General features: G+C 35.7%; 2 protein-coding genes, 2 non-coding genes and 3 pseudogenes across 16 annotated transcripts, besides 8 other annotated features; 4 read left to right on the plus strand and 3 right to left on the minus strand.

Moving 5' to 3' along the window:
- KIFAP3 (kinesin associated protein 3) lies at positions 9,392 to 173,247 on the minus strand. 10 transcript variants are annotated; one of them, NM_001375830.1, is made up of 21 exons: positions 162,499 to 162,758; positions 143,368 to 143,499; positions 134,775 to 134,929; positions 127,296 to 127,351; positions 126,353 to 126,494; positions 123,517 to 123,616; positions 122,435 to 122,559; positions 119,949 to 120,047; positions 112,481 to 112,659; positions 104,525 to 104,687; positions 80,218 to 80,318; positions 72,645 to 72,753; positions 71,333 to 71,445; positions 70,765 to 70,930; positions 70,035 to 70,160; positions 66,148 to 66,246; positions 60,576 to 60,661; positions 49,109 to 49,298; positions 42,074 to 42,173; positions 11,129 to 11,165; positions 9,392 to 9,844 (listed from the first exon to the last, which is right to left on the minus strand). In NM_001375830.1, exons 1-21 carry the CDS (start codon positions 162,528 to 162,530, stop codon positions 9,770 to 9,772), a joined length of 2,385 nt encoding a protein of 794 aa, NP_001362759.1. In that variant the 5' UTR covers positions 162,531 to 162,758; the 3' UTR covers positions 9,392 to 9,769. The 10 variants fall into 10 exon arrangements, with proteins under 10 accessions (NP_001362759.1, NP_001362760.1, NP_001191443.1 ...); NM_001375831.1 differs by lacking the exon at positions 11,129 to 11,165 and adding an exon at positions 13,850 to 13,918; NM_001204514.2 differs by lacking the exon at positions 11,129 to 11,165 and adding an exon at positions 129,740 to 129,903.
- Positions 29,318 to 32,001: an enhancer, noted in NCBI's record as "VISTA enhancer hs1442". NCBI's record gives its function as "enhancer in: limb[10/11] | genital tubercle[9/11]" and the evidence as "EXISTENCE:transgenic organism evidence [ECO:0001131][PMID:17130149]".
- Positions 33,103 to 33,271: a silencer, noted in NCBI's record as "fragment chr1:169914181-169914349 (GRCh37/hg19 assembly coordinates)". NCBI's record gives its function as "represses an EF-1alpha promoter that drives an FKBP-Casp9 reporter gene in an ReSE screen in HepG2 liver carcinoma cells {active_cell/tissue: HepG2}" and the evidence as "EXISTENCE:reporter gene assay evidence [ECO:0000049][PMID:32094911]".
- On the minus strand, positions 46,005 to 46,309 carry RN7SL269P (RNA, 7SL, cytoplasmic 269, pseudogene; annotated as a pseudogene).
- Positions 78,138 to 78,268, plus strand: MRPS10P1 (mitochondrial ribosomal protein S10 pseudogene 1; annotated as a pseudogene).
- Positions 91,275 to 91,912: an enhancer, noted in NCBI's record as "OCT4-NANOG hESC enhancer chr1:169972353-169972990 (GRCh37/hg19 assembly coordinates)". NCBI's record gives its function as "activates a minimal SCP1, AML or CMV promoter by ChIP-STARR-seq in naive H9 embryonic stem cells {active_cell/tissue: H9 hESC(naive)}" and the evidence as "EXISTENCE:reporter gene assay evidence [ECO:0000049][PMID:30033119]".
- Positions 162,567 to 162,626: an enhancer, noted in NCBI's record as "active region_2082". NCBI's record gives its function as "activates an Ori minimal core promoter by ATAC-STARR-seq in GM12878 lymphoblastoid cells {active_cell/tissue: GM12878}" and the evidence as "EXISTENCE:reporter gene assay evidence [ECO:0000049][PMID:35858748]".
- Positions 162,687 to 162,986: an enhancer, noted in NCBI's record as "active region_2083". NCBI's record gives its function as "activates an Ori minimal core promoter by ATAC-STARR-seq in GM12878 lymphoblastoid cells {active_cell/tissue: GM12878}" and the evidence as "EXISTENCE:reporter gene assay evidence [ECO:0000049][PMID:35858748]".
- On the plus strand, positions 203,645 to 204,456 carry SIGLEC30P (sialic acid binding Ig like lectin 30, pseudogene; annotated as a pseudogene).
- Positions 215,090 to 215,159: a silencer, noted in NCBI's record as "silent region_1549". NCBI's record gives its function as "represses an Ori minimal core promoter by ATAC-STARR-seq in GM12878 lymphoblastoid cells {active_cell/tissue: GM12878}" and the evidence as "EXISTENCE:reporter gene assay evidence [ECO:0000049][PMID:35858748]".
- Positions 233,603 to 234,134: an enhancer, noted in NCBI's record as "OCT4-NANOG hESC enhancer chr1:170114681-170115212 (GRCh37/hg19 assembly coordinates)". NCBI's record gives its function as "activates a minimal SCP1, AML or CMV promoter by ChIP-STARR-seq in naive H9 embryonic stem cells {active_cell/tissue: H9 hESC(naive)}" and the evidence as "EXISTENCE:reporter gene assay evidence [ECO:0000049][PMID:30033119]".
- NTMT2 (N-terminal Xaa-Pro-Lys N-methyltransferase 2) lies at positions 234,022 to 256,929 on the plus strand. 4 transcript variants are annotated; one of them, XM_011509233.3, is made up of 6 exons: positions 234,022 to 234,324; positions 243,932 to 243,950; positions 246,032 to 246,180; positions 248,581 to 248,756; positions 254,565 to 254,814; positions 255,549 to 256,929. In XM_011509233.3, the coding sequence occupies exons 4-6, from the start codon at positions 248,622 to 248,624 to the stop codon at positions 255,818 to 255,820; spliced, it is 657 nt and encodes a 218-aa protein (XP_011507535.1). In that variant the 5' UTR covers positions 234,022 to 234,324; positions 243,932 to 243,950; positions 246,032 to 246,180; positions 248,581 to 248,621; the 3' UTR covers positions 255,821 to 256,929. The 4 variants fall into 4 exon arrangements, with proteins under 4 accessions (XP_011507535.1, XP_011507534.1, NP_001129579.1 ...); XM_011509232.3 differs by lacking the exon at positions 243,932 to 243,950; XM_011509234.3 differs by lacking the exons at positions 234,022 to 234,324; positions 243,932 to 243,950 and adding an exon at positions 243,960 to 244,024.
- Positions 234,135 to 234,665: an enhancer, noted in NCBI's record as "OCT4-NANOG hESC enhancer chr1:170115213-170115743 (GRCh37/hg19 assembly coordinates)". NCBI's record gives its function as "activates a minimal SCP1, AML or CMV promoter by ChIP-STARR-seq in naive H9 embryonic stem cells {active_cell/tissue: H9 hESC(naive)}" and the evidence as "EXISTENCE:reporter gene assay evidence [ECO:0000049][PMID:30033119]".
- MIR3119-2 (microRNA 3119-2) lies at positions 239,441 to 239,525 on the plus strand. Its single transcript, NR_036065.1, has one exon. It is a non-coding gene; the product is annotated as a microRNA 3119-2 (primary transcript).
- MIR3119-1 (microRNA 3119-1) lies at positions 239,441 to 239,525 on the minus strand. The gene has a single exon (NR_036064.1). It is a non-coding gene; the product is annotated as a microRNA 3119-1 (primary transcript).
- Positions 256,930 to 261,274: the final 4,345 nt, after the last annotated feature.

Here is a 261,274-nt window from a genome sequence, read left to right on the forward strand (position 1 = left end):
ATGTTTTGTAGAGATGGGGTCCTGCTATGTTAACCAGGCTGGTCTCAAACTCTGGGCATTAAGTGATCCTCCTGCCTCAGCCTCGCAAAACTCTGGGATTACAGGCAGGAGCCACCACACCTGGCTGGCAGATCTTTACTCAGTCTACTGATTCAAATGCTAATCTCTTCCAGAAACACCCTCACAGACACACCCATAAATAATGCTTTACCAGATATCTGGGCATCCCTTACTGTAGCCATATAAAACTTTGTGACATTAAATTAACCATCACACTGGGTATAGAATTCTAGATTGACAGGTTTTTTTTTTTTTTACAGTACTTTAAAGATACTGTTCTGCTATCTTCTCCATAGCAAAATAAGAAATTTGCTAATATCCTTGTCGTTTTCTTCTGTATATAATGTGTCTTTATAAAATTGCAACCTCTGGTTGCTTTTAAAATTTTCCTTTTTTTCTTTTTTTGAGATGGAGTCTCACTCTGTCGCCAGGCTGGAGTGCAGTGGCGCGATCTCGGCTCCCTGCAAGCTCCGCCTCCCAGGTTTACGCCATTCTCCTGACTCAGCCTCCCCAGTAGCTGGGACTACAGGCGCCTGCCACTGCGTCTGGCTAATTTTTTGTTTTTTAGTAGAGATGGGGTTTCACCGTGTTAGCCAGGATGGTCTCAATCTCCTGACCTTGTGATCCACCCACCTCGGCCTCCCAAAGTGCTGGGATTACAGGCGTGAGCCACCGCGCCCGGCCTTAAAATTTTCTTTTTATCACTTATTTTGAGTATTTGGGCCAGCAGGAATTGTGAGACACCAGTAGAACACAGTGTAAATTTTTTTGTTTTTTTTGAGATGGAGTTTCACTCTTGTCACCCAGGCTGGAGTGCAGTGGCATGATCTTACCTCATTGCAACTTCTGCCTCAGCCTCCCAAGTAGCTGGGATTATAGGCGCCCAGCACCATGCCTGGCTAATTTTTTTGGTATTTTTAGTAAAGATGGAATTTCACCACGTTGGCCAGGCTGGTCTTGAACTCCTGACCTCAGGTGATCCACCCACTTCGGCCTCCCAAAGTGCTGGGATTACAGACATGAGCCACTGTGCCTGGCCAACACATTGTAATTTTGCATGAATGCACAAGTAAACTCATTTCTACGCTCAGCGTGTGCATAGCATTATAGTTTGAATTGTATCCCTTCCCAAAAATATATGTTGAAGTCTTAACCCCCAGTACCTCAGCACCTCGGTAAGTGACTTTATTTGGAAATAGGATATTTACAGAGGTAATCAAGTTAAAATGAGGCTAGTAGGGTAGGCCATAATCCAATGACTGCATCTTTATAAGAAAGGGAAATTTGGACGCAGAGACAGATATGCAGAGGGAAGAAGATGTGAAGACACACAGCGAAGAGACAGCATAGTACTGGAGTGCTGCATGTATAAGACAAGGAAGGCCTGGGATTGCCAGCAAATCCAGGAAGCCAGGAAGAAGCAGGAAGCCAGAAGCCAGGAAGAAACAAGGAAGGTCTGGCCTGGGATTGCCAGCAAACACCAGAAGCCAGGAAGAAACAAGGAAGGTCTGGCCTGGGATTGCCAGCAAACACCAGAAGCCAGGAAGAAGCAAGGAAGGTCTATCCCTTACAGGTCTCAGAGGGAGTAGGGCCCTGCTCATACCTTGATTTCAGACTTCTAGGCTCCAGAAATGTGAGACAATACATTACCATGCCTGACTCGTATGTTTTATACCATCTGGTTTTGGTGCTTAACAACCCTAGGAAATGACTACATGTGTGTTTCATACATGTGTTTGATTTGGAGCATTGCACATTACCATGCCGGACTCGTATGTTTTATACCATCTGGTTTTGGTGCTTAGCAACCCTAGGAAATGACTACATGTGTGTTTCATACATGTGTTTGATTTGGAGCATTGCACAGTTCCCAATCACTCAATCTCCCTCTGCACAAACAGGTTACAAGAATCCATCAGGACCAGCAATCCACACTAGGGGTACAGCATACCAGGTCTGGAGCCCTGTTGGCTCTCCATTATTCCACTTCATCAAGTGCCCTGTTTTTTGAGCAAATTGCAAGGTTTGCTAGACTGACCACTGGAAGATGGTGGCTGCTGCCTCAGTGAGCTTTTAATTCAAAGGGACAACTGGTCTCTGGAACCAGGGAACCACCATGTTCAGTCCAGGCCAAATTGCCAAACTTCCCAGTTGTGAACTAAATAAATGATTGTTATTTTAAGTCACTGTGTTTTGGAATGGCTTATTACATAGCAAAAGATAATAAAGCCCTCTAATAATGCTTGCTTTAATATTTGTATATTTCTCATATGAATGCATTTACTTTCTCTCTTTTTGTACTTGAATGAGTTTGGCTGAATATACAATTGTAAGTTGGCAGTTATTTTCTATCAGTTCACTGAAGACAGTTTTCTACTATGTGCTAACACGGTTGCTGAGATCTGATGTCGGACTAATTACAGTATCTTTGTAAGTATTCTTTCTCTGTGAATATTTATTTCTCATTGATACACTACAGTTTCACACTGATGCATCCAGGGGATGTGTGTGTCCTGTCTTGGAAATGTTTCCTTCCTCATTCTGAAGATATGTGTGTCTTTTGTTAAGTCAGGAAATTCTCTATTTTCTCTTTAAGTATTGCCTCACCCTTTCTATTTTCTTCTTCCAGAACTCTATATTTGATTTCTCTCTCCCCCACCCGCTTTTTGTCTTCTGAGAGCAAGGTTTAATGATGACTCAGAATTATGATTATAATCATTTTTAAAGTACTACCAATTCCAACACGCTGTGTAGGAATTACTCAGACTTTTTACCCCTTTAACTTCTGAAAAACCGAAGTGACTAACCATTCCTGGACTTAGCTGAGGAAGTAAAATGCATTTCCTTATCAATAATTACCACAGAAAAGCACACTTAGCTTGCATTTCAAGTTGTCTTCAGTAAAGTCTCTTTTGCTTGCAATAGTTGTATTCTCCTGATTGCTCTTCTCCGACTTCTGTTCTCTGTAATAGAGATAGATGTGTTGTGAAGGGCTACCTCCAAAGTCTTGCTTTTCCCTTTCTTTGCCTTGGGAGCACCTGGTGGGAGCAAGCCTTGCAGGTGCGGGCAATCGGTGGCGTCCATGGGCAGGGTAGCAGAGCTCAGCACTGCAGCTGGGCTGAGAATGGCCACTCTTGGTTTCTTTTGCTTCCACCTGGGAGACTTGCCCTGGCCTTTTCCTCTTTACCCTTTACCTGGCAAAGTAAACTTTTTCTCAGCTGAACGGGTGAGTGTGGTTTCCAATCCTAAGATGCAGAAGGAGGCCGAGTCCCCGCATCCCCCAGGGGCCATGCCCGCAGGTCTGTTCCTTCAGCTTTCTCCTCCGTGCTGGTCCGGGACCCCCGCGGCTCCCATGCTTCTCGCCCGGTGCCTGTGAGGCCCGGATGTGCAGGGGACGGAGCCCAGCGCCAGCGACCTCACCCCCCCGGCTCTCCATGTCTTTTAATTCCTTACATTTCTAATTATGTCTGTGCTGCATTCTGGCTAACTTTTTAAAATCTAGCTTTATCTCCTCTTCATCTGTATCCCATCTGTTTAACTCTTCCATTGAAATTATTTATCTATTTTATATCTAGAATTTTTAATTTTATCTCTGACCTTACCCATTTGTCCTTTACTTCTTATGTTTTTATACCCTCTTTATTTCTTTAAATATTTTAAACATATTTGTTTTATATTCTCTACATGAAAATTCCAGTGTCTGATGAAGGAGCGTGCCTCATTTTGCTGTGTTGTTTCTGCTCTCACTGGGGCTTGTTTCCTCGTGGGTTTTGTAATTTTTTTTCCTGTAAGCTCATGTCCAGTTGATCTTAATTTGTGAGAATCCTTTGAAAACTGAAGGTTCATTTCTCTAGGGAGGATTTGTGTTAGTTTCTGTCAGGTGCTCCTGAGGTTACAACACTATGCAGATATGGTAAATCTGAAACTCCAAATTCAAAGATGTTCAAACATATGTTTGAATTCTCAGGTGACACTTCTCCTTTCTCACCCAAAGCCCAGCCTGTGTGGGAAATAATTTTTTTTTAAATAATGTATTTTCTTAGAGATCCCTGCTTTGTGCTTCCAACTGCTCACTTTACATGAATCCAAGGCCCCCATCTCCTGTCTCTTGCATAGACTTCTACACCCAAGGCTTTATGTACTTGACATTGGTAATGCCCTCAGGGTAGGTATAGAGTTCGTGTGTGTGTGTGTGTGTGTGTGTGTGTGTGTGTGTGTGTGTGTGTGTGTGTGGCGGGGGGGGGTGGTGAGGGGGTGCCTCAGAGCTCAGTTAGGGCTCTGGCTTCCTCCGTCCTCTTCAGTGATCCCCAAACAATTTCCTTACTTTCTTCTGCAAGCCTGTAAAGCATTATCCCTCAGTCCAATTCTTGAATTTCAAAACCATGTAATCATCCTCAAATTATTTCGCCTTATATATTTTTTTCAGGGGTACATTTGCATTTTGTTTTGTAATAATTACCTATATTTGCAAATATTTAACTGCTTTCAATGCCCACACCTGTCATTTTATGACTTGCTAATTCTAGAGCTAATTTTGCATTACTTAAAAAACTCATAGCACCAATTTATTTTTTTCCTTCCCCTCCCCCTCCTCATCCTGGGTCTCCGTTGCTGATGCTGGGTGCAGTGGTATGATCATAGCTTACTGCAGCCTCCAACTCCTGAGCTCAAGTGATTCTCCCACCTCAGCCTCCTGGGAAGTTGGAACGGCAGGTGTGAGCCACCACACCCAGCTAATTTTTTAAACTTTTTGTAGAGATAGGTTTTAGCTTTGTTGCCCGGGCTGGTCTGGAACTCCTGGCTTCAAGCAATCCTCCTGCCTTGGCCTCCCTAAGTGACGGAATTACAAGTGTTAGCCACTTCGCCCAGCCACCCTTTTCTTATGAAAATTAAATGGGAGGTATATTTTATGAGATCTTTAAGAATCTCCATCTCCCTCACAAAATAAACATTTTTTTAAAAAATAAAGAAAATTGGTCAGGTGTAGTATTTTTGAGTTCTAAATCTATCTCCTCAATAAAAAGAAACAACTCTATGGATCACACTTCACTGTTTTCTGCCACTTAATGTCAAAATTCTGGGGGTGGTCTGTTTCTTTGAAGATATTTTGTCTTTCTTTCCAAGATTCTTATGGAAGTTTTAACTCATTCTTCATAAGACCTTTCCCAGCATATGTCAAGATAGATGCCAGTCTCTATTTTCAAAAAAGGATGACCATATTGTAGGAAAAAACATCCTTTTTTTAGCTCAGGAATGTTTTCTTGTCTTCTTCTTGTACTTTTTTAAAAGAAGTTTTAAAATTTTTAATTGGAAAACTTACTAGCCAAACGTTGGTGCTCTAATTTTTACCTCCTATATTCTTATTTATCATTTATTATATATGTTCTTTTCCTCTGCCTTCTCAGAGAGCTTCTCAAGTTTTTATTCCGTTATCACTGATTTTTCCTCGGTATTATTCTCTTCTTTAATGCCTGCTTCAGACCAGTCTTTATCCCAAATAGGAGTGCAGTTCTGCTGTACTCCAAGAACATATCACAAAGCCTAGTGCATTATCATTTGTTTTGTAGCCTTTTAATTACCTACCTAGAGTGTTGTGATAATTAATTTTAGGATTAAGAAAAGTTAAGAAATACTTAGCTGGAAAATCATTATTTCTGGTTGTTTGTGAGGGTGTTTCTGGAGGAGATTGGCATGTGAGTTGGTGGACTGAATAGGGAAGACCCATCCTTGATGTGGCTGAGCACCATCCAATTGGCTGAAGGTCCAGATAGAACAAAAAAGACAGAGGAAGGGCAAATTTGTTCTCACTTTCCTGGAGCTGGGACACCGTTCTTTTGCCCTTGGACATCAGAACTCCAGGTTCTCTGACTTTCAGACTCTAGGACTTGCACCAGCAGTCCCAGGTCCTCAGACTTCCAGCCTTGGACTGATAAGTTACACCATTGGCGTCCTTGGTTCTGAGGCTTTCAGACTTGAACAGCCACACTACTGGCATCCCTGGTTCTCCTGCTTGTAGACGACCTGTCATGGGACTTCTAAGCTCTACAATCATGTAAGCCAATTGCCCTAATAAATCCTCTCTCTCTCTAATTTCTCTCTCTTTCCCTCCCTTCCTTTCTCCTTCCCTCCCTCCTGTTGGTTCTGTCTCTCTGGAGAAACCTAACTACTACAAATGTCTATGTGGGATTTTAGATATTTGAGGAGAAACCAGTATTTTCAAATTTTCCACTAAACTAGCAACAAAGACATAGAAGAACACAGTAACTCACCTCACTAAAAACCTCAATGTATCCTCAATGATAGAATTTGGGAAGACTTGCCAATAACTAGGTCAGTTGACTAGGTCAAAAAAGAAAAACAGGCCAGGCGCGGTGGCTCACGCCTGTTAACCCAACACTTCCGGAGGCCGAGGTGGGTGGATCACTTGAGGTCAGGCATTTGAGACCAGCCTGGCCAACATGGTGAAACCCCATCTTTACTAAAAATACAAAAATTAGTCAGGCATAGTGGCGGGTGCTTGTAATCCCAGCTACTCGGGAGGCTGAGGCACGAGAATGGCTTGGACCCAGGAGGTGGAGGTTGCAGTGAGCCGAGATAGTGTCACTGAACTCCAGCCTTGGCAACAGAGAGAGACTCTGTCTCAAAAGAAAGGGGGGCTGGAAAAAAAAACAAAAACAAACCTCCAGGTACCACTTGGGGAAAAAGTAGGCAGATATTTTCTATTTCTCTCTTGTTGTTTTGTGACTTAAAATATATAGGATCTGTAAAATCCTGAAGATCATGTAGCTAATAACAATTAATCTTGGAAGAAGAAACACTCTGAAAGTAGGTCTTCAGCTGGGTTGAAGAAAAAACACTTTCTTTTCTGTGAGACCTTCTGACAGTTTGGCCTCATCTTAGAATTCTTTAAAGATTCCTGAGTATTTCTGGTGGCATAGAGCAAGTTAGCCCTGCCATGCAGGCCAAGTGAGAGCCTTGTGACTGTTGCCTCTTGTAATAATAGCAAGTTATTTTGTGTGATATTTCTCTTATTACTTAAATCTCTGTAAAATCATGATGAAACATACAGCTTTAGTTTCTGTTGTGCTGTGCAGAATTAAGCAACAGGTGTGTCACACACATGGAAGGGAATAAGAAAGGGGAGAGCAGTGTTATCTTCCCAGGTCCTAAGTGGAGGGAGCAGTGGTTCTCCCATGTGGAGGGCAGCTGTGATCTCATGAGGATCATGAACACAGAGAAAGCCATGTCGGGGGAAGAGGAGGAACCATAATATGAGAAACCTATTCCTGGGCCTATGTGAGAAAGCACCTTAGTGAACTTTCAGAAGGAGCAAAGAACTCTGGAGAAGAAATAATTTTCAGCTATAAATCAGGGCTTGAAGCCATGGCAATTTAGTTATTAAAATAAATCTGACCTAAATTTGTAGTCAAAATCTGGTGAGGACAGGATATTTGTCTTACAACATAAAATGTATTTCTAAAAGTGCCCAAGGCCAAAACCTTTTGTTCTCTGAAGTATGTAAAAATATTAGGCTGGGCACAGTGGCTCATGCCTGTAATCGCAGCACTTTGGAGGCTGAGGCAGGTGGATTACTTGAGCTTAGGAGTTCGAGACCAGCCTGGGCAACATAGTGAGACCTCATCTCTGCAAAAAGTAAACAAAAAATTAGCCGAGTGCAGTGGCACGTGCTTGTAGTCTCAGCTACTTGGGAGGCTGAGGTGGGAGGATCACTTGAGCCTGGGAGGCTGAGGCTGCAGTGAATGATGACTGTGCCACTGCACTCCAGCCTGGGTGACAGAGCAAGACCTTGTCTTAAAACAAATCTTTTTTTACATAGTCTTCCTTATTAATCTCTTTAGAAAAATATTCCTTCATAAATAATGCAATGGTAAGCCAGTTCAAGCCTGAGTGGAAAGATTACAATTTCTAAATTTGTTAAGTCCTATACTAATGAAAACAAAATTAGGGAGAGTGAGCATGTGCACGTAAAATTGAGCGAGCATAGCCCTGGGAATTTTATCAATTTTGGCGGGTGTTCTTCCTAATGCAGTTTATAACAACATGAGGGAAGTTAAAGCTATAGGATGTTTGCATCATTTTCCTATTAATGTCACTTATGTGTATTTATACTTTGTACACATGATAAATAATAAAACAAGCTATTTAGTATTGAGATTGCTGAATAGGAAGCAAAGAGACAGCCTATGTCATTGACTAAGTCACTTAACCTCTCCTGGCCAGTTTTTTTGACTGCAAAAATTAGAGTTGGACAGGGTTGCTTCTAAGGCCTTTTCCAGCTTTAATATTTTATGGTTAAAATAGAAACTAAGACAAATAAATGTATGTTTTCAGAAAGATCAAAGGCATAAACATACCTCAGATTTACATCTCCTAAGGGGCATCATATACTTCCTTACACATAGCAGGTAGTCAGGAAAATATCTGTTGATTACATTTAAATTTTTTATGTGATTGGTTTCTTAAATAAGTAGATGGAATGAGTTATTTCAAAGGCCTTTTCCAAATGTTATCTTCTGCTTAAAATGTAATTTAAGCCACATAAATAGTGTAGTTAGATCAATGAGATTTTAAATTCAAGAACAGAAGTCTTATCTTTGATCTATGTATTCCCTTTGAAGCTTCATATTTTCTCCCATAGCAGGTGATCATGGAACTATCTCTGATTATAGTTATTATTATGGTTATTTCTTTGCTCAGCTTTTCAAGTAGAATTGAACATTTTTTTAATATGAAAACACTGAACTATTTTCAAAACCCATTATGAATTATATAATGTCTCTCCATTTCTTGCTATCTAAATGTACGTTATAAGAACAAGTGAACAATTGGGAACTGGGTACCCAAGTGAGTGAAATATTCTGTTCCTTAGTTTTCCTTAATGCGACTTTTAATTAGCTTTCCCATGCTTTAGATACTAAATTTATGAAGAATAAAAGTTAAAAGCCAAATGCTAATCTTGTATCACTGCTTGTCTTGTATACTACTTGTCCTAGGATTTCTATATTACAACTAGGAAGATATGAATTAAAACCACCAAAGAGACTATAACCATAAATAACTTATGACATATGTTCCATTATTAATTGAAAACTCATAGTTAATAAACTTTGGGAAGGAAACTTTCAGGCACATGGCATGGAATATGAAGGTGATGTTCTTTTTATAAATTTTAAAGGTAGCATATATTATACAAATTACTCAAGAGTTTACAAGCAGAAAAAAAGGAGAAAAAATAAAATTCACGCGCACCCTATATTAACATGTAATTCGTAGTGAAATGTGTGAAATATAAACACATGACTTTCACTTATTCATTTTCACTTTACGCTTTTTAATTGAAATTAAATTAGTCACTTAACATACATAATGCAGTGTTTGTTTTCCAGTCTAGTAGCTTTTCAGCATTCAGTTTTGTGGCTCATGGGAAATGTTACTTAGCATCAAGATGTGGTTTGATGAGTGAACAATGTCAGTATCAACTGTACTTAACAGAAGACAGAGGGGCTGGGGTTAATCTGCAGCTAACAACATATAAAAATAAAAACAAACACAGACCCACAATAACATCAACATGCATTATTAGGCAAAGATCCAAAATTAACCCAACCCACACAGATTTCTTCTAAGCTGAGATTACACATGGAAACAGATACTTTATCAAGATCCATAGCCATAGTAGTAAGGTTCATCAGGGCGGAATCCATATGCTGTGGCAGGGCGTCCAAGAATGCCAACTGGTTGGCCAAAGCCATCCATTCCAAGGCTAAAAAAGAAAAAAAAGAATGATAAGCTATGTTTTTCATCACACATCCACAATGCAGATTAAGAGGCCTACATTTTTATACCACCAAGATTCTCTTCCTAGCAGGGATAGTGATTTAGGTGGATATCATTAACTTTTTTTTTTAAGGTTAATAGAGCCATTAAAAGTGTATATAATAAAATACTTCTAACAATGTGTGTTAAAAGTATGGGAAACCTCTGTCAGTAGGTACTATTTGAAACAAAGTGGAAGAATCAAATCAGAAAAGTTTTATTTAATAAATTACTTATATATGGCTCTTAAGCAAAAATATGAAAAGATTTTACATGCTAGCAATGATCAGTAATATATTGCTAGGGAATGATAAAAATAAAACTGTAGTAAAGTGAGTTTTGCTGTTTATAATGTCTTTTCATATGAAGATACAGGACTAATTCCACTTTTAGTAAAAACATGTGTTTGAGTTATATCAGTGAACTCTCATGCAGGGCCAAATCATACCATAAGCCTATGATTAAAAGAACAAGATAAGGAATTTGACAAAATTTGAAAATTAGTCAGATTTGATCTGCAAATCCTTCCTCTGATTCCTCAATGCAAACAATTACAAAACATATCTATTTCTTTTGAGTGACAGCAAGACAATTACAAATTTTGGTTCAACTTATTCTATGGGAATAACAGAAACCCAAAGATAACCTTCAGAGTTGTAAAGATAGCTTGAAGTATGTTAAACTTCATGATTATTATTTTAAAAAAATTACTTGTTGGTCTATTAATACATTATTTAGAGGAAAATCTGTTCTCCAAAGTCCTTTTTAAAGGTCAGGGAATTATCCAACACTTAGGAAAATGATAAAGTATTTATTTTGCCAGGCAGAACATGGTGGCCTTAACATGCTCATGCATAGCTCATGCAGTGAATGCTAGTGAGCTTGACTTCCAATCAATGGACACCATTTGTAATGCAGAAATGTAAGCTTTGGAAAAATAAAACATATTTAAATGATTTAAGATTTAAGTTTGCACTACATGAGATGGAAAGATAATTTTCCCTCAATAGCAAAAACTGAATGTGATGAAAAAATATATTCACATAGGCACTAACTCCCTGTCACACTCAGAGTGAGATTAAGTTGACACACTTTAGAAGTAACTATTAAAATGTTAAGGTTTTAAATAAATGTGTGAATGCGTGTGTGTGTTTGTGTGCACGCGTGCTTGTGTGTATTAAGATGGAACTAAAGAGTAAATGTAAAGAGCCAAAATACATATAACACATACTGGTCCAGTGACTCTGCCCTTTAGGAGAATGGAAGTTCTGAAATACAAGTTTCAGGTTAGCATTTGTACTGAGCGATTCTGGACAAAATTTGTTGTTTTGGGGTCCTTCTATATAAAAACTCTGTCTATAGTTTCTCAAAGTTGGTTGAAATTTTTAAGTCTACATTTTATTTTGAAATGGTAAAAATATAGGCACTTTTTCTAACTTTGATCTCATGGGAAGAGAGACTAAATTTTGTGATGAGGAAATCAAGAGGTAGCTTAAAAGATGCTTCAGAAATTAGTGGAATCAGTGAACTAAGAGACACTGGTATCAGCTTAAAATTAGAGAAGTTATTGAAAACTGTTCTCTGCAAGCACTAAGGCTAACAAGTAATCATGTATCTAAAGAACTCTCAATTATATAACTGTTGATTACATAGCTTGGATTTCAACTTGTTCCTTCTTCATCTTTTGCTTATTACCTGTCTTCAACCAGTCCTTATCTTTTTTAGCAACTCCTCTGAGGCCAAATAGCAGTAGACTTAGGTTAAACTCAAGTTAATCTTATGCTTGTTTCTCAATCTAGGGGCTATGGCAAGATCTATTTCAGTAATATGAAAACAAGAGGCATATGTGGGACAGTGAGGAAACATGCAAAGGCACCTTCAGAGTATCTCACAGACGACTTGTTAGCAATATCACTGTAATTCTACCTAAAAGAAGATGGTCCTCAGAAGGGAGTTCACCAGTCATTGGCACAGAACAAGGAGCGTCTCAGCTACAACGCTGGTTGTAGCAACCTAGGCAATTGCGTGGTGATCTGGTAAGCTATAACACCATAAGGAATATCTGGCCTTTTTGCAGTTTGGTCCTCAATCAGGAAGGGAATTTAACATTCTCAGAGTCTGAGGCCATTCTACATTCAAGTTGCAAAATTCTCCCCCTTTTTTTTATTTCTACGACTAATAGGCAAACTATTGATCACTGTAATTTCCCATGTAATTTGCCAACAGGTTAAATAATAAACTTAGATATTACCTAATCCACCTGATGGTTATAACTTTCATTGTACATTAACAAATGGATTTTTCTTTTTAAAATATGTCATGCACATTGTTGATAAAAACCTGCAGTCCCAAGTCAGTGAAAGACTGGCCCTTGAGCACTGATGAGTCTGAGTTTCTGAACCTGTAAATCTCTGGTCTTGAACAGTATGGTCTTTAGGTTACTATGGTAAAGATCTATTTATGTAGTCAGCAGTTCACCCAGAGACATCTGTGTGTATTACAGTGTAGAGGATATCATTTAATTTTTCGAATTTCTATATACAAATATCGTTTTGGAAAAAAGGAATAAAATTTGAAACCAAACTCTAAAATGATCTTTTCTGGAATTCTCCATTATGTATCACAGATGAACTTGCTGTTTAAAGCAAAAAATATTTAAAACATTTATGATCAGTTTGGAGAGTACTTTGACATAGGTCCTAGGTCCTTTTGTATTATGAAAAATCAACTATATCTACATACATTTTTAATTAAATTCACTGTGAAACATAACAGTTTGTTTCTTTAAACTCTCATTTGCTTCTTTCTAATATAGTGGGGGAAATCAGGCTTTCTAGGATGCTAAAACCTGGAGACATTCTTTTGGAATATGTAGACACTTTACTTTTTTCCTTGGGAAAAGGATACAGCCTTGCTAATGCTGAGTTTAGTTCAAAACCCGGAGAGTTTTCCTTTAAACAGAAGCAGATAGATTCTTCATGTAAGTTCTTGAAAGAGATAGAAACTATGAATATAAAAAGGCAACGTTGCAGGAAAAATTGTGCTTTCCTGATCTGGAAAGACTTGACTTCAATAGTGTGTATCACAGGAATTTGTATGCCCTCACTAGGGGCCCTGAGAAGCAAGGAAAAGTAAGCTGTGACATGCCACATCTGCTCTTGCCTTGTGTGGCCATTTTGCTTCAGATAATAGTTTGAATATGTGGCTATTTATAAGTATACTGGAATTCAATCCAATCTTGTAGGGTGCATGTCTCTGTATGTACATAGTTTCTTCTTGCTACTCCTAACCCACATAAAATGTGGTGTATCCCTCTAGACTAGTATATGCAACTATTATAGTACTTTTTCTTTATAGGATTACTTATTTAGTGCCATTTCACCTTTTTCCTTCGTATTCAGATAACATATTTTGGACCTTTGAATCACCAAAATAGTGTCTCTTCCTGAAAATACATAATTCTGGTCCAAAGAAAATGGTTATTGTTTATTGTGAAAAGATAACTAGGAATGATAAGGCCAAAAAGTCAATCTGCCATTAAGTTTTATCTCCCAAGAACAATTATTTCTGGGTACCTAGAAAGAAAAATGACAAATTCTTTAAAAGAGAAAAATTATATTTAAAACCCAACAACAAATAGAAAACCATATCTAGAGTGTGTTTTTTTAAATAAACAAATTTAGAAATCTAATTAGCATTCAGCAAGCAGAAGACTGAATTTTTGCTAATATTTGCAAGACTTCAAACACATTTGTAATAGCAATCATTAGAATTCTAAACTTGATATGATTCAGAGCAGGAACAAAGAAATCTGGAAATGACAAGTGATGCTTCACATGCAGCACATTACAAGGGAATGGCAGCCAGTAAAGAATCTCAGGCACTCACAGGCTCTTATTAAATTTCTGGGCCAGAGTTGACATTCCTGTAGAAAGAGAAGAAAACCACCTACCTCTGGCTGTTTGTGAGGCTTAATTAGTGCGTATTTGTAAAGCACTTTGAAATCCTTGGATGAAAAGTGCTGCATAAGTGAAAAGTATCATTATTTTATTAAAACGAGATAAAAGCAACACAAGCCTTTTTCTTCTTTTAAATTCCTAGGTCAGCAATATCAATGTAGAGCAAGTAATGAATTTATTAATAAATGGCTACAAAAAGAATAAATGCAGGCCAAATTATTTTTTCAAAGGCTCATGGAAGTCTTTGACTTGGGAACATTTTAAGAAATAATATTGGCTACACTTTTATTCACAACATCCTTGACAGGGTCTATCCAGCTCTCTTCTGAACACCTCCAGAAGGAAGTGCTCACTACTTTGTCAAGGCAGTTCATTCCATTTATGGATATGTAAAACTGTTGGAAAGTTCTTTATTACACAGCTCTAAAATCCAGTTCAACTAGTCTTAGAATTACCCTCTGAAACCACACAAGGAGTCCAATTCTTCTTTGATATGACTGCTTCACAACCCTTGTTTATTCAAGCCTCATTACATGGTCTCTAATCTTTACCATCTCAGTTGCTCTCTAAAACCACTTCCATTTTCTAGTGTTTGTCTTCAAATGAAGAAGCTAAAATTAACGTGATACTTATGATGTGATCTGAAACCAGTACAGAATAAAAGATCCTATATCTGACTTTACACTATTGTAGGCTAAAACTGTATTAATCTTAAACAAAAATTTTAAGAAGACATTATCACAAAGTTGCCTAATATTGACTGCTTATAATTGACTGTGTATATATGTGTATATATATATAACATTGAGTTATATATAGTTATATAATATTGAGTTATAGTTACATGTAACATTAAGTTTTTTCTGTATATATGTACAGTTGTGTGTGTACACACACACACACACACACACATTCAAAATTTTACTTATAACTACCATGCTAAATTTCATCTTTTTAGTCTGAGTCTGTCTTTAGGAATTCTATTCTTCCCAAGACAAAATCATTTATGACTACATATTTATAAATAGGCAGCAGTGATTTTTCTTAACAAACCAGTCTTTGTGATCCATCAGGTAATATTGAAGGCTGGAATTCTTTTGGAATTGTCAAGTGAAAGAATTTAACATGAGCTGTTATAGGAAGAAACTTTCCAGGATATTATAAAACTGTATGAAATTACTTCTTCATAATTTTTTGGAATAGTTCATTCTTTTTATCAATTTCTCTAATATATTGATTATAGAATCAAAATCAGTATGTTTATCTTTCTAAGTAGATTGTTAATTGATCATCAGGGTAATTTCAGCTTAAGTATGATTTGTCATGGGAAATTTAGGTCTATTGTAATAGTGACTCTATATACCATTTGCCCATCCATCCACCTATCCAAATAGTAGAAACATTTATTGAGTTCCTACAATGTGGTTAAGTATAGTTTTTGAAGCCAAGGAAAAAACATGGTGCTGGGAAGGCAATAACAAATACGACATAGTCCTTGACTATAAGGATTGGAGGCACCTAACATGGAAGAAATATTCTGATAATAACCTGATGTCATCCTACTGTAGCATATGTATAAATTGCTACAGAAGAAAAGAGGGGGGATAAATATTTAATATAAGAGTATATTAGAGACATGTACAAATTGCTACAGGACAATCTTGGCAGCTAGAAAGTCTTCATACAAAATACTTTGATTTTAATGCATCTGTTACCTCCTGACATATTTTGTTATTGTATTTCTTTCCCATTAGAAAATAAACACCATGGAGGGCAAGGAGTGTTTTGGCCATTGCTATATCCCTAGGCTCTAGTATTGTATCTGACATGGAGTGGGCATTCAAAAATTACATGAATTCATGAATGAATTAGTCTTAAAAGTCAAGTAAGATCTCACAGGCAAAGAGAGACAGAATTCCTGATGGTGGAGCAGCCTGAGCAACAGAGAGGAGTGGCTGACGAAGAGCAAATGGTTTGTTATGGTTAAAGTTTTAGATTTATGATATAAGCAAATGGCAGGAGATAAGGCTAGAAAGGGAGGTTAGGACTAGATATTGAAGCTTTTCATAAACCTGCTAAGAACTGGTGGCTACTGGAGAGTTGTCAATGGTTGCTAAGAAAGAGAATGACCAAATTCTATGTTTTAGGAAGATAATTGTAGTAGGAAAGGGGGTTGAGAGGCAAAATCATGAACACTGAAGAACCTATTACAGCTGTCCAAATGTGAAGTAATGAGAACCTACAGAGGGGTACTGGCAGAAATAACAATGATCAAATATGCTACAATTCACAACAATGTTATCTTTTCTCTTTTTTTTTTCTTTGAGATGGAGTCTTGCTCTGTTGCCCAGGCTGGAGTGCAGTGGCGTGATCTTGGCTCACTGCAACCTCTGCCACCCAGGTTCAAGCAATTCTCCTGCCTCAGCCTCCAAATTAGCTGGGATTACAGGTGTGTGCCACCACACCCAGCTAATTTTTGTATATTTAGTAGAGACTGGGTTTCAGCATCTTGGCCAGGCTGGTCTTGAACTCCTGACCTCATGATCCACCCATTTTGGCCTCCCAAAGTGCTGGGATTACAGGCGTGAGCCACTGTGCCCGGACCATCTTTTCTCTTTTAAAATAGTTTTTTTAGGCCAGATGCTGTTGCTTATGCCTAAAATCCCAGCACTTTGGGAGGCTGAGGTAGGCGGGTTGCCTGAGCCCAGGAGTTCAAGACATGGCAAAACCTCATTTCTACAAAAATACAGAAAATTATGCAGGCATGGTGGTGCACACCCATGGTCCCAGCTACTCATGGGTTTGAAGCAGGAGGATCACTTGAGCCCAGGAGGTTGAGGCTGCAGTGAGCCATGACCGCCACTGCACTCCAGCCTGGGCAACAGAGTGAGTGAGACCCTGTCTCCAAAAAAAAAAAAAAAAAAAAAATTAAAGTTATACCTTTACGAGTTGGGGACTGAGACTAAAGGAGAAGAATTTGAAAACTGGCTGGAAATTTTAAAGGTTATATTTCATTGGAATGGAGCAAATTTTGCCCCCTTAGTATGGGGATATGCTTCATCAAATAACTGAGATGCTGTGGTATTCCATGGAGATGAAATCAGATTGTAGAAGAAGCTTGCCCCTATCTTCTACAGGGCTGAACTGTTCTTGGAAAAGAGAATATTTTCTCCTTGAAATTCTTACAATAAGAAGAGATGTGCAGGTTGAACGAAATAACGAGTATAAAACAATACCTAACACTAGTAAAATGATGTACTACTACATCGAGATCTAAATGTTTGTCATTTATAGACCAACCACTAGATGGAGAGCTTGTCTTACCACTGAGTATCAGGTACTTCTACAAAATTTCAAAGCAAGGATTATTAAATTTAAACTTCTCAGCACATTTAACATTCATAGAATGTGGCATCCATTGCTGTCGCAGATAATTAATGTCCAGTTTTATGATTATGAAATAATTTACAGCTAAATAGAAATACCTATCAGTTACATGCAAAAAAAGTTTTGTGAATGTTGGGTGCCTAAGAAAATAGATCATAAGAAAAGAGGTTATAAGAAAAGATGCTAATTGTCTTGAACACTGAAAAATGTAACATGCATGCATGTTAAAGTGCTATTACTATAACATAGCTTCTAAAATTTTTCATTGAACCAATATTAATGGCATCTTGTTTCTATAAATCTATATGTAATAAATATATATTTTAAGTTGCTCAAAGGTATTACTCATTTCTTTGGACTTGAACTTTTGTATTGTTGAGAAAATAAAATCCAAGAGCATGGTTAAGCAGTCTTCTAATGAGTTTCACCAGCATATATCAAGTTTAGTTGTCATTTCCCATTTAGTTTTATTCTTAATCTTTTATATGCATAATTATAAATTTTCCTTTTATTACAATAAAACTAAATGGCTACAGCATCTTAAAGAATCTTATTCTTAATGAATTCAAACTAGTATTTTTTTTCAAAAATCAAGGGCAAATTATATGAGTAGTGGGAGGCTGTATTTAAAATACTCATCTGGAGTTTATTAAAAACATTTTTTGAAGGACATCTGTCAGTTCTAAGGGTGAAAAACAGCACCTTGGGGAAAAATCCTTTCAATTTAGTTACTACACTGAGATACTTCAGATAAAAACTAATTTGTACTAATGATGAAGGGAACGTGTGTAAAATAGTTGCACTGATTTATTCTAAATGGTAAAGAAATTCCATTTCATTGACTCTCCTCTAATTTCATTCAAGTTATACTTTTCTTATACATCTCAATCTGTTGATTAACCTGCCTCCAGAGTAATATTTTAGTGATTATATTTTAATGTGGAGATGTTATACTTGGTACTTTTTGATACTATATCATTGCATTAAGTTTTCTATTCCTTTTTATTAATTTACTTTTTTATTACATTTTATATAGTCTAATTGAGATTCTTCTATTAACTCTAATTCTTGGGCATCCTAACACTCTTGCTGTTAGAGCGCTTGTCGTGTACTGTCATGTACTTTACAAAGCTTTAAAACAAGGCTTATCAAATTTAAACTCCATGGCATATTGAACATTGATAAAATGGGATTTCCATTACATTCTGATGATTCTCTTTCATGATGGTCCTTTTTATGTTTTCATTGAGATGGCTGTCCTAAAACAATCTAAATGGCAATTTCTTGACTAAGGTTCCCTGAATTAAGTATACGGTGTAAATTCTGAACCCACTCATGTGCATGAAACAAGCTTGTGACTTCTCTTTCACATGGGTGACTATCTTCCCCTACCTAGGGTCTTTGAGCACAGACAGGTTTTGGCCACTTCTCTGGGCTGGTGAATTAACATCATTTAGTCCTCTTTTCAACTGATGAGAAAAAATTGAAATTCCAGGCTTTATTTAGAGAATTCAGTTCCATCTTCCTTTACCAAATAACTCGTACCTAGTTCAATATTCCGGTTGGTGTTTTTTTGTCATTGGGGTATTCCCTATCTTTCTTATGAACTTAGTCATATAAATTTCTGTTACATTTTTGTCCACCATTTACATATTATCTGCATAGGAGTGGTCCCTTCCAAATTAGCTCAGTCTATCATCTTGCTGGAAGTCCTTTTCATTTTATTATTACTTCTTTTTTTTTTTTTTTTTTTTTTGAGGTGGAGTTTCACTCTTCTTGCCCAGGCTAGAGCGCAATGGTGCAATCCTGGCTCACTGCAACCTCCACCTCCTGGGTTCAAGTGACTCTCCTGCCTTAGCCTCCCAAGTAGCTGGGATTACAGGCCCGTGCCACAATGCCTGGCTAATTTTTGTATTTTTAGTAGAGATGGGGTTTTGCCACGTTGTCCAGGCTAGTCTCGAACTCCTGAACTCAGGTGATCCGCCTGCCTCAGCCTCCCAAAATGCTGAGATTACAGGCGTAAGCCACCGTGTCTGACCCATTTTATTATTATTTATCTGCATATTCAAGGAAAAAAATATAAATTTTAGATTCCTCTGGCTCATAATAGGCTTTCTTGAAGAGAAAAATGACGTGCAAGAAATAACTGGAGCCATTAAAATATATTTTATTTTTCCTTATTTGTAGTTATTAACAGAAAAAATGCTCTAATAGGTACCTAATGGAAGTTGTCAGATGTGATTATCAAGTTGAAATGAATATTTACTCAAACCTATAAAGGTCTTTGGCTTTTTCTGGCAATATTTTAATGAAGGTATGCCATCTAGTCATCTTTAACTTACATTTCTTCCATTAAGCACAAGGACTTCTTGAAATTGGCAGTTCTATACTATCAAGCAATGCTTCATTTCATACCACCAAATGTTAAGGGAACTTGCTGAGCGGCTTAAATAACCCCTAGGTCAATAAACTGAGTCATTAGCACGTCCTTTAAATAATTGTTTGTCTGTTACTGGTTCAACATTTATATAATCTGTCATAATACCTTGGTTTTTTAAGGTACAAAAATTACTGCTATAGGTTTAAACTAGAGAATATCATGTAAGTAGCAATGTTTTTTCAGCGACAGTTTAACTATACTGTCTGGTACTGAGTGAGTTAAAGCCTGAACACCACAACTAATTACTATGTAATGCTAACCTTAGTTGCTGGTTCATTTTGAGACTCTTTAAAATATGAACTGTGTATTTTACCCCTATGCACTCTCTTAATGATTTGTTTTTTTAGACTGAAATCACTTCCAGCCATCAGTTATACTTTTGGTCTCTACATATGCACTTCTCCAAGCACAAATATTTCTTTTTCCTATTGGTCTGCCAGCCCTGTCAGAGCAAATTTCACTTTAAACTAAATGCTATGATACTTAAAACCTCTTGGATTACTCAGGCTGCTAGTGTGATCTGTAACCTTCCAAGAATGACAGCTAAACTTTCCAATTTGCTTATACTGTTTGGGGAACTAGAAAGCACATGCCAAAAGGAAAATGTTTCTGATGTTGAACAGAGAGGAAAGTTCTTGTTGGAGGTGGGGGCAAGAGACTATTAAGTACTGAAAAATACTAATAAGAAATGAAAATAAACTAAACATGCTGTAAAGTCTAAGACCTTAAACATAATTCAAAAGTTAATACTAGTACTAAAAACTCTGGCTAAACTGGTTAAAATATGAAAAATAACCTTTAGTTACTGTAGTTTAAGTGCCAACCAGAATCTTAAAGTGATAATGCACTATTGAAATGAACAAATTCAAAAAATGGAATATAAAATTATCACAAGTGCTACACAAAATGGGCTATATCAACTCCCCATCTTTCTTTATAAAACAGACAAGTCTGACATATGAACAAAAATCAAAGAGTTAATACAGCCATCTAACATGCATGCTACCCCCACGGACATAATACTAGTCTCTCTTATATGAATAAAAAACACTACTGACATAACACCAGACTTTTTTTTTTTTTTAATTAATGTTAAGTTTTTTTTTTTGTTAAAACTCATGTCTCCAAAGTCCTTAAACAAATCATTCAGTTTGGGAACATTTTGGAATAGTTTAGAAACTTTTCACTTTAAGGAAGCAGACAAATGTTTGTCTTAAAAAAATCCTGAAAATCTTATCAAATGTAAGATGCTTAATATAAAATCTCCTATTTATTTCATAATCTACTTATTCATTTGTGTCAATATTTTTTAGTCTAAAATAATAGTCAAATTACATTTGGATGATAAAAATCGAGCAATGACTGATAAAGATGTTTCTGGAAAGCTAAATCAAACTAACCTTTTTGCAAAATTGAGGGCAAACATATAGATAATAGAAATTATATTTAAACACATTAAAAGTGCATCTTTTTAAACAGCTAAGCATGATAACTTAAAAAATTTGATTCTAAACTTATAAATGCAAATATATACACACACATAAAGGCATTTCCTTGCTTTGTATGGATATTTCAAAAGATTTATAGTGGGCAGTATTATTTGATGTTTTGCAGCCATTAGTTCAGTAATTTCAGTAATAAATACAGGTCAGAAAAATATTTCACAGTTATTTAATGTCCTCTAGAACATTTAGGATCTCAGAATACTGTATAATATACCAGAAATGTATTAGAAGAACAGGAATTAAAGTAAATCTCTACTATTATAAGCTTTCTTGGTCCTTAAGACTATATTTAACTGTTACATTATGGGTTTCTTTTTTAAAAAAGGTAAATTCATTTTCTGCTCAGGTATAAGACTATAGATTATAAGATTACATGTCTTTTGATGATGAAGCATGGTATTTCTATATCATCTTCAAAGAATAGGGCTAAGCATCCTTTGGTCACACTTTGCATTGACATAAACAAATTCAGTGTAGACTGGAATGTAGAAATATATGACAATTGTTTATCTGACTTGTAAGAGTCATATTTTAAGTTAAAATTATTCTTAAATCAGCCTAAGGAAACACTATCTTTTTTCTTCTTTGTCACTCATGTACATCAGCATTTCCCCTCTTAATTTAAGGACTAGCAATTAAGTTTATGAAATTCACCCAAACTAACTTAAGTACAAACTATGAACTTATCAATAACTCCTAAATTTTCTTAAAGTTAGTAGGGTGCAATTACTTCAAAACTAGAATATCTGAATGGGATTTGTGTCTCTACTGATGTAACTTTTTTCAGTCTATATCTGTAACTAACTTTGACATGACTTCTTTCTTTGTAAAATAAGAATAATGGCTATATCTTTTAATATCTCTATGCCTTGAGATTATTGTATTTCCAAGAAAAGTACCCGCATATAGTATGTATTTGGTGGTGTTATTGTTATGACATATGAAAATGATGAATACTTCCCTAGAAATGCTTAGGAAATTCTGGCTTCTGCCTAATGATCTAGACAGTTAAGGGATACTCTATCATACTTGGCATGCTTCATACACATGCTTTCTGTTTTGCCTTTATAGGGCTCCTACATAATTCATAGAGATTTATGCCTCCACATAAACATACTAATTGTTGTTGCACTAAAATAATGCCGTGGCCAATCGTTCTTTCCTTTTACCGTAGTGAGACTGAACTGTTTGTATAAATAAGGTTATTCAATCAAAACCCTTTAGATTTTATGTCATGATTGATGAAAATAACAACACCTTTAGGGATGAAACTTACTGACAGATTCTAGTTACATGCTTTTTCATCTTATTTGATACTCAGTGAGTTTATTTTCAAAGTAGTAAATCAAGGGTAAGGTTTTTAGTTATCTCATGCAAATCATCACTTCCCACATTGTACGCATTCCTATACTCAGGTTTACTGCCAGTGTTGGCTTCTCTTAGAAAAGTGCACACAGGTCATGAAAACGTTTAGGGTGGAGTATTTTCATTCTGCGATGTGTGTTGTCTTTGGGTTTGTGCCAACCTGACAATCTGGCACTTATAAGCAAAGCTGGGCAACTATGAGAATTCTTTAAGGAGATGGAATGCACCATACATTTTTGAGATTATCTGGGTTTTAGACAGTATTCTGAATGAACATATAGGTATATCTATATTTGTTATTTCAAGTATGCAGGAACAGGGACAAATTGATTCAATTTAAAATAACTATGGTATCTACTTGCTGATGGCAAACAGTATCTCCCTTCCCCAGAGTTTGTTGGGGGATAAGGTAACATGCAACTGCATAAAATTGTAATAGTTTCTTTTTCCCCATAGTGTATAAAAAGAATGAGGTAAATTATAATAGCCTAATATATATGAAGGCTTTGAAAACATTTTTAAAAATACTTTAAAAAATATTTGAATGCTTTTTAAAAATACTTTTTTGAGATTTTTTACAACTCTTAAAATGCTTTTTAAAAATACTTATTAATGCATTTTACAATGTTTTATAAAAATATTTTTTGACTTTTAAGAGCTCTTGCATATTTATCACCTCAAAAAATATCTCAGCATGAAGTTTGGGCACCTATATCAATATAGCTTTATAGGTTTTTTTGTATAAATTTGAAAAGATGTAAATTTTAAGCTACAGTTGCATTTTAAAAATTTACTTGCCTAACTATGTTCATAGAAGCCTCCTCCCATCCTTTCATATTTGAGGGGCTCTAAATTAGCCACTTGATACTGTCTACACAAATCTGGATTCCTTTTTAAGATCGCTTTGCCTTTTAGTTTCTGACAGCCCAGTAGGAAGGTGCTGTTTTTGGCTGGAAAACCCTGAAAAAGCAGGGTGTATCAACTTTAGATATAGTTTCTTCTAAAGCTAAACAAAGAAAACAGGCTTAATATATATAAGATACATTGTATTTCATAAAATATAATGTTGACTTATGTTCATAAAAAGAGAACATATTCAGGAAATTATGTTCCTGTTTAAGTGTATTCAAAAGACTATTTAAAATCTTTAGCTTATTCAAAGGGTGCAAGACAGCATTTGTTAATTCTGCCTTTCTACTCTAAAATGAGACCATAGAAATATGTAGCTTTTACTTAAGAATCAAGATAAATACACACAGATTTTACATATACCCATAATTAACTTTAATATTAGAAAAATGATTAGAAAATTACTAATAATTACGTTTAAATACAAAACAAAGCAGTATTTGAAAATAAATTATATGACAGAGTCCCATACTTGTCTCTTTGGAGCAGGTCTGAGTTCTATCTAATTCATGGAGGAACTGAGCAGTTAGATTACCAACTAATTTGGGCTAATATTGGAAGATTGTGTGTTAGCCTAAAATTCCTACAGGTAAATTCTATAAGATTATAGCTCATAATTAATCCTTTAACTCCAGACATCGCCTCCATTTTCAAATGACCACTTTTTAAAAATTAGAAAACCTGATGCATTTTAACAAATCCTTTATAATTTAAAACTCTTCCAATGAAAAGTGTTAAAAATTCATCAATAGCTATGATGTCAGTGTTAAAAGAAGTTCAAAGCCTAAAATGTTTTGTCTCTTGTTCCCTTGGAACATTTTACATTTCTATGTAAAATGAAAAGTCAGTTTTAACTCAGTAAAACTTTCACCCATGAGATGGGAGTCATAGAAAATCAACATTTATATAAAGCTCCTTGATAAAATGGTTCTCCCCAAACCTGTAATTATTCAAATTACATTTTTTAGGACTCTGATGTGTTTCTAAAGAGGCAATATCTCTATTACAAAGACACAAAAAGCTGCTGTTTCGACTAATCCTTCCAAACTACTTATTGTTTTAAAGAAGTAATTAAACACTAGTGAATTGTCAGACCATCAAAGTACGATGTTTTATGAAATAGCATATATAATTTAAAAAGTTGTATTTCAAAAATAATGTGGTTCTTTGTCAAATATTGTACTGCTTAGCTTAGAGTGCTATAAAATCTGAACCTACTTACTTTTTTTCTAAGAAAATTCACATTCTCTAAATTTTGTGTGTGTGTATAAGAAGATACTAAAGGTCTGTGTTTTTGTACTAGAAGTAAGTCAATGAATGACACACTCCACATAGCATGCTCTTTACAAAAAATGAGGGGGAGTATTATTTAAGATAATGTGGCATTCTTTTCTAAATATCATTAATTCTGTTTCCTCTTAAAATTAAGGAGAATTCAGAAATGTTTAAGATGTTTATTCTGCTGGAAATATTTCCAATAGACAAATATTATTTATTCTATTTACACTAGAATAAACATCTTAAACATCTGAGTTCTCCTTAATTTTTAGAGGAATATATATTATATATATATATATTACTCAACATATTGGAGTAACATAAAAGTGGGCAGAAACAGGTAAAAGACCATTGATGTCCAGATACTGACAATGTAGTATTACTTTTATAAGCCTGATAATACTATTACCCTTAAATATTTTCAAAACAGAAAGCTGAAAGAATAATAAAGAGAATGCTTTAACTCATCTCAAAAAATTATATTTTTAACCCTGAACTATATAAGCCTCTTAAAGAGAATGAGATTATTTCTTACCGACCTCCATATCCCTAGACCTCATCCAAGTGCTTGTCAACTAAAAAGGTTATGAATAAAGGAAATTTTAAGTGTTAAAAGCAAACATTAAATGATTCTATATTTTATCCTATATTTTGTGCTTTATAAAGTTAATTTCACCTGTCATCACAGAAACTTTAAGTAAAATTATAAGTATCTTTTGGAAAGAGCAGCAATAACAACATAAAAATCCCAACAGTATATATGCTATTTTTATCATTTATTGACTACTAACAGACCATTAGTTATAACCTGGTAATAGGAAAGAAACATGAACAAGGAAACTCTATTCATTTTAAGTATGGAGTAGTATTTGTTGCTACAGAACTTAAGCTATTGGACTATGAAAACTAATACAGATTTTTAAAATATTCTGATTATCCTCTAAAGATACTCTAAAAATACAACCAACTAAAGATATAACTTTAAGATACAAGTCTAAAGATACAACTTTAAGATCCTCCAAAGATACAACCAACTTTAAGATCCTCTAAAGTCATAACCATCTTCTAAAGTTACACCATCCTCTAAAGATACAGCAGTAAAAATTCTTAATACAAATACTCCCTGATGTTTAAACATGGAGCCATTCCTCCAGGTGCAACACAAAATTTACAACAAATCAGCAATGAAATTGACTATAACTGAAATTATGTGACTTCCAAGCATGTTTTCTACTGATCTTTCTCCATGAAAAATATAACTCCAAGAAAATAATTATTTTGCAATTCTAGTCAGTTGGTTATTGCTATTATTAATGAGATATTGAATACTAATCATATTATTTCTTCCTCTGTTATGGTGAACCTATAATGTTTCTTTAGGCTAGATTAAAGTAGATGGACTAGAAATATGATTTTACACACTTGTAATATTGGGACATTATAAGAGTTGCTTTTGAAAATAAAATAAAATTTTTCTATGATAGAGACTGTGCTTAGATGGGTGTTTCTCAGTATATTTAATTAGACTTGTAGTAGTATAATACAAGTACACTACGAATCCCTTAACTGGATCTTAATTATGAAGGCAAGCATCTTCATCTATGTAAAATATAGCTACTTAAGGTCTGTTTTTATCTTACCTAGGTTATTAAAAAATTTTCCCATATAGCATAGGCTCCTATCAACAATTTTATAATACAAAGCATATGATACTATAAGCAGGATATATAATACACATCTATTTGATTATATATTTAATAGATGGTATGCATTGTACATTTGAAAGGATACTGAAATAGTAAAAATTAAAATTAAGAAATTATAAAAAAGTTCACATTGAAAATGAAACAGCATGGGAAATGGAGTAAGACATCTATGTCTGAATACTGGCTCTGACCTTTAAAACTTCTATTAAACAAACGTCTATTGAGAACCTAGTGGTGCCAGTAGATAGAACTTTGAAAAAGACAGTCAAAGTTCTTGCCCATCTAGAGACTGTATTCTTGTGGTAGGAGGGAGAATAAACAAGTGAACAAAAATTAAATTACTAGGTTAGATGAGGGAGAAGCAGCTTCTTTGATAATTCTCTTAGGAAAAGATTCTCTGAAGAAGGAATATTTGAACTGAGACTTGAAAGGTAAGAAGAAGCCAGTTATTTAAAAAGTCAAAAGACTATTCCAGTTAAGCACAAAGGTGACAAAGTGCGAAAGAACTTGGTGAATGTCTGGGGAAGAGAAGGGAGTCCAGAGTGGGTAGAATTAACAAGCAATTATAACTGGAATATTTGATGAGGCTGGAGATGTAGATAAGTGTCAAATAATGAAGGACTTTATAGAACATGGTAAGAAATTTGTATTTTATTACAGGAGTATGGGAAGCCATTGAAGGCACGTGAGAGACGTGATATGACATACTTGAAAAAGATCATTATGGCTACTGTGGAAAAAATGAAGCAGAAGGGAAGTGCAGAAACAGGAAAATTAATTAGGCTATTGAGTGGTTCAGGTGGCAGATGATGGTGGCATGGAATAGGGTACTAACAGTGAAAATGGAAATAAATAGCCAAATTTCAGATCTATTCCAGAAATGAAATGAAAACAACAGGGCATGCAGATGGTTTGCAGTGGAGAGAGAGGGTAATGGTGAAGAAAAGGGAGATAATAAGGAAGATTCCAAAGTTTAAAGCTTGAACTACTAGGTGGGATGGTGGTGACACATACTGAGACGAGAAGATTAAGGGAGGAACCTGTTTATATGTGAGAAATCAAAAGTTAAGTTTGATAATTTTATTAAACATTCAATTTGATAGCATAAGGAATAAGGATGGTGCTGAGAGGACAAGTCTAAGCTAAAAATATAGGTTTACAAATGGTACTTAAAGCCATGGATCTGGATGTAATCCTAGGTGTGGTGGGTGCAGTTAGAAAAGAGGGTCCCCCAAAACAGGGTATGGATAGAGAACAGGGATATAGCCCTGAAGTAACCAGCATTTAAATGTGGAAAAGAGAAGGAATGGCCAGCAAAGAACATTGGGAAGAAATGACAAAGGGCTTAGGAGGAAAATCAGAAAAATGGGGTATCTTGAGAGCTGAAAGAAGGGAGTTTCAAAAAGCAGGGCCTGGTCAACTGTGTCAAAACCAGCTGAGAGGTAAAGATGAGAATGGTCCATTAGATTTGGCAATATGAAGACTATTGGTGATTTTGACAAGAGTGGGGAAGTTGAAGAGCACATGCAAGTCTTTTGAGAAGTTTTGGATAAAGGGAATTGAGAAACAGGAAGCAGTTGGAATATGATGTGGGGCCAAAGAGTTTAACTTTGCAGATTCTGATTTATGTTTATATGTTGACAGGAATGATCCAGTAAAGGGGAAAAGAGTGACAACATAAAAGAAGTCCTTGAAAAGACAAGAATGGGGTCTAGAGTAAAAATGGGTTTATTGGATTTTGAAAAAACTTCTTTCATTGTAATAGAAGAAAGGTGGGCAAAGGTAAGAATAGTTTATTGATTGAGTGGTGGCAAGATAACCTGGGGTAAGTTGCTTAAACCTACATGCTTCAGTTTTCTTAATAATAGTGTCTCCCTTCTTCAGCTGTTGTGAAGAGTAAATTAGATAAGGGATGTAATAAATAGCAATTCATAAACTGCCTGGAACTCACTAAATATATTTCAATAATTGCCATCATCATTATTGGTCCATCTATCTCATATTGTACATAGATCTGAAACCATTTAGAGCAGCAGCCCCGAACCTTTTTGGCACCAGGTACTGGTTGTGTGGAAGAATTTTTCCATACATGGGGGAGGAGAGACGATTTTGGGATGAAACTGTTCCACCTCAGATCATCAAGCATTAGTTAGATCCTCATAAGGAGCACACAACATAGATCCCTAGCATGCAGAGTTCACAATAGGGTTTGTGCGCCTATAAGAATCTAATGCCGCTGCTCATGCAACAGGAGGTGGAGCTTAGGCAGTAAGGTTTGCTGGCCTGCTACTCACCTCCTGCTGTGTGGCCAAGTTCCCAACAGGCCATGGACAGGTACTGGCCTGGGAGTTGGGGACCCCTGATTTAGAGAATACCATTTAAAATAATACAATTAGAATAAAGATTGTGTATGTCACTGAAGTCAGCATTGTTTCTACTCCTTTCCAGCAGTTTCATTTAAAACTCTACTGGACTGTTCATGTCCCCAAAACAAATTCTTTTGAGCAGTTGCACTTGTTTAAGAATTATGTGTGTGTGTGTGTGTGTGTGTGTGTGTGTGTGTGTGTGTGTTTAAAGACAACAAAAACTGAAGAAAACAATGTTTACTTCATGAAGAAACTTTCTGTGGACTTGCAAGGTTAGAATTTTGGGCAGATTTAAAGTTGCAAAGAAACGAAGAAGCAAACTATAGAAAAGGCCCTCAGATAAAGTCTAAAATTCTGTTTTCATCTTCATCTTTTTTTCACATGCAAACTATTATGTTACAATTTAAGTAGACATAGGTCTATTTGAAAACAATTCTAAGAGTATAAGCTACATTTTGAAAGTTCAACATTCTAACATTATACCTAATACCTTCTGAAAAGGCCCTGTGAGTGCTGCACCTCTTTCCTTTAAAATGTTCAAACCACTCCTCTTACCCTCCTCTTGTATTGGGGTAACTAACAACAGGCATTTCCCCAAAAGTGGATCCTCTTTTTATCAGGAGATCTGACTTTACTGTCCCCAATTCAGAAACAGTCTTCTGAGTTCTCAATACACTTTTGGTTATTGCTTTTATGGTAGTTGTCTAAATCAATAAATATTACATATTTTTTCTTTATCTCAACATTTTGATTTTTATGAGGATGAGAATAATTTTTTCTGTGAAATTAGATGGCTAAACAGTAACTGTGACTTCAATCTTCTGGGAAAATATAAGCTGATTTCCTTTTTTGATTTATTTTATAAAATTTCATATTTCCATATATAAATTTGACCTAATATAAATATACAATAAAATATATTTATCAATGACTATCACCCAAGATGGCCCCCTGAGGGTGAATTTCTTGACAAAGAAGTTGCTAACTTCCAGTTGCCAACCACAAAAACAAAGCAGTAGAAAAGATAAGAGGTGTAAGTAAAAAATATATTTAACCTGTATTAACTGAATCAGGTAATTAATGCCTCAATTGAGAGGTTTCATTGTAACAAAAAAGAAAATAAATATGATTCTTTATGTACTTTACTATGAGGATGCACATATTAATGTATAAAATTCAGCTTGCTTAAATGTGATTTTGAAATTCTATTGATTTATTCAACATATTCATAGTATTTCCTTTATGTTTGTAAGGACCCATTTGATAAGATGGTATAGTGTGTGTTAACAACAATGTTATTTTTACTCTAAGAAGAGCTCTTATAAAGTGAAACTTCAATTTTTTGAAATCCTTGAAATTCCCTTAAATTTCCTTAAGTACTGTGGTGTCTTCTCTATAATGAAAACTGAAAAATAATGTTATGACTCATTAAATAAACTCAGTAAGTACAAACTTATGTTGAAACTAAACATACAAAATAACTAAAGAAATAACAAACCATTTTATTTTATTTGAGGAGAAAAAAGAAAAAAAGGCTTGGTCTTTAAAAAGGATTAAAATAAACTCAATTTATGGAGTCTTGGAATCTTCACGGCAGTGCAGACGGACTTCCACTTGCCCTCCCCTGGCCCACCTCCTGCACACCTTCTCCTCTTAGTTTATTCACATTTTAAATCTTTCTTCCAAGTTTGGCCTGCAACCACTTGACTGGATAAAGTAGGTCACTTGAAAAGGAAGAAAGCCCAATAAAATGAATTGCAAAGAAAACAAGATTAAACTGATTGTGCTGTTTTCATACATTGTAGCTGAAATTCTGCAAATATGCAGTTGGCTGTGGTTTGGCATTCAACAGAATGTGATCAGTAAGGAGGAAATTTTATTCTCATTAACTGCTGCAGATTTACTGCAGTGAAAAAGGGCTATGTAACCCAAGATGTGACAGTACAGAAAGATCAAAGCCATGGACTGGAAACTAAATAAACCCTCTGGCTACTTCCTGCAAGGAAAATTCACTTTGGCAATGTAGAACAGAGCCCAGTTAAAAACTACTCTCAGTTTTATGAGCTGTCATAGCAGTTCAAGTGGTTTGGACTGGCTGAGTTTATAACATTATATTTCCTTGTTTTTGTCTTAGATACTTCCGTAAGCAGTTTTAAAGACGCCCCCCCCCACCCCTTTAAAAAACACAACAACAAAAAACTAATTTCTTTTGATTGAAACCAAGAAGGTAACCACTAAACTTATTAACGCAGGTAGGTCTTCATTTGCAGATTCCTTTCTCATTTAATACAGCTTAATATTTTATTCTTAGATTTATTTGGTAATATAAATTTACTTAATAATTCATCTACAATCTGTATAATTCCTATTCAGAATAAGTGCAAATCAGTTTACAGAGCCCATATGGCTCATATCTGAGGAGTAAGCTATTTGTAATAGCACATCTGTAAAGACTATGGGCAATATGGAGATTATGGGAATTAATATTACATTTAAAATTACATTTGAAAACCTGTAGGCCCTAGGTTTTAGCTGTTTCTTAAAAAACAAATATCTTAGAAAAAATATCTAATATTTCTAATATAAGAAATCTAACAACTGTTCATAAATAGTTAAATTACATTGTTAAATCAATCAAGACAACAATAGGCTAGATTAAATCTACCTTAAATTAGAAAATATCCCTGAGTTAAGGAGTAAGCTCAATATCATTACACTCATATTTAAAGGAAATAAAAGATGACATGCTCTATTTCTCTCCCTTATTTTTTTAAGGGGGAATAGTGATGCTTATTAACCAATTATATACAATTTTGTTATTCTCATTATAATATGAAGGAGCAAGCCTTTATGACGGTAATTTGCATTATATTACCTTAAAAATCATTTTTGTTTTTTACAATAAGAGCATTTCTAGGTCAAATATGTCATAAGAACCGTCATCCTTGCTTAAAGACTTTCTTTCTTTCCATTTAAATTTACAACTAATTTCTATCTGTAAAGCCAACAAAAATGCAATACATGTGAAAAGTATATGACGTTTAACACTAGATAATCACTCTTAAATGGTGATGATATAATTAACTTGCCAGACACAACTGGATTGGCTTCTGTGTCATTTTTTCTAGTACAAAGCTGTACCATAATTGACATGTTAACATTTTTAAAGGTTCCAGTCATATTCGGGTTACGTTTTAAATTTATAGACTCAATTATGCTGAATTTCTTCTACTAAGTCAAAGTCCTAATGTCACAGGATCCTTGGGGTGTTGCTTTGCCACCCAGAAACCATTGTGGCTGGCGGCACCTTCTCCCTGAGTATTGTTTGCGCCCGCTGGGCTCGTTCTGCCCACTAGGCCCGATAGGCTGTGCTCAGCTTGAGCTACCAACCTGGATCCCACACCTGCCAAGGGTTAGCCAGGTGTGGAGCGGCGAGGTTGTGTGGGTGACCAAGCGCAGGGTCTGGTCACCACGCACAGCAGGCATGCTGGCTGACTGGCTACTATGGCAGGGTGGTTAGCTCCAGGCACTGGTACAGGTGCTGGCTCTGTGTGAGGCTGCAGATGGACCAGATGTACCGCACGCAGCTTCTGCTCTGAGCAACTGCGTCTGGATGAGGGAAACACAGAGGCGCCCAGAAACCTGGAGAAACTGGGAACCGCAGAGCCCCACAGAGGGTGTCACATCCCTGGCTCAGGAGCAACTACGTCTGGGCTCTTGGAAGAGCCACAGCTCTTCCCTCCTTCTCGTTTCCCACAACATGGTGAGTGGGGGCGACGTGTTTCAGCCCCGTTTGTGTTACAGCTCTTTGAGTCCTGCCATTCAGGTCCCAGGTTCTTGTTTCCCATCCAGGAAGAATGAGGTTAAGTGGACAACTGGAGGGTAAGCAAAGGGGAAGAGGAGCTCCATTGAGTGACAGAACAGCTCTCAGGAGACCCAAAGTAGTAGCTCCTTTCTGCAGGCGGCCTGATGAGTGTCCAGCTCTCAGCAGAGAGGAGATCTGCAGTGGGTAGCTCCTTACAGCAAGCAGGTAATCCCCACGTCTGTATGAGTCTGGCTGAGCCTGGGGTTTTTCTAGGCTCAGAAGGGAGGAAGTGCATGCTGATTGGTCCATGGCTGGCCATGGACAGGGCCAGAAAAAGTACAAGTTCTCACTTTGGGTGGGAGACTCCACCTGGAACCGGCAGCCTGGTCCCCAGGCTCAGGCCATCCCTGGTTAGAAGGTGGGGTTTCACTGGGGATTCACTCCTTTTTGCCCAGGAGCCTGCCTGTTGCCATCAACATGCCATCCAGGGTGCCCAGGCAGCCCATACTAAGCCACCTTCAGCACCCCCTGGCCTCCCTCCCTGAGCTTGTAGGTGCCCAAAGCTTCAGAGGGGGCTGAGGCAGTGGGGGGCGGGGGGGGGCTGGTGTGTCAGTACCGCCCCAAGTGCAGGCACACCCAGCCAGGTCATGACAGTGCCTGGGCTTGGCTTCAACTTTGCTGCAAAATTGGAGCAGGCACCGGCAACAGGGAGAGGCCAGGGAGTGGAAGCAGGCACTTCCGAACCTGCAGGGGCAGGGGGCCTTCCCCAGGCCCCCAAGAGCACAGGGATGACCTGGTCTCAAGCTGTGGCTGGGCGGCTGCAGCTGTGCCCAGGAGTGTGGGGCTCCTGGCCTGCCAACTTGGCAGGGGGCAGGGCTCATGCCTCTTCCCAGCCTGACAGCTCTGTGTAGCTCACAGTGTCAGCTGCGCCTCCCCAACTGCAGCTGGCATCCCTGCAGCAGCTGCTCCAGATGGGCCACTGCTGCCATCACTAATAAAGTTACAATAAATTTGGTTTTATTTGGGAGCATCTTTGGGCTTTCTATACAGCTAATGTGCATGCCTTCAAAATTTTTGCTCAGATTAGCAGATTTAAATTGAACACTAACTTGAAGAGGGTAGTTCTGTCACAACTTCTCTTGTTTCTAAAGTTTCAAAAGAAAGCGAATCACTTGAAATATTTTTTCAACTCAGGACTATAATTTCTCTAGGATAAAACATCTTCCCAAGTTTCCAGGATTCTAAGCCTTGATTTGTGGCTCATATGTCTATATTTCAGTTAAGTTTACAATTTACTAATGCCGATGTGTGATAATCTAATAAAATCTGCCCTTAAAGGTTATAGGCCCAATTTACTAATAAAACCTAATTCAATTCTCCTTGGGAAATGCAAATCATTAGTGTCCAAGCAGCAGAACTGAATTTCCTTGCCTTTTCTATATTAGAAAGAAGCTGTCTCTCTAAGAAGTCTAAACAAATAAGAGAAATCAGACTATTAATAAGCCCATGAGGATTCATTTATGAGCATTTTTAAAACAAATGAATTTTGCATTTTAAAACAATGCAAAAATTTAAACTGGTTAATTAGCTGAATAAATGATTTTTAAGAGGCATTTACCCTTCTAGACTGAGAATATCCCACTTATTTCATTCCCATTTTTTATACAACTGGATTTAATCTGTAGAGAATTTAGTGAACTAACTAAAGATAATTTAAAGGTAGTGAACTAATTACTTAATGTATTAATAAACCCTTAGCTGCTTGCTTCCAAGCAAATCTGAATCACCAGTTTGCAGTAAACCATGTCAAATGTATTAAATCAAACTGGGTAAACAGTATGTCATGTTGCACAACAAAACCTACATATCTTACTCTGAATTTTAATAACATTTATTTTAAACTTTCTAAAGTACAGTTCACTGATAAGACTAATATATCTGCTTGTCATCTGGAGGCAATAATGATGTAATAGTAGGAGTGTTGGCTCTTACCAAGCTTAAAGGCTTCACTATTAGCTACCTGGTTTTAGGCTAGTTCCTTAAAAATATCTGAACCTTAATTTTCACATTGTGAAAATAGGGACAATATTACTCCTTGCCCTATAACCTCACACACTTTTTAATGATCAAATAAGATACATGAAGATTTAAATGCAAGATAAATGTAACTTATTAGACTTCATATACTTAGATTTAGAGTAAAAAGGCTTAAACATTTTATTCTTTGAATCTTTTAGAAGGCTCCTAAGGTATTCCACCTTCTTAACTAAAAAAGTAATTGGGACAGCTACTATGAAAGTACACAGAAAGAAAAAAGGGATTTCATGTAAAGATTATGTAAGATCAAGACTCTTATACTATAAAAATTTTTTATTTGCTTTGATTTTTTCCTCATTAATTAGAACTATGTTATGACATAGCTATTGCACTCTTGTTCTCCTGTTTTTACCATCCCACAAGTTTAAGAGTAAAATGACCACTGCATTATCTTAGGAATAATTTTACTTGTCATATAGTACTATTTCTTATGGTTTTACTCAAAAAATTTTACTGTACACTTCTGCTTCATTAATACTGAAGAAGGTGGAAAGAACTTAAAATTATTTCTATTGGTCTTACCTACCTATGTCATTTATTACTTGGCTTGAAATAGATGTTTACATATATTGAAAATAATGTCATTTGGATAACTGAATACAATTATAACAAAAATTTGCACAGATCTGAGTATTTTTAGATCAAATCATATACCATGCCCGAATCAGAGCAACTTTTAAAAGTAAACAGGACACTGTATTATTATCCAACCTTACTGTTGCTATAAAGAGGTTCTACTGCGTATGTTTAAATCATGACTTAAAATTCTATTTAAATTGAGAAGCAACCCTTGCAAATATCCCAACCTGGATCCAGCTAAGAACAAGTATTAGGGACTTATGCAAATGTGCATGTCAAGAACAAAGTGTAAATAAAATGTATGACAGTGACTTGCATTCAATGATATTTTTTTAATATTATACTATGTTTCATAATAGACTTATCTTAAAATATGTTTACATATTAAGAGTAAGTCAACAAATCTGTTATAATGTTTTAATACATGAAAATCAATATAAATGGATTGAGCAAATATTCTTAACCATACTGTCTGCTATCTGTTACTAGAATTACAGATGTGGCAGTGATGTATCCAATTTTATGCTATCAAAACATCATATATGAATAAAATTTTTATAAAAAACATTTTTAATAAGGAAGAGGAAAATTAAAAGTTCACTGTGGTAAATCATTTAAAAAGTGAAGAAGTTTATGAAAGGTGGATATTCATTAGTAAATGTATCTATTTTGACTTATTTTAACATTCACATATAAAGTTTACTTAGAGAACCAGTGTAATATAATCTAGTATGTAGACAAAAATCTCATGGCACAAAAATAACGTTGTAAAAATGTTTATTCCACTACCCTCAATGTATCAATTTTCTTTGACACATAATAACTTATTTATCAGTCTTTATGTTTATCTCTGATTATTTCATATGGACAAATTCTTAGAAATAAAGTTATAGAGTAAAAGGAAGTAAACAATCTAAGGCTCTTGTTCTTTATTACCAAATGCCTTTCATAAAGGTTTTATTAAATTCTACAACAGGTGTTTAGGAGTGCTGTTTTGCTTTGATGTGTGGGTATTAGCACTAGAAATTATTTGGCAATTGATAGGTGAAAATGTTATGTCTGCTTTATTTTGTAAACACCATGTCTAGAAAAATGGCTAAGTCAGTTTTTTTGAAAGGCTTCATGAAGCATGTTTTCTGCTGAGAAAAAGTAATATGAAATTCATAAATAATAGAAAAACTATGATCATCTTTGGTAAAAAAAAGTAATAACACACTAAATGAAGCAGTATTTTAGTCAATGATTATTTTAAAAAGATTTTATAGGTTTTTAGCAATTAGGTTAGTTCTTACAATGCTGAACAAATGGTTGGTGTCAATGTCTATCAAAGAAAATGCTTCTGAGAGGTTCTTTTCACTTTTTTGATCCTTCCATCTAATTGCTATGCTATGGCCACAGTAATGAAGATCATTGAACTTAAATTATTAGAACAAATGAGTTTGGGTTATTAATTAAAAATTGATAAAGGACTTATCAAAGAAGGAATTTTGCAGGCATATTTACTTTCCTCTCAATATAAAAGAATTTTTTGCTTGGCCAAATTAAGGGCTGTAAAATAGACAACTTAGTTTCTCTTCTGAATAACTGCTTTGAAACAAACTCATAATATACAGTTCTAGTAATATGTAGTTCTGTAAACACTGCACAATGCCTTTTAGACAGAGAATATGTAATTTTGAGGTTGCTTTCTCAAGGGAAAAAAACAGTAAACTAAATAGCTGAGTATAATTAAGGCAGCCTTACAGCTAAACAAATAAGTCTAATTTTTTTATATGTAGAATTCTAGAATTAAAAAATCATACATTTAAAAATTTGGGTAAAAGATTATTTCTTATATTTTAAAGAAATAATTTTTTAGTTCTCCTCAGTATGATTTTTAAAAGTACAACTAATATCCAACTGTGATTTAATATTTGAAAAAAAAGAGACCAAAATAGAAGGCATATGTATATGTAATATATAATACATATAATGCATAAAAAAGTTAATATTAAAGTACTCTAAGAAAAGAAAAAGAGGCAGGCTATAACACACACATAGAAAATGAAAGTTTAAGAGTCAGATGGCTCAGATAATGCATACATCTAGTTTGTCTTTGACCCCACTGAAATGGTCAGTAAATGACATCACTGTGCCAACCACAAAGAAGAACTCCAGGCTCTCTGAAAAATATTTTTCAAAGCCCCAAGGAAACCTAAGCAGTCTCTGCAATTTTTTTTCCAGTTTATGAAAATTGGATTCCTATAAAAGAAAAATGGACCATTTTTACTGCAACAAAAACTGATTTGTAAAAGCTGGAAGCAGTTTAAAAATACCCTTAACATGCGGTTCTTGTTAGTCTTGAAAAGTAAAAGTTATAATAAAAAAATGGTCCAAAAATATGGTGCAGATACATGGTATACATAACTGGAAAAAAGCTAGTCTTGCTCCTATTATTTTTAATTAGCTTCAAAAGCAAGTTCCACTTTACTTTCTAACACCAGTTCAGATTTTGGGAGGGGAAGATTTACATTTGACGCTCTGGGATTGGCAACTCCATAGCTATTGCCTTAGAGCCCTAATGCATTTTGCATTAGCTCTAAATGTTGGGAAATCCTGGCGCCAAGAGGTTCAAACTGATAGTGACACATGTCTAAAACCCAGGATTCACTGTCCAACTGCCAATATCTATTTTATCAAACATCCAGTCTTCTTATAGAATGGGATAGATGAGTTTAACAGTTTTCACTGTTTCCAATTAAACTGCATTGCTATCTTACAAAAATGAAGGTATTCAGATTAAGAAGGACCCCCTGACTTGGATTTTAAGAAAAATACCAATTTCAACTATTTAAATTCTTCTCTAAATCTGGCTTAGTTTCTCAGATTTTAATACATTCATCCTATTACTGAACCTTGTCATTTTATGAAGAAATAAATAATTTTTCTTTAAACAATTAAAAAAACCCTTGTGTCATACAAATTAGCAATTTGTTATTTATTACATGAATCCACTCAAACTGAAACATTAAGAAAACAGAGAATGAAAAGCCATGAGAACTGGCTGAAGAGTATGCCACTTGGCACTGTCATATTGTTTCGTGTTTTATCCCACATATTGTTATACTTAAATCATTGAAAACAATGGTAATGATAAAAGTTCACCTTTTATACATTAATCAAGTATTACTCTTTCTCCAGATAACTTGACAGTGTTTATTTATCAAAGACATATGAAGAAGAAGCAGGGAAAGAATTTATAAATCATCTGGACCATTTCCCTGATTTAAAGGAAAAACACCCAACAACTCCAAATAGACAATTTAATCTTTTTAAGATATTTAGAGAATCAGCTTTTTCAATATGTAAAGATCAATTCAGCTATTATTCTTTCACAGTTAACACAAATTCTTCATGTTGTCCATTAAGTCTGCTTATTCTCATCTTTACAGTAGAGATGAAGAATGAGTTCAACAACTTCTCTTTAATTAACTTGCATTTCTTGAAAAAGATTCCTACTTTGCTTAAAATCGGTTAAAATTAAAAATTTCAAAAATATTTTTGAATGACTATTATTTAGTTTAATGAGATTTAAATTCACCTATAGGATATCAGGAGCTGAAATGTAGCCATAGTTTAAAATTTCACATTATGCAGCAAAATTATCATATTGAAATATATGAATAATTATGTAACAATTTAAAATACTTAAATCTTTGAATTGAAAAATATGCCACACTTTCAGATCCATGGATACTGTTAAAAAAGAGCTTAGAGGTCCTATTAAAAGGAGAATCTTACCCACCACAAATGATTGAATAAAAGCAAAAAAGCAAATGATTCCAGAGTAAGTCAGTAAAACAAAGTGTGAAAAAGAAGACTATGAATCTTTGGCTATATTGTGTAATCCGTCTGTGGCTCTGCTGATACAGTTTAGGGTCCCTTTTCATTTGTTCTATTACCTACCACAAAATTTGAGGAAATTCATTGTGAATTATTTCTTCTAAACATGAAAAAAGTGATACAGTTAAATGTGATTGAAGGCCTTAAAAATTACAAAAGACAAGAGATGAAAGTCTTAACTTTCTCAGGGAAAGTTCTTTCTAAAGGGCAAACAATTCTCAAATGAAAATAATTATAAAATTGTATCATTCTTTTGATTTGAAAAACAGTCTATAGTAAGTTTTATTAACTAATCTTTTAAGTCAATATTACTGGGATATGTCTTTTGTGAAGTAAAAGAAGCTACTTACATATTTTTACTTTTGAAAAGAAAGTAAAGGTACAAAGGTAAAAGGATTTTCCCAAAGTCATGTAAAAAAATCTTATTAACAGAATGGAGGAATAAAATGCTGAAATCTTTGGACCCAGTACATAACTTGTGGAATACATTTATCTCTCTCAAAACTTTTATTAGTTTATAAAGTAATCATTTTTGAGCACTAGAAATTAGAGATTTTGCTGAATTGAGCAAAAAAGGATTTTCTGTATTTTAGTGAAAATGTTTAGTTTTTTAAAAGTCACATAATTAAATTTAAAAAAAGCAAGTCTTTCTCAAATAAGTAATGCATGATTTATAGCAGTTGGTTTTCTTTAGATTCACAGTATCTGCAGGAGATACAAAAATAATGTTTTGCTAAAAGTAAAACATAAATGGCAGAATAATTAATCTTATAAATGCTATAAGCAAAATTTTTCAATATAAATATTAAGATCACATATCTAAATCATTTCATCCTTTCCCAATTATGTTTCAGAAAACATTTGTACAGTGAATTGTCACCTGATAGAGTACAGTATTTATAATGATTAAACAGAGCCTCTATTTAAATAACTATAGCTAATAAAGCCAGAAGCATCAGAAGTAATCAAAAGCCATATGCTTTCTAGTATTTAACCATGTTTAGCTTTTATTTCCTAAGGCAAGGTGTTTCTTACTATGACAATCTAGTACACAGATGAAACAATTTTTAAAGGGCTACTATTTATTTAAAGTACACTACAGAACACTGAACTACACAAAAGGTTATTACATTTCATGTAATACTCCTATGATTTTCCACCATGCTTTTAAACTTTGGGTCATGACCATCAGCAAGTTGTAAAATCAATTTAGTGAGTTGCAGTTTGCATTTAAAACAGGAAGTGGAATATAATAAAATATAATTGTGTATTACAGGTAGAGTACCATTTTAAGAAATTTTTGTTTTACACATATATATAGGTAGATAAATATATGTAAACAGTTTACATATATATGTATAGGTAGATACATGTATATAAACAAATATGTATGTATGCATTAAGTTCAAATATGAAAGGTATTTCTTTTAATGTGGGTTGTGATCAAAAAAGCTGAAAAATCACTACAGTATATTTTGTGTCCTCCAAATGAGGCAGCATGTTATACTGGAAAGAACATAAACTTTGGTGATATATACACCTGAGTTCAAATTGTTGCTCCATCATCCTACTTGTGTGAATTGGTTAGTTAACCTTGAATTTTTAGAGCTGTGATTTCATCAGTAAAACATATAATAATACTTGTTTTAAAATGTTGCTGTGCAAGTTAAAATATATACGATGAATATTTGTAAAACAGATTATATACAATGGATAATCCATAATGGCTGAAATTATAATTAGTATTAAATTAAAATAACGCTACAAGTGATCATTAAGAGTTATCGCACATTGGTCACAACTGTATTGTTCATTTAAAAAATACGTGAACATATCTTACACATAGAAAATAGCTTATCCTAATGAAAAGTAGAATTTAAGAAGAAAAAAATTAATAATTTAATGAAAAAATTACTAGGCTTAAGGGAAAATAACACTATAACTGTTCACTGGACTAGCTTAATGTGAAATGTCAACGGTCAGCCTTAATTAAAATGTTACACCTCTAGGAATGATATGAAGAGAAAAATATTGTTTATACTTTCTGGCGAGATTTTAAAAATCTATTATATTATTATGTAATAAAGCTGGATATATGCTGTGGGGAACTTTATTATAATTGCAAAACAATACTGGCCTGACTTTTTTTTTCTCTTAATTATTTTAATAAAATGCCATCTAGGGAGGAAAAGTCTTCAATTTAATAAAAGCACCAACTTTTTAAAAACAGCTATGTCTTGGGTAATTGTTAAAATACACATCTTCTGTTCTCATTTTATATTTTAATGGCTTTGGAAAACACTCAGAAACAATCTGCATTCATTAATTAGGCAAAAGTATTGTTTGTGTCAACAGACAATCTATATTTTCCAACTTGAAGAGCATATTTTGTTTTAGATCTGTGATCCCCATTTTTTTTTTGAGACGAGTCTCGCTCTGTCACCCAGGCTGGAGTGCAGTGGCGTGATCTCGGCTCACTGTAAGCTCCGCCTCCCGGGTTCACGCCATTCTCCCGCCTCAGCCTCCTGAGTAGCTGGGACTACAGGAGCCCACCACCACACCCGGCTAATTTTTTGTACTTTTAGTAGAGACGGGGTTTCACCGCGTTAGCCAGGATGGTCTCGATCTCCTGACCTCGTGATCTGCCTGCCTCGGCCTCCCAAAGTGCTGGGATTACAGGCGTGAGCCACCACACGCGGCCTTGTGATCTCCATTTTTTAAATACAGAAAATGTGACTTCATAAGTTAATTTAAAATCAAACAAACATGCCCTTGAAAAGATTGAGGGTTTTTTCCCCCCTCTTAATGAAAAAGAAGAGAAATGGAGAGTGAAGAGGATTTTAGCTTTCCAAAAGCAACAGATACTACACATTAGATTTTTCTTGGAAAACTGTTTACCTGCCAGGAAATGAATGCTGCCCAACAACATCTCCATTTTGAAGGTGGTAATCATTGAAGAAATCGGGACTTATGGCTCCTTCAGAGGCAATTAATCCATCTAGAAAGAAAAAAAAATGGTAACCAGTAAAACATATGTGTAGGAAAAACCTGTCTATCAAGCAATACAATAAGAAAATAACTTGTATATTTAATCTATAAAGAAAAATGTTAGCATGACATGCTGTTCTCTCTGGGAGTATGAACAGACAACTGTATGTACCTTAAGTACTGGTTCACAATAATGCAGCACAACAACTGAACATTCATTGAGCATCTACTATGTATTTGGCACTATGTGAGTACAGAGAGGAATTAGTCTCTGCCTTCAAGCAGGCTTATGGTCTCGTATGGAGAAGAAAGAAAAAGATAAGGAAGGGAAGCAAGGTGGGGACAGACAGTAAGGATGGTTCAGGCTAAGGAAATAGAACAAATAAAGGCAAGGAGGTATTAAATAGTTTGGTATTGGTAAAGGGTAATACTTTATTGTATTTCACAGCTTTATTAGTGTAGCATGATTAGGGAATCAGATATACCAAATAAAATAAGTGAATTTCTAAATAAGCAATATTTGACAGTTTAAGTGCCAGACATTAAAACACACACACAAACTTACATTAGAAATCTTCATATAGTTTACACTCCTTATATTCTTAAAAGGATATACTATACAGAAATATTCCTTGATTATTCAATATTCATTATAAATACTAAATATTGTACAGTCCCTAGCGTTGTGAGATATATCTGATTACCTACGCTAAATAGTTCTATACTAGTATGCTTATTATTCTTTGCTTATAAAGTGCTTCTTTCCCTAAATTTAAGTATTTGTTAAGATATTTTCCTGATTATAGAGTTGTACTACTTTCTCATTTGTTCCAATCTAAGAATCTAGATAACCTATTTTTGATAGAATTATGAATAAGGTAAGAATAAAAAGAATCTGAGGAAAAAAAGATCTAAGTGATGGCTTCAGAGCTGTTCAATGAATAGAACAAATACGTTAGTATACTGCTTTTGTAATAACTATTTGGACAGCTTTGAGGCCTTTCAAAGTTTCCTTTTCTGAAAGTATGCTGGGTTGTTGAGTGGCCTGCAGATAAACATTAGCTAGGTCATACCTACCACATTGTTTATACATTTGGCACACAGTATAGGCAAATTATTCAATCACCAAATGATTATTTTATACTTAGCACATGCAAATACTGTGCTAGGTCCTGTGGGAAATGTATAAAATTACAATACATAACCTCTGTTTTTAAGAATTTTAGTTTAAGTGAAATATAAGACAAACACTTAAGATGCAATTAAAAATGTAATTTATAATAAATGATATACAGAAGGAATGGATATAAGTACCCAATAAGTGTGGAGGCAGTAAAAGCTATAGAGGGGTCAGAAAATTCTACTTTGAGTGGAGGTGGCAGAAGTGTAACAGATTTGAGTCTGGAAAGACAGGTAAGAGTTAAATGACGAAATCTGTTTGAGGAGTAAGGGTCTAAAAAATTGAGTGAATGGTAAAACTAAGTAATAGAGTTGGCAAACGAATTAAGTGGGGTAATTTGTATTTCCATAAGACTCTCATACTACTCATTTGATACATATATCCATGTTACACATCATATATTAATGACATATTATTATTTAATTGTCAAATTGTTAATGGACACCTTTGGTATCTGTCCTATTACTTTACTAATTTAAAATACTTAAGAGATTGCTTGAGTTTCTACAGAAAGTGTCAGTAATATTTAATCCAGTTTTTATGTCCACTAGAAGTTAAAGTTTCTATAAATCAAAAAGACCAGCTAAACACTGAAAAGTTACAAAAAAATGAAATCATGGAAAATGACAAGACACCACAGACTGACAGTAAAGCAATGTAAAAAAATCAATTTTATATGGATTCTAGCCATATAAAAACTTGTGATTTTATATATAGTAAACTTTTTAAAAATGGCTGGGATTTTGTGAAAGTGGCTAAAACTAACAAACTAACAAAACTAACAAAAATCAACAAGTTCCTCTGTTAAATTAAAACCAAAGAATTGAGAATCGGAGTTTAAGAAACCTGCCAATTTTAGAGGAACAAAGCTAAGTAAAATGCCAAAATAAAATATATGCCACACGTGGAAAATACACACAAAGATATTCGGCATGCCAATAAAATAAAAGAATTTAACACTAAGAAATATTTCATAAATAAAGCCAAATGAAAAGATATGTGAATTATGTAAAAAAGTTTATACTTATAAAATATGACATAGTGAAGTGATCCAGATTAGGTAGAAATTAAGTAAAAATCTGACCAAATTCTCAACATCTTATTTTTGATTCAGAATGCCTATTGTCTTCAAAGGGAACAATGAGTAGCAAAAGGATAAATAGAAATACAGGGCACTAGAAAATGGGCGATCATCAAATAGAAATCAAATTAAAAATTTTTTACTTCAAAGATTCAGCCAGAAATTGTATAAATCCAGAATACAACTAGTTCAATAATATGTCTACTCTTATGTGAATAAAAAAAGAGTAAATTTATACCACTGAAGTTCTTTTTTTTTTTTTTTTTTTTTAGACACAGGGTCTTGCTCTGTTGCATAGGCTGGAGTGCAGCGGTACAATCACAGCTCACTGCAGCCTCAAACTCCTGGGTTCAAGTGATCCTCCTGAGTAGCTGGGACTACAGGGATGTGTACCACCACATCTGGCTAATTTTTAAAATTTGTTGTAGAGACGGGGTATTTCCCAGGCTGGTCTTGAACTTCTGGCCTCAAGTGATCCCTCTTGCCTCAGCCTCCCAAAGAGCTGGGAGTATAGGTGTGAGCTACAGTGCCCAACTTCATTTTTAATTTTCCTAGGACACTGTGGTTGATTAAGTAAACTGCAGCTTCTACAGTGCCCTTTATGGCTTGACAAAAGTTAGGCAGCTCTGACATATGAGTAATCTTTCTTTACTAGAATGAGGTATAAAAATTCTGTTAAAGCCTCTCATCCCAAGCACCTCAACTTCTTTGGAAATATCTTATTTTTTCTTAACATTGTTCCACCAAAATTAATTCTTTTAGGGAAATATTAAAAAAGAATCATAGCTTCTTATTTATTCTCCAAATAAATCTAGGAGTGTCTTAAATTCCTACTCTAAACTTGTTTCAAAGATATTAACAAGGAACTAAAGTATTTCATGGAACATTTAAATGACCAGAGAACAAACAGGAAACACAGATGATATACACCATAACACTCTAAGCTATAGAGTATTATACACATTTACAGTACTCAATTATATAAAACCTTTTAGACCACAGTTATAAAGCACACCTTTCTGAGATGCCCCAAGTAAGATGATAAAGGCAGTTATGAACAAAACAGAGCATATACTAGAACAGTGATGAAACCAAAGCAAATTTGTTGTCAACACAGGTAATTTATCAACCTTCTGATTTCTGAAAGCCAGTTTTAAAAAACTGGCTTATAAACATTGTGAATTAAAAAAAATACAAAAACTCAGTATCTTCTTATATATCATCTTGTATATCATATACTCTTACTGAAATACAGTTCTTTTTTTTTTAACTCTTTTTCTTTTTGAGATGGAGTCTCGCTTTGTTGCCCAGGCTGGTGTGCAGTGGTGTGATCTTGGCACACTGCAACCTCCACCTCCGGGTTCAAGCGATTCTCCTGTCTCAGCCTCCCGAGTAGCTGGGATTACAGGCGTGTGCTATCACATCTGGCTAATTTTTGTATTTTCAGTAGAGACGGGGTTTCACCATGTTGGCTAGGCTGGTCTCGAACTCCTGACCTTAAGTGATCCACTTGCCTTGGCCACCCAAAGTGCTGGGATTACAAGCATGAGCCACTGTGCCAGGCCAACTTTTTTTCTTAAAGAGACAGGGTCTTGCTATTAATAATTGGCCCAGGTTGGAGTGCAGTGGCTGTTCACAGGCATGATCTCACTACCGATCAGCATGGGAGTTTTGACTTAATCCCTTTTGGATCTGGGCCAGTTCACCCTTCCTTAGGCAATCTGGTGTCTCCAACTCCCAGGAGGTCACCATACTGATGCTCAACTTAGTGGGGACACCCGATTGGCATAGCTCACTATAATCCAGAGCTCTTAAGACTCAAGTAATCCCCTCACCTCAGCCTTCTGAGTAGCTGGGACTACAGGCACATGCCACTATGCCTGGGTAATTTCTTTTTCTTTTCTTTTTTTGGTAGAGACGAGGTCTCACTACATTGACCAGGCTAGTCTTGAACTCCTGGCCTCAAACAACCCTCCTGCCTTGGCCTCTCAAAGTGCTGGCATTAGAGCTGTGAGCCACCATGCCCGACCTCTTTTTATTTCTTAAAGTCAAATGAAAATATAATATTGGGCTTTTTGGTGAACTAGCTAAAGGTGAAATTGTGACGGTATGGGAGAAAATAGATGTCAATAGTGTAGAGTATGAGAAAAAGAAATAACTAAAATGATGAATCTTATTAATAATTTATTTGACTATACTTTACAAGACACATCACAGAAATACATAGGTAGTATGAAAACTATGTTTTTTACAATATTCCTGAGATAGAACAAACCATTTTAAGCTTCATATTCCAGTAATACATTCACATACTAAGATTCACTAAAATTAATGAAGAACAATTAAAAAATAAAAAGTCATTTAGATATATGTAGTAGCAATACGGCTTTATAAATGACAAAATATTTCCTCTATGGGTAAAAGTACTAAAGCAAACAGCTTCATTTTCATAATAGCAAAGGACATTAATTAATGACTACAATCACAATAATTTTAGACTAAGTAAAAAATACTGTAACTAAAGGAGATGCTAGTTTTGTATTTCACATAATACTAAGATTTTTTTTTAAAAAACATGGGAGAATCATATACATTTGACTATTAAATCGTCTGAAAATACAGAGAATGATGCTAATGACTAGAAAATAGCACATGCCATTTCATTTTAAAGTAAAAGATAAGACCCAGGGAATTACGAGCCTCTCAGTTTAACCTCTGTGGCTGAAAAGCTGCTAAAGCTGTTCTTATCAGAAACAGCCTAAATTTTCAGGGAGACGCAGAGGCTTAAAAACATGGCTCAAGCATTCAAACAAATCTGCAGGAGTACAAATTTATCTGACGTTTTCTGATGCTACAATCATACACAATAAAGGAAAGGAGGCTGATATTATCTAGATTTCCATGAGACACATCAAGAAATGCTACAGGGATTCATTTAGTCCATGGACTATCCATGGAAAATGATGTAGGTAAAATAATTACTAAACTAAAAAAAATTGCTTGCTATAAGAAATTTAGTTTTAGACTCACAGCATGTAATTTCTACTGTCAAATGTCTATCATATCATCAGGCTATAGATTAAAAAAACCTAAATGTTTCTAAGTTTTGGTGTATGAAAATATACATAACTGTTTTCTCACAAAAGCATAACCTATACATTGTAATTAAAAAGTATCAGAAAAATATTTAGGATTTTCACTTTAAGAGGTTAATTTAAATTAATTTTGGAAATGTGGTATAACTGTTTAGAAATCTGTTTTGAAATTTTAATTGTATTAAAACAACAATGATGAATACTGAGGTGGTTAATAGCTTTATCTGGTTTTGGAAACTGGTAATTGATTCATTATGAAAGTTAGCTATCAATCTTCAAAGCAAGAAACTTGATTCCAAGAATATTCTGATTTCTATTAAAAAAATTCACATCATATATATTTTATATCATCTTACTTCATGAATACTGAATATGTAAGGAACAGCTGTTTGCCATTACTGAACTAAGAAATTCTGTTTGGTTGAAATTAATGATCTACTCCATCTGGTTTGAAACACAAAGCAGCATTTCTTAACTACTGTAAAGTTCAGTTAGGAAGAAATCTATTTGATTTTCAGAGTAAAGCATAAGTTTTCCATGATTTAAGTATCTATACCAAATACAAAAAATAATACATAATATCTATGGAAAATTTGCACAATACACAATTAAGAAAACACATGAATGAAAGTGTGAGTGGTATTATTAATGTGAGTACAGTGATCAGATGTAATAGTAATTTACATAATCATCCAATCATTGATCAAATTGTTCAGATAAAATGAGATAATACACAAAATATTTAGAGAACATATATTGAGAACACTAAATGCATAGTAGAAACACATAGTAGAAAATAAGGTGAGTCACTAATTCAGATATAATCACCTTAATGATTTTTATCTTCAACTTGCTAGAGATTTTAATTATTATAGAAATCCTTTCCTTCCTCTCCTCAACTAAATGACTTCAATGAAGTAATATTAATGTTGGCAACAGTACAAAACAGTGAGAGCTGGAATATGCAAAAACTTACCAATCTTTGTGTCAAACTCATCCTTGGAAAAAGGTAGTAATGCAGAATCAAAAAGGTTATAATACATGTAAGATTTACATAAATATTAAATTTTACCTTAAAAACATTAGCATAGTTTAGAAAGAATAAACAATTACTCTAAAGTGCCTAAATCGTCCCCAAAGTTACCATATAGAGTTTGGTAGTTTGAAACTAAAGCAAAACCATGGCAAAATTAAACTGTTAAGATTAAATACCTTGGAAAACAAATGATGAATAAATTATGCATTTAATAAATGCAGAAGAAAAATGAATATTACATTTTTGAACGGAAGTCAGAAATCTTGAAGTTGTCCATTTAAGTTACACATTCTAGCAATTAATAAACATCTAAGAACAATTAATTTTCCTTGCTACAGCGTTTTAGGGAGATTCCATCAAAGACTAACTTGGAAAAAAAAATGGTAAGTTAATAGGTTTGCTTATTATATATAGACGTTACATCTAAAATCATTAGCAGACCATTCATAAACTAAAAGAAGTGCTTATTAAGCTTGGGAATGTGCAAGGCTGGCCGACTAAAATCTCTATTCATAGCATATAATAAACTGTTTACTTTCGCTTTGGTTATCACCTGAGTTGTAGAAAAGGTCAGGTCTTTCGAGAATATCTCCTTCATGAATGTATGGCTCAATTCGATCATCACCATACAAGTACTGCTCACTCTCATCCATCTGACGACTCTCTACCATCTCCAGCCACTGAGAGTTATGCCAGCGAAACTTTTCACTCTGAATTTTCTTAGCCCATTCTTCATCATATTCCTATTGAAAACAAACAGTCAACTGTTATTATATAAGCTAACTCACTTGGCACTCAGACGGCAATATTTTTATCTCTTGAGAATTTTGGGGGCCCTTCACTGGGTCAGAGGAAGCACTACAAATACCTGTTCAGGATTATTTTATATAATAGCCAACAAAAAGCAATTACATACATAAAGAAGTCTGTGTTTGTATTATCGATCACTAATGGCAATGGCAAACACTAGAAAAGTTTAAATTTCATAAATTCTTATTTAATATTACATAAATATTGCCAGAATTTAAGCGAGCAGTAAGACTTCAGTTTCCAAAGAGTTCTTGTGACTATAATTAAAGTTGACCTTAGAACAAAATGGATTTCAATTGCACAGGTCCACTTATACACGGATTTTTGTTCCACCTCTGCCACCCCTGAGACAGCAAAACCAAGCCCTCCTCTTCTTTCTCCTCCTCAGCCTACTCAATGTGAAGACAATGATGATGAAGATCTTTATGATGATTCACTTCCACTTGGTGAATAGTAAATATATTTTCCTTATGATTTTCTTAAAAATATTCCTTTCTCTAGCTTACATTATTGTAAGAATACAGTATATAATACATATACAAAATATGTGTTAATCAACTGTTTATGCTATTAGTAAGGCTTCCAGTTAACAGTAGGCTATTAGTTTATGTTTTGGGGGAGTTAAAAGTTATACATGGATTTTCAACTGTGTAGGGGGATTGGTCCCCTAATACCTGTGTTGTTCAAGAGTCAACTGCATTTGTGGCACTAATGACAGGTAGTTAGCATAAAATGACATATTTTGCTGTATCTTTTAGTCTAGATAACACTGGGGGAAGTACTGTTAAAGTATTGTTTTAGCTGCTAAAATGGTTTACTAAAGAAAACAAATATCAGAATTGAATTTAATTTTTGTTCCAACCACAAATTAATGATCTTATCTTATTTAGTTGTAATTATTTCTTTAAATGCTTCTTGTTTTGATCATAAACTCCTATGGAGCAAGATTAGGTTATTCACTGACAGGTGTATCTGTAACACTTGTCAGAAAGAAAGTTCTTGGTGAATGGTTTTGAAGGACAAACAGGCAAATTACTGTAAGCTACAGCAGAACTTCTCCATCTACTACTTGTCCCATAGGTTGCAGCTACTACTGAGTAGTGTATTGCTTTAACAATGGACAGCAGAAATGATAGCATGGATAGAAAATAAAAGGCTTCAGATATTTCATGTCATTGTTAGAGTTCTTGGTTTTAAATTCCTCTGTCATATCTTTAAACACATTTGGTTACAGCTGTCTAAAAAGGAGTTAGAGGGATGCAGGGTAATAGCACTATTAAGGTGATCACAAAAACTAAGAGGTAGACCAAATATATATTTTAGTTAAATGCTAAGCAATTTTTCAACTCAAGCTGAGACTCAAATCAAAATCACAATCACATAATACATTTCTGGGATATAAAAATAAAATCTGAGACTTTATAATAAATGTAATTATTATTGTAATTTTCTTGTTAAAATTTTAACTTGTTGAAGTTTCACATTATCAGCAAATCCTAGCAGTGTCAGTTGTCAGATTGCATGTGCTATAATGTACATTTAAAAAATATATAGCTGCTCCCTTTCAACTGAAGTTGGGGAAGGTAGAGGATATTTTTTGACTATAGTAATGCTAGTGACAATTTTGCTACCAAATTACTAAACTTGATTTTCTTTTTAATTTTTATTTTAGGTTCAGGGATACATGTGCAGATTTGTTATATAGGTAAACTGTGTGTCATGGGGGTTTGGTGTACAGATTGTCACCCAGGTAATAAGCATAGTACCAAATAGGTAGTTTTCAGTCCTGACTCTCCTCCCACCCTCTACCCTTAAGTAGGTCCTGATGTCTCTTGTTCCCTTCTTTGTGTTCATGTGTACTCAATGTTTTAGCACCCATTTATAAGTGAGAGCATGTGGTATTTGGTTTTCTGTTCCTGTGTTAGTTTACTTAAGATAATGGCCTCCAGCTCCATCCATGTTGCTGCAAAGGACATGATCTCGTTCTTTTTTATGGCTGTGTAATAGTCCATGGTGTATATGTATAACATTTTCTTTAGCCAGTCTACTGTTGATGGGCATTTAGGTTGATTACACGTCTTTGCTTATTGTAAACAGTGCTGCAATGAACATGCATGTGCATGTCTCTTTATGGTAGAACAATGTATATTCCTTTGGGTATATACCCAATAATGGGACTTCTTTTCTTTTACCTTTTTTTTGTTGTTGTTGAGATGGAGTCTTGCTGTTACCCATGCTGGAGGGTGGTGGCACGATCTCAGCTCACTGAAACCTCTGCCTCCTGGGTTAAAGTGGTTCTTGTGCCTCAGCCTCCAGAATAGCTGAGATTACAGGTGCCTGCCACCACCACCTGGCTAATTTTTGTATTTTTGGTAGAGATGGGGTTTCACCATGTTGGCCAGGCTGGTCTTGAACTCCTGACCTCAGGTAATCTGCCTGCCTCGGCCTCCCAAAGTACTGGGATTACAGGCGTGAGCCACCGTGTCTGGCCAGGACTTCTTTTCTAATAGTTATCTATTAACATTTCTATTAGTCATCAATCTATTTCCTAATATTATTTTTTAAAATTAAGTTGCATAAAATTAAGAGCTATCATAAACATTATGTAAAAATAATAAACATTTTTATTCAACTGATAGTTTTAATAATTGAAGATATTAAATTATTTTCAGTTGATAAAGATCAACTGAAGATCTTTACGTCAGTTAAATCTGATACTAAACTATACTTGAAATAGACTATTCAGATATAAATAATAAATCCAAATGTCATACCTCCTTAGTATTACTGATGTGGTCACAGTGACTGAATGTGATGGTAATTTATACAACCACCCAATCACTGATCACACACAAATTATTCTGCCAAAAGGAGATAATACATATAAAGCATTTAGATAACTTATATTGAGAACACTTAATGTTAGCCATTACCTTAATTAAAGTAACGGCTCTCTGACATATGTGCCATAATTATCAACATCTTACAAATGAGAAAATGAGGCCCTGAACACTGAAGTAACTTGATCCAGGGTACACAGCTGGCTGTGGCTACTACAGCACTGTAAGCCTCGGGCCAGCAATGTGGAAGAGGCAGTTAAACAGAGGATAAATGAACATTTGTCAGGGTTCCTGCAGAATGGATTCTTTATTGAATGAGAATATAACAAATAACCCCCAGGGACAACTTTCAGTTCTAAGATTTCGTAAGCAAGCAGTGATATGGGAGGAAGTCATTGACCAAGGAGTGATATTGGAAGAAGTAGCTTCTGGTCTGGTAAGTATATTAATATTATCCTATCGTATTCTCAATCATGCTCTCACTGAGCTGGCCATACTTGGGTGGGTATTGGGAAAAGAGGGAGTTGAAAAATAATATGCACAGAGATGTTGTTTACAAGCAGTTTTGTGGTTCACTTTGGGCTTCCAAAATTAAATAAAATACCAAGCGATACCTCATTATGTAATATAGGCATATGATCAGCTTCAAAGTAATTTAGCCTAAATGCTAAATATAACTGTGAACCTCTTTAAGATTCATATAACTTCACAAGAGTACACTTTTTGTTGCCATATGTGTGTCTGTGTATGTGCTCAATTAAAGTTAGCTGCAGAAAGATACTGTCATATTAGAAATGGCCAGATAATTTACAAAGAGTGATCACATAATCATACAGTAGAAAGAAAGGATAAATTTATTATATCCATTAGGGTAAGACATTTAATACATTAAAAAGCAAAATGATAATGTGGACAAATTGTCCATACTAATTGGCTTTTTTTCTAAAAAATAAGTTGGTTGCAGGTTACCAAAACTCTCAGAATATGCTTTATAAAATACTAGAAATCCTAGCAAGTCCACATTAAATACAGAACTAATTTGAATGTTATTTTTTTAAAGAATAGTAAGTAGCTTGTTTCACTTGGGAAGAGGCATAAAACTAATTTTTCATTTTGGTAGAAAAATTTAAATCTGATTGAATTATCTCAACAAAGAGGTATTCCTTCAAGGAAAAAGAAAAATCATACGATCTGATGATTTCATTGTAATTTAAATTTCAAGCATATTCATTCCTGGTGTAAAACAGGGGTTAAAATTCAGTCAAGTGCCCAAAGCATATAAAATATGTGGTCTGCTATTCCAGTAAGAGTAAAACTTGACTCCTACTAATACCTGTGAAATGTTACAGAGGTAGGTAATATTTAAAATAAAAATATCCTTAAACTACATTTCCGCAAAATGTATTTAGCCTAGGAAGTAATGCTTTGCAAAAACAAACAAAAATCCTGCTTACTCCGAGTTATCATTTCACACCCTCTTTTAAGATTATCCTAATTTAACAATAACAAAAATATATCTAATAAATGTAAAAATGTGTAACAAAGAAGTTTCTTCATAAACAATTGCCCTTCTAACTTTAGCCTTCTTATCACCCTACGAGCTTACATCATTATTCTTATTAATAAACGTATACATACAAGGCTCAGTTTAAAAAGAGATTATCAAATCTATTTGACAAAAGTCCAAACACACAAACCAAAAATATCCATGAGCATCCATGACTAACTTTTGATATTTTCTTGGTAAAACTGATCTTCCAAGGCAGTGAGTTAGCACAGAACCTAGCACCAAATGTAATGACTGCCCTTACACATTCCTTTAAAATTTTCACCTTCTCTCTTTTATCAGTTTTTTATTGAATTATTGTATAGAACCAGTGCATCTCTTGACATTATAAGCCTAAAAAGTATGGTAGCAATGATACAGATTGTACTATCATTTTCTTACTTAAAATAATTGTATTCTAACTTTTAAGCATTTCGTACTATAAAACAATAGGTTTAATCTCTACGACTAACATACTAATTAACATGCATTATTGTTTACAGGATCACAGTAAAAATACCACGGTTATTTTCTCAGCTCTAAAAAAGAAGCAAAACAGCTCTTCTCTCAGGAAATACGACACAGCACATGTTATTCTATACCAAACTGTGTATTTAGGATATTGAAAATTATATCTTGCAAAAGATCCAACAATGATTCCAGAATCCTACTAGGATGAATCTACTACATTGGCAAGCAGAGTTTTCCTAAGAGGTGGCCTTGAAATTAAATATGTGTGTATGGTTCTTTGTTATAGATCATAGACGGAAAATGGCAAAAAAAAAAAAAAAAAAAACCTTGGCTTAACAGTATGAAAGCCTTAAAAGTTTTTCCATTTAAAGTCTTAAAGAGTCATAACATAATTTTGAAATAATATTTGGAGTTTCATGATTATAAAAGTAATATTTTCATTGTTGAAAATGGAAAATTACAGGAAAAATGCCTATAAAAACTTTAGCAAGATAGAACCACAATACTATATCCCACCAGTTTTCAATGACTTTCTTAACTCTAACATCAATGGATAACTGGAAAATATTTTAAAATATGTGTTTAAAAAATTTACAGGCTGAGTATGAAATATTATTGAGATATTGGACTTGTGCCATAAAAGTTTGCTCTAGTTTGTGATAATGTTGCCTCAGGTTTTCAACTGTTTACCAAATAAAGCATCTTAGAATGAAATATGCCATAAGGAACACAATATTCATTAAAATATTTTTACTTCTCCTTTTCCTTAGTAGTAAATGTTACTTAGAATCAAATGAAATAGCATTGTTTTGCTGTATAATGCTGACCATTTATGTTTATGTTTCTGAAAAGGTTTACCAGATTTCTTGAAAATGAAATATTTTAGCTTATGGTTGTTGAGATTCTATTTACCAAGTACAGTAAATTAATAGGCTAAGACAATGGTTTTAGACTTCAGGAAAGGTTCAAAAGCACATTTGGGGGACAAATATTAAAAGTAAATCAACTGCCACCTACTATACCTGTTTTATTAAAGGGTCATTTGCAGACTAAAAAATGTGAGAAAGAATCTCAAAGTAAAGATACACAGTACTTTCCCAAAATAAAACATGTTAACAACATTATATCCCCCTCCTGGACAAAACTTTCCTTTTTTATTTTTTTCCCTTTTCCATTTCAGTGACAATTTGCTGTATCACATTCCTATGGACCATCATTCGGGAATCTCTATCTTCTCTATGTGCTCTGGGAATCCTCAATGAATATAGTTTAGTAGCCATGGCAAAGTGAGTTTCTTTGTGTTTCAGCATCTGCATTTATAGCTATTAATAATATGGTACTGCATAATATAAAGAACATTGGATTAGGAGTCAGGAGACCTGGGCTCTGGTTCTAGCTCTGCTACTAACTGAAGTATGCAACCTTCTAAAGGTATTCTAATCTCTCTTGGTCTCAGATTCTTCATTTGTAAAATGAAACAAAACTAAGACTTACTTAAGCTCTAACATTCTAAATAAAAACCTATGATTTATACCATGAATTCATAAAGCTGTTGAAATAACTATCCCAAATAACTGAAAAATACTGGTAGGATAGGAGTTTCTTTTATAAAGTTAACAAGCAATTCTTAAATGAAAACCCAATGTCAAAAAATTTTAATCAACATACATCATTAAAATAAATTTCTCTAACCCCATCCACCAATCTCTAGTCCCTTCTTATTATTCACTCCCCTATACCCCCAGCCCCATATCAGAAAATAATTATGAGAATTCAGGGATATCACAGCTGAATCACAGCTAAGGTATGTCATCAAAACCTATCCAAAGCCTTTGTGGAAATATTCTAGGATTATAGTTTTTTCTTCATTTTTGAAATACTTCTTTTCACAAGGAGTACACCCTGGTGTCTTGGCTTTGAGACTTGAGTCTATTGTGTATTTAAAGAAAAACATGCTTTGTTTTTTATTTCCTTCTCTTCTTAGCTCCTGACATTATGATTTTAAGCACTCAGTATCCATAAATTCTAAAGTGTCGTGAAAGACTGATGGTTTGATTTTACATGGAATGTGCCATCCTTTTTGAAGTCCTACATCATTTTGTTTACTAGTTAACCACCGAAACATTATGAAGCCTTAACTAGCCTATTATCAGAGCCTGTTCACTATCAGGAAAACTCTTTGTCACTGGCTTCCGTCACACCTTGTATCTGATTAACACACTATAGGATAACACAGAGCTACATAGATCTGCTTTGTGTTCTAACATAACTGATGGAAAACAGATTTTCCTTTTTCCTTTAATGTGGCAGCCCCCTAATTGAGACTGTAATATGGTTTATTTAATATAATTTTTCATACTAAATTAAAGCAAGTCTGGATTAATTTAGTTGCTCATTAAAGTTACGGTGGTAGCTGCTAACAAGATACTTTTTATATCTTAAAAAATATTTATCCCAATAATATTGATAGACATACACATAATTTAACATACATAATAAAGTTGATTTTTATGCACATACTATCTATTTCTCAATAAGACTGCCCCAAGTGTTGACCTTTAGTCTTGACCACAAAGTAAAAGAAATAACTAAATAAAATTTATTTAAGTAAGAAATAATTTTTTTTCTTTCATACTATGCATGGGTTCTTTTAAGTCCAAATGTTGCCAATTAAAAAAAAAAAGTAACATGCATAACAGGTAGGAAACACACACATTTATGTATAAAATTATGTGTGTATATGCTTAAATTCTAACAAGTTGGAAAAATATCCTAAATGTCCGCCTTTTGGTTTACGCAATATAAAGATGAACTATAAAAGAGGGCTGACTAAATTTATCTCATTAAACCCAATTAGAGTATATGGGATTAAGAAATAAAAATCAAACTTACACTGAGAAATAAAAGAATTTACCAAGACTGCAAAACAAGCAAGAACCAGTTCTGCTTGGTCTGGAAAGAGAAAATTTTAGAAATTTCTGCCAACAATTCACTTGAAAATCACTACTCCCACATCCAACTTGCATGCCAATTAAAAGTGACCAGCATTTACCCATGCCCTGCTCTTGAAAGCTTGAGTTCTAATGCTAACCCTAACCCTATAAAACCTTCTCTGTAACTTCTCTTCAAGACGTTGTAAGATACTTCTTAAAGTGTTCTCCCTTACTGGCAAGATTATTAATAAGACCACCTTTTCTCTGACACAGGCTTCCTTGGTTATCTTTGCAGAGACCATAACAACGGGTGATGTAGAAGCTACATTTAAAGCTATATTGGTTTCTTTCCTTTTAATAAACCAGCCTTATTAAGTACAATTTTGTCTGTCTGGAATGAAGGTAGCACCTACTTTTCCAAGTTTAGAATATTAGAGCTTGCTATTAATTCCAGATTATTAAAATAAAAACAATCTGCCCATGATCATAATTAAGAGTTATTAAAAAAGGAAGAGGTACCATTCAAAATCTCAGTGACACGAACCTATGTCACTACTAAATCATACACTGGCTAGAAAGATGACAGAAATCACTCTTTCACCAGAGAACCTGGTTATATCCCTTTTCCTGTAAACACCCTGTAGATACAGTGTGCCGTTAGTACAAATAATCTAGTGATAGGCCATGTAGTAGTACTGCTTCTGGAATGCCAGTTCACATGTTTAGAGAATAGTATCTCAGTGTTCTCTGGGGTCTAGATTGTAAATTTTTATATTAAGGAACTTTGTATTGTTGAGTTTTGTGTTCTCAGTGTCTTTCTTAGTGTTTGGCACATAATAGGTGCTTAATAAACATGTATTAAATGTCTGACAAACCAGAAATATCAGGGGAGGATTTCTGAGGTTCTCAAATACTTCACACAAAGCTGAGGATGTACTGAAGGATACAAATCTAATTGAGTTTTTAGAAGTTCTCTAGATCGGAGGGGTAGGTGATGTTCTTCCCTTCATGATTCCCATGATTGCCTTCATGGAAGAGAAAAAGGCAATGGTCAACTGACTTATAATTCCCTTGGAAGACCAACTAGCTATAGGCTTCTCTCTCCTTGCCTTCCTGCTCCTCTTTGTACCTACACCATTCCCTGCCTCCCCAAGCTACAAGTAACGTAGTCACACAGGTGACAATGTGCTGATGAGGCCACAGAGACTGTATCATGTAAACAAGTGATGTAATCCTCCTTGGTATCCAGAGTACTGCCACCGCACACCTGTTTCAATTCATCAGTTGAGGGCTTGGGCCCAACTACATTAAACAAATCTTCACTAGTATAATATTTGCATAATTTGGGGGACAAGTACTTTACTGCAGAAAGTATATTTCCCCAAGGCTTTCAAGGCATCTAATTTTTCTTAGTATTATTCTGCACTGTCTGTCTTCAGTGGAAGATAAGTTTGTTTTCTTACAGGTAAATTGCTTTAAGCTACAAATATTCCCATTCTGTCTATATATTTTTTGGATTTTTTATTATTATAGAATACAGTCATGCTGAGAATACTAGGAAATCATTATCTAGAGGTAAAAAGAATTTTAAGACATCATCCACTCCTCTCCTAAGCAGGTTTCTTATAATTTAAAAAGTTTGTTATTTAGCCATTACTAATGCTAACTGAACAAAAACTTCACATTCTCCCTTGATGGTCTTTTTAGTGAACACCATTTCAATGCAGCAATGGAAGCAGAAGCCAGAATTTTCATAGGTTTAAAGTGCGGAAATGAAGGAAGTAAAATATAGACAGCTGTTTGGAAACTTTGGATCTAGAAAGAAGGAGAGCTAAGACAGTATCTAGAAGAGAAAAGAGACACAGGGTTGGGGTGACTCCAGTTTTAAGATGAGAGACTTAAGCTCAGAGTTTAGAAATTATTTGAAATAAATTTCTATTTTATAATAAATACATTTGTATTTTATACAAAATATTTTTAGATGAAGGCTGAGTTGGCCTTTGAGAACTATCAACTTACATTCTAAACCACATACACTTAATCTGTAAATCTAAACATTATCTTCTAGTTACCTTTCCTAGACAGAAGGTAGATAAAAAGTATGCTAAATGTAATGCATAACAGACTGACAACTCCCTCCTTTCCTCGTTGCTTCAAGTAAGATAATCACATACAGAACTATAAGAAGTTTTTTGTTCTTATACTATATACTTTATATGCAACAATGGCACTGTGATCTATTAGAAAATAGTACATGAGCCATGAAATTATTCTCTAGGCACATTAAATATTCTGTATTCATAAGCCCTGTGATCAGTGACCTATGTGTGAAATGTCTTCATAGAATGAGGATTTAATATGTACAGTTTCTCTATTCTGACTTAGAAATCAAAGCTAAAATGTCAACGTATCCATTTAGTTCTACACCAGTAATGGATACTTAGTCAAATCCAAAAAACAGATGATATCAAATTAAGATGAATTTCTGAAATAAAATGTGAGAAAGTGACAATGAAGTTCCTAACGGTGATTGTCTAGTTTCCTGATTACATCACTAGCAGAAAATCCAACTTAGTGGATTTCCAACTAAGTTATTGATTTTTAAAAAAAAATGTTATTCTGATCTGTTTAAAAAGCTAAAGTTAAACTTTTAAAACTACTGAGTAGGCTACATTCAATAAACTTTCTAAAGGTGAGCCAAATCCAGTTAGAAAAAGAAAGCAACGTGGTTGTGCGTAGCAGTATATGCCATATATAAAAAATACTCAAAATAATCGAGTATCTGGTACAGCCCTGGTGCAAGGCCCAAATCCAGGCAGAAGACTGTGGTAGGCAGCAAAATTACTGGCAATAAGTCTGCATGGTTCACAGTTTCTAACTCAACACTTAGATCATCTCTTTGATCATATCCCTCTAGTCATGTATCCTTTAAAAACCTCCAAAACTATGAATAACAGTAAGATTTTTGTATTTCCCATCATTTCAAAGCAACTTAAAGGACAACTGTATGTATAAAATAAAACTATCAATTAAGTGAAAAAAATAGCTGATACAAGATTTGATTTATTAAAAAAATTTAATGGCCAAACCACAAAATTGATAATGTTTTGACAGAAACTGTCTTCCAACACCCCACTCCTATACAATAATTTATCCGAAAAACAAGTGACTCTGTGATGACATGTAGATCAGAACTCTGAATACCTGTAAAACATCTTTAAGGAGCCGATGACTTAAAAATTGAAAGCTAAAGAACTTACTAATGTTTAAAAAGTAAATTTAGTATCATTGTATATCCTGAATCTTACCAAAATACAAAGTTGGGTTTACACTGAATGCATTGTTTAAAATAGGTTTACAATGACTTTCTCCCCCAAGATGAAGTCAATTATACTTTGTGTAGAAAAAATAATTACTTACCGCTATAATATCTAATGTATTATCACAGACCTTTCGGATTTCATTATTCTTATCATGCATTAGGTCTATGAGATATGCTGGAGCCTCTGAATAAAAATGGTTAAAGAAACAAACTACATTTGATATTGTGGCTAGTCAATAATACTACAAAAATCTCATATTTTTCTAAATCTAAATTCTAAATGGAAATATAACCCAAATTTTAAAATAAAATCATTAATACAAGATGACCAAAAACACTTAATGTTTCATTTGTTTAGAAAAACAGGGATAGTAGGGACATAAAAAAGAGAAAAATCTAGATGAAAATGGGTAAGGAAAACAAAGTCAGTAAATCTCAGAAAGTACAAGACCACATTTCTGAATACATGAGGATCATGAACATAAATGAAGAGGAAGCTCTATAGTTGTGTAGCTATAAATGCTTCTTGATCTATCCTGCTCTCCTAAAAATTCAGGAAAACTAATTTCAAACAAAACTAACAAGAGAGATTCATGGTCAAAAAGAGAAGGCATGATAAAACATTTTCACATAAAAGAAAGCTGCAACCTAAAATATCAAAAGAGATAAAAATAATTTAAAAAATAGTGTGTATATATATATATATATAAACAACACAAATCAGGATTAGAAAACCAAGGGAAATAAAATAATTCAGAAAAGAACCAAAAACAAAAGCAAAAATCATTTTGGATATATAAAAATTAAGATAACAAAAGAGTAAATGGACACAACAGATAAAATTCTAAGAGAAACAGAAGCAAAAGGAATAAATTTTAAAATAAAAATAAGTGAAAAGAGATAAAAAGATTAGAAAATGACAGATATTAGACTAAGAAGATCCAACACAATAGAAATCCCAAAGAAGAAAACCAATGTAACAGAACAAAACAAATACTAAAAACTATAATTCAAGAAAACTTTCCTGAAATTAAAAAAAAGGTGCACATTTGCATACTTAGAAAAATCAATGGAGGATGATATACCAAGTCAAATTCTAGTAAAAAAAACTTGATATTAAAAAAAAAAAAAGAATACTTCTTTGGTCTTTCTGGAAGAAAGGCCAAGTTACTTATAAGGAAAAGGAAATTAAATTTTCCTCTGACTTTATCACAGATAACAATAATTAGACTGACTACAGACTTCTCATTGGCAGTCCAAGGGAAAGCGAAAAAACATCTTCGAATTGCTGGGGGAAATAACTGTCAACCTAGAAGTCTATATTCTGTTAAATTATTATTAAAGAGAAAAAATAGTTATTTTCAGATAAAGACATTTATTATCCATAGATAATATTCACTAAGTATAAAAGCATATACTTGATTATGAAAGAAAGTCAGCTCGAATAGAGAAATGGAATTCAGGAGACAGTAAATAAGGAAATTGGTCAACATACTGTAAACTTTAGATAAGCACTGTTATTTAAAAACCAATAATTAAAATAGTGATTAATTCTGAGATGTTACAAAAGGGTTATAAAATGAAGTGAAATTATCATATTGGATAGCAAATAACATGGAAAATAGAAGTGGAGATATTAGACTGTCAAATAGAAACATATACTCCTTTAGAACTTGGTGAACATGAATGTTGAAATTTAAGTTTGCATCCCAAAAGAAAAAAAATGGGATGTATAATCACAAATAAGTAAGACAGAAGGGAGATAATAAAGCAAATTCAAATTAATAAAGAAACCTTGGTGAATCTAAAAGAGGAAGTGAAGAAAAAAGTTGTGACCTTGCATCAATACTATTAATTGGTCTTAGTTAAAACAATTTGAAAAGAGTCCACACATTTCTACTAAGAAACTCTAGCACATGTACACAAGTACATACCATTATTTGTATCACTGATTACACCCAAAAAATTTTATCAACAGTATCATGACTAGTGGCAAAGTGATGACTTAACTCATTAGTGTTACTTACTATTTAAACTGTTGTTTTTTAAAAATAGGTTTAGGGGACCCAAGTACAGATTTGCTACATGGCTATATTGCATAGTGGTTCTTACTATTTTTTTTTAGGGTTAAAAAAGATATATTTAAAATGTAGAAAAAATATATAGAATAATGTATTTGTGCATTTTTTAAAAATATGTAAAAAATATGTATTGACTGTCTCTTTTCTCCATTGGAATGTAAGTTCCATTAGGGCAGAGACTTTGCCTATCATATTCACCATAGTACCCCAGGTTTTAGATCATAACAGGTACTCAATAAATTTTTATTTAATGAATAAATAAATAATATCTATTCTATATACTTCACATGGTTTTGTGAGAATAAAAATTATTAGAAAAATCTTTAAAATTCTCAAGGGGAATCTAAAATAATCTAGACAAATGTGGATTATAATCTTCCCTCAGCAGCCATGGGAGACTGGTTCTAGGATCCCCCAATGATGCCAAAATCCACAGATGCTTAAGTCTCTAATATAAAATGGTGTAGTATCTGCATATGGCCTATGCTCATCCTCCCATATACTTAAAATCCTTCCTAGATTACTTACAATACTTAATAAAATATAAATGCTATGTAAATAGTTGTTATACTGTATTTTCTGTTTTTTATTGTTGCATTTCTATTCTCTATTAGAACTTTTTTTGAATGAATTTAATCTATGGATGGTTAAATCAGCAGATGAGGAACCCCCAAATAAGGAGGGCCAACTGTATTTTATTTCCCATACTGCAGTTGTTGAGATCAGCATTAGTTCTCAATTCTTATGTGATTGAGTCACAGTTGAGAGTCAGTTTAATATTTTAAATATCTGAATATAAATCATATATTTATCTAAAATAAGTCTACACTAGCTATCTCATATATCAAGTATTCTGTTCAAATTATATCAAATAATATTGATCAAACTTTCTAACAAAAAATAAGAAAAGGAATAAAATATTGCCTAATAGATTTATTTCAAATATTCATATTGGATTCATAGGGAGAATTACAATAAAATGCTAAAGGTTATGGTGAAATAAAATATTGCAATAATTTTTAATATGTAATACATTGTAACATGACAGATTTAAATGCCATTGACATCAACAAAAATTCTGTTTTTTCAACTCCAAAACATTTTTTAAATTTATTTTTTATTTTCAGTTTTTTTTTAGAGACAGAGCCTCGTTCTGTCATCCAGGCTGGAGTGCAATGGCATGATCATAGCTCACTGGAGCCTCAAATTCCTGGGCTCAAGTGATCTTCCTACCTCAGCCTCCCAGGTAGCTGAGACTATAGGCATGCACCAGAATGCCTGGCTTAGAAAACATTTCTGAGTTTTGTATTTTGGAAAAGCACTTCAGTGATCTTTATCCAATTTTAAGACACAAAGTTTTTATGAAAATTTTAACTCAGCAGATCTTTTATCTCCCTGTTGCACCATTATCAACATGTTATAATCTTTAGGACAACTATTCAAAAAGTATTGACTCCAGATTTAGTGACATAAAACAAAAATTAAACTTGGGGGAAAATGCAAAGAAAGTTACACTGAAAAGAAAGGTCAAATAGGAATTCTCTTAATTCTGTGGGCTTTGATAATAAGGTACTAAATGTACATTTTAAACAGACATCCCAAAACAGAGGCAGTAACACTTATTCACTGTGTACAGGTACCTGGTAGGTACTTTAAATACTTCACTTTTTAGTCCTCACAAAAAACCCTATGAGATGACCTGTAAATAGGGTGGTATTTCAAAGAAGTTACCTAGAAAAACTACATTTTCATTTTACTGTTTTCTGTAGTGGCTTCTATAGTTATGTAAATTTTAAGTAATTCTACACATAAAATACATCTTCAGAGACTCTCAACCCAAAAAAGCATATTAAAGGTTCCAAGAAGACTCTGTAGCAAGAAAACTTGTTAACTTTAACTCAGTGTTTCCCAAACTTATTTACTATCAGAGAACCTTTTTTTTTTCATTAAGCAGCTGTTAATACTTATGTTCCATGGAATACAGCTGGGGAAAAATGAATTTATTCCAATTATTTTAACACTGTTCAAAAGCATATTTGGAGTTTATCTTTCTGGGAAAGTCAGTTTATAAACCATATTAAAAATATTTATTACTTTCTGTACTGTTAGCTGTTAAGGCAGAATAGTATTTGTATTTCGATAGCCCATATTAATATTAACATTTCTCAAATTAGACTTGTTATTTACCAGACTTGACTCCTGGAAACTCTATATGGTTCCAGAATTTTTAATTTTTTTTGAGATGGGGTCTCCCTCTGCCACCCAGGCTAGAATGCAGTGGCACAATCATAGCTCACTGCAGCCTTGACCTCTCAGGTTCATGTGATAATCACTGCTTCGGTGTCCCGAGTAGCTGGGACTACAGGCATGCATCACCAGGCCCAGCTCATATTTTATTTTTTTATTTTTAGTAGAGATGAGGCCTCACTATGTAGCCCAGGCTGGTCTCAAACACCTGAGCTCAAGTGATGCTCCCACCTCAGGTTCCCAAAGTGCTGGGATTACAGGCATGAGCCACTGTGCCTGGCCAATCACACTGGATTATAATTTTATATTTCTTGTATATTATACTTGTCTATCTCTCCAACTAAACTATAAACTCCCTGAGGTCAAGGACTTTCTTATATATCTAACACATAAGCCAGTATCTGTTTAGATGGTCAAAGCTTGAGAAATGTGTGAATAAATGAATGTTTAATTATATGTAGTAAAAGAGTTAGCAGATATCAAAATTTTCAGCTTAAGAGGCTGTGTAGATGACAATGTTGTTATTCACAATGAATACAGATGGCAGGACTGCTTTGCTTATCAGGAGAGGATGTTACCAATATTGAGTACCCTTTGGATGCGAGAATGATAAACTACCAGGTACTAAGTACCTCTGTGTATTGGGAACTATTACAGGCAATTTAAATCCATTAGTACTTACAACAATTCTACAAGGTAGGAGGTCTTTTTATTTTAATATTAACGTTACGGGCATTTTTTAGGTACCTCATTGTATCCTAGGGAGGTTAAGTAACTTTTTCCAAGGTCCTGCAGCTTAGTAAGTAGCAAAAGGTAATTAAAATTAGGGCTATTTGATTTACAATGCTCTTTAGGCTACAACATGCTATGCCCCTTTAGGTAGGTGGAAGGTATCCAAGAGGCAGTTAGCAACAAATGCCTAGGGCTCAAGATAGGGGTTATGAAGATTAAATAGTTAGCATATAGTTGGTAGCTGAACTCATGGAAATAGATGTGGTTTCCCAAGTAGGGTAAATAAGGTAAGATTAGAAAAGAACCAAGAATAGTCCTAGGAACCTCTGATGCTTACAGTGTGTTAATAGAGAAGGAAGTTCTGATATGTTTGTTAAGTTTCTTAGGAATCACAACCTGACAAGTTAATAAAATTGTTCTCATTATATTCTACCTATATACTGATTTGGGGTCAACAGCTTCCATGGAAAATAGGTTATCTTGTAAATTTATCTCAAAACTTAGTGTTTTCTACGTTATTTCAACATTTGCAAAAAAAAAAACAACTCAAAGATGCATCTTTTCTGAATATGTGAAATATTGTTATCTACGGTAAACACTGAAAGGATACGTGTTTCCTTGATTATGACGTCTCTTGTGGCTTGGTGGAAAACCATCTGGTAGAAGACATAAATTATCTGACACACAAATTCATCATCTTCTTGTTGAGCTGTAAATAAACAAAAAATTCAAATAAAGAATACTATGTTTATATACCAAATTTAAAATAATTGAGGGGAATAATATAGAACGAGAAAAACTAAAAGTGATAAGGAGACAAGCAAGCAGAAATGGATTTAACTTCTATGTTCCTAATGTAAAATAGTAACAGTTATCACCACTTGTTTTATTCATCATAAGAATTCTTTAAAGAATTCTAATTTGTAAAATAAACCTGGTTCTATTTTGTCTTTATAATGTTGACTTCTCAGGAGAAAAATAATTCTTAAAAATTATTATACCTTCTAAACTCTAAGTTTTTGGTGGAAATTGAACTATCATAAAAAGGTATTTCCTTTTGTTGAATAATGTTAAACTTTACAGATTGCATGAAATAATAAGTAATTTAGTTTCCATCTAATTAATTATAATAGTAAAAAAGTTACATAATCATAAAGGCTAATTAATAAACCTTTAATATCATACAAAGTAATTTACATAACAGCTGATGTCCACTGATTAATATGTAATGGAAAAAGCATAATTGCTTATAGAAATCTAACCTTAGGTAATGATTATGAAATTAGATTTAATAGTATAGTTTGCTATCAACTCTTGGTAAAAGTTCAATGACATTTTAGAAACAGAGTTTCAGGTCAACAGAGTATCAAACCAGTTGTGTAGAATAAATTGTGGGTCCCTTAAAGTTCAATTTGTCCCAAATGATCTCCCTCACTAACTTGCCAAAGTACTACTCTCCCAAACAAATTGGGCTAAATTTCTCACTATTAATTACTATCTTGGTATACAGTATTCCCTCACTTAATACCAATGGTTTTAATCTTGAAAATCTGTATATTTCTTAAAAAGAGTATTATAAAGCCTCTGCCTGTGATAATCTCATGTCAGAGAACACCAAAACATAGTAAAACACTCTGAGCTGGCTGTGTCAGATCACTTTATGAATATCTTAGCTCTCTTGATTATAATCACTATGGGACAGCAATTCCAGGATGCAGGTCATTTTGCTTCAACTTTCTTCAGCTCTCCACAAAATCTTCATTCTCACTCTATCAACTACGTGTCTTTACTTTTACCTCCCAACTACTTAGTCTTTCTTTTAATTATTTCTGATCTGAAAACTGACTGTGAGAAGAGTGTACCAAAGTAAATACAAATATGCTAAAATTTTGGGAAGGAATACTTCAAATATGGGGCATTATCTCTAGATGACCTATTAAAATGAATTATATTAAGGAACTTACAAATTAAATTAAAAAAACTCAAAAGAGAAAAATGCACAAAAGGCTTAAATAGGCACATCTTTTTACTGGCTATCCCTAAATAATCAATAAACATAAACAGGTGATGAACTTCATTAGTCATTAGGGAAATACAAATTAAAATCACAATGAAATACCAGTATGATGGCTACAATTGAAAGGACTGACAATGCCCAGTATTGGAGGTGATGTGGAAAAATTGCAGCTCTCTTACACTACTGGTAAGAATGAAAACCAGCAGAACTACAGATTGGCATAGTTTACTAAGGCCAAACACATACAAACTCTGTGACCCAGCCATTCTACTCCTACGTGTGAACCTAATGGAAATGAGTACATATGTTCACCAAATGAAAGGTTTCAAAATATTCATAGGAGCATTATTTATAATAGTCCTCCCCCCCACAAAAACCTAACTCTACTATCCATCAGTAGTAGAAAGGATAAATGGTGGTATGTTTATATAATAAAATATTATACATAACAATGAAAATGAACAAACTTTTGTATACAACATAGATGAATGTCACAAATATAAGGTAGAACAAAATAAACTAGATTCCACTTATATATTAAAGTTCAAAACCAAGCAACACTAATCTAGTGGTGACAAAATAAACTATCTTTTGTTCAAACTAACCACTTTGAAGGAGGTGGTAATGACTGAGAGGAGGGAGAAGAGGCACTTCTAAGGTACTGGTAATGCTTTATTTTCTTACATGAGTGATAATAACATGGGTATGCTTACACTGAAAATACATTGAGCTATACTTACAATTTATGTATGTTATTACATATTTGAAAAGTCTATTAAAATTAACACAAAATGCACATATATTATGCCTAGTACAAGATGAACTGAGATGAGAGTATCTTCTTCAGGGATCTCATATTAGCATTTTTAACTTCTATACTATTCGCTAGTTATGATGTGTAAGATCCTAGAGAACTTGGCCCTAATAAGATTCAGATAAATTTTGTATGCAATATGGAGAAGAATGAGCCCTGCCCCTTAAGAGTAATATAAATGCAAGGGGAAAACTCTAGGCCTGCAATGTCAAATATTGTAGCCATAAACCACTGCAGCTAATTAAATTAATTCAAAAATTCAGGTTATCAGTTGTGACAGCCACATTTCAAGTGTTCTACAGCTACATGTGTTGGACACCACATATATAGAACATTTTCATCAACTAAGAAATTTCAGAGGACAATAAATTCGGATCTAGAAGGGAATATGATGTTTAGAATCAGCTTCCAAATGGACCTTCCAACTTAGAAATCAAGTTTTAAAAAATAAGATTTGCACAAGAGAAGAGATCCAATTCAAACCAACACAAATCTCAACAGAAAGAAGTGATATAGCCGGGCACAGTGGCTCACGCCTGTAATCTCAGCACTTTGGGAGGCCGAGGTGGGCGGATCACCTGAGGTCGGGAGTTCAAGACCAGCCTGACCAACATGGAGAAACCCCATTTCTACTAAAAATACAAAATTAGCTGGGTGTGGTGGCGCATGCCTGTAATCCCAGCTACTCAGGAGGCTGAGGCAGGAGAATCGCTTGAACCCGGGAGGCGGAGGTTGTGGTGAGCCGAGATCATGCCATTGCACTCCAGCCTGGGCAACAAGAGCAAAACTATGTCTCAAAAAGTCAAAACAAAAACAAACAAACAAACAAAAAGAAGTGATATAATACAGTGGTCCTCCCTTATCTGTGGTTTTTCTTTCCATGGTTTTAGTTAACTGCAGTCAACCATGGTCAAAAATATTAAATGAAAAATCCTAGAAATAATTCATAAGTTTTAAATTATGCACAATTCTGAATAGTGTGATGTAATTTCCCACTGTTCCACTCCATCCCATCCAAGACATGAATCATCCCTTTGTCCAGTGTATCCAGGATGTACATGCCACCTGCCCATTAGTCCCTTAGTAGCCATCTCAGTTATCAGGTCCACTAGCATAGTATTGCAATGCTTGTATTCAAGTAACCCTTATTTCATTTAATAATGGCTCCAAAGTATAAGAGTAGTGATGCTAAGCATACTGTTATAATTTTTCTGTTTTATTATTAATTATGGTTGTTAATCTCTTACTGTGCCTAATTTATAAATTAAACTTTATCATTGGTATGTTTAGAAAAAAAAAGTATATATAGGGTTTGATAGTATCTGTAGTTTCAGGCATCTGCTGGGGGTCTTGGAATGTATTCCCCTTGATTAAGTTGTGACTACTATATTGGTTGTTCAAGGTTGGTGAGGAGAGTACTTCTGTAAAATTGGTCCTGAACTGCTTTACAGCAACATTCTTAACTTTGAAAGCTAAAGATCTTTGATATTACTCTATCCAATCCCAGTTAGCAGTATATTTAATTCATTTTTCTTGATTATATAAGTTGCTATGAAACAATTAATGTAATGAGAAAAACAGATTACAGACTCTGCATTTTATATTTAAATATTTAAATCAATAAGCTGTTTAGACATTAACATAAAAATAAATTAAGGTTATTTACCATTTAGCAATTCAATGAGTGCAGGGATTATGCCAGATTTGGCTAGCAATGCAGCACAAGAGTCATCCATGGATACAGTTCCAATCATTATAACCACTTCTAAAACAAGATCATCTTCTGCAGCACCTAGTGAAGTCAAACCATAGAAAGTTTTCACTGAAATGTCCTGATCCAAATTCATTTAGAGTATCAAAATGTAAATACACAGAAAGGATACTGAAAGCTATTAAATCAAGTCATATGAATCCTTGATATGCTATAAATTTGTCCTTTTTCCAAATTTCCATGTTTGCTGATGACAGTTTGTGATAGTGGGGGCAGGGGGCAGTAGAAAAGTGGAAATGAGCCTTTGAGAGTACAACTGAATGACAACATAGACACAGAAAATAAAAGACTCATTTGAATGCCTCAAAGACCTTTGTGCGTGTTTATGTATATGCAGAGGGATGGTATTTGGTAATTTTAAAGAGACAGAATAAAAAAATACCAAAAGACCACAAGAAAGGTAGAATAGGAAATAGAAACTAACATAAGAAAACACACTTTTAGGAAAAAGAGAACATATATGTAAGAGGTGATCCAGTGACTACCTTTCTGGGAGAAGAGAGCTGTGAGAAGAAATGGCTTTTCCTAACATAATAATAGTCACACAATACTGCTCTAGCAGCCTTATCCATAACAGAAAGAAATAACTTAGTGATTATACAAAAGTGAAATACTTAGCACAAACCTGGTTTTAGTTTATCCTTGAGGTATGGAACCAACTTATATTCTTTAAGAACCAATTCCCAGTCTAAGTCTGGAATGGTCAAGTTTGCAAGAGTTCCCAAACATTCAATCACAAACTCCTCTTCTTCATCATTAGAGATCTGGGCTGCAAGGTCCCCAACATAATCCTGAATAAAACATAATTTTAATATAAATTTAAATTATTTTTTATTTAATCTAATAACCCACAGGAATCTAACAATTTAACTCATTGAAAGAAAAAGTAAATATCAAATGTGATTTTCTTGTTTTAATAATCTTGAGCTAAATTGCTAAAGAAGCCTATGGTGAACTGGTTTAAGGCAAGAAGACTGTAGTGGGGTGGAGGGATTAGGGGTAAGGGTCACAAAACAAAAACAACATTGAAACATAGGTTGAGATTTCTAGGTGCTAAACTAACAAAGTTGATAACATAAGAGCAATTTGGATTATAAATTAATATTTGACGAGACCTCAGTAAGAGCTGTATTTCCAAATGTAGCAATTTCAATTCCCAGTCTATTTGAATAGAAAGCCAAAATGATACTTACAATAAACAGATTTTTAGTTGGTCCATCATGCTGAGAAATGTTTCTAATCATTTTCATCAGCAATGGATCCTTAAACTTCAGAGCCCTCTTCATGAGCATCTTCAGCCCATTTCCTGAAACAGAAAAGTCCCCCAATAAAATTAAGGTTAGCTTAAGTTTAATAATTTTTTGTTTAGTTCTCAAAAAAGCCACAACAATTTACATCTAGTAAAATGCATAACTCTTAAGGGTACAATTTGATTAATTTAGATGCAACCCATACCATATATCAACATACAGAGTATTTTCATTCCCTCCAGAAAGTTCACTTGTGCCCCTTCCCAGTCAATCCTGTTTCCCAGATATAATCACTTTTCCTCTTCCCTGTCTCATTTTTAAACATATATAAATTTTGCCTGATATAGAACTTCATATAAATAGAATCATACCATATGTGCTCTTTTGTGCCTACAATATCTACTACAAATGTTAAAAACAAAAATACTTTTGACTCAGAAAAATTGTACTTCTGGGAATTTATCCTAACAATATAAAAATGAAAATGTGTAAAGATTCAGAGAATGGGTAATTACTATAGCACTGTTTGTAACGGAAAATAAGTGGCAATGAACTATATCCATAATAGTGAAGTAAACTATGGCAAAATTCTTTAATAGACAATTTTGCAGTTATTAACAAATATGCTTTATAAAAACACTTAATCACATAAAATATTATTTCAAGATATTACTAATTTTAAAAGAATGTATCATGATATATAGACAATCACATTTTTATTTAAAAATATGCAGAAGTATTACACTAAAATCTTACCTATGATTATCTGTGGATGGTAGGAAATAAAGATTTAAATCTTTTCCTTTTTGCTCATTTGTGCTTTTTATAACAAACACATACTACTTTTCAAATAAGGCAAAAACTATCGGGCAGACTCTGAAACATCATAATGTATGACAGGCTATTCTACAAAGATATTACAGAAATAATCTAATACATTTGTATTTTATTACCTTATATTGTAATAGACTGCTTTGCAAAGAAAAAGTTTCATTTTATCTAGAAAATGTTTTAAAAATCAAATTTCAATTAAGGCTAACTCACCATGGTTTGTAAAATGTTATCAGAAGGTAAGTGTCTGCATTTATGACGTAAGAATATTCTATCTGACCTTTAAGGATTATAGCTATAATGAAGAAATTATTTGAAAACAGGACTTACATAATCATTATAATTCTTAATTCCTTATATCTATTTTCCATCATATACCAAATACCATATGCTAAAAAAGTTACCTACACTCAAAGGCACTGACCTTCACAGATAAGCTGTACATTTCTTTTGTTAGCAGCAAGATTAATGCAGAAAGAAATGAGTTCCAAGTCAATTCGTTCATCTGAACATTCAAACAGCATCTTCATTAACTAGCAAGAAGCACAGGGCACATTTTACTCAAGAAACAAAGACAAAAAACCAAACACAGAAGCAATATTTTTATCATAATGTGTTATCTTAGATTGTACATTGGGCATAATATAATTATTTACATTTCAACACATAAAACTGGCAGGCGTTCACTGTTCAACAACTGGATGAATAAACAGTTAATGAACTCTTAGATGCTCAGCATTAAATATAAACTTCTAAGTACAGTGGAGAATATAAGAGAAATATTAGATAAAACATCTGTCCTTAAATAATTAAACATATTGTTTGGAAGCAGAGCATTCCAAGCAAAGAAAATAGCTTATGCAAAGGTCACAATGCAGGAAAAAACAGTACTCTTTGAAGAATTAAAAGCAAGCAAGCATTGTTGGTGAAAGGGAAACAACAGTTTTAAGAGATAAGAAGGTAAAAACCAGATCATGCAGGGTCTTGAAGTACATGTTAAAGATTTTGGCCTTCGTGCTAAGAAGGATAATGGGAAGCTGCTAAAAGCTTCTAAATAGGAAAGTGTCAGGATAAAATTTGTGTCTCAAAAAGATTTACCCAGTGTAGAAAATAGAATAAAATTGCAAGAAAATATGGGGAACCAGGTAGGATGCTAGAGGAAAAGTCCAAGTGAGAAGATGGGTGTCTGAACTAGGTAGAGATAAAAGGATTGATTAGACATATATTTAGAAAACAGAACCAAAATGGAATGTAGTAACTGACTAGATGTTATGGTTAAAGGAGTGGAGGAGTCAAAGATGACTTCTGGATTTATGCACTGAGAAATGACATACATGGTGCTGCCAACATCTACCGAAAAGGAGAAACTAGGGTAGAAAAAAACTTTAAAGGAAAGATAGTAATTTTGGTTTTAGATATGTTGAGTTTAAGCTGCTTATGTGATAGTCTAGTGCAGGTATTCAGTAGGAAGTCATAAACACAGGCCTGAGTTTAGAAGAAATGTCTGGACTAGAGGTATAATTTTAGGAACTGGCATATATGGTTGAAAACTGAAGCTGCAGGCTAAATCCAATCACTTGGGCATGGGTATAAAATGAGAAAAAAACATTTTTAGTGATAAGAGAAAAAGAAAGAGGGTCTGAAAAACAACAGACAAAAAGGTAAGAAGGAAAAGGTAGGCTACCTATGCCATTTAGCAGTAATCTAGATTTGTCATGGTGAGAAACAGCTGCTATAATAAAGGACAAATGAACAAATTTTATGCTATGTTTTGGAGAAGCTAGTCTTCTATTATTGTCAAATCAGCAAATTAACTTAGTGTATAGTACATAAAGAGAGTTTTTTCTCAGCCCAAATTGTTAACAACAAATAGAAGTTATTCCTAAAATTTATAATATAAAAACTTACTATGTTTTATCTCAGGGCAATACCTTTTTAGAACATGTTGGATTCATGCCTTCATGAATCCAACACAGCGAATAATAAATATTTATTTATTTTAGACCTCTTTCTGTTAAATCTTGTTTTGATTACTGTTAGTTCAAGATGACTTCTGCATTTCAAAAATGATATGTGGTCAATATACAAAAATCAATCACATTTCTATGTGTTAGCAATGAACAGCTGAAAACCAAAATTAAATTTGGTTAAATTAAATTAAATAAAAAACACAATACCACTCAAATTGTTAGGTATAATTCTAAGCAAATACACTGATCTGTATGCTGAAAATTACAAAACACTGTAGCAGGTGAACGGCTGGCATGTATCATATGCTCCCCTTGAGGGCAGATCTTTAACCACAAATATTACCACTGATAGTATCTCTGGGTAAGAATCATTAATACTTAATAATGCCACAGAATAAAAAAAGATTCAAGGGCAAAAGTAAAATAATCTTAATTTACTGGATATATATTTAACAGATTTCACTACCTATCTGCCCAATAAAAATTAAATTACAAATAAAATTGCCAATAAAAATTAAATTACAAATTACCAAAAATGTAGGTGACAATCCTCTAATTAATTGCTATGTTTTCTAAACTGTAATTAAAAACCTACCATAGATTTTTTTCAATCTGAGAATCGGTTACATTGAAGCAATGTTTCAAGCAAAGTATTTATTGCTAACAAAAAGTATTTACTTCAAATCAACCTTTGTAGTATGAAAATTAGCCTTAAACACAGGGCTACAGGTCATTATTTTAGAAGGTAAATTTTCTCTAAAGTAATTTCCATATTAAATTCTACCTAGAAATAAACAATCAGAAACTAGATTTTTAGAAAATAATGCATGGCTCGAAAACTTACTCAACTCCCATTCCCCATATCGAGCTAAATTAGGACTAAATATAAATGGAATGCATAATGATATAGAATTAGTTTTTCATAATAAGAGAGATAAACATTTCAATTTTAATTAAAGCTTTCAAATTTAAAAAAGCAATGTTTAGTTCAAACTCCACATGAAAGAGTATGTCTTTAATTTGATTGCTATGATGGCACTTCAAAAGTAAGTGTAATTGCTGACAACTAGAAAATATTAAAACTAGATTTGTTCTGTTTTAACTATGTCCATTGTCATCTTTTACTAATTTACCAGAAAAGCACTAAAAGGGCTTCAGTCTGTGCGATGAAGAGGCAATAGTGTTCAATCAGACAAGTCCCATATTGAGTATCAGATACCAAAGACCCATGACTGAAATCACTGTGTCTAGACTCTCTGGCACCTGACTTCACTTATTTACCACTGACCAGAGGCCAACCCCCACAGCTCTCTGTATTCACATATAACTCTACCACCCCCATCCCCTACCCAAACATCTTTGAATGATTATACCAGAACTTTGCATGCCTCCGGAATCTCTTCTGACTGGCTACTCCCTAACTCTCCTGTTTGAAGTGATGCTCTGGTTTCTGAACTTCAGCAGATAATGGCAGGCAAGAGCAAAGGGGGCTGTCAGAAAGGACGTTTACCAGCATTCAGCTAAAAAGAAGCATGTAGATCAAAGGGGGCCATATAGGACAACTGTGGTGGAAAACATGTGGATCACTATGAAGATTCTTGCACACTGTTCTAGGATAAAATATTAAATAACACCATGACATCACTACCTAACCATGTACTTTCATTGGCCATTCTATTACCAATAAATACTTTTATAAGCATCTGGATGGCATTTGCACCCATTTAAACAAAACATGCATCTCAGAGGTCTAAATAACAATGAACTGTTAATGTGTACTTTTAACTATTATTAGAATACAACCATTAACTCCCGCTTATCCTCAAGTATGCCTACCTGAAACAATCTACCCACTGAGACCATTAAGATCATGTATAAAGACTTGACCTGGCCCCTAAATTTTACAGAACAGTGATACAATAGGGTAAGAAAATTAGAATACATTGGATAACTAGAGGTAATAAAGTACAAAGGAAGCAAAGCAATATAATATTGGGAGAGATTATGAGACATGTTGTATATATAATCACCCACTCCGGATGCTAAATATTTTCTAAAAGTGAATTCTAATCTAATTATAGGTTTATTCTATAAAACACATATGTGATAGGCAGTACTTAAAATGGACTATAAATGGGTCAAAATGGTGACAAAGATTTTACTAAGAATATCTTACTTTCATATAGTTTACAGTTTATAAAGCTCCTTTAATATATGTAATTAATGAAGATGACTATATTCAATTTTTTTCATCATTGAAATGAATATGAATTACTACTAAGCCACTGCTTTCCTACATTCAAAGTCATGTTATTTGCAATACATGAGGATTTTTACCAAGCAAAAATTAATATGCATAATTACAAACGAACAGAATATTATATTAACTCTAAGATATTCCAACCGGGGTTATGACTTTAGTAAGTAGGTTAATCAGTGGCTGATTAAACTCATGAATGAGTTTAAAGCCTTATTGATATTATATACATTACTTTGAGTAGCCAATACCTCTAAAGGAGTACCTTTTTAATTCCTGAAGGAAACTTGGAAATTTCATTTAATTTCTGACTTGTTTTCCATGATTCTTTTATTTTGCAATTAACTTGGCACTGGGTGGCAATAAAACCACGTCAACTTTTCTCTTTAAATATGTAAAATTTGGCACTATAAGTTAAAAGTTATAGGCTGGATACCACATTAGGAGCAAATATATTGTACAGTATCATTTGGTTTTCTCAAAATACCAGCTCATATAGAAGCTTTGGGATGTTTACAACATAATTGGGTAACATAACCTTATTCTGTTAAGGGCTGAAATTTCAAAAAGAAAAAAATGGGAAAAAGAAAACATCAAAAATCCTTGACCTCCTAAATTTGGGAAATATTGTTCACAAAATACAGATTACACATGTTCTGAAAACTTCATTGCATACATGTTTGATGTTAGAAAACTGTCTGGTAAGAAAATATGCACGGATATTGCTCCTGAAAAGGTATGGGAGCAATTTTCTGTATACACAGTTTTAAATTGCAATAATAACAGTATCTAAAAAGTAATCTAGACAGACTCTTATTTCTGATTCTTTCATTTAAAATAAAATTTTACATTTTATATTTGAGATTATACATTCTAGAAGAATAGGATAACTCCAAATTCAAAATTCTATAAGTAAGTTTCCTATCCTTCTTGGTTTGCATTTATTTATCTTTTATTTAATGCTATTCTCTTTAAAATCTAAATCTGGATAAAGACAGTCAATCTCGGTAAGAATATTATGTTTTTGGCTGCTTTCCAGTTCATATCCTGTGGTCAATGAAGTTCTGACTCTAAATGGAATCGGAAAAGGAACACCCTTTGAAACTGCAAAGCAGAAACCTTTAGAACATATGGAGTGAGACTGTAGTAAATCACCTGTAATCTCACTTTGACTTGGCTACTCTTTTATTGAAAACTTGTTTGACAAAGAGTTTGATTACACTTTGCATTGAGTATAGTCTGACATGCATTATCTCTATAAGACACCTGCCTTGCTAGATAAGATATGCTGTATATTCTTTCAGGGATGTCTATTTCCTATAAACAAGCGTAATTAGTTTATCCCCTGATATAAAAGTCTAAGAAATTACCCTTGAGAGTTTATCAATTTTTTAAATACATGTAAGTGAAATGTTAAAATTCTTGAATAGCAAATCACTTTTAGTACTGTTTTATTTAATTTGGAATGAATGAAAGAACAGTCAATTAGAATTAATAAAAAGTTATGGTCTATTTTTTACTATATATTATTTTTCAAGTAACATGCATTTAATAATTCTTTTTAGACAAGGAATTATGTAGTAGGAGTCAAGAGGAATTACCTTCATAAGTACGATTTGTTCATATTCTTCTAACAAAATTATGGAATTATGCTTTGTTATCATAGTGACTCAGGTTTTGTTTTGTCCATTAATTTCAGACATGAACCTCCAAGGAAAATAGAGCGATTTACTCTTCTCCAATCAGTGCATATTTACAAGAAGCACAGAGTTCAGTATGAAATGAGAACACTTTACAGATGTTTAGAGGTGAGTGTATTTGAGAAATTCTGGCATTTTTGAAATACCAAAAATTCACACTAGCATATAACTTTACTTTAACATTGACTAGATTGACTTCTTTCAGCAAGCCCATGTCTGTTGGTTGTACAGAAGGTAAATATCTTTTAGTGTTTATGGAAGTGTCATGGTAGGAAAAGTAAATGCAAATAAAGCAATCCTTTAGAGTAGTGCATACCTTAACTCAGGAATGCAGATTATGCAAAGATAGCATTGGAATAATTTTGCTCATATTTCAAAAATTCTAGTGAAGTTTTTACACAGAGTATGTTTATTGTATATCATACATCCTACAATTTTTGTTTTAGAAAACTATTTTATAAAAAATAATGTAATATTAAAAATCAGCCCAAATAGTGTTACAATAATCATAATTCAAATTAGTGGAAGGTAGTTTAATAAAGAGTAATGACATAATAGTGATCCTATGAATGTTAATTCCCTAAGAGTAAAATTGTTATGATGTACAGAATCTCTACCCTTATAACATACAGTCCATGTTACAAAAAAAATCAATAAACTCCTTCAAGACATTTAGGACAGATATTTATTTAGGTCTATTTAGACCTAACATATAATACATATCTAGCCACTGAATCATAGCAAAAATCTTTCTTGAGAGCAGTTGTATAAAAATGAAAGAATTTTGATGAAACATTTTCCCATCAGAGAATGCAAAGCAATTAAAACTATTAATATTAACCATAAACAAAATTAAAAGACATGTGACAAACTTAAGCAATATTTGTAACATAAAATTAAAATAGTTATTATATACATTGATCTTATTTGTTAATAATAAAAATATTAACAAATCAGTTAAAAAATTGGGAAGGCCCATTTTGGTGGCTCATACTTGCAATCCCAGCACTTTGGGAGGACAAGCGGGGGAAGATTACTTGAAGCCAGGAGTTTGAGACTATCCTGGGCAAGAAAGCCAGACCCTGTCTGTATAAAAAATAAAAAATAAAAAAATTAACCAGTCATGGTGGTGCACACCTGTAGTCCTAGCTACCCAGGAGGCTGAGGCAGGAGGATTGCTTGAGCCTAGGTATGAAGGCTCCAGTGAGCTATGACTGTACCACTGAACTTTAGCCTGGGCAACAGAGCAAGATCCTGTCTCAAAAAAAAAAAAGGAAGGAAGGAAGGAAAGACTGGCAAGAGATATGAATGATCTGTAACAGAATATGGATAATAAACACAGGAAAAAATGTTCAACCTCACCAATATTCATGGAAATGCAAATAAAAAGAAATAACGAACCACTGCATATTTAGAAGAACAATAATATCCAGTGTTGCTAAAAATTAAATGCTAGCTGGAAATAAAAACTTATGTTTTCTTAGAAGATATTTTGGCCAAAACAAAGACACAAGTGTTTATTATCTTTTGACTTAGCTATCCTACTTTTAAGAATTTAAACTAAAGAAAAATTCAGAGACGTGGGGAAGCATTTACAAATATGATATCTCACATTATTTTCATTTGCTTACATTCATTTTTATGTGATAAATGGGAAAAAATCTAAACATACAATTTAACAATATTTAAATTATGTTACATCCATGTAATAGAATATTATACAATTAAAAATAATTTTTGAAGAATGTTCAGTGACATGAGAGTATAATTATGATATATTAATAAAGCAATATGTAAATATTACATATACCATGTAATCTCAATATATTATTTTTTAAGTATGTAGAGAGAAGTGTACCAAAGTGTTAAATAGTTATCTCTAAGTTTGGGATAATGGAAAGTTATTTTCATTTTTATACAGTTCTGTACTTCCTCAATTTTCTATAATAAATTTGTAGTATTATTAAGAAGAGAACTTTTTTAGAGAGAAAATCTTGACAAATCAAGAGAAAAGAGTAAAAAATATATATATTTGTTAAATGTTTTTCATAAAACACTTAAACCACTTACCTGTGGTATACAGTCAGTGTATGCAAACATTGATTTAAAGCGGTCATCCATGCTTATGTGGTAAAGAACACACATTGCTATTTGTTTGTAGTTGTCATTGCCTAGGAATAAAACATCATGGTGATGATGCTATAAATATATATTTTTTATATAGCACACTCATGTTAATGTACTACAACTTAAACTACTGAATAAAATCTTTATATAAACTTAATCTGAAAAATATTTTGAGCTATCTATTTCAAATCCAAAATTTAGAGCAAGCATATTCATGTTATATGTGAAACATCACTAATTTCCAAGAAAGAATGTCTATTTCCCAAGGTATAGTTTTGAAAAAGAAAATTAACCATAGGAATTAATTATTTTCATGAGTCCAATATAAAAACAATTGGGTCATTAGCCTCCCCATCTTTACTGTTTTATCAAAATATGTGATTAATACATTCATTGACAGTGGTGATGTTTAGATATAGTAAATAAAAAAGCATCTTTCTACAAATCAGAAACTGAAAATATCATCCAAATGATGAAAGAAGTAAAGTAGTAGTTATAACAAAAAAATAAAATATATGACTATAAAATGCTATAGGCTATAACACAGCCGAAATATAGTATGAAGAATGTCTCAGAACTTCTAAGGTAAGATTATTCTGGTTTTATATGCTTTGAAACTGAAAAAAAGTGAATACATATCAAGATTTGAAAAACAAAATGGGACTTTAATATATTATTTAATCCTACCTGCTTTCAGACAGAACATATTTTAAGGACCTACTTACAATCTCAAAGTCAGTGATAAAACTAGAGCCAGAAAAGTTGCCTAACTAAAAATTTTATCCAAAAAACAATATCCTTTTTGAAAATTCTAGGCCATGAGAAATTCTGAAGATATTCCCAAGGTAGTTAGAAATTCTTTAGAGGAAATAAACTGGTATTTTCTTTTCTGTCCTTTTTTTTTTTTTTTTTCAGAGACAGAGTCTCACTCTGTCGCCCAGGCCAGAGTGCAGTGGCACAATCTTGGCTCACTGCAACCTCCACCTCCCAGGTTCAAGGGATTCTCCTGCCTCAACCTCCTGAGTAGCTGGGATTCAGGCGCCCACTACCACACCTGGCTAATTTTTTATTTTTATTTTTAGTAGAGACAGGGTTTCACCATATTGGCCAGGCTGGTCTCGAACTCTTGACCTCATGATCTGCCCACCTTGGCCTCCCTAAGTGCTGGGATTACAGGCGTGAGCCACCGCGCCTGGCCCTAAACTGGTATTTTCACAAGGCCTAGTGTAGAACATGGAAGTTGTTCAGTAAGTATCTGCTGATTGATTCTGTTTTTAATATTTAAATATAAAAGCTGAAGAAATAAACTCATTTAATCAAAGATAGAAATTACTAGTTCTAAAAGGGGTTCAGAATTAGAGACAAAGATTTGAGACAGAAGTATTCAGTTTCCCAGGGTCTAGCAAGCTTCAGGCAGGTGATTTGCTTGTACCCAGAAGGTGAGGCTTGCAGTGAGCCCAGATTGTGCCACTGAACGCCAGCCTGGCCAACATGGAAACCCTGTCTCTACTAAAAATATAAAAATTAGCTGGATGTGGTGGTGTGCACCTGTAATCCCAGGTACTAGGAAGGTTGAGGCAGGAGAATTGCTTGTACCCAGGAGGTGGAGGTTGCAGTGAGCCCAGATCATGCCACTGCACGCCAGCCTGGGCAACAGAGCAAGACTGTCTCAAAAAAAAAGTAAGCAAAAAATACAGTGATCTTCTATCTCTCAAATTTACTTTGAACTTCCTTACCATTTGATATATTTATCTAACATATAACCTCCATGAAAGCAAGGACTTTATTCACTGCATTATCCCCAGATGCAAGAATAGTACCTAGCACAGAGTAGGTATTTAATAATTGTTGATTGGTTAATAATAATTTATTAAACATTTACTATATATCAAGAGCCATGCTAAACAGACTGTATGGCATTGAATCTCAAAACAATCTGTCAAATAGGTCTTATCATCCCTATGTTTCAGATGAGAAATCTACAGTTTAGAGAAAAATAAATACTTGCCACACAGCCTTGTCAGTGGTTGAGTGGGGATTTAACCACAGGTCTCTCTGATTCCCAAATCTTTACCAGGTTATGTTACAATACTACTCTCAAACATTTTTCTTCCTCATTTGATGCCTTTGGTATTCAACATTTTTATATCACAAGGTAAAACTGTTTTCTAAGTAAGACATTATCAGGTATAAAAGACTGATAAACACTGATATATGAGGGAATTAAACATGTTTTAAAAATATACTGCTTTTTAAATCCAGGTTTTAGATTTTGCATCTTGCAAAACTGTTTGGCTAATTCTATTTCCTACTGCTTACAATAGCAGTAAGAACAACTCCTTGGGATAAGATAAAAACAATATATGTTTTTCAGATGAATGGACACTAGTAAGCATTTTCACCTTAAATAAAATCTATAAATTCACTAATTCAACTATTTGGAATACAACATATACAGGAAATACATTTTATTTATATGAAATAATATTTATTTATTTCATCTATTTTTAATTTTTCCCTATGGTATTATTTATAGAAAAATTAAATTTATAGAAAATTTACAGAATAGAGAGTCAAATCATTTAAGGTAAATTTCACATTTCTTCTATTGTTTGAAGAGCTTTACTACAAAATTTATAAAGAAGAGAGAAGCTGAATTAGAGTCAGAGATAGGCTCTAAGGATAATGATTATTGACTAAGGTTAAAATAAAGCTAAGATAAAGTAATGTGGGAGAAAATAATATTTAAAGTTTTTGTTTAGGGGTAAGAATTTTATTTGGCGGGCAGTAGGTAAAAATTGTGAAATCGCTCCAAGTAAGAGAAAAGTGCAGACAAATAAATGTTCTTAACCCCAACAATTTTGTCCTTGAGTTTGGAGCAATCTAAATATGTAAGATTTATCAATTTTAATGTTAGATTTTAACAGACCACATTTTTATACTGTTGAAGGCACCAATTTATACTTATTCTAGTATAAAGCACATTTGCCATAGCAAAACTTAACGTTTGAACAGGTTCTCGTGATACGTAGGTTAAACATGAAAAATTCCAACTTTATTCCCCAAGAAGGTAGGAATCCCTTAGTCTTGGTCTGACTGTATTTTACATTATTTTTTTTCCCCCGGAAATTGAGATATTTGAAAATCTTTTCAAACAGAGTTTTAAAGCAAACTCATATTCTGAAGGAAAGTTTCTCTTTCCCTGTGATTCTAGTTATTTTCTATCTGTCATTCAGCTGTGGATAAGTCCTAGTCTTACTTAATTTTTAAAAAATATTTGAAGATATTTTCTCTAGTAATGGATTCACTGAAAAGTAGGATTCCAAGTAATACAACTTATTAAATGGTAAAAGAAACAAAGAGAAATCAATAACCAATATAAAAGATTCTTCAACAACAAAGTAAATAATCAAACATTAAAATTCAATGTGAGGCTAGGAATGAAACAGGAAGCTATTCTATACTCTAGGAGAATCTGTCTGCTGCTCATGTCAATGAAAAAATTCTAAAAAGCAATGTCCTGAGGTGGCACATCATTCAGGTAAGGTGAGAGGAAGGAAAGACTCACCTTTAAAACATAGGTACTACATTAAAAGAACAAGAAATTCCTGAACATTGGGAGAAGCTAAAAAAATTAAAATAAATAAAAGAATAACAAGGGAAATTCTCTAATTAATTTTATATACATGTATGTATACATATAGCTTGTGTGTGTGTGTGTAGCTTCCAAAGGCAAACTCAGGATAAAGGGTATCTGTTAGAACAGAAAGTACAGAGAAGAGTCCAAAAATTATAATAATTTCTACTGGCAGATGAATAATATAGATAAGAAGCAGTTCTCAGATATAACAATTTATATTAATTTTATATAGTGAAACTAAACGTCTAATTTCCAAAAGTAGGATGATTCATTTTGCAGCCAGTCCTAATTCTGCTCTTATGTACTTTCTCATTTTCCTTTTCTCTTCACACTTATGGTCAAAGGTGAAAGTTCCTTGCAGTTCTCCCACACCTTCCTGCTTTAACAGAGGATCTGTGATCCTCTATTAAAAAAACTCTGAATACGTTTCCAATTTCCTATAATATTCATCTAAAATGATCATCATATCCAAAAGTTTGCTAAAAACTAAAGGACTGAAGTTAAGAGAAGCTCTAGGGACACAAGGCTATGGACAACTAATCTTTCTTATACCACAATTCTCTGAGAGAAGGTTAAAGAGAATGGGTTAAACAAACAATGGTATTGTTCCTATTGCATGTTCAACATAGTTTTTCTCATTTAGACCTTACAGTAATTAAAGGGGTAGGTATTATCTTTGATTCAGAGATGAGGCAATGACATTCACTAAGGCTATGACCCTTTCAAAAGGAAACACAGATGTGAATCTGGGATTCAAACCTAGGTCTGACTATAAAGCTCATGCATGTACTTTTAACCAAGCCTTCCAGGAGGCAGCAGAGGGAGTGAAATCAATAATGCCAAATAAATGTAAGTTATCATCATCATTCCTTAGGGCGAAGTACAGGAAGGAGATGCATCTAGAGGGACTCTGTACGATCTGCTGGACCTGGGACTCATGGGGAAAAGGGTGAGAAGATTGGCAGTGGTGAAGAGAAGACATGAAATGGAGAAATGCAATCAGATATTTCTCAGAGGACCTGTGCCCAGATATAGCAGGTTCCAATGGATGAAAGAATTTCCTGATGGGGCAAACTGCATTATCCCCCAAGCAGTTTTGAGGACTAGACCTACAGCAGCCTAAGTTCTGAAACTCATTCTCACTAAATTGGACAATAACTGCATCGATCTGTGATTTTATGAGAAAAACAAGGTGCTAGAAGCTTAAAACATAGGTAGACTGATAAAAGCAATACTCTAACATTGGCTGACAGCTCAGGCTCTGGAGGCAGAATGCTCGGGTTCAATCTGTGGCTCTTCCACTCATTAGCTATACAGTCTTGTGAATGTTATTTAAATTCTGTGTTTCAGTTTCATCATCTGTAAAAATGGGATAATAACTGTACCTACCTGAAAAGGTTGTTGTGTGAGGATGAGATGAGAGAATCCTGGTAAAGCAATTAGCACTAAGTTTGACATACAATAAATCAATTCAATAAATATCATTTCTTATTATTATGTTGACAATAACATTTTTTCTGTTTTACTAATACAACAGTACTATCATGTGTTCCTAATATATATGATGCTTTGTGTTTTTTATCCTCAAGACTTGAACTGTAGTTAGAAGTAAAGTAAGTTGGAGAGGCAGCCGAGATTTCTGAGATAAGCTAGACACAGTTCAGAGGTATACTCTGAGCCTATGGCCGAGCCACTTACCTTTCTACCTAGTCATTTTCCTATAAAGCTCTGCTGTTTGGCCGGACACAGAGGTTCATGCCTGTAATCTTAGCACTTTGGGAGGCTGAGGCATGTGGATTACCTGAGGTCAGGAGTTCAAGACCAGCCTGGCCACCATGATGAAACCCTGTCTCTACTAAAACATAAAAATTTGCCAGGCATGATGGCAGGTGCCTATAATCCCAGCTACTCAGGAAGCTGAGATGTGAGAATCACTTGAATCTGGGAGATGGTGGTTGCAGTGAGCCGAGATCGTACCACTCCACTCCAGCCTGGGCAGCTGAGTGAGACGTCTCAAAAAAAAAAAAAAAAGAAAAAAAAAAGGATAAAAAAAAAAAAACTCTGCTGTTCATAAAATTTAGGCTTAGGAGAATCATCTTATACCTGAGGCTCTACTCAGTGACCCATATGTAATAAGAACCCATCATCATTCTCTCACTCTCATAGAGTTATAAATCCCTTAATGGAAAAAAAAAAAAACTTTAGTAAAGAAAATGATCCCCTCTCAATACCCCCCTCCACACACATTCAGAAATCTCTTATCCTTTCAGGTTTCCTTCTTTTAACAGAACTTACTTTCACTCTTAAAGTGGGGAACAGTCATGGAGATGATGGGCTATCAAGCAGACGAAAGAACAGACAGAAGTCTGAGGACACTGAAGAGAAACCTCACAATTAGCTACCCTGTTTCATTTACCTTTAAACAGCATGTCCCAGGCAAATAAAACCTATATGACAGAGGTGTTTTCCCCATGTTTTAGCTGAACACAACTGAACAAAAGAAATCGGACTACAACTAGTGCTTCACCAGATATATATATATATATATACACACACACACACACACACACACACACACACACACACCACACACACTTTTTTTTTTTCTTGAGGAAACAGTGTGAAAGGAGGTGATGACAGAGCTAAGGGACTATAATATTCTAACCCAAGTTGCTAATGTGTCTTCTGGATTTTATGTGAGTAAAGTTTCCCCTAGAATTTAAACAACTGATTTACAAATAACTATAAATTTAATTCCCCCCCTTTTTGTAATTAGGGAATGAAAAAGATATAAACTGGCATTTGGCCTTTTATTCAGAAAAATACGTAAATATTTTATAAACGGTCTTGTTACCCACATATTATCTTGATGATTCTAGTTCTATCCTACAGTTACAAATCACATATTTTCTTTCTCTTCTAAATAATTTCAATATATGAAGACTACAGTATATAAACCATATGTATCTTATTCACTGAATCATAAATGATTACATAAATAATCAATACTTAATAAAAATGCAGCCTATAACTTCACGGCATCTAGCAGATATCTGGAACCTACAACAAAAAGACAAGGCATTTTAGAACAAAATTGAGTACGTGGAGGGGGAAGATGTCTGGCAATAACCTGAATTCATCTATTCAAACACAGGTCTGCAAAGAAAGTAAAGACTCTTTGGCAGCCAACATTTAATATTACGACTTAAAGGCTAATTTGCAGATCACATAGCAATAAACAGCTATTAGAGAGATTAAATGGTCTAAGTAAAATAAAGAGCTTATCTTTTATTGTAAACTAATAGTCTTCTTCATTCACTGAAAGAAAGAACATCTGAGTTCTTACAAAATAAAGCTCAAGAAAAAAAATCTTATATACCCTAAGTGAATTCCTACAAGAAATGAGGATTGGAGGGTATGATTTTCTCGTAAGAATTCATGACTAGAAGCCATAAACTGTAGCTAACCGGCTATGATTCCTCTACATCCTACAAATGGTAGACATTTCAAAAAGGCTCCTTTAAGACATAAAGACATCAATTATTCCCTAACGGCATCCCAAGTAAAAACAGGCTGCCAACAGTCAGCATGCTGGCACAGCACCAAAGACTGTGAATTTTAAGCAAGGGCAGTGAAAAGACTGAGTATCTTGAGAACTAGGTTCTTAATGACTGGAGGTGGATTAGTTAAATCTGTTCAAGTAATAAGGGCAGGGTAGAAAAAAAATGGCCTAGTCATTATGATTCCTTTGGTATTTATGGTAATAAACATGAATCATGATGAACTCACTGGCTATTAAACGCAGAGGTCATAAGTACTTCGATAGGATTTCCACAGGAATTCACCGTTAATTAGCTGGATCATTATTTGAAAGTGTTACTGAATTATCTTAGCATTTGTGCAGCCATTCCCCTCAAATTGGTCATTCCCAGCTGAGGGCAGTTAATGCCTTAACAAACTGGTCATTAACTCCAGTAACTGATTTTGTGGGAATTATTGCACTTATAAAGTACATTCAAGAGTTTATAAGAAACATTGCATCTTTTTTTCTTTTTAAAGAAATTTACAGCTGTAGTTCAGCTGGAGCAGCTGAAGGAGAAAAAACTATCAGCTCTCTGGGCTGCTCTCACAATCGATTTTCTGCCAATTAAAGGGCAAAACACATGCTGATGGGTTTTGAATTTTAAAATGTCTTCAGTTTTTTCATCTGTGAAGTGATCAGTAAAAACACCATTCAATTACTAATTTTGTAAGACACTTGGGATTTTTCATTCACAGTTCAGTCAAGCAGAAATACGAGTTCTGAACATGAGAACTCAAAAGCCAAATTTCCGCTTCTGCAGTAGATCCAGCCCAACACTGTGAAAACAAAGTGAGAACACAAGTTATGGGCCACATTATTAGCCAGATTCTCATTCCCTTCTATACTCTATGTCTTCTTCTTTCAAAGTGGAACACTCCCTTTGATGTCACAGAGGCTCCATGAAAAGATAATAGAAGTGGGAATATAAGCACACCTATATTAGGATAGAATAGCATTAAGGTGATATATTACCCCTGGAAAGTCTATATGAATACAACGTGCTTCAAAATTTGCAGGTGTCTTTACATTTATTACGGAGTGAGAGCCCCTAAAGTTCTATCAATACAGTGAAAATGCCACAGGTGAAAACCACCACTTAAAAGATAATTGCAACAATTATTGAACATGTTAACTACACACTGACATAGACTAAAAACACATTGAAGCTATATCAGAACATCTTTGATACATGTTTCCATATAATTTTATGCTTAACTTATTAGAGCATATACTGCAGATATATACTCAATATAAACAGATAGCCTTAGTTTAAACTTGAATTTGCACAGACCAATGTTTAAGACTGTAACTACATTGGATGATCTCTTTTATAATATATTTGTCTATAGTCGAGATTTGAGATGAACAGATAAAAACCAACAGTTGTTAACCAACAGTTAAGGGGAAAAAATAACATAATTTATAGGTTACAAAGATCAGTATGAAAACATTAAGTACAACAATAGTTTCTGAGGTACAGTGGTTCACGGATAAGTAATTTTTTATGTCCAATTATTTAATTTTAAAAGTATGAGAAACTAACATTGCAGATCTACCAGTAAGCTAAACATTGTTTTTAGAGATAGTCACTAAATGAGTACTCTTATATAGAACATTTTTGATAGATTTTCATTTGTTTTAGTATGTACAACTGTACATTTTGCCACACAGCTTATTTTTCATCATATCTTCAATTATTTTATTATGTCTTCTGTAGAATTTTTATTACATCCATAGAATACAAGTTATTTGCAATAAGATCTAAAGAATACACATACTTGTGGTACAAATGATAAGGATCAAAATAAAGCCCTTAACAATGACTGCTTTCTAGCCTGTATGTCCAAATCATTGACTTAATATGCTTTGGCCAAATTTTACCATCTAGAAATGGAGACACCCTAGGCAATATTCACACACACACAGTATTGGAACCAGCTGGTGACAGAAGAATCTTAAGAAAAAAGGCTTCTTGATTTAATTGGGAAAACAGGAGGAAGCATAAATTTTACTGCCATTAATAACTTCAAGCAATCTTGATATGAGTCTACCTCACCCTGACGGCGAGACATGTGCTTTCTGTTAAACTGTTTGCCACTTCTGACCCCTATTGTTTGCTCACTTGATCAGGTAAGAAAATGTAGGTTTATTTATAGGATAAATGAGGCCTATTAAAATTGAGAAACAGTGTAGTAGTCTATGAGGAGTTGTGTTCTGAAACAGATGTGTGAAATTCCATAACAGTTCGGTAATAAACAGAACAACCAAACCAATTTATTTTTTAAAAAATCTACTTTAAGTTTCTTAAAGAAACTATCATAAAGGCAACCTAGTTTCAAAAAAATGGAAAACACTTCATTTTGCTTGGAAATCATTATTCTGACCATTTCCAAACAGTTTTTAATAAGTCAGAAAAGGCAAAATGTTGCTTTCTTCACAAAATAAAGTTTCATTTTTTCATTCTTTATGATGCTGTTGGTAAATTAAAAGTTAGATCATATTAATATAAAGTAAATAAGTGAATTTAAAATTGTGGAAAAATTTCAAAGGTGTTCAGAAGTTAACTTTGTCAATTTTCTTTTAAAGACATATGACAGAATGGTCAAAGGAAATAACCCTTAGTTTTTATATGATCAAAGTTTAGAGTTCAACAGTATCTGCTCTGGTGATCTCCAAAAATAAGGGAAATCAGACTTGTCTAAACCGGAAGAAATCAAACATTTGTCACTTAACTCTTGACCTGGTCTGACTCCTTACATGCTGATGAAACTGTTCTACAGCTCTGTAAAATGCCCCAAACCCATATTACCTAAATGTAATCTAGACAAAAATGAATCAGGTGCCATTCTTACTCTCAAAATCAATTTTGGGTCTACTCACAGAATAGAGAAACATTTATATCAATATGGAACACCTTAGAAACTCTAATTTGTCTTCCAATGAAGACAATATGGTCTAACATTACTGACTAAAAATTAGACCTTTTGAAATTATTCACATAAAATTGTGAAACAGGCCTGATGTGCTATTGAATTTAGGAGTCCCAATTTTCCTGTCATAACCAATAACATTAGTTTCTGCACAAGCCAGCCATGCAAACTGGCACAGATTTAAAACTCTTAAAGTTAGAAGAATCAAAATTTACACAGGTAGAACTCAGAATCAAAATTTAAATGATGGCTCAAACCTTCATACTAGTAGCTTTCAGTGCCATACGTTTATCACTGACCAGGGTGGCTCTGCTGATTAAAAGATAACTTTAAGAAATATGTCAGAGCTATTAACTTTTTTAGTTAATTTGCATAGGTTTATAAATTATATATGAAAATGCTTAACACAAGTACACCAGATGAATATTCACTTATTCTAAGTATAGAAAAGCTTAGCAACATCTATTGGTAACACTACTAATTCCTCAGTTTTTAAGGATGAGAAACATTCTCATCTCTGCTTATAAATGAGCTAAGGAGGTATCCCAAGGCAGGGTAATTCTGTGATACTGGGTTCTAATTATATGGACTTCTGAATACGTTTAAAGAACAGTTTACTAACCTAGGATTAAGACTGCCATTTCATCTATTTGAACAGTGGTTCTCAAACTATCTGTGGTGGTGAGCCAGGTTTTTTCATTTCTTCCCCTAACATTTTTATTAAAGTACAATAAAAATGAAATTAAACAAAAGATATATAAAATAGAAGATGCAAATTTTTATTATTACATTCAGCAGACAAAATCTTATTCAGTCAAACTGCTATATGTGTCTAAGTGCTTACTTTCAATTTTTGGACTTACTCATTATAGACCAGTAACAACCAATAACAAATAGACCAAGTATTGCTCTGTGGACCATACTTTGAGTATCACTGTATTAGAAGATTCCTGCCCTGAATTCACTGATACATGAGAAAGCTATAAAATATAAGTGAAATTAAGGTGCTATTTCAATGTTTAAAACAAACCCTCTATAACAAATCCTCCCGGCCGTGTGAGGTGTCAGTCCACACCTACTGGGGGGTGCCTCCCAGTTAGGCTACTCGGGAGTCAGGGACGCACTTGAGGAGGCAGTCTGCCCGTTCTCAGATCTCAAGCTGCCTGCTGGGAGAACCACTAATCTCTTCAAAGCTGTCAGACAGGGACATCTAAGTCTGCAGAGGTTACTGCTGCCTTTTGTCTGTTTGTGCCCTGCCCCCAGAGGTGGAGCCTACAGAGGCAGGCAGGCAGGCTTCCTTCAGCTGTGGTGGGCTCCACCCAGTTCGAGCTTGATGGGACGTATTCAAAATAATAAGAGCTATCTATGACAAAACCACAGCCAATATCATACTGAATGGACAAAAACTGGAAGCATTCCCTTTGAAAACTGGCACAAGACAGGGATGCCCTCTCTTACCACTCCAATTCAATGTAGTGTTGGAAGTTCTGGCCAGGGCAATCAGGCAGGAGAAGGAAATAAAGGGCATTCAATTAGGAAAAGAGGAAGTCAAATTGTCCCTGTTTGCAGATGACATGATTGTATATCTAGAAAACCCCATTGTCTCAGCCCAAAATCTCCTTAAGCTGATAAGCAACTTCAGCAAAGTCTCAGGATACAAAATCAATGTGCAAAAATCACAAGCATTCTTATACACCAATAACAGACAGAGAGCCAAATCATGAGTGAACTCCCATTCACAATTGCTTCAAAGAGAATAAAATACCTAGGAATGCAATTTACAAGGGATGTGAAGGACCTCTTCAAGGAGAACTACAAACCACTGCTCAGTGAAATAAAAGAGGATACAAACAAATGGAAGAACATTCCATGCTCATGGGTAGGAAGAATAAATATTGTGAAAATGGCCATACTGCCCAAGGTAATTTATAGATTCAATGCCATCGCCATCAAGCTACCAATGACTTTCTTCACAGAATTGGAAAAAACTACTTTAAAGTTCATATGGAGCCAAAAAAGACCCCGCATTGCCAAGTCAATCCTAAGCCAAAAGAACAACGCTGGAGGCATCATGCTACCTGACTTCAAACTATACTACAAGGCTACAGTAACGAAAACAGCATGGTACTGGTACCAAAACAGAGATATAGACCAATGGAACAGAACAGAGCTCTCAGAAATAATGCCGCATATCTACAACTATCTGATCTTTGACAAACCTGAGAAAAACAAGCAATGGGGAAAGGATTCCCTATTTAATAAATGGTGCTGGGAAAACTGGTTAGCCATATGTAGAAAGCTGAAACTGGATCCCTTCCTTACACCTTATACAAAAATTAATTCAAGATGGATTAAAGACTTAAATGTTAGACCTAAAACCATAAAAACCCTAGAAGAAAACCTAGGCAATACCATTCAGGACATAGGCATGGGCAAGGACTTCATGTCTAAAACACCAAAAGCAATGGCAACAAAAGCCAAAATTGACAAATGGGATCTAATTAAACTAAAGAACTTCTGCACAGCAAAAGAAACTACCATCAGAGTGAACAGGCAACCTACAGAATGGGAGAAAATTTTCGCAACCTACTCATCTGACAAAGGGCTAATATCCAGAATCTACAATGAACCCAAACAAATTTACAAGAAAAAAACAAACAACCCCATCAAAAAGTGGGCAAAGGATATGAACAGACACTTCTCAAAAGAAGACATTTATGCAGCCAAAAAACACATGAAAAAATGCTCATCATCACTGGCCATCAGAGAAATGCAAATCAAAACCACAATGAGATACCATCTCACACCAGTTAGAATGGCGATCATTAAAAAGTCAGGAAACAACAGGTGCTGGAGAGGATGTGGAGAAATAGGAACACTTTACACTGTTGGTGGGACTGTAAACTAGTTCAACCATTGTGGAAGACAGTCTGGTGATTCCTCAGGGATCTAGAACTAGAAATACCATTTGACCCAGCCATCCCATTACAGGGTATATACCCAAAGGATTATAAATCATGCTGCTATAAAGACACATGCACATGTATGTTTATTGCGGCACTATTCACAATAGCAAAGACTTGGAACCAACCCAGATGTCCAACAATGATAGACTGGATTAAGAAAATGTGGCACATATACACCATGGAACACTATGCAGCCATAAAAAATGATGAGTTCATGTCCTTTGCAGGGACATGGATGAAGCTGGAAACCATCATTCTCACCAAACTATCGCAAGTACAAAAAACCAAAGACTGCATGTTCTCACTCATAGGTGGGAATTGAACAATGAGAACACATGGACACAGGAAGGGGAACATCACACACCGGGAACTGTTGTGGGGTGGGGGGAGGGGGGAGGGATAGCATTAGGAGATATACCTAATGCTAAATGACGAGTTAATGGGTGCAGCACACCAACATGGCACATGTATACATATGTAACAAACCTGCACGTTGTGCACATGTACCCTAAAACTTAAAGTACAATAATAATAAAATTAAAAAAAAAACCCTGTATACCCAGGTCTAGAAATACTCAAAACTGTGAAGAAAACTGTTTTCTGTGTCCCTGATCTCTCATTTGGCAACCATTAGCCCCCTCGAGTCTTTCCCTTCCTTTTCTCCCTCCTTATCATGACTAACATTTGTATACGACTTTCTAGTTATCAAGAAAATATATGTTTATTCTCTCATCTGATTCTCAGAACAAACCTATTTTATCAGAATAGGACCTATTTTATCCCCTAACTTTCTAAATAAGACGAAAGGTTCAGTGAAGATCAACTGACTTGCCTAAAGTCACTCAGGTAATAAAGGGCAAAGGGAAGACTCAAGCTCAGCTCCTTTGATGTTCCTTCCTTTCATGTGTTCCTTTCATCCTTTCATGCATTCATCCCTCTAACCACCCACCAAATATTTATTGAGAACATACAATGTGCTAGACATTGTTCTAGGTATTAGGAGTAAAGAAGTGAAGTAAAGAAGTGCCATGCTAATGGTGGTTCAATATTATTCATCTGCCTCTTCCTACACATTGGCTGAGACTGATGGAACTCCATATTGTCATAGAGCTTATGTTGCTGGGGCCTGGAGGGTGGATAGGGGAGGTGGGTGGTGCACAGGTAGTAAACAAGATGATTACATGGAATTTATATCCAATGATGATTAAGTACTATGGGGTAGCAGCTATATTTTGAAGATAGAGCTGACTGGATTCCTAAGAGTTTGGATAAAGCACAGGAGGGAAAGAGAAGGGCTGAGGATAACTCTGCCAGTTTTGGTCCAGTTAACTAAAAGATGAAGTTACCATTTACTGACATGAGAAAGACAGTGAAAATAGTAAATTGAGGTGAGGGTAGGGCAGAGATCGGGAGCTTAATTTTGAACCTGTTAAATCTCAGATGCTAATAAGGCATCCAAGGAGTAATATCTGGACCAACAAAATCAGGGAGGAGGCTGAGATTATTTCTATTGCTATTTAGAAGACATCCGTATAGGCAGAGTATTTAAATGGAATGAATGAAGTCAGCAAAGTAGTAAGCATAGATAAAGTCCAAGGACTAAGCCCTGGGGGCATTCTAATGCTTAGAAATTGTAAAGAAGAGGTGGAAGCAGAAAAGGAGACTGAGAACGACTGGATATTTAGGAGGAAAGCTATTAAGAGTACTGAGTCCTGGAAAACCAATGGAAAAAGTTAAAGAAGGAGGGAACTGTAACAAATACTGCTCATAGGTTGAGTAATATGAGTACTAGGAATTGACCATTGGCTTTGGCAATGTGCAGGTCACTGGAACTTGACCAGAGTAGTGTGATGGGGTGTTTGTGTGGGAGGTGAAGGGTGGGAGTGACAGCCTGATTGGAAAAGATTCAGTAGTGTGTAAAACAATGAGGGGAGGGGACAGAAAGAGGAGAGAATAGAAGGAAGTGGGAAGAGGGAGACAGAGAGGGAGATGGGCAGATAGGGAAAGAGAAACAGAAAGAGATAAAGAATAGGGAGAGAGGGCATATTAATATATATGAAAGGGAAGAGGGAAAATGAAGACAGGAAATGAAGATAACTCTTTTGAGGAGAGTTGAAATGGGAAGAAAAGAAATAACATGGTAACTAGAAGGTAAAAGAAGTGACAGTGAAAAATAATCTATTTTACAATTGCTACGAAGAGAATAAGACATCTAGGTATACAACTTAAAAGGGATGTGAAGGACCTCTTCAAGGAGAACTACAAACCACTGCTCAACGAAATAAGAGAGGGCACAAACAAATGGAAAAACATTCCACGCTCATGGATAGAAGAATCAATATTGTGAAAATGGCCATACTACCCAAAGTAATTTATAGATTCAATGCTACCCCATCAAGCTACCAATGAGTTTCTTCACAGAATTAGAAAAAAACTACATTAAATTTCATATGGAACCAAAAAAGAGCCCATATAGCCAAGACAATCCTAAGCAAAAAGAACAAAGCTAGAGGCATCACACTACCTGACTTCAAACTATACTACAAGGCTACAGTAACCAAAACAGCATGGTACTCGTACCAAAACAGATATATAGACCAATGGAAGAGAACAGAGGCCTCAGAAATAATGCCAAACATCTACAACCATCTGATCTTTGACAAACCTGACAAAAACATACAATGGGGAAAGGATTCCCTATTTAATAAATGGTGTTGGGAAAACTGGCTAGCCATATGCAGAAAACTACAACTGGACCCCTTCCTTACACCTTATACAAATATTAACTCAAGATGGATTAAAGACTTAAACGTAAGACCTAAAACCATAAAAACTCTAGAACAATACCTAGGCAATACCGTTCAGGACATAGACATGGGCAAAGACTTTATGACTAAAACACCAAAAGCAACGGCAACAAAAGCCAAAATTGACAAACGGGATCTAATTAAACTAAAGAGCTTCTGTACAGCAAAAGAAACTATCATCAGAGTGAACAGGCAACCTACAGAATGGGAGAAAATTTTTGCAATCTATCCATCTGACAAAGGGCTAATATCCAGAATCTACAAGGAACTTCAACAAATTTACAAGAAAAAAACAAACAACCCCATCAAAAAGTGGGAGAAAGATATGAATAGACACTTCTCAAAAGAAGACATTTATGCAGCCAACAAACATATGAAAAAAAGCTCATCATCACTGGTCATTAGAGAAATGCAAATCAAAACCACAATGAGATATCATCTTATGCCAGTTAGAATGATGATCATTAAAAAGTCAGGAAACAACAGATGCTGGAGAGGATGTGGAGAAATAGGAACGCTTTTACACTGTTGGTGGAAGTGTAAATTAGTTCAACCATTGTGGAAGACAGTGTGGCGATTCCTCAAAGATCCAGAACCAGAAATAGCATTTGAACCAGCAATCCCATTACTGGGTATACCCAAAGGATTATAAATCATGCTAGTATAAAGACACATGCACACATATGTTTACTGCAGCACCATTCACAATAGCAAAGACATGGAACCAACCCAAATGCCCATCAATGATAGACTGGATAAAGAAAATGTGGTGCATATACAACATGGAATACTATGCAGCCATAAAAAAGGATGAGATCATGTCCTTTGCAGGGACATGGATGAAGCTGGAAACCATCATTCTCAGCAAACTAACACAGGAACAGAAAATCAAACACCGCATGTTCTCACTCATAAGTGGGAGGTGAACACTGAGAACACATGGACATCACACACCAGGACCTGTCGGGTGGTGGGGGGAAGGGGCAGGAATAGCATTAGGAGAAATACCTAATGTAGATGATGGGTTGATGGGTGCAGCAAACCACCATGGCACATGTATACCTATGTAACAAACCTGCACATTCTGCATATGTATCCCAGAACTTACACTATAATTAAAAAAACTTTAGTTAATATTTTAAAAGCTGACATAAAAATTTGGAACATTACTTAATTTAAAATGTACAATAATATCACACACAACAGAAAAAAAAGTGTGAATAAACTCAAAAATTCAGAATTGTCCAAAAGAGTTCACCAGTGAAATGCCACTTTTATTATTATTATTATTATGTATGCACTCTGTAAAACACTGCCATCTGTCACTATGTGATGTTTAACTTTTATCCAAGAATGAAGGCCCTTCCAAAGAACACATTTCAATTGCGTATTTTATGCTTGCTCTTGTGCTAAAACCATCCTCAAGCATATCAAACAATCCTCAGCTTATGAAATCTCTAAACCAAAGCAAATGAGAGGTGCAACAAAATATATGCATGATGCATCAGACAAAAAGCTAGGAAAATTTAACTTTTCAAGTTACTTTTGAAACACTATCAGTACATATTCTAGGGTACTGAAGAATACACTATGACAAGGAATTTCCTTGCCATCTTCCAACCCAGGATAGTCTGACGTAAGGAAGCACCCTTGAGACATATCAATGTCAAATGGCTTAATAAGTTTTGACAAGGAAAAAAATTTTTTTGAAGATCTGATTCTTGGATAAGCCAAAAAAATCTTTAAACACTTTTAAAAACGTAACACTATAAAAATCCCCAAAAAGACTGCATCTAACAATTAAGTAAAGCCAAGTTTTGTAAGTCCAATTCAATTTGCAGATAATCACATTTGCTGAAGCCAATGGCTATGATAGATCTCCCAGATGGTAGCATTAAGTTACCAGACATAAGAAACTATCTGTCAAAGTATAGGAATGATAGAACTGAAATGATTTATAACTGATACTGAACTAAGCAGAAATAAATTTAGTATCCTTATGAAATCTCAGGAAAATAACATTAAAAAATAAGAAACGAATAAATTTGGCAATATTTAAGAGAAGGAAAACAAAGGAATATTCATATATAAGGTTTTCCATGGAACCAATTAAAATTTTAGATTTTCTGCACTCTTAGGGAAAGATCAAAACTACTCAAACAATTTCAGCATGAGATAGAAAATTTAAAATAATTATTTATAATATTCTTTACAAATCCCTTTTTGTGTCTCTGGTGTTAATAGAAAAAGCTAAAATCAAAATTCTTAAATGAAATGCTTTATGTGACAAAACAATATTAAAATAATTTTTGGTTCTATTGAATTACAGTTTCCCTTAGAGCCTTCCATGGAAAAAGGGCTGAGCTATAACACAATTTCTCCTTTGCCTTTAATTATTCAAATCACAGAACCTTAATTTTATATATTTTTTTCAGTTTGTTTTCCAAGTAAACTTTGAGTGAAGTTATTCAGTCATTAACACCAATCTCACAACAGCAGGGGTCGCAATGTACTAGTTAAATGTTTCAGGAAACTGAGAAGCAGATTAACTGTTCATATTGCATAGATTTATTAGAGCATGAAAGATTCACAACTCATTGTACTCTAGTGAAAATAATCTATCATTAAATATAAAAAAGATTTTTCTGTTGTGGGGGTCCCCAAATTATAATAAAGAAAACCTGCTTAAAAGCTGATAGCATTTCTAGTTGAAACAGCATAAAAATCACTTATGCTAAGTTCTACCATGTGCATTAGCTCCACAGAGAGGCTTCTACACCTCTTAAAAAATAAGTAATTTCTATATATGAAATAGGTAATTCTTTAATTCAGTCAACTGTCAACTTGAACATATATCAAACAGTGAGTTTATTTCTGAAGAAAAAAGCAAACTGACCATTCATGTCTACTGCATACTTTTAAATTCTTTTCTCCACAGTGAAGAAAATGTACCCCAAATACTTTAAATATTTGATTTACAGAAGGTTTCTGCCATTGAATTTCTTTAAATTTTAATTCCATGTAAATCACTCCAGTTATTTGCCAAAAAATAATCTAAAATAATTTAGATTGTCTACTATTTAACACATTAAAAATCAACTAAAAATAAAACTTAAAAAAATCCATCAGAAACAGTGATATTTCTGAAGGTTTGAAGGAAAACAAGTCTAACCACCTCCTCTAGTTCACTATCTTTCATCAAACCAACCAGGAAGATCAAATCAATGAGTAGCTAATAACTAGCATAAAAAAGGGAATACAGTAAAATACAAAGTGTCCATTGCAAATAGAAAAGGTAAATACTGTTTTGTGAACATTTTTGTTTAATTACATATATTAAACAAATGTTTAAATATATATCAAATATAATATGTAATATATAGACATATATTGACATGTGAATATACATGTATATAAACATATACACATTACATACACATGTGAGGGTTGGGCTACACTGTAAAATACATATTTAAAATAATATACTTTTTAACCTTAGGAAAAATATATCTTACTACGGATTGAGGTAAAACAAGTGTGAAAGTCAGTGCTCTAAATAAATTTTTCTTGTCCTTTTCAAATTCATGTCCTTTATAACACAGTTTCCTTACTATATCTTTTGTATAAGCATTGTAGCCAAAGACCACATATGTTAAATGTATCACTGAATTACTCAATTGAGAAGTTTAGCTTACTGTGTTAGGAGTTAATGATTTAATTGTCTACACATGTAACATATATATTAACAAATGTAAAAATGACCATTCTAGTAATATCATGAAATCAATTATACACTAAATGCAATTTCTTTGAACACAGCAGAGAGATACAATTAAGCAAAATCAGTTTCTTCAGAGTCAAAAGAAATGTTACAAGGTCCACACAATAAAACTCAAGAACATTACTAGGAATAGAACCCTTGGGGAACTCATTTGTAATTCATTTTTTAAAAAATATACAATTCAAATAAGTTCAGTTGTCAGTTTCCAAGACCACAAGAGAATAGAAATAGATTATTATAGAAAAGAAAAATTGCTGCTATAGAAATGCTGCTGGTACAGAAGAAATGTGAAGTGACAGCCAAGGCCAGGGGAAAAACAGAAAAATTGTATATAAAAATGAAAAATACATGGCGTTCTGGGGCCATTTAGCAAGGAGAAATCCTTGGGCATGGTAATAATATTTATGGCCCTGTATAATAAATTATCTTCAGACTTGCAAACTTTAATAAATGATAGTAAGAACAATAACAGCTACACACATTATAGCCTTTGAACCTAGGGACTCTGGCTCCAAATCCCATGCTTTTAACCACTACACTATACTGCTTCTCACTAAAATTTAAAATTACGTTCAAGATATTAAAGTAAATTTAAGAAAATACTTTAGAAAACAAAGATGTAATTGATTTTTAAAAGACATTCTGCTATAAACTGAATGTCTATGTTCCCCCAAAATTCTTATGTTGAAACATAATCTTGAATGTGATAATATTTGGGGCTGGGTCCTTTGAGAGGTGGTTACGTCATGAAAGCAGAGCCATCATGTACGGGATTGGTGCCTGTGACAGTCTGTTGGCATGCTGCTAATACAGACATACCCAAGACGGGGTAATTTATAAAGAAAAAAAGACTGGGGAGGCCTCACAATCATGACCGAAGGCAAATGAGGAGCAAAATTACATCTTACATGGTGGCAGACAAGAAGAGCTTGTGTAGGGGAACTCCCATTTATAAAAACATCAGATCTGGTGAGACTTATTCACTACCATGAGAACACTATGCGGAAAATGCCCCTATGATTCAATTATCACCACCTGGCCCGGCCCTTGAAACGTGGGGATTATTACAATTCAAGGTAAGATTTGGGTGGGGACACAGCCAAACCATACAGTGCCTTTAGAAAAGACACCTCAAAGGCTCCATTTCCCCTTCTGCCATGTGAGGACATGGTGAGAAGACAGCTGTCTATGAACCGGGAAGCAGGCCATCCCCAGAGCCTGCATCTGTTGGCACCTTGATCTTGAACTTTACAGCTTCCAGAACTGTGAGTAATAAATTTCTGTTGTTTATAAGTCACCCAGTCTATTCCCTTATAGAAACCTGAACGACCTAAGATAACTGTGTATGAAATGATTAAACACCCTTAATAATATAAGCCTGGAGAACTTATCAAAAAAGATCCTTTCTAGATATCTAGTGTTTTGGGATTCTATGTATATTTCTTTTGATGATAATTTCACATATTTGTAATTTTGTAATATTGCATTATCTCATTTAACTTTTCCCTATTCATATATACTATTATTATCTACATACTGAAGATGAGAAAACTGACATACATATATATATATATATATAAAATACATATATATATGTATATTTTAGGTAATTGCATAATACCACATAACTGGTATCTGATGAAGCCAATATTCAAAGGCATATAGCCTGGCTCCACAATCCTAGCTCTAATCAATGTGCTCTGGAATACCACAGTTGCCAGATGGACTACGTCCTGTAGGATTTGCTACGATGTGTCAGGACGTGATATTTAAGAGATTCTGGTAATCCTGAAAACCCAAAAATAACTTTCAGGATCAATTTTCTTGCTCATCAATGTTCCAGTTCTACTCATTCCAAGCATTTGTCCACTCCCTTGAAGTTAGGCATGGCGATGTGATTTGCTTTTATCAACAGAATGTAGCAATATGAATTTGTCACTTCAAAAGTGGAAGCCTTTAAGAAAAGCATGCAATTCTCCATATCCCTGTTCCGTCACACTTCTCTATTTCTGTTCCTGGTACTAGCATTCTAATAGTCATAGATTTTATGACATCTTTTTCTATCATCACCCACATCCAAACAGTAACTATAACATTCATTTCACCTACGATATATCCCTTCTGCCCTTTCCTTTTGCCTCATACTGGACATACTACATCTTCTCTAAACGAGGTTTTCTTTACTTCTTGTCTTGCCTATTACAGCAGGCTACTGATCTCATCTTCAGACTCTAATGTGAGTCCATCAAATAGAATACATCAGATTAATTTCCCTTGAGCAGATTTCTGATTATAACCTACCGAGCTCAAAAGTCTACAATGATCCCCACCATCAGTTGTAAGTACAAACTTCTTAGCAATGCTTTAAACTTCATAATACCACTTAAGAGCATAAATCCATTTTTCTAAATGTTATCTTTCACTTATTCTTAGTCATATTCTATGCTCAAGTTGAAATGGCAACTTATTGTTCCTCCTACTGGCCTAGCTCTAGCTATGCCTTAGGTAATGTTTATTGCTTTATCTGAATTACTTTCTATAGCCTCAACTCTTACTTTATAAATATCACCCTATGAAAATGACAACTTTTTCAATATCCATTTCAAATGAAATCTTATCTATAAAGTATCAATATAGGAACATCCTCTTTTGAATCCCTATATATCTGTAGGTTGAAAAACATTTCTCTATAGTGCTTAGCGCTGTGCTTTGCTATGGTAGAGTATCAACATTTTACTGAAATAAATTGAAATGCATATTCAAGAGAGTAAATTTTTTTTAAAAAAATTACCTGGTTTGTCAACAAAAATGTAACACGAGAAACGTATTTGTACTCAGAGTAACATAAGTCAGCAACATTTATAGAATGTCTACTTCATAACGATGATGATGTTGATTAGAAAAATAACAGTAGCCAATATTTACTAAGAAAATGTGTCAGGTACTTTGCAGGCAATTCTTCATTTGATCTTCAAAAACTCTAAGTTGAATATAGTTATTACCCTCATTTAAGAGATGAGGAAACTGAGTAACAAAGAGTTTGCATAACTTGCCCAAGGTCACATGGTTAGATGTAAACAGTCACAGTTCTAATAAAACAGTCTCGCTCAAGAAACTGGGCTCCAAAGGAGATAAAACATTAATTTATACATTGGATATTATGTCTTATATCCCAAAATTTTCCACTTGTTAACAAATTATGAAGTGGGTATCACATGAGTGATTTCTTAAAAATCTCTTTTAAATCATACATTTTATCATATGTTACAAGGCAATTATTTAATAAAAGTACATGACTAGAAACTGAACAAACCAAATAGACTATGAATTCCTTCAGGCCAATGGCTGTAAATTGTTTATCTTCATACATTGAGAAGCTGACCTAATAGGTGACACATAATTATGTCAGATTTATAATAAGTGAAAGGTCACATGATTTAAATTCAAGACCAATCAACTTTACTCTTAAAGTTTTCCTTATTCCTCCTCAAATGTCTACATTGCTTTGGTTCTCCAAAACCAATTTTTGAAAGTGCTCCTTAATAGAGTAACTTCTAAAATGTATAATAACATTGTTGTGCAGTATTGAATATATGGAGAAAGCTGTTAAAAAGAATGAAACTGCAGTACTGAAACAAAGGAACAAAGAGTTAAGACATAAGTAACAATTTACTTTCTGGTTAAGAAAGGCAATGCATTGCAGGTAGAGGAAAAAAGCAGGTAAAACAGGTAGACAGGCACTTAGGCATAAAAGAGCTTATTTAGGAAACTGCAAGTGTTTCAGTATGGTCATGGTGTAAAGTATATGCTGGGAACTGGCAGGAGCCCATAAAGATGGAAATTGAATAGATTGTAAAGAGATTTAACGCCCTACTAAGAAAGTTAGCATTATGTTGACTGCACAATGTTAACTCTTCAACTCACCTTGTCATAGACAGGTATCTTGCTGGCAGCTAAAACAAAATAACTTATAAACTGAATTCTCCAATACAGTACTTTCTAAGTCATGCTATAAAAAATACCCTTTTTAGAGGCTGAGGTGGGAGGATCACTGGAGCCCAGGAGTTCAAGACCAGCCTGGGTGATATGGTGAGACTATCTCTATTAAAAAAAATATACCCTTTTTAACTTAGTAACAAAAAGTTTCCACAAATTAGCTCATTTTTAAGTAGTATTTTGAAAGTATAGCAGAATATAAGAACTTAAACGATACCTGCGTTGTTTTTTTTAAGAAAAATCCTGAAGATAAAATATTTTTTTCCTTCTTGCTTCCTTATTTTTCCTTGCATCATTACTTTTTGGCTTAGTATGGATAAATGAAGTCAAAGGGTTAAAAGTTGCTATTTTATTTCATTCCATAGCACCATGGAAATCCTGGTACAGGTCATTTTTTACTTACTCTGCTTATTTTTATTATTTAGTTTCCAGTCAAAGAATATAGACAGAATGCTTTTTGTTCAGGAGGCTTTTCAACACAGAGCTCAATTTTCCAGCGATGTTGGAAATTCCAGACAACACTGTCATTAATTTCTAAAAAGCATACCTAGGAGTGCAGTGAGCTTGGGAAGCAGTCCAACTTGTACCATCTTATTCCTCAGTCCTGTGTCAAAGGATAGGTTTAGTAAAAGTCGGAGGGTGATATTCAGCAGGTCTTCATGCTCACAAGGTATCATTTTCACCAGTTTTTCAACAATATCCATTTCCACCTAAGTAAAATAATAATACAAATACAGTGAAGTTCTGTTGCAAAATAGGACAAAAAGAATATAATTATTTTTTCTTTGTTTTTACCCTAATGTATATCTGTTTTATAATTATATGTTAATCTTATACTCCATTTCATTCTGTAAACTTTCCTGAAATCAAACTTTTGAGGAGAAAATATATATGCCACATCATCCCCTCCTTCCCTCATTTAATTGCATCAACTGGAAGACAAATTACATTTGATCCTTGAAAACACTCTGCATTATTGAACACCACCTACTAAGTACCAGGCCCTATGCAAAGAAGATCTCACCTTGGCCTTCAAGGATTCCTCAGTATAAAAGGAGATGAGGCTGGGCACAGTGGCTCACGCCTGTAATCCCAACACTTTGGGAGGCCGAGGCGGGCAGATCACGAGGTCAAGAGATTGAGGCCATCCTGGCCAGCGTGGTGAAACCCCATCTCGACTAAAAATACAAAACTTAGCTGGCTGTGGTGGCATGCACCTGTAGTCCCAGCTACTTGGGAGGCTAAGGCAGAAGAATGACCTGAACCCGGGAAACAGAGGTTGCAGTGAGCCGAGATCATGCTACTGCATTCCAGCCTGGTGGCAGAGAGAGAGACTGTCTCAAAAAAAAAAAAAAAAAAAAAAGAGTAGACAAATAGAATGAATAATGAAAATACAATGTGATAAAAACTGAATGAATACAATGCTCTGAAAACAGCATTGAGAGAACTACTAACCCACCTGGAAGAACAGAAGACTTCAAATTAGGAATAAAGTAAAAAAAAAAAATGACTAAGAATTTGTTCTCTGGTTCAGAAAGGCAATGGCAATACAAGTTGAGGAAAAAGCCAGTGGATCGGCATTTAGGAATAAAAGAGCCTGTTAGGGAATTGCAAGTGATTTAGTATAATCATAGTATAAAGTACATGTTGAAGACTGGCAGAAGGCTATAAGACAGATCTACATAAAATCATAAAGGCTTTTAATGCTGTACTAAGAAGTTTAACTTTATTACACAGGCAGTGAAGTGTTCTGAAAGATTTTAAGTCCAGGAGGTGATGTGGTCAGATGCGTTCCTAGACCAGGAATACTCCTAAAATCCAAAGTCCTTGACACTAACTAAACACCAACTTGTAAAAGGCCTATTTAAAAACAGCAGTCTCAGAGTCCTTTTCTGTATGGTCAATAAGGTAGATGTATTTTCTGTTAACTGACAAATGGAAAAAGAGGTTTAGGGCAATGAAGGCAAAAAATTATTTTAATTTTTGTCATTTAATTTGAGATGGTACTCAGTGAATATTTAAAAATCATATACAACTCAGGAGAGAAGCTAGACTAAAAGCAATAGTTGAAACTTTAAGACAGGGATCAGCAAACTATGGCTAGTGGGCCTATCTGGCCTGCTATCTGTTTTCATTCAACCTATGAGCTAAGAATGGCTTTTGACTTTTACAATTTTAAATGGTTGGAAACGAAAATCAAATGAAGAATGATATTTCATGACCTACAATAATCATATGAAATTCCAATTTCAGTTTGATAAATATTTACTGGAACAAAGCCATGCTCATTTTTTTTACCAGCTGTCAATGGCTGCTTTCACGCTACAACTAGAGCAGAGTTAGTAGTTGCAAGACAGATCATATGGCCTGCAAAACCTACAATATTGACTATCTGGCCCTTTGAAGAAAAGGTTTGCAAACCCCTGCTCTAGAAGATTATAAAATTGCATTAAGAGAACTTACTTTATAGTAACAGAGGACACAACTTATTTAGTAAGAGAAGCTCTGCATTCAGATTTTTTAAGGTAGCAATCGGAAAACTTTGGTTGTAAAAACATCTCACGTCTTTTAGTTACAAAGCAATGGCAAAAAAAGAAATTTGAAAAAAATTTATGATTTTTCAATCAAAGGATTATTTTAATTTAATCCTTTAAATTTAATTTAATCAAAGGATTATTAATCCTTTGATTATTTAATCAAAGGATTTATGATTAATCTTGCTCTACTTTTTCTTTTATTGGAGATCTAAAATATTTATTTATACCACCCATTTCATATTTTTGTTCCAATCTTTCACTGACCTCATAAAAATCACATTAATAACTGAGCCCTTGATATACTTTTTTCCTTTCACTCTATGCAAGGAATAAACACAAATTGTTTTAAATTGCTAAAGTGACAAATTAACACCTGATTTTTCCTTCAGACTTCTATCTACACTCCACAGCCACACTGTAGTCATACCCTAGAGCTGTTCATTATAGAGTATAATTCTATTGCCAAAGACTTCCAAAAATCAAACACAAAATAAGAGCTGATTCTTTGAAAATACCAAAGCAACTGATAAACCACTAATCTAGAAAAAAATGACCAATATCAGAAATAAAACAGAGAAAATCACTTCAGCCCTTCAGACAGAGATAAAAAGGAAACAGTACCAAAAATTTTATGCTCCTACATCTGCTAACATACAAATGAATTAAATTCCTTGAAAGACAAACTACAGAGCTACCACTCAAGAAGAAACAACCTAAACAGTCCTGTATCTATTAAACCAATTTACAGAAAGAAAATTCCAGGCCTACATGACTTTTTACTGGTGAATTCTATTAAACATTTATGTAGAAATAATACCAATTCTACACAAATCCTTCCAGAAAAATTAAAGAAGAAGGGATGCTTCCCAGTTCATTATAGAGGACACAGTTACTCTAATAATAAAACCAGACCAAGACATTAGGAGAAAAGAAAACTATAGAATAATGCCTCATAAACATAAAAATTCTCAAAAATAATTAGCTAATAAAACTTAGCAATATATATAAAAGAGCAATATATCATGACCAAGTAATGTTTATCCCCTCAATACAAGACTGGTAAACATTCAAAAGTCAATCAATGTAACTCACTATATCAACAGTCTTTAGACTGTTGCGAATATGCGAAAAACCCATATGATTATCTCAGTAATAGATACAGGAAAGGCATTTCACAAAATTTAACATCCATTCATGATAAAAAGTCTCAGCAAGCAAGAAATAGAAGAACTTCCTTAAACTGATAGCAAGTATCTAAAAAACCCCACTGTTAACATCATGCTCAATAGTGAAAGACATTGTTTTCCTCATAAGATCAGTAACAAGGCAGGGATAGCCGCTCACACGATTCCTCCTCAACATCATACTAGAGGGCATACCCAGTGCAATAAGGCAAGAAAAAGAAATAAAAATCATACAGATTAGAAAGGAAGAAACAAAACTTTCTATTTGCAGATAACACAGTTGTCTACTTAGAAAATCTCCAAAATCTGTGAGAGAGTCAGTACAACTAAAAAGTGTGTTTAGAAAGTCACAGGACATAAGGTCAATATGCAAAATCAATTATATTTCTATATAATATCAACCAAAACCAGGAAACTGGTAATTTTTTAAACTGCCACTTATAATGGTAAAATACTTAGGTATAAATCTAACAAAATACATATGCTAAACTATAAATGATGGAAGAAATAAAAAAAGACCCACATAAATAGAAAGCTATACTATATTCATGGATTGGAAAAATCCAATATGGTCAATATATTGATCCCCTCAACAGATTCAATGCAACCCCAATGATTTTAAAATGTACATGGAAAAATACAGAATAGAATAACTCTGAAAAAGAATACCAACATTGGCAGCCTCTTACTGCTTGATTTCAATACTTACTAAGAGGCTATAGTAATCAAGAGAAAGAGGTATCAATGAAAGCACAGACACACAGATTAATGGAACAGAAACCAGAGTCTAGAAATAGAGGCAAACATATATGGCCAAATTTTCTTTTTTATTTTTTTGAGACGGAGTCTTGCTCTGTCGCCCAGGCTGGAGCGACGATCTTGGCTCACTGCAAGCTCTGCCTCCAGGGTTCACGCCATTCTCCTGCCTCAGCCTCCCGAGTAGCTGGGACTACAGGTGCCCACCACCATGCCAGGATAATTTTTTGTATTTTTTAGTAGAGATGGGGTTTCACTGTATTAGTCACGATGGTCTCTATCTCCTGACCTCGTGATCCATGCAAAGGCAATTTCAATAAGGTGCAAAGGCAATTTCAATAAGGTACAAAAGCAATTCAATGCATCTTTTCAACAAATAGTGCTGGAACAACTAGACATCCATATTAAAAAACATAAATCTTGGTCCATATCTTGTACCATATACAAAATTAACTCATGTATCATATACTAAAACGACAATGACAAAAACCTCTATAAAACTTGAAGAAAACATAGGAAAAAATCTTTGTGAACTTGGGTTAGACAAAGATTTCTTAAATATGACACCCAAATACAGTCCACTAAATTTTTTTTATATGCTGACTTCATGAAAATTAAAGACTTCTGCTTTTCATAGGAGAATGAAAAGAAGGCACAGAAAAGTGAAAATACTTGCAAAACATATAACTGATAAACAACTTGTATCCAAATACAGGAAGAACTCTCAAAAGTTAGCAGTAAGAAAATTAAGCAAACTACGCAACATATATCCTCTCTGTTGTTCCTCTAAAAAACTGTCTAAAAGCCAGGCTGATATTAGTTCACATCAAGAGTAAAATAAACACTTTATTTAAATAAATAATACTACCTCACAAATAGCTCAGCCATCTCCTTATTCCTTTTATAAATAAAACTGCCACAAGCTTCAATTGTTGCTAATTATATCAGGTAGTATTTTCCTTTTGGAAAAAAAACAGTGTATGCATACACTGGTTGTTACAGCAAAACTTAATAAAAAAAAACTTGGAGAGTTTGTTATTAAGTTTTTTTTTTTTTTTTTTTTTTTGAGATGAGGTCTCACTCTGTCACCCAGGCTGGAGTGCAGTGACATGATCTCCGCTCAATGCAACCTCCACCTCCTGGGTTCAAGCAATTCTCCTGCCTCAGCCTCCTAAGTAGCTGGTATTACAGGTGTGTGCTACCACACCTGGCTAGTTTTTGTATTTTTAGTAGAGATGGTGTTTCACCATATTGGCCAGGCTGGTCTTGAACTGCTGACTTCAACTGATCCACCTGCCTTAGCCTCCCAAAGTGCTGGAATTACAGATGTGAGCCACCACACCCAGCCCGTTATTAATTTGTATTTCTATTGCACAGAATAGAATGTGAAATATGTGCAATTAGTCAATCAGATGTTTAAACACTAGACTAGTATTTAACACAGCCTTCTAGTCATGTCTTTTTGGTTGATAAAAACCCAAACCTGAGAGCTAAATTTAGTAATTGCCTCAACATGCAATGCCTTCAGGTCTATTTCTTTCTTTTCTTTCTTTTTTTTTTTTTTTTTTTTTTTTTTGAGACAGAGGCTTGCTCTGTCGCCCAGGCTGGAGTGCAGTGGCATGATCTCAGTTCACTGCAACTTCCACCTCCTGGGTTCAAGTGATTCTCCTGCCTCAGCCTCCCAAAAAGCTGGGATAGCCAGCATGTGCCACCATGCCCAGCTAATTTTTGTATTTTTAGTAGAGACGGGGTTTCACCATGTTGGCAGGCTGGTCTCGAACTCCTGACCTCAGATGATCGATCTGCCTTGGCCTCCCAAAGTTCTGGGATTACAGGCATTAGTCATCCTGCCCAGCCCTCCTCAAGTCTATTTCTATAACACACAACTTATTAGTATTTTTATTAAACAGTCAATGTAAAGTGAGGTTTTACCAACAATCTATCAGCAAGTTTGTTTCAGCCTTTAGTTGCACCTTTCTCAGTGTTTCTGGAAATTAACATTTAAAAATTGCTTATTGTTAATCTTACTAAAAATGTCTTTAAAAAAAAAAGACCTAAGATATTTTTCCCAGGAGGCAAAGAAGAAGAGTAGGAAGTTGAGTATCTCTCTAGATACTCTAATTTGCTTCCTTAAGCAAATTAATGTCTCTGGTCCTCTCCTACTTCATCTGTGAAATTGGGAGGCTAGATTCACTAAGTCTGGCCTTGGATTTAAGGTCCAGTCAAATTCTAAAAATCTTGATTCTACAGATGTCCTTAAATAAAGTGTATTTCTTTCACAATAAAAGGTAAAATCCATATCATCTCTAGTAAAAATCTGGCTAATCAAATACTTCTCTTAATCTTAGAATAACAAACTTTTCTGAACCTCAGTTTTTCCTCAATAAAAAATGAGGTTTAATGAGATAATTTATATCATATATTCCAATTCTATGATCTTACCAGAAAATAACTTTTAATAATAGTCAAGATCTTTTTGATAGAATAAACACATAATTGTATTAGTTAAATCTAACTCTAATACATACATAATAGATATATGCTGATACAAATCACTTTGAATTTTGAAAACTTACTACAAGTGAACTTACTTTGACCACATAAATGGAAGAACATACCTTAACTTATAGCAAGGGGAAGCAATTATTTAGCCATACTCTAACTACTCAGGACTGTTTATATACTACCATCTTATCATATTCTTCTTAGATATAAGTGAAAACAAAAAACATGTTTGATTAATCTAAGAATATTCAATCCCAAAATAATATCAGGCACATCATGAACATAAATATATACTGATAATGAAAATGACAGATACTAAATATATAGGGGAAAAATAAAATTTCATAAATTCAATAATTATAATTCAAGGTACTTATTAAATCTGATAAATAAGTCTCAGGTTTTCAAAGGGCCTGCCATATCATTCACTATAGTATTAGCTACTTCCTAGTTCATTTGATTTTAAAATAAAATAGAGTAGGTAGACATACTATACATTCAGACTATCTAAAGGAGAAGCCACTTTTGCCAGTACTACACAGCCACATAATGATACATAGTTCTAAAAATTATCCTCAATGGAGTTAAGGTCAATAATCCAATAACTTCATTTATAGGAAACTGCTCCAAGAAAATAAGCAGAAATATAGACAAATATGTATGTACAAATATGTGCAGTGAAGAATTATTTGTAATAGATAAAATTGTAAACAGCTCAGTTATCTGAAAACAAGGTAGGTTAATATATGATATATTGACTACATTATTGTACATAACAAAGACTTTTTAATGACATGGTAAAAAGCAGATGAGAATTTATATTTTATCTTTATATATTTCTATACTATGTATATTCTACACAGGTGAAAATGATATATGCTCAACTTGTATTTTCCAAGGATCATTGTATCAACACAGTAAAAGATGGCAAATGAAAGCCTAGTATAATAATTCAAGCAAGAAATAAAGAAGGTATGAATAAAGAGGGTATCAATTAATACAATGGCACTAGAATGAAAAGAAGAAATATTACAGTTTCAAGAGATTTTTAAGAAACAATCAACAGGTTGTGGCTGCCAAGTAGAACAGCAGGTAACAAAGAAGAATTGTAGGTAACAAAGTGGAAGTGTAGGTAACAATGAAGAGATCTGGCTAAATTTTAATTCCACAAACTAAAGTCAGAGATGCAGAAGGCAAAATAGCTTAGGGTAAAACAACAAGACCAGGTGACTCTGAAGTAAAATTTTAAATTTAAACAAACTTTCTATATATTATGTTTAATATGGCAAGATCCATTCTATATATTAGAAATGATTTTTATTCAGAAAGCTTCAATCACCTGGAATATTAACTAATATGGAATACATTTCTTAATGAAGCAATATCAGTGAGTTATTGCTATTATAAAATCTTTATTCAGAATTATCTCGGTAGGGGAATAAAGTGTTTAATTTTTTTCAAAATATTCTAACTTGAAAATGGCAAAAATGAACTATTTCAAGAAAAAGCTTTGTAAGTTACCATATCATTTTTATTCTCCATAAAAATGCTGAGTTTCTTCAAGAATGACACAACTAAAATTAGCAGCTCAAAATTGTCCCGATCAAGGGCTTTCACCAACATGTGAACTATGTTCTTGTTCCTCATTTTCAGTTCGGTACGAGTATCCTCAGCAAGATTCAGAAGCAAATAAAGAGCAACTAGAAAAGTAAAATATATGAGAGATAAAGAATTAGTATACTGAATTAATAATTTAGAAAATCATTTCTACTCACCAAGGCAACAGAGATAGCCCTAAAAAGGTAATATATTATTTTGAAAATTTTAACTGGTTAATAATTGGTTAATTAAAAAACATTTATTGTTACTGAATGGGATATGTGTTTGTGTGTGTGTGTTATCTAAAACAAAACACACATATAAAATAATTCATACAATGCTGAGAAGGACACAATAACCAAAATAAAACAACGATTCCTGCCCTCTTGGAGCTTAGAGTTTAATAGAAATCAAATGGCAATTAAAGGTAGATAAGTCAGGAAAAAATAAAGCAGACAGAGGAAAATAGTTTTTACACATATAGAAAACAAGATAACATATCATAAAACTTTAATAACTAAAGTCTGCTGTGTTAAAAAGTGCAATAATCCAAAATATACAGTATAGCTACAGCTAAATTTGAGCCTACTAAAATCAACTTTTCATATGCAAACTGATTTTCTGTTAGTCACTATAAGAAAAGACCTTATGAAATTCAGTAATACAATTATTGCACTAGACAGAGTTGAAGCCATTGTTTGCTAGTTTTAAGTAAAATTTCTTTCAGATTTGTGTAATAAAAATGCTTAGGTTCTCAAAAGAAACATTTGCTTTTTATAGTGAAAATGATATTAATAGATAATGCTTTCCATTTTTCCTTGATTGACAGTGAGCTTCAGAGTTCAATTTCTGTAAGAATTATATAGGCTTTTATGGTCAATATAGTCTTTTTGCTCTCTTGTGGCCTCATTGTTTTAGTATTTCACTTCATGTATTCTTGCAAACTACCTCTCAACACTTATGAAAAGAAGAAATACATGCATATGTATATACATAAGTAGATAAATATAAAATTTATTTATTTAACAAATATTAGAGATGGAAAGTTAAATCACACTTATTAAGTACCTATTGTATGCCAGGCCTGTTGATGTATAAAGGCTGTTTAAATTCTAAAACAGTTTTATGAGGAAAGAAGTATTATAAAAATTTTACAGATTGGAAACCCCTGATTCAAAGAAATTAAACAACTTTCCCTACCATACAGCTAGAAAGTGGTAGTGCTAAATTAAAATTCAAGTCTATCAGAATCCAAAGCTCATATATTTACACTATTACATTATGCTGACTTTCTATGCAAGGCACTGTCAAAAGGTTTTAGAATTACATTGAAAAAACAAACAGACTTCTCTTTACAGCCAAGATAGAGGTAGCCGGTTGAATACTGTCCTTCTAAAATTTATGTTCACCCAGAACCTCAGGATGTGCCTTATTTGGAAATAGGGTCTTTGCAGATGTAATTGGTTATGGTGAGGTAATAATGGATTAAGGTGGACCGTGAATCCAATGAGTGGTGTCTTAAGAAGAGGAGGAGGTGACATAACAGAGACCGACAGAGTGGGAAGAAGGCCATATGAAGACAAAGGCAGAGACTGGAGTGATGTAGCTAAAAGCCAAGAAGCACCAAGAATTGCTGGGACCCACCAAAAGCTAGAAAGAGACGAGAGAAGATTCTTTTCCAGAGCCTTCAGAGAGAACGTGGGCCTGATGATACCTTGACTTTGGCCTTCCCCCATCCAGAGCTATGACAGAATAAATTTCTGTTGTTTTAAGCCACCCGGTTTACGGTAATTTGTTATAGCACCCCAGAAAATTAATAGGATGGGGTTTTAAACCTTTGCCTGACAACACCACAAAAAAATCTAACTGAAATACACAAAACAAAGATTTTCACAATAGTGGACACCAGACAATGAAGGACAGTAATCCCTGAGAGATAAGAAATAAATGAGATAGTCCTATGTTTGCCCTAGAATATTGCCTTGAGAGTTTCCAGGTCACAAAACAGTGAAGGAGAATCCAGGCAGAACCTGATAGAATCCCTGAGTTAAGGAGATGAAGCCAAGAATCCAGAGACGCCAAAGAGTTCACAGAAAAGAGTACTGAAGAAGAAAGAGCTGAGCAGAGAGAAACTCTGGAGTTCTAACAGAGGTCTCCCTCAAATACTGAGTTGAGTATTGATTGGAGCATAGGAATTTAAGTGAGGCTGGGACAGAAAAAAATGAGAGGAGTAGAAGAACAAAGCTGAAAATAATGCCTGCTTCTACCAACCATACTGGCAATCCCATAATTCATGCATTAGTGGGTAGAGCCCTGAGAAGGGTCTTACCTCCGTAGTGGGAAATAACTAGCTTTATACTAAATGCTGCTTCTGTCCAGACTAACAAATTATAAGATTAAGATCCAAAAGGATCAAACTGTTTCCAAGTAATTTAACTATGTCCCCAAATAAAACTCAAAGATATTTTTAGGAATAAAAAAGTCCACCTACAACAATGTAAATTTCACTGTCTTGCTTCTTTTTTTTTTTTTTTTTTTTTTTGAGACAGAGTTTTGCTCTTGTTGCCCAGGCTGGAATGCAATGCGTGACCTTGGCTCACTGCAACCTCCACCTCCTGGGTTCAAACAATTCTCCTGCCTCAGCCTCCTGAGTAGCTGGGATTATAGGCATCCACCACCAACGCCTGGCTAATTTTGTATTTTTAGTAGAGATGGGGTTTCACCATGTTGGTCAGGCTGGTCTCGAACTCCTGACCCCAGGTGATCTGCCTGCCTTGGCCTCCCAAAGTGCTGGGATTACAGGCATGAACCACCGCGCCTGACCCTGTCTTGCTTCTAATCAAAGATTTTCAGTCATACAAGAAGCAGGGAATATAACTCACAAGGAAGAGAAAAATGAACCAATTGCAACTGTCCAAGAATTGACCTAGAGTTTAATTATAAAAACGGAACATTATGTCATATAACTGTATTCCAGATCTTCTAAAAGTTAAGTAGAGACAAGGGAGATATAATAAAAAATATTCAAACTTCTATCACTGAAAACTACAATGCTTGAGACTATAAACTAGATGAAATTAACAGCAGTTTAGAGATAGAAGAAAAAAAGATTAGTGAAACTGAAGACATAATCACAGAAACTATCCAAAATTAAACAGACAGAAAAACATGACAAAAATGTAGAGTATCAGAGAACTGTGGAACAACTTCGAGTGGCCTAATATATGTTTAACTGAAGTCCCTGAAAAAATAATAACAGAAACATTTCCAAATTTAGTGAAAATTATAAACCCAGAGTTTCAATAAGCTCACTAAACTCTAAAAACAAGAAACAGAAAAAAAAATTACACCAAGGCCCGGTATAATAAATTGCTCAAAACGAATGATGAAGAGACAATCTTAAAAGCAGTCCAAGAAAAAGAGACCTTATATTAATATATAGACAAAGATAGCATGACAGCAGACTTCTCATCAAAAACAATGCAAACAAGGCAACAGTGGAGCAACATCCTTACAGTATTAAAAAAAGTTGTCAACCTAGAGTTCTAAACCCAGTGAAAATATTTCAAAAAGATAAAAATATTTTTAAAATGAGACTTTTTTAGACACACAAAAGATAATTAACCACTGGTAAATATGTCCTACAAGAAACGTTAAAGTAAATTGCTCAGGCAAAAAGAAAATGACAGCACACAGAAATATGGATCTACACAAAGGAATAATATCAATGGAAATGGTAACTCTACAAGGAAATATATAAGATTATTTTCTTATTAAATATATCTTTAAAATAAAATTATGTATATAAAATGATAATGTGTTATACAGTTTTTTGTTTGTTTGTTTTTGGCTTTTTTTTCTGAGACGGAGTCTCGCTCTGTCACCTGACTGGAGTGCAATGGTGCGATCTTGGCTCATTGCAACCTCCGCTCCCAGGTTCAAGTGATTCTCCTGCCTCAGCCTCCTGAGTAGCTGGGGACTACAGGCGTGTGCCACCACACCCAGCTAATTTTTGTTTTTTGGTGGAGACAGGGTTTCCCCATGTTGCCCAGGCTGGTCTCAAACTCCTGACCTCAAGTGATCTGCCCACCTAGGCCTCCCAGAATGCTGGGATTACAGGTGTGAGCCACGACATCTGGCCTTATTATAGGGTTTATAACATATGTATAAGTATAATAAATGTTAGTAATAGCATAGAGTTGGGAGAGGGAAGAAATGATTGCAACACTAAGCATGAAATGGCACAAAATACTTGACAGCAGAGTTAACTTATGATAAGTTAAGCATGTATCACTTGTAGGTAGACAACTATGATTAAAGATGTATAATATAAACCTTAAAGCAATCAATAAAATAACAAAAGACTTATAGCTAAGCTAACAATGGAAATAAAATAGAATTTAAAAAATCTCAAATACGTAAGAAGGCAGACAAGAAGGAAAAAGGAGGAAGAAGACACATACTCACACAAACATGCAAAGCCAATCTAAATGCTGTTCATAAAAAAACACACTTAATATAGACATAAATATATTAAAAATAAAAGGATAGACAAATATATCCCATACTAACACTAGTCACAAGAAGAAGTAGATTAACATAAGAAAAGGTAGATTTCAGACCAAAAAATGTTACCAGCCATGATGAAGAACACTTCATACTGATAACAAGGACAATTCATCAATAGCACATCTACATCCTATATCTTTATGTCCCCAAGAATACAGAGCTTCAAAAATACATGTACTGAAAACTGATAGATGTGCAGGAGCAATAAATAAATCACAATTATAGTCAGAGATTTCAATATTACTCTCTCAATAATAGAAAAAGTACAGAAAAGCATCAACACATGTAAAGCCTTGAACATCAATTATTTGGGAAAAAAATAACTCCCTTCTAAATAACCCAAGGGCCAAAAAAGAAACCAAAAGAGAAACTGGAAAGTATTTAAACTGAATGAAAATGAAAACAGGACATATGAAAATCTGTGGGATGCCATCAAAGAAGTGCTTAATGGGAAATTTATAGCACTAAATATCTGTATTTGAGAAGAAAGGTCTTGAGTAAATGACCTCAGCTTCCACTTAAACAACAACAACAACAACAACAACAACAAAAAATAAGAGTATATTAAACCCAAAGTAAGCTGAAGAAAAAAAATTATAAAGATCAAAGTAGAAATCAATGGAATAAAAAATTGGTAGGGCTAAAAGCACCCAATATCAACATTTTCCATAAGCTATGGTAATGAAGACACTGTGCTATTGGCATCAAAAACACACAAAAGTGATGGATAGAACAAAATAGAAACCCAAAAATAGGCATGACACATTGGACAAATGGTTCTGACAAAGATATAAATCAATTCAGTAGATAAAAGATAGTGTTTTCAAAAGTAGTACTTAAATAATTAGCTATTTATATGCAAAAAGAATGAAGAACTTTGATCCATTCCTCACCCCATATACAAAAATTAACTCAAAATATATTATAGCCTTAACTAAACTCTGAGACTATACAACTTCTAGAAGAAAACATATTAGAAAATAATTGTAACCTTTAGTTAGGAAAGGATTTCTTAGACACAATACCAAAACCATGATCCAAAAAACACTAAGTTGGAATTCATAAAAATGTAAAATTCTGCTCTTAAAAAGATACTTTAGGAGAACAAAAATTTCTGCAAATCATGTATCTGATAAATGCTTATATCCAAAACATATAAAGAATGGATACAAAACTATCCAATTTAATAATAAGGCAAAAGTTATGAAGGCACACTTCAATAAACATAAAGAGATGGCAGATAAGCACATCAGGAGATGCTCAACATTAATCAGTCACTAGGGAAATTCAAATCAAAACCACATACATTCATGGTGAGAATATAAAAACAACTATTATAGAAAAACATTTGGCAGTTTCTTACAAAGTTAAACATACACCTATCCTATGACTCAGCCATTCCATCATTAGGTATTTAACTAAGAGAAAAGAAAGCGTATGTCCATACAAAGACTTGTAGAAAAATGTTCACAGCAGCATTAAAATTGCCAAAAACTGGAAATATTCTAATGATCATCAACAGGTGAATATAAGGAAATACTATTCAATAACAAAAAGGAATAAACTATTGATAAATGCAATAATATGGATGAATCTTTAATTATGCTGAGTAAAAGACAAAAATGCATACATACTATATGATTTCATTTATATAAAACTCTAGAAAATGCAAACTAAGCTAAAGTGACAGAAAGCAGATCAGTGATGACTTGGGAATGAGGAAGAAGGCAGAAGGAAGAAGGAAAGGGAGAGATTGTAAAGATGCATGAGGAAATTTTGGGAGTGATGGATATGTACCTTATCTTGATTATGGTCATTATTTCATGGGTATTTACATATGTTAAAATTTATCAAATTATATACTTTAAAACTATACAGTTTATTGTCTATCAGTTATACCTCAATAAAGCTGTTAAGAGAGTATACAATATTTGCATAAATATTTGGTTAGAAACAGAGCTTAAAGTTTTGCATGTTAAAAAAGTCAAATTAGTTCTTTGAAACTTTTACATGAAAACAATTGCTTTCTTGAGATCTGATGCATTTTGGATTATATGCTAACACAGATAATACCTATTATTTTCTAGCATATTTTAAAATGAACCTTTGAAAATCTGACATTTTCTCCAACAGGTTGAACTAAATTACTTGGCTTCAAATATTTAAAAAACTCAGTGTAGTTAAAATTGCTACTAATCTTCACAGGATGAAAATATTTTGGGAGTTAACAAGTATTTCCATGTACAAAGTTAGTCAAACACCAATAAACTACATGAATCATCAAATAGTCAAGTATAAATCCGGACTTAAATTCACACTTAAAAGCCCCATGTCATTATCACTAACCACCATAAGATTTTACATCTTATCAGTAACCAAGAAACCATACTATTGAAGTTTTAAATATCTTAATAAAGCTAGAGACAAGGAATTCTTTTCTATTAAACAAGAGAAATATTTTAAAATGTTTATATCAATTTCCTAGGAAAGCAACAAAATAATTCACTTTATAAAACAAGTAAGTTAGGGCTGAAGAGACAAAGATTGATATTATTGAAAAGGTCACACACTGGATTAAAAAATCCTTTCTTAGGAAATAAATAATAAGTATACAAACATTTAGGAACTAAATGGGGAAAAATAGTAGAGTGAAATTTAAAACATTACCCATGCTAAAGACAGACGAACTTGTAGCATATTAACATTTATAGAACTTTCAGCTATTCTCACATTAGCTTTACAGGTATGATAAAAAGTGAACAAAACAAATGTATTTGGAGTAAGTACTTTGTTGCTTTCCTCATTGCTTAGGAATTCATACCTCGTAATAGCTGTTCCTGTTTTACCACAAGCCCCTGGTACTTTTTAAAGGTTTTTTCATAATCCTTTCTCAAGGTTTGGTTTTCAGGGTCTTCATCAAGTAAACAACTTGTTAAGGATCATCCATACTCATTGAAGCAAAAAAAATCTACTGATAAATTCTATGAACAATGGCACTATTAAATTTTATGTGCAACTTTATCCAGTTATTTTTCTCACCAAAAGTTTAACTAAAATGTTATCTGCATAATAACTGTGCTGTAACAGCACTTCTTATTTAAGTGCTCATGGATTCCCTGGGAGTCTTTGGGTGAACAAACTTTTTTATGTAGCCCACAGCTAACATCATATAGATATTTGAACCTCACCAAATACTTGAATTCCCAGAAACTATATGTGAATATTTTATATAGGTGCACAAGTCTATAACTTTCAACAGATTATCAAGTGGGTCCACGAACCAAAAAAATTACTGCCTCAGAAAGTGATTTAGTTACTAAGAACACTGGATTTTACTTCAGACAGATGCCCAGAATATTCAAAGGATATAGATTAAATCTAAAGCTTTTGTAGCAGCCTTTTCAGACTAGAGATGCCAAGAAAGAACTAACCCAAACTTAAAGGTAAACAAATTTTAAAAATCACATCTTCTGGTCCCAAATCGTCCTCTGGACTTCTTGCAAAAATAATCAGTTACTTCAGTATCCCCAAGCATATGAGTCAAGCATATGACCCCAGAATATGAGTCAATGCAGCTGACCTTGTTGAATACCACTTGTATCAAAATACAAAGAAATTTAGGACATAATAAAATAGCAACATGTCAGGAGAAATGACCAGAATTCTGATGTCATTTTTATATCCCTTCAATTACCATAATCTGTTGAGTCTAAGATACATTTTCCTCACATCTTAACATCTCCAAAACTGGATGTGTCTTATAATCCCTGATGTGTCATAGTTTAATTGAAAGCATATGTTCCTCTCCTCGCACTTAAACAATAGTGAATCTTAAAATTAATGGTGTCTGATACAGAAATACAATATGTCCTAAGATATCAGTTCTTGTCACCAAACAATAACAAAATGCAAATTCATGATTGCTAAAGAGTTCCACTAGTGGTTCCCTCCATACTTCTCCAGTTTAAATAAATTTTGGGTACCACTGAAGCATTCAGGAGTCTTGTGACTCCAGAACTGATGTAAAGTCTCTAGGATTCTTGGGTTGTTGATGTAGTTGAGTCACTATCAATCTAGATGCCAGAAGTTTATGGTATGCATAGAAAATTTATAAACCTGAAAAGATTCTAATTAAGAAAAGTCAAAGCTTGTGTGTGGGTGTGGATTTTATAGTGTCTTGGAGTTCCATGTGACAACAGTAAAAGCCTGAGAGATTTTGTACACAATAACCTGAATTAACCTGTTACAACATAGATTAAATTGAAGCCTCAGGGTTTCCAGAGGCCAAAATTAATATAAAAGTAAGGTCCACTTTTGCACAAAGCAGAGTTAAAAATGTATGATATTCTGCAAAATAGGAATAAAGTTTTCACTTTTTAAAAGACATAATAAACACTTGATTCAAAGGAAAGTTACCAGCATGCCTAGTTGATCTGCAAAACATATCATGGTTGAACAGATATGAATAAACCAGGGGCCTTTGATCTAGAAGCATTGAGTTTAGAGGCTAAAATATGATAAATATCTTCAAATATGAGAAGAATTATGATGTTGAAGAGAATAGCCTTATTCCATATTGCTTTAGTATACAATACTAGAACCAATGGATAGAAGTTATTGGGGAATGGACTTCAGTGCACTAAGCAAAAGACTATTATAATAAACAGAATGCTAAACCACAGAATGGGTGAAATAAATAAACACTGACATTGTTAAAGAGGAGCCTATGTAATAGCATTTGCCAGGGAAGTTGCAGAAATATTTTTATATTTGTAAGATAGGTTAAAACAGATACCTAAGTTTCCTTTCACAGGTTCTATTATTCTATAGGCCTTTCAAATTTTTATTTATTAACAACAGTATTTTTGCACTTTCCTAGAAAAATAGAACCTTTAACTAGGTTCATCACCAAATTTACACCCATTCTAATCAAAGTCACCTTAGTACTCACACAGAAGTATATAAGCAGCAGTGGTGGGCCAGGCTTCAACTAACCAAAGGATCTTAGTGGATGTAATGATGTAACCACTTAGAGGCTCACCTACTAAGTTACCCGACACAACTATTACCTGCTCCTTCTACCTCATTAACTAATAAAGGTTGTGAAGAGACAAAAAGTGAATATCAAACTGTATTCATTTTGATAGTTTCAATCTACTTCTTAACCTTCAATAACACACTCCTGCATTGTTTCCAAGTAATGTAATTAACAATTTTTAAAAAAGAAAAAAGAACAAAACCATCCCACCCATCCAAAACTTAAAGCAAAAGACAACAGACGGTTCAAATGCCACTCTAAAAGGATATCAGCTTTCTTCTTCTTTGAGAGTTCTTCTTGCCAAAGCTCATGTCTTTTTAACTCATGATCAATAATATTCATACACAGAGCTCCAATTTTATAGTGAGTAATAAGTCCATGAAATTGAGAAAAGCTTTAAAGAAGACATTTTAATATATATTTAAAAGAATACATTTTATGGGTACAGGAAATTTGTTTTTGGTGATCACTGGTACGAACCATGTAGAAAATAAATTTGATATACATATTTTAATAAATGAATATATCCACAATACACTAGGAAGACTTGCGATTATAAAATTACTTTAAATATATCACACTACTCTTACCTAAAATAGTTATTTTTAAGAAGTTAGAAAGTAGACATTTTTTGTAACTAACCACCATATTAACTACTCAGATATTCAGAATAGATTTTTAGATTATTGTCTAACAAAACTAATAATGTAGCAATACTAGACATACATTTTATTTATTGTATAAAACTGACATCAGAGAATTCGTAAAGTACTAGTAATCAGGTTTTACATATGTTTTCTAGACAATACATTAATCCAAGTATTTATTCAATAAATATTTATTTGCTAATACTAGCACATTTTTAGAACAGAAGCAGCAATTATCTAGGAATTGGGTAGAAACTTTTCATAATGTCTTAATAAGTATCTTCTTTCTTAAGGATATATGTGTATAAATAATAAATACAATACATAACAGGTATGTGTTTGTACATACATGCATATATATAACAATAACATTTACTGAGCACTTACTCTGGGTCAGGCTTTATTCTAAGTATTTTAATTTTTAATTCATTTAATCCAAAAAACTATCCAAAGAGGGTGCCACTATTACTATCCAAATTTTACTCATAAGGAAACTGAGGCATGAGTGGGTATAGACTAAATGAAAGATAGAATAACAGATAGCAAGACAGACAATGGAAAACAGGAATAAGAATTCAGCAGTAGAGCATAGGCAGACACACAGAAAAACTGAGAGAACAAGTGATCTACAAATTGAATCAATGACACAGACAAAGAGCAATAGAGATACAGTAGCCTTTTTATTTAATAATTTTTATACTTACCTGGAGAAACAAAAAAAGATGTAAATTATGTTTGTAGCTAACTCGACACTTTGCTTCCAGTCTTCTCTCAGGACCCTTGCTAATGCACCAAGGGCAGTTTCTAAAGAAAAAGGAGAGGTACCGAAACGATCATTCTCCTTGCTCTGGTATAAAGGGTGATTGGTTTTAAATGTCTAGTTATTAATGAATAATAAAGCTAAGATAGAACTGGGACAAAAAGTAGGATGCTTCTTTCCAATACAGACAGCTACTTTTAAAACTAAAATGTAATTTTACTTAAAGATACGTAACATGCTGCTTCAAGTATATACTATACACAGAAGTAATCAAATATGATTTAGATAAAGTGACATATGTTATGGTGACAATAAAATAATTAAAAAGCCTTTCATTTCTTAATTTAATAACCTTAAATTAAGAACTGTAATCTTCCTACTTCAGTACTGATTTTTTTCTTTTTAACATCTGATTTAATGTATTTGATAATATGAAAAAAACTTGAATAAGTCTAGAAAAAAATGAGCAGGTTAGTAGACTAACACTCGTTCCATTAAAGCAAATTAAAAACCAAATAAAATCTATACACAGAAAAATAAATTTAATATTTCAGTATCACACTGAATTTATGCTAGTAGCCACAAATAAAACAAAAAGCTTTCACAAAATTAACTTTCAGGTAGGTTAATAAGCATTTCTGCTAAAATTTTCTCTTGAGGAAATGAAAATTATAAAGTAATGACACTAGTTTCAAATCAGGTTGGTACATGGCATACTAATTCTTAAAATAATTAAAATATCTGTATGTTAAAATATAGAAATCATAATTCCACTGTTCTTAATAGATACTCAGGATTTACAATAGTACTTTATGGACTGCATTATGAGTATTTATTATGGTAATGAAAATGTCCCATATTTGAGCTTTCTGGCTATTCAGACTATGAACAAAAATTGATTGTATTAGTTATGAATCCACGTAGTGACAAATTTTTTAGCAAATTAAAAATCATCCTATGATAGCATTTCACAGTATTATTCACATTCACAATGCAGAGAACTTGAATAGTACATGCTTTGAAAAAAATTATTTTGGAGTCACATAAATAGGTTGACAATGCATATTAACAGCAAAGCCTCCAAAAAGTCCTATTTAATAAATAATCTGGTGTAGCTTTGTTCAATCTAGTAATTCCCAAAGGTATTTGACCATTATAATCCAGATAAAATAGTATTTCTTTAAATACTAGCCTATACAGAACTGTTCTATAATGTCATAAATTTAGGCATAGGTTTAGTGGCCTATTTGCAAAATTTTATTTCATTTTTCTCCTTAAAACAGAATAGAGAAACATCTCAATTAAAATATAGTTACAGGAGTTGTACACAGTTTACTGAGAAACAGCTAAAAGAAAATATAGTTTACAAGAGGTCAAAAGACAACACAAAATTAATTTCTACATTGAATGCAATCATAATCAAAATCCCATTACGTCTTTTCACAGATTATGATGAAGTAATCTCAAAATATATAAGACAAATGTGCAAGACCAGTAAAGCCAATTTTGGGGCAAAAGAAAGCAATTTGGAACATTTTTCCTACATATTCTAAAGTTCAAATCAAAATACAAAACAACACAGCAATAGTGTGGTATTGGTATGTATATCATCAAATAAACCAATGGAACAGAAGGAAAGGGAACACTAAAACAATTCCATGAAAATATGGAACAGTACCTGCCACAGAATAAGTTTTCAAGAATTATCTACTTCATAAAAGAATGGCAAGCATATAGCAGAAAAGACATTTGAAATACTTATTTGAAAGTACTGATCGACAAAACTATTGATTTGAATTATCTTATCCAGGTATTTGGCAACAACCAGAAAGGCATTCTCTCTCATGTAATGCAAACCAGATAATAAATACATCTTTCCTATTTTGTTTTTGGCAAATGTATAATCAGAAAACTATGCATTTAAAATGATTCTATAGGCAGGGCGCCTGGTGGCTCACACCTGTAATCCTAGCACTTTGGGAGGCTGAGGTGGGTGGATCCCCTGAGGTCAGGAGTTTCAGATCAGCCTGACCAATACGGTGAAACCCTGTCTCTACTAAAAAAAAAAAAACAAACCACACACAAGGAGTGGTGGCACGTGCCTATAATCCCAGCTACTCAGGAGGCTGAGGTGGGAGAATTATATGAACCCGGGAGGCGGAGGTTGCAGTGAGCTGAAGGTTGCAGTGAGCCAAAGGTTGCAGTGAGCGGAGATCGCGCCACTGCACTCCAGCCTGGGCAACAGAGGGAGACCCTGTCTCAAAAACAAAAACAAAACAAAACAAAAATGATTCTATAGTGGTGTTATTGAGAAAAGGGTGTTAAAAACATTCTATCTCCTTTTCTTGTTACTACCAAGTACTTTTAGTGAAAGGAAAGCAAACACTTGATGTGAAATTCAATCTCAATGAAACTGCAAAGATTAATAGCTTTCCCTGTGCTACTGAGAAAAAATGAATATTGGAACTTTAATTTAATAAAACATGATATATATATTTATGCAAATGTCTAAAGTTTGATCTTATATCCTACTTGAAACAATAAAAAAGCTTCCCAGAGTAGAAGAAAGAAAAGGTATAGTACCATTAATGCTTAATTTTCCTTGTTTACATTAAATGGTTTGTGAATTCTCTGGAGAATATTTAAATGCTACACTCTCAATTTAAGAAATCTGAGTAAGAAAGAAATAAAGAGCTGGAAAATATATGAAGTCTTAAGTTTTGTATAAATAACTGTAACTTATTCCTCTATTATAATTAAACATGTTTTATAGTAATCACCATTCAATAGTAGTTCTTCCAAGTTATCAGGATTTCGAGCAAGCTGCAGGATCAAAGCAGAACCCCGAACTTTGTCAGGAATATCTTCATATAATAACTCAATATATTCATCCATGTCATTAATGTTAGCAACTTCATCAATCTGAAACAAAGAGGCAGAAAGTACTCATCAACAATGCTCAACAGATCCACTGTCAAAGAAATGTTATTTTGTGATCAATATACTGGCCTTTATAACAACACACAAATTTCCAAAGAACTCATAGTAGCCATCTTTTTGGATATGGAAATTTTAGACCTTTAGACCTAGGACTCTAATACAAAACCCCATGATAAAATGAGATTTATATAAACTTTAAAAATTGTCTATCAATATAAAGTATCTTAAATGTAATAGAAAATATTTGTATCTACTACAGTAGATTAAACAATATTTCAAAACGTATTACAATAAGAATATGTAAACATTTTTACCCATCATTTATCAAAATTAATTGTCTAGAAAGCACACCTAGCCAGGCACGGTGGCTCACAGCTACAATCCCAGCACTTTGGGAGGCTGAGATGGGCAGATCACGAGGTCAGGAGTTTGAGACAAGCCTGACCAACATGGTGAAACCCCATCACTACTAAAAATACAAAAATTAGCTGGGCGTGGTGGCACATGCCTGTAATCCCAGCTACTCAGGAGGCTGAGGCAGGAAAATCGCTTGAACCCGGGAGGCGGAGGTTGTGGTGAGATGAGATAGAGCAAAAAAAGCAGAACCAATACTTTTTCTCTTTTTCAATTAAATAATGATTTTCTACCTTTTCAGGTACCTCTGAGTTCAGTCATTTTTTAAAAATACCACATGTGCTTAATGTGATTGTGTGTATTATTGATGGAAAAAGGCAATATCTTATAATCCAGTCCTCTATTAGATCAGAATGCATGCAGTCTTACCTCCATTCCTTCAAAAGGAGGTGGATCTTTAGGCTTGCTTGATTTTTCTTTTTTCTCTGTAAAAAGATTTTTTTTTAATAAGGAGACTTAGGTTTTTAGGGTTTCTAGGTAATTTTTATTTTCAGCAGCTGAGTTTAACTCTAGGTAAACTGGGGATATTAAAACTAAATAGTTTATGAAATAATCTCTTCTCAATGCATAAAAATGTTCATATATAATCCACTTGATCTAATGAGGATATCAAGGAGAGTATAAATTAATAAAATCTATAACTAATCACCAACTTCCTCCTTGGTTAACTTTTTGGGTATATAAGGTATACAGTCAGACTTGGCAACAAGAAGCAAAATAGTCTGTTCTAAGTATCCTCTCTTTCCCTTCCTAATTCAAATTTAAGGTAGGAATAGGAAAATCAATAAGGCAAAGAAAAAAGTACGACTTGAGTAATATAAAAACTAAAATGAAAATTAACAAAGCAGAAAGAAAAAAAAATTGGTAAATTTAAAACCTAAGATATAGAATAGTTGCTAACTGGTTCTTTTTTAACAAGTAAAATTAAGATAATAAATTAAAAGGCAAACATTTATTACGTGTGTTAATTAAATCCTCACTTATTCCCAAATAAAGAGGTATCCAAAGGTGTTGAACACAAGTTTGAGCCATTCGTTTATATTGAATTATCTGATTAATGGCATAATTTCATTTTTTAACAAAAAAACTATCAAATATACTTTATGGATCTGGATCATAAGTCTAAGTAATGTATGTAAATTAAAGTAAGTTAGAATGTTATCAAAATTTTTGATTCCACAATTAGCAAATAAATATATGATAGAATTAGTCATTATTTTCAGAGGACAGCACCCATTCTGTATAAGCTCATACATTCTCAACAGCTTAATTCTGCTTCAAACAGATAATTTACTAAGACAGTGGTTTTAATTATGCAAAAAAAATCACTGAATGTAATGAATCAAATAAGTATTATTATTTTGTTTCAATCACTTTTAAGATAAGGTTTCTGGCTTTGGAATACCGCTTACCAAGTAAAAGAGTTTTAACAAAGAAAACCAATAGTTTTCTAAAAAGTGTATATTTAATATACATTTCCTAAAGCATTTCCTATATCTTCAATTATTAATAATACTCTACCTGGGTAGAGAAAATATTGATTTGAATTATTTTATCCATGTATGATGACATAGAAATTTTTTCATATTCCTCTAATTTCTGGGGAGCAAGATAAAACCACTGATTTGCCCCAAAAACTCAGTGAAAGAGTTTTTACTAGTTCAAAGATATTTTATTCTAAATGCCTTCAGAATTATATTAATGTGGCACTAGGAAAGATCAACTATACTATACAACCTACAATAAGTAGACGCAGATCTTAAAAGACTACCAGATTTGCTTTTCTACTTGGATTTATTGGACTATGCGATCTCTCACCATTTACAGACATCTTAACAAGAATATTCTACCAACAAAATATTTGTTTAATAAAAATCTCCCTTGATAATATTTTCCTTATCTACGTAGTACTTAACTGAATGCCAACTATGTGATTAGAAGCAATCATGTTCAAAATGTCTATTTTTGCTTTTTTTTTTTTTGAGATGGAGTCTCGCTCTGTGCCAGGATGGAGTACAGTGGCATGGTCTTGGCTCACTGAAACCTCTGCCTCCTGGATTCAAGCAATTCTCCTGCCTCAGCCTCCTGAGTAGCTGGGATCACAGGCGCACACCACAACGCCCAGCTATTTTTGTATTTTTACTAGAGATGGGGTTTCACCATGTTGGCCAGGATGGTCTCGATCTCTTGACCTCGTGATCCGCCCGCCTCGGCCTCCCAAAGTGCTGACATTATAGGCGTGAGCCACCACACCCAGCCCTTTTTGCTTGTAAATAAATTTACAACCATTTAATTCATTCAACAAATATATTTTGATCATCTATGTTAGATACTGTATTCACAGCTAAAAAAAGTATATATTAAGTACAAGGCATTTTATTAGCTGTGGATGAAGAGAGACTGACTAATTTGAAAAAATTCCAAACAAAATTTTCTTTTTTTTTCCTACTTAGTCCAATCAAAACTTGAGCATTGATACATTATTTTAAGAGCACCAGCTGGGCACAGTGGCTCATGCCTGCAATCCCAGCACTTTGGGAGGCCAAGGCAGGAGGATCGCTTGAGCCCAGGAGTTTGAGACTAGCCTAGGCAACATAGTGAGACCCCGTCTCTACAAAAAATGTAAAAAATTAGCCAGGTATGGTTACAATTTAGTGGTGAACTCATAAAGGGATACCCCTCGTAGGCATCTGCCTGTGGCTCGGTGACCTCTTAGCATTTCAGAGGCCCGGAGATGAGTCCAAGTGGCTGCCTGGCTTCTTTAAGCCAGGGGCTGTCTCTGGTGCCTCCCTTGCCAGCAAGGCATTACCGACCTTCACATAAGCTTGCTTGGAGTACAGAAACAGTTTCTGAATCTGAAAGACTTCTCCGGTAAGTGTTGCCAAGGGCAATCGACATCCCTTTTGCCTTCTCCTGATCTGTTGGCCTCCTTAAAGGTCGTGTTCCCTCTTCAGAAGTCCTGCTGACCCTTCCCAATCTGTAAAAAGGGCCCTGTTTAAGGGGAATTTCCCCAACTGGAAGGAGAATAAAGGGCAACATTTGGGGGAAGTACTCCTGGGCGATTTCGTTTCAGTTATGAAACCTGGTTTTAGAGTTCTGACTTATCAGGGTCTCATGTCTGTTCTTATCTTGTCCTGTTTGTGTGTGGGGAACCCAGAAGGAAACATTAGCAGAAGTTCAATGTGCCTAACGGGTGGAAAGGGGGGTCTGTTTTATCTGTTTTGCTAGGTTAAAACTTGGATATTGAGCCAAGTAACTGGTGTTTGTCTTTGTTATGCGTATATTGTAATTTTGTCTTGGTCGATACGGGAAATACTAACTTAATCCCTCCTACATCAAGCAGCCCCTTGGATTGTATCTTGCAAAACTGGGCAGCTTTCACCTATGAACCCATGAAAACAAAGAAAATGGTTTTCTTTCATAATCAGCAAGCAGGGTGATCAAAGCTCTGCTCTTTTGGAAGCCACAGTTTAAGAGAATCCAGGAACCTGACAAGCTGGCAACAGGGTAGTAAGAATCATTTACCAGTCAGGTTCCTGATCTCTCTGTGTGAAATCTGGCTGAGCAAAAGGTAAAAAATCACTGTCTCCTGCAAGGTTTTGATTAATAGGAGAAAAAGATGTGTATGACTAGTCTTGGGAAATATTGACTGCAGTGTACTTTTTGGTTTATGAATATTCATATTGTTCCCTTTCTTTCCAGAAATAATCTTTTCTTTGTCTTTCTGTGTTCTTCATAAAGGGGAGGTACTAACTGAGGGTTCCTCTCATCTTGTTTTATGTCCTTGAAAACTTGACCTGTGACTGAGTGGGAGCTCTATGAAACAGAACAATTCCTTTATACTATATACTCTGGTTTCAACAGTTACTTCATTTTGTTCTTCTTCTACATTGGCTACCTTCTTGGAGACCACAGGTTGCGGAGGCATTTTATATTGCCCTGACATAATTTTCCGCTTTTGTGGGTAGCTTCGAGGCTAGTGACCTGAGCTCACACAGACCCACATCTGAGCTTTCTCTAGCCTTAAGGTCCAACCCAGCAATCCCTTTTACTTTCATTTTAGCCATTATAGGTAACAATAACCAAGGAATTGAATATTACGCTTTTTTCATATTAGTTTGCATTTCCTTATGCATCCAGTGAACCAGCTCCCCAGAAGTTGTATCCATCTCCAAATTCACTGTAACTTTTACGTTTAGTAACTGGGCATAGCCTAGCTGCAGTTCCATGCCATGGATGACCACATGGTCACCCAGGAATCAAAGGTTCCTTATCCTCCATCCTTTTATTTTATAGATTAATATCATCAGCTCCCTAAAGAACCTGTATTGAAATGGATTATAAGAGTAACTAATCTGGGAGCAGTGTCTTTGGTTTCAAAATGCTGCAGAGTGAAAGAACATGTTTGGGTTCGTACGGTACCCACTGCTCACTATTAAACAATTGCAAATGGTTATACATGATCCAGAAAAACAGGACATTATTAGTGAGGAAAGACTTAGCCTAATGAACTGGATAAAAGCCACTGTAAGGTCTCTTTACCCTGAGAAAAGGGACTGTGCGACTCCACCTATAACTGCCAAGTGGAGTACCCCAGATGAAGCAGCTAATGTGGTTTGTATGCAAGCCATATGGGACTGGCATTATGATGACAGGGATATTCACCCCTTGAATATGCCCATTACCCAGGTCATGGTCAGCTTCTCCTCATGGTTCTTACAGATGCTAACAGAAAATATTAGGTTAGTTAACAAGGGAATGGTGAAGGGTAGAGGGGAGGATCAAAGGACTTATCCCAGGACGATGGGAAGTTTTAACAGTTATCAAGAAATATAATGAATGAAGAAAACATTGATAGGAGTAAAAATAAGGGGAAAAGAAAAGGGGAGAGTCATGGGTCTCATCCCAGCAGAGTGAAAATCTTTAGACAGTTATTAAGAAATTGAATGAATAAAATGGAAATTGATGGGGTTGAAATAAAGGCCTTAATTGCTGGTTCCCCCAATATTAAAGGGTACCAAATCAGTTTTCTGTACTTACCCCAATTGGAGACATCTTTTAAAAAATCAGAAGACAAAGATCAGAATGAGAAAACTGACCAAAAACTGCCTGGGGATGATGTTGAGGTGATTAATCAACACAAAGATTGACTAAAAAGCCTTGGTCCCTTAGCTAAACCCTCTGCTGGGAACCCAAATCCCTTTTCACAGGAGAGGGTAAAATGGTCTGGGAGTGAAGAGAAATTCCCAGGACCAGAACATAAAATGTAAGGGTGGATAGGATTATCAAAGTTGAAATGTTTATATAGGATTTTTGTAAAGTAATTGTGTATTCTTTACCTAAATGTCTTATGAAAATGGATATTGTATCTGACTAGGGGATGTTTCCTCTACCTAGTACTATAAAACTGAAGGCACACAAATCTGCCCTTCAAGCTATAATTAACTGGACATACTAAAATGGGAACCAGTAAGACTGCCTGAGCCCACAGAATACAGAATAGAAGCTGGAGTGCTGGTAGGAACAAATTCTCCATGTGATAGCCTTTTGTGGAATGCAAAAGTCTGTGAGCACATCCCAGTGATGACTACTGTGACTCTGAACTAGAGAATTTTCACTTAAGAGGCATTTACTGCCTTGTTATAGGACATTAACTGAAGACATTCTATGATGGAAGGACATAAAATGATCATGACATCTGAAATACCCATGCTCTTTGGGGCAATGTCAGAAACAGTCTAATTGGGGTCAGCAGTGCCCAGAAGAGTTCCACAATAAAATGGAGATACTTTGTATATGATCATGCTACTTGGGAAATTCAAGGAGGAGACACTCATGAGCAGGGAGCCTCTTTTTCCCCAGGACTGACTCTGAAACTGTGTGAGAAGCTGCAGGATTCTACAGTGCCCATTAAACAGCTCTTACCTGACTGACAAAGAGCTGCCTGGTTTATGAATGGCAATTCCAAGGTGAACAGACAACAATCTGTTTGGAAGTCTGCTACTCTGACTGAAGAGGAGTCAAGAAAACTTTTTTTTCTTTTGAGCTATTTATAGCTTATGACAAGTAAAGTATATCTTTATGAGCAAAATTTGCCTTTCTACCTGAGTTCTCACAATTGTGGAAACTTCCTTCATAAGTATTCTTATTTTATGGCAATATAGTTATTTGCATACATTCAATAAGAATCTGCTTTCTTTGGTAGCAGGACACAATTGGAGATGCTAGCTACTTTACCAAGGCTTTGACTGGATTGGCATATTTTTAGATATGACCAGACTGCTTTGAGGAGTTGACATTGACTTTACAGAGCCAATAAAAGCACCTCGGAAAGACTAGCCTTCCATCTTGTCTATGTAGTTTCTTTATAGTGTTCCTCACCTGCGATAAGTAAAAAATGTTACTTTCAACAGATCCAGAAACCTCAAGTTATTCTGGGACCTCCACAAGAGATGAGTGGAGGTCCCAAAATAACCCAATTCATATAGGTATCTGTAGGCATGGATAAATCCTTGGTTTAGCTAACCTTAAGGCTTTTAAAAAGTCTAAACTAAGATTCCTTATGGAAAAGTTTCTGCAAAGTCAACTTAAAAGAGCCTATATGGCCAACGAATATTCTTGCCATACTTTATGCAAATAGTCAGGCAAAGTATAACACTTATTTTGCAAATAAATTGGTCCTACTATAATTTGTCTTTGGTAGAAATGGAATACTAGAGATAAAAATTTTGTTTCAAAAGAAACTATAGTATACCTGTTACTAGATTCTAGTCTTAGTCTTGTCTATTACTTTTGAGTTTTTATTGTTTTCTACAATTTGAACTAAACCTGAATTCTTCCCTGGCTACAAGTCTTCAAACTAAGATTTTCAAAAATTTCTTCCATTTTTCTGACTTGAACTCTGTTCCAGACAGAAATATAGTTATAACTAAGCATTAATAGGCTATACTTTGGCCCATTTCCTTGTTGCTAAAGTCACATAGCACTACATGCTGACCATTTACATCCCCACTGTTCTTACAGACAGGATCTCTGACATTAGAATCATAAGGATTTTGCTTAAGGATCATTGAAAATGTTTTTCAGACCCTGAGTTGCAGTGAAACAGCTGATGCCAACCAGTCAGAAGACCCTCATAGAGGAATGAAATCAGCATGAGAATACAGCTTCTTCATCATCCTGTCCCATTACTTCACCTTACACTCTGACCAATCAACAATCTCCACACTTCAGCCCAGTCCAAAACCCTTAAAAACTCTAGGCCCAAACTTCTCAGGGAGATGGATTTGAGGTTTTCTCTCATCTCCTAGTTTGGTGACCCCCAGATTAAACCTTTTTCTCTGCTGCAAAAAAAAAAAAAAAAAAAGGAAACAGAGAAAATAAAGATTCATGAAAGTTATATCTTTAGGATAGTCTAAGGCATATGATATATATTTTAACACTTACATAATCCATCCAAATGATAAACAAATATAAAAAAGAAGTTTATAAAACATCAGTCTAGTTGGGGCAGTGAAAATAGGTTTTCTGCCCCAAAGTCTCTCCTTTGATTATTCTAGAATCAATATGACAGACATTTCCTTTTTTATTCTTACTTCAGTGTATGTGTACACACACAAAACATGAAAAAGAATTAGACCATTTTATGTGGAAGCATCTAATATAAAGCCTACCATGAAAGCAATTAATGTTTATTCTTTGTTGTTTACTCATTCATAACACTGGTGAAAAAAACCTACCCAACATCAAATATCAATAGTTTGATAAACTTTTTTTTATAGTTGCTTGATGAACTATAATCAAACAACTTTGGATTTGCATTAGGAAGCCAGGAATTCTACTACTTACCTTTTCCTGACAATGAATCACGGCGGTTCTGTAGATAGTACAACAGCTGTTCTACCTCATTTAGTTTTGAAGGATGAATGAGTTTACATTCTTCAACCACCTTCCTTGCCAGGGAAGTTATATCTGTGTTGGCATTGAGACTCTTAAGTCGAATGCTGTAAGTATAACAGAATTTTTCAACTCACGTATTATAAAAGTAATAACTTCAATACTACTACTTTAAAATAATTTATAGATTATAAATTATTATAGAGAACCTGGCCATAGACTCTTAGTAAAATAAACTATTAGATATAATTAGGCTTAGAAAAATACAAGGCAGTGATTTTCTGTGAACTAGACAAACAAAATAACAAAAGGAACATAAAATCTTTTTCAGACTCTCTAGGCAAGACAGCATATTCAGAGATTCTGTTTTAAAACAGTATTTCTGATATAAAATATATAAAGTCTTTAGCATTATTAAATGTAAGAATCCATACCATCATAAATAAATCATTTTCTTGACCATACCCACAAATGCTAACTTTTTTTCAGCTAGGGACAAGACACAATATTGATATGTTCAGATTCAGTTGTTCTGGTGGTAACTATATAGAAGGTAAAAGCAAAAAAAAAGTGAGATCTGGCCGGGCACGGTGGTTCACGCCTGTAATTCCAGCACTTTGGGAGGCCGAGGCAAGGGGGATCACGAGGTCAGGAGTTTGAGACCAGCCTGGCCAATATGGTGAAACCCTGTCTCTACTAAAGATACAAAAAATTTGCCAGGTGTGGTGGTGCGCGCCTGTAATCCCAGCTACTCGGGAGGTTGAGGCAGCAGAATTGTTTGAACTTGGGAGGCAGAGGTTGCAGTGAGCTGAGATCGCACCATTGTACTCCAGCCTGTGTGACAGGGCGAGGCTCTGTCTCAAAAAAAAAAAAAAAAAAAAAAAAGTGAGATCCACTTTAAGATCTATATGAGGAATTTTGAGGAACAAATGAATACATTTTATACTTAAGTTAGTGCACTAAAAAACAATAATTAGCCAACACCTCCCTCCTTTTAAAGTTAGCCCAGGAGATTCACTGGGAACCCATTAAGAAACCATTATTAAGAGTTTGGAAACAATTACCTAGTTACACGGATTCAGGGTACCAGGAAGAGATATAAAGACATAAAATTAGGTTCAAAGTGAAGAGTCAACCTAGTGTCAAAAGACTGTCAAGCAAATGCTCCCATGCAAGGTTCTTTTGAAAAAGAGAAAGATGAACAAGCAGCCACTGTGTAGAATTATTTTGTGTTAAAGATGGCTAATTTTTGTTGGAAGACATCAAGGAATTAGAAGGGCAGGAGTGGGGATCTCAGAGCAATGTCCTGTAAGCTTATTATCCATATGTAGATGATTTCTCCCGAAACCATTCCAGCAGAATGACTTAGATATTATTCCCAGCTATATATTCAACCCCAAATCTGGTTCTCCTGGGGTTCTACAAGCTATGTAATAGCTTTTAATAAATTCCTTTTCTGTTTAAATTTGCTAGAGTGCCTTCTAATGTTTACAAGAAGAACTCTAGCAGTATTCTGTCCCTTTATTTCTTCCTTATTTGGGTTTTTTTTTTTTTGGTTCCTACCTTTTAAGTCCTTTAATTTTATTATATTTTTATATAGTTTTAGCTGCACATCAGAAGGCATAGAGAGAAAGGTCAATACAGAGAAAAACTCTAAAAAGACCTCTAGTTTGCTTCCAATTATTTGCAATTATGAGTAAAACTGCTATAAACATTCAAGTGCAGCTTTTTGTGTGAACATGTTTTCAACTCATTTGGGTAGATATCTAGAGGCATAAGGAGGGGCCAAGATGGCTGAACAGAAACAGCCTCAGTCTGCAGCTCCCAGTGAGACCAACGCAAAAGGTGGGTGATTTCTGCACTTCCAACTGAGGTACCCAGTTCATCTCACTGGGACTGGTTAGGCAGTGGGTACAACCCATGGAGAGCAAGCAGAAGCGGGGTGGCGGGGGCGTCGCTACACCCAGGAAGTGCAAGGAGCTGGGGGACCTCCCTCACTCAGCCAAGGGAAGCTGTGAGGGACTGTGCTACCTGGCCCGGGTACTATGCTTTTCCCACAGTTTTTGCAGTCCGCAGATCAGGAGAATCCTTGGTGAGCCTATAACACCTGGGCCCTGGATTTCAAGCACAAAACTGGGTGGCTGTTTGGGCAGGCACCGAGCTAGCTGCAGAAGTGTTTTTCTTACCCCAGGTGCCTGGAATCCCAGTGAGACAGAACTGTTCACTGCCCTGGAAAGGGGGCGGAAGCCAAGGAGCCAAGTGGTCTCACTCAGTGAGTCCCACTCTTATGGAGCCCAGCAAGCTATGAACCACTGGCTTGAAATTCTCACTGCCAGCACAGCAGTCTGGAGTTGATCTGGGATGATCGAGCTTGGTTGGGGGAGGTGGGTCTGCCATCAGTGAGGCTGTAGTAGGTAGTTTTCCCCGGACAGTGCTAAGGAGACTGGGAGGTTTGGACTGGGTAGAATTCACCACAGTGTGGCAAAGTGGCTGAGGCCAGACTGCTTCTCTATATGCCTCCTCACTGGGCAGGGCATCTAAGAAGGAAATGCAGCAGCCTTAGGGGCTTACAGATAAAACTCTCATCTCCCTGGGATAGAGAACCTGGCAGGAGGGGTGGCTGTGGGCACAGCTTCAGCAGACTTAATCTTTCCTGCCTGCTGGCTTTGATGAGAGCAGCTGATCCTGACAAGGGAAATTCTCCCAGCACAGCACACCAGCTCTGCTAAGGGATAGACTGCCTCCTCAAGTGGGTCCCTGACCCCCATGCCTCCTGACTGGGAGAGACCTCCCAACAGGGGTTGATAGACACCTCATAAAGGAGATCTCTGGCTGGCATCAGGCCAGTGCTCCCTCTGGGACGAAGCTTCCAGGGGAAGGAGCAGGCAGTAATCTTTGCTGTTCAGCAGCTTCCACTGGTAATACCCAGGAGGACGGGGTCTGGAGTGGAATTGCAGCACACTGCAGCAGACCTGCAGAAGAGGTGCCTGGCTGTTGATACAAAAACTAACACACAGAGAGCAACAACAACAACATCAACAAAAAACACCACCCCCCCCCAAAAAAAACCCATACAAGGGTCATCAGCCTCAAAGATCAAAGGATAAATCCATGAAAATGAGAAAAAAACCAGCGCAAAAATGCTGAAAATCCCAAAACCCAGAATACCTCTTCTCCTCCAAATGATCGCAAGTCCTCTCCAGCAAGGGCACAAAACTGGATGGAGAATGAGATTGACGAAATGCCAGAAGTAGGCATCAGAAGGTGGGTAATAACAAACTCCTCTGAGTTAAAGGAGCATGTTCTAACCCAATGCAAGGAAGCTAAGAACCTTGATAAAAGGTTACAGGAACTGATAACTAGAATAACCAGTTTAGAGAGAAACATAAATGACTTGATGGAGCTGAAAAACACAGCATGAAAACTTCGTGAAGCACATACACAAGTATCAATAGCCAAATCGATCAAGCAGAATAAAGATTAGAGATTGAAGATCACCTTGCTGAAATAAGGCGTGAAGACAAGATTAGAGAAAAAAGAATGAAAAGGAACAAACAAAGCCTCCAAGAAATATGGGACTATGTGAAAAGATCAAACCTATGATTGACTGGTGTACCTGAAAGTGACAGGGAGAATGGAACCAAGTTGGAAAACACACTTCAGGATATTATCCAGGAGAGCCTCCCCAGCCTAGCAAGACAGGCCAACATTCAAATTCAGGAAATACAGAGAACACCACTAAGATACTCCTCGAGAAGATAAATCCCAAGACACATAATCATCAGATTCTCCAAGGTTGAAACAAAGGAAAAAATGTTAAGAGCAGCCAGAGAGAAAGGTCAGGTCAACTACAAAGGGAAGCCCGTCAGACTAACAGCGGATCTCTCTGCAGAAATTCTACAAGCCAGAAGAGAGTGGGGACCAATATTCAACAATTTTAAGGAAAATAATTTTCAACACAGAATTTAATATCCAGCCAAACTAAGCTTCATAAGCAAAGGAGAGATAAAAACCTTTCCAGACAAGCAAATGCTGAGGGATTCTGTCACAACCAAGCCTGCCTTAAAAGAGCTCCTGAAGGAAGCATTAAATATGGAAAGGAAAACCCAGTACCAGCCACTGCAAAAACACACCAAAATATAACGACCAATGACACTGAAGAAACTACATCAACTAATGTGCAAAATAACCAGCTACCAGCATGATGACAGGATCAAATTCACATATAACAATATTAACCTTAAATGTGAATGGGCTAAATGCCTCAATTGAAAGACACAGACTGGCAAATTGGATAAAGAGTCAAGACCCATTGGTGTGCTGTATTCAGGAGACCTATCTCACATGCAAAGACACAGGCTCAAAATAAAGGAATGGAGGAATATTTACCAAGCAAATGGAAAAAAAAAAAAAAGCAGGGATTGCAATTCTAGTCTCTGATAAAACAGACTTTAAACCAACAAAGATCAAAAAAGACAAAGAAGGGCATTACATAATGGTAAAGGGTTCAATGCAACAAAAAGACCTAACTCTCCTAAATATATATGCACCCAATACAGGACCACCCAGATTCACAAAACAAGTTCTTAGAGACCTACACTACAAAGAGACTTAGATTCCCACACAATAATAGTGGGAGACTTTAATACCCCACTGTCAATATTAGGCAGATCAATGAGACAGAAAATTAACAAGGATATTCAGGACTTGAACTCAGCTCTGGATCAAGTGTACCTAATAGACATCCACAGAACTCTCTACTCCAAATAAACAGAATATACATTTTTCTAAGTGCCACATGGCACTTATTCTAAAATCGACCACATAATTGGGAGTAAAACAATCCTCAGCAAATGCAGAAGAATGGAAATCATAACAAACAGTCTCTCAGACCACAGTGCAATCAAATTAGAACTCAGGACTAAGAAACTCACTCAAAACCACATAACTACATGGAAACTGAACAACCTGGTCCTGAATGACTGCTGGGTAAATAAAAAAATTAAGGCAGAAGTAAAGAAGTTCTTTGAAACCAATGAGAACAAAGAGACAACATACCAGAATCTCTGGGACACAGCTTAAGCAGTGTGTAGAGGGAAATTTATAGCACTAAATGCCCACATCAGAAAGGTGGAAAGATCTGAAACTGACACCCTAACATCAAAATTAAAAGAACTAGAGAAGCAAGAGCAAACAAAGTCAAGAGCCAGCAGAAGACAAGAAATAACTAAGATCAGAGCAGAAATGAAGGAGATAAAGACACAAAAAACTCTTCCAAAAATCAATGAATCTAGGAGCTGTTTTTTCAAAAAAATTAACAAAATAGACTGCTAGCTAGATTAATAAAGAAGACAGAAAAATCAAATTGACACAATAAAATATAATAAAGGGGATACCACCACTGATCCCACAGAAATACAAACTACCATCAGAGAATACTACAAACACCTCGAAGCAAATAAACCAGAAAATCTATAAGAAATGAATAAATTCCAGGACACATACACCCTCCCAAGACTAAACCAGGAAGAAGTAAAATGGCTGAATAGACCAATAACAAGTTCTGAAATTTAGGCAGTAATTAATAGCTTACCAACCAAAAAAAGAAAAAGGCCAGGAACAGATGGATTCACTGCAGAATTCTACCAGAGGTACAAAGAGGAGTGGGTACCATTATTTCTGAAACTATTCCAAGCAAGAGAAAAAGAGGGACTCCTTCCTAACTCATTTTATTAGGCCAGCATCATCCTGATACCAAACCTGGCAGAGACACAACAAAAAAAAGAAAATTTCAGGCCAATTTCCCTGATGAACATCAATGTGAAAATCATCAATAAAATACTGGCAAGCTGAATCCAGCAGCATATCAAAAAACTTATCCACCACAACCAAGTCGGCTTCATCCCTGGGACGCAAGGCTGGTTCAACATATGCAAATCAATTAATGTAATCCATCACATAAACAGAACCAAGGACAAAAACTACATGATTATCTCAATAGATGCAGAAAAGGCCTTCGAAAAAATTCAACATCTTTTTATGTTAAAAACTCTCAATAAACTAGGTACTGATGGAACATATCTCAAAATAATAAGAGCTATTTATGACAAACCCATAGCCAATACCATATTGAATGGGCAAAAGCTGGAAGGATTCCCTTTGAAAACCATCACAAGACAAGGATGCCCTCTCTCACCACTCCTATTCAACATAGTATTGGAAGTTCTGGCCAAGGCAATCAGGCAAGAGAAAGAAGTAAAGGGTATTCAAATAGAAAGTGAAGAAGTCAAATTGTCTCTGTTTGCAGATGACATGATTGTATATTTAGAAAACCCCATCGTGTCAGCCTAAAAACTCCTTAAGCTGATAAGCAACTTCAGCAAAATTCTCAGTATACAAAATCCATGTACAAAAATCACAAGCATTCCTATACACCAACAACAGATAAGCAGAGAGCCAAATCATGAGCGAACTTCCATTCACAATTGCTACAAAGAAAATGAAACACCTAGGAATACAACTTACAAGGTATGTGAAGGACCTCTTCGAGGAGAACTACAAACTGCTTCTCAAGAAAATAAGAGAGGACACAAACAAATGGAAAAACATCCCATCCTCATGGATAGGAAGAAAAAAATGGCCATACTGCTCAAGGTTTATAAATTCGATGCTATTCCCATCAAGCTAGCATTGATTTTTTTCACAGAACTAGGAAAAATACTTTAAATTTCATATGGAACAAAAAAAGAGCCCATATAGCCAAGACAGTTCTAAGCAAAAAACAAAACAAAACAAAAAAAAACCCAAAGCATCATGCTACCTGACTTCAAACTATACTACAAGGCTACAGTAACCAAAATAGCATGGTACTGGTATCAAAACAGGGATAAAGACCAATGGAACAGAACAGAGACTCAGAAATAACACCACACATCTACAACCAACTAACCTTCGACAAATCTGACAAAAACAAGAAATGGGGAAAGGATTTCCTATTTAATAAATGGTGCTGGGAAAACTGGTTAGCCATTTGTAGAAAACAGAAACTGGACCCCTTCCTTACACCTTATCCAAATGTTAACCCAAGATGGATTAAAGACTTAAATGTAAAACCCAAAGCCATAAAAACCCTAGAAGAAAACCTAGGCAATACCATTCAGGACATAGGCATGGACAAGGACTTCATGACTAAAACACCAAAAGCAATGGAAACAAAAGCTAAAATTGACAAATGGGATCTAATTAAACTAAAGAGCCTCTGCACAGCAAAAGAAACTAACATCAGAGTGAACAGGAAACCTACAGAATGGGAGAAAATTTTTTGCAATCTACCCATCTGACTAAGGTCTAATATCCAGAATCCACAAGGAACTTAAACAAATTTACAAGAGAAAAAACAAACAACCCCTTCAAATAGTGGGCAAAGGATATGAACAGACACTTCTCAAAAGAAGACATTTATGCGGCCAAGAAACACATGAAAAGAAGCTCATCATCGGTCATTAGAAAAATGCAAATCAAAATCACAATGAGATACCATCTCACGCCAGTTAGAATGGTGATTATTAAAAAGTTTTGGCAGATGCTGCTCAGGCTGTGGAAAAATTGGAATTGGTTTAACTATTGTGGAAGACGGTGTGGCGATTCCTCAAGGATCTAGAACCAGAAATACCATTTGATCCAGCAATCCCATTACTGGGCATATACCCAAAATATTATAAATCATTCTACTATAAAGACACATTAACACATAGGTTTATTACAGCACTATTTACAATAGCAAAGACTTGGAACCAACCCAAATGCCCATCAGTGATAGATTGGATAAAGAAAATGTGGCACATATACATCACGGAATAATATGTAGCCATAAAAAAGAATGAGTTCATGTCCTTTGCAGTGATATGAATGAAGCTAGAAGCCATCATTCTCAACAAACTAACACAGGAACAGAAAACCAAACACCACATGTTCTCACTCATAAATGGGGACTGAACAATGAGAACACACGGACACAGGGGAGGGAACATCACACATCAGGGCCTGTCAGGGGGTGGGGGACAAGGGGAGGGAGAGCATTAGGACAAATATCTAATGCATGTAGGGCTTAAAACCTAAATGAGGGGTTGATAGGTGCAGCAAACCACCATGGCACATGTATATCTATGTAACAAACCTGCACTTTCTGCACATGTATCACAGAACTTAAAGTAAAATTAAACAAACAGACAAACCCAGAAACACATCTTTTATGGTTGATTTCACAAGTTAGTAGTTCATAATCTATTATATTCATTTTCTAAATGGGATAAATTAGAATATGTATGTTACAACAGGTTCCTATTAAGCTTACAAAAATCTCATTTTTTCCTAGGATTAATATACTCCATACTTACAGTTTAATATAATCTCTCCTTCACTAAGATGAAGTATGCCTGGAAGAATGCCATAATTAATCACCTATGCTGATCAAAATAATATCAGATTTGTATAAAGTTTATATAATGTTCACTACTTTCAAAATGTGCACAAATAAAGAACTTACATTTTTTGACATTCTTTTCGTTCTCCCAACATGGGGTCCCCCATTTCTCCAAGAATGGTAGCTTCCACTTCATAGTGAACAATGAGTGCTTTTTCTGATGGATGTACATCTATATTCCCTCCTTTAACTTTCCTATAATACAAAATTGAAATGATATAACCAGATTAAAATTCTCAAAGTGGCCATGGTTTTTATCTATTTTTAGGTCTATAACGTGGGTTGGATTAACATGTGCATTTGAATCAGATTACTCTTGACTTGGGATTAGAGATAACTCTTTTTCTCTGTTTTATATACATATATATGTATATATGTGTGTATATATACACATATAAATGTATACATATAACTTTGTCATGCATAAAGTATCTTTATAAATAGTTCTACCTAAGAAAAAAAATACATTTACCAAAGAATCATGCATAAGAGCAAGTGAATGAAACATAAACAAGTAAGACAGCTTTGGAGAGAATGACCTCAACTAAAAGTCAGTTATTCAAAACCAAAGGCAACTGCCTTAAAATTTATATTAAAAGAAAAAGTCAGGCCAGACATGATGGCTCACACCTGTAATCCCAGTGACTTGGGAGACCAACATGGGAGAAACACTTTAGGTCAGAAGTTTGAGACCAGCCCAGGTAACATAGCGAGACTCTGTTTCTACAAAAAATTTAAAAACTAGCCGGGCATGGTGGCAGGTGTCTGTAGTCCTAGCTAATTGCAGGCTGAGGCGGGAGGATCACTTGAGCCCTCTGATGGTGCCACTGCACTACAGCCTGGGCAATAGAACGAAACTCTGTCTCCATTAAAAAAAAAAAATCAACCTGCCCGTTAATTACCCCATTAACTGGACCAAAAGACACGAAGAAATTGTCTATATTACAATATATGTCATGTATCATCTAACATAATGGTACAAGTTGTAGAATTAGTACCTAAATAAAATCACTGAATCACACCCAAATTACATAACAAAAAAGCATTTACAGGTTAGGTACGCTGTATAGTCACATATCTCAAATTATAGTGTCAATAGTAGGTTCTATGGAAAGGTTGTATATACTCTTTCTTCAAGCCAATAAAGTCGCAAAATGAATTCTTAATTGCAGTAAACCAATGATGAATTAATCACTATTTGCCACTTGGCCATTTTAGAAGGCGATAAAGTTGGTTGTGCTGGAAGAGATTAAGCAACAGAAACAAGCAAAATCTCTCATTCTTAGTCCTAGCTAGCAGTTAGCTGACCAGTGGGGTCTTTTAGCCTGATAAGAAAAACAAAAATATGACAACACCTTAAATTTAATTCCAATAATTAGAAACTCAAAGCTTTTCTTTCAGTTGGAAATAATACTTTGACTAATTATGCATATTTTTAAAGTAATTTTTTACGGATCTGTCCACCAGAATTCCATATGAAAAGGAGATGCATCTGGAGTGAGTATTAGGGTTATGATTAACAGTCAAGTATAGTGATAGGGTAGGAAATTAAGTACACTAAAGCATAGATTCTAGGTAGGTCAGAAACTAAACTGATAGTAAGACATATAGGACAAGTAAAGAATGAAAACAGAAGCCAGGGAGGCCAGCAAAAATCGAGGAATTAGGAAATGAGATATAAATATATATTTAAAAGAATGGTACAGATTCCAAAAGGTAAGATAAACAGATAATATGTACAAAAGCTATAGAAGTCACAGGAAACAAAAGATCTAAGGAAAGCTGAAAACAGATATAATGTAGCATCACTATAAGAAACATAAGAAACTATCTTAATTACATAAGGCAAACTAGTTACTTCCTTCCTGATAACATGAAAAGCAATTCCAGTACTGGACTTTTTATAACTGTATACAGTTAAGGGAAGAAAAGAGTAAGGATATATAAATGCAGATCCTTAGACTAGCCTCCTATTACCACTTTAAAATGGGTCTTTCACATATTGGCAGCTGGGGGAATTGCATAATTCTTGTCCTCTGTTGTCTCATATCTTGCCTTTCCTTAAAGGAATCAAATAATTAAAAAGGAAAAAAATGAAATGCCTCACCACTCCTTTTTAGTTTTTGTTTGCCTTTTTTTTGCTGTGTATGTGTGTTTTAGAGGAGTAAGTTAATTACAATTTATCACAAAATCAACTTATGTTTATTATAGAAAAACTAAAACAGAAATGAGCAAAGAAAAAATAAATTCAAAAACTTACAAGAAGTAGTCACTTGTTATTTTACCACATATACATTCAGATATTTTTCTATCTATACTAAATAATATACAAAGAGAGAATGACAGCTATAGTTTTTTTTTTTTAACAGAAGAGGCTTAAGGGTAGTATTCTAGCAGGGGTGAAACTATCATTTTATCTTAAATGCTGAACTTTCAAGCTGAGTAGCATTCACAATGATGTCAGATATTTAACTACTGGGAGGATTAATTTCCAAACGTTCTACTTGAATTCCATTAATTAGATGAAAAAAATTTGAGCCATTATTAGAAATTAATGAATTTCTATTTGAAGCATACTATGACACTGATATTAAATTGATATCTTTTAGCTGGTTGCAAATTTCTTCTACTAATAGAGCCTTCTCAATAACAGCTCTGCTTCACTTTGTTTTCATACATGTGTAAGAAAACTAGAACCAAAAGTGTGCTAAATTGACTTAGAAAAATCATTTTCTTTTAATCTCAATGAGAAGTTATGCTTCACAGAGTAATATGAAACATACCTTCTATAACTGCATGTGATAAACTGTCACCTTTTGGGACAGTGTTCTTAATTATTAACTTCTGAAGTACATCCTTATGTTCCTAGATTTCATGTGGTTAGAGATATTATTGTGACCCTTAAGAAAGATAATAAATGCTGATGAACCTTGTGTTGCCACCCATTCATTATCAATTTTCTTGAGAAACCAAAAATGCAGTCCTTAACTTTTCATTAAATAAGAACTTTTAAAAAATTATTCTTTTCAAAAGGATTTACTGCAAAATAAAATTGTATCAAATAATAAAATAAAAAACAGTTGTAGATTTACGCCATAGAGCAAATAACAGAGCCGTTTTAGGAAGTGTTTGGTCTACTCTCCATATGCTCTCTGGCAGGACTGCTATGCATCTATTTCCTCCATCTACTTGAAAAATACCCAATATATCAGTGTCCACAATTCCAAATGACCTTACCAACTGTCAGAGCATATGAATTCATTTCCACAGTTTACAGCATGGGTATGGCACAATAGGCTGCTTAATGGGGAACTCTATTCACTGCTCATATGTCTCATACACTACTAGACAAGACACTAGCAGAAGCTTGAAGTACAAAATGGAAATCTACCAAATCCTCCATCCCAGCTTGTTTTAATGTAATTACTAATGATACCTCCATAACATTTTTTTTTAAACTGGGACAAATGCTAAATCAGATGGGCTGAGGCGGGTGTAGGGGAGGAACAGCTGAAAACCAGAACTGTCTAGGGCAAAGAAGCAAAAAATGATGACCCTAACCAAATCTAATCTTTCCTTGCCTACTCAAAGGTGCTCTTCAGTAATTATTTAGTAGTCCATTCCCATCTGCAAATAAACATATGAAAACGTCTCAGGTTAACTGCTCCTGAATGACTACTGGGTACATAACAAAATGAAGGCAGAAATAAAGATGTTCTTTAAAACCAATGAGAACAAAGACACAAAGAACCAGAATCTCTGGGACACATTTAAAGCAGCATGTAGAGGGAAATTTATAGCACTAAATGCCCACAAGAGTAAGCAGGAAAGATCTAAAATTGGCATCCTAACATCACAATTAAAAGAACTAGAGAAGCAAAAGCAAACACATTTAAAAGCTAGCAGAAGGCAAGAAATAACTAAGATCAGAGCAAAACTGAAGGAGATAGAGACACAAAAAAAATCAATGAACCCAGGAGATGGTTTTTTGAAAAGATCAACAAAACTGATAGACTGCTAGCAACACTAATAAAGGAGAAAAGAGAGAAGAATCAAACAGATGCAATAAAAAATGATAAAGGGGATATCACCACTGATCCCACAGAAATACAAACTATCATCAGAGAATACTATAAACACCTCTATGCAAATAAACTAGAAAATCTAGAAGAAATGGATAAATTCCTGGACACACATACACCCTCCCAAGACTAAACCAGGAAGAAGGTGAATCCCTGAACAGACCAATAACCAATAGGCTCTGAAATTGAGGCAATAATTAATAGCCTACCAACCAAAAAAAGTCCAGGACCAGATGGATTCACAGCCGAATTCTACCAGAGGTACAAGGAGGAACTGGTACCATTCCTTCTGAAACTATTCCAATCAACAGAAAAAGAGGGAATCCTCCCTAACTCATTTTATGAGGCCTGCATCATCCTGATACCAAAGCCTGGCAGAGACACAACAAAAAAAAAGAATTTTAAACCAATATCCCTGATGAACATCGATGCAAAAATCCTCAATAAAATACTGGCAAACTGAATCCAGCAGCACATCAAAAAGCTTATCCACCATGATCAAGTGGGCTTCACCATTGGAATGCAACGCTGGTTCAATATATGCAAATCAATAAACGTAATCCATCATATAAACATAACCAATGACAAAAACCACATGATTATCTCAACAGATGCAGAAAAGGCCTTTGACAAAATTCAACAGCCCTTCATGCTAAAAACTCTCAATAAATTAGGTATTGATGGGACGTATATCAAAATAGTCAGAGCTATTTATGACAAACCCACAGCCAATATCATAATGAATGGGCAAAAACTGGAAGCATTCCCTTTGAAAACTGGCACAAGACAGGGATGCCCTCTCTCACCACTCCTATTCAACATAGTGTTGGAAGTTCTGGCCAGGGCAATCAGGAAGGAGAAAAAAAGGGTATTCAATTAGGAAAAGAGGAAGTCAAATTGTCCCTGTTTGCAGATGACATGATTGTGTATTTAGAAAACCCCATCGTCTCAGCCAAAAAATCTCAAGCTGATAAGCAACTTCAGCAAAGTCTCAGGACACAAAATCAATGTGCAAAAATCACAGGCGTTCCTATACACCAATAACAGACAAACAGAGAGCCAAATCATGAGTGAAATTCCATTCACTATTGCTTCAAAGAGAATAAAATACCTAGGAATCCAACTTACAAGGGATGTGAAGGACCTCTTCAAGGAGAACTACAAACCACTGCTCAACGAAATAAAAGAGGACACAAACAAATGGAAGAACATTCCATGCTCATGGATAGGAAGAATCAATATCGTGAAAATGGCCATACCGCCTAGGTAATTTATAGATTCAATGACATCCCCATCAAGCTATCAATGACTTTCTTCACAGAATTGGAAAAAATTACTTTAAAGTTCACATGGAACCAAAAAACAGCCCGCATCACCAAGTCAATCCTAAGCCAAAAGAACAAAGCTGGAGGCATCACACTACCTGATTTTAAACTATACTACAAGGCTACAGTAACCAAAACAGCATGTTACTGGTACCAAAACTGAGATATAGACCAATGGAACAGAACAGAGCCCTCAGAAATAATACCACACATCTACAACAATCTCATCTTTGACAAATCTGACAAAAACAAGCAATGGGGAAAGGATTCCCTATTTAATAAATGGTGCTGGGAAAACTGGCTAGCCATATGTAGAAAGCTGAAAACTGGATCCCTTCCTTACACCTTATACAAAAATTAATTCAAGGTGGATTAAAGACTTAAATGTTAGACCTAAAACCATAAAAACCCTAGAAGAAAACCTAGGCAATACCATTCAGGACTCAGGCATGGGCAAGGACTTCATGTTTAAAACACCAAAAGCAATGGCAACAAAAGCCAAAATTGACAAATGGGATCTAATTAAACTAAAGAGCTTCTGCACAGCAAAAGAAACTACCATCAGAGTGAACAGGCAACCTACAGAATGGGAGAAAATTTTTGCAATCTACCCATCTGACAAAGGGCTAATATCCAGAATCTACAATGAACTTAAACAAATTTACAAGAAAAAATCAAACAACCCCATCAAAAAGTGGGTGAAGGATATGAACAGGCACTTCTCAAAAGAAGACATTTATGCAGCCAAAAGACACATGAAAAAATGCTCATCATCACTGGCCATTAGAGAAATGCAAATCAAAACCACAATGAGATACCATCTCACACTAGTTAGAATGGTGATCATTAAAAAGTCAGGAAACAACAGGTGCTGGAGAGGATGTGGAGAAATAGGAACAGTTTTACACTGTTGGTGGGACTGTAAACTAGTTCAACCATTGTGGAAGACAGTGTGGCGATTCCTCAAGGATCTAGAACTAGAAATACCATTTGACCCAGCCATCCCATTACTGGGTATATACACAAAGGATTATAAATCATGCTGCTATAAAGACACACACACACATATATTTATTGTGGCACTATTCACAATAGCAAAGACTTGGAACCAACCCAAATGTCTATCAATGATAGACTGGATTAAGAAAATGTGGCACATATACACCATGGAATACTATGCAGCCATAAAAAAGGATGAGGTCATGTCCTTTGTAGGGACATGGATGAAGCTGGAAACCATCATTCTGAGCAAACTGTCGCAAGGACAGAAAGCCAAATACCGCATGTTCTCACTCATAGGTGGGAATTGAACAATGAGAACACTTGGACACAGAATGGGGAACATCACACACTGGGGCCTGTCACGTGGTGGGGAGAGGGGGGAGGGATAGCATTAGGAGATATGCCTAATGTAAATGACGAGTTAATGGGTGCAGCACACCAACATGGCATATGTATACCTATGTAACAAACCTGCACGTTGTGCACATGTACCCTAGAACTTAAAGTATAATTTAAAAAAAGAGTAAAATAAATAAATAAAATAAAACCACAATGAGATACCATCAAAAAAAAAAAAAAGAAAAAGAAAATGTGTCAGGTTAAAGGGCAAAAAAAAAAACCCACCACCCCCAAACCCTACATTGCTTAATGCCACTGTTGCTTAACACCTTGATATTCATCCTATTAACACTGCTTTTCATTGTTACAAAACTCTTTTTGTGTTTGGTTTTTTCATTTTTTAAAAAAAACAGACCCAAAGCTTACAAAACTTCTTTTGTTTTGATATTCACTCTAATTAGTCTACTCACATGTGAACCCATTCCAGTTAGACTTTGGCTCTAAACTCTACTCCTACCTTACCAAAAAAGCTCTGGTCAAGGTCATCAATTTCTTCCATGTTCTAAATATTTAAAGTTTTTACATTTTTGTCTTTGATTTATCTGTATATTATTTTTGTATTTTTGTGGGGATAAATTTTAACTTTTTTCCATAGAAACAACCAATTGTATGAGCAGGTTTTGCTGTGTCTTTTACACTTTTTTTTTGGTAGAAGTCATAGTCAAGCACATTTTGCATCTGGAACCAGTATGTACCTACTACACACATAAATGAAACAAAAAATTCATGAAATCATGCCTATTCTTATCATGTGAAAAGCACTCTATCCTATTCACAACCCACTGATACATTGTGACCCTACTGCTTAGAAATAAACATTTATTTATAGTCTTTTTTTTTTAATCACTGGTTGGCAATGTTACCTCTTTGCAAAAATGGGAATGAAACCACCTTTGCAAAAATTATAACAGTGAGAGAAATCTAACCTTACTCCATCTTGCTTCCAACCTCACATGCTACCTGCCTCTATCGACTCTAAAACAAAAATGATAACAATCCCTTCCCAAAACTAGCCTTGAAACCACCTTTGTAAGACTAATGAAAGGCCCCAATATTAGAATTACGGGAGGGACCTAAATTCTGCTAAGCCAGTAGATGCAGTTAAACGATAACCAGCCATTGTTCCCTAGTTTGCCTTTCTATAATAATCTACTGCTCCAGAGGTCACAAGATTTGTATCTTCCCTAATTGCTCTGATAGATAACAACACTATTGTCAAAACCTAAGATTAGTCTTTGAGATATTTTTCAGACTTTTGTATTCTGGACACTGACTGACTCCACCTGGACCTGTGACTCACACCACTGAACTAATTCAACTGGTTCTGTGATCCCCACCCAGGAACTGACTCAGCACAAGAAGATAGCTAAACCTGCTATAATATCATCCCCAAGTCAATCAATCAGTGTCTCCCATTTCCTAGCCCTCTGCCCTCCAAACTGTCCTTGAAAAACCCTAACTTCCAACTTTTGGGGGAGGCTTGTATGAGTAACACTCCCACCCTGCTGCTTGGCTAGCCCTGCAATTATTAAACTCTTACTCTACTGCAATACCGCTGTCACAGTGAGTTGTTTTTTTCTCTGTAGTGGGCAAGAATAACCCATAGACACACCCATGTGTGTCTATTTCTAGGCTTTTCATTTTATTCAGTTGGTTTACTGAGCTATTTTTACATCGATACCTGAGGGAAGTGTTCCCAACCTGGCTCTTCCATATTTTTCTCAGTATTGCGGGACCTTTCCCTGTCCACTTAAAAATTTAAAATTGTGTTTCAAATTCAGTAAAATACCTTTTGGGATAATGACTGACATAATGAATTTTCAGATTAAGGCATCTATCCATGAAAATGATAAATCTACTTTTAAGATTTAATTTTCTTTTAATGAAATGATATAAATTTCTTTAGAAAGGTGATGCCCATCATTTATTATTAGATTTATTCCCAAGTACCTTATATTGTTATTTGCATTTGTAAATAACTTTTTTGCTAACAATATTTAACCAACTATATCAAAATTCAATTTGGGAGTGGGAGGTATATAGATGTTACATCCAGCAACTGTTGCTTAATACCTTGATATTAATGCCAATAGCTTGAACATTATTTTAGGTTTTCTCTACAAACTAATATATAATTTGTGAATAATATCAGTTTCATTTCTTCTCTTCCTATCTTTATACCTTTTCTATTTCTTATCTTACTACCTGTTTAGGACTCCTGGTGAAATGTTGAGGTGGTTACATAGGTATCCTTGGATCATCCTTAATGTTAAGGGAAATGTTTCTAAAGTTTCCTCATTTACTGATGTTACTTTATTTTTTGAGAAAGGGTCTCACTCTTGTCACCTAGGCTGAAGTGCAGTGGTGTGATCACAGCTCACTGCAGCCTTGCCTCCCAGGCTCAGGCAATCCTCCCACCTCCACCTTCCAAGTAGCTGGGACTACAGGCATGCACCACCATGCCCAGCTAAGTTTTGTATTTTTTATAGAGATGGGGTTTCAACATATTGCCCAGGCTAGTCTTGAACTCCTGGGCTCAAGCGATCCACCAGCCTCAGCCTCCCAAAGTGCTGGGATGACAGGCATGAGCCAACACACCTGGCTAGTTTCCTCATTTAATATGTTTATATCATAATTCCCTTTTATTTATGGCTTTAGTTTTTTCCTTAAATCATGAATGTGTAGTGAATGTCATCAAATGTTTTTCTGCATCCATTGGAGGATCATGTATTGTTCTTCTTTAATTCATAAATATACTACATCAAATTCATTAAATACATAAAACCATACTCATATTCTTAGAATAAGCACAACTTGTTAATGCTGTCTTAAAGCACTGTTAGATTAAATTTGCATCCTTGCTCATTCAGCCTGCAATTTTCCTTTCTAATGTCCTTTTTCTGACTTTCATATGGAGATTATTCTAAAATCTTAATATAAATTAGTTGAGGAGTATCCTTTTTTTTCTAGACTTCTTGGAAGAGTTGTACATAATTGGAAGCATCTGTTTCCCAAAAATTTTGTTAGAATTTGACTTTAAAACTGTCTGGATGTAGCAGATTTTATCAGTATGAAATACTCCTCTGTAGTTTTTACAGTATACGTTTTCTTAAAGCCTATTTTATCTGACATTAATATGGTCATTTTAGCATTCTTATGCTTACTGTTTGATTGCACCCATTTACCATTAACTTACCATGTCCATACTTAAAAGTATATTTTTTGGGGATGACAGATAGTTGGGTCTTGCTTTTCTTTTTTCTTTATAAAAGAAATATTGGTGGCCGGGCGCAGTGGCTCACGCCTGTAATCCCAGCATTTTGGGAAGCCGAGGTGGGTGGATCATGAGGTCAGGAGATCGAGACCATCCTGGCTAACATGGTGAAACCCTGTCTCTACTAAAAAATACAAAAAATTAGCTGGGCATGGTGGCGGGCACCTGTAGTCCCAGCTACTTGGGAGGCTGAGGCAGGAGAATGGCGTGAACCCGGGAGGCGGAGCTTGCAGTGAGCCAAGATCATGCCACTGCCCTCCAGCCTGGGCGACAGAGCAAGACTCCACCTCAAAAAAAAAAAAAAAAAAAAAAAAAAGAAATATTGGTAATCTCTGCCTTTCCATTGGAACATTAAAACCTATGCTGTCTGATACAATAGTCACTAGCTACATGGGTCTATTTAAAATTAAATTTAAATACATTACATTTTAAAAATAATTAAAAATGCAATTCCTTAGCTGTACTAACCACGTTCAAAGTGTTCATTAGCCATACAGCCAGTGGCTATGTATTTGATGATGCAGCTGTAAGTCATTTCCATCAGGGAAGAAAGTTCTATTGGACATTATTGTTTTGGATCATTTAATGCAATGACTGACATACTTAGATTCAGATCTATCACTTCATTTTTATTTCCTGTTTGGCCCAACTATACTTTGATTATTTTCCTAACAGCCTTGTGAATTATTATTTTTTAAATTCCATTTTGTGTAGATGTTTTCACTATACTTTTAAAAACTGTTTTTGGTGGTTGCTTTAGGAAAAACAATGTTTTAGTTACCTTTTTTTTTTCACAAGGTATTTAAGAATTAATGCTGTGCTACTTCACAAATTGCAGGTCTATTGCCTACACCCCCCCCCCCATTCTTTATGTTATAGCTGTCATATGCATTATGTGTACATACCTTATAAACTCACACAAAAATTTCATAATTTTTGCTTTCAAGTCATATGTATTTTTAAAAAATTAAGAGGGAAATAATCTCTTATATGTACTCAAATATTTATAATTCCTGATGCTTTTCATATTGGTAAAACCAAAACAAGTTTTATATTTCTATTACTAACATTAGACTTGGTAATAGAGAAACAGAGGATTAAGGTAATTCAAACCAATGCACCTTCTAAGAAAATCTTAAAAGCTGGGGGCAAAAACACGTATGTGTGTATCTGTTTGAGGCCATAAGAGAACTAAAAAGGCACAAAAAATTACAGTGCCAAGATCCAGGAGAAAAAGAAAATGAAGAGAGGTAAATCTTGAATTTGAGGCTACTTTTCCCTAGAGGTATCTGCTAACTGAAAAGAGAGGGCTGAGAGGTTGAGAATCTTTTAATAATCACATGAGGCTAGAGACACAAAAACTGGATTCTAGAGTGCACCAAACAACAGTGGCTCTGGTAAAGCTCCAAGCTTTAAGCTTGAAACAGGAGGACTACCTCCTAGGAGTAACTGTGAAACAGATGCAGATCGGTCACCAACAAGACTAAAAAGCCCAGTTTAATGTAATTGAATCTCTGAGAACTAATTAAGGTGACCCTAAATTTTCAGTAATCCTTACTAACATAAATAAAATATAATCTTCTCTGGAAAAAGAGAACATCATCCTGAGCCTCAAATGATTATTTATACATTTATATTCCTATATATGATACTCAAAGAATAGTCATCTTCAGAAAAAACTAGATAATTTTTTTAAATTTCTAGAATTAAAAATACAATAACCAAAATTAAGAATAATAATAAATAAATAGGTTTAATAGCAGATTAGATACGGGTAAGGAGATAATTTATGGCATAAAATATAAGTCAGAAGAAAACACCCAGAATAAAACATAGAGACAAAAAGATGTAAAACACAAGCAAAAGTATAATTCAGCAATGCATACTGAGTAGGTCTAGCATATGTACTTGAAGTCCCAGAAAAAAGGTGAGAGAGAATGGGTACAGAGCAATATATGAAAAGATAATGGCTAAGTGACATCAGTGAAAACGGCAGAGTAGGGACCTCTAGAGGCTGGCACTCCCCAGAAGCACTAAAAACTTGGCAAAAAAAACCTATCACAATCAACCTCATCAGAACTCTGGAAGACAGTCAAAGGTTTACAGCAACCAAGTGAATGTTTAATCAGAAGAAAGGTTACAGAAACAAGGTAGGCGATCATTATGGTCTTTTCACTTACCCTAGACATCCACCCCACTCTCAAGCACAGTGGCAGTCTTCAAGATGGCAGCCCACGTTCCCACTGTTAATACTTGGTTCTAGAGGAGTCAAGTGGACCTTGCTCCCAAGGAATTTTGTCTGATTGTTTTGCAACTGACTGAAGTTTCCTTTGAGGTCAGCTGCAAGGGGCTTTCCTTTGTTTTGACTAATTTTAAACTCTTATCAGGATAGTGCAGCTATGCAGTCACTGAAATCAGTGAAAGCCAAGCATACAAGCTGCTGGCCCCTGGGATAAATAGTAATAGCTGGGTCAAACAAAACACAAGCTGAAAGCCCAAGAGGAAAGTCCAGGGAGTCAGACATTTTGGGGGAATAGATGCTTTGAAAAGCTATTGCATATAAAGAGAAATCTAGAAATCCATGAGCATGCTCAGGGCAGAATACATACCCAGAAAAAACCTGGGAAGATCATAAGCTTTTACCTCTGGCTGGTCTTCAGGCTCTGTGCAAGCAGCAAATGAAGGCTAAGGTAAAATTGTAAATTGCCTGGCTAAGTGTTGAAGCCATATCCAAACACTGAGTCAACCTACAAAGATCTGAAGAGTATTTTTTTCTTTTCTTTTTTTCCTTTGGATACCATAATATTCAAAATACCCAGTTTTCAACAAAACAAAATATGAAACATGCAAAGAAACAAGAAACTCATTCTCATTCTCACAATAAAAAAAATTAACAGAAACTGTCCATGCTACAGCACAAACACTGGACTTATCAAAGACTTTAAATCAACTGTCTTAAATATGTCCAAAGAGCAAAAAGAAACCAGTGCAAATAACTAAGAAAAAGGAGAAACACAATGTCTCAACACATAAATAGTTTAAAAATATATTATCATAAGGATCCAAACAAAAACACTAGATCTGAAAAGTACAATAACTGAAATAAAAAAATCACTACAGGGTTTTTAACAGCAGATCTGAGCAGAGAGAGAAAAGAATCAGCAAACTTGAAGATATGTCAAATGAAACTGTCCATTTTGAGGCACAGAAAGAAAACAGAATGAAGAAAAATAAACAGAACCTAAGAGACTTATGGAACACCATCTAGTATACCAACATATGCATAATGAGGGTATGAAAGGAGAGGAAGAAAGAAACATAGAGAATACTGGGAGAAAAAACAGTCAAAAACTTCCCAAATTAGACCAAAGACAAACTTACACATCCAAGAAGCTCAATGAAATTCAAAGATAAACTCAAACAGATCCACAATAAGACACTCTATACTGACGCTCTATTTAAAAAAATAAATAAAAGATTTTGAATTAATAACCTAATTTTACACCTTAAGGGGCTAGAAAAAGAAGAGCAAACAAAACCCCAAGCTAGCAGAAGGAAATAATAAAAAGCAGCAACAGAGACTAGAAAAAGAATAGAGAAAATGAAACCAAAGGTTAGTTCTTTGAAAAGATCAACAAACATTTTTGGAAAACTTTTAGTTAGACTGACTAAAAAAGAAAAGAAGAGACTCAAATTACTAAAATCAGAAATGAAAGTGGGACATTACTGCTGCTCTTTTGATGATTAAAAAATTACAAGAGAATAATATGAACACCAACAAATTGGATAACCTACATGAAAAAGAATAATTCCTAGAAACACACAAACTACCAAAACTGACTCAAAAGACACAGAAAATCTGAACAGAATTAGAAGTAAGGTGATTGAATCAGTAATCATAAACCTTTCAACAAGTCCAGTACCAGATGGCTTCACTGGTGAATTCTACCAAGCATTTAAAGACAAATTAACATAAATACCCCTCAAACTCTTCCAAAAGATATAACAGTAGAGGAAACACTTCCTAATTCATTCCATGAGGCCACCATTACCCTGATACCAAAGCAAGACAAAGACACTACAGGAAAACCTTTAGACCAATACCCTTTATGAATGTCGATGTGAAAATCCTCAAAATACTAGCAAACAGAATACAGGAGTATATTAAAAGGACCACGCAACATGGCCACATGGGCATTTCAATACAATACACCACATTAATGGAATGAAGAAAAAAAGTACATGATTATCTCAATCGATGCAGAAAAAAGCATCTGACAAAACCCAACATCTTTTCATGATAAAAGTACTTGATAAATTAGGAATAGAAGAAAAGTCCCTTAACATAATAAAGGGCATATATGAAAAATCTACAGCCAATATCATACTCAATGGTGAAAGAATGAAAGCTTTCCCCCTAAGATCAGGAACAAGACAAGAATGTTTATCCACTTTCCTGACTTCTATTCAACATAGTACTGGAAATTCTAGCCAGAGCAATGAGGCATGGGAAAAAAAAATAAAAAGGCATCCAGATTGAAAAAGAAGAAGTAAAATTATTTCTATCTGCAGAAGACATAATCTTATATATAGAAAATTCTAAAAATGGCACAAAAAACTGGCTAGAGCTAATAAATTCAGCAAAGTTGGAGAATAGATCAGAACACACCAAAAAAATCCACTGTTTTTCTACATATTGGAGCTGAAAAATATGAAAAGGAAATTTAGAAAACTTCATTTCCAATAGCATCAAAAAGAATAAAATACTCAGGAGTAAACGTAACCAAGGAACAACTGTATACTGAAAACAAAAAGTTGCTGAAAGAAATTAATATGAACTAAATGAAAAGAAATCACATGTTCATGGACTGAAGGACTTAATATTGTTAAGATGGCAATATTCCCCAAAGTGATCTATAGATTCATTATATTCCCAAAGTTTCAATAGCTTTTTTTGCAGAAATGAAAAAGCCAACCCTAAAATTCAAATGGAAATATAAGGAACCCTAAATAGCTGAAACAACCTTGAAAAAGAACAACAAAGTTGGAGGACTCACACTTCTGGATTTCAAAACTCACTACAAAGCTTCAGTAATCAAAACAGTGAGGTACTAGCACACGGACAGATAGATCAATGAAATATAATTGAGAGTGCAGGAATAAACCCCAACATTTTTGGTCATTTAATTTTCAAAAAAATTGCCCAAACCATTCATGGAGGAAAAGAACAGTCAATTGTTCTTTTCTGACATTTGTTCTGACAAATGATGTCAGAACAACTAGATAGTCACATATAAAAGAATGAAGATGGACCCTTGCCATATACCATAGACAATAACTAACTCGAGATGGATCAAGGATATTAAATGTAAAAGCTAAAACTGTAAAACTCTTAGAAGAAAACAGAGGGACAAACCTTCATGACCTTGGATTTAGCAGTGGTTTCTTAAATAACGATGCCAAAAGCATGAGCAACAAAAGAATAAATTAGACTTCACCAAAATTAAAAATGTTTGCATATGAAAGTTTTACATACCAAGATAGTGCAAAGAAAACCCACAGAATGGGACAAAGTATCTGTAAATCATGTATCTGACAAGGTTCTATTACAAAGAACTCCTTTTCCCAAAGAATAAAGACAAATGGCCAAGAAGCACATGAAAAGCTCAATGTCATTAGTAATTAGGGAAAGGCAAATCAATACCAAAATAAGATACCATTTGATATCCACTAGTATAGTAATAATTACAGAACAGAAAATAACAGGTGTTAGTGAGGATACGGAAAACTGAATTCTTATACATTGCTGGTGGGAATGTAAAATGGTGCAGTCACTAGGGAAAACACTTTAGTGGTTCCTCAATGAATTAAACATAGAATTACCATATGGTCTGGCAATTCCAGGCCTAGGTATACACCAAAAGATACAAAACAAGTGTTCAAACAAAAACTTGTACAGTAATGTTCACAGCAGCTTTATTCCCAATAGCCAATAGGTAGAAACAACCCAAATGTCCACCACCAGATGAGCAATAAACAAACAAAATGTGGTATATCCATAAAATGGAATACTGAATTAGTCAATTTTATGTTGCTATAACACAATACCTGAGACTAGGTAATTTATAAGGAAAAGGGGTTTATTTAGCTTACAGTTCCGCAGGCTGGGAAGTTCAAGGGCATGACTCTGGCTTCCAGTGAGGGCTTTTGTGCTTCATTATAACACAGTGGACAAGATCAAAGGGGAAGTGAGAAAAGAGAATACCCAAGGGTCTTCCTGGCTTTATAACAACCAACTCTAGAGGGAACTAATCCATTCCCAAGAGAGCTAATCCAGTCTCACTAGAGCAAGAATTCACTCACTCCAGCAAGAACAGCACCAAGCCATTCATGAGGGATCCACCCCCAAAACTGAAACACCTCCCAGGCTCCAGCTCCCAACACTGCCACAATGGGGGACCAAGTTTTAACATGAGCTTTGGTGGAAACGAACTATATCCAAACCACAGCAAATATTATGCAGCTATATAAAGGAATGAAGTACTGATACATGCTACCACACAGATGGACCTTGATATACCATGTGAGAAATGCTTGACACAAAAGCCACACACTTTTTTCATATAGCACTCATAAATACAATAAATATCAGTATATTTTAAAGTCTGTATTACTTGCTAGAGTGTAAATGCCATGAAGGCAGGGAATATATTTATGTTTCATTTACCAAATATGTTTTATCACTTGGCTTAATGACTTTTACACAGTAGAATCTCAACTATTAAATGAATGAACAAATGTTGTTCACTTTTAATATCCTTCAATAGTTCACCAATGCACTCAAAATAAAGTCTCAACTCTTTACTAAAGCGCTTAAGTCCCATATGATTTGGCTCATATTTCTTTCTAGTCTTATTCTGACTTTACTTAATAATCTATGTTTCAGGCACCTTGCTGAGTGCTGGGAATACAATGGGAAGTAAGATAGACACATAGCACCTACCTTTATGAACTTTATAAACCAGAAGGAAATATAAAGTAGTAAGTTTAGGGAAAAACAAGGTATTAAGTATCATGAGACCCTAACAGGTATACCTGACCTGGATTGTGAGGTGGGAAAGGGAAGTTCAGGAAAGCTTTCTGGAAAAAGTGGTATTTATGTCAAAACAGGAAAGATGAGGAATTAGCGGGGCAAAGAACAGGGCAAGTTCCAGATAAAGGAAGGGCATGTAAGAATCAAACACCAAAACACATAGAGATTCAAAAAAAATTATTTTTGTAAAACCAAAATATGGAATTACTCAGGTAGGAAGGGACTGAAAATATACTGCTATCTGCTGTCTTGTTAAAAACAAAATATAAAAGTAAAAATATTGTTAAAGAATATATGTAATCATGGTCAAAAAACAATAATTAAAATTGAAGGTTCTATCAGACATCACAAATGTTTTCCATCAGGCCTGTATAAATACATGTCTCCTGTATGCTTCTAGTCTGAAAACAGACAATTCAAACTTTTTATTATTTATAGTAAAAATTAGATGAAATTGAGAAATGTATTTTTCAACCTTTTCAGACTCTAATCTCATTTTACTTCAAACATTACATTGACTGGCTTGGTTTTAATTTTGGAACTCTAGATAGTATGTATTTAAAAGCAAACAATAGGTTGAGAATTATAAGTCACAGTATGCCTCAGTGTCCATACTGGTACGATAATGTTAAGAAAAACTACCTCTGACACAAATATATTACATGAAAATCAGCTAATGGTATAACAGCGGCTCTTTGTTCCAGAACAATTTTGAATTTAAAGTTAAAAGGCAATTTATTTTCTTCTGTCACAAAATTTTTAACCAAGGTATTTTAAAAACCAACGTTAAGTAAAATTCAGTGAGGAAATAAACACTGATGTAGGCTTATATATTCATTTAAAAATTTTTACTGACAAAGTCTGGCTATTTGCCAGTTTCAGATATATTTACATAAAATAAAAAAGACAGTCAATATATGCCTGTCTTGCCAGGACAATAGAGTTGATTTATTTATTATACAATTGTTTGAATCCCTTCTATGAGTCTACTAACACTTGGAAGATCTTTCTGTGATGATGAGAGCTCAGCCAAGCCAGAATAAAAATATTCACTGCAAGTGTATTATGACTTGAAATAATACCACCACCTTACATTCATGTTTCATTTTTTAAAAGTATTTCATCTTTCGTCCTTGTATCTCTCAGAAGGTAACGCCTGTCCCATTTTCAGATGAGGAAACCGTGCCCAAAGGAATACATGCGACTTTTCCAGGGTATTTACTGAATCAGTACTGAATTAAAATTTTTTTCTATTGGATCACTGCTTACTCTTGGTTCAGTGGGAGGTATCTTTTTTTTTTTCCAAATCAGGAATGATCTGAGTATTTGCCAGCACCCAAATAATCCCAACAGACTACAATTTTTTTGAGTAACTGATACTATATTTAAAAGAAATTATGGCCTATTTTATTGTCATCAAACTTCTGAACAAACCTCTTAATAATTACTAAATGTCCTACAAAAATTATGTTGTATACATGGGAGTCAAATGGATGACATGGATGCGGAAAGCAGAAAGAGACTGGAAATCAACATCTCAATTCAGCCTTCCAAAAAGTAGAATCCACCACTTCTTTCCCCTTCATCATTTCAAAAGCCCATGGCAATGAACCCCAAACTGAGGCCTGAGGGCGGATGCACCAGACTTTATTCCCAGGCTCTCATGGGATTTATCTATTATGGGAAAATGGAGAGTCTGGGAAGAGGCGAAAAAAAAAACAAAAGACGCGGTTTACCTTGCCCTACCTCCCTCTCCCCCTGGAATAAGGTGATGTAGCGAAGAAACCATCTTTCAATGCTGTCAGGGCTCCGCCGAGTCAGGTCAAAGGACTTTGAAACCCCCCCAGAGCTCTCCTTTTTTCTCCACTTCACCTTTTCCCTCTCCTTTCGGTGACTTCTCTCCCTGCTTCCCATCCCGTCTGCTAAACTAGCGTTGCCCAGTGACATCTCACAGCCAACCCAAGAACATCTTCAGGGCCCTGGCAAGGAGGGTAGGACAGAGCCTTGGGGAGTCGTCACCTTTTGAGGTATCTGGCGTCCTCCCCTTGCATGGCGGCAGCGGCAGCGGCGTGGAGAGGATGGGGTATCTTGAGAGGCAGGCGCGGTTATTTCCGGGGACGGTGGCCAAAGTACCCTCACACCCAGAGGCGATGACAGTCCTGAGGCCTGCAAGGCGGGGCAGCAGCGGCGCTGTGGTTACCACGGTGAAGCCTCCAGCTCCTCCCACAGCTTCTGTGCCCCAAAACACTGGAGCGGCCCAGACCCGCCCAGAGTCGCCTAAGCCGGGCCGTCACGACGCATGCGCTTGCTCTGCACCTCTTGTATGCGCAGGCTCAGTCTGAGGCGGTGGCCTCAGAGTTTGACGCACCGGGGAGCCGAGCAGGGAAGTTTTGGTGCAGTTTTGAGCGTCCGTGTATAAGGAGTGGCTCCGTAGTCACCGCCCCCTTGAGGATGGGAATAGAAAGGGCTGTCAGGTCAGCTTGAAAGGAGAGAGGGGAATCCGATAACCTTTTAGTTAGCGAATGCTATACAGCAGTCCAGCTAATAAGGGAGGTTTCTATTTGGGGGCCTGAATGGCCCTGATTGCACTTACAAGCTCTAACTTATGGAGATAATCTGACCGTTGTACAAAATGGATATAACTTTGAAGGCGGCAAGTCTGTCACTTTGATGTCTTAAATCTAGAATACACCTCCCCCAACCAAAACAAACAAACAAACAAACAAACAACAGCAACAAAAAACAGTTCCTGAAATTCCAACTCCACCAATTATCCTGAACTCAAGGTATGTTTAGAATTGCTTCTTCTGAGGCAGGCAATTGTTAGCAGTGCAGGGCATAGGAAAGAAGGGTTCTTTTTTAACTGCATGTTCTCTGGTTTAAGATCTATTCCCATGGGTTCAGCTATTATGTCTATGCAAATGATATAGGTTCATTTATTTGGTAAATGTGAATTGAGGGCTGGCTGTGTGCCAAACACCAAACCAGGCTCTAGGGATGCAAAGAAAGCACCTCTACTCCCCCTGCTCACCTATAATCTTGTCACTTATTCACTGTCTTCTAGTCCTGTTTTCCCAGTTGCTTTGAGACGTGCACGTAGTTGCTCTGCTGCTTTTTTCAAATGTAGTACATTGATGCAATTATTGATTATCCGTTATGTGTAAAACACCATGTTAAGGCACTGCATGGTATATTAAATATAGAAATACAGTCCTTACCCAACAAAATATATTTTTATCTTCCCACCCATTCACACCAGCTACACTATTTCTGTAGATGTTATAGTCATTCTTTCATTCTGAAAGGGAAGAAAATTTGCAGCTAATTTTGACTCCTTCCTCTGTATCATGCCCTCTTACTAAAGTGTTACAAAATTCTATCTTTTCTTCCTTCAAGATATTCAGGTAGTCCAGTTTTTTTCTACATTCTTACTTCTACCAATAGTCTAATCACTTTATACCTAGAGTACTGCAATTCCTTCCTCATTGGACTTCCTATTTTTTGTTTTTCTAAATATTAATTCTGCAAACTAATGTAAAATTTTACAAATTATCATTTATAACACCTTTAATGGTAATATAGCAGGCTAGATTACTTTAAAATCTTCACAATACGTAAAATTGGAAGACCAAAATATACATTAAAATGCATAGATAATATAACAAGGATTTTTGGAATGTAAGTTAGCTCCTTGAGCTCAGAGAACTTATTTCGTTCACTTTTGCATTCAGCCCATAGTTGTCACTGAATAAAAATTTTGGTGTTGAAAAAATGCAAACCTGAGCTTGAAAAAACAATAGCAACAACAACAACAAAAAAACCTAAAGAAAATGCCCAGAGGCCAGAAAGAAAGAGAGAGCTGGAAACCAGAGCAATAAATAGATAGCTGAAACTGGGACTGAACTAGATAAACTGTCTGTCTGTGGCAGGAAAAGTACAAGATGAGCCTGGAACATTTTATGCTTGACAGTAAGGACATAGTCAGAGACTAAGAAGATAAGATTATGTAAAAAGGACACTGGTGAATTTGAGGCAATTTGGGAATCAAATGGAATTACTGGGATTGATTTAAGACATTAAATAAATAAAAAAAAGAAATCCATAATGATACTCAACAACATAGAAAAACAGGGAAAAAAGAACCCCACTTCCACTGGAGGCAACTACTGCATCAGATCTTTACTCTGAAAGCTGGTAATTAAAAGAAAGAAGGATTTAATCTAATGCTTTTGGAAATAAACCAGATTTCACCTCCTTTTAACAAGGAAAAGCTCTTCTTAACAGAAAATACCTGGTAGGAATGGAGAAAAATAATGATAGTTACTATTTTGCAAGCACCAATAAACAATGGATTCAAATAAGCCCTATTAATTTACTTTAAAATAATTTAAAGTGAGGCAAAGTTTTACCCCGCATATTTCTTTATAATTCTAAAGGAAAAGAAATGTTACTTTACAATGAGGAGATCTAGCTGTCAGCATTTTAAACAGACAAGCAAACAGCATCATTAGTGAGAGGTGAACCCAGCTGGACTTCTGGGTCGGGTGGGGACTTGGAGAACTTTTCTGTCTAGCTAGAGGGTTGTAAATGCACCAATCAGCACTCTGGGTCTAGCTAAAGGATTGTAAATGCACCAATCAGCACTCTGTACAAACGCACCAATTAGTGCTCTGTGTCTAGCTAAAGGATTGTAAACGCACCAATCAGCACTCTGTAAAAATGCACCAATCAACGCCCTGTGTCTAGCTAAAGGATTGTAAATGCACCAATCAGCACTCTGTAACACCAATCAGCAGGATGTGGGCGGGGCCAAACAAGGGAATAAAATGTCAGATTATTTTGTAAAGTTGAATAGGCACATACTCTAAATCTCAGCAATTCTACTCCTAGTTCTATACTTCATAAAATTGTTCCAAAATCATTGGAGAAGTATTGAGCTTAGTAGAAAATGAAAAACAGAAAGACAATAACAAAATACTTTTGCAGGAGAATGAATGAATACATTTGAAATATTCACACAATACAATAATATGCAGCAGAGAAAGTTGATGAACTAGAACTTTACATATGACATGGATGAATATTAGAAACATGATACTGAGTGAAAAATTGTGGCAGATTAAATACAGCATGATGCTTTATTTAAATTGCACTATAATTTAAAAACAATAACATGCATTCTTCTTGGCCTACAGTTCTCTAAGTTTTGAAAAACTCTTAAGTCATATAATTACCTGCACAATCATAGAGCAGTTCTGTCATCCTCTAAAATTCCTTTGTATCCTTTGGAGTCGCCTTATCCCCACAACCCCAGGCTCTGGTAAATACTGATCTGTTTTCTGTTCCTATAATTTTGCCTTTTCCAGAACGTCATCTGAATGTAATGATAGGCGCTGTAGCCTTTTGAATCTGGTTTCTTTCATTTAGCACAATGCATTTGAAGACAATCCATTTTGTTTTTCGGTCCTGTTTTTTTTTTTATTGTTAAGTACTATTCCATGGTATGAATGTACCATAGTTTATTCATTCACCAGTTGAAAGACATTTGAGTTGCTTCTAGCTTTTGGCAACTATGAATAAAGCTACTAAAAATATTTACATACAGATTTTTGTGTTAGTTAGTATTCTTTACTCCTGTTCAGTTATCTAAGAATAGGTTTACTTAGTTGTATGGTAAATATATGAATGACTGTACAAAACCACCAAACTGTTTTCCAAAATGAATGCCGTTCTGCATTTCTACCAACAATGTATGAGTTCAGATTTAGTCACATCCTTTCCAGCACTTGGTATTTTGTTTTTTTTTTAAATTTGTCTGTTTACTCTCATCATTCTAATAAGTGTGCAGGGCTATCTCACTTGATTTTAATTGAATTTCCCTGATTATTAATGGTATGAGCATATTTTCATATGTTTAATTACCATTTCTATACCATTTTTGAATTCTCTTCAAATTTTTTGTCCATTTTTAATTTATATTTTTGCCAGACTGATAAACTGAGCACAGAGATATCAACAGTTAAGTAGATAAAGAGGACAAATTACTAATATCTGAAATGAAAGAAGGGACATCATTCAGATTCTACAGGTATAAAAATGATAATTTGAAAATTATGAACAACTTTATACTAATAAATTTAATGACTTAAATGAAATAAGCAAATACCTTGAATGATATTTATTAAGATGGTGACAAGAACAAAGAGAAAATGTTAAAGCTCTTTATCTCTTAAAGACATTGAATACCTAATGACAATATTTCCCACAAAATACACTTCAGACACAAATAGCTTCACTTATGCATTCTACCAAGCAAGTAATTAAGATAATGTCAATTTAGATACTTTCTGAAAATATAAAATGAAAGCATATCTACCAATTAATTTTAAAAGGTCAGCATTATCCTGATATCAAAATTAGAAAATGGTATTACAAAATAAGAGCTACAAATATCCTTAGTGAACATATGTGCAAAACTCTTTAACAAAATATTAGCAAATCAAACCAGCATACATAAAAAGAATGCTATGACCAAATGGGGTTTATCCCAGGAATGCAAGGTTGGTTTAATACATGAAAATCCAATAATTAATTTGCCATATTGCTATATAGTTTGCATACTTGACCCTCCAAACCTTATGTTAAAGTTTGATCTCCAATGTTGGAGACAGGGCCTAATGGGAGATGTTTGGGTGATGCAGACAGATCCCTCATGGATGACTTTATACTGTCCTTGTGGTAATTAGTGAGTTCTTGCTCTATTAGTTCCTGTGAGAGCTGGTTGACAAAAAGAGCCTAGCACCTCCCCCACCTCTTGCCTCCTATCTTGCCATGTGATCACTGCACATGCTGGCTCCCTTTCCCCGTCCATCTTGAATGGAAGCAGCCTGAAGCCCTCACCAGAAGCAGATACTGGCCCCCTACTTCTTGTACAGCCTGAAGAACAATGAACCAAATAAACTTTCTTTATAAATTACATAATCTCAGGTATTCCTTTATAGCAACACATATGAACAAAGACACATATTAACAATATAAAGGTAAAAAATCATATGGTCATCTCAACAGAAGCAGAAAATTAATATAATGGAATTCATGATTTTAAAAAACTATTAGCAATCTAAGAATAGAAAGTGACTTCTTCACCCTAATAAAGCATACTTATATGGGTTTACTTCTGGGTTCTCTATTCTGTTTCATTGATCTATCTGTCTTTTTCATGCCAGTATAATACTGTTTTAATTACCATAGCTTTGTAATATATTTTGAAATCAGGAAATGTAATGCCTCAATCTTTCTTCTTTTTCTCAAGATCATTTTGGCTTTTTGGAGTTCTTTGTGGTTCCATATGGACTTCAGGGTTTTTTTTTTAATATTTCTATTAAAAGAATGTCAATGTATTTTGATAGAGATAGCATTGAATATGTAAATTGCTTTGGCTAGTATGGATTTTTTTTTAACAATATGAAGTCTTCCAATCTATAAACAAGGGATGTCTTTCCATTTATTTGAATAATTTTGGTAGAATTATCCCTACGTATTTATTGTTTTCAGGTGATATTATCAGTGGTGTTTGAAAAACCATATAGATTGGAAAGGAAAAGTAAAACTATTTTGATTTACAAATAAAAAGCTACTAGACCTAATAATTAGTAATATCATAGAATATAAAGTTACTACAAAAATCAATTGCATTGACTTATACTAGCAATGAAAAATTGAAAAATAAAATTTATAAACACCATTGATAATACCACCAGAGAGCAATAAATATGTAGGGATAAATCTACCAAAATTTGTTCAAGACCTATGCACTGAAAACCATGAAACAGCACTAAGAGAAATTAAAGATGCCCTAGGAAAATGGAAAAGTGTGTCATGTCTATAGATTGAATGATTCAATATTATTAGAACATCAATTTTACTCAAATTTATCTATAGATTCTATATAACTCCAATCAAATACTAGCAATTTTTTTTTACAAATTGACAGGTTGATTATTTTATATGAAAATGCAAAGGACCTCTAAGAGTTTACACAATTTTGAAGAACAAATTTGAAAGGCTTCATGATTAAAAGACCTACTATAACTTCATTAGTCAATTCAATGTGTATTGGCATAAGGATATACATATACATAGATTAATGGAAGAGAATAAAAAATAAAGAATAGAAAGAGAATGACTCACTTATGGTTCAGTTAACTTTTCAGATAATTTCTTAAAACTTTTTAAAATTCACAGAAAGTTGCAGAAACGGTGCAGAGATATCTAGGTACCTTCACCTAGTTTCACCCAGTAGTTACATCTTCCATAAATGTATTGTAATCAGAAACCCAAAAACTGATATCAGTACAATGTATGTATATAATTCTATGCCATTTTATCATGTGTGTAAATTCCTGTAACCACTACCTCAATCAGTATCTAGAATTATTCTGTCACCACAAAGATCTACTGAAATTTACATTTCATTGGATTGAATGAAGTGTAGAAACTGCATCTCCCTTTGTCAGTTTACTCTCTTCCATTTTTAATAAAATTATCTTTAACATTTCCTTTATGTACATTTAGAACTATATCAGTGTTATCATTTTGCTTTAATCATAAAACAATTTAGAAAACTTAAGAGAAGGAAGGTCTATCACCAAAATTTAAAACTTCCCTTTGAAAGACACCATTAAGAAATGAAATGGTAAGTCACAGACTGAAAGTATTTGCCATAAATCTATATGACAAAATAATTGTATTCATGATATAAAGAGAACTATTACAAGTCAACAAAAAATCTAAATGACCTAACTAAAAATGAGCAATTAATTTACAAAAATGTCATAAAAGGAGATACATCTCTAGCTAATAAGCACATAGTGACTCAACTTTATTAGTTATCATGGAACTGGAAATTTAACCACAGTGAAATACACTATTATACACCTATATTAGTTTTCTATTGCTGCAGTAACAAATGGTAACAAACTTAGTGGCCTAAAACTTAAATTTATTGTCTTACAGTTCTGTAGATCAGAAGTCTGCAATGAATCCCACTGAGTTAAAAATCAAGATACCAAGAGGGCTTTACTTTTTTCTGGATGCTTTAGAATAGAATCAGTTTCCTTGCCATTTTCAGCTGTTACAGGCCATCCACACTCCTTCACTGATGGCCTCTTTCCTCCATCTTCAAAGCCAGCAACAGTGGCCCAAGTTCTTTTCATTATTGCCATCTCACAGGTCCTTCTTCTCTTATCACATCTCTCTATGACCACAGCCAGGAAAGGTTTTCCACTTTTAGGGATGCATGTGGGCCCCACTGGATAATTCAGGATAATCTCCCCATGTTAAAGTAGGTCCTTAACTTTAATCACATCTATCAAGTTCCTTTTGCCATGTAGGTAATATATTTACAGGTTCCAGAGATGGGATGTGAGCACCTTTTTTTGTGGGGGTGGGTGAGAAGGGTGGGAGCATTATTTTACCTGCCACAATACCTACCACCATAATGATTAATATTAAATTGTCAGACAATACCAATTGGTGGTAAGAATGTGGAGCTACTGGAGTTCTAATACTTGTGAGAATGCAAAATGGTACAACCTTTTGGAAGACAGTTTTATAGTTTCTTCAACAGTTAAATGCATATTTACAATACAACCAGCAATTCCACTCCTATGTGTCTACCCAAGAAAAATGAAAACATATGTCCACAACAATTGCTCACAAATGTTCATGGTAGCTTTATTAATAATGACAGAAAACTTGAAACAACCCAAATGTCTATTAACATGTCAATTGATACAAATTGTGGGATATTCACACAATGGATACTACTTAGCATCAAGAAAAATCAAAACTACTGATATATGCAACATAAATAAATCTTTAAAAACCTCATTATGACGAAAGAACCATATGGTTTGATTCCATTTATAAGAAACTCTTGAATAGAAAAAAAGCACACCCCGATCTATTATGACAGAAAGTAGATAAGTGGTTGCCTTGTGCTAGTGATAGAGGGTGGATAGACTGCAGCCAGGCTGGAGGAAACTTTAGGGTAATGGTCACCCATGTGAATACAATTATTAAAACTCATCAAGCTGTATACTTGCATTCATTTTATTGCATGTAAATTTTAAAAATTTTGTATAAAAATAAATTATACTTTCTCTTTGTTGTATATAAATTATTTCCTAATGTGATTGTTTTAAAAGATATAATGAGCAAGGAAAAAAGTAGTAAGCCAAATGGGTGGATTAAATAGCATATTAAACACAGTTGGCCGGGCATGGTGGTTTATACCTGTAATCCCAGCACTTTGGGGGGCCAAGGTGGGAGGATCAGTTGAGGTCAGGAGTTCGAGACTAGCCTGGCCAACATAGTGAAACCCCATCTCTATCAAAAATACAAAAATTAGCCAGGTGTGGTGGGGCATGCATTTAATCCCAGCTACTTGGGAGGCTGAGGCATGAGAATCGCCTGAACCCAGGAGGCAGAGGTTGCAGTGAGCTGAGATCATGCCACTGCACTCCAGCCTGGGCAACAGAGCAAGACTCTGTCTCAAAAAATAATAATAAAATAAACACAGTTGAAGAGAAAATTTGTAAATATTAAGAGGAAATAATACAACACAGTGTGATAGAGAAAACCAGTTCTTAAAAAGGGGTTAAGGGATGGGAAGGATAACATGTAAAGATCCATAAGCTTTTAATATGACTGCTGGAAAAAAAGAATAGAGAGGCTAGAGACAAGCCAATATTTAAGACTGGAAAACATCCTGAGTTAATCAAAGACGTGAATCCCAAGCAGGATAAATAAAACAAATTCATTACTGAAATTAGAGAATTCCAAAGATAGAGATCTCAGAAGCCATCATCAGTTAGTAATTTTTTGTGTGCTAATTTTTCATTTCTATTTCGTTCTCATCTCCCAAACGGGTTATAAATTGTTGAGTGAAGAAACCAATCTCATTCAGCACTTGGACTTGCATTATTCTGTGGTGTAGTGGCTAAGAACCTGAATTCTTCTGGAGTAAGAACTTGGTTAGTGTGCCTGTTCTACCGCTTATTTACTTTTGACCTTGGGCAAGTTAAACTCTGTAATGTTCAATTTTCTCATCTGTAAAATAGGGGTAATAGTCTTTATGTCCTAGAGTTATTGTAAAGTTAAATGAGATAGCATACATAAATTTGTACCAGTGTATTTATCACATTAAGGGCAGCAATTGATATTAGCTGGACCAGGTGTTTGCAAACTTAGTTAATTTATTACCTACCTACCATTTATTAATTACCACCTGCCATTTATTAATCATATGACTACTCACCCACATATCCCTTATTAATTATATGACTCTAGACAAGTCACTTAAGCACTCTGTGTGTACTTCATTTAGAAAAATTGGGGGAAATACCCATATTGCCAAAGATTATTGCAAGGATACGAAGAGTTGATATTTTGTTAGAATCTTATAAATTTTAAAGTTACATGAAAATGATGATGTTATTATTATTTCAACTTTATTCTTAAATTTGTCAACTGTATTTTGAATACTAGCCACAGCGGGGTGTTTAAAAGTACTGAGAAAAGTGATTGCTGCCTCACAATTTTATAATTTGACAGGAGAGAAAGAGTACAAAGATGCCTAACACCAATGACAGAATCATTTAAAGACGAATAATCCCAATGATACACCAACATGGCTAAAGATGGTTTCTGAGGGCTTTAGAGATATAGGAGTCAGTCTGGGTTGCATTGGGAAGCCTTTTGTTAATACCACAGTTTGTTCCATCAAGCAAAACTCTTTTTCCTAGAAGCCTTTTGTAAGCTTCAGATGCAGTACAGTGCCTTCTCTGTTCTACTGCATATACTGTACTTTATGTGCATTATTTGTTTATACCTCTATCCTCTCCAATAAGAGGGATTAAAAAGGCATAAAATCATGGATGTCCAATCACAGTGCATGGCACGTAGTACTAACACAATAAATGGCAACTGCTGCTATATCAAATACAGTTACTGCCTTCAAGGAGCACATGAACTAGTCACTAGGTATATAAACAAATAATTATTGACTATATTAATGCTTTCATAATAGCAGCATGACACAAGTAGGATGCTGGCACAAAAGGGAATAATCCACTTATCTTGGAGGATAGAGACTCACAGTAGGACTCACAAAAGCTGAATAAAATTTTGCTTAGCAGAGAGCATAACAGGGATATTATAGAGAAAGGCAATAGTACATACAAGGACACAAAAGTATGAAATATCATGGTACAGTTAAGTAACTGTATGTAGTTTGAGACAGAATTAGTTTTGGGTGGAATGGCATGCAAAATAAGTTGGGAAAAGACAGCAGGGGCAAGATCATGGAGAACCTGGTATACGAGAACATGGTATTTGAATATTTCCTGCAGGCATGAGGACCCATTGAAGAATTTTAATATAGGAAAGTTGTATGCTAAGATTTATTACTTTCAGCAATATTCGTTTCTCTATATTTTATCCACACAGCAACGGAAAACAGAGGGGTTAGAATTACATTTTAAAAATACTCCAAATGTGTTGTTTATACATTTCAATCCTGATTTGCTTCAACAGTACATAGAAAATCTTTCTTACCTTGTGATTGCCTTTGGGATGCCATCAAATGGCCAGTGGGGCCCAAGGAGCCCATATCCACTGGCTATCAATGCCATTATCCTGCCACCTTTCCAATTAGTTTGAGCTCATGTAGCACATCTTAATACAAAGGAGATTTCAGTTAAAAGGACCCTTTAAAATAATTCTCTTCCTGGTGGTGGTAACCACTGTTTCAACTAGTATGACGTAAGACAATAACTATGACATCACTGGGTTGCTCCTAGGATCAGGAATGGGGCGTGGCCCACTAGGATAATGAATAATGAATTCCTGTGCTTTTTTCTTTCACCAGATTCTCTTATAGTCTGAATAATACTTTGAGAAAATAGTCATGCAATATGCCAAACTGATGAACCTTAAAGACACAGTCAAATGAATGTGTTATTCAGTATGAATAATAGAGGTGTATTTAGTCACTTAACACCCATATGTGCACACACACACACATCTGTATTTGTGAATTCGTATATGTGGATTTATACATGTATGTTCAAGTGGAAGTTCCTTGCAGGAGAGCATAGCTACTGTTATGCTTTCATGTGTATTCCTTTGCAGAGATGCACATAGCATGGTGAGGAAGGACTATCATCTGAGTGTATCCAGCCATATCAGCTGTATTTATTAATTTAAACAAAATTTATGAGCAGGTATTGCTTTAGATTTGGGTATGGAAAAATGAATAGACACAGTTTTTGACTTGAATAGTTGTACCCAAATTCAGTAGGGATATACACAAAGTGAGCAGATAAATGAAATTTAAAGTCATATATTCTGTGGTAGAGCTATAATGTGTCTCTATAGAAATCAAGGAGATGACTGTGGAATTGTTAGATACTTAATGCCGATTAGCAACAAGGCACTCTCCTAATTACTGAAGCTATAAGAAGCATAAGGTACAGATCTTATCCTACAGGAGTTACAGATCTAAGAATAGGCAATCAGGGAACATGTAATTGATGTCTCAGCCATATTTCCCACACACAGATAATCCCTAGTCAAGTTTATTTTCTTCCTGGACTCTGCTATTTTCAACTGTTCCTATCTATTAATTTTGTTCTTATAAAGAAGATGGTATATCATCTCTTTTCAATTTATAAACTCACAACTCATAAACTCGCAGTGATAGAAATTACATTTGAGTTACAGATATGAAGGGGATCAGATCTCTCATTCAATATACATGTGTTTGGTGCATATTAAGCATTTCAGGCACAATTTGGAGCTAAAGTAGTAGCCCCAAAGATCATTTGACAGGATGGGATAAATTCAGGCAATGGCTTTATATTAGCATCCAGGGTTTCCTGCAAAATCTTAGGAGCTCCTTCTTCACCTCTTTAAGAAGAGGTATTGCCATAACAAAAGTGTTTGTGACATATCCTCAGAACCAGAGCTGCCGGTTCATTCCAGATTAGTTCCTGGTAACCGCCAACTGGCAATAATAACTTTGAAGTTGGATACAAAATATGATCTATGCTTCCAGGGTTGAAATATATTTTGTTTTAATGGGTGACATAATTTCAGCTTTTTAAGTATGGGGCCAAAATTAAATCATGCCATTTAAAAAATTTGACTTTAAAAATTTTACCTTTTGTATTCCTTTTCTTCCCTCCCTCCCTCCTTCCTCCCTCTCTCCTTCCCTTTTTTATTCCTTCCTTCCTTCCTTCCTTCCTTCCTTCCTTCCTTCCTTCCTTCCTCCCTCCCCCCCTCCCTCCCTTTCTTCCTTCCTTTCCTTCCAATAGCACATGTGTTATAGAAATAACTGCATATTGGAAATAGAATTGTTTCCAATTTTGGAAATTTTCTCCCAAACCCATGTCTCTTAAATATTGTCATCACTATATCAGGAAAGGAAGCAGATATATATCAAGGATCATGAGAAATGGTGGAAATAAATCAGAATTTTTCCTGTGTTTGTTAGTGATGAAACATTTAAAAGTCATTTTTAGTTCACACCTCATTACCTTGTTCACATTGCCTATTTTATTTTATTTTTTAAAGGGAGAGGTAGAAAATAAAATGCTGGTGCTTGCAACTCAGTCCTCTTCCTGCCTATCCTTCTCATTGGTGTACGAATTTTTTTTTCCAAATGAGTCAGACATTTGAGAGGACGTCAACATTGCTCTGAATAAAAGATGCTAGTATGCTATCAAAAAAACCCAAAACAAAATAAACAAAATGTTGCTTGTCCTCTTTACATTTGAAGACATTTATTCACATAGCTCTCCTCAGGACATGGTGATGTGTGTTTCTCTTTAAATGGTCTCTTGACTGAAACTTATCATAAAATTTCCACAGTAACCAAGTGGATATAGTGATGAAAATTATTTCTTATGAACGAAGGAAGCATTCACAGCATAAACATTTTTAGCAAGGTTGGTTTTATTTTACCTTATTAAAATATTCTCATAGGTTCCAGAATACTTTTTGTTTTCAGACCTTGAGATATTGGGTTAGGATCGATTCCAAGGTGATTTTGCTGCCAGTTCATTTGCATTTATAATACCATAAAATTGAACAAATAAGAAAAGTCTGAACTAGAAAGTCAGTTACAAACTAAAGGAACACATTCTATTCTATTTTGCTGGCCAATTTATTCAAAGCAAAGAAAAACAAAACAAAGAAGTTTATAAAAAGTGCTCATTAAATAAGTTTTGAATGGACATTTATAGAGAAGAGAAATAACCAAATAAATGGAAATTTTCTGGTATTTTGTTATATAGTAGTAGGCCTGCATTTAAATTGTTGCATGTAGGCCAATAGAGTGAAGATTATACAAAAATTGGGGCTTTTGCATTTTTTCTCTTAAATGATAGTATTCCTCATAGATATAGTAGTTGACAAGAGGAAAGATTGGATGATGGCATTTTATTTACTTCTAAAATATTTTGTTTCTATTCTATTGGTTTCTGCTGGCTCAAGAATAATATGCTTTATCGCATTAAAAAACTATGTACTTGTGTGGAGGGAAGGGGGAGAAATATTTTTTGATAGCATACTATGGGATAGGCACTAACAGAAACAAAAGTGTAAGAGGTAAAATTATCCATATTTTACTGACGAGAAAACAGAGATAGTTTGTACAAGTTATTAGTGCTTAGTTTATTTTTTATAAAATTTTATTTTACTTTTACCTTTCTATTATAAAGTAAAACACCAATACAGAAAACCACACAAGTCAGAGGCAAAGTTAGTGAATTTTTATAAGGCAAACACCCTAGTAACCAGATCAAGACACAGAACTGTATCAGCCACCCCAGAAACACCTTCATGTGCCCCTCCCAATGTTAACCCCTTTCATCTCTTCAAAAGTAATCACTATCCTGACTTTGATACCAGTGACATCTCTGTTTTCCTTTAGGTTAAAACCCATGTGTGTAGCTCTAGAAATTACAGTTTAATTTTGCTCCTTTTAATCTTGATATGTCTGTTAAGTCTCTTTTAATTTAAATATTTCTCCTCTATCCTTTTGTTTTCCTTAGAATAAATCTGATTAAGAACCAACTCTATTTGACCTATAATGTTTCCAAATTCTGGATGTGCTGATTGCATGCTTATGATGGAGTTTATTATATTTTTCTTGCAAATATGTGTTTTATGCTAATCATCAGCTGAATCCGACGGCTCAATTAGACTCACGTATGATGATTTGGGTAACATAAAAAGTGGTGTTGTATTATTTACTCAGGGAACGCAGAGTAACTGATGTTTACTTCTTTTTGGCGTCAGCAACCACTAATGGTCAAGGCCACCAGTATTTATGCAATGTTTCTGTGGTCATTTTGGTTGTCTGAAGCTCATTCTCTAGTTTATTCCTTAGGAAGTACTCAGAGGAATAATATTTCTTGAGGTCTTTCATGTGGATAATAGTTGTCTGTGCTTTTTATATTTGAAGATCAGCATTAACTGTATATAAAATCCATGGCTCACATTTTCTTTCCTTAAGTACCTTAAATATGCTACTCTATTTTTTTTTTTCTGGCAGAAAGTGTTGCTGTTTAACAGTCTTGATAATTTAATTTCCTTTCCCTTATAATCATATATTTTTTTTTGCCTAGAAGACCAAAGATTTCTTTTTTACTCCTTAAAAAAGTTCAGTAATTTTACTAGAATAAGTTCTTTTATTATTATTATTATACTTTAAGTTTTAGGGTACATATGCACATTGTGCAGGTTAGTTACATATGTATACATGAGCCATGCTGGTGCGCTGCACCCACTAACTCGTCATCTAGCATTAGGTATCTCTCCCAAAGCTATCCCTCCCCCCTCCCCCCACCCCACAACAGTCCCCAGAGTGTGATGTTCCCCTTCCTGTGTCCATGTGATCTCATTGTTCAATTCCCACCTATGAGTGAGAATATGCGGTGTTTGGTTTTTTGCTCTTGCGATAGTTTACTGAGAATGATGATTTCCAATTTCATCCATGTCCCTACAAAGGACATGAACTCATCATTTTTTATGGCTGCATAGTATTCCATGGTGTATATGTGCCACATTTTCTTAATCCAGTCTATCATTGTTGGACATTTGGGTTGGTTCCAAGTCTTTGCTATTGTGAATAATGCCGCAATAAACATACGTGTGCATGTGTCTTTATAGCAGCATGATTTATAGTCCTTTGGGTATATACCCAGTAATGGGATGGCTGGGTCAAATGGTATTTCTACTTCCAGATCCCTGAGGAATCACCACACTGACTTCCACAATGGTTGAACTAGTTTACAGTCCCACCAACAGTGTCAAAGTGTTCCTATTTCTCCACATCCTCTCCAGCACCTGTTGTTTCCTGACTTTTTAATGATCGCCATTCTAACTGGTGTGAGATGGTATCTCATTGTGGGTTTGATTTGCATTTCTCTGATGGCCAGTGATGATGAGCATTTTTTCATGTGTTTTTTGGCTGCATAAATGTCTTCTTTTGAGAAATGTCTGTTCACGTCCTTTGCCCACTTTTTGATGGGGTTGTTTGTTTTTTTCTTGTAAATTTGTTTAAGTTCGTTGTAGATTCTGGATATTAGCCCTTTGTCAGATGAGTAGGTTGTGAAAATTTTCTCCCATTTTGTAGGTTGCCTGTTCACTCTGATGGTAGTTTCTTTTGCTGTACAGAAGCTCTTTAGTTTAATTAGATCCCATTTGTCAATTTTAGCTTTTGTTGCCATTGCTTTTGGTGTTTTAGACATGAAGTCCTTGCCCATGCCTATGTCCTGAATGGTATTGCCTAGGTTTTCTTCTAGGGTTTTTATGGTTTTAGGTCTAACGTTTAAGTCTTTAATCCATCTTGAATTGATTTTTGTATAAGGTGTAAGGAAGGGATCCAGTTTCAGCTTTCTACATATGCCTAGCCAGTTTTCCCAGCACCATTTATTACATAGGGAATCCTTTCCCCATTGCTTGTTTTTGTCAGGTTTGTCAAAGATCAGATAGTTGTAGATATGCGGTGTTATTTCTGAGGGCTCTGTTCTGTTCCATTGATCTATATCTCTGTTTTGGTACCAGTACCATGCTGTTTTGGTTACTGTAGCCTTGTAGTATAGTTTGAAGTCAGGTAGTGTGATGCCTCCAGCTTTGTTCTTTTGGCTTAGGATTGACTTGGCAATGCGGGCTCTTTTTTGGTTCCATATGAACTTTAAAATAGTTTTTTCCAATTCTGTAAAGAAAGGCATTGGTAGCTTGATGGGGATGGCATTGAATCTGTAAATTACCTTGGGCAGTATGGCCATTTTCACGATATTGATTCTTCCTACCCATAAGCATGGAATGTTCTTCCATTTGTTTGTGTCCTCTTTTATTTCCTTGAGCAGTGGTTTGTAGTTCTCCTTGAAGAGGTCCTTCACATCCCTTGTAAGTTGGATTCCTAGGTATTTTATTCTCTTTGAAGCAATTGTGAATGGGAGTTCACTCATCATTTGGCTCCCTGTTTGTCTGTTATTGGTGTATAAGAATGCTTGTGATTTTTGTACATTGATTTTGTATCCTGAGACTTTGCTGAAGTTGCTTATCAGCTTAAGGAGATTTTGGGCTGAGACAATGGGGTTTTCTAGATATACAATCATGTCGTCTGCAAACAGGGACAATTTGACTTCCTCTTTTCCTAATTGAGTACCCTTTATTTCCTTCTCCTGCCTAATTGCCCTGGCCAGAAATTCCAACACTATGTTGAATAGGAGTGGTGAGAGAGGGCATCCCTGTCTTGTGCCAGTTTTCAAAGGGAATGCTTCCAGTTTTGGCCCATTCAGTATGATATTGGCTGTGGGTTTGTCATAGATAGCTCTTATTATTTTGAAATATGTCCCATCAATACCTAATTTATTGAGAGTTTTTAGCATGAAGCGTTGTTGAATTTTGTCCAAGGCCTTTTCTGCATCTATTGAGATAATCATGTGGTTTTTGTCTTTGGCTCTGTTTATATGCTGGATTACATTTATTGATTTGTGTATATTGAACCAGCCTTGCATCCCAGGGATGAAGCCCACTTGATCATGGTGGATAGGCTTTTTGATGTGCTGCTGGATTCATTTTGCCAGTATTTTATTGAGGATTTTTGCATCAATGTTCATCAAGGATATTGGTCTAAAATTCTCTTTTTTTGTTGTGTCTCTGCCTGGCTTTGGTATCAGAATGATGCTGGCCTCATAAAATGAGTTAGGGAGGATTCCCTCTTTTTCTATTGATTGGAATAGTTTCAGAAGGAATGGTACCAGTTCCTCCTTGTACCTCTGGGAGAATTCGGCTGTGAATCCATCTGGTCCTGGACTCTTTTGGTTGGTAAGCTATTGATTCTTGCCACAATTTCAGATCCTGTTGTTGGTCTATTCAGAGATTCAACTTCTTCCTGGTTTAGTCTTGGGAGGGTGTATGTGTTGAGAAGTTTATCCATTTCTTTTAGATTTTCTAGTTTATTTGCGTAGAGGTGTTTGTAGTATTCTCTGATGGTAGTTTGTATTTCTGTGGGATCGGTGGTGATATCCCCTTTACCATTTTTTATTGCATCTATTTGATTCTTCTCTCTTTTTTTCTTTATTAGTCTTGCTAGCAGTCTATCTATTTTGTTGATCCTTTCAAAAAACCAGCTCCTGGATTTGTTAATTTTTTGAAGGGTTTTTTGTGTCTCTATTTCCTTCAGTTCTGCTCTGATTATAGTTATTTCTTGCCTTCTGCTAGCTTTTGAATGTGTTTGCTCTTGCTTTTCTAGTTCTTTTAATTGTGATGTTAGGGTGTCAATTTTGGATCTTTCCTGCTTTCTTTTGTGGGCATTTAGTGCTATAAATTTCCCTCTACACACTGCTTTGAATGCGTCCCGGAGATTCTGGTATGTTGTGTCTTTGTTCTCGTTGGTTTCAAAGAACATCTTTATTTCTGCCTTCATTTCATTATGTACCCAGTAGTCATTCAGGAGCAGGTTGTTCAGTTTCCATGTAGTTGAGCAGCTTTGAGTGAGATTCTTAATCCTGAGTTCTAGTTTGATTGCACTGTGGTCTGAGAGATAGTTTGTTATAATTTCTGTTCTTTTACATTTGCTGAGGAGAGCTTTACTTCCAACTATGTGGTCAATTTTGGAATAGGTGTGGTGTGGTGCTGAAAAAAAATGTATATTCTGTTGATTTGGGGTGGAGTGTTCTGTAGATGTCTATTAGGTTTGCTTGGTGCAGAGCTGAGTTCAATTCCTGGGTATCCTTGTTGACTTTCTGTCTCGTTGATCTGTCTAATGTTGACAGTGGGGTGTTAAAGTCTCCCATTATTATTGTGTGGGAGTCTAAGTCTCTTTGTAGGTCACTCAGGACTTGCTTTATGAATCTGGGTGCTCCTGTATTGGGTGCATATATATTTAGGATAGTTAGCTCTTCTTGTTGAATTGATCCCTTTACCATTATGTAATGGCCTTCTTTGTCTCTTTTGATCTTTGTTGGTTTAAAGTCTGTTTTATCAGAGACTAGGATTGCAACCTCTGCCTTTTTTTGTTTTCCATTTGCTTGGTAGATCTTCCTCCATCCTTTTATTTTGAGCCTATGTGTGTCTCTGCACGTAAGATGGGTTTCTTGAATACAGCACACTGATGGGTCTTGACTCTTTATCCAATTTGCCAGTCTGTGTCTTTTAACTGGAGCATTTAGTCCATTTACATTTAAAGTTAATATTGTTATGTATTTGATCCTGTCATGATGATGTTAGGTGGTTATTTTGCTCGTTAGTTGATGCAGTTTCTTCCTAGTCTCGATGGTCTTTACATTTTGGCATGATTTTGCAGCGGCTGGTACCGGTTGTTCCTTTCCATGTTTAGTGCTTCCTTCAGGAGCTCTTTTAGGGCAGGCCTGGTGTTGACAAAATCTCTCAGCATTTGCTTGTCTGTAAAGGATTTTATTTCTCCTTCGCTTATGAAGCTAAATTTGGCTGGATATGAAATTCTGGGTTGAAAATTCTTTTCTTTAAGAATGTTGAATATTGGCCCCCACTCTCTTCTGGCTTGTAGGGTTTCTGCCGAGAGATCCGCTGTTAGTCTGATGGGCTTCCCTTTGAGGGTAACCCGACCTTTCCTTCTGGCTGCCCTTAACATTTTTTCCTTCATTTCAACTTTGGTGAATCTGACAATTATGTGTCTTGGAGTTGCTCTTCTTGAGGAGTATCTTTGTGGCATTCTCTGTATTTCCTGAATTTGAATGTTGGCCTGCCTTTCTAGGTTGGGGAAGTTCTCCTGGATAATATCCTGCAGAGTGTTTTCCAACTTGGTTCCATTCTCCCCGTCACTTTCAGGTGCACCAATCAGATGTAGATTTGGTCTTTTCACATAGTTCCATATTTCTTGGAGGCTTTGCTCATTTCTTTTTATTCTTTTTTCTCTAAACTTCCCTTCTCGCTTCATTTCATTCATTTCATTTTCCATTGCTGATACCCTTTCTTCCAGTTGATTGCATCAGCTCCTGAGGCTTCTGCATTCTTCACGTAGTTCTCGAGCCTTGGTTTTCAGCTCCATCAGCTCCTTTAAGCACTTCTCTGTATTGGTTATTCTAGTTATACATTCTTCTAAATTTTTTTTCAAAGTTTTCAACTTCTTTGCCTTTGGTTTGAATGTCCTCCCGTAGCTCAGAGTAATTTGATCGTCTGAAGCCTTCTTCTCTCAGCTCATCAAAGTCATTCTCCATCCAGCTTTGTTCCGTTGCTGGTGAGGAACTGCGTTCCTTTGGAGGAGGAGAGTCGCTCTGCTTTTTAGAGTTTCCTGTTTTTCTGTTCTGTTTTTTCCCCATCTTTGTGGTTTTATCTACTTTTGGTCTTTGATGATGGTGATGTACAGATGGGTTTTTGGTGTGGATGTCCTTTCTGTTTGTTAGTTTTCCTTCTAACAGACAGGACCTTCAGCTGCAGGTCTGTTGGAATACCCTGCCGTGTGAGGTGTCAGTGTGCCCCTGCTGGGGGGTGCCTCCCAGTTAGGCTGCTTGGGGGTCAGGGGTCAGGGACCCACTTGAGGAGGCAGTCTGCCCATTTTCAAATCTCCAGCTGCGTGCTGGGAGAACCACTGCTCTCTTCAAAGCTGTCAGACAGGGACATTTAAGTCTGCAGAGGTTACTGCTGTCTTTTTGTTTGTCTGTGCCCTGCCCCCAGAGGTGGAGCCTACAGAGGCAGGCAGGCCTCCTTGAGCTGTGGTGGGCTCCACCCAGTTCGAGCTTCCACGCTGCTTTGTTTACCTAAGCAAGCCTGGGCAATGGCGGGCGCCCCTCCCCCAGCCTCGCTGCTGCCTTGCAGTTTGATCTCAGACTGCTGTGCTAGCAATCAGCGAGACTACGTGGGCGTAGAACCCTCCGAGCCAGGTGAGGGATATAATCTCGTGGTGCGCCGTTTTTTAAGCCGGTCGGAAAAGCGCAGTATTAGGGTGGGAGTGACCCGATTTTCCAGGTGCCGTCTGTCACCCCTTTCTTTGACTAGGAAAGGGAACTCCCTGACCCCTTGCGCTTCCCGAGTGAGGCAATGCCTCATCCTGCTTCAGCTCGCGCCCGATGTGCGCACCTACTGACCTGCGCCCACTGTCTGGCACTCCCTAGGGAGATGAACCCGGTGCCTCAGATGGGAATGCAGAAATCACCCATCTTCTGCATCGCTCACGCTGGGAGCTGTAGACCGGAGCTGTTCCTATTCGGCCATCTTGGCTCCTCCCCCTTAGAATATGTTTTAATGTCCGTTATTCTGCATGGATGATTCAGTTACATGGTGCGTTCTTTCAATACATAGATTCACATCCTTTTTTTATTTCAGGAAAATTTTCTTGAAATATAGTTTTTAGTATTCTGTTTTCTTGCTTGAGTTTTCATCACAGACAGAATTATTGATATGTTGGGTTTTCTTTGTCTATCTTCAATATTTGTCATTTTCTCTTAAATTATTTTTAATTCTTCATTTCTTTATGATTTAATTTTTTCTTCTTTTGACTTTCTGTTTTTAATAGTTTTTTTGACATTGATTTACTCATGTTGTAATATAGGTTACATTTTTAAATGATTTTAAATTTCTAATTCTTTCTTGAGTTGTATCAGCTTACTTCTGAGTTTTCTATACCATTTCATGTTGTATATCATTTTATATAGTTTGGCTTCTTTTGAGATAATATTTTGCATTTTTGGTGTTTCTTTCTCTCCTTTTATGTCCTTCTGGTGTGATTTCATTGTGATTGTATGAGATTTGACCTTGATATACTTACTTGTTTATTTTTTATGAAATTAATTTTCCTGAATGTTTAGAAAATAGCAGCTTTTCTAACTTCACAGACCCTCCTCTTCTGCTGTTTGTGTTTCATCTTAAAAAATATAGCATCTTGCTTTGTGAAATTTCCTAGCTTTGTTCCCGTTCGCCACTTTTATCTGTATTTTTTTTTCCTTTAAAAGAAAGAAAGAAAATATTGTCTATTATCTCTTTGCTGCTAAATGATGCTTCTAGTCTGAGGATTTTCTCTTCAATATGGAGCCCTGTCCTGGAAGGAAACTCTGGTGGATCAGGTTTGAGAGCTCCTAGAGAATAGACTGCTGCAGAGCTGCTGTAAATCAGCAGATAATTTACACTCAGTGAAAATTTGTTGAATGAACAAGCTCTGCTCAGTTTCAGCCATTCTTCTCAGATTCCAAGGATTGGAACTTGTACTTTCCAAGGATTATCTGTTGGATGTTTTGGTTCTTTTGTTCTCAGGACCATCAAATGCCTTGTTACTTCTCCTTGTGGTTGTTAGTAGTTTGTCTCTATCCATTTGTATTTTGAGGTTTGCATGGTATCCTGTTACACAGATTTGTTGGAATTTTGGTTTTGCTGTCTAGTTGCTTGCTCTTTTTAATGTGGTGATCTGGGAAGAAACAAAAAACTGTGCTGCCACTGCCATCTTCCCAGGATACTACAATAGTTAATCTTTTTATAGATGAGAAACCTGAAGCCCAGGGAATTAAAGTTATTTGCCCAAGATTCCACAGCTAGCAGCAGGAGATAACTGTAAGTAAAGCAGCTTAATTAGTGTCTGTTGCAGAGAAACTGATTAATGCATGCTCTTTTCTTTCTCCTTTCTTCCCTCATTCTTCCCAATCCTTCTTCTCTTCCTTCCTTGCTTTCAATTCTCCTTCCCTTTCTCCAGAGCCCATATTTAAACCCAGTTATTTCTGACTTCAAAGCCTCTGCAAATTCATTAAATGTGCTATACTTCTACCCCATACTGTGAAATCACTGGAGTTTTTAATTCAACAGAACTATTGAAACAAAATTAGTTTCACTAAAACTTACACCCGTCTTGCTCTAAGAATGTTTTCTTCTTTGCTGTTAAGCTTATATACTTTTCTAATAAAATCCACAAATGTCAAATTCTTTGACACATGCCTCATCAAAACGTGGCACGTTAGAAATAAATTGATGCCCCTAGTTCAGTGAATCCACTTATAGGCATTATATATAATCCTTTAATTGCCTTCTTTCTTTTTAAAATATCTTCTACCATCACCCAGGAAACCACATTTGACAAAATGTAAATGAAATCTGAACCCGAAAAGGCTTGACTTCACTTCTGAATTTAAAAACCACAGAATTTAAAGATATTTTAAAGTTTGGACGAAGTCAAATGCCCTGCTTTTGAAAAATCTTATAAAACTGCCAGTTAACTATTCAGCTTTGAGACACAAGTCCACAAAATACTAAGCTGCATTAGTTAGGAAGCTTGGCTCCTGATAATACTTGACTGAAACTGATTCATTCAAAAGTTGAATGCACTTTGAAGGCTCCCAAATAATTTATACTGTATACCCTGTAATGTAAAAACTATAATTTACTAATTCTCCACAATCTTCTACAAAAGATTAATTAGAAATTAGATCTTGGGGAGCAGAGTTTTGCTTAAGGTATGAAATCACCACACAAAACCTAAGGGATTCTATTTCCAGCCAATCCCTTTATAAAATCCTGTTCCAGCTTTTGGCTCTGTAATGGATTTCCCAGGTTGGTGATATACCACACAGAAAATGCCATTTCCTTATTTTTTTCCCCCTTGAACTTCCTGCACTAACTGTGCAGGCTTAGTCCACACTGTTTGAATTTACTTATTGTGGTTTGCATAAAATTATCCTTCACTCATCTACACGTAGTAGATAATGGTTATTTGCCTATAAATCTAACAGGTACTAAGTTTTATTTACCCTCCTGCACTGTGGGCATTCTCTGAACAAACGGGCAGTTGTTCTTGAAACATTTTCCATTTTTATGAGTTTTGGAACTGTTGGAACTGTTTGAAACTGCTTGTTGCTTTGTGTGCTTTTTAGCAGCTCGAGGCTCCTTCTTTCACGGTGTTTACTCTGGAGCTGGGGTGAACAGAGGATCTTGGAAATGACAGAGTGTTAATATCCTGGAGTGTGTCTTGCTACATGTAAAAGATTGCTTCTCTAGGCTGCTAAGAGCTGCAGCAGAAGCAGACTTTTCAGGAGACACACAGACAAACACATTTAGTCATGAATGGTTGCACACCTACTCTCACTCTCTCTGATTTTGCATGTGCACGAGCAGGCCAGGAAACCTGACCCCATGTTGATTGGAACGTTGCTTTGCATTTATTTCCAGAATATTTGGAATGGCACATATGTTTCCCATTAACGCTCATGTTTGATTGTTCTAAGTAATTTTTTAAAAATTAAATAAACCTGTATCAAAAATTGTCACTTTGTGTTGAAGAAGCACAATTAGGTCCCTTTGGGGGAGTAAACTGAAAAGAAAGAATGAGATGAAATATTTTGGCTTCTTTATATGTATTTCTGTAAATGAGAGTGGCATTAAGATCTAGTCATACATTTGAGGTTCAAGGGATTTTAAATAGCTTTTGAACAAATCAAGCACAAAGTAGCATTACTTACACAAAGAAACTCATTTAAAATAGCCCATTAATGAAATGTGATTTTAAACCATGTCTGTTTTAAATATATGTTCAAAATTAAAAGTTACTGGGCCAGAAATGGAAAGTTAATGCCTGAATATAATGACTGTAATTGTTTCAACCCATAAGGGCATGATTTGGTAAATTATCAGACCTGGTATAATATACTTAGACCAAGAAGACTTCATAAATTTCTAAAAGTGCAGTTATTTGAATCTGTCTTTATTTTACCTAACAACCTAAGGGTTGTCTCCAAACTCAACCTGGTAATGCTGTGGCCCTGTTAAGACAAAAAGGAAAAAAGCTTATGTATGTATATATGTATGTATGTATGCATGTATGTATCTGTCTATATCTATCTATCATCTATCTAACTATCTATCTATCTATCTATCTATCTATCTATCTATCTATCTTCTATCATCATTTGGCTATCTAGCTATCATCTATATAGCTATCTATCATTATCTATCTCTATATCTGAATCTAAGTGGCTAAGTCAAATATTTTGAGACCCAGGTATCAGGCTGATATTGCCTCCCGGCTCCTTACCTATCCTTTTATTTCACTCTTTCATTCTATACATTTTGGATAGCACTTTGTGTATTAATCCTGTTTTTTATTTCTCATAGTTTATAATGCTTTGACATATTGGGAGGTCATGGGGACTTAGGGAGGGACTTCCCCTCCCAGGGTTTGCTAATTCCTAGACATTGCAAGCAACTTGCCTGTGAGCATGCTTTTGATATGCAAGCCAACCAACTAGAGCTCAGACTCTCACTAACCTCCTTTCTCAAATTCTCATACACCAAGCCAATACTTCCCTGCCTTAAATTACCCAAGGACTGGGTACCAGACAACTAAGTACCACCCTAGATGCCAGAGCCCTTTGAAATTATTCAAATTGTCCAATCGTAAGCTTGCTCGGTGTACCTACCCTACCTCACCCATTCCTTCCCACAGAAACCTAATACAGGCCCTGGTCCATATTTTCCCCTTCTTTCCTTCTGCCTCCCAACTGACTGGGTACTTCCCCATGTGGCCCTGTGTTGTATGGCATGTTCCTTCCTCTTGGGAACTGTAAGTAATAAACTATTTTTTCAATGGAATAATTTCCTGATCTATTGGCCTCATCATGCCTTATTAAAACGAATCCTAGGTATATTTAAGCACACTTTGGCACTCTTCTCTATCATAGACTCCTGGCCTCTCTCTACCCACCTTCATTTCTATTCTTAAAGACCTTTGTGACTCTATTAACAGACATGCTGAGACAGCCCTTTTTGGTGAGGTATACTCCTGTAAAACTCCAATCCCAGAGGAGTCGTTTGGCCTAGAGGTAGTTAAGCACCATCATAGCTCCTGGCCTTTATGTGAAGATATTCCATCCTGACAGGCCCAACCCAGTCTCCACTGCTGCCTCAGGAGATGAGTTCAACCGTGAGATACTTTTCCTGGAGCTGCTCCAGGCTCTGCTACCATTTCAAGCCCATGACTAGGCTTACCTTACTAATCATTCTTCAGATCCCAATTCCCCCATAAAATGTAAGACCCCTTTGCCCACTCTTCCAAGCTCACTTCTGTCCTTTCTTGTATATTTTCTCCACTATCTCCACCCAACCATCTCCTTACCATCCATCCAAAGTCCTACCAATCCTTAAGTCCTCTATAAAATCTTCTTCAATAATAAATCCTCTCTCTGAATTTGATTATATTTAATTGAATATTTTCTCATTTGTTGTCATTTTCTCTACATTTCACATACATTTTTCTTATATAACTGGATCCCTAGATTTTAAAATACTTGGCACTGTAAGGAAAGCTTGGAATTTGAAGTCAGAAGACTTGAACACATATCCTGATTCAATTACTTAAAAGTTTTATTAGTCTGCTCAGGCTGCTCTACAAAATACCACATTGTGATAGACTTAAAGGATGGAGATTTATTTCTCATAGTATGGGAGGCAAAAAGTCCCAGATCAAGGTCTGGCAGGGTCTGTTCCTGGTGAGGGCTCTCTTCCTCGTTTGTAGATGGCTTCCTTTTCACTGTGTCCTCACATCTTTTTCTTGGTGTATGAGCATGAAGAGAAAGAACAAGAGGGAGCTCTCCAATGTTTCTGATAGGGACACTAATCTCATAGGATCAGGACCCCACCTAACTTTAATCACTTCCCTAGAGGTCCCATCTCTAAAAACACCCACATGGGGGGTGAGAGCTTTAACATACAAATTTTTGGAGGGCATAAACATTCCAAATGACTACAACAATATTTTTACGTTTGAAAATGAGGAAAATACTACCCAGCATTTCTTCCCAAACTCTACCAAAGGGCTGAATCATGTTAAGTGCTGAAAAATAATTATTGCATTGAATTTTAAGTAAACAATTTTATTATTTGTATTTATGAAATTGATATTGCAGAATGAGAAGTAAATTTATGTCACCTGAAATCCTGATGTTAACTTTTCAGGTTTCAAGAGTTGAATCTCAGCTTTTAGAAAGGCTTTTGCAGCTGATTCTTTCCATTGCACATTAGGGCAAAAGGGCCTCTGGTGTCAAATTTTCTTTATCTCTAAAAATAAATGTTTTTAATCTTTCCAAATAAATTATCTTATTCCTCACACTGTCAGCCTAGCTTCACACTCTAGTATGAAAATCTCAGAATTCTAGCTGAAATATGGAGAGGCATTTTACAAATACACATATTTTTTAGAGGACAGTTTTATTCCACTTGGTATTTTTTTTTTTTACGATAAATTCTATTCTCTCCATCTACATCCGTTAGACTGTCTCTTAGATTCTTTTCTCAGATGGCTTGCCAGAGGTTGGGAAAGGTAGTGGGGATCCAGGGGAGGTGTGGGGGTGGTTAATTGGGACAAAAATATAGAATGAATAAGACCTACTATTTGACAACACAATAGAGTGACTATAGTCAATAATAACTTAATTGTATATATTAAAATAACTTAAGAGTATAATTGGGTTGTTTGTAACTCAAAGGATAAATGCTTGAGGGGATGGATACCCCATTCTCTATGATGTACTTATTTCACATTGCATGCCTGTATCAAAACATCTCATGTGCCCCATAAATATATACACCTACTGGGTACCCACAAAGAATTAAAAAATAACTTAAAAAATTTTATAAAACTAAAACCAAAACAAACAAACTCCTTTTTGGTGAGTATTAGGTAAAAAAAAATTCAATTCAAGTTAAAATTGCCTTCCCATGCTAATCACTAGAACTTCAAGCTAGTCATCTGGTCCTTCTAGATTCTTACACTATGGATCTTTTGAAATAATATTTCCTAGATGCTGCCACCAGTTATTACCAGCTCCTCCTTTGATTTACTCCCAAATTTCTCTTTGTTTTCACTTTCTTTCTGCTCCACTCATAACACCTCTAATTTCATTTATTCATCCAAAAAGCATTAATTGAGAACTTTTTATATGCCAGGCACTAGGAATTTGATGGTGAATAAGATTGGCCCCGACCCTGCTCTCATTAGTTTTATAGTCTAATGGACAATAAATTTTCTTTGACTGGGGAAGCACTAGGTGCTCTGAGCTCATGGTCTTGAAGGGAATGTCAGGGCAAAGGGAGTAAAGGGAGAACCATAGGTGCAAAGTCACAGGAAAGAAGAAACAATGCCTGCTAGTGAGCTGTAACCAACCTCAATAATTTCAACTACCTTCTACATGATTCCTCCACCTCTCTCTCCTGGAACTCTGTCTGTTGACAAGCATCTTCTGTCTGTTGACAAGCATTTCTTTCTACAACGCAAACTTGGCTATTACACTCCTGTTTCAGAACTCTTAATGGATTCCTGTTACCTACAGAATGAAGTCCAAACTCAGTATGTCAGATCACCTCATCTGCCATAACCCTGTGTGGGATACCTTTAGTCACTCCACATTACTTGCTGTTTCCCAAATAAAATGCACTTTATACTTCTGTGAATTTGCCTCTTCCTCCTAAATTTGTTTACTCGATGAACTCATTTTAAACTCAGCTTTTAATGTCATTACTATGAAAATATTCTTAACCTTTCAGTTTCTCAAATAAAATTAATTGCTTTTTTCTTTGTAGCTTGTCACAACTCATGTTGTTTACGTAACTGCCTCCCTAGATAGACTATGTATTTCTCAAGCCCTTTGATATTTTATACCGGTATTCAGTAGATACATACTAAATTAACTTGAATTCAGCCTTTCACAAGTATCTTTTCTCTTCTCGCTGAGATCAATGCACTTGACCCCTTTTATTTGATTATTCTTCTTCTGATGTTTGGATGCCATTTATCCATTAAACTTAGGCCTTACATTTAACCAAGAAAGCTGTTTAATAAAGATACAACTGCTTATGGAGCGCATTTATCACAGTGATTCACAATTTACAGAATCACTTTTCACATATTTAGTTAATAAAAGAATGATCAATCTTTAATAAAGCTGGGCTTAAAATGACATATTTTTCTTTTTTTATTTTTATTTTTATTATACATTAAGTTCTGGGGTACATGTGCAGAACGTGCAGTTTTGTTACACAGGTATACATGTGACATGGTGGTTTGCTGCACCCATCCACCTGTCACCTACGTTAGGTATTTCTCCTAATGTTATTCTTCCCCTAGCCCCCCCACCTTCTGACAGGCCCCAGTGTGTGAAGGTTCCCTCCCTATGTCCATGTGTTCTCATTGTTCAACTCCCACTTATAAGTGAGAACATGTGGTGTTCGGTTTTCTGTTCTTGTGATAGTTTGCTGAGAATTATGGTTTCCAGCTTCATCCATGTCCCTGCAAAGGACAGGAACTGATCCGTTTTTATGGCTGCATACTATTCCATGGTGTATATGTCCCACATTTTCTTTATCCAGTCTATTATTGATGGACATTGGGGTTGGTTCCAAGCCTTTGCTATTGTGAATAGTGCCACAATAAACACATGTGTGCATGTGTCTTTATAGTAGAATGATTTATAATCCTTTGGGTATATACCCAGTAATGGGATTGCTTGGTCCAATGGTATTTCTAGTTCTAGATCCTTGAGGAATCGCCACACTGTCTTCCACAATGGTTGAACTAATTTACACTCTCACCAACAGTGTAAAAGCGTTCCTATCTCTCCACATCCTCTCCAGCATCTGTTGTTTCCTGACTTTTTAAAGACTGCCCCTGGCATAAGTTGGTATCTCATTGTGGTTTTGATTTGCATTTATCTAATGACCAGTGACGATGAGCATTTTTTCATATGTCTGTTGGCTGCATAAATGTCTTCTTTTGTGAAGTTTCTGTTCATACCCTTTGCCCACTTTTTGATGGTGTTGTTTTTTTTCTTGTAAATTTGTTGACGTTCCTTGTAGATTCTGGATATTAGTCCTTTGTCAGATGGATAGATGGCAAAATTTATCTCCCATTCTTTAGGTTACCTGTTCACTCTGATGATAATTTCTTTTGCTGTGCTGCTCTTTAGTTTAATTGGATCCCGTTTGCCAATTTTGGTTTTTGTTGCCATTGCTATTGGTGCTTTAGACATGAAGTCTTTGCCCATGCCTATGTCCTGAATGGTATTGCTCAGGTATTTCTCAGGTTTTCTTCTAGGATTTTTATGGTCCTAGGTCTTACATTTAAGCCTTTGATCCATCTTGAGTTGATTTTTGTATAAGGTGTAAGGAAGGGTTCCAGTTTCAGTTTTCTGCATATGACTAGCCAGTTTTCCCAATAACATTTATTAAATAGGGAATTTTTCCCCATTGCTTGTTCATGTCAGGTTTGTCAAAGATCAGATGGTAGTAGATGTGTGGTGTTATTTCTGAGGCCTCTGTTACCAGTACCATGCTGTTTTGGTTACCGTAGACTTGTAGTATAGTTTGAAGTCAGGTAGTGTGATTCCTTCAGATTTGTTCTTGCCCAGGATTGTCTTGGCTATGAGGGCTCTTTTTTGGTTCCATATGATGTTTAAAGTATTTTTTCCAATATTGTGAAGAAAGTCAGTTGTAGCTTGATGGGGTTGGCATTGAATCTATAAATTACTTGGGGCAGTATGGACATTTTCATGATATTGATTCTTCCTATCCATGAGCATGGAATGTTTTTCCATTTGTTTGTGCCCTCTCTTAAATCCTTGAGTAGTGGTTTGTAGTTCTCATTGAAGAGGCCCTTCACATCCCTTGTAAGTTGTATTCCTAGGTATTTTATTCTCTTAGTAGCAATTGTGAATGGGAGTTCACTCGTGATTTGGCTCTCTGTTTGTGTGTTATTGGTGTATAGGAATGCTTTTGATTTTTGCACACTGATCTTGCATCCTGAGACTTTGCTGAAGTTGCTTATCAGCTTAAGGAGATTTTTAGCTGAGAAGACGGGGTTATCTAAATATACGATCATGTCATCTGCAAACAGAGACAATTTGACTTCCTGTCTTCCTATTTGAATACCTTTATTTCTTTCTTTTGCCTGATTGCCGTGGCCAGAACTTCCAATACTATGTTGAACAGGAGTGGTGAGAGAGGCCATCCTTGTTTTGTGTTGGTTTTCAAAGAGAATGCTTCCAGTTTTTGCCCATTCAGTATGATATTGGCTGTGCGTTTTTCATAAATAGCTCTTATTATTTTGAGATACGTTCCATCAATACCCAGTTTATTGAGAGTTTTTAGCATGAAGGGGTGTTGAATTTTGTCGAAGGCCTTTTCTGCATCTATTGATTTAATCATGTGGTTTTTGTGATTGGTTCTGTTTATGTGATAGATTACATTTATTGATTTGTGTATGTTGAACCAGCCTTGCATCCCAGATATGAAGTCGACTTGATCGTGGTGGATAAGCTTTTTGATGTGCTGCTGTTCAGTTTGCCAGTATTTTATTGAGGATTTTCTCATCGATGTTCATCAGGGATATTGGCCTGAAATTTTCTTTTTTGTTGTTGTTGTGTCTCTTCCAGGTTTTATTATCAGGATGATGCTGGCCTCATAAAATGAGTTAGGGAGGAGACCCTCTTTTTCTGTTGATTGGAATAGTTTCAGAAGGAATGGTACCAGCTCCTCTTTGTATCTCTGTTAGAATTCGGCTGTGAATCTGTCTGGTCCTCGGCTTTTATTGGTTGGTAGGCTATTAATTACTGCCTCAATTTCAGAACTTGTTATTGGCTTATTCAGGTATTCAACTTCTTCCTGGTTTAGTCTTGGGAGGGTGTATGTGTCCAGGAATGTATCCATTTCTTCTAGATTTTCTAGTTTATTTTTGTAGAGTTGTTTATAGTATTCTCTGATGGTAGTTTGTATTTCTGTGGGATCAGGGGTGATATCCCCTATATCATTTTTTATTGCATCTATTTGATTCTTCTCTCTTTTCTTCTTTATTAGTCTTGCTAGTGGTCTATTTTGTTGATCTTTTCTAAAAACTAGCTCCTGGATTCATTAATTTTCTAGAGGATTTTTCATGTCTTGCCTTCAGTTCTGCTCTGATCTTAGTTATTGTCTTCTGCTAGATTTTGAATTTGTCTGCTGTTGCTTCTCTTGTTCTTTTAATTTTGATATTAGGTGTCAATTTTAGATCTTTCCTGCTTTCTCTTGTGGGCATTTAATGCTATAAATTTCCCTCTACACACTGCTTTAAATGTGTCCCAGAGATTCTGGTTCTTTGTGTCCTTGTTCTCATTGGTTTCAAAGAACATCTTTATTTCTGCCTTCATTTCATTATTTACCCTGCAGTCATTTAGGAGCAAGTTGTTCAGTTTCCATGTGGTTGTGCGGTTTTGAGTGAATTTCTTATTCCTGAGTTCTAGTTTGATTGCACTGTGGTCTGACAGACTGTTATGATTTCCATTCTTTTACATTTGCTGAGGAGTGTTTTACTTCCAATTATGTGGTCAATTTTAGAATAAGTGCCATGTGGCACTTAGAAAAATGTATATTCTGTTGATTTGGGGTGGAGAGTTCTGTAGATGTCTATTAGGTCTGCTTGGTCCAGAGCTGAGTTCAATTCCTGGATATCCTTGTTAATTTTCTCTCTTGTTGATCTGTCTAATATTGACAGTGGGGTGTTAAAATCTCCTATTATTGTGTGGTAGTCTAAGTCTCTTTGTAGGTCTCTAAGAACTTGCTTTATGAATCTGGGTGCTTCTTTATTGGGTGCATATATATTTAGGAGAGTTAGCTCTTCTTGCTGCATTGATCCCTTTACCATTATGTAATGCCGTACTTTGTCTCTTTTGATCTTTGTTGGTTTTATCTAAGTCTGTTTTAACAGAGATTAGGATAGCAACTCCTGCCTTTTTTTGCTTTCCATTTGCTTGGTAAATATTCCTCCATCCCTTTATTTTGAGCCTATGTGTGTCTTTGCATGTGAAATGGGTCTCCTGAATATAGCACACTGATGGGTCTTGACTCTTTATACAATTTGCCAGTCTGTGTCTTTTAATTGGGGCATTTAGCCCATTTACATTTAAGGTTAATATTGTTATATGTGAATTTGATCCTCTCATTATGATGCTATGTGGTTTTTTTTGCCTGTTAGTGGAATAACATATATTTTTCTATACAGATACTGACATCTTGCCATTCTTGAAATCTAAAATAGTTTTGTAACTTGATATTTCCAATTGCTGCTTTCTCTGGATTTTTTTTCTAGTAGCTAGCTTAATAAATACTTATTGAAATAATTAAATCAATAAATGTGGTGTTAAGTTTGATTTAGAAATGTTTCCCAACAAATTTTCAAGCTAAAATTTCTAGATCACTGTACCAAAGCAATTATTATTGGCAAGAAAACAGTATCCTGAATTTCTTCATGTTTCATGATGCCCCACATTTAAACCATGTATCTAGAAATATTTTTATGTGTATGTTCCCGCACATTGTTCTCCATATGAAAGATGCTATTTTACAACTTTGTGCATTTGCTTATGCTGTTTTCTTTGCCTAGACTATACTTTCCTCTTTATTCTCCTTTAAAAACCACCCTAAAAATTAGCTTTACTATTTTCTCCTCCATGAAGCATTCCTCAAGCCTCCTGACAGTTGAAGTATCCACAGAATTCTTTTTTTTAATTTTATTATTATTATAATACTTTAAGTTTTAGGGTACATGTGCACAATGTGCAGGTTAGTTACATAGGTATGCATGTGCCATGCTGGTGTGCTACACCCATTAACTCGTCATTTAGCGTTAGGTATATCTCCTAATGCTATCCCTCTCCCCTCCCCCCACCCCACAACTGTCCCCAGAGTGTGATGTTCCCCTTCCTGTGTCCACGTGTTCTCATTGTTCAGTTCCCACCTATGATTGAGAATATGCGGTGTTTGGTTTTTTGTTCTTGTGATAGTTTACTGAGAATGATGATTTCCAATTTCATCCATGTCCCTACAAAGGACATGAACTCATCATTTTTTATGGCTGCATAGTATTCCATGGTGTATATGTGCCACATTTTCTTAACCCAGTTATCATTGTTGGACATTTGGGTTGGTTCCAAGTCTTTGCTATTGTGAATAGTGCCGCAATAAACATACGTGTGCATGTGTCTTTATAGCGGCATGATTTATAGTCCTTTGGGTATATACCCAGTAATGGGATGGCTGGGTCAAATGGTATTTCTAGTTCTAGATCCCTGAGGAATCACCAGACTGACTTCCACAATGGTTGAACTAGTTTACAGTTCCACCAACAGTGTAAAAGTGTTCCTACTTCTCCACATCCTCTCCAGCACCTGTTGTTTCCTGACTTTTTAATGATTGCCATTCTAACTGGTGTGAGATGGTATCTCATTGTGGTTTTGATTTGCATTTCTCTGATGGCCAGTGATGGTGAGCATTTTTTCATGTGTTTTTTGGCTGCATAAATGTCTTCTTTTGAGAAGTGTCTGTTCATGTCCTTCGCCCACTTTTTGATGGGATTGTTTGTTTTTTTCTTGTAAATTTGTTTGAGTTCGTTGTAGATTCTGGATATTAGCCCTTTGTCAGATGAGTAGGTTGCGAAAATTTTCTCCCATTCTGTAGGTTGCCTGTTCACTCTGATGGTAGTTTCTTTTGCTGTGCAGAAGCTCTTCAGTTTAATTAGATCCCATTTGTCAATTTTAGCTTTTGTTGCCATTGCTTTTGGTGTTTTAGACATGAAGTCCTTGCCCATGCCTATGTCCTGAATGGTAATGCCTAGGTTTTCTTCTAGGGTTTTTATGGTTTTAGGTCTAACATTTAAGTCTTTAATCCATCTTGAATTAATTTTTGTATAAGGTGTAAGGAAGGGATCCAGTTTCAGCTTTCTACATATGGCTAGCCAGTTTTCCCAGCACCATTTATTAAATAGGGAATCCTTTCCCCATTGCTTGTTTTTCTCAGGTTTGTCAAAGATCAGATGGTTGTAGATATGCGGCGTTATTTCTGAGGGCTCTGTTCTGTTCCATTGATCTATATCTCTGTTTTGGTACCAGTACCATGCTGTTTTTGTTACTGTAGCCTTGTAGTATAGTTTGAAGTCAGGTAGCGTGATGCCTCCAGCTTTGTTCTTTTGGCTTAGGATTGACTTGGCAATGCGGGCTCTTTTTTGGTTCCATATGAACTTTAAAGTAGTTTTTTCCAATTCTGTGAAGAAAGTCATTGGTAGCTTGATGGCGATGGCATTGAATCTATAAATTACCTTGGGCAGTATGGCCATTTTCTCAATATTCATTCTTCCTACCCATGAGCATGGAATGTTCTTCCATTTGTTTGTATCCTCTTTTATTTCACTGAGCAGTGGTTTGTGCTTCTCCTTGAAGAGGTCCTTCACGTCCCTTGTAAGTTGGATTCCTAGGTATTTTATTCTCTTTGAAGCAATTGTGAATGGGAGTTCACTCATCATTTGGCTCCCTGTTTGTCTGTTATTGGTGTATAAGAATGCTTGTGATTTTTGTACATTGATTTTGTATCCTGAGACTTTGCTGAAGTTGCTTATCAGCTTAAGGAGATTTTGGGCTGAGACAATGGGGTTTTCTAGACATACAATCATGTCATCTGCAAACAGGGACAATTTGACTTCTTCTTTTCCTAATTGAATACCCTTTATTTCCTTCCCCTGCCTAATTGCCCTGGCCAGAACTTCCAACACTATGTTGAATAGGAGTGGTGAGAGAGGGCATCCCTGTCTTGTGCCAGTTTTCAAAGGGAATGTTTCCAGTTTTGGCCCATTCAGTATGATATTGGCTGTGGGTTTGTCATAGATAGCTCTTATTGTTTTGAGATATGTCCCATCAATACCTAATTTATTGAGAGTTTTTAGTATGAAGCGCTGTTGAATTTTGTCAAAGGCCTTTTCTGCATCTATTGAGATGGTCATGTGGTTTTTGTCTTTGCTTCTGTTTATATGCTGGACTACATTTATTGATTTGCGTATATTGAACCAGCCTTGCATCCCAGGGATGAAGCCCACTTGATCATGGTGGATAGGCTGTTTGATGAGCTGCTGGATTCAGTTTGCCAGTATTTTATTGAGGATTTTTGCATCAATGTTCATCAGGGATATTGGTCTAACATTCTGTTTTTTGGTTATGTCTCTGCCAGGCTTTGGTATCAGGATGATGCTGGCCTCATAAAATGAGTTAGGGAGGATTCCCTCTTTTTCTATTGATTGGAATAGTTTCAGAAGGAATGGTACCAGTTCCTCCTTGTACCTCTGGTAGAATTCGGCTGTGAATCCATCTTGTCCTGGACTCTTTTTGGTTGGTAAGCTATTGATTATTGCCACAATTTCAGAGCCTGTTATTGGTCTATTCAGAGATTCAACTTCTTCCTGGTTTAGTCTTGGGAGGGTGTATGTGTCGAGGAATTTATCCATTTCTTCTAGATTTTCTAGTTTATTTGCGTAGAGGTGTTTGTAGTATTCTCTGATGGCAGTTTGTATTTCTGTGGGATCGGTGGTGATATCCCCTTTATCATTTTTTATTGCGTCTGTTTGATTCTTCTCTGTTTTCTTCTTTATTAGTCTTGCTAGCGGTCTATCAATTTTGTTGATCCTTTCAAAAAACCAGCTCCTGGATTCATTAATTTTTTGAAGGGTTTTTTGTCTCTATTTCCTTCAGTTCTGCTCTGATTTTAGTTATTTCTTGCCTTCTGCTAGCTTTTGAATGTGTTTGCTCTTGCTTTTCTAGTTCTTTTAATTGTGATGTTAGGATGTCAATTTTGGATCTTTACTGCTTTCTCTTGTGGGCATTTAGCGCTATAAATTTCCCTCTACACACTGCTTTGAATGCGTCCCGGAGATTCTGGTATGTTGTGTCTTTGTTCTCATTGGTTTCAAAGAACATCTTTATTTCTGCCTTCATTTCATTATGTATCCAGTAGTCATTCAGGAGCAGGTTGTTCAGTTTCCATGTAGTTGAGCAGTTTTGAGTTAGTTTCTTAATCCTGAGTTCTAGTTTGATTGCACTGTGGTCTGAGAGACAGTTGGTTATAATTTCTGTTCTTTTACGTTTGCTGAGGAGAGCTTTACTTCCAACTATGTGGTCAATTTTGGAATAGGTGTGATGTGGTGCTGGAAAAAATGTATATTCTGTTGATTTGGGGTGGAGAGTTCTGTAGATGTCTATTAGGTTTGCTTGGTGCAGAGCTGAGTTCAATTCCTGGGTATCCTTGTTAACGTTCTGTCTTGTTTATCTGTCTAATGTTGACAGTGGGGTGTTAAAGTCTCCCATTATTATTGTGTGGGAGTCTAAGTCTCTTTGTAGGTCACTCAGGACTTGCTTTATGAATCTGGGTGCTCCTGTATTGGGTGCATATATATTTAGGATAGTTAGCTCTTCTTGTTGAATTGATCCTTTTACCATTATGTAATGGCCTTCTTTGTCTCTTTTGATCTTTGTTGGTTTAAAGTCTGTTTTGTCAGAGACTAGGATTGCAACCCCTGCCTTTTTTTGTTTTCCATTTGCTTGGTAGATCTTCCTCCATCCTTTTATTTTGAGCCTATGTGAGTCTCTGCACGTGCGATGGGTTTCCTGAATACAGCACACTGATGGGTCTTGACTCTTTATCCAATTTGCCAGTCTATGTCTTTTAATTGGAGCATTTAGTCCATTTACATTTAAAGTTAATATTGTTATGTGTGAATTTGATCCTGTCCTGATGATGTTAGGTGGTTATTTTGCTTGTTAGTTGATGCAGTTTCTTCCTAGTCTCGATGGTCTTTACAATTTGGCATGATTTTGCAGTGGCTGGTACTGGTTGTTCCTTTCCATGTTTAGTGCTTCCCTCAGGAGCTCTTTTAGGGCAGGCCTGGTGGTGACAAAATCTCTCAGCATTTGCTTGTCTGTAAAGGATTTTATTTCTCCTTCACTTGTGAAGCTTAGTTTGGCTGGATATGAAATTCTGGGTTGAAAATTCTTTTCTTTAAGAAAGTTGAATATTGGCCCCCACTCTCTTCTGGCTTGTAGAGTTTCTGCCGAGAGATCCGCTGTTAGTTTGATGGGCTTCCCTTTGTGGGTAACCCGACCTTTCCTTCTGGCTGCCCTTAACATTTTTTCCTTCATTTCAACTTTGGTGAATCTGACAATTATGTGTCTTGGAGTTGCTCTTCTCAAGGAGTATCTTTGTGGCGTTCTCTGTATTTCCTGAATCTGAATGTTGGCCTGCCTTTCTAGGTTGGGGAAGTTCTCCTGGATAATATCCTGCAGAGTGTTTTCCAACTTGGTTCCATTCTCCCCGTCACTTTCAGGTACACCAATCAGATTTAGAGTTGGTCTTTTCACATAGTCCCATATTTCTTGGAGGCTTTGTTCGTTTCTTTTTATCTTTTTTTCTAAACTTCCCTTCTCACTTCATTTCATTCATTTGATCTTCCATCACTGATACCCTTTCTTCCAGTTGATTGCATCAGCTCCTGAGGCTTCTGCATTCTTCACGTAGTTCTCAAGCCTTGGCTTTCAGCTCCGTCAGCTGCTTTTTCTTTTTTTTTTTATTATACTTTAAGTTTTAGGGTACATGTGCACATTGTGCAGGTTAGTTACAAATGTATACATGTGCCATGCTGGCGCGCTGCACCCACTAACTCGTCATCTAGCATTAGGTATATCTCCCAATGCTATCCCTCCCCCCTCCCCCCACCCCACAACAGTCCGTTATTCTAGTTTTACATTCGTCTAATTTTTTTTCGAAGTTTTAAACTTCTTTGCCTTTGGTTTGAATTTCCTCCTGTAGCTCTGTGTAGTTTGATCATCTGAAGCCTTCTTCTCTCAACTCGTCAAAGTCATTCTCCGTCCAGCTTTGTTCCGTTGCTGGTGAGGATCTGCGTTCCTTTGGAGGAGGAGAGGCACTCTGATTTTTAGAGTTTCCAGTTTTTCTGTTCTGTTTTTTCCCCATCTTTGCGGTTTTATCTATCTTTGGTCTTTGATGATGGTGACGTACAGATGGGGTTTTGGCGTGGATGTCCTTTCTGTTTGTTAGTTTTCCTTCTAACCGTCAGGACCCTCAGCTGCAGGTCTGTTGGAGTTTGCCGGAGGTCCACTCCAGACCCTGTTTGCCTGGGTATCAGCAACAGTGGCTGCAGAACAGCAAATATTGGTGAACAGCAAATGTTGCTGCCTGATCGTTCCTCTGGAAGTTTTGTCTCAGAGGAGTACCCGGCCGTGTGAGGTGTCAGTCTGCCCCTACTGGGGGGTGCCTCCCAGTTAGGCTGCTCGGGGGTCAGGGGTCAGGGACCCACTTGAGGAGGCAGTCTGCCCGTTTTCAGATCTCTAGCTGTGTGCTGGGAGAACCACTGCTCTCTTCAAAGCTGTCAGACAGGGACATTTAAGTCTGCAGAGGTTACTGCTGTCTTTTTGTTTGTCTATGCCCTGCCGCCAGAGGTGGAGCCTACAGAGGCAGGCAGGCCTCCTGGAGCTGTGGTGGGCTCCACCCAGTTCGAGCTTCCTGGCTGCTTTGTTTACCTAAGCAAACCTGGGCAATGGTGGGTGCCCCTCCCCCAGCCTTGCTGCCGCCTTGCAGTTTGATCTCAGACTGCTGTGCTAGCAATCAGCGAGACTATGTGGGCGTAGGATCCTCTGAGCCAGGTGCGGGATATAATCTCCTGGTGCACTGTTTTTTAAGCCTGTCGGAAAAGTGCAGTATTAGGGTGGGAGTGACCCGATTTTCCAGGTGCCATCTGTCACCCCTTTCTTTGACTAGCAAAGGGAACTCCCTGACTCCTTGTGCTTCCTGAGTGAGGCAATGCCTCACCCTGCTTCCGCTCGTGCACGGTGTGCTGCACCCACTGTCCTGTGCCCACTGTCTGGCACTCCCTAGTGAGATGAACCCGGTACCTCAGATGGAAATGCAGAAATCACCCGTCTTCTGCATCGCTCACACTGGGAGCTATAGACCGGAGCTGTTCCTATTCGGCCATCTTGGCTGCCAGCCTACAGAATTCTTTTTAAAATCTTTATCAGAGCACACGCCACACTATATTGAAATTATATTTTTACCATCTATTTTTCCCAGTTGAGTGTAGCTCTTCAAGGAAAGAATATGTGTTTCATTCATTTATTTTATTGGAGAATTTCTGACACAGTGTGTACCCAATAAATGTTTATTGACTACTGGATTTTGATGCTTAATGTATTTTATATGCCAAATGTATATTTAGGGTTTGCAACTAGGCAGAAATATGAAGTGTGTCTCTTGTACTCTTTTGCAGCAATCTCCTTTCCTAACTTGCAGTACCTATTCCATGATTCTCATGCTTTTATAGCAGTCTTCTCTCATGGTTAAGAATATGTCTGGTTCAGTCATTAACACTAAGATGTTATTAGGGCTATATTAAAGGAATGAATTTGTAATTTTAGACACAAAAACACCTGAGTAGAAAAGATATATTTTGAAGGGCATAGGACTTTCCAGTTCTTGTTAAATCACTTTAAGTATGCCACTACCTTCTATTAATTTTTGCTGCTACTACTAAGCATCTTGGGAACTCCACAGATGTATTCACTGTGAGTTCTTTGACAATCCCATATGACAAAATTCAAAACACTATGTATTTTCGCTATTCTGTGACTTGGTCCATATAGTTTACTCTCTCTGGTTTTCTTCTGTTGCTCATCTCCCTTCAAAATGTTGACTTATTTTTCAGTGTCACCTCTCCCAGTAATTGCCACTCAAAAGATAATTAATTGCTTCTTCTGTGCTGTCCCAGCACATTTGTCTAGATTGTAGACTTTATTGTGATATTATAAGTTGTCATATTCTTGTCTCTATCTCCTACTTAAGTATGAATTCTTTGAGATAAAGGATTTTGTCTTCCTTATGTTTGATTCTCACCTCATTTCAGTTCCTAGAAAAAGTTTGCGTTACACTCAATGAAGGGTTGTTGTAGTAAATAAAGTCAGTAAACCAAATGAACATATACTGGATGCTAAAATAAAGTTCTATATCTGGAATAAACATTTTATCTGGAATAAACAATTTATTTATAATAAACATTTCTTTCTGAGCTATAGGGCTGCTTTAGCCTCAGTGTTTCATTCATGTAAATGGCATTAATCAAATGAACTATACATGTTACTGTAACCATAAGATGATGCTGACCACCGAAGGCAGAGTCTGGATGGCAGTAGAGAAAAATGCAGGAATTCAATGGGTGGTGGATTGGTTGACTTAAAGGCTCCTTAATCTCCAAAATCCAGTGAAACATGATATTCATGACTGGCCTGTTCTGAAACTTAGGGACAAAGTAGATGCTGACCATGGTGCTGAAGGTTTGAATTGCATGTAATGAGCTCTTAGACACATGGTCTTTCACATCACAAAAATCAATCAGTGCCAGACTAGCACAAGTATAATTTACTTGATAGGTTATATTTTGATGTGCGCTTCTACATACTGCTATCAAAGCCCACAACTTTTATGATCAGTTCTAACTGGTGTATCTCAATGTAGAGTACATTGAAATACAAGATACAAGTACCCATAAACATTCATGAGAGCCAGGTCCATTCATTGAGAAAAATCAGATTTACTGCATAGACATTTATCCTCAAGTTTTCTTATTGGATACATTTTTGCTTCCAGTGCCAGAGGGGGCTCTGGAAGGACGAGCTCAACAAGCCCAAGATCAGGCTGGGTCCCAGGAGAGCCGAGAGGACAAATGGGCAAGGCCCCAGGGCTCAGCTCCTGCCTTCAGCTTCCACTTCTGCCTCCAGATTCCTGAGTCACTCACAGCACAGCCAGGGAATAGGCCTGTCTCAGGCATGTCGCTGTGCCTCCTATGCTGTTGCTGCTGTCTTTGCTGCTGGGCAGGTCTCAGGCTCTGGATGGGAGATTCTGGCTGCAAGTGCAAGAGTCAGTGATAACACAGGAGGGACTGTGTGTCTCTGTGATGTGCTCCTTCTCCTACCTACTGAGGAGCTGGACGAGTCTACCTCAGCCTGTGGCTACTGGTTCAAAGAAGGGACCAACATAAACATGAGTGCTCTAGTGGCAACAAACAGCTCAAAACAAGTAGTGCAGATAAGCACCTAGGGCCGATTCCAGCTCATTGGGGATCCCCACTACCAGAACTGCTCCTTGGTGATCAGAGATGTGCAGATGGAGGATACGGCAGTGTACTTCTTTCGGGTGAAGAGAGGAAGCTTTGTGAGATACAATTTCATGAATACATTCTTTCTGGAACTGACAGCCCTGACTCAGAAGCCTGATGTCTACATCCCCAAGGCCCTAGAGCATGGGAAGCCAGTGACAGTCATCTATGTGTTTAACTGGGCTTTTGAGGAATGTCCACCCCCATCTTTCTCCTGAATGGGGGAGGCCTTCTCCTCCCAAGGAACTGGAACAACAACCTCCCATTTCTCAGTGCTCAACCTCATACTTAGACCCCAGGACCATGACACCTACCACACTTGCTGCATAGACTTCTCCAGAACGGGTGTGAGTGCATGGTGGACCATCCAACTCTTCGTGGCTTATACCTCTAGGTACCTTGTTATCAGCATTTCCTATGACAATGCACCAACTGAATTGGCCTCATCCCATATTTCCTCCAAGAAATCAGGGCCCATGGAGGCGGTGGTTCTGGTGGCCGTCAGGGAGGGGGCTGTGAAGATCCTGCTTCTCTGCATCTGCTTCACCTTCCTCAGTGTCAGTTTTTACAGGAGGAAGGTGATGAGGGCAGCAGTGGGTGTGGAGGCTGCAAACACTGTCACAGGCTAATCCCTCAGGCCTCCAGACTGTGTTTCCAGATGCCTACTTGTCCAGTTCCTCCACAATCTGAATGGCCATGTTTCCTCTCCATTACTGGAGGATGAGGGGCAAATGCCACAGACTGGACTGAAGGCCTTGCAGGGTCGGTCCCCTGCTAGACTCTGCTCCTGATCCCTCTTCTCCCTGCATCATCCAATGTCTTCCCACATCCACTGGACCAAGCCTCTGTGACTCTGAGACTTTGCATGTGTAGTTCCTTCTCCTGAAATGCCCTTCTCTCCCCATCCCTGCCTATCCAGGTCTTGAAAATTATTCAGGCTCAGTCTTACATGTCACCCTGGGCTGTGTGTATTCATTGTATGGTCTTGATGGAAGAAGGATATTGAATTATGTATTATGTATTCATAGACTCACTCAGCAAGTATTAATGAACATCTGCTATGTGCCAGGATTATCATAAACACCAGAGCAGCATCCATGGAAACAACCTCAAAAGTCTCTGTCATCCAAAGGTCTTGAGTAGATATTTCCTACAATATCTAAAAGTGCATTTAGGTTGATATACTGGGTAAAGAAAATGTGGTACATATACACCATGGAATACTATGCAGCCATAAAAAAAGGACGAGATCATGTCCTTTGCAGGAACATGGATGGAGATGGAGGCCATTATTCTCAGCAAACTAATGCAGAAACAGAAAACCAAATACTGCACATTCTCACTCGTAAGTGGGAGCTAAATTATGAGAACACATGGACACATAGAGGGGAACAACCCACACTAGGGCATTTCAGAGGGTGGGAAGAGGGAGAGGATCAGGAAAAATAACTAATGGGTACTAGGCTTAATACATGTGTGAGGAAATAGTCTGTACAACAAAACCCCATGACACAAGTTTACCTATGTAGCAAACTTGCATATCCTGCACATGTACCCCTGAACCTAAAATAAATGTTAAAATTTTTTTTTTGCTTCCAGACATAGTTGTAATACTTATAGTAAGAGGTGAAGAAAGATGTTTGGAACAGGGAAGTTCTAAATTAGGCAGACATGATGACACTAATCTGGAGATAGATTAAGCATTTGCCTTTAAATTTCATTTAAAATTAATGCTAACATAATGGGGGCAAAAATATTTATGGCTTCAAACAAAGGGATAATTTTAAATATTAATGTGATATTCAGGAAAGGATTGCTTTTGGATAATAAATGCACTTGCAAATTAAATTTCACTTCTTTGTTTTCAACAAAATTGAGGGAAACAATCAAGTTGTTAGCTCATATAGCATTACAAATAATTTTTGATGATCAATCATATAGAACTTTGGCATGCACATTAATAAATATAAGTACATGTCTAGGTATACTGTCATAAAATTTCCATTTCCCATAGTATAAGAAATGTTTATCACTATCTACATATTAAAACAAATTATAATAGAATTTATGGTGAACCCTGTCTCATTATAGTAGTAAGTTATTTATCCACAAATACATTGCTAATCAAAAATATAAAGCCCCATCTATCTTATTAAAAATGCATTTCCAGGAACATACCCCAAAATAATAAGCGCTATCTATGAGAAACCTACAGGCAACATTATACTGAATGGGCAGAAGCTGGAAGCATTCCCCTTGAAAACTGGCACAAGACAAGGATGCCCTCTCTCACAACTATTGAGCATGGGACTGGAAGTCCTAGCCAGAGCAATCAGGCAAAAGAAACAAATAAAGCGCATCCAAATAGGAAGAAAGCGAGTCAAACTATCCCTGTTTGTAGATGACATGTTTCTATATCTAGAAAACCCTATAGTCTATGCCCAAAAGCCCCTTCAGCTGACAAACAACTCCTGCAAGATTTCAGATACAAAATCAATATACAAAAATCACTAGCATTCCTATACACCAACAACAGTCAAGTCAAAAGCCAAACCAGGAAGACAATCCCATTCACAATTGCCACAAATATAATAAAATACCAAGGAATAGAGCTAACCAAGGAGGTGAAAGATCTGTACAATGAGAACTACAAAACATTGCTCAAAGAAATCACAGATGACATAAACAAATGGAAAAACATCCTATGCTCATGAATAGGAAGAATCAATATCATCAAAATGGCCATACTGCCCAAAGCAATTTATAGATTCAATGCTATTCCTGCCAAACTACCAACAACATTCTTCACAGAACTAGAACAAATTATTTTAAAATTCATATGGAAGCAAAAAAAAAGAACCCAAATAACCAAGGCAATTCAAGCAAAAAGAACAAAGCTGGAGGCATCATGCCACTCGACTTCAAACTACACTGCAGGGCCACAGTAACCAAAACAGTATGGTACTGGTACAAAAACAGGCACATAAACCAATGGAATAGAATAAGAGCCCAAAAATGAGGACACACACCTATGTCCATCTAATCTTCAACAAAGCTGACAAAAACAAGCAATGAGGAAAAGACTCCCTACTGAGTAAATGGTGCTGGGATAACTGGCTAGCCATATGCAGAAGATTGAAACTGGACGTGTTATACCACAGACAAAAATCAACTCAAGATGGATTAAATGTAAAACCCAAAACTAAAAATCCTGGAAGACAACCTAGGCAATACCATTCTGAACATAGGAATGAGCACAGATTTCATGATGAATACACCAAAAGCAATTGCAACCAAAGCAAAAATTGACAAGTTGAATCGAATTTAAAGAGTTCCTACACAGCAAAAGAAACTCAATAGAGTGAACAAGAAACCTACAGAATGGGAGAAAATTTTTGCAAACTATGCATCCAACAGAGATCTAATATCCAGCATTTATAAAGAACTTAAACAAATAAACAAATTTACAGGAAAAAAACCCATTAAAAAAACACCCCATGGCAAAGGACACAAATAGATACTTTTCAAAAGAAGACATACATGTGGCCAACAAGGATATGAAGAAAAGCTCAACATCACTGATCATTAGATAAATCCAAATCAAACCACAATGAGATACCATCTCACATTAGTCAGAACGGCTATTAATAAACAGTCAAAAAATAACAGATACTGGTTAGTTTTCAGAGAAAAGGAAATGCTTATGCACTGCTGGTGAGAGTGTAAATTAGTTCAAACATTGTGGAAAGCAGTGTTGAGATTCCTCAAAGAGCTAAAAACAGCACTGCCATTCAACCCAGCAATCCCATTACTAGGTGTATACTCAAAGGAATATAAATCATTCTTAAAGACACATAAAGACACATGTATGTGTATGTTCATTGCAGCACTATTCACAAGAGCAAAAACATGGAATCAACCTAAATGCCCATTAATGATAGCCTGTATAAAGAAAATGTGGTACACATACACCATGGAGCCATAAAAAAGAATGAGATCCTGTTCTTTGCAAGTACATGGATGAAGCTGCTGGCCATTATTCTTAACAAACTAACTCAGGAACAGAAAACCAAATACTGCATGTTCTCATTTATAAGAGAACTAAATGATGAAAACACAAGGACACAAAAAGACATCAACAGACAGTGGGGTCTAACTCAGAATGGAGGGTGTGAGGAGGAAGAGGATCAGAAAAAATAACGAATGGGTACTAGGCTTAACGTCTGAGTGATGAAATCATCTGTGCAACAAACTCCCGTGACATGAATTTACCCATAAAACACATGCACATGTACCCCTGAACTTAAAAGAAAAAAAATGCATTTCCAATAAAAATTTAATTTTATTAAAATTATTTATCAAATCTGAAAAATATTGATATTTTGACTTCTTAATTTTGGAGTGATCAGGGTCCTTGGTTATTTGATTATTTTTCTCTATCTAAATTCAGTTCTTTAAATTTCAAACAGTCTTGGGGATTTAAATTCCATTAGTATGCTACTAACTCCTAAATTTATATCTCTAAGCTTCCTCTAAACTCCAGAATTATGAAGCCAATTGCTTCCTCAACATCTCCTCTTCTTTTTCAAAAAATTTCAAATTTTTATTTTTTGTGAGTACAAAGTAGATACACACACACACACACACACACATATGTACCATATATATGAGTTACATGAGATATTTTGATGCAGGTATGCAATGAGTAATAATCACATCAGGGTACATAGGGTATCCATCACCTTAAGCATTTATCCTTTTGGTTTACAACAATCCAATTATACTCTTTTAGTTATTTTTAATTGAACAATTAAATTAATTTTTAATATAGTCACCCTGTTATGCTAGCAAATACTCAGCCTTATTTATTCTTTCTGGCTATTTTTTGCACCCATTAACCATCGCCTCTTCCCCAGCAACCTTCCACCCCAACTCTGTCTACCCTTCCCAGCCTCTGGTAACCATCCTTCTCCTCTCTATCTCTGTGAGTTCAATTATTTTAATTCTTAGCTCCCACAGATAAGTGAGAATATGTGATATTTGTCTTTCTGTACCTGGCTTATTTCACTTAACATCTCCATTTGTATGTCTGACATCTTAAACTCCTGAGGTTTCCTCAAAACCTGCTCTACCAACAGCTTTTTATGTTAGTTGAGGGAAATTCAGCTTTCCCAGTGGTTTGGTCCCTGAGCCTTGACACTGTTCTTGATTATTTTCTTTTCTTTCTTCTTCTTTTTTTTTAATATCCCACATTCACACTGTTAAGAAATCCCACGAGTTTTACCTTCAAACTATATCTGGAATCTAATGAACTCTCACTACCCCACTGCTAAAAATGCTAAAAATGGTTCAAGCCTCCATTCTCTTTTATATGAATTAATGCAGTAGTCTCTTCTCTGGTGTCCCTGAGTCTACAATTCTCACCATATAGTCTATTTTCAATCAATAACCAGAATCATCTTGATAAAATACATTATATAATGTCACTCTTTCATAATCCTGCACAGTTAACTGTGATGCTTAATTTTATGTGTCAATTTGGCTGCGCCATGGTGCCCAGATAGATGGTCCAACATTATTCTGGAGGTTTCTGTCAGAGTGTTTTTCGATGAGATTAACATTTAAATTGGTGGACTTGAGTAAAGCAGATTATCTCTGTAATGTGAGTGAGCCTTGTCCAAACAGTGAAAGGCCTGAATAGAATGAAAGACCAACCTGACCAAGAGGGAGTTCTGCCGACAGCCTTCAGAACTGAACTGTAGCACTGGCTCTTCGTTGGGTCTCCAGCCTGCTGGCCTGCCTTCCAGATTTTGGACTTGCCAGTCTCCATAATCATGTGAGTCAATTCATTAAAATCACCTCTTTTTACTTACACACACACACAAACACACACACACACACACACACATCTATTCATTCTGTTTTTCTGGAGAATCCCAACAGCACCACTTAAAAAGCTTTCCCTTTTAAAATACCAGGATATCTCTTATCAAAACATCTGTTCATTTATCCGGTAAGACAAGAAAAAAGATCAGTTAAAATGAATATTTAGGTTTTCTGTTTTTTCTTTATTTTTTGTGTTTATTTTTCTAATATGTCCCTTTGTCTAAGTTTTCAAAATTATTGACACAAAATATAAATTTTAGATTCTCTATTGCCTCTGTGGTCTTGCCCCATTTTTTATTCTTGATATACTATTTGCAACTTCTGTTTTTTCTTTATCAGTATTTCCAGAAATTTGACAGTTTTATTAATCTTTTAAAAGTATCAGTTGTTAATTTTTAGGTTCTTTCTATTGTTTCTTTGTTTTTTATTATATTAATTTCTGTTTTTATCTTTATATTTTCCGCTGTTATATGTAGAATGTTTAGTTCATTATTTTTCAACCATTTTTAGCAACGTATTTAATTAAGATTATTCATTACATGGATCACAATCCATCATCCAAAACCCTTGGTGTCAAATGTGTTTCAGAATTCACTGATTTTAGATTTTAGAGTGGCAATATGGTTTATAAACTCTATATTATAAAAATCTCCCATGGTATCTGTGCCAATACTCTGGTCATATCTTGGGTTGGTGCAAAAGTTATTGCGGTTTTTGCCATTACAAAGTAATTACAAAGTAACGGCAAAAACGCAATAACTTTTGCACCAATCCGTACATTAAGCTAATAAAGACTATAGTTTGTCTCATATCAGATTGAGTCAGGGTTTCATGTCAAATTTTCTAAAAATTGTTTTTCAGAGCTTTCGGTAATTCAGAATTACAAATGAGGGATTGCACGCTGTATTGCTTTAGGTTTGTCTCAAAAGTGACTCTGTTGTTGCTTAATCCTAAAATGTTCTAATTTTCAAAATGACTTACTGGTGAACCCATAATGTGGTTAGAAATAAGCTATTTAGTTTCCAATGTATGGAGATTTGGGGGTGATCTTTTAATTTTTTGAGGTATAATACAGATATATGCTCCAATCTTAAGTGTACCATTCAACCAGTTTTGATTAATTGTTTCAGTTGTATAAGTCACACCTGCATCAAGACAGAACAGTTTCATCATCACCTCAGAAAGTTCCTTTGTGCACCTTCCCAATCAGTTTCCTCCCTATAATCTGATCTGATTTCTACCACCATAAATTCATTTTGTCTATCCTAGACTTTCTTATAAGTAGGATCAAACAGTATGTAGTTTTTGTATGAGGGATTCTTTCACACAGAAAAATGTGAGAATTATCCATGTTGTTGCATGTATCATTACTTTGTCCCTTTTTATTGCTGAATAATATTCCTTTCAATATACCATATTCATTTTGTGCCTATTAGAAACTGAATTTCTATAAACAAGGGTTTTTTGGACATATGCTTTCATTTTTCTTAGTTAAGTACCCATGAATTGAATTGATGTGTTACATGGTAGATACATATTTAACCTTTTAAGAAACACCAGTTTTCTGAAGAAATTGTATCATTTTGCATTCTCAACAATAATGTATTAGATTCTAGTTGCTACTAATCTTCTCTAATATTTGATGTAAATTGTTTTTATTTTTGCCATTCTTGTATAAGAACCACAATCTTATTGTTGTTGTAATTTGCATTTCTCTAATCACTAATGATGTTGAAGACTTTCTTATGTGCTATATACCACTTGTATATCTTCAGTTAAGCGTTTGCTCAAGTCTTTTAATCATTTTTTTTGTTGTTTTTGTTTTGTTATAGAGTTGTGTTTTCATATATTTTATATGTAATTCTCTTGCAGATATATATGAATATTTTCTTCAGTCTATGGCTTGCCTTTTCATTTACTTACTGGAATTTTTCAATGAGCAGAAGGTTTTAAAAATTTGATGAATCCCAATTTATTATTTCTTCTCTTTGTAATTCATGCTTTCTTTGTCCACTCTAAGCAATCTTTGCCTACAAAAGTCATAAAGATACTTTCTTCTGCTGTTTTTTCTAGAAACTTCATGGTTTTAGCTTTTCTATTTAGTTCTATGATGAATCTCATTAATTTTTGTGCATTGAGGGAACGGGGGAGTCCAGGTTTTTTGCTCATATGATTATCCAGTTATTCTAGCTCCATTTGTTGAAGACATTTTTCACTCCCAGTTGAATTATTTCAGTGCGTTTGTAAAAATAACTTGACCGTACATGTGTGGATCCATTTCAGGACTCTCTCTTCTGTTCTATTTTCTATCTATCCTTTCACCAGTGGCACACTCTTTTGATTACTGTAGCTTTAAAAAAGTTTTCAAATAAGGTAGTATGAGTTCTCCAATGTTATTCTTTGTTTTGAAGATTGTTTTGGCTATTTTAGATCCTTTGTGATTTTCATATATATGTTCTCATCACTTTGTCAATGTATATTTAAAAGCATGCTGGGAGCTGGGATTTTGATTGAGATTGTGTTGAATCTGAATCGATATGGTAGGGAGGAGGGAATTGATTGATAGCTTTGTTTTATTTAATACTGCTTCATTTATTTAAGTCTACTTTAATTTCTTTCAGCAATGTTTTATACTTTTTAGTTAAGAGGTATTACAACATCTTTTAATAAATTGTTAAATTTATCCCCAAGAATTTATGTTTCTTCATGCTATTGTAAATCGTATTTTAACTCTTTTTTTCTAATTGCTACAAACACTGGCCATCAGAGAAATGCAAATCAAAACCACAATGAGATACCATCTCACACCAGTTAGAATGGCAATCATTAAAAAGTCAGGAAACAACAGGTGCTGGAGAGGATGTGGAGAAATAGGAACACTTTTACACTGTTGGTGGGACTATAAACTAGTTCAACCATTGTGGAAGTGTGGCGATTCCTCAGGGATCTAGAACTAGAAATACCATTTGACCCAGCCATCCCATTACTGGGTATATACCCAAAGGACTATAAATCATGCTGCTATAAAGACACATGCACACGTATGTTTATTGCGGCATTATTCACAATAGCAAAGACTTGGAACCAACCCAAATGTCCAACAATGATAGACTGGATTAAGAAAATGTGGCACATATACACCATGGAATACTATGCAGCCATAAAAATGATGAGTTCATGTCCTTTGTAGGGACATGGATGAAATTGGAAATCATCATTCTCAGTAAACTATCACAAGAATAAAAAACCAAACACCGCATATTCTCACTCATAGGTGGGAATTGAACAATGAGATCACATGGACACAGGAAGGGGAATATCACACTCTGGGGACTGTTGTGGGGTGGGGGGAGGGGGGAGGGATAGCATTGGGAGGTATACCTAATGCTAGATGATGAGTTAGTGTGTGCAGCGCACCAGCATGGCACATATATACATATGTGACTAACCTGCACAATGTGCACATGTACCCTAAAACTTAAAGTATAATAAAAAAAAAAGAAATGCTATTTATTTTTGTATATTGATTTTATAGCATACATTGTTAAAATCATATATTAAGTCTAGTAGTTTTCTTATAGATACCTTAGGAGGTTTTACATAAAGAATCATGTCATTTGCAAATAAAGATGACATCACTTTTTCCCAATTTCTATGATTTTTTCTCTTTTGTACAAGCTAGGATCTCTAGTATAAATTTCAGTGAAAATGATTGGAGTGGACATTTTTGTTTTTTCTTAGAAAGCACTCACTATTAAATATACTATTAACTGTAAATATTTTGTAGATGCATTACAAATATTTTGCAGGAGTTTCCTTCTAGCATTTGTTTGCTATAAGTCTCTATCATAAATATGTGGGATATGTTTTCTATATCTATTGAAATGATTATAAGATTTTTCTTCTTTAATTATATAATGTGGTGAGTTATTTTGAGTAACTTTCAAATGTTAAGTAAACTTTGTATTTTGGTGCCAAATTCAATTAGTTACGGTTTGGTATGCTTTTTATGTATTACTGGATTTAATTTGCTAACATTTTGTTAAGGATTTTTGCATCTATATTCATAAAGTATATTCATCTGCAGTTTTCTTTTTTTTTTCTTTGTCTGGCTTTAGTATCAGGAGAATGCTAACCTCATAAAAAATAGCTGTTAAGTATTTCTTTATTACTTATTATAACGGTATTCCTCAGACCGTTAAGCATTTCCTCTATTTTTGAAATATTTATAAAATCTTAGTGTTATTTCTTCTTTAAATATTTGGTAGAATTCACCAGTACGTCCTTCTGGGTTTGTTCAATGACTCTTTCCTCTGCTGTGTCCAATTTACTGATAAACTTATTGAACACATTATCTATAATCCAATATCATGAGTTTTTTATTTTTAGATTGTTCATTTTACTTTTATACAATATTCATCTCTGTTAAAATTCCCCATCTTTTCATGTAGATTGTCCATTTTTTCATTATATTTAAAAACATTTGAAAATTATAATTACTTTAAAGTCCCTGTCTGATAATTCTAACATTTAGGCCATCTCTGAATTTATTCCATTTTCTCATTTCATGATGGGTCATATTTTCTTATTTTTTTGAATGGATCTCATAATTATTGATTGAATGCAGGATACTTTAAGTAAGTATAGTAGGTAAGGAGGTAAATAATATTTACTTTATGAAAAATATACTTCTGTGAAGTCATTAGTTACATGATTAAATTAAACTGGTTTGTGATTGAATTGGGTTGGGTTTTGTGATGGCTTAAATTATGTCCATGCCTCCACAGACTGGCTTCATGTATTTCAAGTGGTGCATTGTTGCTGTATTGTACTTCCCGTAAGGCCTGGAGTGCCAGACATATATCTCAGTTTGCTTGCTCTGGACTCATAATTAGTAAGGTATTCCTCTGTCTCTCTCTCAGTGCTCATTCACTTTCCTCTGCATCAGGCTGCTGTTACGTCGTGCTTGGTGGAATGTATGCGGGATAAAGAAGAGGGAGGGGAATTCCATTGGGTTTTCTGTCTTTGCCCTCAGACTTAAGCAACCCTTGCTTTCATAAGCCTCAGAAGGAATCGCTCTTAGCAATCCTCTTCCTCCCCCAGTGGCAGACAGCTGCTGTCTTAGTCACTGCAGGGTCTAGAGCACAGAGGAGTTCCTCTCAGTTCTCCTTGCTCTGTCCTAAGGCTTAGGCATGCCCCATATACCTGTGATTTACTAGGTGTCTCTCTCAGTGGTTTTGCCCTGCTTTCAATCTTTTTCATGAGCTCTCATTTAAGGACCATGAAAGAGCTGATGAATGCTACAGACTCTTCTGTATCCAAGTCTCTCAGGATTCTGATACTGTCATGCCATTCTACATGCAGCATTTAGAAGTTTATTAAAACTTCAGCTGTTTTTCTTCTTTCTCATGGCTGGGGTAGCTGCCTTTCTCTCTGGCTATTCTGTCAAAGATAAAACAGTCATATGTACTGTTTCTCGAGAGAAGCTTGTCACTCTTCAATATTAGTTCATTGAGTTACCTTGTGACATCAGAATTAAGCCCTTACCTTGTTAACTCATACTTACCATTTAAATTTTACCTCAAATTTTATTTCCTAGGTAAGGGCTCCCCTGAGTTTTAGATCATAAGATGCTTTTGCTTTTGCCTTCCACAGCATTTTGCTTCCATTTCCTGTGTATAAGTTATCATACTTTTACTTTTAAAATGTCTGCAGCTTTCTTGAAGCCAAGCATTATGCCTGTCTCCACTCACTGTTATATATCCCAAATCCTAGTGCAGAGCCTGGTATTAATAGGCACTCAAGAAAATATTTGTTGAATTGAATTGAAATTCTCACTTTATTTCCTGGGAGGCATTTTGAGGTCCCAGCTGAAGGATAAAGGGAGGAGATAATTTCTTTTTTTGATGTGAATGATACAATTTAAATCCTGTGTCCACTAGCAGTGTAAAATAATTATCATCTCCTTCCATTTCCAGTATTGCTGGGAAGGCTACATGTCTTTGAAGTTAGGACCATGTTCTCTGCCATTGCATAGGCTTTGTTTTGTGTCCCATCTTCTCAACTAGTAGCTGATGACCTTGGACAAATTGCTTAATCCCTCAGAATCTCACTTTCCTCACTCATCAAATGAGATAATACCATCCATCTCATTGGGTTGGTATAAGAATGAATTGAATTAATATGTACAAAGACCTACTGGATATTTAATAAGTACTTACTATTGTGTTTACTCCTTTTTGGTAACTTCTCTGTTTTCTCAAGAAGGAATGAGAAGGGCTGTCTAAAGAGGAACAGGCAATTATGCATGTCTCCTTCCCCTGCATCCAGTATATTATTAAATGCTTCTTTTCACACTTCTTTACTTTTCTTGATCTTTCTTAACTCATTTGCTTAAAGGTTATTGAACAAAATGGGGCAGAGACAGCCAACAAAGGATGCTTTTTTTTTTTTTTTTTTTTTTTGAGATGGAGTCTGGCTCTGTCGCCCAGGCTGGAGTGCAATGGCGCAATCTCGGCTCACTGCAAGCTCCGCCTCCTGGGTTCACGCCATTCTCCTGCTTCAGCCTCCCAAGTAGCTGGGATTACAGGCGCCCGCCACCACACCCGGCTATTTTTTTTGTATTTTTAGTAGAGACAGGGTTTCACCATGTTAGCCAGGACGGTCTCGATCTCCTGACCTCGTGATCCACCTGCCTCAGCCTCCCAAAGTGCATCACGCCCGGCCAAATGATCCTTAAAGTAAAATATGAGTATATCAATATTAATCTACTGAAATTTGATCAGACAAGAACGATTTCATCCACTTTGTGATGGTGCTGATATATAAAGAGGCTGTGAAACTACCCAGAGGCCTGAATATTCTTTGTTTCTAAAATTCCAACATGAAGTTAGGTTTACAGGCACAGAGGGAGTTCTGAGGGTTATGCTTTCTAACTCTAAGGCAAACTCAGAAAACTCCTCTGCGAGCTGAAGTCTCTATATGACCTTTCCAACCCTTCCTTTGGACTCCTTTTCTTCTCTGAAAATCTTTTTATTGACTGTGGAGTAAGGGTGTCAGGAATCGAGGAGGGGCTCTGTTTGGGTCTAAGGGTATTCAACTGTGATTTTCTTATGCCAAGAGCATATGTTAATTCCTTAATCACCAATGCCTGATCTAATTGGTCCAGTCTCATAGTTTAGCTGCATAAACACAGTTTGGCTACTACCACTTTTAAGCAGTAACTCGCCAATACTGGCAAAGTGACACTACCGTCAGGAGAAAAGATTGACCATACGGCAGCATCAATCAGAAGTAGTATCATGAGCTCTAAACCAAACCCTCAATCAAACGGGGCAACCAAAGATCAAGGTTAGGTTACCAGGCTGGCCTGCGATATAGGTAGCAGATGCAGCAAACTGGAAGAAAATCAAGAATGCAGAGAATCAGATCAAATTTCCAGGACAAAGTTAGGAACATTAAAGATAAGAGTCAAGTTGCTAAGGCAAGGAGAAGACCACAGAAAATCAGAGCACCGGACAACTGAGGTGAATTATTTAGCTGAGATCAGGAACTCCATAGGTCAACATCAAGGAGAATGAAAAAGTCTGTTGATTCAGGTTTCAGCCAAGGACTGTGTAGAGTCAAAGAGGTAGGTCACCAGTAAGACTAAGAATGCCTTGGAGCCCAAAATAGTTGGCTACACCTGGAAGTAGCATTGCCTGCTCCTTACCCTGCCTTGCTTCCAACTTGCCTGTTTCCATGAAGCTTCATGGAAAAGGAATAGAAGTAAGGCCTTTAAGTACCTGCCTGTCCTACTATACTAATTTCCTTTCCAGTACTATTTTTGTTACAATGGCGAAATGTATAGTGGCCTCCGTACAGCCCTTATTTTGCTTCTACTGTCTTACACCCTGAGATCAGACAGATTCCAATGGTAGAGAAAATGGTGATGAAAAGTTCATTGGTTCTCTGCCATACCCCACCCATCCCATTTCTGATTCCTGCTCTCCCCAGGCAACTCTTTTAGCTGTTTTATTTTTCTGCATTTACCTGCTTATTTCTAAATAATAGGCTTCTATGGCTATTTCTGGATATTTTTCAGTTTTAAGTTCTATTGACATTCTTGTCAGCAGGTGTTGACAAGACATAGTTTTAGGTTCTTTTGACATCTTGGTAGGAATAATGAAGATTTAGATTTCTTACACCCCTGCCTGCTATCCCCACATCACTTCTCCCATTTTTTCAAGATGTTATATCACAATTTTTGTTAAATTCATATTATTTGTAATATTATGATTATATGAACAGTATTTATAGCTGTGCCATGTAGTTATAAAAATTACATTTTTTATTCTTTATAGCTTTTGGTTTTTCCAGGAATCAATGAATACCTCCTTTTTGGTTCCTTAATTTTCTACTTATCTATCATAAATACATTCCTCCACTCTGCTAATCTCTACCTGCTATATTCAAAATATCAGGTTATCTATATGGCCCTTCTTAGAGACCACCATCCTTTTGCTGGATTGGTGATTTTCTAGAAATGCTGCATGCTGCCATTATGGAGATTTCTTTTCACTAACATCCTGGGGATTTTAAATATTTTTAAGATGCATTCCCTATTTTCCTGGATCCTGTAGATTCAAAATACTACATGTGCCATAGTCCATTTTTAATCGCATTCCACCCTTTAATTTTCATAGTATAAGCTTTGGGCTTCAGGGGTCTGCTATTTTTTTTCTCGGTGCTAATGGAATTCCAATTCTCAGCCTTAAACATTTCAGGCCTTCCTAAGAGCTGGAGAAAGAAATCTGAGAAAAATCAAGAGGGAAAATATTTTGTCATTTCTTGCATAAAGCAGATAGTCTTCTGCATCATAAAACTTTCTGAAAAGTGATTTGAAAATATTTAGAAAAGTATCAATTTTATTCTCCTGTCCAGGCTTAAGATTTGTTTAAAGATATATTTACCTAATATGTTCTTTGTTTAAAAGTGTTCTTAGAAGTATTATCTGTGCAAAGAAATATTTTGGACACCTAAACATTAGAATTTGTTGCTATGACCTATGAAATATAATAGGTTACTTCATAAAATTTGCAAATCAGACTGGTTGTCATAATAATTTGTTGCACTGACAATCAAATTCAAATGGACGTATTTTTCTGAGGTTGGTTTGTAGAGCTAGAAAAGTATTATGAATGAAAAACAATCCATGACCCTGTTGTGTACTTTACTCAAACAAAATTATAGGTATTTTGTCTTATTTGGAATTTATACTGTCATTAATCTTCCTCTTGTTTTACACCCTCTTTCCCGTGTAGCACATTCTTCAGAATTTTCCTCTGAAATGGTGCACAGGAGGTAATTTTTCGGGCCTTCCTCATGTTGAAAAATGCCATTATTCTCATACTCTACAATCGATCGTTTGGCTGAGTGTTAGCATTTTAGTATTGAAATCATTTTTTTCTCAGAATTTTGAAAATTTTTCTCTATTGTCTTCTAGCTGCCACTGCTGTCATTTAAGTGCTGATGATCTGAATTGTCATTCTCACATGCATTACTGCAGAAACCTCCTAATTCCCTGCTGCCACTCTTGCCTTACTATTGGCCATTCTTAACACAGCAGCAGGGTGAGCTTTTTGAAAAAGAAATCAGATCATGCCACTTCTCCACTCCCAACTTCGCAATGACTCCCCACCTTGATTATGGTACCTCTCATGCCCTTATAATGGCCTTAAAGACCTCACATGCTGTGAGCCCTGTTACTTCTGTGGTCTCATCTCTAGTTTCCTCCCCCATGTTTACTGTGCTCTAGGCACACTGGCTTCCCAGCTGTTCCGTGAACATGTGCGATATGTTACCACCTTTGACACTTGGCACTGGCTGCTCCTCGGTCAGAAGGCTCCTCACCCAGACATCTGGAAGACGAACACCTTCACTTCTTTTAAGTCTTTGCTTAAAACATACTTTCTCAAGAGGACTATTTTGATTATCCTGTTTAAAATGACATGCCATCTTCTCTTCTCGCTTCAATTTCCCCTTATCCTGATTTGTTTTTTCTTTTTATGTAGCACTTAGCTTTTAACTAACTGTATTGTTTATGTTTATACCTTGTCTATTATGTAAACTCTAGAAGGGCAGAGATCTTTGTCTATTTTTGTCATGAATATTGTCCCAGTGCCCAAAGCAGAACACAGTGCACAATAAATGTTTGAATGAATAAACTGAAAAGTGATTATTATATTATTCTTCCATGTAATATGACAGAGAAACTTTATTTTAGTAATATTTCTGGGGCAAAGGTTACTTGCACAATCAAACTTTTCATCGTTTTACTGCCTCCATCTGTTTTTCACAATGTAGATAGAACAATACTTCCAAGATGTTAACCTGGTGATGTCAGCCCCCTCTCCACCCCTCCTCCACTCTGCTTAAGATACCCTAAGTGGCTTTCTATGTTTTTAGGATTAAGACAGAATTCTTTGATATGGCCTATAAAGCCCTGTGTGGATTGCTTCTTGCCTGAGCCATAGAGTTTTCACATAAGCTATTGTCTCTTCTTGGAATGCTCTTTTCTCTCTCTCTCTCTCTCTCTTCATTAACTACAGGAGCAAAGCCACATTCTAAAAGGGGAGAGAATACAAGTGGAAATAGAGTCTGCCAAGAAGCTTGAGCCAGGCCCTTTGATTTCTTGGGGAGCAAAGATGAAAAGAAAAAGGCATTGTCCATTCATACTGCTTTCTTTAGCATCTTTTCATCCTAGTATTAACAGCCATTAAGTCAATGAATTACCTCTTTAAAAAACAGCAACACTATCATATGTAATGGAGGAGTAGCCTTTTTTCACTTCAGTTATGTTTCTAGTTAACTCCTACATATTTCTCAGATCTCAGCTGAAGGGTCAATTTCTAAGGGCAGTTTTCTCCAACTTAATTCTGTCCACCTTTGATAGGCTCTCTCAGCATTATGCACCTCCACTCCTTAGTACTTACTGTAGAGACACATACTTACACATACATGTGTTATCTGGCTAATTTGTATTGCTCCCACTAGACTGTAAGCTTCATGAGGATAAGGGAATGAGACTAGCTTTTTTTCTCGATTTCGTCTCTGTTGTCTAGTGCAGTGTCTGGATCATGGGTGATTTTTAAATAAATTCATAGGTATAAAGTAGTCTGTTTAGGCATCAACTTTTATTATATATTAGATCTAATTCAAGCATAATTGCATAATTCCCCTTGTAATTGCACTAAGCTTTAGGGTTGGCCCTCTCTCCCTCAGATGCTATGCACTAAATTCTCTGAAGTCATAGCTGATTTGCATGCCCACTCTTCTATTGGTCTTCTTCTTGTTCTTAACAACTGCCTTATGTGGTTCTTCAAATATAGAATTTTTATTTCTATCATCAAAGCAGAATATTAATCTCATATTATTCTGGTGTCGTATTGGTTAATGCTGACTTGAAATGTAGTTTTAGAGTTTTACAACTCTAAGAACCAGCAGTTTTCACTGTTTTCTAAAAATGTGTCTGTCGTTTTACATTCCATATACATTCTAAAAATGTATATAAACTTTTGTAAAATTTCATAAAACTTCTCCGAGTGTACAGAACTTTCATACAACTCAAGAACTGACTATGACTTTCAGGCCTCAATAAAAACTTACACGGTCTAGGTAAAAGAAGTGTAGGAGATGAGGATGGGAATAAGAAATGAGTGATGGCAAAACGAAAAGCAGGATGAGGCCACAGTGGATGAGCAAAGTGAAGCCAGGAATTTTTTTCACACTAGACTTCTTGTCTTTATTCCAGAGAATATGTAGAGGTGTAAAAAAATTTATTGTCTTCTGATATTTGGCTTATGACACTTGGTTTCAAGATTCATTTTAGTTTTGAGAGGAATGAATTCTCTGTATAATGATCATCCTGCTGGCCTAGTCAGTAAATCTAGTTGTTTTTCTATCAGAGATGATGGATTTGCTGTGATCCAGCTACAATCTGTTACCCAGTCCAGCTACTGGCAGGTTTCATGGATTTGTAAAAGAGATGAGTCAATTAGGAATCCAGCCTATAGTTATGAAGTGGAACAAAAGTTAGTAGGCTTCATTTGGCTTCAAATGTAAGTCTGTCATGCTTATTCTCCTGACACCCTGAATAGATGTGTATAAATGCAAATATAGAGATGAGCTATTTTAAATTATGTCCCCTAAACCAGCCAATGTTCATAACTGCACAAAACACACATGCCTGCCAAAGTACTATTAAAATCAGCCTGAAAAAATGACCCAAGGGAGTCAAGTAGTTTATGAGTTTGGCTGTCACTAGATATTTAATTCATTTGAAGCACCCTTTATAACTGGAATGATAGGAGATGTCATAATGATCCAGAGATCTTGATAGATGCACCAAGAGTAAACGAGGGATAGCTTTTCAGCCTCACTTCATTATTGTCTGGCTTTCATCAGTGAGCCAGAGCCTGAGAGCCAGAGCTTGAGTGGCCCATTGAGTCTCTGCAGAGAAGGATGAGTCGGTGAAGTTCCAGATGTTACCCTTGCCTAAAGTTGGCATTTCCTAGTAATGTTTCTGTGCTATGTGTGCAACTTAGTTGCTGATGTCACCAGTGACAAAAATTTATATAATCATTCATTTGGACATGGTTGAACAGGAAAAATAAAAACACACTAAAACAAATATGCTCAACCCTAACATCAATCGAAAGACAACTGCGGTTAAAAACAAAAGGAAACACAAAACATACTTGGCCTGATAAGTCGTTCTGTGTGAAAAAAGAGGATTGTCCAAGACATAAATCATGGCAACTTCCCTCTGCAGTAAGCACTTTTTTCCCCTCAGAATTATCATTTTATAATCGGAAAAGCCCTAGAGTTTAAAGTATGCCTCGTACAAATGTCACTTCCAAGCTTCAGTGCTAATCCAGAGGAAATATTATCCTAGTGGTCTCCAAGGCCCAATGTCTAAGTGTTGGATACATGATAAACTTACGTGGAGCTTTCTTAGTGAGATATAGTCCTCCAGAGGATTGAATTTTTCAAGGCCTAGTACAACCCAACCCTTTAAAATAAGATTTAAGCTTCCCTTGTCAGGTTCTTTTAAGAGCTTTTTAAATTTTTTTTATTTGCTGCTTTGACCAGGTTCTAATCCCTAGTCCCCAGTGACAACCTTTGGCCATCTCAACCATTTCATGTCTGGTTTCCCATGCCTGGGGCAGCTTGCACAATTAAAGGTATTTTTTTCCCGCTCCCACAGAAGAGCCTCATGGAAATAATTTAAGATAGAAAATCTAACTCTTTTTTTAAACTAAAATAAGACTTTCTTGCTACTTTATGGGTAGTATTACAGATTTTTAATCATTTTTTCCATTCTATAGGCAGCTTTCTTGAATACAATAAATAATGACAGAATAGCAGGTATTGGAAATAAGAAGTGGATCTACCAATTTGAACTCTCCAAAGCACAGCTACAATATAAGTTTACTGCGCATAGACAAATGGCTTCCAAAGGTTTCCAAGAGGTCTAGGAGGGGGTTACGGTATGTCGCTTGATTGAGTGTCTGCTTTTAAAAAAAAAATAGGTAAAGAAACAGGCAAACACTCCCTATGCAGTTGGACCCACGTAGGGTGAAGCGAGGCCTGGTGGTCTGTATGAGCCTGTCGGTAAAGCCTGTTTGCACTATTTTTCATACTGCTCTTTCATTCTAAGCTGAAAGTCTACTTAAATGCCCACTTTGTCACAAATGCACATTAAGTTTATTAAGCAAGAATTACCCATTTGTATTCTTGACAATGATTTTTACCAAAACCTACACATGGGAATATACTTTGTTTTTTATTTTTACTTTATTTTTTCTTTTTGAGATGAAGTGTCGCTCTGTCACCCAAGCTGGAGTGCAGTGGCACGATCTCGGCTCACTGCAACCTCTGCCTTCTGGGTTCAAGTGATTCTCCTGACTCACCCACCCGAGTAGCTGGGACTACAGGTGCCTGCCACCATGCCCAGTTAATTTTTGTATTTTTAGTAGAGACGGGACTTCACTATGTTGGCCAGGCTGGTCTCGAATTCCTGACCTTGTGATCCACCCTCCTCGGCCTCCGAAAGTGCTGGGATTATAGGCATAAGCCACCACGCTCGGTCCAGGAATGTATTTTGATGATTTTATCTTAAATTTAATTTTGCTAAGTTTGGCCTATTATTTTAGCCTTCTAAATCTATCATCCTGGGTAGTAGGTTGGGGTCATCCTGATTCAACTATCAACATATTACTTTTGTTTCAGCCTTGTTTTAGCTACCAATTATAGAAACCTTTGGTCTATATCTTCTTAAGGTCATTAATAAAAATGTCAGTAGTTTTTAGCCAAGGCAGAAGTTTATCCCTGAAGATCCTGGAGATAAACTACTGTCAAAGAAAAATCAGAGCCTACAGTATTAAAGTGGTAAAACCGGATTTTGGTTCAAGACTATTGCAATAGGGAAAAAGAGACTGGAGTATAGAACTGGGCTCAACTCCAAATACAGCTGGGCAAGTGGGAATTTATAGCTAAGAAGCAGGGTGTGAGGCAGTGGATAGAAAATTACTCTGAAGGAAGCATCAAGGGTAAGAGGAGATTCTGGCTCAACTGACTTGACAGGATTCTTGCTGGAGACAGGCCACTGTGATAAGATCCTGAAGGTGGAGGATGCAAAATTTGGTCAGATATTGAAGGTGACCAGATACTGAGGGTAAGGATTCTCTCTACACTAACTTAACAAAATTTTTGCTGAAACTGGACTCTACAGAGACAGAGAGAGAAGCCAAAATTTGGACCTCATTGATTAGAAGACTCAGAGGTGCCTATTAAAGTTTGGTAAAGTGGGATGGTGTCTTGTCAGTCCCTCCTCTTGTTCAAGTAAAGAAAAGGCATTCTTTTATCCTCTCAAAAATCTACATCTGCTTCTGGAGGCTCTCGGTAGAACCTCAGTTTGAGGTCTCCAGTTGGAATACTTTTCTAGTCTAAATAGCTTTTCTATTTCTTTAGTTGTGAAACATGAACCCAATGTTGAATACCATATATTTGATAGCAGTGTTAGCAATGAGTAAAACAGTATAAGGTCACTTCCTTCTGGGCTCAAGATTAGTTTTCTGATGCTAGTGTTTTTAGAATACCAGATTGCTTACTTGTAAATCAGGAAGGACAATCAGGAAGTTATAAGGGGAGGGAAGCCTTGAATTGTTGGTTATAGGATTGAGTATATAGTTTTTATTGATCCTTGATGTATCTAAAGATGCCAGATTAAGTCAAGTTAGAGCCCCACACTAGCTGAGATGCATAAGGCATCCTCATGGATCTTCCCATGATAATTTCAAAAGTGAACACCTTATGTGGAGGTGAAGGTGTAAGAGTCATAAGATCAATGGAAAGCACTTGTGGTCATGGAAAGTCCAATTTTTCAGATGGTTTAGCCAATTTGGTCTTGAGAATGCTGTTGGCTTTTTCTATGGTTCCTAATGACTGAGGGCGGTAAGAGCAGTGTAGTCTTTGACAAATGTGTGTTTCTTTTCCAATTTTTTGTATAATTTTACCAATAAATTGTGATCTCTATCTCTAGAGATGGGAGAGGGGATACTCCAGATGGGGAAAATTTATCCTAGGAAAACTCCACTGAGTCAACAAAGAAACAATGGATTTAAATATATCCAACAACTGCAGAATATACGTTCTATTCATCAGCTCATGGAACATTCTCCAAGATAGACCATATAATAGAAGCAAAAAAGAGTCCACATAGCCAAAGCAAAACTAAGCAAAAATAACAAATCTGAAGGCATCACACAAGGCCATAATCACCAAAACAACATGGTACTGGTATAAAAATAGGCACATGGACCAAGGGAACAGAATAAAGAACCCAGAAATAAACCCAAATACTTGCAGCCAACTGATCTTTGACAAAGCAAATAAAAACATAAAATAGGGAAAGGACACCCCTCTCAACAAATGGTGCTGGGATAATTGGCAAGTTAGTGTCATTGTCTCAGCAAGAAAATAACATTTTATTTTTCATTGAGTCTAACGGAACTCTACCATGTATGAGAGTGGCTCAATCATTTGCTGAGTTAGAAAGCAGGCACACCACAATTCCTTAAAAGAAAAGTGTTCTCTAGGAAAGAAAAAAAAATGCTTGGATAATGCAAGTTATAGATAAATATAGCCTTGGCTGGAAATCTTATCTCACTTTCCAGTCTTGAATGACTCCTGCCAGAATTTTTATCTGAGCCTAATCTTTAGTAAGTGAATTAGAGAAGCGGAAGACTTCAACCTCCCTTCCTTCCTTCCGTCCTTCCTTCCTTCTTTCCTTCCTTCCTTCCTTCTTTCCTTCCTTTCTCCCTCTTTTCTTCTCTTTTCTGTCTTCCCTCCTTCCTCTTTCTCTCTCTTTTCTTTCTTTCTTTCTTTTTCTTTTGTTTATTATTCTTTCTTTTCTTTTTTCTTCTTTCTTTTTTGCCTTTTCCAAGATCTTTGCAAATACAAGCTCTCTATAATAGGGTAATAATTATTACCCTAGTATATAAGTTGTGATGGTGGAAGGGCAGAAAAGGATGAGAAAACTGTTGTGTCACATATTTGATATGCAATGTGAAATCATTGAAGGGTTTTAAACAGGTGAGTAAAAAATTTCTGATTTGTAGGTATTACAACAAGATCATAGTTTGCAGCTTACAAAATATTAATTTTTATATTATTGTGAGTTATTTCTAGATGTAAAGATTAGCTTTCTTAAGGCATCTTCTAAAGGCTGACACCCAGAAAAGGAATTGAATTCTTAAAAGTTCCATGTACACTACTATGGTGCAGTTTTTAAGGCAGTCAATTCTAGCCAACCATAAGCTTGAACCCCGGTCTTCAGGCATGCACAGGGTAGGGCTGTGTCTTCCCAATTATGAACAATGATCAGGCAAATCCTGCAGCAAACTTACTACATCATACAGCTGCAACCACCTAACTAAGACCACAGCTTTCAGATTATGGCAGAGGAAGAGCTGGTGTTATCTCCAAGTCAAAAAATTAAGCTGAAATCAAGGTTCTGCAATGTCATATAGTCATTTTGTCCTGGTCCTTCATCAAGCCAGAACATGAGCAGCTGCTTCCCTAATCATGCAGCTTAAGATATCCCCAACCCAAGGGTCAGGGTGTCTCTCCCAGTATATAACATCCAGCTCTGACAGGTGGCTGTGCCCTGCTCTAGAATGAATGGATAATGGGAAATTGTATGCCTGCTACTGACTCTGTTTCTGTGCATTTTATTTAATGAGCACTGCTCTAGGAGGTCTCGTATAAATGACATTTGGCCATTTGCCTTCGCTTGCATGACTATTTCATACAAACAACTATCTTAATATACAAAAAGCTAATAAGGTGAATATATTTGCACCCACAGCTTAGCTGAAGATTTAAACATTGCCAGTACTATCAAAGTTTCCTGGCATTCCATTCCAGATGTATCCTCTCCTTATCTCTCAGGATTGATCCCTGTACTGATCATTGTATTTACTCTTCCCCTAAAATCATACTGCTTAGTTTAGTGTGTGTTTGAAGTTTATATGCCTAGAAATATACAGTAAATATATTTTTGCAATTTGCTTTTCACACAACATTGTGTTTATGAGATTCATCCATATTTATGGGGAAGAGTAGTAGCAGATATTTTCAAGCACACAAGATAAGGACAAAGCTAAGGTCTGATTCAGCCAGTTAAGACACAATGAGTTATTTTTAGATTCAGGCAGTTTGTTATTTCCATGGAGAGTGAAATAAAGAGTAGCCAAAGATGCCAGGTAGATGCATCCCTGTCCTATGCACCCAAAATTATGCTAGTAAAACAAAAGGGGCTGAATGGCTGCCCATAGGAGTTGCAGGATACTCCATTACTAAGATGCAATTCTAGACTGGAGCTAAGTGGTTTTGTAGCCTGATGCCATACCTTGCAGAAAGCCTCATATTTCATCAGTATCTGGGAAGTGGTAAGAAACTGTCCCATGCAAGACAAATGCACACTTATGTTTATTGCAGCACTGTTCACAATAACAAAGACTTGGAAGCAACCCAAATGCCCATCAATGATAGACTGGATAAAGAAAATGTGGCACATATATACCATGGAATACTATGCAGCCATAAAAATGGATGAGTTCATGTCCTTTGCAGGAACATGGATGAAGCTGGAAACCATAATTCTCAGCAAGCTAACACAGGAACAGGAAACCAAACACCGCATGTTCTCACTCACAAGTGGGAGTTGAATCAATGAGAACACATGGACACAGGGAGGGGAACATCACACACTAGGGTCTGTCAGGGGGTGGGGGGCTAGGGGAGGGATAGCGTTAGGAGAAATACCTAATGTAGGTGATGGGTTGATGAGTGCAGCAAACCACCATGGCACATGCATACCTATGTAACAAACCTGCACATTCTGCATGTGTATCCCAGACCTTAAAGTTAAAAAAAAAAAAAGAAAGAAAAAGAAACTGTGCCATGCAAGTCTCTTAGGGGATACAGGGAAGTGAGTGGGAGATAGCTTCACAAACCACTTATCATCTTGTGTTTCAGGAGGATCACAAGGCATTCTGCCAAGACTCAGATTAGTTGTGGTTCAGTCCTGTGTGGCACGTGTGGATACCTGCAAGGGTGCCAGTGCATAATAGCAGAACATTCCCCAATAGTCATTGCTGTGTTTTGGTTTCTTACTGTATAAATATATGTTATTTGCCAATTTTGATGTTTTTGAACATCTGGGTTGCTATAGTGTTTTTGTTTGTTTATTTGGTATTGTAAAGAACACTATTTAAAAAATTCTTAAACATATCTCCTGGTGCAGATGTGTAGGAGTTATTTTAGGGTATGTGCCTAAGATGGAATTGTTTGATCAAGGATACGCACATCATTAACTCTACAAGATAATGTCAAATTGTTTTGCAAAATGTTTGTGTCTATTTTCACTAAAACACAGCTTATAATGATTTCTTCTGTTCCATATCCTCACCAGGCCTTAATTTTCACAAATCTCACTCTGCACCTGTTTTGATTAAAATTTGTATATTCTAGGTGATTAATGGGTTAGCCTTTTTTTAATGTTTCATTTGTATTTTTATTTACTTCTCTGTGAACTACCTGTTAATGTCTTTTTTCAATTTTTCTATAGAATTGTTTGTATTATTCTTATTTATTCATAGAAACTCTTCATATATTTAGTATACTAATTTCTGATTAATTATTGGTGGTACAAGTATTTCTTACCCATTTGTTCAATGGTTTCTTTTGATAAACAAAAGTTCACCATTCTAATTTCAATGTAGTCTAATTAATTATACTTTTTCTTTAGTTTTTGCTTTTTGAATCTTAAAAAAGTTATCCTTCTTTTACTCTGTTATCATAAAGATGTTTTCCCATAAGACGTTCAAAGAATTTTGGAGTTTTGCTTTTCACATTTAAATCTTCAATCTGCCTGGGTTAGATTTGTGCATGATGTGAGATGGGGACCCAATTATGCCAGCACCAGGACCAATGTTGAAAATATCTTTTCTCTACTGCAATACTATCTCTGTCTTATGTCAACTTACCATATATGAATAGATTTGTTTTGTAGTTCTATGTGTATTCTGTTTTATTAATCTTTTTACCTATTCCTGTGCTAATAACACCCTGTATTAATTCCTTCTTCCTGAAGTAGATTTTTTTTTAGTTGTGCTTCCAGTTAGCACCTATGAGTGGTAAATTCTCTCTTTGTCTGAAAATATCCTTATTTCATCCTCTATGCTGAATTTCCCTTTAAAGTATTATGATATTTTAATTTGATAGGTATTTTATTTTGAGTGGATGTTCCCAAACATTTAGCTTGTTGTACTACTGAATGAGTATGTTTTTTATATGGCATTTTTTCTTTCTTTGTTTTCCTTACTTCTGACTCTCTCTTCATGATAATTTACTTTTTAACAGTAGTTACCCCCCGCCCACCAAGGGATCCCCTGTGAGATGGAAAACCAAAATGGATAAATTCAGAGTTTCTACCTTCTCTTGCTGGAGTCATATTTCTTTCTTCTGCATTCATTGTTTTTCTTTCCTGCCTGGAAATTGATGACTGGTAGACTTGAGATCTATATCATAACCTCATTTACTGAGTATGAACATAGCCAAGAATGGTGTGAGGTGGTAGCAAATAGAGCATTGCAGCTCTGAGAGAAAAAATATTGGCATAAGGAAACAAACGCAATGAGCCAGAAATTGGTTCGAGCTATACCAGTATGAGAAACAGTCACAAAATCCAATGTGACCTACAGAGATAAACAAAACTTGACAAAGGCATTTTGTAGAAACCAATCAGTCTTTCACCCCACTCAAGAATTATGGGTATGAAATATAGAATCTTAGAACACTTAATAATCCTCATTCAAACACAAATAATTAATGTTCATTTTATAGTGGAAGAAAATTAGTTCTGTAAAAACTGAGAAACTTGCTAATATCAATTGCCAAATAAGCAATACTGAGCGTCTTGAGCCAGTGATTGCCAGTCTCTCTCCCAGCACCAAACATCCTGACCTTTTAAGCATAGGAGGGGTCATCAAAACATCACTGAGATGGGGTTAAGAACACACCTCTTGTTAAACGTATTGATGAATATAAGTAACAAAAGAGAATCCCTTCATGTTTTTCTTCTTTTACTTAATTTATTTTACTACAGCAACAAAAAATTCCAAAGGATGGATGAATGAGCTCTAACAACACATTTCATTTGGATTTCTTTTCAATTCTTAAATGCATTAAGTACAAATAATCTGGATATGTGTTAGAATTACTTAAATACAACAGAAGAAGAACCAGATAGACATCATGTATTTTGAGGACCTATAACTTATTATTAGCTTACTCCAAAGGATTGTAATGATAATAGTTAACTGATGATAATAACTGAACATGTACTGTGTATTAGGCACTGTGGTATTTTACATGGATTATTTCATCTTGCCCTCACAATAATAAAGTAAGACATATACTATTATCATCATTTTTATATTAAAGAAGATTAAAGTGAGGCTCAGAGAGACTAAGAAATCAGTTAGTTGAGGTAACCCCATATATAAGTGGTGGCAATGAATTCCTAACTCAGTCATATCTGCTTAATTCCAGGTAAGACCCTTCCTTCTTAATACCATGAAATAATCACACCAGAAGTTTCTTTGGTCTGTTTGATGTCATCTACTCTATCTTCATCTTCATGAGAATTCATTGAGTAAAAATGATTCAGGATGGTATTTGTATTAGACAAAACTCCATGTTGCTAGTACAGAAAACTCAACTCAAGCTGGCATTAACAATAACAGACTTAGATAATGTGCCCACTCAAAAAGGAAAACTGGAACCAGGGTAACATTATGTACTGACCAGCTCAGGCGTGGATGATATACCCATCTGTGTACCACAAACTGTGGGAGGGGCAAAATGGATAACTTGAACTGCAGTTTGGGCAATTACTGAAGCCAAGGATGGGGACAATTCCACCAAAATTGAATGGCTGTCCCTTTACCTGGAGAGGGAGAAAATGGCAAAACAGAAGCACAAGAAGATGAGGGAAAATAAATCAGAGTCAAATAATTGGAATCCTTACTTCCTCTCTCAGTAAAAGATTGACACACAAATAAAACTTAAAAAAAGATTATGGCTACATTGTTTATCTTCAAAAAATTCTGGCTGGGCTTACTGGCTCATGCCTATAATCTCAGCACTTTGGAAGACTTAGACGGGAAGATTGCTTGAGGCTAGGGGTTTGAGACAAGCCTGGGCAACATAACGAGACCCCGTCTCTACAGATAAAAAAAAAAATTAAAAAAAAATCCAGATGTGCTGATGCATGCCCATAGTCCTAGCTACTCTGGAGAATCAGGTGGGAGGATTGCTTGAGACTTGGGAGATTGAGGCTGCAGTGAGCCATGATCACACCCCTGCACTCCAGCCTGGGTGACAGAGCGTGACCCTGTCTCAAAAAAAAAAAAAAAAAATTCATGGACAATGTATGAATTCATTGTATCTTGTGGCATTGTAACAAATAATCCCCAAACTTAGTTGCTTAAAATAATAAACACATTTCTGTGGATTAGTAACCTGGGTATGACATAACTGACTTAGGGTCTCCCATCAAGTTGCAGCCAAACCGTTAATTGGGGAAGGATTCGCTTCCAAGCTCACTTACACTGTTGTTAGTGGATTTCAGTGTCTTCTGGGCTGTTTGACCTAGGACTTCAGCTCCTTGACATGCAGGCCTCTCCACATGGCCACTCACAATAGGCAGCAGTCTTCCCACATGGCAAACAAGCAAGTGAGAGAAAGAAGACACCTAAGACAATCTTTTAATAACCTCTTCTTAAAAGTGACATCTCATCACTTTCACCATATTTTATTCTTCAGCGGTGAGTCCTTAAGTCCAGCCTATACTCAAAAAAAGAGGATTACAGGAAGAGGTGAATACCAGGAAGAAAGAAGATGGGGATTCTTATGGACTGCTGTGGACTGAATGTTTGTGTTCCATCAAAATTTTTATGTTGAAATTCTGAGCCCTAATGTGTTGGGATTTGGAGATGGGGGCCTTTGGGAGATAATTAGGTCATGAGGGTGGAGCCCTTATGAAGGGGATAAGTGCCCTTATAAGAAAAGACACAAGAGCTTGATTTAACTCTCTGCCATGTGAGCACACAATGAGAAGAGGGCAATCTGCAAACCAGACAGAGGGCCCTCACTAGACATGGGATCTGCCAGCACCTTGATCTTTGACTTCACAGCTTCCAGAACTGTGAGAAATAAATGTTTGTTGTTTAAGCCACATAGTCTTTGGTAATACGTTAGAGCAGCCTGAACTAAGACAGGGGTCACATTAGAAGTTGCCTACCATAATGTGTGCATTTGTGTATATTAGCATGTGTATATGTACAGGCAGGGGGTCTGTGGGTGCACATGGCATAGGGCCAATAGTGTATTGAGATCTTACACATTTTCCTGTTAGGAACATAAGGGGAGGAAAACAGTAGTCATGGTCCCTGTAGGGAACAGATGGAATTCACAAATTGGGAATTCGAACTGGTTTAATAAAGGGACTATTTACAAATATGTGGGCAAGTATAGGAAAATTACAAGGAATTGGGCTTGTCACCTGATACATCACTCCCCCTGGGCCTCAAGCAGTCAGGTGAAGGAGAAATGAACAGAACCAGGAGAGGATATTTGTATGAGAAGACCCTGGTCAGACGTATGACCTTTTGTTAAAGGATATGGTCAGCTCATGGCATTTCCACAGAGAAGGTGCCAAGGGAATAAATACCTTGACCTCACTTTCCTCCTGTCTCCTCCTGGCACTATCCATTGGCTAAAGCCAACTAGAAGCTAGAGGGCAATGGAGTCCACTGATGTAGGTCAGCCTCCTGGGGAACACATAGTAATGTATGAAGAGTGGAGAGTGTATCCGGAGGGACAATCAGAAGATACCCGGTACAGAAAACAAATGTACTTAAGAGGAAAATTATATTCAGAGTAGGCAGAGAGGAAGAAACAGGCTTACATGAATAGTTGTTGTTTACAGCAAGCTAGATGGAAGAGTTTGCTGACAGAGAAGGATATTTAACGTCAAAACAAGCTTTCAAATAATTGCTTCTCTTGAAGATCCTTCAAAATAGGAAACACATACACATTTCTATGAAATTATTTGGGAGAAATTGTACTGATGAAAGGAGCATGAGTGGCTAAGATGACTTTGAAGGGTCCTTGTAATTTGAGGATTCAGTGTTCTACGAGGAGTGATGGAAATCAGGGAACAAGATCTCTTGCAAAATATTCACAACTCTTTGAAATGGAAATTAGGCTATTCCAATTTAGAAATCAAATTAAGGCAAATATTCAGGGTGTTAGCAGGCTGTGCTCTTGCCTGTTTGAAGTGGTGGCTAAAGGAGAGAGGCGTGCTTTTTCCTGGATGAAGCAGGATCTCTCTCAGCCAGTTTTCATCCTTACTTAGCACCTGCTGGCTTGGAGTGGTGTCACCCAAGCAATCAGACGGAGGGACGTGCCAAGAGCCTGCCCTCCCCTCCCACTGTGTGCTGCCCCTCCTCCCCACACCCATGACAGCCTGTCCTGATATAGATGGAGAGGGGACTGGTTTAAAATGACAGTCTCAAGTTCATTTAGAAAGAGAAGGCTAATTCAAAGAAACAGCAAGGCAAGCTTCCTTTCTCTGTAGGAATCATTATTATCCCCCTTTGTCATGGCCCACCGGGGAGCCCATTTTGCCTTTAGATCCCGCTGGCAGAAGACCGACGATGAACTCTGTAGACATAGCATGTCTTTTATCCTTCACAAAGCCATTCGCAATGACTTCTTTCAGAGCTATCTCTACCTGCTGGAAAAAATTCCCCTGGGTAAGTGAGTCAGAGCTACTAGATAAGAAACAAGAAATGACTGATGGGATTGCATGAGGTCATGGGGCTTCTAGAAGAGAATTTAAAACAAGGACACTTTTCAGACAAAAAAAACTCCACAACCAATGTCACTGGGCTGAAATGTTTCAGTGGAATTCTTTATGGAGAATACAAAGATTAAGTGCCTAAAATAGAGTCAGGACTTTATTTTGGGATTTCCATGCACCCTCAGGCACTGTGATTTGCTTCTCTGGGTGTCTGTTGCATGAGTATCAGGCTTGTAGAAACTCAGACATGTTTAATATTTACAAAAAATTGTAATTGGGCAAATTTGATAATTCAAAGATGAGAGTATTAATGCATTAATACATTGAGTAAGAGTTAAAAAGAAAGACTAAATAATGATAGATCAAAATGTGCTTGGGTTATGTATGTATGTTTCTGTGTCTGTGCTTGTGTACACACTTACAATCCTCTGCGGTCTTCTTGAATCACAAGAATAGTCAGAGAGCCTAAAAAAAGGAGATTTTAGCTTGGTTTTTGAATATTAAGAAGTCAGTGGTCTGTCTCCATTTTTGTTATCTCCTCTAGTTTTCAGAGAATTGGACAATAGAGCAATAAAAAGCTTATCTGTTTTGCCTACTCTACTTTTTTCAGCCTCTGTGAAAGCAGTTACTTCAGGGCACCCTAAACAGCACTGAAGAGGAAATAACTTACCATTAAAGAGTAAAATACCCTTCTCCCTTTGATTTGTATTTTCCCCCAGTGAAAGCAAGAAGGCTGTGTATCAGCCTAGTCTGTTTTCTTAAGGTCGTTTGAAAGCCCCATTGTGCACTTGATGTGGTCAGGGTTTCCAGCTGTCGAAGCAGCTACATAATTCTTTGTATTGCATTCAAGCAACCGAATGTTAGCAGCCTACCAAAACCTTTTTGTAAATCCATTTATGAGGGATCTTTAATTCTAAACATACAAATACCTTCATCTCATATTTATATAACTTCTTTCTAAAACTTTTTATCGTCTATGACTTTATTTGATTCTCATAGTCACACTATGAAATAGATAGGGTAAGTTATCATTTTTTTTTCTACCTATCTTCCCTCCTTCTTCCTTTCATTTTACTTTTTCAAAGGAGGGAAGTAAAATTCAGAGATGATGATATTTAATCTAGATAGAGTAATATGAAAGCAAAGACCAAAGTCCAGGGCTTTTTTTTGGTAGATCACACTGCCCATGAGTAATTCTTTTAGGACGTATAATACATCTCATCTATATCCAAAAGGAAAAAAAAATACAGCAGTTTAAATGGAAGGTGATGATGTTCTAGTCACTTCATATACTGGCAAAGCATTGCTTTTCTGGAGACACTCTTCAGGCCATACCTCAATAAGAGTAGGTTGGTAGCTTTGGTTTTATTAGACTGGAGAAAGATATCAATTACAACAGCTGAGAAGAGAGTCACTAACAGGCAGATGACTGTCAAACTTTAAAAATATTTACTAGAGAGAAAAAGAAGTCACCTTTGAAGGCAGCTGAAGATGAGTTAAAAAGTTGAATACAATAGTCTCTTCTGAAAAGCAGATGAAAATTAATTTGGCACAAATGGACTATAATTTATATTTAGTCTCAATCCCTTTTTTTGTTCAATAAAATCATTTTGATTTTGTGTTTTTCTCCTTTGTAAATATGCTAATGTTTTACCAATGAGTTTTGACCTTTTAAAAAAACATTATTATCAAAAGGCAAAGTTTTTGACAAAATATTCCACTGACGCCCAATGTAAAATACAGGAAAAAGGGAAACTTTTCTGCATAGGATTGGGGGCAGGACCCTTTCCTTGGTCTATTCTCTTAGACTTACCACTGTCTCCTGAGGCACTCCTTTTTTTTTTTTTTTTTTTTTTTTGAGATGGAGTCTCACTGTGTCGCCCAGGCTGGAGTGCAGTGGTGCAATCTCGGCTCACTGAAAGCTCCACCTCCCAGGTTCACTCCATTCTCCTGCCTCAGCCTCCTGAGTAGCTGGGACTACAGTCCCCCGCTACCATGCCCGGCTATTTTTTTTTTTTATTTTTAGTAGAGACGGGGTTTCACCGTATTAGCCAGGATGGTCTTGATCTCCTGACCTCGTGATCCGCCCGTCCAGAGGCACTTCTCTAATACCTGTGGGGTTCCATAAACACAGTTTGAAAACCATTAGTCTATCCCAAGCCAACATTGCCTTCATTTTACTTATTTGCAGCTTTCCATAAATGGGCATTGCTTATTTTCTCTGACCCTGATGATTTGACCTGGACATTAGTTTGCCTGAGAGTCACAGAGCTAGCCTCATCCACAGTACCTCTTTGATGATAGAAATTTAGGGCTATGTTAGTCAATATGGACTGGGATAGGCTGCAGTAACAAATTAACTCTGGAATCTTAATAGCTGAATACATAAAAAATATTTTTTTCTCTTGCTACATCATTTTCAACATGCATTATTGGAGTTGTGGAGGGGAGGCTATATTCCACACAGGCATTCAGGGATCCAGGATGATAGAGGCTTTGCCAGCTGGAACATCACTAGTCACCAGGCAAGCAAATAGAGCAGCCAAAGTTTTGTCTACTAGCTCTTAAAAACTTCAGCCCCAAAGGACATCTATTACATCTGCTTAGAATTCATTGTCCAGAACTACAAGAATTCTGGGCAATATGAAGGGAGCACATATATATTTGTTCACTAGAAAATGTTTCTGCTACAGGGAAAAATATTGTATTTTGGAGATAAAAATACCAGACAATGCTTAGTTCTGATCAATTCAGTCATATTCAATGTAAGAGACATTTATGGAATTTCATTATTGTCAAAGTATTGTGCATTAGAAAGGATTCAAATATTAATAAGACAGTTTCCATTCTTCAGGATTTTATAATGTGACAATGGATGCAAATCTACAAATAACTGTGTATTAATCCTTTTAAACTAAGGGTGCAGGGAAATCAGGCTACCAGTTCTGTGAATACTCAGATTTTTTTGTAGCTTTTTCCTCTAATGGCAGAAGCCAAATGTTCAGAAAGGAATCTGCATGTAAGTCTTATCTGCCAGTGTGACTTTTATTCAATTAGAAGGCTTCCCTTAATCCTTGATTCACTCATTTAAACTTTGGTTTTTGTCCCAGGAGGTTATAACTTATATTTATGGAATGCAATTGCGTGTATTAGTTTCCCTATTGGACTCTCATTCCCATGAGAGTAAAGACTCGCCTATTTTTTCCTCTTTTGTATCTATTCAGCATTTACCATGGTTCCCGGCACATAGGAAAAACACAAAAAATATTTGTTAAATGAATTAAATGGCCTCTTACTAATAATTAATTGCAGATCAGCAAAGTTCTGAGTTTAAATTTTTGCACTGCTACTACTAGAAAACTAACCTCTGCAAGTTACTAAAGCCTCTGAGTATAATTTTTCTTAAAACTACAGCAGAGTTGATTGAAGGATTAAATGTTGGTATATATGTGAAATAGTCCTCCTCAGTAAATATTAGTTTCTTTATTTCCTTCCTCTGAGCCAGGCCTCTTTTAAAGTCACCATGTAGCTTTCTCTAGAACAGGCATTACCAAAAACGATAAACTTAATTCAAAATATGAGAGTTTTCAGGCTGCAGTGAGTATTAATTATGTTTTTCAGTTTGGAAATAAAACTTAGCCAGAAGAGATGCTTCCTCTCCAGCTCTGCTGAGGTGTTTTAGAGTCAGCTTCCTCTACTCTTGATAATTTCAAGACTTCATAGAAATGAAAATAAAGTCCTTCTTTCAAAAAGGCTAGGAACTTCTCCTGTAGGGTCTGCACAGAGAGTTTGTTGTTTGGGGTAATTATATGGAAAGAACGGTGGCTAACCAGACTCTTTGATTCCTTCTTTCCTTCCTTCCTCCCTCCAACTGCCTAGATTAGGCAGCAGTCTCACTCCAGCACGATATGTGGTGACATTCAGTCATGGGGAAATTTGCTGAAACATCCCTGGCAAGCTTCAGAGATTCATGGAATAGCAAAGACATACATACTAAAAATCTCCAATGGAAGACTCAGCTATGCTGTTGAACATAACTGATCTTCAGAAAGAAGTGAGAACAAGCCTATCATTGTTCTCAGTGTTTTGCATATATTATCTCAGTTCATTTTTATAACATCTCTATTAGGTGTGCTGTTATTTTCCCCATATTATATTTGAAGAACTGACACCTAGATGAGTTAAGTAACTTGCCAAAGATCTTGTGGTGGTGAGTGGAGTAGCAGGATTAGAACCCAGGTGATCTAACTCCATGATCTTTTTTAAACCACTACATAATACAATGTAAATGAAAACTTAACTAATGTGGGCAGCAATATAAGTTTTACCATATTTTATGATTTAACAGGAATAGGGAACAAACATAGCCTATGAAGAGCATTCGCTTTCTGTTGAGATAATCAAGATAGGCAGGCCAGTAAATAGGTTTAAATAATCTAGTTATGCCAACCAAATTTCTGTTAGAAGCTTGGTGTGAACAAATTTTCAAAAAATGGCTATTCATGAACAAATAGGAAATAGAATGGGAAAACAAGTCAGTGGAAATCTCCAGTGTGTATACCAGTGCTCAAAGGGCTCAACTGGAGATGTTGGGACAACATCTCCATGTTTAGTAACAATCATTGAGGAATAACTTAACACTCAATGATTCTTCCAGTGCTATCCACATTTCTGAACACATAGAAGTCAATGAATATTCATTAATTATATTATTGAGCAAAAGTCTATTACTCCTAGACATTGTTAAAGGCTTAGCCCAACTTCATGTGTAGAACAATGGTTCTGTGTGGTTTAACAGAAAGACCAGAAGCTTTGCATTTGAATAGGCATGTGCTAGGACCTGGTTATGACGTTTCTTTTCTATGTGATATTAAGTTACCAAGTCTCTCTGATTCTCTTACTCATCTATAAAATGACGATTATAATTCTAGTCTTATATAATCATTGTGATAGTTAAAAGAGACAATGTGAAGAGGTGACTTGAAAGTACCTAGCATAATACCTGGCACATAGGAGGTATCCTCTCTTGCGTTGATCCCTTTTCAGAAGAATCAGTCTCTGAGGAGGAAATTAACTATGGCTTTTAACTTTGATGGCAAAGACATAGATTGTTTAGCTACCCCTTTGCCATCAAAGTTAAAAGCCAGAGTTAATAACAACATTTCCTAAAAAGCACTTGGAACTTCCAGAATAAAACTCACCATACAGCTATTGGTATTTTAAAAATTTATTTCATTCCTGTGGTAGGCATTGCTGCACAACTCATTGTACAATGATACATTTTCAAATGTTTATCATTACCTGTGCAATACAAATGCTGCAAGACCATTTTTCTCTTTCAAGCAATGAAGAAAATATAATTTTCTTTTTTATTTAGCAGACATATTTTTAGGTGCAGAGTATGAGAGGGATGATCTATAGGTTTTCTACTTAAATAGACCTAGGTTCAAGTCCCAGATCTATCACTCTCTAGCTGCTTAACCTTGGGAAATTTAGTTAATCTCTTAATGCCTTGGTTTCTTCTTCTGTAGAATGGATATATAATGTTTATCTCACATAGTCAGTTCGATATAAATGTTTTGCATAAGTATTACATATAAACATGTTTGATCATCTATAGTTACTATTTTTTAATTATTTGAGTATGCCTAATTGGGAGGACAGGTATTTCATAAATGATACCAAAGGTATGACTTATGTGTGCTTATGTCGGTTAATCCCTATAACCATTCAGCTCTTTCTTGTACCCATATATTATTTAAAGAACAAAAAGCTAGCTTTTATTCAATGAACATTCAAAGAAGGCCCATCAAGAAGTTAGCATAACATTAAGTGCTAGGATTACAAAAAAATAAAATATAGCCTTATCCTGAAGAGTTTAGTGTAGGAGAGAGACGTACACAAATACTTTTTAAAAATGTGGTATTAAAGTGGTAGAGACCACTATAAAATTCTACAGAGGTGCAAAGGAAGCATGGGGACTGCTGAGTCAAATCTCATCATGAAAAATCTGTCTTCAGTATCTCCCCTTGACTTCTGGCCTTCTCAGATTTGATAGTAGGTCAGATAGAGAGTTCAAGAAAGAAGAGAGTTAGGAAGACACTCAGCGAGTAGGTAGGGGATAGATCTCTTGCTGAATTTGAGAAAGTAGATTGTCTTTCCCCAATTTAGAAGTCAGGAAACACTAAACTAGCCCTCAGTTGAAAAGAAAAAAGCCCCACACAACTTTCAGAATAGGCAGCGCCCTATTTTAGAGATAAGAAACATCAGACACCTAAAGCCTATAGGGAGCAAATAAAACCTAGAGGGTTCCTCTGGGCAATCCAGAGACTTGGTAATGACAGCTTTCTAGTATCCTGGCACATTTAAACCTTGGATTTCACCAGAAACACTGATAAATCCCCCCCCCACCACCATTGTTGATGAAAAATATAATGAGGAGGGTAACATTTATTGAGCTTCTACTCTAAACCAAACACCATACTAGGTGTTTTCACATGCATTATCTCATTTAATAATCTCAACAAGTTGTATGATAGGTTTTGATATATTTGGGATATTTGTCTCATCCAAATCTCATGTTGAAATGTAATCCCCAGTGTTGGAGGTGGGGCCAGGTAGGAGGTGTTTGGGTCATGAAGATGGATCCCTCATGCCTTGGTGTTGTCCTTAAAATAATGAGTGAGTTCTCATGAGAGCTGGTTGTTTAAAATTGTGTGGCACTTCACCCCACCTTTTACTCCCACTCTTGCCATGTGATGTGCTTTTTCCTGCTTCACTTTTAGCTATGAGTAAAAGCTCCCTAAGGCCTCCCCAGAAGCTGAGCAGATGCCAGTGCCATGCTTCTTTTACAGCGTACAGAACTATTAGTCAATTAAATCTCTTTGTTTTATAAATTAAGCAGTCTCAGGTATTTCTTTATAGCAATGCAAGAATGGCCTAACATAGACAATTGGTACTGATGAGTAGAGCGTTGCTCCTGAAATGCCTGACATGTGGAAGCATCTGATACTTGAAAATGTGGAATTGACTTTGGAACTGGGTAATGGGAAGAGGTTGGAAGAATTTGGAGGGCTCAGAAGACAAGATGATGAGGAAAAGTTTGGAACTTCTAAGAGCTGTTAAATCATTGTGACCAAAATGCTGATAGTGACAAGGACAGTGAGGCCAGAATGCTGAGATCTCAGATGGAAATAAGAAACTTATTGGGAGGTGGAGCAAAGATCACCCTTGTTATGCTTTAGCAAAGAGCTTAGTTGCATTGTATCCATGTCCTAGGGATCTCTGGAAGATTGAACTTAAGAGTGATGACTTAGCATATCTGGTGGAATAAATTTCTAAACAGCAAAACATGCAAGATGTGGCCTGGCTGCTTCTAACAGCTTAACCAGGATTTGGAAGCGAGAAATGACTTAAAGTTGGAAGTTATATTTAAAGGTGAAGCACAGCATAAAAGTTGAAAATTTGCAGCCTAGCCATGTGGCAAAGAAAGCTTTTTCAGAGTAAGAATTAAAGTAGATTGTGAAACAACCACTTGCTAGAGAGATTTGCATGACTAAAAGTGAGCCAGGTGCTAATAGCCAAGATGATGGGGAAAAGGTCTGGAAGGCATTTCAGAGATCTAAGAGACAGCCCCTCTCATCACAGACCCAGTAGTGTAGGAAAACTGGTTTCAGGGGACCAGGCCCAGGGCCCTGCTACCCTGTGTAGCCTCAGAGCACTGTTCTCCATATCCCACTCCAGCTCTAGCTGTGGCTCAAAGGGACCCAGGTACAGCTGAGGCATCTGCTCTGAAGGGCAGAAGTTGTAAGTCTGTTGGCTTCCACATGGTGTTAAGCCTGTGGGTTCACAGAGTGCAAGAGTAGTGGAGGCTGCCAAGCATCTGGATTTCAGAGAATGTATGGGCAATCCTGGGCACCCAAGCAGAAGCCTGTTGCAAAGGTGGAGCCCCCCACACTGAGATAACCTTTACTAGTGTGGAGGAGAAATGTGGGGTGAAGTCCCACACAGAGTCCCCACTGGGGGCACTGCCTAGTGGAGCTATCAGAAGGGGGTCAACTGCCTCCAGACCTGGGAATGGCAGACCCACCTGCAGTTTACAACCTCAGTATGGACTAGCCCAGGAGGGGAGCTGCCCAAGACCTTGGAAGTCCACACCTCAGTGTGCCCAAATGCGGGGCATGGAGTCAAGGATTATTTTGGAGCTTTAAGACTTAAGGACTGCCCTGCTGGCTGGGGTTCAAGCTTGTGAGGGACCTTTAACCCCTTTCCTTTGGCCTATTTCTCCCTTTTGGAATGGGAATGTTTACCCAATACCTGTATCCCCATTGTATCATGGAAATAAATAACTTGTTTTGATTTTATGGGGTTGTAGGTGGAGGAACTCATCTCCAGATGAGACTTGTGACTTGAGACTTGGGACTTCTGAGTTAATGCTGGAATGAGTTAAGACTTTGGGGGACTATTGAGAAGGGAATTTGAAATGTGAGAAGGACAAGAGATTTGGAGGGCCAGGGCAGAATCATATGGTTTGGATATTTGTCCCATCCAAATCTCATGTTAAAATATAATCCCCAATGTTAGAAGTGGGGCCTGGTGGGAGGTGTTTGGGTCATAGGGACAGGTCCCTCATGGCTTGGTGCTGTCCTCTTTGTGACTGAGTTCTTATGAGATCTGGTTGTTTAAAAGTGTGTGACACCCCACCCCTCCCCTTGCTCCTGCTCTGCCATGTGACATGCCTGCTCTGGCTTCACTTTCTGCCATGGTAAAAACTCCCTAAGACCTCCTCAGAAGCTTAGCAGATGCCAGCGCCATGCTTCTTGTACAGTCTGCAGAACTGTAAGCCAATTAAATACCTCTTTTCTTTATAAATTACTCAGTCTCAGGTGTTTCTTTATAGTAACACAAGAACAGCCTAACACAGGTATCATTACCTCTTTATAGAGGAAGAAGCTGAGGCTAACATGAGTTATGTAACCTATTCAAGATCATAAAACTAATTAGTGTCAGAGCTGGCAAACAAATCCAGGAATGTCTTACTCCAACTTTTTCCTTCCTCTCTCTTTTTTCCTTTCCTTTCTTCCCTCTCTTCCCTCCTCTCTTCCTTCCTTTTTTCCTATTTTACCATTACTTCTTTAATGGCTAAATTGAGAAGTACTTATCTGCAAATCTCTTTTATGGAAGGTCTTACCTTTCATAGGGGCATCTCCTAATTGGGCTTTTTTTTTCTGTTACAAAGGGCTAACTTGATCAAATATTATCAGACTCAACTCATTTAAAAATTACTGTCTAAACCTAGCTTACTTGTCTTCTGAAGAATTTTAGATCATTTTTTAATTGACAAACAGGTCTAATAGCTGGAATAAAGAGGCATTTTAAAATAGGTATATTCAACCACTTGAAAAAAGAAGAAAGAAAAGAGGATACTCAGCAGAGGTAAGCACTTAGCTATCAACAAAACTTCCTGTTTGTCAGAAAGTCTTCATTTTATTGCCAACTTGGATAATATTGTCTCGACTTGTTGTCCCTGTCTCTGATACTAGATCAATATTTCCTTTCAGGTCCAGATTAAGATTTTGAGTGAGTATTCTGTTTTTCTCCAAATTTTTATATTGAAAGACAGCAAAAGTCATCAAATGGTGCATTGCCTCAAGGTAAACTGACTTATTTGCTTCTTAGAGTCAGAAGTTGAGACCTTAAGCCACAAAATTCTTTTGCTACCTGCAAAAGAGTTTCTCAAGGAGGCATTTGAAAATTCTGAGTTTTATCCAGATAATTCATGCCATGTGACATTTCTTTCCTGCTCATTTTTTTGCTAACCCAAATAAAAAGTATCCTTCATGGTTAAGGTCTTATGGAGTCTTCTTGCTGCTACTTGCAGGCATCTGCTGCATGCCCAGCGCATTTTTTTGTACTATTCTTTGGACATGCAGCCATATGACTTAACTCCTCCATGCTAGAGTGTAATCTCCATGAGAGAGATTGAGCTTTATGTTTATTTCCTGAATGTTGTACTGGGGCTTAATAACTGAATCATGAATGAACTGTCTTTTGATGTAAATTCTCTTGGATATTAACCTTTCCTAGAAATTTCATCTTTATTCTCCTTCAGAGTAAACAAACTTGTACTCTATTTTTCTTTTCACCACAAGTAAACAGTGGAAGGTCCTTGGGAATTCAACTAATAATGTAGATCAATAAATAAATATTACATTAAATAAAAAACAAATAGTGTCTAGTTTTTGTCTTGAACTACCCCAAGTTTCACAGAGACATTGCAATTCTTTAATTTGCCAGTATATATATTTCTATAGTAAAAAGCCATGTGCTGGTGACTGGTTTACTTATCTGAGTCAATATGCACAATTGCAGAAGCTTTCAGGAGGGGAGAACCTGGGGCCGAACATGACACCTCATATATCTTTTTTTTTTTTAGTGAAATGCTGCTGTCAATTAGGTGAAAATGAGAACTCAAGCCTATAACCATAAAAGCCCACCTATTGAGTCTGACGCCTGCTGAGATTGGCATTCACTTGTGGTCTAAATGTTGCTGGCATAATGGACCATTCCTATTTCTAGATTAAGGGTTTTAATAGACTGCACAAACCAGTTGACTTAAGCAGGTGATGATGAGTGTGGCTGCTTTGCTGCTTTGGTTGGATCAAGAGAGCCCTGGGCTATGGCTTGCCAATAATCCCAGAGTAGCATCCAACCCTGGGCAGCCTGTGAGCTGTGAGTTCCTAGCCTGATTTTCTGAGACATCGAAAGAATTTGGAACAGTCATATTATTGGTGATGGCTGGTTTCTGTCATCCCTGTTGAATTTATAAGCACTTATTAAGTCACTTGCTGCGTATACCCTTTACCAAGTGCTAGGGAAGGGAGATTGGTGTTGATCCATGGTTCTCAATGTTTTTGAACATAAGGACCATCCTTTTAATGTTGTATTTTCTCAATCAGTAGCTAATTTGTATGTAAAATAGCAAAAAAGCTTCTATGTATTTATTTAAACTTTTAAAAGATTTATATTTTTAAAATAACAATCTATGTATAATAGTTAACATGTATGGAGGATATAAATAATATTGGTGGCCTCCAGAAAATGATGTGCTACATAGAAACTGATTCTTGTTCTCATTATCCCTTTCAGCAAATTCATGGTGATTCAGGGTACAAACACTGGCTCCAATGTCTCCAAGTTGGAAAATGCTGATGTAACTCCATAGATGGAACATAGTCATAGTAATACAAGTTGTATTTTTTGGATTTTTAACTCTCAGAATCAAAATTTGGAATTATGTAATTGTTCATTTCTGAATACTATCCAATGTCTCAGTCTTGGGGTTATCTGAAGAAAAATGCTCTTAGTTAAAGTGAAATAGGTATTTTTCTCTTTGATTTCTTCTGCTCAAATTTATGTCATATTTTGGCTTGCTTCATGCCCTGATCATAACATTTTTGAATCACTGTATATTTTTCTTGGAGCTTTCAATTATGTTTTATTTTTGGTGGTTTAGATTAAAAGTATGTCCTCCTTAGAATATTTCTAATATCTCCTTGCTTCTTGACTACTCTATTGCCTTGGATCTAGCTTATTCTACTTAAAGATATTATTTTTGAAGTCTATGTTTTGTCTTGTAATATAAACTGATTTCTTTCCAGATCTGATACATATCTGTCATTTTGGGATTTCTTTTCATTGGATTCCTGGTTAATTACGTCATCTTTCATCGTGCATCTTCTCTTGATTGTAACCCTCATTGGGCTGGAATATAGCTTCAAGAAACTTCTGAAGAATGAATCTATAGGAGGTAAATATTCTATAATAATTTGACTGGATATGAAGTTTAGTTTCCAAAAATTTGATCTCAGAATATTGGTGGCACTGTGCCATTGTTTTCTAGTGTTTCTGATGAGATCTGTGATAGAAGCCTGATTCTAGTCTTTTGAACATAGAGTTGCCAAATAAAATATATGATGCCAGCTAAGTTTAATTTTAACATAATTGACAAATAATTTTTAGTGTAAGTATTTACCCTGGAATGTGCAATATTTCAGGCATACTCATACCAATAAATTATTCATTATTTGTCTGAAGTTCAAATATGTGTGTTGTGTATTTTTTTTCCCTAAATCTGGCAATCCTATTTGAAGGTCAACCACTCTTCCTTCTCTAAATGACTTTTAGATCTTCTTACTACTCTTTCTGTTTTGAAATTTCTTACAGATGTGCTCAAATGTGGCTTTAAAAAAAAATCTATGCATCTCAGCACTGTTAGATCTTACAGTCTCTTTCAGCTCCAGGGAATTTTCTTCTATTACTTTCTTTAATAATTTTCTTCCCTTCATTTTATTAGTTTTCTAGAATTCTAATTAGCTTGATCTTGGGCCTTCTGAATTGCTTATATAAGTCTAGTCTTCTTATTTCTGTTTTGCATATCTATCTTTTTGTTTTATGTCCTGGAAATTTACTCAACTTTGTATCTTAAAGATTTGGTCATCAAAACTTTAATTTATAAGAATTCTTTATTGTTCTTTTAATTATAATTTTCTTGGAATCTTATCTTTAATTTATGGATGTGCCTGTTCTCATATCTCTTCAAAGATTTATGAGTTTTTCGTTTGTTTTGGCTTAAATTCTCATCCATTTCCTGAATTATTTTTGTTTTCTTTGAGGTCAGTTCTGATTATTTATCTCAGTCTTTGTTTTTCAGGCTTCTTATGTGTTTGGAGATCATTTATCCACATTTAGGAATAAAAAACAAGGTAAATAATTCTAGGCAATAGATAAGGTTTCCTTTGTTTTGTACTTGTCCCCTAAATAGAAAGGAAGACAAGAAGCCCTACATGTGCAGGTAGATTTTACCAGATTCTGATGAGTGGGAGTAAGTGACAGTACTTGGAGTCTTATATATGTGAAAATGAGTAGTGTTCTAACATTTTAATGCTAACTGGTCTAGCTCTTCCTAGGCAATTTGTCTATTTATTCTTTTTTAAGACAACAGACACATTTTCCCTTTCTAGGATTACAGCTGTGCTGTCTGCTGCTTTTAGGAGGGTGCACTTGCCCTCTTACCTGGTTGTTCTCTGGACAGAGTTTTGATTTATGCTCTGGTTTTTTTTTTTTTTTTTTTTTTTTGGTTTCCATTCTCATTCGTACATTTGCCTTCCTGCTGATTCTAAGTCTGGAATGTAATTTACTCTTGCAAATATTTTGGCCTGCAAATTCTTTAGCTTTGTTCCGTCTGCTTTTTGTTGTCCAGAAATTTATTGGAATCATGAATCTGTCAGTGATACCCTCTCATTTTCCTCACTATTATGGGTTTAGTGTTTTAAGATAATTCTCAGGGAATATTGGGAGGGAGAGAAGACAAATGCATGTACTCAGCCTACAATCTTGAACCAGAAGTTCCATCCTTTAATCTACTGTCTATCATTTTATCATGAATGTCTTATGATGAAAATATTTTATATCTGCATGGGTGAATTTTAGCTGCAAAACACACTTACGTGTACTCTCATTTATTCCTCAGAAGTTGGAACACATATTTTTCTTATACATTTTTGAAAATAATGAAATGACAAAGTATATGTGAATGTGCCTGGCACACTACCTAGGACAGAATGGCTGCACAATAAATATTATGTTTCCTTTATTATTTTATTTTCACAATGTAGAGTTCAAGCACATTTCTGTAATATTGATATGAAGACATATTTGGATATGTGTTGCTTGAAAAAGATATAAAAACAGTTACCCCTACCTTGCGATTAGAAGTAATTTTTTCATTAAACTTTATTATAAGCTTAATGAGAAAATTCTCAGAAAACATTTGGAGTTCAGAGATAGAACTCACTGCAAAATTGATGACATTCTTTACATTATTGTAGCTAACACTGTTAAAAATTTTAATACAGTGATATAGCTATGGGTTTATTCAACTATAGAGTTATTAAGTCATGAAAATGCCACGATTATTATAATCCATAGATGCGATCTCTGAAGATCAGAGGAGTTAAGATGTTTTCCCAGCATTACATAGTGCATAAGTCATGGAGCCAAAACTCAAACCCAAATCTTTTGACTTCAAACCAGTGCTCTTTTTGCCACAGCACAGATTCACAGGCTTTTAAAAGGAAATGCAATGCATAAAGCTGAGATTTTTTTATCTTATAAATATTAATACCTATTAATAATGTTTCATTTGCAGTGAAATTGTACGCTTTAACAAGCCAAGTCATCAATGGTGAGATGCAGTTCTATGCCAGAGCTAAACTTTTCTACCAAGAAGTACCAGCCACAGAAGAGGGTATGATGGGAAATTTCATTGAACTGTCCAGCCCAGACATCCAGGCCTCTCAGAAATTTCTTAGGAAATTTGTTGGGGTGAGTTATTCAACTGCAGCTTGATGAGAAGGCAAAGTCCTTGCAAACATTGAGCTCGCATGCCTCTGTGTTGTTATTTAAGTCACGACTAAGCCATATGACCCAGCCAAGAGTTCTGCCGCCTGCAAGCCGGTTTTAAGATGTTCAGAAAGGATGAACCATTTTTGATATGATAAATATAATAACACTGTCTTACCCTCCCACTTGGCATTTCACTGTCCTATCACCAACTAATCTTACATGCTTCAGAGGAAGGTGAATTAGCAGTGTTGATATAAAATTTGGGAATAAAGAAGACATCTCTTTTAGAGTCTCATAAACGTTTCATACCCAAATGATTGATGACAGATCATGCCTTTTGGGATCTTGGGTTGACTTATTGATTCCCTGTAATAAAAATGAGATGTTGGCCTGGCTAACACAGTCAAACCCTGTCTCTACTAAAAATACAAAAAATTAGCTGGGCGTGGTGGCGGGCGCCTGTAGTCCCAGCTACTTGGGAGGCTGAGGCAGGAGAATGGCGTGAACCTGGGAGGCAGAGCTTGCAGTGAGCCGAGATCACGCCACTGCACTCCAGCCTGGGTGACAGGTGAGACTCCGTCTAAAAAAAAAAAAAAAGTTAGAAGGAAATACATGATTATGTTCAGTTTAAAAACAATGAAGGTAGAATATTTTTATACTATTTTATACATAGTTTTGATTTTACCTTGAAAGAATGGTATCCTTTTGTAGTCCTGCATTGGGTCAACCCCTATTACTTCCTTACTGTCATGTCATATGAAGACAGACAGTATATTGTAGGGGTCAAAATTTTGGCCTTTATGTCTATCGTGGTTCTTCTGCTTAATGTATAAGCAACTTTGAGCTTGTTACTTAAATGCACCAAGTGTCAGTTTTCTCTCTTGTGACTAGGGCATGACAATAGAAGCTACTTCACAGGATAATGTGGAGATCTAATGAGATAATACATGTCAGGTACCTGCTTTAGTGCACAAAATTAGTACCCAATAAATCTAATTTATTGCTATTACTACTACTAACAGGCTTTCATATAATGTATTCATTGTATTTTAAGGAACTTCATTTAGTTGTTAGAAAAGACTTAATCCCCAAGAAAGGCTGGGTATGGTGGCTCATGCCTGTAATCCCAGCACTTTATGAGGCTGAGGTGGGTGAATCACGAGGTCAGAGTTTGAGACCAGCCTGGCCAATATGGTGAAACCCTGTCTCTACTAAAAATACAAAAATTAGCCGGGCGTGGTGTTGCGCGCCTGTAGTCCCAGCTACTGGGGAGGCTGAGGCAGAAGAATCGCTTGAACCCAGGAGGCGGAGATTGCAGTGAGCTGAGACCGTGCCAGTGCATTCCAGCCTGGGTGGCACAGCGAGACTCCATCTCAAACAAACGAACACACAAACAAACAAACAAAGCAAAGCAAAGCAACAACAGAAAAGACTTAAACCCCAAGATAAAGCTGCTGTTAGTTCTATTAAAGATGAAAAGTTCTAATTGGTAACAGGTTTTGTTCCAATACATTACAAAGTCATTGGTTTGAGATTTGGTGCCCATTTTATTCTGATAAAGGAAACATAAACATTAGGCCGTGGGGTTAGGCCATCAACCGATTTAGTAGCAAAACATTAATATCTCTAGTATTGAGGTGAGGTTCACTTCAAATCCAATCTTCCTGGAGCACCCAGTGTGTGAGTCCAGAGAGTGACAGTAGATAAAAATGTGATCAGGATGATGTATTTACTGGGGCCAAAGTGTCTGGACATCAGCTTCAGCCATAAAGGACTAGAGAGTCTAGGAATGAAGACTGTGGATATTTATAGGTTAGGTTAACTTGGAGTATTTCTAAATCAGTGCTGCTGACTGGTTTCACTGAATGCTGGTTCTGAGAGAGTCAATCTGCTAAGCGCTTTAGAAGCGTTGTCTCATTTACTCTTCATGCCAATTCTTGGAGGTAAGTGCTATTATTAGCTCTGTTTCTATAGTTGTGGAAACTGAGGCTTGAAGAGGTTAAATAAGTTGTCAAGATTACACAGCTGGTAAGAGACAGAACAGTGAATTAAGCCCAGCCAGGTCTGCCTGACACCAAACTCTCTGCTCTTAACCATGACATATTTTTTCCATTTGTCTCATGAAACTGAAAAAATCCCTGCTTTATTTATTTATTTATTTATTTATTTATTTATTTACTTTTTTGGTGGACCATAGACCTCGACTCTCCTCCAGTCTGGCTGAAAGCAATCCCTCCTGCTTGCCTCGTGGTGAGGCCGACTTTGATCCCAAAGTATTTCAGAAGCTTAGTTAGTAATCCAGCTGTCTTGTCACTCCGTGTGGAATGCCAAGCTGACCACAGGGATGCTGGTCAGACAGAGCCCATAAGCACGCCCACAGACCTGGGAAAGGAAACAGCCTTGCGCTAGCATATTTATGTTGGAAAAGAGGCAGCCTGCTCCTTTGAAACAAATATAAGGAGTCCTTCTTAGTACACAAGGCTCATTGTAAAGCTGTGACTTCTAAGTACAAATGCAGTCCTTTTTAAGGACTGATATTTTGGTACTTTGACCTTCATACTGTAATCTACTAGATTAGTATTCAGGTCAAGATACAAAGAGTTAGGGAATACGAGTATCTGACATGACTTATTCTTGTGTCAACTGCGAAAAGAAGATTGTTTAATTTAAAGTTTTGTTTTCCTTTCAACACTTAATGACATGAGACAGTGGGAAAAGGTGTTTAAACTAGTTGCAAATGTATTTACTTTAGCAAATAAACAAATGATACCAAGATGATGTCAATGCCATAGTTGATAACTTTCCTGTTTTAGCTTTCTAGTGGGAGAAAGTAGTAATTCATAAAAACCCCTCAGTATTTTTTTGACAGTATTTATTTTTTGACATTTCTCAAAGATTGGATAGCTAAAAAATCTGGGTCTACTAACTTGTTATATTTTATAGTTTTTACACAGTGACATGAGGTCCTTTCATTTTAGTTTTTTAACTCCACTGGATAAACCTAAAATAATGTTCTTCAAAACAAAATACATAGGCAGAATCAAAACTAAACTGAAATTCCTAATAGTGTTTTACTAGTTTATATGGATTCATAAGTATAAACATGGCATAATAAATGAAAATCAAAATAACCAAATGGGTTCACACCTGTAATCCCATCACTTTGGGACGCTGAGGCGGGTGGCTCACCTGAGGTCAGGAGTTCCAGACCAGGCTGGCCAACATGGTAAAACCCCATTTCTACTAAAAATACAAAAATCAGTGGTGTGTGATAGTGCACACCTGTAATCTGAGCTACTCGGGATGCTGAGGCAGGAGAATCACTTGAACCCGGGAGGTGGAGGTTGCAGTGAGCTGAGATCGTGCCACTGCACTCCAGGCTGGGTGACAGAATGAGACTCTATCTCAAAAAAAAAAAAAAAAAAAAAAGACCGTCTTGTTTTGAAATCACACATCGCATGTAGTTCTAGTCATATTCATTCAAGGGCATCAGATTTTAATAAAATCACAGTTTCAGGCAGCCATGGTGTCCAATAAAGTTCATGGTGCTTTATTGTTCCAGGATTCTACTTCTGAAACCACTTACTACACTAATGAGAGCAGCATGACCAATAGAGGCTTTTAAGGCCAAGTAATAAAAAGAAAAATTTGAAATGAGACGCTCTTATTGAGCATACACATTTTAGTAGTCATTTCTAATAATGACATAATTTCTCCATATACTGCTCATCTTTTTGTTATGAATTTACTTAGAAGATGCTTCTTTCACAGCATTCATGCCTAGGCCTTTTTCTGAATTAGTTTAGTCTAAATTATATTTGAATGTGACATGTGGCATAGTGTAAGTAAAAATGGCAAACACATGGCAGTATATTACCACTTCCCCTTCTCATGCTTGAGGCAGACATCACTAATCAATCATAGATCTCTTTTCTGCTGAGTCTAAATGAAGCCTTATAATTCTTTTTAACATAGCATTAGACAGATATTACCAAGGGAATCAGAGGTGACATCCCTAATGGAGAACTGGCTTTGGATTCAGACCGTTCCTGTTCAAATTCTAATTCTGCCATTAGCTATGAAATATTAGAAATCTGAGTTTTCTCATCTCCAAAATGAGGATAATAATCTATATTGTGGAGTTTTCTTATTATAATTACTATAGCTAAGAGCTTGCTGTGTATAAATAATAATTGTGGCTATTATTATTCCATTTGGAAAGAAGTTACAATTCCTTCACTTTTTGTTCTTCATTGTACTTTTCTAGCATAACGAAGGCCATTTGGGTGGACTGGAAAGCTGCTTTTCTGATGTTTCCCTCTGTTTGTATTTTACCTTTGATCCTTAGCCAATTTTTTTTTTATTCTTAGTTCCTGAGAAATCAAGAGTAGGCTTTTCCCTTAAGATCTTGATTGGCAACTTCAAGTATCTTGTTACTGTAATTTCTAGCACAAAACCGCTTCAGCAGCCATCCCAATTATGACCAAATAATTTAGACCATCTGAATCTTCATAAATCAGAAAAGTTTTTTAAATTTTATGGAAGCAAGTTTGAGAAAGTTTGCGTAGGCTGATTTCTCCCTACCTCCACCACCTTGCCATCCCCTCACTCCCAGTTAATTTAATGCACAGACCTACTTAAAAAAACAGTTTTAGAGTTTTATGCCCAATAAATCATGTAGTTTCTGGTACCAAAAAAACCCAGAAAACAATGTTTAGCATTAAAAGACACAAGGAAACTTTGCCAAAACTACCCTTTATCCATGTGAACTTGCTGTGTGCCATCAGGGCTGTATTTGAAATAAAATTCTGGCCTGAGAATGGAACAGTTAGCATTGTTCACCTCAGGTTCCCAAACTTACCATCCACCTAAGAGGAGTAGATAATTCAGAGCCTTCAAAATTTGCCTAGAAAAGATAAAATTCAAGTATTCCAAACTGAAATGTTTCCATTGAATGAATCTTTAATTTTAAAACTCAGAAAGGTTCTCACTGTTTGGTTCTTTTTTGCTTTTCTGTAGTGTAATAATCTGTAGGCAACAATCTGTAGTGTAGAACCATTTACCTGTGGATTTGTCTCAAATTTAGTCATTAAAGTTTTATCTTCATAGGGCTAGCAATGGCTCATTTTTTTTTTTTTTGGAGAAAATTACCAAGTGTTTAAACCTAAGATATTATTTTTTTAAATCTCATTTATAATTCTTTTTTTGGATAAATAAAGAAAGCAGGACTAGAAATGTTTAGCTGTTTTTTGAAAAGATAATTGTATATCTTGATTGTGGTAGTAGGTGCATGGCTATTCACATTTGTCCAAAATCATCAAATTGTACACAAGAAATGGTACATTTCATTTCATAAAATTTACCTAATAAAGTTGATTTAAAGAGGTAACTAGGGTGTGCAATTTTCTTTCTTTTTTTTTTTTTTCTTTTTTTTTTTTTTTTTGAGACGGAGTCTCGCTCTGTGGCCCAGGCGGGAGTGCAGTGGCGCAATCTCGGCTCACTGCAAGCTCCGCTTCCAGGGTTCACGCCATTCTCCTGCCTCAGCCTCCCGAGTAGCTGGGACTACAGGCGCCCACCATCACGCCCGGCTAATTTTTTTTGTATTTTTAGTAGAGACGGGGTTTCACCGTGTTAGCCAGGATGGTCTCGATCTCTTGACCTCGTGATCCGCCCGCCTCGGCCTCCCAAAGTGCTGGGATTACAAGCGTGAGCCACCGCGCCCGGCCTGGGTGTGCAATTTTCAAGGATGGGTCTCTGTACTTGAAATATCAAGGTGCCTTTCTGCAGGGGCCTGGGAGAGCTGGAACAGACTGCGCCTTGGACTGCGGCTCCGGGATAGGAAGGGTCAGCAAACACGTCTTATTGCCTGTTTTCAACAGTGTGGAGCTGGTGGATATGATGGAATCCTTTCTCCTTGAAGCCCAGAACTACCTGCAGGTCAAAGGTGACAAAGTAGAAAGCTACCACTGCTACAGCCTGCAGGAATTCACACCCCCCTTCAGGAGATATGATGTCATCTGGATTCAGTGGGTCTCTGGTTAGTCCTGCATGACTTTCCCTCTGCTTTTCTCCCCTTCTCAGCCAGAGAAGACAGTCCTTGGGGCTAATGAGGGCACCAGGGAAGAGTTAGCTGTAGTACTTCAAGCAGTTAGCTAGCCTTAGGTGTCATGTGAACTCCCACAAAACTCTGATCCTCCAGATTTCTCCCTTGACATTTTCTGTACAATAAATTTACATTTCTTGGAGGATTTACGTTGGTTCTCGAACCAACTTAAATGGAGCAAGTGCCTTTGGACCAACCTAAATCCTCGAAGAAATGTAAATACTTGAAAAAATTTCAAAAGTGCAGTCAAAAAGGTTAATCCCCATTTATTGGCAGAACTAGACATTCTTAGATTTAAATCCCCAGGAAATGAGACAGCAGTGAATTTGATTTTGGGGTGTGTGTGTGAGACACAAAGAAGTGGTAATAGAGGGGGTTCTCCAGGGGACATGGAGGGACTTGTGGGGTAGACAATAACTTATCTCATGCCTATGAGGTCGACAGGCTAGGTAGGATAATACATTTTATAGACGGGGACAGAGGCTTCTCTAAGAGGATATGTGTCCTCTTATCTAAATTTTCAAAGCCTCCTGTAACTAAATGAGGCTATTAAATCATGAATGAGTGAACAAATGGTCTCCTGATTCTTAGCCATGTTCTTCCCTACTCACCTTCCATCCTCCCCACCATTTCTTCCTGTTCCCCCATCCACTTGGTCTCCCTTGTAGGGCACCTGACTGATAAGGACCTTCTTGCATTTCTTTCCCGGTGCCGAGATGGCCTGAAAGAAAATGGCATCATCATATTGAAGGACAATGTGGCCCGGGAGGGCTGTATCCTTGATCTCTCTGACAGCAGTGTGACTCGGGACATGGACATCCTCCGGAGCCTAATAAGGAAGAGTGGGCTGGTGGTGCTGGGCCAGGAGAAGCAGGATGGCTTCCCAGAGCAGTGCATCCCCGTGTGGATGTTCGCACTGCACAGCGACAGACACTCCTGAAAAAGCAGTGGGAATGAACGACTGGACTGGGCAGTGGTGCTTTGGGATGGGGTTGCTATCCTTCCAGGTGCCCCTTGTAATGCAGATAGGGATGGCAAGAAAAGGGATACAACATATGTCTGCAAATTATTTGTGATATAATATGTACATGTTTTCAGTGATTATATAATGCACACACTCTGATGAGACATGCACAAATTCTGTGGATTTTCTGAAAAAAAAATGGAGTGAAATATCAGGAAACGTGCTTTAAATCCGTTTGTATGTATCTAAACTGTGCAAGCGTGCATGAAAACAGAAGGCATAAAGGACAGCTGGCCTGCATCAGTATTTGTAAAAATTGTCTTTCACAACATCCTAGACAAAAATGGTGGTTTTTTTTTTGTTTTTCCATCACAAGATGAAATCAGCATTCTGTGCATCAAGGAAAACAAATAATTTAGCTTTGGGGGTTGTTCAGATAAAGCATTTGTCTACTCAAACAAAAAAAAAAAAAAGAAAAAGAAACAATGCCCACATATTCCAAACTGTCTTGTTCCCTGATAATTAGTATTATAGAGTATTCTGGTGGGGGTGGGGGTAGGAGAAAATCTACACTCCTTTCCCCGCCTTCATGTCAGCTACATTATACTTCCTCTTTGGTACTACTACTTCTCTTGAACAAACATCTCCCTCTAATTAAGAAGACACTAGTCAAAATAATCTTGTGAAAACAAGTCCATTATTTAATTTTCTCTTTAGCCTTTCTCTTGGCAGAAAAGGTATTTGGTTTCACTTTCTATTTTGGGTCAGTTTTACTACCCAATGATGTAATATGGATGTAATTTGATAACAGAAGTCTGCATTACAGTGATGGGAAGTATCTCCTTTCAGGAGAAAATGTTGTGCCCTGAAATTTCAACCTTTAACATATAAGTAAATGTCATTGATAATCTAATTTTAGTCTTTGCTTTTCAACATGGCTTGGTTCATTGCAGCTGCTCCTGGGGTCTTGATTGATATGAATGTATATTGGAAAGAGAAGCAGCAAAAGAAATGGACAAGGAAATGATAACCCTGAAAATTGACTAGCTGGACATTGGTTTAATTAAAAATAATCTAAAATCATTCAAAAAATGTAATTCAATTTTTATTAGCAGAATGCTAAATATAACTGCTGTTGTCTTTAAAACACTTCAACATCCTTCACAGGGAAGCACATTTGTGCTTGATATGTATTGAGTCTTCCATGAAATGCAAATAATCAATTTAAGTAAAGAAGACAGACTACATGGATATGCTATCATCATAAAATAGTATTTTCAGGTCACAGCTCTCATTTCAGAGGAAAACAATTTTGATAAAACATTTAATACATTGTTGTAGCTTTACCTTGGTAGTTTCATTTAGCGTGCTGGAAAATTATTTCACCTATTCTGCTCTTGGCATCTTACAGCTGTTGTATGTTACTCGCCATGCTCTAGGGTAGCGTGCCACTCAGAATCCGTGACAAGCAAGCCAGGGACCAGAGCTAAATCAAATGGTAAACCATTACCAAACAGTCTAAGTGCAGCAAAACAATGGTACTTATGTTTTAGGCCTTTGTAATTCTTAGAGCAAATTAGCAGAATCTTCTTTTTAGGCTCATCCTGGGAATTTTCTGTTTCTTTCACCAGTATCCTTAATTCTCTTAACCCTTGACTTTCTGCTTTGCCAATATTCACAAGCTGATTGACACAGTTGTCAATATTCTCTGCTATGGGCTTCTGAGCTTATGGAGGGAATGACATAATTTTCCTGTAGATACTGATATATGATTTTCAACTCAGCTGGGTCATTGAGGTTGATCATCATTCCCCTTTCTCATCCTAAATCACATATTATTCTCCTTAGAAATTTTTCAGATTTTTATTGCTCTATACAATTTCCCAATTCCATATCTATGCTTAACTTAACTGAGAAAGTAGACATTGGGAGTAAATAGTATCATCACCCCCTCTCCCCTGACCTGGCTTTATATTGTTAATAACGGGTACAAGGCAAAGGGTGGCTTGAGAGAAGTTGGAGCCAGATCCTGCACACTATAGGTCATGTTAAGGTTTGGACATGTTACTCAAAGAACAAGTGGAAGTTCTTGAAGGGTGCAAGTAAAGGACTGATTTTTCTGCCTTTGGGAGTAGAGTCGTAGAAACTGTGGAAAGAAGACATTTAGAGTGAGACCTACTCCAGTCCTCTTTAATCTAATTGAGTAAGCCAAACACACTGCTCATGTTTATCAACACATCTGAAAGCTAGTGATGCAAATGACAACCTATATTATTTCCCAAATACTGGTCCATAGTCCAGCTGCCTCAGAATCACTTGGAGGTGACTTATAAATAGAGATTCTCAAACTTGATCCCCGTGATATATGGTTCTGTTAAGTTGGTCACTGAATCTGATCACTAGTTTTGTTTGAGGACACTGATGGGAAAGAGGTGTGGAGCTGGGCTCCTCAGAACCACAGAAAGTAAGGCAAGGGAAGCAAAAGTACGGGCCAGGTTCAAGGGAAATCGCTGGATGATGAAATCCATTCTCCACATTGATGCCAGTCCTTCTAAAATATGAATCTGACTGTCTCATGTATAAACTTCCTTTTTCAAAACTTTTATTTTAGGTTTGGGGGTACACGTGAAGGTTTGTTACATAGGTAAACACATGTCACAGGGGTTTGTTGTACATATTGTTTCATCACTCAGGTATTAAGCCCAGTACCCAACAGTTACTTTTTCTGCTCCTCTCCGTCTTCCACCCTTGCTGCTCAAGTAGACCCCAGTGACTGTCGTTTCCTTCTTTGTGTTCATAAATTTTTATCATTTAGCTCCTACTTACAAGTGAGAACATGCAGTATTTGGTTTTCTGTTCCTGAGTTAGTTTGGTAAGGATAATAGCCTCCAACTCCATCTGTGTTCCTGGAAAATACATGATCTCATTCTTTTTTATGGCTGCATAGTATTCCACGGTGTATATGTACCACATTTTCTTTATTCAATCTGTCATTGATGGACATTTATGCTGATTCTACGTCTTTGCTATTGTGAATAGTGCTGCAGTGAACATTTTCATGCATGTTTCTTTATGTGACAGTGATTTATATTTCTCTTGGTGTGTACCCAGTAATGGGATTGCTGGGTGGAATGGTAGTTCTGCTTTTAGCTCTTTGAGGAATCGTCATACTGCTTTCCACAATGGTTGAATTAATTTACACTCCCATTAACAGTGTATAAATGTTCCTTTTTCTTTGCAACCTCACCAGCATCTGTTATTTTCTGACTTTTTAGTAATAGCCATTTTGACTGGTGTGAGATGGTATCTCATTGTGGTTTTGATTTGCATTTCTCTAATAATCAGTGATATGGAGCTTTTTTTCATGTGGTTCTTGGCCACATGTATGTCTCCTTTGAGAAGTGCCTGTTCATATCCGTTTGCCCATTTTTTTAATGGGGTTGTTTTTCTCTTGCAAATTTAAGTTCCTTACAGATGCCAGATATCAGATGTTTATCAGATGCATAGTTTGTAAATATTTTCTCCCATTCCGTAGGTTGTCTGTTTACTCTGTTGATAGTTTCTTTTGCTGTACAGAAGCTCTTAAGTTTAATTAGATCCCACTTGTCAATTTTTGCTTTTGTTGTGATTGCTTTTGGTGTGCTTTTCATGAAATCTTTGCTTGTTTCTATGTCCAGAATGGTATTACCTTGGTTGTCTTCCAGGATTTTTATAGTTTTGGGTTTTACATTTAAGTCTTTAATTCCTCTTGAGTTCATTTTTGTGTATGGTATAAGAAAGCAGTCCAGCTTCCATTTTTTGCTAATGGCTAACCAGTTATCCCAGCACCATTTATTAAATAGGGAGTCTTTTCCCCATTGCTCATTTTTGTTAGCTTTATTGAAGATCAGATGGTCATAGATATGAGGCCTTATTCCTGGGCTCTCTATTCTGCTCCATTGGTCTACGTGCCTGTTTTTGTACCAGTAACATGCTGTTTTGGTTACTCTAGCCTTGTAGTATAGTTTGAATTCGGGTAACATGATACCTCCAGCTTTGTTCTTTTTGCTTAGGATTGCCTTGGCAATTCAGGCTCTTTTTTGATTCCATATGAATTTTAAAATAGTTTCTTCTAGTTCTCCGAAGAATGTCTTTGGTAGCTTGATAGGAATAGCATTGAATCTGTTAATTATTTTGGGCAGTATAGCCATTTTAATGATATTGATTTTTTCTTTACATGAGCATGGAGTGTTTTTCCATTTGTTTGTGTCTTCTCTGATTTCTTTGAGCAGTATTTTGTAATTCTCATTGTAGAGATCTTTTACCTCCCTTGTTAGCTGTATTCCTAGGTATTTTATTCTTTTTGTGACATTTTTGAGTACGATTGCCTTCTGATTTGGATCTTGGTTTGGCTGTTGTTGGTGTATAGGAATGCTAGTGATTTTTATACATTGATTTTGTATCCTGAAACTTTGCTGAAGTTATTTATCAGCTGAAGGAGCTTCTGGGCTGAGACTATGGGGTTTTCTAGATATAGGAAATTCATAGCAATTCTAATTTCAGACAAAACGGATTTCAAACCAACAACGATAAAAAAAGACAAAGAAGGGCATTACATAATGGTAAAGAGTCCAATTCAGCAAAAGACCTAACTATCCTAAATATATATGCACCCAACACAGGAGCACCCAGATTCATAAAGCAAGTTCTTAGAGACCCACAAACAGATATAGATTCCCACACAATAATGGTGGGAGACTTCAACACTCCACTGACAATGTGAGATGATGAAGCCTGAAAATTAACAAAGGTACTCGGCACCTAAACTCAACATTGGGTCAAATAGGTTTGATAGACCTTTACAGAACTCTCCACCCAAAACCAACAAAATATACAGTCTTCTCATTGCCAGATGGCACATACTCTAAAATCAACCACATAGTTGGACATAAAACAATTCTCAACAAATGTAAAAGAACTGAAATCATACCAAACACACTCTCAGACCACAGCACAATAAAAATAGAAGACTGAAAATTGCTCAAAACCATGCAATTACATGGAAATTAAACAACATACTCCTGAATGACTATTGGGTAAATAATGAAATTAAGACCGAAATCATGACGTTCTTTGAAAATAATGAGAACAAAGATACAATATGTCAGAATCTCTGGGACACAGCTACGACAATGTTAAGAGGGAAATTCATAGCACTAAATGTCCACATCAGAAAGTTAGAAAGATCTAAAATTAACAACCTAACTTCACAATGGAAAGAACTAGAGAAGTAAGAACAAATCAACCCCAATGGTAGCAGAAGATGAGAAATAACAAAAATAAGAGCTGAAATGAAGGAAATCAAAACATGAAAAAACATTCAAAGGATCAATGACTCCAAGAGTTGCTTTTTGTTTTGTTTTTCTGTTTTTGTTTTTTTTTTTTGTTTTT

This window comes from Homo sapiens, chromosome 1 (genome assembly GCF_000001405.40).
Source record: "Homo sapiens chromosome 1, GRCh38.p14 Primary Assembly".
Taxonomy (NCBI): Eukaryota; Metazoa; Chordata; class Mammalia; order Primates; family Hominidae; genus Homo; species Homo sapiens.

Coding starts and splice junctions, on each gene's coding strand:
- KIFAP3 (XM_024454186.2), bottom strand. CDS start 173,174: ATGGCATTGATAGCCAGTGGATATGGGCTCCTTGGGCCCCACTGGCCA. Junction 104,688..112,480: donor TGGAGAATAAAAATGATATG/GTAACTTACAAA, acceptor TATTTTACTTAG/GTGGAAATGGATATTGTTGA. Junction 60,662..66,147: donor CGTCATAATCAAGGAAACAC/GTATCCTTTCAG, acceptor ATTTTTATTCAG/AGGCTCCAGCATATCTCATA.
- NTMT2 (NM_001136107.2), top strand. CDS start 234,171: ATGGCCCACCGGGGAGCCCATTTTGCCTTTAGATCCCGCTGGCAGAAG. Junction 234,325..248,580: donor GCTGGAAAAAATTCCCCTGG/GTAAGTGAGTCA, acceptor TTTCATTTGCAG/TGAAATTGTACGCTTTAACA. Junction 254,815..255,548: donor CTGGATTCAGTGGGTCTCTG/GTTAGTCCTGCA, acceptor TCTCCCTTGTAG/GGCACCTGACTGATAAGGAC.